General features: G+C 33.9%; 3 protein-coding genes, 4 long non-coding RNA genes and 1 pseudogene across 8 annotated transcripts; 2 read left to right on the forward strand and 6 right to left on the reverse strand.

Moving 5' to 3' along the window:
* Positions 1-5,151: 5,151 nt before the first annotated feature.
* Positions 5,152-7,043, reverse strand: LOC128171682 (uncharacterized). Its single transcript, XR_008242128.1, has 2 exons — positions 7,000-7,043; positions 5,152-5,210 (listed from the first exon to the last, which is right to left on the reverse strand). It is a non-coding gene; the product is annotated as an uncharacterized LOC128171682 (long non-coding RNA).
* Positions 7,044-13,577: 6,534 nt separating this feature from the next.
* LOC128174412 (uncharacterized) lies at positions 13,578-26,907 on the reverse strand (the record flags this gene model as incomplete). The annotated part of the gene is made up of 8 exons (XM_052839974.1): positions 13,578-15,117; positions 16,096-17,207; positions 17,493-17,851; positions 18,255-18,346; positions 18,431-18,652; positions 19,361-19,426; positions 21,938-22,015; positions 26,892-26,907. Coding segments are annotated over 7 exons (1,893 nt in total), but the record flags the coding sequence as incomplete, so codon positions are not given.
* Positions 26,908-224,624, reverse strand: LOC128170387 (uncharacterized). Its single transcript, XR_008241822.1, has 4 exons — positions 224,050-224,624; positions 223,658-223,706; positions 223,261-223,304; positions 26,908-26,948 (listed from the first exon to the last, which is right to left on the reverse strand). It is a non-coding gene; the product is annotated as an uncharacterized LOC128170387 (long non-coding RNA).
* On the forward strand, positions 64,584-87,009 carry LOC128170388 (uncharacterized). Its single transcript, XR_008241823.1, has 5 exons — positions 64,584-65,421; positions 70,763-70,903; positions 81,083-81,183; positions 84,688-84,787; positions 85,414-87,009. It is a non-coding gene; the product is annotated as an uncharacterized LOC128170388 (long non-coding RNA).
* Positions 88,166-91,512, reverse strand: LOC128170386 (uncharacterized metal-dependent hydrolase YcfH-like; annotated as a pseudogene).
* LOC128170389 (uncharacterized) lies at positions 102,961-110,705 on the forward strand. 2 transcript variants are annotated; one of them, XR_008241825.1, is made up of 4 exons: positions 102,961-103,100; positions 109,986-110,039; positions 110,247-110,350; positions 110,569-110,705. It is a non-coding gene; the product is annotated as an uncharacterized LOC128170389 (long non-coding RNA). The 2 variants fall into 2 exon arrangements; XR_008241824.1 differs by lacking the exon at positions 102,961-103,100 and having other exon boundaries at positions 109,952-110,039.
* Positions 224,625-248,531: 23,907 nt separating the features above from the next.
* On the reverse strand, positions 248,532-254,267 carry LOC128170688 (uncharacterized). The gene is made up of 4 exons (XM_052836449.1): positions 253,190-254,267; positions 252,270-252,397; positions 251,520-251,609; positions 248,532-249,266 (listed from the first exon to the last, which is right to left on the reverse strand). Exons 1-4 carry the CDS (start codon positions 253,578-253,580, stop codon positions 249,159-249,161), a joined length of 717 nt encoding a protein of 238 aa, XP_052692409.1. The 5' UTR covers positions 253,581-254,267; the 3' UTR covers positions 248,532-249,158.
* An 8,340-nt stretch (positions 254,268-262,607) lies between these two features.
* LOC128173280 (uncharacterized) lies at positions 262,608-267,890 on the reverse strand. Its single transcript, XM_052838996.1, has 8 exons — positions 267,454-267,890; positions 267,246-267,261; positions 265,497-265,552; positions 265,022-265,088; positions 264,654-264,875; positions 264,478-264,572; positions 264,023-264,390; positions 262,608-263,722 (listed from the first exon to the last, which is right to left on the reverse strand). Exons 1-8 carry the CDS (start codon positions 267,502-267,504, stop codon positions 262,609-262,611), a joined length of 1,989 nt encoding a protein of 662 aa, XP_052694956.1. The 5' UTR covers positions 267,505-267,890; the 3' UTR covers position 262,608.
* Positions 267,891-288,358: the final 20,468 nt, after the last annotated feature.

Genomic DNA, 288,358 nt, shown 5'->3' on the forward strand with positions numbered 1-288,358 from the left:
TCATATACTTGGTGGTATAATAATTTACCTTACTACAAATAGACAGTTAATGGGTTTTTTTATGTTTCATCAAAATATACATCCATTCTTGGAATTACTTCATATGTTTGTCATTTGATGTCCTTTAAATCAATCAGAGCATATCTAAGATACAATCGAAAACAAAGTTCAGTTTTTCATGTCATTCCTGCATTTTTCATTACAGCTGTAATTGTATTACATCACTTTATCTATCTACGATCCTCAGCCACGCTTGAGAACTCATAATTGCCCAGATTTTTTAAAATTCATATCATAAATCCAGAAATCTGCCCTATATATTGCATATTAGACTGTTAACGATTTGCTGAAAATGGTTCATATAGCTATCTTTTTCTTCTCTTCTCTCATGTAGAGAGATACATTTAATAGTAATGCAGTCTGTGTGTCATGATAAACTTTCCAGTAATTATAAAGAAAGCAAAAAAACATGAATTTGTTTTTTCCCCTCAAATTAAGGACAATCTATCATGCTAAAATTACCTACCAGGGATTATTAATTCTAAACTCCATCTATATTGAAAATTCATAAAAGTACATTACGTTTAAGAATTCTCCACATCTCTGGAAAAGATTCAGATACAGTTCCGTTTTTTAGCTCACCTGAGCCAAAGGCTCAAGTGTGCTTTTATGATCATAATTTGTCCGTTGTCTGTCGTTGTCGTCGTTGTCGTCGTCGTTGTTGTCGTCGTCGTTGTAAATTTTTCACATTGTCATCTTCTTCTCAAGAACCACTAGGCAGATTTCAACCAAATTTGGCACAAAGCACCATTAGGTGAAGGAGATTCAAGTTTCTTCAAATGAAGTGCCACGATGACTTTAAAGGAGAGATAACTGAGAATTATTGAAAATTTGTTCGTATTTTTCAAAAATCTTCTTCTCAAATCCATAGCTGAAAAGCTGAAACTTGTGTGGAGGCATCATCAGGTAGTGTAGATTCAAGTTAGTTCAAATCATGGTCCCCGGGGTTGGGAGATGCCACAAGAGGGGGATCAAGTTTTACATAGGAATATATAGAGAACATCTTTAAAAATCTTCCTCTCAAAAACTATCAGGCCAGAAAAGCTCAAATTAAAATGGAAGCATCCTCAGGTAGTGTACATTCAAGTTTGTTCAAATCATGGTCCCCGGGGGTAGGGTGGGGCCACAATAGGGGGATCAAGTTTTACATAGGAATATATATAGAAAATATTTAAAAATCTTCTTCTCAAAACCTTTCCAGCCAGAAAAGCTCAAATTAAAATGGGAGCATCCTCAGGTAGTGTTGATTAAAGTTGTTCAAATCATAGTCCCCGGGGGTAGTGTGGGGCCCCAATTGGGGGATCAATTCTTTCATTGGAATAAATAGAGAAAATCTTTAAACTCAAAATCTATTTGACCAGAAAAGCTCAAATTAAAATGGAAGCATCCTCAGGAAGTGTAGATTCAAGTTTGTTCAAATCATGGTCCCTGGGGGTAGGTTGGGGCCACAATTGTGGGATAAATTTTTATATAGGAATATATAGAAAAATCGTTTTAAAAATTTCTTTTAAAAACTATTTGGCCAAGAAAGCTCAAATTGGCGTCTAACCATCCTCAGATAATGTAGATTCAAGTTTGTTCAAATCATAGTCCCTGGGGGTAGGGCGGGGCCACAATGGGGGATAAATTTTTAGATATAGAGAAAATCTTTAAAAGTCTTCTTCTCAAAACTTTTAGGCCAGGAAAGCCCATATTTGAGTGGAAGCATCCCCATATCATATAGATTCAAGTTTGTTTAAATAATAGTCCAGGGGTAGGGTGAGGCCTCAATGGGGGATGAATTTTTACTTAGGAATATATAGAGAAAATCTTTAAAAATCTTCTTTTTAAAGACTATTTGGCCAGAAAAGCTTAAACTTGTGTAGAGGCATCCTCGGGTAGTGTAAATTCAAGTTTTCAAAATCACAGTCCCTAGTGGTAGGGCGGGACCGTGATGGCGGTTTGAATTTTTACATAGGAATATATAGAGAAAATCTTTAAAAATATTCTGGAAAAGTTGTCGGTCCAAAACTCAGTACTTAGTGTGAAAGCACAGGTTATGCAGATTTAAGTTTGATGAAACCATGATTCCACAGAGAAAAGTGGGGCCACGAAAAGGGGGGGGGGGGAAGGGCTATATAGGAATAGAGAAAAATCTTCTTACAGGTACAACAACAAAAGGGGCTTGGTATTTACCAAAAAAAAAAAGACGTGGATAATTTTTTTTTAGCAAGATCTACTGTTCTCAGTTGTCAAGATATTTTGATACTGTAAAGCTAATTTGATCAGAATTAAGGCAATTGTTGCTCAGGTGAGCACTGTGGCCCCTGGGCCTCTTGTTTATATTCTTCAACGATATGATTGTCAAGCATACATTCGAAAGTAAAATGACAGAAAACACTGAATGATTTTGAAGAAAGTCAACTTTTAATACAGTAATTCTGTTCATAAAAAGAAAACTTCTTGCTGCAGTAGAGCTTGAGACCTGCAGGTTTGTGAACAAAAACCCTACCCATTGCGCTACAGAGATAGAAAACATATATTTACTACATAACCTGTCTCACAAAAGGTTGAACTCGCTATGTTGTGATGACTATCTTTTAAAGTAAAATTCATGGGGTGTCGATGGCCCTTAATCGTTAGTTTTCCATTTTAGTCAAAATAGTTGAAAGCAAAGTAGGAAACTCAATAAGATATCGACTTGCTAATGAAAATCGATTTTGACAAACAACAACTTCTAAGGCCTCCCGACAGATCTCCCGACAGTCATGCGTTTATAATGGAAAGACTATCAATTAAACTAAAGGACTGGCAACATGCAATTGAATAATCAGCAATAAAATAAATCTTAAAAGCTAAGCGGGTTCCCGTATATTTCAATGTTTATGATAGGAAATGTTATGGATGTCTGTATCATATTTACGAGCGCAGCTGGTTGGCGCGCAGCGCCGGAGCGAAGCAAGCTCTACCGGAAAGGCGCGTGTGAATAGAACATTCGGACTAGTTGCACATTCATTCAACGGATTTTTTTGGCGTCAGTAAATCGGACCAGTAATGCATTGTTTTAATCATCCCAGTACTTCTCTGTAATCATGGCAATTTTTATTACTTCACACTCTCACGAGAATCAGCAAGACAATATAAAAACAATAACGATGTATACGACATACAGTCAGTGCTACCTCTAAAGTTCACGGCAGTACACTCTCAATCAAAAATAATCGAGTGACGTCACAAAGGTTTACACATTGATCCGATAGATTTTTCGACGTCAGTAAATTATGACTCACAATTCATAGTACCAATGGTTCCCGACCTCACGTTCTCGCGAGAATCAATGTAAAACTTTTGAGAAGCATATAAGATGTGTAATTTTAAGAACACCATGCTTTTTTAAGTAAATAAAAAAAGTATACTTCGCGTACTTTTATTTCTCAAGGGAGTTTCAAAGAGTCAGGCGACACTTAACCAACGTCAGCTTTGACGTCACAATAAGCACTGATAAGGGGAAATTACTCTAATTGAAGTTATTGTAAATCTGCTGAAATGACCAAAATCCTCTCAAAATCTTGCAAAGGCTAAGCTAAAGAACGGCTGAAGAATAAGGACAGTTCTTCAGATACAGGAAACAGTTGGAAATTACACTCGTTTGGATGAATGCTCACATTTATTTTATTCACTATAATTACTTTTTTTAAAAGGGGGTGGGTGGATGGCAGCCTCATCCAAAGAAGAAAAAAAAATCTTGAAAATTCTTATCCTTCAGCTCTTTAGCAGATCAATGGTTTCTTTATTTTCACTTCCATTTATTACATGCGGGGGGGGGGGGGGGGCACCATGTTCTTTTAATATGATAAGCAAATATTTTTAAGCGTGAATTAAAAACGAAAATTTAACATTATTTTCTTTTAAAAGTGGAGGGGGCAAATCCATGATAAGTCGATTTTCTATGTGTAAATTGAAAAAAAAAATGAAATATTATTTTTTTAACATGGTAGGGGGGGGGGCTCTATGATGAGTCAAGTTTTATATGTAGGTTTAAGAAAAAAATGTCTACTGCAAAAAAGGGGGATGAACTGACGTTACAATCACTTTAAAAGAGGAGATACAGTACAATGAATATTTATATATTAAAATCTGTTTTTTCCACAACTTTGTATCTGATATTAAACTACTGTTCTTCTTATAAATAAATAAATTTTAACAAATCTTAAAAACTATGAAAAATGAAAATTTACTGAAAAATATGTCTGTTTTATTTTTTTGCATTCGAATTTTACGTTGTTAATTTTATTTCTATTTATTTATTATAATTCAATGTTTGATTACATGCTGTGCTCGCCCCAACGGTTGCACTGTAAACATTTTATATGAAAAATGCTTTCCCCTGTAATAGATGGAATGACTTAAGAATTTGGGATTGCATTTTGTATTTCAACTATATAACTAGGCAAAATTCACATGCAACATGTATCTAAGTTTATCCAAACAACAATCATACATTACCAGGGAACCATTTGCCCTATAAAAGGCAAAACGAATAAGAACTGAGATATAAATCGCAATATAAGATAATATTTCTAACCAACATCAACTTTGAACAAAAATAAACCCAAAGGGCATCGTTTATTGCCCTTTATCATTAAATGACATATTTTGAGTTCATACATTTTTTCCATTAAATTAAAATGACAACATTGCCTCTCTATCCGTCTTTTTTTTCGTTTTTCAAGTGTGTCTGTAATTTTTTTGAATAAGCATTGGTTTGGACCTGAAAGAAGTTATAAATGCATATCCTCCTGTTAATTGATGCTATGTGTAAAAATGTAAATTGAAAAATTATCTGACATAATTTGAAGTATTTTTGTTGATTTGATTTGAACATTTTTTTGTATATATATGAAACATATACGAATGGTCAGGACACAATTTTTTACAACTTACAAGGTCTTTACCATTTTCGTTTATTATCAAACATTTAAATTGATTAAGTTTGCAAATGAGAGATACATGTTCACGTGTCGTCTAAATCCCAGAAAAATTACTTTTTAGGTATTTGAAATATTGCACATTAAAGATTGTGTGATTATATGATAAAACAATCGTAATTGCCTGAGGTGTAACGCAAATTGGGCGTTCCAGTGGTTCTGATGATAGTTCCACTCCATAGTCTGAAAACAATAACAATGTGTAGAGGTCAGTCATAGTCTAAAGTTATATCTCGATGAAACCTATTACAACGTTTTTTAACGACATCCATTTTCCAGTACGTTTTGCAACGACATGTTTTACTTTTTTGTGCTAAAAAATATAACTAATAAAAACAAATGAGCAAGCATTTTGAATTTAGTGTAGCTTCATTTTTTTAACCATATTGCAGGATTATCTTTTTCATCAGTATCAGTATAGAATACAAAAAAAAAAAAAAAAAAAAAAAAACAACAAACAAACAAACTGCAGTCAATTATGATACGATACAAGAATATATCATTAACTTGATAATTTTGCTTAGAAAGTTTACTAAAACGTAAGTTTAATTTATATCGTTTTAAAAGGTTATCTTATGTTTAAACAAATATTCTTTAGTAGACTCAAGTGTATTGTCTTGCATCAAAACAAACATATATTCTTGGAAAAAATGGTTTTGACGTAAAGGATCAAAACTTGATAGTTTTGTTCACACATTTTGTTTTCTATCACGTAGAGATGAAACAATGTTGTATATCAAAACCCTGATGTGTCACATTTTTTTAACGATTGGCAAATGATCTATTCTATACTCATATAATGATTATTTCATTAGGGAAGCAAGTATTGATTGAATTAAGATTGGGAGTTGTGTAATGAAACGGTATATTTAACGATAGCAATAAACTGGATAAAAAATTTCAAAGAAAAATCATTTTGAGAAAAAGGGTAAGTTGTAGTGCATTGCGTCATACATTGACATCTTATCTGATACTTTTTGCCTTTTAGGTTTTGCTTGTAATAAAAATATTCCTATCAAATTTTATGGTAAAAATCTTAATTAATATAATTTTTTAACGAAGCAAAAGTTGCAGACACTAACGTTGATGTAAATTGCGCGCGTTCAAAAATTAAAGGCGGGGGTATTTGATCCCTCTTTCGTAGATCTAAACCGACTTGTAAGATGATATGTTTAATCTGTAATTTAATTTCCTATACTCTGTTTTTGTCAGTTGAACCACTGAGTATTATTTTATTGAAAATAACAAAAAAGTATACATTTTGTGAGTTTTGGATCCCCCTACCCGTATGCTATCTAACCTGAAAGATGATTTGCAATAGATCAATTTAAAATGTTGTCTCATATTTAGCAAAATGTGAGTTCAAACTTGAAATACTTCTTTTTATAAACCGTGAATGCTTATTTTAGCAATTGATAGAGATATAAACAATTATCGTTTTCTTATTTTTGTTCAAATAATTTTCTTGCTAACCGATTTCCAGTTCTTTCAGGACTTTGATTTAAATATAGTGCAAAGATGATTTTTGTAATGAATTTTGGGCAAGAAGAACCTGCGTTAGTGCACCTTAAGCTTACACGGCGCAAATATTTGATTAAGATCCGAATGACAATCTCTACATGACTTCAACACTATGCAATAAACCTTTTACTTTGTTTCTGAATATTTCATTATGTACAGTATTACTACACAACAAAAAATAATTTAATTTATTTTTTTATTGTCCGCAAGTTATATGCAATTCTTGGTTATATTTACCATTGGTTTATAACATGTTAAGTTTTTTTTTAAACAGACATATATAAAAAAATTAAACATAAAAGTATCTTATCTTTTAACATCCCTTTAAAAATGGTATTGTAAGGTTTACGATTTGAAAAAAAAACCAAAATGCATTCCATCTGAAGAACATCTAATATCTCTCTAACAATATTTCAATTTGAATTAACCTGCTCTCCAGAAAATGTCTTACCCATTTTAATCAGGAGTAATTGTAATCCACTCACTGAACTGAAAATGTGTTTTCGATAATAGCTGGGTTACCAAACACAGTTCCTTTTATACACCATTAAAATATGTAGGCCTATTTTTTGTCCTAAATTGGATTTTATTGATGGAACATGTTTTATCAAAAGCCTTAATGATCAAATTTAAAGTATTCATAGAGTGCCCGCTTAAATGCATTCGCTCAGAATCAATAAATTGAAAGGTTGCCTGCGTACCTTTTATCTCTCGTTTTCTAACATAATTGCCCCAATCATATTCTGATACCTGCTCTATCTGATTTCAAATTTTGCCTTGAAAAATAGCATCTGTCCGTTGATTTTATTGTTTATTTGATAAACATCCTGTAGTTTTACCAATTTGTTAACAATTGACAAATGTAAAAAAAACAACATTGAGATAATTGGCATAGTATCAAGGTACGCTGAAAAATAAGAAGGAAAAATACAATTAAAATGAGTCATAATAAGATACAGATATCTATTTTTATCAGCTTATGCAAGTTACAAAATGACTTTTTGATAAACAGAGAAGATATTTTATTGTACATTGATACCGATTAATAATTCATTTGAACAAAATATTAAGCAACAAAGCACGTCCATGCTTATTTCTGTTCTTCGTTATGGTAGCAACAACAGCATTTGAAGGAAGAGATTCAGAGGAGATCAAATAAACAGCAGCTGGTTGATATTAAAGAATATTTTCCGTCACAACACCTTTGTTTACATTGTACTTGGGTTTTGACAATTTTGTCCTCTCCAAACATCATTAATCAGTGTAAAGAGGAAGTAATAAAATGTCTTAAGCTGATGATGTCTCTGAGTTGGTCTCAAGATATTTAATATCCGCCGATATTTGGCAAGACTGCATTGCTATCAATATCGCCTTTAGAAATACACTGCTAATACTTATATATCAAAATTACATCAAATACAGTTTACATTGACAAATGTATCTGCAGTCGTTTCATGTATATCTTTTACACTTATATGCTATGATATGATTTTAATAATATGCTATGAGATTGTAATGCAATGCAACGAGATTTCAATGCTATGCTATGTGATATTGAAATGAAGGGCTTAATGATATGGTATGCTATGATATGGTATGCTATGAGATTTAAACAAAAACGCCTCCATATACTGAGGAGTTCAACACATTTCGAAGTAAAATAATAAGAAGCTAATTTTAACACTAACCTGCAATGTGAACAATTATTTTTTCAAATAAAAACATTTAAAACGGAGTTAAAATAAAAATAACGCTGAATGCTATGCTGTGGTATGATATGACGAACGAAATTCTTTAGGTATGAAATTCCAGTGCTATGGCATGAAAGTCCAATGATATGCTACAGTGTATGTTGCAAAAGATATGCTTGAACTGACTTTACTTGTGTGATATGTGTGTTATATCCAAATCTTGTTTTGAAGATTTTAGCTCACCTGAACCCAAAGTTCAAGTGAGAAAAATGTTACGTAATGTTGTTTACTCCATAGATGTGTTCACAAGCTATAAATGATATACTCAATGTAAATTTTTAATATTGTTAAAACTGTTATTAATGTTAAGAAAATGTATGATTTTCTCTCAATTAACATTACATGCTTTGACCAATAGTCCCAGTTTATCAAACTAAAAACATATCCAGCGCTCTATTCGGATTAAGTTGCAGGACTGTACAATCACATAGGTAAACGTATAGAAACTGTCAGACCTAAAATACTAGGAATAAGCAATCTTAAGCGGTAGAAGATGTAGAAAACAAACGGCGATATCGGAAGAAAGGAAAGATACTTTGCTGGACATCTAGAGCGTTAGTGACCCAATAAAATGATTCTGTTTTCGATAAAATGATCTTTAAGGTCAAGATCTAGTAAATGAAAGGTGCCTAAAGGTTTATAAAGTTCAAGATATAAATTCTTTTATTGATGCTTCATAACAATACCTTTGTTTAATAGGGTGTCCCGGGCTTAAGGTGTTGTTTAACACAATGAAAAATCATGTTTGAAAGAACAATTTTCTATGAAATATGAAAGATAACAGTAGCAAATCTCGGAGTTTTGTCCATTTTTTACTAATGAAATATCTAGAATGCCTACAGTCTCTCCAAAAACGGCATTAAACAAGCTCTTGACTTCCTCCTTAAGGTGATGTCAAATTGAATATAGGTACTTTTTCCGTGATTAAACATAGAATGTCAAAATATTGTTTTATTTTCTACATAATCCTTTAAAGCCGTAAATTACGGAAAAAGATCCATCAAATAGATTCCGACGTCAAAATGTTCTAGCATCAAAAAGAGAGTCTGGAATCATTAACTAAATCTTGACCTTAAAATAGTGAGACGAAAAGGTTATCAAACAGACGTTGCAGCAAAACTTCTTGACAATGATGGTGGATGATGTTCGTCGGTCATGTTTTTTGATATCAATATATACTAATGAATTTTTCAAATTGTAAGGATCACGAAAAATTCAGTGTTTAAATGTTTTAAAACAAGTTTAAAATCCCAAGGAAAGTTTGAAGTCATTAAAAACACAACCAATCGCTCAACTAACTGTCCTACACTATTATTCCAACAATATTACAAATGGAAAATAATTAATTCTCAAGAACTTTATTGCTTCAATTTGCGAGATTATTATTCAAGCATCCACAAATAGTAACCTCTGGGGCCCAAAAAAAAATTCAAAGTTTAACAGAGAAATATTAAGGGGAAAATATAAAATCTTCTCAAGAACTACAATGCTAGAATATGTTAGATTACTATGCAAGCATCCTCAGTTCGTGTATATTATAAATCATAGAAACCATGACACCCGAGCCAATACTAAGGCCAAAAGACGGGTTCAGAATTTACATAGAAAGGGAAACTCTGTCAAAATCTTCTACTTTAAAGCGCTAAAATTTGTTAGACTTCTATGCAAGATTCCCCATAAAGATTATAAATTTTTAAAAATCGTGAACGTAGACCAATAATGGGACCCCAAGAGGGGTTCAAATTTCACCATAAAAATATAAAGAAAATAAGTTTTAACATTTTTTTCAAAATACTATATGAGCATCCTGATATCTGCATATTCTTACACCAAAGTTACAGTGATCCTCTTTCACTTTCTATAATTATTAATAGTTCATATTACAATTTCATTATCTTGTAAAGACTTAGCACTTATGATACTGAAGCTCGAAGTGTCACCGTTACTAAGGGATGTGTCTAGCATGCTACCGCGAAGCTTCGTACCCGGAACACCAATATGTTTTAAGAAGTAAACAAATTAGAAAAATCTCCAACTTAAAATCCTGAGTTGGTGATTAATATTTTTTAGAGTTTTATTGAATCAAATCAAGATTGCGTTGCGATTCAACGACGCCTTGTAACGACTACAAAGTAACGTTATATTCTATAACAGCTTATAATAAGGAGGCAAAACTGTTCAATCACCAGTTAACAAAGTGCAATTTTTTTTTAATAACCGGACTTTACATTTGACAAACTTCAGTATTCAAATTGGTTTACAAAATATTTAATAGTGGATTTGAACAGCTATTTATCGGCTCTCAAAACATTTATTTGCAGAAATCAAAATATCTAAATTTAACGAATTATACATTAAATTTGCTCAGAATGTAACGAAACTCAAACAGGAAGTAATGTTCGTCACCTAGTATGCTATAATATACAAGACGACTTCAACAACTTACAATCAAACGTAACAACACTCGGCCAGCTGTAGGCCAAAACAATCTTCACACAGAAACATCATTCCAAAAGAAAGTAACAATCGTTGCACAGAATATACCAACACTCAAACAGGAAGTTACACTTGCTACACAGGACATAACACCAAACAAACAGGAGGTATTATTCGCCACACAGGATATAACAACACTCAAACAGGAAGTTACACTTGCTACACAGGACATAACACCAAACAAACAGGAGGTATTATTCGCCACACAGGATATAACAACACTCAAAAAGGAAATCACATCGGACACAGAGGATGTAAAAGCACTTAACCAGGTAGTAACAATCGGTACACAGGATGTAACAACACTCAAACAGGATGTATCAATTGTCACACATAATATAACAGCAACCAAACAGCTGGATGTAAGAGCCGACCCAAAGAATATTACACCATTCAAACTGGATGTACCATCACTCAACACAAAGTGTCAAATGTCAAATAGTCTATGATCATACACTAAAGGATTTCGACAACTCAAAAAAAAAATCCAAATCACAACTCAGAACTAGAAAAGAATCCAAAATCAAAAAATTATAGTAAAAAAAATTGCTGACTAGGTATTGAGAGTTTCTTTCATTGTTTAAAACTTTATAAACTAACTTTTCAAATGATCAGGACGTGTATTGCTTTTTTATGTTTGAACTACTAGCATCCATTATTCTCCTAATATAGTTACATGTACATGTATGAAAAAAAGTATTTCGAATAGATTCCGTTTGAATATAATCAACTTGCATTGTAAAGTTCTTTCACAAATTATTTTACTTTTAAGTATCATAAAATATATCTTTGATTCAAAACAAAAGCTAAATTACCTTGCCAAATTATTTCAACTCATATTTTCTTGAAATTGAAAAATGAAAACAATCGATTCAATGATGTCTAATTTTGACTGCAGATGCGTAAAGTAAATGTGCATACGAAATCAGAATTAATTTCATTTTACGCATTTTGTTCTTTATGCATTCTCTGACAGAATATCTGTAAATTTGTTGTCATTTTCCAGTTGTTTGCATTTTGATACATTACATATTGTAAGAACTTCTTTTGAAAACGAATTCTAAATACTACATGTTCGCTCAAATCATTTATCGCTATCAGTTTAAACTGAAAGAATGAGAACCAGACTTATTTGATTTTATCACAGGCCTTGACGGTCAGCTTAATACCATAGGCCGTACATAGTCGGACCTGTCAGGGATTATCATGTTTGCATTTTAAGCTTTTTTTTTTTTATAGTCTATAGCCTAATCCTAGACTTATCTTACTTTTACCCCCTCTTATTATTCAAAACTTTGCCCAATGTGTAGTAAATTTTACAAATCCATGAACCTTAAGTAAAAGAACAGAAGAAAATATGTATAAAATTGTATACCTGTTCACTATGTGGCCATATTGGCCCTTTCCAAGAGCATATAAACTTCACAATTTATTACGAAGGGTTCATATACATCATAACTATGCATTTTGTTTACTTCCCCCTGATGTTGAAATAGAGAAGAAGATCTAAGATGATATCATTTTTACAATATGGCCTCAATAATCCTGCCGAAGGGACTGAACTGTTGAGCCAGGGCCATGAATTTCACATTTTTGTCTGTGGGTTTCATGGACATTATCACCATGCATTCAGTTTATCTCCCACAACTGTGAAAATAGAGAATAAGAATAAATTCATTTTCACTATATGGCCATATTGACACGCCCATGGGACTGAACACCAGTCACAGGAGCTATGAATTTCACAATTTTGGTAAAGAATTTCATGGTGATCAGTATCCTGCATTTAGTTTTTCTATAATATATATGCGATTAGAGAAGATGTTTTAAGTTTTGATAAAGTTTTACTGTATTTTCCCCTAATGGGCCTGAACTCCTGAACCAGTGGCAATAAATTTCACAATTTAAGTAGAGAGCTTCTTGAACATCAAAATTTTGCATTTAGTTTTTCTATTTTAATGGAATTAAAGAAACTAATTCTAAGATTAAAAACTGTTTCTCTTAACGGTCATATTAACCCCGCTCTAGGGCCTTACATTACACAGCTATGGTAGAGGGCTTTATGGACACTATCACTATGCATTTAATTTATCTCAGATACATATGGATTTTTTGCATATTCGGCTCCATGAGGCCCCATTGGTGGTAATTTATCTCAGATACATATGGATTTTTTTGCATATTCGGCCCCATGAGGCCCCATTGGTGGTATCGTCATACATTTCACAATTTACATGCACAATGTACGACGGACGACGCTGGACAAAGCCTATTAGGTCACCTGAGTGACTCAGGTGATCTGAAACTGAATTAATCTCGTCTATCATCGTTATAAATGTATACTATTTCATTTTCTGATGATAATTAAAACAATAAAATGATTGGTTCAATTCATTTATCATTCTAACGATTAATCGGTTGATAAGGGCTTCTAGTACTTGAGTAATTGATTGAATATTTTTTGGGAGGGGGGGGGGGGGTTGGAAATCAGTAAGAATTGATAAAATCAAATTCGATAGCTAATTACGAGGCTTCTTTTATTCTATAAATAACTAGTTCCTGAAATGAATTACATGTATGAAAAAGAACTTTAATATTTTTTTTGTTCTAAAGAAGAAATAAAGTTGTTCTTTAGAGTTGCATGTTGCGATGATGTTGATGCATGTAACTAATGAACCGAGAAAAAAAAGTTAACATAACTTAAGAGAAAAACATAAACACAAAAAAACAAGTTCTGATTTATTTCTATTGTAAAATAGAATATAAGTAAGTAGAGCAAAGGTCAATTATACAGAACTTATAAAATCCACCAACACAAAAAAATATATATACATTCATTAAATTGTACATGTAATGTAAATTTTGGTAAATAAGAACATAAGAGATCTGTTGAAGATACATTTAACAAATATAATAAATGTGCATAAAAAATTTATATATTTAAACAATGCGATCAGTAATAAGGACAATATTAGTCACATGAACTTTGGTATGAAATAATGATATGACAACTTCATTTCAATCTCTTTAATCTACATGTATAAAACAACAGGACTTGGTAGCTTTTGCAAACTTTGTGGATTATTTATGTTTCAAAATATTATGTAATTACTAATTCACAAATTTCATTAACTCCTTAATATTAATGCATAAAGATTCTTAATTTGCGATCAAAATGCACGTTTAAATTATACTCTATTCTTTTTAAAAAATACATTTTCTTATATACAGCTTCGGTCAAACAAATGCAAATTCTATTCGTGTGAGTATATGATGTACACTTTTGTTCCCTATAGAACATTATACTGAATCAGAATGAGGTAAAACAGAAAGTCAAAGGAACAGTAAATCATTATCAAGTGCAATACTGAGGACAAGGAACATTGATTTAACATTGTTCAAGTGTCTTATACATGTTCAAGTTCAATCCTACATACAATTTTTAATTATATAAAGTCATAAAAATTAGACATTGTTGGTAAGACAATCTAAGAAAGTATAGAATTGACACAAGAAAGTCAAGTTGTGGGTATCTTGTTAAATGCTGTACTTAGAACTTAAGTACAATTAAAGTTAAAGATCATTTCACTAACACAGTTGTCTGACATTCTCTGATAAAAAGATGAACATGATAAGACAAACTAAAGTAAGCTGTATTTCAGACACCCATTTCCAATTATTATATTTTTTTTATCTAAAAACGTTCTTAAATATTTACACTCCTAAATCTTGGTTGAAGATAACGTGTTGGACGAAATATGAATCAAAGGAACCTACAGAATAAAAATAGTCTCTACAAAGGATATATTATAGAATTTATCGCTTAGATTCACGAAATTTAACTCAAAGGCACTGCATGAAAAAAAGGTGAGCCTAATTGTGTCAAAACAACAAACTATCCGGTATATTCTGCTTCATTGATGATAGATAGAGAAACAGAAAAATAAGTATTAGACTTCAACATAGCGCAGCGTAACATAAAGTAAAAAATAGATTTCGAACAATAAATTTAAATGAATTGTCAGTTTGTTCAAGTTTATCTATTTAGTCATAAAAAAAACCTACCAAAATATGAACCAAATAAAAATTAAAAAAAAAAAAAAATTAGAGTGATAGGAAATTAATGTCGGAATGAATGTTAGAGTTGTAAAGTGGTTAAAAACAATTATAGTGACTAAAAAACAAAATAAAATTGAATGTACAAAAATAACACCTAATAGAACATGTTTTCGTTAATAGTGCTTTGTTTTCACAGGCAATGCGTCCTTCTATTCAACCGTTACAATAATTTGCATAAAAAACTCAAACGTGTCCTAATCTTCCTTAAAGTAGTCCGAGTATCGCACTGCGTCATAATACGGATTTTACAATATTGGTTCGACTTTTACAAAGCGTTTTAGATACCCGGTATTGATTTTGCTCTACATCGCTGTTGTAAACAATGGCAATAATAAGCAATTAGAACGGTAATACATGTATTCTATGAGAGATAGAAATGATAAATGTTGAGAAACTCGATTCTGTTAAAGTAAAATGAAAAACGAAGTGTCTGATTAACCAGGATCTCAGGTATGCTTATATCTTCTTTGTTTAGATGCCCCCCCCCCCCCCCCCCGAAATTTTCTTTTTCTTTTACCAAAACCGGTTTAAATTTATAGACAGAAGCTATTTCGAATTTATTCAATCGTCAATTAATCAATGTTTAAATGATAACTAACATTGTTGACAGATCTAGGCAGAAAACTGTAGCAAAATGTGATTTTTATGGATTTTTTCGTCAGGGTCTACTTGGTTTAGAGCTTATAGCGTGAAAAGTAATCCGTCAACATATAATTTATTTTACCAAATCTTTTTTCTAAGATGTCGATCTATAGAATAAACACCATGAATTTAAGTTTGAGTCCATAAAATAGTAAAAAAATTACCAAACGCAATACTAGCATTGCATTTTTTGTATTCTATTTTGATACATCAGGTCCATAAAGCGTACTTACTTACAAACATTTGCGCAAAATTATTGATGAGATATGGCTTAAATAAATATTTATACTCTATTTTGTATGTTCAGTTCTAATTTTCCCAAAATTGGTAATTATTTTTAGGAAAAACGGACGTCTGACAAATTTCGTAATTGTCAATAATTTTCGCAAGGGGGTACACCCGTCTGAGAGGTGATAACAAACAAACTAGCATGTAAACATGCATATTTTCTTTTGTATATGTATTGCTAAAATGTATATCTATCATTTAAAGCTAAGCTTTTAATGATTGAGCCCATTTAGTGCCGAGTATAGGACTACCTTAAACATCATATCACCTCACCGAAAAAAACCAAGCATCGTTTGTAATCAATCAATTGTTTTCTTCATTTGAATCTTCCGATTCAGATGACGACGATGATAAAGGTAGGGATGATGATAAGTCATTTTTAAATTTTACTTCCAAATCGTCGCCCTGATTTTCTTTAAAAAGTTCAAGAGCTGTGTGTATGCGGCAACAAAGTGAAATACCTTTTGTATCCTGTTCAACACCAGGCGCATTTTTGTTTTCTTTGTCAGGGGTATCAAATTTGATCAATGATGGTTTATTTTCAACGTTTACCTCGTTGTTACGAGTACCTTCTTCCTGAGAACATTTGGATATTTTGCTCTGATCTTCAGCATCTTCGTCCTCGTCATCATCGTACAATGTAAGGTCATTGGCGTATACCATACCAACGACATTGACATAGTTTTGCTGTATACGATTTGGTCTGGAAAATACAAGCGATCCACTATCACCTTCTTCTGAAAAATTCCCGGCTGTGCCTTTCACGAGGAAAATGTTTTCTCGATTGCACTTTTCTGTGACTTTTAAATAAAATTCGGGACTTAAAATTCTTCCATTTGTCACATCTGTTGTTGCTCCTATCTTATGCACTATGTTTTCAAATTCTAAGCTGTTGGAATAAACTTTCGCATTGGTTTTCTTTTTGTCGTCTCTTCTGAGTGCCACATCACATATATCTAAACATGATTCCTTTACCTCAATGGCAGCAAAATCACACCCTTTGTCCCTAGTGGTAAACACACACGCACCGATTTCTCCGAAATTATTTATATAAGCAGGCAAATTTTTTCTCGGAAATAAATGGTTACAAGTCAATGCATATATTTTCTGATCATCGTTAGTTTTTGTAACAAACCCTCCAAGGGTTCCAGCTAAATCATCTTTTGAATGAATTGAGTCCCCTTGCATCATGGTGTGCATTTCTGACCATCTTTTTATTCCTATTTTTAGTTGATATTTTTGGAGGAATGTTTCATTTAACATCATCAATTCATCCCTCAGCTCCTTTTCATCGGTGGTTTTCTTGACAAATACTTTGAATGATGAATTACTCCAAACACCAAATGAGTTGACATCAGGCCTCCTGTTAACAATTATAATTGAAATAGAACTGCACTAAAAGCAAACAAAATATTGATGCTTAAATTGCTGGGTTTTTTTTAAATTATTGTTTTTAATAATCTATTGAACGCAAACGATGTAAAACAATGGATATGTTCATGATTGAAACAACGGCATATATTTATTTTCTACTAATCAAACTGGCATTGACAATTTGCTTGAAATAGAACAACAAAACGTTAAAGGAAGCCATCTTGACATATTCCGTTTTGATTTTAAAAATGAAAAAAATAAAAAAAATATTAACCTAAATAAGTAATCCTTCACATTGTCAGGAACAATAGTTCCTGTACCAGTACACGGTACATCTGTCTTCTTGCTAATGGTAGGCAACAACTTGTTACGAAGAGCCTCTATTTCCGCAATAACATCCGATGCATTTTCCGTGAAACATACACGTTTAAGATCCTCCGACCATTTTTGAAGCATCTCATGAAGCGGTTCCTCTAAGCAAGAGGTGATGATTTCTTCAATTTCATCTTTGTCCTGACCCACGCTAATGATGGACTTGTCGTCTCTGTCCTCGTCTTCCTCCTTATTATCGCAAAAGGTATTTGATCTAATGAAGATCTTGTGTCTTGCCTTTTCCTGACGCAAAGCATTTTTCTTTAAAAGGAAAATCGGTAAATTGATGAAGTAAAGGAACTTAAAACAAAGTTGACAGTTGAAATAAATTCAATATCTTGTTTTATTGTAGTTTGATATTCAGTGGAAAAAAGTGTTTTTTATCTACAGACCAAATATTATTTCTTTTTTCATCAGTCTGGATATATCTAAGCATCACGTAAGTTTACTTGGATTCTTTATTATCTCATCATATTTTAAGGTGGAAAATGTTGAATATTTTTCATTTTAATTTCATCCGTTTTATTAAAACCTTTAAAAAGTAAAAAGTATTACTGAAAAATGTAATCAGTTCCAGGTTGTACAGTTCAATTACTTCAGAAAGTGTAGGTTTTTAATAATTGATAATAGACTTAATAAATAAGCAGAACAATTTGTTACATACCGTCAATTTTGATTTGGAGGATGGTTCACATTCAAAGCAAACAAGTGGGAGTGCTTTCCAAGTATTTTGTTTTTCCGACAGCTGACTTTTCCCTTAACAAAAATTGTCGAATGAACAATAAGGAAAACTGCATTGTTTTCATTCAGCAAGTTAAATGGTATGTAATAATATACTACCTGGTCTTTTCGATATTAGGTTAACATTCTCTTTAGTATAGTCACAAACTATCCCTATTTTGACAATGACATCTTTAGGCATTGGATATGCTAGATCATTCTTTGAAAGCAGCTTTTCAACACGAGTCTTGCAATCCCTCACAAGACTGTAAACATAATGAAAGTGCTCAAAATATTTGCCTTTCCAAATTAGATATTTTATGGATGGTCTTGATGTTGCCTCTGAAAGTATTGAAAGATATATAATCTATTTGTGCAGTCATTTTTAAGCGGTTAGCGTATACACTAAACACTTTATGTCTTGAAAACAAAAGCCAGCAAAATCACTACAAAACAGAGAGAGAGAGAGAGAGAGAGAGAGAGAGAGAGAGAGAGAGAGAGAGAGAGAGAGAGCTTGAACTTATATTTCTCTGATTTCATTGTTTAAATTTTAAGAACACTGTTATTACAATCAACAATATAAATTAAATGCAAGATCCATTTTAAAACGTTCGATAGTATTTCAGTAGAAAGCTGATATGCGTCCAACCGGGTTATCCACAACTTCAAGATAAAAACTTCAAACCTAAACTTTAATGATAAAACTTGTAAAGGAACTCTATAGTACTTCAAACGGAAACCTTAACTCATTTATTCCCAACTTTCTAACCGCTTTCCAGTACTTTCAGAACTTTGATTATTATAAATTATGATTTGATTTTGAATTTGCTTGAAAAGCTCTCTGCGTAGTTTACAATTCGAAGCTAACAATTCGTTATAAGTGAATAACTTTTTGATTTTTTCTCGATCATTAAAAAGTATCACTCATATCGAACAACCAATATCAAATCTACATTGAGATCATACACTTATCCCAGGTTTGTGTGTTTTTAAAGCTTCATTCAATGCCCCCCCCCCCCAAAAAAAAAGATCGCACATACTATAATTTACCTGTAATTTCCGAATTTTCTATGTTTGTCTGATGATCAGGTCTGCTCTCTCTGCTAAATACTCCATCTGCAAATGACACAAAGTTATTTTGAACAATGTGTTACATGTATGAACCCTAGAAATGATTCACAGCAGATACATGAAATTTGATTTTCCTTGTCATTATTTAAGATTTTGATTTTATTCTGATATGAAACTACTTTTGAGATAAAAAATTGTTTTGTAGATGCCTTAAAAGGTTAAAAAGATTAAATTTATGATGATACACTGCTCATTTTATGAATTTAGCGTGTAATTTGCGCATTATTAAAAAAAAAAACGAAGGTAAAAGAAGGTTGGATGACAATCATAAACAAACTAACATTCAGAAACAAAGGTATATTTATTATGAATAAATGACAATCCTTAAAGGTAAATATAAATTTTAACTTCCGAGGAACGTCAATGAGGTTCGAGCTTCAGAGGATCTGATAACGTGACCAATCATTTCCGTAAACTTGATTTTATCATTTTTTTAAATGCTAGATGAATTCGTATGTAAGAGGGTGGAATTCAAATAATTATTATACTTTGATATTTATTAAATGCTTACATAAAAGAAAAAATTGTCTGTGGTGTTGGTTTATTGTCACGCTGCACTTTTTAACTCCCCAGCGCTTGCGTGACAATGAAGCGGAAGGGAAATTTAATATTTTTGGTTTGTTGGGGTATTGAACCGGGTAGCTTTGTTAGTATGTGACTCATACCACTATGCTAAGTCGGATTTATTTCGTTAATAACATTGTATCTTAGTTATAGAAAATACTTTTAGGACTTGTGATATCATAGAAAGAATAGCAATCTGTGTAATTTTTGCCTAGCTCACTGTCATTGGCTAAGAGAAAGGCAAAGAGGGAATATGTAACTTTGGTGAAAAGAAAATTTAACATTCATAATCTGTCCTTACCTAGTTGTGTGTATTTGTTGAATTCTTTGCTTACTGCAATGATAGTAGTGTGTGCAAGTAAATTTTATTATCTATTTGATACGCGGGGGTGTTAAGGAAGCATATGGCCAATCTGCCGTCTTATTTTGACTGTTGTATTCAAAATCGTGAAATTAAATAATTATCTTGAATAAGATCAAAAACTTAGTATTATCCTTTAAAATAGATGTCAGTGCAATAAAATCAGGTAGTACATCACTGCCACATTAGTGCATTATCACGTGACAACTATAAATAGCTTACGTATATTCCTTAACATAAAATGTGATAGAACAACACTACCCCGCGGTTTCCAAAATAAAATAAACATACGAAGTGAAGGCAAAACATCTAAGTTTAATCAAAACCGCTGCTAGAATCCTATGTTTTTCCTTATTAAAAAGTTATTCATCCGGTTCTCGTAAAACCTTCCCATCTTTTTTAACGTTTGCACGGAAAACGGCAAATTGCATTAAAACAACACACAACATGGGATTCTAGCAGCACTTTTCAATTTAAACATTGATCAAACTAACGATACGTATAAAATTTAAAGTTCAATATACACGGGGTAGTGTTGTTCTAGTCAGATTTTTATATCGTAAACAACGACAGAGGAAAGCCTGGCCGAGAAATAAAAGCAAATTTACATACCTTTTAGCGAATGATTGATAAAACTGACATCTCCCCCAGTATTCTTATGTTCAATTCTCAATAAATCACACCACAATACTTTATTAGAGTTCTTAGATTAGTTATATTTTGAATATGTTTACGATGCTTTCCGATCAAATTCACACGACATTCAGCTTTTAGTCATGACGTCATCAATGTGTAAATCTACGTAATACAAACTAATTTCTGGCAAAAATTGTCCTCAGTGTTTTTTATTTGTTTTTGGTCTACGTTTCGTTGCTTATATATTTGAATATGTACATAATAACTAAGATTTGTGATTTCACGGAATTACATGTAACTCAGATTCCATATGCTTCCTTAACACCCCCGCGTATAGAGATAGATAATTTTGTAAAGTTTTTGAATGAGAAATGACAAACCCGTGTGTACCTATGTTTGACAAAAGAAAAAGGCTAATACTATAGATAAATGAGTAATAAAGAGTATTAGGAGTACATGTATAATTATGATATTCACATTGTATATTACAAGTGCAATAAACAGATTTTTGTTCAAATTTTTTGGATCTGTCAACATTTATTTATATATGCTGATAGTGGAAATAAAGAACCTCAACACAATTCAGCGTGTTGCACGTAAATACGGAATACCTTTGTTATAATGATTATTCATATATCATTCGAATTTTTTTTAAATTAAAACGAGACGTACATCAATTTTTTTTCAGTCGTGATCATTTAAATTGTATTGAATTTGAAAAGATCGGCAACTTTGTCACTTGTTTTTACTCAATTTAATGCAAGTTAAAATGTAAATAGATTTCTGAATGCCGTTATAAGATGGTTGATCGTACCAACTACCAGTCTGAAATCACATCTCCCCATTAACCCATACTTAGTCTTCATTGAGATCTTACACTAATCCATAGTTGATATGTTTGAAAAGCTTCATAAATAACCCCCCTAAAATTGTACCAATTAATTCATCTAAAATTTCCTGAATTTGTTGAGATGTCTGATGATATTTCCTTTTCTCTCTGCTGAGTATTTCATCTGAAAATGGAAAAAGACCACTCTGTAGTATGTATGAAGAACTCAAGAAACGATTCTCAACAGATACTTCTTACTTGATTTTAATCATTAAGATTTTAATCTGTCTAACAATTAATTGAAACTTCTATAAGAATACTTCATCTGAAATAAAGAACGTCGTTTATCTATATTCTCAAATTTTAACCTCATATATAAATAACGGTTACATCGATATCAAAATACAGGTGTGCTAAAAATGTTTTCTTTACATGTAACTTAATTTATTGCTAATATAGATACACACCGGGGTACCATTTATTTCTAAATATCAAAACACTTACAGCTTTCAATATGAGACGAGTACAAATATTGAGGCATTCGGCGAAAAAAAAAATTATTAGGGACAATTGAAAGTGCATCTTCGATAAGATTATACCTATTCTATTATTTAAAAAAAATAAAAGGTATTTTGAAATATAATGGATTTTAAAGTGTTATCAAGAAAAAGCCAAACTGGTGTTGATGAATATAGGACTTTATTTAAAACATTCTGTGTAAGCATTAGTTTTATAAAATTGTGAGTTTAAAATTTTATGAATGTTCACTATTCAATGAGGATATCATGTAAAGCTTAAGCTAAGAAGTACGGTTTATTTGTTTAAATACGACAACTCTTTCAACAAACAGATTTTGCCGTAATAATTGCATAGTAATTTAACTAGGATAGAATTGCTTTAATACTACGAAAACTAATTTAAAATTATGCATATTTGAGTAATTGGAATGCGTTGCAAAAATACCTTTTTTCTCGCTGAAAACATATGCTACTGTATTCTTTACAATCGTCATGTCATTAAAAGTAATCTTATAGAAACCTTCATGATAAAAGAAGTGATAATAACTTAATGATCGGTATTCTTATAGGGAGCTTTTATGTATACATTTTTTTATCCATAATGACGTAGACCCCAATGGTCTGTTCATGTTTGTGTCTAAGGTTTACTACCAACCTGTCGCGGTATAAAAATGTATGAAATTTAAACATGATATGGTATAAATATCTATTTGCTTATTTTAAACCAAAGTTGTCAGATTCAAAGTATTTGCCAAATGGTCATCCTGCCTCAAACTTTCCGCCTTGATACTAACTAGTCAAACCGCAGAAGGTCACCCCGATCTGGAAAGTTCTTTTCATAGAAACTAAAATCGCATTGAAATGTTCTATTTTATCTATCAACTTTTTGTATAAATCGAAGTGCGACCAAAGATATCTGCTCGCGATGCATGATGAACTCATCCTACACTTTTCGTTAATTAGTCAACCCGCGCTTTTAGTTACCCCGTCTGGAAAGTTCTATATCATTCACTCATCAGAGGTCGCTCTTCACAAGCAAATGAGAATGAAAACTAAAGTCACCCATTCAATTGGCTCATTTTATTTATTCAACATTTGTCAAATCTTAATTTCTCTGTACACTCTAAATAGGTTTTCATTGAATATATTTACTCTTTTCGTAATCATTCAATATTATTTTATTGCAAGTATATATTTTGATGCTAACTACCCCTGACTTAGATCCGCCAAAGTGTGTCCACCACTTCACTCTCATGTTTGCTATTTTTGGGATTGTTTATCGAAAATGAAAGTAAGTTTTTAATGAATTTCACAATAATAACTTATCAGTTAAAATTCAATTATAGCTTACGGACATTATCCCACCCTTGTTTGAATACTAAAGGTGTAAGCAGTTACTCTTGTGCAGGCGTTTTGTAGTTTATTTGCAATATGTCTTAATTCATAAGTATAGATATAATTAAAATATTTGGTTTTGATTTGTTATATTCTGATATGCTTGCTCGTTGCATATTGAAAAAATAATTTGTAAAAAGTCTACACTATAACCTGTCCTTTAGAATATACATCCTGAAAAGGCTGAGGTCCTGTCATATGAATAAAAATTATGGTTTTAACAAACCTTCATATTAACAATACCAAGATATTTGCATAGTCAATTTACATACTGGGTTATTGGACTTTAAATAAAATTATTCGAAGAGATAAAGTCATTCAAATACATTTTGATAAATACTAGCATATAATAAGGCTGTACTTCTTCTAAGAAAAGGCGCATGAAAAACCGTTCCTTGTAACATTCTATTTCGTATTTCATTTCATTTCAGAAAGATCCTATATCCTCTCAAAATACAATATTATTTTGATTTTGCGTGTTCTTCATGGTATTGTGAAAAAAAAACCAACTTAAGCATAGAGAGCAAGTTACCCAACAACAAAGTAGTAAGATTCATTTTAAGCCGGTGACCTAGAGACAGTGTCTCGGGTAGCATATTGAATTATTTAAATATGTTAGGAGTTGAGTTAGAGTTGTTAAATGAAGACAGACTCAACGATGCTTTTGATATATACCATGGCAATGCACCGGCCTTTCTTAATGACCATTTATACTGAATAACAATATAACGAGAAGTGCAACCAATAAGAATTTTATTATACAATGCAATCAAAGAGTTGAATGCATTGCCTTTGGACGTCAATGAAATTAATTCTAAACAAAAATTTGATAAAGTTTTAAAAACTTTTTTCTCCACCAATCCCAGTGATACTATATGACAGCTTGTCCATTTCCATTTTAATCTTTATTATTGTTATTACTTTTAAGTTATAAAAAATAGCTAAGGAAACACGTCATAATTTAAAACATTATACTATATTCCTATTAAGTATCCTGCCTAAATTCCATTGTGTATGTCTTTAATTTTTGGTTATCAACTTAATTGTTATACATTTATAGGTACTCCACTGGAAATGAGCTTTTTGACAAAGCTTTTATGGGCTGTCCTTCGATAAAAATTATCATCTGTATGACATGTAATCTAAATTTATATATTAATAATTGAACAAATTGATCCTTGTGAAGTTGCATAGTGTCTGTTTTTCTATCTGTTATATCTTTCATATTTTTTATTATGTGTGTTATCATGGAATTCTGTGATTTATTTACGTGAATAAAATGAAATGAAGCTGAACAACAGTTCCTTGTAATATTTTATTTTGTAGCATATGCTATCTCTATATTAATCGTTGAACCCCTTTCTTGGGGCCCAGTATTGATCCTGGATTTAACACTATTTGAGGACCCTTTCATAGTTATTTTACAAACTGTACCATTGTAGCTCTGCAGAAGACAATTTTTGAATATTTTCCATATATGTTTCTGTATTTAAACTTTGAAATCATCTTTGGGCCCTAGTATTAGTCCGGTCGTCACAGCATTAATACTTTAGAATCTACATTTTTTAAGGGTGCATACATAGTAATTTTACAAATGGAGGCATTGTAGTTCTCCAGCAGAAGATTTTTAAACATTTCCCCCCTTTAATTCTATGTTAAACTTTTCTAGGGCTCCAATATTAGATTGAGGGTCACGGCTTTTATAAATTAGAAATCTACACTATTTTACAATGTAGGATGTCTACATAGTAATCTGACAAATTGAGGCATTGTAGTTCTCGAGAAGAAGATTTTTAAAACATTTTCCATTTATATTTCTGCGTTAAAATGTGAACCCATCTTGGGTCCCGAAGTATTCGTTTAGGGGTCACTATTTACAAAAATATTGAATCAACATTATTTAAGGTTGCAATCGTTGTGATATAACAAATTCTAGCTATAACTCTTCTAGAAGAAGATTTTTAAACATTTTAAACATTTTTTTTTCTATTCACGTCTATATTAAACTTTGAACCCCGCCTTGGGCTACAGTTTTGGTTCAGGGGTCACGATTTTAAACATTTTTACACATTTTACATAAAGGAATACTCTTCTTAACTGTGAGGTAACACTAATTACATTTTCTTTCGTATATATATATGCTATAACGTTTTACATCACATAACAATTGACTTAATTTATACGTGTTTGCAGGTATTTGTAGGGAATAATCATGAGAAAAATACCAAGATAGAAACTCTCTGTAGATAATTTGATATTGAAAAAAAAATTACAAAATTTTCAAACATTTAAGCATAAAAAACAGCCAAACTTACCTTGTTCTTATTATATAAAACGGCTCATGATTTCACATTGCCATATCGATGAAGATATTAATCATTTCGTCAAAACACACAATTAACGTATATATGTAACAAGTGTTAAGGTATTCGTTTGAAATATGTTTGAAAATTATGTTAGAATTGTTAAACCAATAAAAATAATAGCTAATGTTACGCTACAATCGATATTTGAGTTATTCCCCTGTGTCCTTAAATTTTGCCTTGAAGAAGCATGGTTTGTCATTCAAAATGATCCCACATTGACATTATAATGCCATATGTGCTTGAAAAAAATAAAATCAGGCTTTTATGTAAGTAAGGCATGTTCAAAACGGAAAACTGGTCCTTATACTTTTGGAAAACATTTCTGATTTTAAAAGTATGCATTATATTTTTTTGTTAATCATATTTGAAATTTCCAGCTAATAATACTTAAAAGAAAACATAAAATCAACAACAACCTATGGATGGCGTTATCATTGATGTGTCTCCAGATACATCTTGAGATTTTTGACTGAGGAATAAGTGAAACCTGTAACTAGGTATCTAGGTAAAAATGCTTTATCTGAATAGCTACTTCTTTTACTATTTTGAACTACCATAAATCAAATCCAAACATGGTCGAGTATTATCCTACTTGATTATATTCCTTATAACTTTTATTGTCATACATATCAAAAACATAATGATATTTAGGGACATGACAGGCAAAGCAGCATATGGACATGACAGCAAACAGAATATCGTCGAAAAAATGATGCAAGACATATTTGTTTGGCTGCTTTGTTTGCAATAATTATAATAAAATACGACATATTACACGTACCTTCAATGTCCTCTTCTCCTCTTCTACATATCCACACCTCCGGGTTTTATGTAGGTCCTGAATAGATGTAATGTAATGTAATGAATATTAATGAATATTATCTGAAACAAGACCATTACCTAAACAATATCAGATATGATATAACAAGATTATATATATATATATATATATATATATATATATATATATATATATATATATATATATATATATATATATATATATATATATATATATATATATATATATATATATATAAATGAAAGCTCTTAACCTATATTGAACGCTTTCGTGTTTTCTTTTATACTTTTTATCTATAACTCGCCGACCACTGTTGATTTTATTGTGTTTATATATATATATATATATATATATATATATACGGTTACCACCTTAGCTGTACCTGAAGTATGTAAAACATAGTGCTTAGCGCCGTCATGATTTTGCAGGCTGTTTTTTAAACAGCCTGCAAGTTCATGCTCTTTGTATTTGAGTGTCGTTTACTTATCCGTAAATCTTTTTCACAAAAAAGAAACTACAATGTTTCAGCTTTCAATTAGTGTATAAATTTTTAATGTAGACAATAATAAAAAAGAGTAATTAGACATCAAAGGTGGGTACCCTCTCGGAGTGTATATCGAATAGGGTAAAAACACTGGCTTGCTGGACTATGCTGATTTTTGTCAATTCTCATTCTTAAATTAGATATATAAGAAGATGCCTGTACTATCTATCTATGTAAGGAATACTATTACATCTTTGATTGAAAGATCTCGCCTTAAATCTCCTGCTTTTATTCATAATCACTGTTTTTCTATTTTACCTGTGCAAGTTTTACAGTTTGTTTTGATGTATATAACTACGCATGCTCAGTGCATCAAAAATGTTATAAAATAGGTCATTACAAAATGGCGTCTATGTTCGCTTCGAAATGCTGTTCTGTTATGTATTTGATGATTCGTTTATGTGTCAATTTAATGTTAAAAATTTCTCTGTGGAGTCATAGTGATTTACCATGAATCATGATTATGATGGATAAACATAAAGATTTCGGTATGGCAAACAGAAGGCTATTCAACTTCTCAAAGATAAGTATTAAATTGTTTATACAAAACGTGTATGTTATACGGTATAGCTCTCCAAAGATATTATGTATATGGGAAAAACATTTTCATGTATTCTTTTTAATCGTCATAATAGTATTGCTTTATTAACTGACAGTGGTATAAATGATAAGCAACATATCTGAATTTATCGACACTCTTTCCCCTTGTAATGTAAACGAATTCAACACCTCATTTTTTTTAAAATTTTGATTGCTGGATAGAAAATACAGTTTCGATTAAATCACTTAATAATGTTATTTGTGTACATAACAAACTAACAAGGAGGACATTTTCTAAACACAGATTATTATTGAAATTAAACAAACGTAAACAAATCCATGGCACAAGCTTGTTTACATAATGAAACTCAAATGTACCCTTGACGGGATTTGGGATTAAGTTAAACAACTAATCAAATCGCTATCTACAAAATAAGCAATATTTTACTCATGTTTAAAACTACACAAAATCAACGATATTAATGAAATGAATATATAAAAAAAGAAACGGCGATTTTTGATTAACATCCAGATAGCTTAAAGAAAAGCAGCCATGAACTCATTATGGTTTATCTAGGTTCAAGTCCTAGTCTGGATAAATTATTGACAAAAATCGTTTCCGTTTTATTTGAGTCTCTTTGCAAAAAAAGAAGATAAATCCTTCTAATTCCACTGAGTTACCGAAAAACCACATTCCAATCGTGCACTTTAAGTGAACCGATGACCCACATAACGTTACCTCCCTTCCATTAGGATTTTGCGTTTCAGCACAAATATATCTCATTAGTTTGTATCAAAGATTATTTTCCAGTAGCAGCATGTTTATATTTACCTTACTAGTTACTAGAAAATACTTCTGATATTAAAACAAAAACATGTACTTTTAGTTTAAATTAGCATTGATCCTTCTTCATTCCTAGCACACGCTCAATATGAATACAACACTGAAAATATATTTTTTCTATCCTAGAAGATCAAAAATACATGCTGGATATTATTTACAAAAGTCATTTATAGAGTATTTATATACAAAGAATTACGGCAAAGATTCCTATTTCAATCTTTTTCAGTTTAACTAAGAAATAAGAAACTGTTTAAAAGTATGAGTTTTTTTTAAAGAAAAAAGACCCTGAGTACAGAAATTGTAATTTTATTATTTGTATATCTTCAGCTTAATTTGGGAGTATATGTAATTTTTATCTGATGATTATATTTTAAGTTACATATTATCATGGCAGATATCTTGCGTACTTGTTTACAATTACACTGATTAAGCATCTATCAATATCTGTTCTTTTAAGGAGGCTGGGGGTCAAAATATAATATAATATAAAACCATCAGATTTATTTCAAAAAATTATAGGCGATTTCTGAAGCTATCAACTACTACTTGATAAAGAAAAAATTCATATATTTTAATATAAAATTTTATCATTTTCTATTATCTTTATATGGAGCTCTTCTTTTAAAGGAGATCAATATTGTCTAAAATGGCAGCCACCCCAGCCCCCTTAAGCAACTAAATAAAACTAAACAATCACTAGAGCTACATTACAAAATTTACTTGATGGGCTAAAAAACATTTTTTCCCATATCATTATTACATTTATTTAATGTTTTTTTCCTTTAAATGAGTACATGAAATGTATATTATGTAACGATATCAAATATCTATATTCTACCTCAAACATAAATTACAAACATACAAAATTCTATATTTATATATGGACAAGCGGGAAATTATGTATAATATAATTGTGGAATGTTGATTAATCAAATCAAATTGAGTGGCTACTAAAATCGTGTTTATAGCACCAACAGTATTTAAAGTCAATTTGTTGCAACATTTAGAAATCTTTTAAATGCACTCTTCATTTCTATCAAGCATCATTCCTCCGCATTTCGAAAGTGATCAAGATTACACTTTACATTCACAATCAGTAAACATCATCAAAATGTATTCATCCCAATCATATACCTCATTGCGGTTGATATTTATTTGTTCGATATATTAGACTATTTTGAGTCTTTTCTAAAACTTTTTCAGATTTTTCATTTCTATCAAGCATATTTTCTATCAAGCATAATTTCTCCGCCTTAAGAAAGTGATCAAGATGACACTTTGCCTTCATCAATCATGACTTATTATATCACAATTTATTCCTCTGAATTATACAACACATTCTTATCAACACTATATAGCTGACAGGTCTCTTCATTAAATTCAAGCAAACTATTTCTATTTTTTTTAAAAATAATGACAAAATATTAAAAATTCATCAGAATAAGATAAAATTCAAAAATTAACAATAAAGATGCCTTGTTTTACAACTTTAAAATACGTGTTTATAATCAATTTCTTCTGTTTTGCGATATAAAGGCAAAAGAAAATTTCATTTCGTGTTCATTGTTTTACAATAAGTTGTTTACAGGCCATTGAATACCCTAGACTTGTTCCATTCAATGAACACCTCTCAAAACAGATTTCATCTACTCATGTGCAGAGTGTAGAATGGAGAAAACATTTCCAAGTAAAATTTGTTACAGAACAAGATTTTTAATTTAGAACAAGCACCTCTCTGCATTAGGAAAGTGATAAATAGACACTTTACATATGACACATTGCAAGCAAACTAATATTACTGTCAGGTCTCTACAATAAATCTCAAGTAAATTGTTTTTATCAAATCCAAGAGATCACATATTGTGGAAAAGACTTTATAGCTGGCATGTCTCTTCAACTAAAATTAAGCAAACTGGTTTATTAAATGTTAGAATTTTATCGCTTAGAATTCATTGGAATAAGTCGCCAATATTCAAAAACCAATAATAAAAATGTCCTGTTTTATTTTTTTTTAATTAAGTGTTACTGATCGATATCTCATGTTTTATCATAAATTTCATATCAAAATCCAAGTTTGTGCCTTTTTAAAGATACATGTATGGGTTCATAGGCCATTGACTACATATGTACATTGAATGTGTTCCGTTTTAAAAATATTATTTGGAAAATATCTTATACACTTTATTTCTTTGTACTATTCGCGTGCTCACGTGCAAATCGGAGTATAAATGGAAATAGAGTCGAATTATTTTGAACATTTTGATATTTTTGTTGTAATCTTTCAGATTTTTTATTTCTTAAAGGTACCTATCCTCTACGTTACGTAAGAGAACAAGATGACATGTTACATTCATCAATCATTACACATTATTAAAACTTATTTCTCTGAATCATATACGACATTGCTATCAACACTATATAGCTGGTCTCTTCATTTAACCTCAAGTAAACTGTATCTATCAAATTTTAGGACTTAATCATTACGAACTCATTAAAAAAAGATGAAAATCAGAATTCAACAATTAAGATGTCACGTTATAACGTATTAAATTAAGTGTTAAAGATCAATACCTCATCTTTTGTGATTAAAAAAGATTAGAAAATCCAATTTTGAGTATATGTAAACGATGAGTGGTACTTTGGCCATTGACTACCCTAAATGTTTACATTCCATAAACCCATTCCATGAACAGATCATGGAAAATATCTCATACATTGTCTGTTTCCATGCAATATCTTTTTGCTCATGTCCAGATCAAAGTTTGGGGGAAATATAAGTTCAATGTGTATTAACATTTTAAATTTTCTGATTAATATTTTAGAATCTTCATTTATAACAAGTACCGATACTCTCTATTGAAAAATAACTTATGCAATGCATTTGTCAATTCATTATTCGTGTGCTCATGCGCAGATCGGAGTAAGATGGAAAAAGGTGTTAGTTCAAACTGTGTGTTTTTTGCGATCAAAACTAAATAACTGGCTGGTCTATTCATTAAACCTCAAGCAAAGTTTCTCTATCAAGTCTTAAGACTTCATCTTTACAAATTCATACAAATAAGATGAAAAATCAGTAATAAATATGTCACTTTGTAACCTATTCATTTGTGTGTGTATGATCAATATTTCATGTGTTGTCAAATAAACGGCATAAGAAAAGCCTTTGTGTTTCCATTTTCATAATGAGTGGTTCACATGCCATTTACTACCCTAGACATTTCATTTCACAAAACATCTTGGGAATTTTTTCATACATTGCTCATTACCCTGCAATATCCGTCAAAGTCCAAACTGTTTGCCCATTTTGAGATTTTCGTTTATCTCGTACATCGTTTATTTTCCAATACTATCAATTTGCTTATGTGCTGATGGGAGTCTGGAGTGAATGTCTTAGTCGAGTCTATAAGGGCATTTTCATCACAGATTCTTTATTTCTAACAAACACAATTGATCCGTATTATGAATTAATCATGATGACAATTTACATTCATCAATCACTACCCATCATCAAGATTTATTTTTTTCAAATTATATAACACATTGCGAACAAAACTTTAAGGCTGTAAAAAATGTCAAGTTTTAACATCTTCGAATAAGGGGTAATTATCCAATATTTTCATATGTTTTATCAATAAATGACATTAAAATTCTTATTTTGTTTTTATTTTTTACAATGAGCGGTTCACTGGCCATTAACGACCCTAAATTTGTTCCATTCTATGAATACGTCTTGAAAAATATTTCATACACTGGATATTTCACTGTAATATCCATATGCTTATGTACAGATTGCGATTTCGAGGAAAATTTCCAAGTCCACTTTGTTACATCATTTCTAGTTTTCTCTACAACTCTTGCAGACTCCAATTTCTTACAAGCTGTAATCCTCCACATTAAAAAGTGATCGAGATGACATTTTACATTCATCAATCATTACATTAAAAAAAAACCACTTTAACTGTTTCTATTCAGAAAGAGGTTTTTTTTATTCGTGTCCACCTTTTTTCTATGCAAAATGAAAAATGAACACAACGCAATAACAAAAATGAACATGAATTTTCTTCATTTTTGGCATAAATTGGTGAACACACTTTTTTTTTTACACAAAAGCACAATGTACAGTATCTTTAAACCTACATATTCCACAAAAACAGTCAAAATATTGGTGATTCCATCAATTTTATTCGTCGAATATCTCATAATAAACTTGGTGGGTCCATCAATTATAAAGTATTGGCGATTCTATCTTTTTGATCAGCATCAAATATCTTATTCACACAAGATCCTGGTCATTCAACAAAATCAACTGTGAATTTGTCCATATACAGTTTTGCATTTCATTCAAAGAACTGGTGAACCCACCAATAAATCAATTATAGAGCATATGACAAAAACAAGAACCTTTCGAATGCCTAAAAATCAGGAATTCTTTAAACATTGTTTGGTGATTCCACCAAAGGTAAAAGAGGTAAAATTATCTAGTCAATAAAGAACCGCTACACAATCTGAGTTTTATTTGCCATTGATAAAACAAGTGTGTTTGGGGTTTTTAATTATTTTGTGCATACACTAGCTTTGTAATCTATTTTAGGTAATAGGTCTTCGTAGATCCACCAAGTACTTATGAATTTAAATTGAAAATGCTTGTTTTGGTGAGTCCACCTAGGTAAATCATTTCACTAGTCTACATAAGCGAATGTTAAGAATACTTGTCTTGCATAGAAGCTAAAAATTGTATCTATTTGGTTGCCTAACCAATTTTATATTCAACACAGCGATTTATTAACAGCTTTTAACTTTTTAACATTCTTGGTGGGTCCACCAATTTGGAACTCTTGTTTCATTTCACATTTCGTATGGTTTTATATTGGTGGATCCACCAAGTATTGAAATAGCGACAAGTTCTCAAAATAACAGAATATAATCATAATAGAAAGGTTGAGATTTAAAACGTGTACGGGTACGCGTACGCGAGTTAAAACTATACGTACCCGTTTTCGTAATTTATTGGTTAAGATTTCTTAACTTGTAGGATATAAACGTGTAGGTAAATTGACGCAGTTTTGTGACATGAATTCTTGAATTTTGTTTAGTTAATTTCAAATAAATGGTAAATTTCCCATAAATATTCATGGAAATGAAGCATTAAATTTATATAATGCATTACAAGAATACATTCACTCATCAATAATATGTTATTTGTTGTAAAAAGCTACACGTTTGTAATTACGTGTAGACGACGCTCTACAAATTTAGAGAACGTGTAGAAACCATGTCGTCACAAAAACGTATGACATAATACGCGAAGAATTTAGGTGATTCCCATAGTTCACGTACACATCCCCATACACGTTTGAAATCTCAACCTCTCTAATATATCTGATAAAAGCAAAAAATACCATCACAAACTCATTAAGAGCAATTTATGAATGATTGCAGGTGTTGTAAATAAACAATTCACCGTCCTTATTCACAATTTCAATAACTTCGTTCAATATTATCCAGTAGAAAATCACCGATGCTATGATATGGTCATATTTGAAAGTGTTCTCGAATTATCGACACATGCATCATTTCTCTATCCTCTCAGGCTTCTAGAGAGAGGTGATGCCAGAGGGGTTTCATGTGTAATCAACACAACGATTTGTGAAAGAAGTCCAATGCTAATGACTTTAATGTAAAAATATGAAGATTAAATCATTAACTCTCTCTTCTTGATCTGAAAAACTTTAATTAATCCGCCCATGTACAGAGAAAATAAACGAAAATGTTGCCACATAAAGTCAATGTTTAGGGCATTTTCATATAAGCGATGACGTTTTAAATAAGCAGCAAAAAGTTTGTAAAAACGAAATCAAGAACTTTGTTTAATATCTAAGCAATGACACACTCATCAATCATCAATATGTAATCAATAAATATTGAAAAATTGCAAGGCTTTAACGATATGAAAATAATATTTCCTAATTTTATTTTACTGCCGATATAGTTTTACATACATGTATGTACCGTATATCAGGTTTTTTCCGCGTCATGTTTTTTTCCGCGAATCAGAGCCTAAAACGGTATACAAAATTTACGCGAATCAAATTTTCACTATTTCAAAGTCACATTGAAAATATAATTTACGATTTTTTAAACATGTGAGGTGAGAGGGGAAAATTATCTCAATAATCGCTCTTTCGGACAATGAAACCAAGTAAACGATTTCCTAAAAGGGGAAGGAAAGTCAAAAACATAATTTATTTATTTTAATAAAGTGGTGTAAATTATCACATGTGGTCATGCTGTTTTGAAAATAAAATACGTAATTAAGCTTTAATGAATGATTGAAGTTGGAGAAATCGTATTTACTGGAGGCTGACATGATGTAGAACTCTTTTGTATTATAAACAAAAAAAATTTAATTATTTTGACGTCACACCATCTATTCCGGTTTGGTTTACATATACAAATGAATGTACACAGTGCTCTAAGTATAATTAACGCTGGTTCATACCTTTCTGTTACTCAAATAATCGACTAAACAAAATTGATAATGTTTGAGTTCACACGTCAATCTAAAGAATAAATACATGTATCATTGTATGCATAAATATATGCATTTTTATAAGTAAATGACAGCTGTTAATCTGCTATCATTCAAAGTTGAAAACGACCTCGATTAAATTTTTTATTCCAAGTCAAGTTCTTCGCTAACTGAATAAATATTATAATTGTAATCGGGATGTTTAAAATTCATTCTTTAAAGTCGGAATTACCATGACGAATAGATGGTGTGACGTCATAGATTAAAGTTCAATGGCAGCCCCCATGGCGGCGGGAAATTTAAATTAAGCGATCGATTTTCTTGATTTATTCATTGTTTCGGGGTTTTTAATGAAAATAAATACGATTTACAATTATAGTAGATGATAATTAATTGATTTATTGTACAACATATTTTTAGTTTCCTTTCCCTTTAATGTGAAACCATTACTGATAATTATTTTCAGAGACGCAAACAGTCATAGATAAATAGATCATGTACCGTTACATATACCAGTAGCTCAGGTATATCTAGACATCAGTTTACGCAAGGAAAGTGACCGTTTTAATTAGCTTGTCAATGGATTGATAAATAAACAACGAGGCTTACAAATCTATTATCTGGCGCTTGTTCTCCGAACCCGCAATTTCTACCTCTAACTAAACTAACTGAACATAGTTCACCATAATTTACCTACATATTTACTTTATCAGGAAAGAGAAAAAACAAAACTTTGTATCAAATTTACTCTGATTTATTTTCCGCGATTCGGAAATCGTCGCGAACAAAGCGGAAACTGGATACACGCGGAAAAAAACTGATATACGGTATTGTTTCATTCCTGTTTCATGTAATGAAAGTATACATTTTTAAACTAAAGAACCCCTCCAAATATTCAGGGGCCAGAAAGAAATTGTTCTTCATGGCATTTACAGGATTAAATAGGATAATGCATTTTTTTTCACTTAAATTTCTTTTTTTTTTTTTTTTGGTTATATCAACATATCTTAAGAACAGAATTCAAGCCTTCCTTAGCACATTGAATTGTGCTTGATCATGACCAAACGCCTCCTTCCGTGCCTGCTTCACCCGAGGTTTGTAGGAAATGCGAGAAAGGAGTAATAATGGCACCTACCGAGTGCCTACTAGACAAACGAAAAAGCTTTCATTCAATACATACAAATATTCTATCTGCCGTGTGGTTATTCCAATGTCAACAGACCTTGCAACCAACCTACAAGGCAACTTGTCATCTAACACCTGGCTGATGTACTTGGCAATGCCACTTAGTCAAACAAAAAGACAATGCAACTTATCGCTGCACAGTATTCCACCTATTGTTACATGGTAATCAAATTTGACAGATCATACCGTAGTGATATTCTTTGTCTGTGTCCATGTAATATGTATCTAATATTCACTTTAAGGAATATTAGACCAGCAAATCTTAAGCTTTCAGTATTCATTCTTACACTACCACTTTTTTATAGAAATACAAACAATCAATATGGTGACAACATCTGGCATTTGAATCCAAAAATCATCGTACTACGTATTATGGAGTGTTTCTGGCTAGGAAACTGTAATAATAACAGTTCTATATTCACATCCACAAAGTATGATTACCTCAAATTTTAACAGAAATTCATTGGACTTTATAGCCATGTAGATGATGAAATGACTGAAATATACCCAACCCTCTTAACCTACATCGACCTAAAAAAAAATTACGATCTGCACGAAATGATCATGTACTAAATGAACATGTAATTCTTATTTCTAACTCCTACAATTCCCCCGCAGTAGGAAAGTGATCCAGACGACATATCTTATTCATCAATCATAACATATCATCAAAATTTAACCCTTTGAATCATATTCCTGATTGCCATCACGCTATATAGCTAGAAGGTCTCTTTATTTATATTCCAGTAGACTTTTTTTTTTATCAAATTGTTATATTTAATAATGTCAAATTCATCCATATAAGATGAAACTCAGAAACTAACAATGAAGATGTCATGTTTTAACACCTTGAAATAATTATTATTGATCAATATATCATGTTTCAACTGACTTCGAAATTCAAACTTTTTCTCAACAAATGGTTGTAGAGAGGACACCAATGAACCCGGGCCCCTTCATATTTTTTTCAGATTTTTAAATCTTCAAAATATTTAGTCTGCGCCTGCGTAGTTCGACAGCTGTTCAGAGGGATTAAAAATGCGTTGTCCTGTTCTTGTATGCATATTTTACAAACAAAAAGACATGTAGGACTTCATATGAATTGCTTTTATATCTTTTGGCAACATTTTGGCCAGTTTCAGGCAGAAACAAGACATCTTATCCTCAAATGTACAAGATGGCCGCAAATCCCCCTTAAACATTTTGTTTTTTCTCTTATAATATTTTAGATTATAGAGTAAAAGGGGAAAAACGCCAAACTGTTTTAATATTTTGAGTTTTTGGATAAAAACTAAATACGTGTTGCTGGTGGGTCTCTTCAATAAACCTCAAGCAAATCGCTTCTATCTTAGGATTTTATCATTTCAAACCCATCCAAATAAAATAAAAGTCAGAAATTAAAAATCAAAATGTCATGTTTTAGCATAATAAACTGAGTGTCTATGATCAATATCTCAAGTGTTGTCAAAAACGGCGTTTCAACATTCCTCATGTATGCTCTTTTTAACAATAAGTAGTTTACTGGCCATTTAGTACTCTAGCTGTGTTCCATTTCATGAGCACATTATGGAAACTATCTTATCAACCATTTTTCATGCACTATCCGTGTTCATGTGCAGATGGACGTTTTTGGGGGAAAGCCATGTCCAAACTGTTTCAACACTTGGAGTTTTCTGATGCAAATCTTCCTCTTCCAGATTCTTCATTTTAATAAGTACAAGTTAAATTCAGAATTCAACAATGAAAATGTCACGTTTTAAAACTTTAAAATACGTGCTAACGATCAATATGTTCTATCATTAAAAAGGCCAAAAACCGTTTTGTGTTCACCTTTTCCCACTGAGTTGTTCACAGGCCATTGACTACCCTAAAGGTGTTCCGGATCCATTCCATGAACACATCGTGTAAAATATCTCACACACTGCCTATTACCATATACAATGCATGTGCTTATGTGCAAATTGGAGTTTGGACAAACAAAAGTATAATTCCATTCTGTTTGAACATTTTCAGTTAGCTGTTAAATTCTTTCAGATTCTTCTTTTCTAACAAGCAACGTTCCTTTGCATTATAAACGAATTTGATATGCCACTTTACATTCATTAATTATTGCGCATCACCTAAAACTGTTCTTTCGAAACATATACCACATTGCAATCAAATACTAAATACTTAGCAGGTCTCTTCAATAAATCTCAAGAAAGTTGTTTCTTTTAAAATTTAGCATTTTATAATTATAAAGTCAAGGAAACACGATAAAATTCAAAAAACAACAATAAAAAAATTCTTGTTTTAACCTATTAAATTGAGTGCTAATGACCAATATCTCATGATTTGTTACATTAATTGCATACTAAAATAGAATTCGCGCTCATTTTTTTTTTCAAAAAGTGTTAAACAGGCCATTGACTACCATAACTATGTTCTATTCTATAAACACATATTAGAAAATTTCCCTGTAACATCCATGTGCCAATGTAAAGACGAGAGTTTGGAGGGAATATATCTTAAACCAATCTATTCGAAGATTTTTATTTCAGATTTCCTCCGTTCCTCCGTTTAGAAAGGTGATATTGATTAACCTTCATCAATCATTATAAATCATCTAAATTTTTATCTTAAAATAAAACACATTGCAATCAAACCTTGATAGCTAGCCGTTCTCTTCAATTAACCTTAAGCAAACTGTTTCTATCAAATCTTATCATTATAAACTCATCGGGATAAAATAACATTCAGATATTAACTATAAAGATGTTCTGTTTAACTCTCTAAAATAAGTGTTAATGATTATTATCTTAAAGGTACTTGGTCCGATTTTATATCAAATTTTGTTTAAGCTTTTTAACGATGGTTATTGGTCAATTAAGCAATATTTCAATTAGAATTGAAGTACAAGATTATTTAACAAAACAAATCTGATAAAACGGGTATCGCGTTATTAATTTCTCCTCATTTTAAAATTTGACCTGATGTCGATGCGGGAATGACTGTATTACGACTTTGACATTCTTGATTCCTTCTCTATTGTTTTAGTAGTTCGTGTTACTCTGCTGTAATTTCTATTTTGTTTTATAGATTTTTGAGATGGTTGCCGGTTTGTTATTGTCATTTTTTGATTTAAGTAAAGGTCCTAATGGTTTGGAATATCAAAAATAAACCTGTCAACATTTTGTTCACTTTTATTTGAGAAGTCTGCTTTGTAAATCAAAGTACTGAAAGTACTAAAAACCGCTAACCTAGCTTGGTTCTAAGAAAATTTACTGTGTGCAAGCGTAGGCGGAAATGAGCCTTATTGAAATTTTGGTTTATGTTTAATGAATATCAATTTAAAGTATCGAAGGCCAGATTTCTTTAAATATAAATATATGTTACTTTCTGAAGATAATGTGAATTAAAGCTGAACACGACTTGTATATGGATACTTGCCAGAAAAAAGATATGTTAAAATCACAAATTATACCTTTTGAACAGTAATTTATCACAGTTTTTGACATTTTCTTGCAAAGAATCGATTTTATTTTTCTATATTTTAGCTTCTGATCATGAATACGCATTATATTTTTTCATCATTGCGTAGCTTCCCGTGCTGATGTACGTAAGCCCCGCAAACCAATCGTATCTACTCGGCCATTTCCGTCACCTAGATAACTGGTTCCCTATACCTCTTACCAGTTTAAATGATGTTTATTTCTGCTCATAGAGGGCAGTTATTCCTTGCACCGGAAATAGAAGTCTAACGACAATAAAGCGCTGAGCTATGCTTAGCGCTTTAAAAATTGATGCAAAACATGCGATGGGCGAAACTAAACGATTCACTATCCTGCACATTCCAATCATGCATTTGGTTTGAATATATTGTAAACCTATAAAGAATTAATTCTTATTCACTTTAAATATTTCTAACTTTGACATGAGACCGATTCTGCTGGTGTAAAAAGGCGAAAGTCTATTACTTTGTAAGATAATAAGACTGAATGGAATATCAATTAGTACTGTTAAAATAAAATGGACCATGCATGTTTAATATGTTTTGTCATATAATTGACACTAGAAATCAAATTTTGTGTTCATTTTTTTTACAATGAGTAGTTCACATGCAAATTGCCCCCTTTGATGTGTTCCATTTTATAAACACATCTTATAATATCTCATAAACTGCCTTTTTTCCTGCACTATTCATGTGCTCCAGTGTAGAAGGTAGTTTAAAAGAAAAATGTCGACGTCCAATCCGTTGAATCGTTTTTTAAGATTTTCTCTACAACTCATACGGGTTCTTCATTTCTAATAAGAACCACTCCAACGCTTAAGGAGAGGAATCAAGGCGACACTTTACATTCGTCAATCATTATACATCATCAAAATTTATTCCTCAAAATCATACAATGCATTGCGACTTAATACTATACAGATGACATGTTTTTTTCTTTTATCCTCAAACAAACTAGTTCCATCAAATCGTATTTTATCATTACAAACTCGTCCGAAAACGAAGAAATTTAGAAACCAACAATAAAAATGTTCTGTTTATAACCTATTATAATAAGTGTTAATGATTAAAACGTCAAGTGTCATATGAATGGCATTAGACATTCCCATTTTGTGTTCATATTTTTACAATAGGTGCTTCACAGGCTTCGATCAACCTATTTGTGTTTTATTCCATGAACATATCGTTGAAAATATATCATACATTTCCTATTTCCGTGTACTATATATGTTCACATATGCATATTAGAGTTAAGAGGAAAATGTGTAAGTCCTATATCACTTACATCATTATCAGTTTTCTCCATAACTCTCTCAGATTCTTCAATTTCTTACAAGCGCAATTGCTCTGCATTAGGAGAGTTATCATGATGACACTTTTCATTCATCTCTTAGTACACATCATCAAAACTTTATTTTTCCGAATCACATAACACATTGCTATCAAAACTATATGCATGGTAGTGTCTTCAATTAACCTAAGCAAACAGTTTGTATCAAACCTTACGATTTTATCATTGGAATCTCGTCCAAATATTACGAATGTAAGATATTAACAATAAAGATGTCTTGTCTTAGCCTATTAAATTGAATTTTAATTATCATTATCCCATGTTTTGTCATATAAATGGCATATAAAAATCACATTCGTGCTTTTTTTTCTAAATTAGTGGTTCAGAGGCAATTGACTACCCTAGATGTGTTCTATCTCACAAACAAATTTTGGAAAATATCTCACACACTGCTCATTTCCATACACTATTCGCGTGCCTATGAGCAGAAGGAGGTTTTTGTTTAAATCATTCAGATTCTTCATTTATAACTGATATAAGTCAAATGATCAAGATGATGTTTTACAATCAGCAACCATATTAAAATATCACCCAAATTTATTTATCTGATTTATATACCAAATTGTAATCAAACTCTATAGCTGGCAAGTCTCTACAGTAAACCTCGAGACACCTATCAAATATACTAGCGGAAAAAAGAAATTGTGCAATATTTAATATATGAAAAAACATTTAAAAATTACAATGAACACATTTTTTTTGTAATACTGTTAATACATGTATTCGTAACAACATCTCATAACACATTAATGTCAACGTCGAATAACGTCAATTTCAGCACACTCGAAAGTCACTGTTATTTGAAATTGAATTAACAAAATTAATAACGCGTGTGACCACCATTTGCGTTCACGCATGCTTGACAGCGACGCCTTATTGATGCCACTAAAGTGTTCAGAAATGCTTGAGGGATGTTGTTCCAGATGTTGGTTAAAGCCTGGCCTAAATCAGCCAATGTCTCTGACTGTTAAACGGCGTAAACGTCTTTCCATTTCATCCCAAACGTGCTCGATCGGCGACTAATCGGGGGAAACAGCTGGACAAGGCAAGACATCGACATTCTGTTGAACAAACAAGTCCCTGACCACACGTGCAACGTGGGGCCTTGCGTTGTCTTGCTACAGAGTGGTGTGATTTTGATGTTTCTGTATGAAGGGTGTCACATGAAGCTGAATAATTTCATCTCGATAGCGTACGCCGTTGAGATTTGTAGAGGGGTCCTTCCACGTGCTGACATTCCAACCCACACCATAACGCTACCTCCACCAAATTGTCGACATTGCACAACAAATGCGTCCTGGTAACGCTCCCCAACGCGACGATACATCCTACAGCGGCCGTCACTGCTATCCAAATGAAATCTGGATTCATCAGTGAACAGAATTTTGGCCCAGTCTTGTATTCTGAATCGCAGATGTCGTGTGTACCACGCTAGTCTCGCGATACGATGACGTTGAAGCAGTCCTGGCGCACCGCTGGACGTCTTGGTCTAATGTTTTGCTCGCGCAGACGATTACGCACAGTTCTTGGACTAATTAGTCGATTTCTCGGCCCTGAAATGCTACGGGCAGTCAAACTTGCTGTCTGGAAAACGATTTATCACATGCACCAGTCTAATGTGTTTGTCCTGTTGAAGTGACGTCACACGAGGTCGCCCAGGACGCGGTCGATCATGAGTGTTGCCAGATTGTTGAAAACGTCTCCATAATTACTATAGGGTGTTCCGATGAACTCCAAAGTGTCTTGCTACAGTATTTTGTGCCATTCCAGCTTTCAGCATCCCAATAGCACGATTACGTTGGTTTTCGTTGAGTCGTGGCATGACATAAGGTAGATTCTGTTGAAACTAAAGTGATGTCCTTAACAAAAGAAGTTTAAACAAATCCTTTGCAGTTCTTATTCCAAACAATATTGGCCCGTAAAACTCGTGCGTACAAATTCTTCAATAGACAACTGGTGCTCACTAACCATGAAAAAGTCCGTGCACCCGGATGGTTACCATCCAATATTGTCAAAACCTTAATTATTATCGATTGTTTGAAATTTATAAATACAAACAATAGATATCGAAAAATTGGAAGATGAAAGCCACACTTTGTGTTTATTTTTTCTTTCTTCAAAAAATGATTCAGAGGATTTGACTACCCTAGACGTATTTTATTATATGAACACATTTTGGAAAATATCTTACACATTGCCTATTACCATGCACCATCTATGTGCTCATGTGTAGATTGGAGTTTTAAGGGAAAATGTCCAACATGATGGAATATTTTCCGTTTGTTGTTCTGAATCCTCATTCCATTCCTACAGATTACAAATGTGGCCAGGATGACACTTTGCATTCATCTCCCATTATATATTATCAAAATTTATTCTTCCCAATCAATTACACATTGCTATCAAAGATTTACAGCTGGCAAGAGTCTTCAATAATCCGCAAGCAATATTTGCTATTAAACCTTTAGATATTATCAATAAAAACTAATCCAAATAAGATGAAACTGAGAAATCAACATTAAAAATGTCCTATTTTAACCTATCAAAATAAGTGTTAATGATCAGTTTCTATATTTTGTCATTTAAATTATATCAGAAAAATCCTATTTTTGAATTCATTCGGTTTACAATAAGTAGTTTACTGGCCATCAGTCACCCTAAATATTGTTTCATTCAATGAATACATGTACATTATGGAAAATATTTCATTTACTGCCTATTTCCATGTACTATCTATGTGCTCATGTGCAGATTGGAGTTTTAAGAAAAAACTGTAAGTCTTGTCTGTTTGATTTATTTATCTTCAGTTCTCTCTACAACTTTTTCATTTTTAACAAGCACAATTCCAGCGCATTGGGAAAGTGACCAAGATGACACTTTACTTTCATCAATCATTACCAATCATAAAAATGTATTCCTCCTAATCATATATAAGACATTGCTATCAATACTACATAGCTGGAATGTTTCTTCATCAAACTTTAAGCAAACTGCTTGCGGGAAGTTTTAAATTTCATCATTACAAAATAATTAAAATTAGATGAAAGATGAAGTCAGAAATCAGCAAAAAAGATGCCATGTTTTAGTCATTCAAATTTGAGTGATAGTGATTAACACCTCATGTATTGTCAAATAAACGACATCGAAAAATACAATTATGTACGCACAAAATTTTAACAATGAATGGTTCAAAGGCGATTGTCCATCCTAGATGTGTTCATGAACACATCTTTAAAAATTATCTCATATACTGCTTATTTCAATGCACTATCCGCGTGTGTTAATGCATGTACAGATGGAAGTTTGTTGGAAAACCCTGAGTTTAAACTGTTAGGAGATTTTCGATTTTATGATTAGATCTTTCAGATCCTTCATTTTTTACAAGTACCATTCCTCTGCATTTGAAAAATGATAAAGATGACATTTTACACCCAGCAGTCATTTATACACCATCAAATGTAATTCCTTTGAATCGTATTGCACCTTGAGATTACACTATATAGCTGGCAGGTCTCTTCTTTAAACTCTCAGGGGACTGTTTCTATTCTATCATGGGATTTTATCAATACAAACTCATCCGCATAAAGTTCAAAAATCAAAATGAATGATGTCACGTTTTCAAGAGGTTCGCTCCTCTCTTTTTGGGTAACTATTTTATGTCACCTCTAATCTAAAATTTTTGCATCATATAATGATTCTATTTGTATATTTATATACAACAATGCCAAAAAAACCATATTTGATAAACATTTTAAAAGAAAATTGTATATTTACAGAGTGTAGATGGGGATTATATATTGTGGCGGAAGAAAATGAACAATTTTCCTAATTCAATAGTTTTAGAGTTCTGTTACTTCAGCCTCCTAATTTTCAGAGCAGACTAAACTTTTAAATAATTTGTGTCTTACGATACACTTATGTTGTTCTGAAAAACATTTCTGAACAATATTTTTATCGATACATTTTGGCATATTTCGCTTATATTTCATAGAAGTGAAGAAAAATTTAACTCGTATTTTTGCCTAAAATAAGCTTATTTCATGTAATATCTTTTTTATCTTTTTTAGATGTTACCCCTACTTTTACTTAATTTATAGACATTAGACATTAAACGATGACTGTTTGTATGCAAAGTTTTCGAAAAATGTCATTACATTTCTATTTTTTTTTATTTGCGTTATGATTTGATTACTCCAAAGTATTATAACAATCTTTACATTTGCTGCTGTACTTACATTTAAAGGCATCAGTAAAGCAAGGTGTTTTTTTTAAACTCTGACTTGGATATTACTTTTATAGTCACTACATGTGTTCAACATCATAATGTATTGAAATCATAACTAAATGTTAGTTCAAATTATAAATATTTGTTTGATTTCTTCAATGAATCAATTTTTGACAAATTTTAGCAATAATTTCAGGATAGTTATCATTTCTGTTTTGGGCCCCATATTTCCGAAAGATGGCATGTGAAATAGGTCACAAATAAAATAAATGAACATGCTAGATCATCATGCTTATATCCAAGTGGTTTTCGGATAATTGACATTACTAGCTTTTGAGGTACTGACCTCCCTAACACTGTAAAATAAGTGTAAATGATCAATATCTCATGTTCTGTCACTAAAAAGGCATAAGAAAATCCCATGTTGTTTTCATTGTTTTTCCATTAAGGGGTTCAATGGCCATTGACTACCCTAAATGTGTTCATTAACATAAGCACATCTTGAAAAATATCTCTCACACTGCCTATTACCATGTACTATCCATTTGTTTATGTGCAGATTGGAGTTTTGAGGGAAAATGTCCGAGTCCAGCGTAATTTGAACATTTTCAGTTTGCAGCATGACGATTCAAATCTTTCTAACTTTTCATTTTTAACAAGCACCATTTCTTTACATTTCGAAAGCGATCAAAATGATACTTTACATTCAGCAACCATTACACATCATTAAAATTCATTCCTTCGAATCATAACACATTGCAATCAAAACTATATAGCTGGCATGCCTCTTCATTAAACATCAAGCAAACCGTTTCTATCAAATCAAAGGACTGTCTGATTACAAACAATAAAAATGTCCTGTTTGCACTTATCAAAATAAATGTTAATGATCATTATGTCATGTTTTGTCATATAAATGGCATAAGCAAATTCCATTTTGTGTTACAATAAGTGGTTTAGAGGCCACAGGCCACTCTAGATGTATTTTATTCTATGAACACATTATGGAAATATCTCATTATTGCCTATTTCCATGAACTGTATAGCTGTATATAGTATTCACGCATTATATCACACAGTTAAATGCGTATAACCCGCACATAGATTTCATTGTATTGATGCATCATTTTGCATATGGTTGCTTGTAATATGAACCTGAACATTCTAGATTTTCTGTTATCTGTTCATTATCTGTTGTAGTCATGCTATTATTGTTTTTAATGTATATACCCCGTAAGGGCCTTTTATTGGTGAATAAATAAACATGTATATGAAATATCTATATGCTCATGTGCAGATCGGAGTTTGGAGGAAAGTCCAAACAGTTACATCATTTTCATTTTTCTCTACAACTCTTTCGAATTTTTCATTTCTAACAAGCACCATGCGCATTTCAGTGCATTGGGAACTTGACCAAAATGACATCTTACATTCATCAATCATTACACATCATCAAAATTTATTCCACCAAATAATATAACACCATGCGATTAACACTACATAGCTGGACTTTTTACTTATTAAATCTCAAGCGAACTCTTAGAATTACAATTCATTACAAACTCATCTAAATAATATGTAATGTAGAAATCAACAATAAAAAATGTCCTGTTTTAACCTATTAATTTGAGTGTTGATGATCATAATCTCTTGCTTTGTTAAAAAGTGACAATTATAGAAGTTCTCATTTTGTGTTCATTTTTTAACAATGACTGGTTCCTTGGTCATTGACTTCCCTAGATCCCCTAGATGAGTTCATTCCAAGGACACATCTTCGAATTTATCTTACACTTTATGCATTTTGCTCATGTGCAGATTGGAATGTTTGGAGGAAAACACTCAAAGTCGAATCTTTTTTATTATCTTCAGTTTTCTCTACAACTCTTTCAGATTTTTCATTTCGATCAAGATCATCTCCTCTGCATTAGGAAAGTGATCAAGATGATACTTTACATTCATCGATCATTACACATCATCAAAATTTATTCCTTCAAATCATATACATACTATACAGCTGGCAGGTCTGTTGATCAAACCTCAAGCAAACTGTTTCTATCAAATCTTAGGATTTTAACATTACAAACTCATCCAAATAAAATGAAATTCAGAAATCAACACTAAAAATATCCTGTTTTAATCCATCAAAATAAATGCTAATGATCAATATGTCATGTTTTTTCATATAAATGGCATAAGAAAAGCCTATTTTGTGTTCGTTCTGTTTTACAATAAGTGGTTCACAGGCCATCGTCCACCCTATATGTGTTTTATTCTATCTACATCTATACACATCTAGGAAAATATCTCATACACTGCCTATTTCCATGTAATATTTGCTCATATGCAGATTGGAGTTAGGAGGAAAAATGTGTCAATCAAAATTGTTACATCATTTTCATTTTTCTCTAATAGTCTCTCAAACTCTTTATTTTCTTTCAAGCACCATTCCTCTGGAATTCAGAAATCAACAATAAAAATGTCCTGTTTTAACCTATTAAACTATTGTTAATGATTAATATCTCATTTTTTATCATAAGAGGGTCTTATAAAATCACATTTTTGGTGTATTTTTTACAATGACTGATTCTTTGACTACCCTAGATGTGTTCTTTCCATGAATTATACTGTTTCTATGAGATCATAGGATTTATCAACACAATATCATCAAAATAAGATGAAATTCAGAAGTCAACAAAAAACAGTGTCATGTTTTATAACAATTGGGAGTTATAAAGATCAATATCTAGATTAAATTCACAGCCTATATCCATCCAATAACTGTGTGGTCATGTGTAGATGGGAGTTTGGAAGGAAAATTGCTAAGTCCATTCTGTTTTTAGCATTTTGATTTGTTTAATGTACAAAATTTCAGGCACTTTTTTTTTTACTGAAAAGCACCATTCCTCTTCATTGGAATCATAATTTGAAATTATATAAGCTATTAAAATACTGAATTCTGTGTGATTTTACATTCTTTGTTATATTTCAGAAAACACTAGTTTTTAGCAGAATCTCTTGTAATTGAGAGAGAGAGAGAAAGAAAGAGAGAGAGAGAAAGAGAGAGAGAGAGAGGGAGAATACATGCATGATATGCACTTAGAATCATAATAAACATAATAAAAGTTGATGAGAGTGACTGGGGATATAATTAATATTAAGATATTGATCCTCTGGATTAGTTTCCATCTTTATTTTTTAGTTTCTTGTTCTAATGATGTATTAATTCAAGATAACATATGTCCATTAGCTGTTACAAATTGAATACAGAGAATTGCAGATTAATCATTTATATCTACTCATTCTGTGTGCATGTACATATATCTTCTTTCTTTGAAAGTGGTTTTTTTTTAATATTCAATAAAACTTTTTTTCAACTTCTATTTGTTGTAACATGAAAATCCTTTATCCTGTGTTCGGAGGAAAAAGGGGGGGGGGGGTGTGCATGAACTCTCTATCGCTAGCCTAGTTGGTGAGTTAAAATCCACACTGGAATGTTGTACCAAAACTGAGTCAGATAAGAAATATGAAACCTTGCTGAAACACACATGTGGCAATTATCAAGTCAGAGACAGAGAAAAAGGGGAAAAAAGGGGCCCAAGAGAGGATTGATGACGTGAAAATCACATGGAATTAAAAAAAAAAAAAATCGATTTAGACAGAACAAAAAATAAATAAATGTATAAATGTGCAAATTTCTATAATTGTTTTGTACACATGGATCAGACATAAAGTAGAGAGAGAGAGAGAGAGAGAGAGAGAGAGAGAGAGAGAGAGAGAGAGAGAGAGAGAGAGAGAGAGATAATAGAGAGAGAGAGATCATCAAGAGAGAGAGCTGAGTAATATGAAGAGGGATTGATTGAAGACAAAAAATCAGAAAAGGATGTTAGAGGGAGGCAGAAAGAGAGAGGCAGAAAGAGAGAGGGAGAGAGAGAGAGAAAGAGAGAGAGAGACAGACAGACAGACAGACAGACAGACAGACAAACAAGAGAAATAGACAAAAATCAAGCTAATGCAAAGATAAGATGGGAAGAAAAATAGAAAGGAAAAGAAAAATTAATGCATTCAAGGAGAGATATACACAGAGAGACTGAGAGAGAGAGAGAGAGAGAGAGAGAGAGAGAGAGAGAGAGAGAGAGAGAATCATATGGAGAGGGATTAATTGAAGTCAATAAATCAGAAAAGAAATTGCTAGAGGGAGGCAAAAATAGAGAGAGAGAGAGAGAGAGAGAGAGAGAGAGAGAGAGAGAGAGAGAGAGACAGAAAGACACAAAAGAGAAATAGACAAGAATCAAGCCAATGCAAAGATGAGATAAGGAGAAAAATAGAAAGGACAAGAAAAATTAAGGCATTCAAGGAGAGATATACACAAACAGAGAGAGAGAGAGAGAGAGAGGAGAGAGAGAGAGAGAGAGAGAGAGAGAGAGAGAAAGAGAGAGAGAGATAAAGATAGAGAGAGAGAGAGATAGAGAGAGAGATGCCGCTTGTGATAGAAATACATATAGATAACAGAAACTGTGGAATCTAATCAAACTTTCCAGTCTGCGTTTATCAAAAACTTTGTTATATTTTGTAACAGAATCGTATGCTATAAAAAAATTAATGATATATAATAATGAAAGAAAAATATTGGTTACATGTAGTAGTCAAATGACAGAAATTCGGGATGGGGTCAATTTCTTTGGAAAGTAATAAATTTAAAAAAATCAACAAATACTGGTTGTTGTAATTCTAATTGTTGTAATGTAATTGTAAATTTAATGCAATATAAATGTAATTTAATTCTTGTAATGTTGTTGTTGTTAGAGGTTGTTACCATTGACATTACATGTACTGTCAGTGTGATTTATATGATTTTTAAAAGTAATTAAATTACAATAACTTTGCAAAAGAAAATAATTTAAAAATTACATTGGAGAAAAAAGTCATCACCACAGTCCCCTAACCTACATCCATCCGATCTGAGAAAATTGTATGCAACACCTGCACTAAAGCGAATTTTTTTTGTATTTTTTTATTAATAAAACCATGCACATCCTAAAAAAACAAACAAAAAATTACCCCCCCCCCCCAAAAAAAAAAAAACAACAAAAAACCACACACCCCACTCACACAAATCTAAGCCAAATATGAAACACATAACGTTATTAAATGTATAATTAGATCGGGTTTGTAAACCGGAAGTCAACAAGAAATCCGTGATGGCCATGATGGCGGGGAAGCTGAACAATGTTGTCATCGAATATAGAACTATTATATTGAATCGAAAAATGATCTAAGCTGTGGCCTTAAAGGTAATAAGTATTTCATATGCACTACCATCCACGCTATTATTTATTTTGGCTAGGTTTGCTTCATAAGGTTTTATTTCTCGACCGAATTTTGCATCATAGATCTTCAAGTTGATTTTATGACGCCACCGCGCCGGTTCACATGCAGTGTGATACATATTCGGGGAAAATACTGCTAAATTGGGGAAAAAAAATGATTCTGTTTTTATTTGAAAATTGGGCCGAATTTCAGCTCCTGAGAAGGTACTGATAAATCCCTGGGTTAACTGTTAAATGCAGTTTATCCTTACATTGTATTTCCTATAATTTGACTGTTTGATCATACATGGATTTTCACATCTTTAAATGAGACTCAAGTTCATCTACTTTACAGTTTATTTACACAATTATAATATGTATAATATTATATGCAGTTATCCTATCTAATGATCACTTTTCATTCATCAAGAAATCATCATTTTTAAATAAATTGGTAAGTCTGGGAGATTGGATACACATGTACAATTGAGCCCAAGAGCTCAGGATTTTCCTGGATGAACTCGGTAGATTACGGAGATTGAAATAAATTTTCATACTGTCAACCTATTTTTGATTCAACATAATAAACACTAAAGAATAAACAATTAATGCTTAAAGTAAAGCAAGATTTTTTTCTTAATTTTAAAACAAAATATTTTAACTTTTTTCCGTTACACGGATTATGACGTTTTTAGCAGCTTTACATATTGTTGTGTGAAATTATCCATTTTCCCTGGGCACTCTTGCGATAAGGTGAAAAAACTCCCCATAATTTATAGAGTAAAGTTTGCAGTGCCTTAGTCATGCATTTCGTCAAAAAATAGGTAGTTTTGATAATCACTGATTTGGTACATTTTTTGACTTTACATATTAACTTGATGTTTGGGTATTCTGGTAATTGTATTTAAATTTTGCATATCTAATTTCATTTTACATATTGAATGTTTTGGACCCAACATTTGTAGTGTTAAATCTACGATTTGAAAAGGGCATGTTAAATAATGGTATAAAGGGCACTTTTCTCCGCGGTTAATATTATAAAACCTTGAAAGGGGCACCTTTTTCTACGGTAATATTATAAATCATTAATCCTTGAAACAAGCGTATTATAAGGAAAATTTTGCATCGTAATCAAGTGTTACCTCGAGATCTGTAATGAAACAAGATAATTGAACAATAAATGATTTGCTTTTGCATTCACAAAAGTCTTATTCAATATTTTATTTTCTGAATCAATCTTTTTTTTTCTTTCTTAAATTGATTTACATTCATTTATATCCCTTAGAACAGTCATGGCATTGGTCTGACTAGTTTTAAAGTATAATGCATTAAAAATTCTATATATAGTCTGTCCCAAGTTATTGCTTCCATCACTTTTTGATGATTTTTAAAAAAAAAATACATATACATGTGAAAGAAATTCCATTGAAATAAATGAAAGGGAATATATCCAAGATATCTTCATTGAACAATTATCCCTTTTCACTCATAAAATTTCACAGGAACGAAAACAATTGTTTACATCTTTTCTCCATTCGGAATACACTCGGAATATATCGCACAATTTTTTAACATTGTCATCCGAGCTTATTAATGGCTGATGCAATGCAAAATCTCGTTAGACTTTCAATTTTTGGATGTGTATTGAAACCTGAAGCGTTAGAGGGGGCGTTTCAAAACAGATATTCTGGACTTTTTTCATATTAGTGGATAAACATAGTTTGACCACAAAGGTATTTACTATTATTGAAATATCAAGCAAAAAGTGGTTGAAGCAAAATCTCGGGGACAGAGTATAGATAACCTTACGATGTCTCAATGATTATAAGCTAGCTTGTACAATTAGCCTACTAATTTCAAGGAGATAGTTCAGTTGTTATTTATCAAATTATTGTACCAGTAATTAGGTGTCAAATCGCCCATTAAGGGCAGCTGTGTATACCCCCTCAGCTTGGGCCTCTCTAGTTTACCTGTATCGTCTATTGTCTCAGGTCACCCGTGCGTGAAGTCCAGCGAGTGTTGGTTTAACTTTGCAATCAAAACAGAGGCTAGGGCAATGGTGGTTTTGAATTAAATTTACTTTCAATAAAAAGGGCATCACTTTTATTTACTATTAAAAGGGCATGGCGCTGATAAAATGGGGCATGGCGCCGCGCCACGCTAGTTCGCTTTAGATTTAACACTAATTTGTATACATAACGCCATATTTACCAACAACTTCTTTTAATGAGTACAATGCATAAGGATTTCCGAGTTAAATTGCTTGTACACGTTTATTGTATTTCGCGTGTTTCTGATAGGAGTTGCTGCAACCTAAATTCCTTTTTGTAAGTGAGGCCCCTTGAGGGGTTATTTGACATATTTACAGGGGTTCAACATTTTTTTTATGATGGTCAAGTCTAGGACTTAAAGAGTAAATTTTAGGCGAGTCTGAGGAAGAAATTCCCAAGTCCACATTGTCATGATTGATAGATAAAATTATATCAACCTAAACATCGCTAAAACTGATGTGATAATTTATTTTAATTTGTTGCAATGAATAAAAACTATACGTTTAAAATAATGTTTTATTTTATACATTTTATATCATTGTATTTAAGCCAAGGCCTATCGTCACGCCAGTTGCTTTTGGAATTCGTGAATTCTCTTCTTTTCATAAGTTTTGTCTGAGGAATTATTATTTTTATCACACCTCAAGTCACCCCCGGCTTCATGTTCCTCACAGGGTCTTTCATTTGTCATTCCTTTGCGTATAGTACTGCTTGTAAATCCAAAATTCAACAAACTTACTGCCGTTTGTCATAGGGGAGAAACATGAGTAAATGTGTAAAAGCAGGTCATACCGCAACAGAAAATAAAATGAGGATTGTATTTTCGAAATGTTTGTAATGCTTATGTGTTCATTAAGGCAAAAAAATAACACATTTTTATTAAATTCATGATGGAATTTGATTTATTTTTAATTTAAATTTATAATTACGAACTTTTTTTTTAATTTAAAAAAAGATAAGCAAGACACAATGCCAAGTCCCTGGACTTCGGCGATTCTAAATGCCGAGTCCTGGTCTGGAATTTGTTAGTCCGGGACGTTGGGCTTGAGGAATTTTGAACCCCTGATTTTTGTCTGTTCATTTTAAAATGAACCAAAATTGGTAAACCGGCCATTAATAATTTATGAAGAAAGTAATGATGTGTTCCATTTAGAGAGTTCCTTTTACCTCGTATACCATGATGACTGTGCAGTCGGGCAAAGATCTTGTAGTTTTCAGCATGTGTCAATTATACTGTCAATCAAAAATCCACACGTAGCACAAATGAATGATGTAAGATTATTCCAGTTTGTACGACCCTTAAAATACTGGAAGCTCATAGTTACATTATTTAGGTATGTGAAAGGGATTTTTATGTATTTCAACTGTTACTATCAATGTTATTTCCTATTTCCTAACGATTCAATGGGTAAATCTGAAGTTATTCACACATGTGTTTTCAGCTGTACTGTCTCTTCAAAAGATGATAATGTATATAATTTTCTAAAAGTTTAACCCTTAGGCTGCTGCAATAATTTTCGCCAAGATGGCCGCCACTGCTGAATTAATTAATCACAATTAATGGTAATTGACCATCGAGTTTTAAAATAATATATCTCAGCAACTATTTATGCTACAGTTACCAAACTTATATTTAAGTGCAAGAGAAAATGTTGAAGATTTCAATGCAATGCTCATCTTCCTCATTTAACTTGTATTTATCAATCTAGGTACGTTCAAATGTGAAAATCAATTAAAATCAATGCGTTTTATTGTTCCATTCTTCAATTGTCATATTTTAGAACCCAAATGACTGTATAAGTTCCTTAGTATATCAATAAGTCATACATTGTGGGATTCATTTTTATTCATATCATTTTTGAACATCAGGTAAACAATTGATAGGTCAAAATAACTGAAAAATAAAGAAATACATCAAACAGTTTATCAATGTTTTTTAATGTTGGTCTTATTCACATTCTCGGACTGCACACGTATCTCGGTAAAGATGTTGATCAATTAAACAAGAATTTCCATAAACATATCATTAAGAAATAATTTAGAAACGATAAAGGTTCGTAATCCTCCATTTTAGCGTTTAATTTTTCCTCTCTGGTGAATGGGATATTCCATGGTGGTGGACCAACACGCGACCAGCCTACCTCGAGATCGGCATCAAATTCTCGGTCATTTCTTGGCACAAAGTCCATTTCTCGGAAGTTTACCGCTCTATAGCATTTATTTTAAACTCTGGAAAACTCTAGAAACCTTCCGAAAACATCAATTGACCAATCAAATTTCATTCCTAACAACAGCCATCGTGTTTTGTTCAAAGCGAGGCTTGGGGAAACCTTCGATAACTCGCTCTCGGAAAAACGACAATAGTTGCGCGTAGCAGTGGGGGACCTGAAATTTCGGCTCGACAATAGTCGCGCGTAGCAGCCTAAGGTTCGGAATGAATTCTGATGAAACATTTCACATGATTCTTGCACGCTTTGCTCATAATGCTTTACACGCCTGATGTGACCCTGAATTCATGACTCACTGTAATGGTAAAATATTTTTTCTTGCAAACATTTTGCTGAATGAAAAAACTCAACATTTTAGATCTTTAATTCTAAAATTACAAGTCCTCGATCGTAAAGGAAGAGAAAACAGCAAAATTATCAGGTAACGGTCCGTCCGTCTGTCCAACTTCAGTTTTCACACTTTTTTTCTTTATACGTTTGCGGAATAATATGAAATTTGCTGAACAGCTTCAAAATGTCAAACTACAGATCAAGTTTACACTTTTGTAGCATTTAGTTGACATTTTTTCGAGAACATTAATTTTTTATATTCCAATTTTAAATGTTCGGGTTCATTATCAGATTCGGTGTGTATTGAATAAACGAGGAAAGTATGTAGTCAGTAATAATTTCGTGCATTACTTGGACCATTCCTTGAATTGTTTTTAACAAACAAATAAGTTCTGTAAAATATTGTCAAGCATTGTGTTGTAAATTAAATCGACAGGGTTTTTAGCTCACCTGAGCTGAAAGCTCAAGTGAGCTATTCTGATCACATTTTGTCTGTCGTCCGTCTGTCTATCTGTCTGTCTGTCCGTAAACTATTCACATTTTCAACATCTTCTCAAGAACTACTGTGCCAGTTTCAACCAAACTTGGCACAAATCATCCTTAGGCAAAGGGAATTCAAAGTTGTGAAAATTAAGGACCACACCCGTTTTCAAGGGGAGATAATTAGAAATTAATGAAAAATTTTGAGAATTTTTCAAAAATCTTTTTCTCAAATACCAGAAAGCCAGGAAAGCTGAAACTTGTGTGGAAGCATCCTCAGGTAGTATAGATTCAAAGTTGTGAAAATCATGACCCCCGGGGGTAGGGTGGGGCCACAATGGGGGGGGGGTCGAAGTTTTACATAGGAATATATAGAGTAAATCTTTAAAAATCTTCTTCTCAGAAACTAATCAGCCAGGAAAGCTGAAACTTGTTTGGAAGCATCCTCAGGTAGTGTAAATTCAAAGTTGTGAAAATCATGACCCTGGGGGTAGGGTGGGGCCACAATGGGGGGGTCGAAGTTTTACATAGGAATATATAGAGTAAATCTTTAAAAATCTTCTTCTCAGAAACTAATCAGCCAGGAAAGCTGAAACTTGTTTGGAAGCATCCTCAGGTAGTGTAAATTCAAAGTTGTGAAAATCATGACCCTGGGGGTAGGGTGGGGCCACAATGGGGGGTCGAAGTTTTACATAGGAATATATATAGTAAATCTTTAAAAATCTTCTTCTCAGAACCTAATCAGCCAGGAAAGCTGAAACTTGTGTGGAAGTATCCTCAGGTAGTGTAGATTCAAAGTTGTGAAAATCATGACCCTGGGGGTAGGGTGGGGCCACAATGGGGGGTCGAAGTTTTACATAGGAATATATATAGTAAATTTTTAAAAATCTTCTTCTCAGAAACTAATCAGCCAGGAAAGCTGAAACTTGTTTGGAAGCATCCTCAGGTAGTGTAGATTCAAAGTTGTGAAAATCATGATCGCTGGGGTAGGATGAGGCCACATTGGGGGGGGGGGGGGTGTTAAAGTTTTACATAGGAATATATATAGTAAATCTTTAAAAATCTTCTTCTCAGAAACTAATCAGCCAGATGATTCTTTATAATTGTTAAGACTTTGGCTCCAGGACAATTCTTCGGCCTCACAAGAAGGTTCAGAGTTTGATGTAGCTTTATATCCCATATATAAACAATTGTTAAGATCTTTTTGAGAACTGCAATACTCAACATGTGATATGACTATAAAATCATCCTGTTAGAAAAGGGACTAATGATTATAAACATAAGAATATCCAGGGGGAAAAATGGATTTTAGTTACCGTATATACTCGCCTATAAGTATGGTTCGCCTATAAGTCGGTTGCCTTTTTCCAGCTTTAATTTGAAGATTTTGCTGTTGACTCCCTTATAAGTCGGGTTACTTTTTCAGGACAATTGATGTACAAATACTCTCAATAAAATACCACATTTTATCATACATGTTTTGAGTTCTAAAAAAAATTGTCCTTTTTTCACCCCATAATTGCTTCTTGACTATTTCTATCATGGGTCTTTGATGTTAATAACTTTTGATTTAAATGCCATTATTTTTTATAACACTAATTACAAGTTGGTAATAGCTTCAAAAGGTATTTAAATAGATTGAAAATTTGATGATAGTGATTTATTTCCTTACTGACTGATTAGGTTGGTAATTAGCCCCTTAAACTGGGGTGTTGGCTTGTGTTGTTTTAGATGACATGACCCCTATATCTATTATCACCTTAGGTGTGAAAAACAGACTGCTTGAATTTTCTTTTTAAGTTCACTGCATTTATCTGTTTATTATTTAAAAAGAAATATAACTTACTTCTCTCTTGTAAAAATGTGTTTACTATGTCTCACCTATAAGTCGGACCCCCACTTTTCACTCAATTTTCTACTCCCAAAAAATCCGACTTATAGGCGAGTATATACAGTATACAGGATCTACATGTATTATTGTACATTGTCCAGATTGTTTGTATTATGATTCCATTAAGCTGATTTTATCATACCTATTGTTCCTCAGGTGAGCGATGTGGCCCATGGGCCTCTTGTTTGTATTATTACAATCGGGTATGTTATCGGGTTGGTCTGTTGAATCGGGGTACAGAAGTTGGTTAGAAATGATATTCTGCATAACAGTGCATTGTTTTTCACAAATTTCTACAAACTGATTATTGCTTATGCAATACTCTCAGAATGCTTGTTTATTTGGGTTTCAACCGTGAGTCAAGGTGTTTAAGTAAATGGGTTGGAAGAATTAATTTGGAATGGAAACAATCATAAACTGTTAAACTATTAAATGAATATAAGTAACTGTTCAAAATGTGCCATATGCAGATTATCTCATGAGTTGTAACTTGTATCACAAAAAGCTTGCTGCAAAATGACAGAAAAATTCGGATTGACATGCTGTGAAATCCAGTCGAGTAGATTTTTTTCAGCATATGTCTTCACTAATTAACTTACAATAATTGTCCCAGTTTTGAAAATCTTTGAAACAGTAGATGTTTTTCAGCATATGTCCTCACATATTAACTTATAATAATTGTGTATTGAAAATCTTTGAAACATCATCACCAGCTCCGCATAAAAACCAGTCATGTTAATTTTTAAATTGGCAACTCGATCTGCATCTGAATTTTACAATCTTAGGTTGAGTAGCATGTTTGAGCATATTTTTTTCTCTTAAGCAGAACACTCGACTTATCGTCTTGATCGACTTGTCTAAGGCTTGAGGTCAGAAAATAGTATTAAAAATCTTGGTTTTAATCATCTTGAGCTGGCTGTGTTATTGAAAATTACGTTGTTGAATTCAATGTTCATCTTTAATCATTATCATTTTCACTCATCTGTTAACACTAGAATACATATTAATAACAGTTATTAAACAATGGTGCATTGTCTTTAATCAATTAAAAGTTTTACCGTTCCGTTTTTATAAACACATTGTCACATGATTCCATATATCACTATAGTGGGAAGATAATATTGCACAGTAAAATTGAAACCAAACTTGAATGGAAAAAAATATTGCAGTAGGTCCGGGGAATGTTTTAAAGTTTTAGTATTTTATTAGTAAAGAGTTCTTAGTGGAAAGTATAAATAAGAAATATTTTATGGTCGAAATCAATCTTGAAATACGTTATCGGCAATTATCAACTCTATTGTTTATACGGTAGGCTGATCCCGGTTGTGCTAATAATCTTGCTAAGGCTGACATCTATACGGCAATTTCACTCCCTGTGTATATAAAGAGTACAGTTATAAGAGTGATTATAGTTCATTGATTAATTATTGTCCAATTCTTTGATTATTGTTACCGTAAGGTCTCGTGTATAATACGCACTCGTGTATAATACGCACCCCCAAAGTTGACCAAAAAATGGCGAAAAAACAGCAGGTCCTATGTATAACACGCACAAAAAGAATGGCGAAATCAACGGCCGCTATTTCCCTCAAAACTATCGATGTTTCTTGATAATTTCATAACCCATGCGCAATTTCTTTAATTTTGTGATCGGAGCATAGCACAGACGATGAAAATTGACGGCCGCCATTTTCCCAAATAACCATCAATGTTTAATGATAATTTTATAACCCAAGCGTAATTACTGTAATTTCATGATTGGAACATGACCCAAGCGATATTAGAGTCAAAGTTCTTACAATTCTACTTAAAAAGGACGGCATGATTTACATGGGCGGTATTAAATATTATTTGCCACTTCTTAAAGAATTTCATAAAGTTGAAGATCATCATACGTAGAGAAGGATGGCAACCGAGCTTAGTGCTTAATTAAAAGTAATAATGTTTGCAGATATAAACCAAAACAACATCAAACGAAATGGTTTAATTGATTTATTATAGTCAAACCATTTGATTATTGTTTAAATAAACATTGTGAAGAAACGTATGTATGTCGTATATATCGTCATTTTCAAGTCGTACAAATGATCGATCTATTTCTTACAGTGTCTATGTAAAACTATAGCATGTAACTGCATTACTGGATACAAAGTAAACAAGTTTCATCAAATCATAGTAATTGCTAAGCTTTCTGCACTTGAGTACCCCCTTTGAAGTCCGACACAAGACAGGTGCATGCCTCTGACACCGGAAATTGTTAAACAAACATTGACCACGCGCCGAGTCAACAGGTGGCTGGTTACGTAATGGCGAATACACTGGCGATGGTCAGAGTGGGTGATGATTTTAATACATGGGAATAAAATATTTCTGTCAAAGTAAGTTTAGTTTTGCACATGATGGCACGTGATATCGGGAATTGTTTACAATGCAAGCGACTTTGTATATGTTGCCGGTATTTGAAAATATGATGCATAAGTATAAAGTAAAATTGTTTAAATGTTAATCATTAATAATAATTGGTATCAATATCGGGGACATCATGGCATCATACACTGATAATGTTACTGCAGTTTTATACGCCATTTTGAAGTGATAAGATCGACGTGTCATCTGAATTGACTTATTGTAGGATTTTGTTAAAATTTTGGCTAAAAATGAGCAATTTGACTAGTCGTCTGCATCGACGATTCGTCGTGAAAATACGGTAATCACAATCCAGTCCAAAATTGAGCATGTTTGTGCCGTAAAAGTTTTGTGTATGTTTGAAAATAAACTAATGCACCCTTGTGAGAGAAGTGGGCCATTGATTAATAGAAGTGGATAAAAATGCAATTTGTTATTTTTACACCCCCCGCAAACAAGGTTTCAGGGGTATATAGGAAGCACCTTGTCCGTCCGTCTGTCTCTGCAAAATTCGAGTCCGGTCCATATCTTTCTTATGGAGAAACATTGGAAATTCTTACTTCACACAAAGATTGCTTATGACCTAAGGGTGTGTCATGACCTTGACCCAAGGTCATTTGGGCAAGGGCAAGGTCACTGGCAGAAAAAGTGCAAAATTCGTGTTCGGTCCATATCTTTCTAATGGTGAAACATTGGAAGTTCTTACTTGACACAAAGATTGCTTCTGACATAAGGGTGTGTCATGACCGTGACCTAAGGTCCTTCAGGCAAGGTCAAGGTCACTGGCAGAAAAAGTGCAAAATTCGTGTTCGGTCCATTTCTTTCTTATGGACAAATATTGGAAGTTCTTAATTCACATAAAGATTGCTTATAACCTGAGGGTGTATCATGACCTGGACCAAAGGTCAATTGAGAGAGTTCAAAGTCATTGTTTAAAAAATGCTTAATTTTTGTCTGTGTCATGTCTTATATTAATGGAAATAATTAGAGGTTAAAATACTTGTCTCAGGCCACATAAAATTATTTTTAAGATTCTCATCCCCGTGTCTCTGAAACTGGCCTTCCTCATATTTTTTTATTTGGAAAAAAAAAAGTGTGTGGAAAAAACATTTCGAACAAAAATCGGGCTCAGTATACCAATAATTCAAAATGTTTATATTAAATGGCTGCTTGACATGTGGATTTTCGTTGATTCCGGTCATGTTTGTTAACAAAAGGATGCAAATGTCCTCATGCATTAACGGTTAACTTGAAATAAAATGGAATTTAAAGAATAGAAATTGGTTTCTGTACTCATATTAGCATTAGCAGTTTAAAAAATAGAGTACTTGTTATTTATAGACAATGGACGGTGAAATAGATTCATCCAATATTTTCTATAATAGAAAAAATACATGAATTATGATTTGTTCTTAGTGGGGGGTATCAATTGTGAGCTTGCTCACATTACCTCTAGTTATTGTCAGTATCAGTTGTAAATTCTTTGAAAAAGGCTACAACAAAATAAATACTTTCTCAACTTAAATTAATCCACAAAAATGATTGAATTTATCGATGAACCATTATGCTGAAAAATGAAATGAAGAACCTGTTCAAACTTTGTTTTTGACAATTGTTAACACCATAAAAAACAAGAAGCGATTATTGTGAGAACTCTTAGTCAATTATTGCAGTGATATAGTTTTTGTAGTCCTGATACTTATGTAAATGACAGCATTGTGTCTTCACTCAACACATCAGTCCATCAGTCGCAGCGTGTACACACCTCTGCTAGAATTGCGATAAAAAGGCAAGAGATGATTAACTTGATAGAATAAAATGGAAAAACTTGTAATTAAAATTGATTTAACTATTAACCTGATAGGATTTACCCATGATAGAATAATATACATGCACGATATGTCATTGATGAACTTTATACACAGCAGGAACATGAGAAGCACATTTTGAAAATTAATGTTGGAGATACTGTAACACATAGTCAATTTATATTTTTGTGTGAGACTTTAAGAGAAACATGTAACTTTTATTTAGACTGCAATTTTTTTCTTGTTTCAGGAGTAGTCTCCTTTGATAAAGATCAACAGTGACAAATATTAAACAATGCTGTCTTGTCATCAACGGTGAAATTTGAGACTTTTATACCCATATATCTACCAATCACCTCTGTCCACTTTGTTTTGTACATCTGAGACAGGTAAGAAAATCAAGGTCATTGTTTGAAATCAATTTAATAATAATTTAACTCCCTTGTATATGAAATTGTTACATTTTACATGGGTGGGTGTGCACATTTGGAAAGTAGGTATAGAAAAATAGGTGAGATTTGTGATGTGATAGCAATTATAGTCTGCTCTCAATTCAAGGTGTTACCTGGAATTTTAGCTGTGTTTTATCAGAGCAATAACCATGTTAATGATTTTATAATTTGTTGTTGGTGTACTCTCTTTTTACAACTTGGTTGTAAAATGCTTGTTTATAACTAGTTGTTTGGTATCCGCAGAAAGGGATTATATAAGGGGACAGATCTTTGTCACAAATATTTCAATTTTTAAAGGAGCGACTTTGACAGTAGTTTTAATGACATCACTGCTTAAGTATATTGTGGGTCACTTTTTGGTATTTCAAATCAGTAGCTAAACTGGCAAAACACAGTCCGACAAAAATATTTTAAATGTTAATTAATATACCCCAAACTGTGGACAGTTAAAAATGCCTGAATTAGGTCTACATTTGATATGTTTTGTGAATAATCTTTACAGTTCTCCGCAGGCGCCCTATAGTGATTAGTCTGTCTGTCAATCCCTCCATCCGTCTGTGTGTCTGTGATCACTTATCCGGGGCATATCTTCATTCCCCTTGGCCCAATCTGGCTCATACTCCACCCACAAAATGTCTTTGGGAAAAGGTGTGCAGTGACTTTGAACTGTGTTTCTAAGTCAAAGGTAAATAACAAAGCAGAAGTATATACAAAATCATTGTCCGGATCATATCTTCTCTCCCCATGGTCTAATCTGGCTCATACCTCACCCACAGAGTGCCCTTGGATAAAGAGTATAATGACCTTGAAACATGTTTCTAGGTCTAAGGCTAAGGTCATGGCTAAATTATATATAAAATCCCTGTCCAGGGCATATCTTCTATCTCCGTGGTCCAATCTGACTCATACTTCACCCATAGAGTTTCTATGGCTAGAGGGTGTGCAGTGATCTTGAATGAAGTTTGAAGGTCAAGGGTCAAGGTCATATCAGACCACTCAAAACATTTTTTAGGTCACCAAAGTCACACAGGTGACCTATTGCAATTGGTCTTCATCCGTCGTCATGCGTCTGTGCATTGTGTGTTGTGCGGTAACAATTTTACATTTTTAACTTCCTCATGAAAACTACAAGGCCAATTGCTACCATTTTTGATGTGAAGTTTCTCTATGGTAAGAGGAATCAAAATTGTGAAATTCATGGATCTACCACCCCCAGGGCGTCACAGGCGGGGCAACATATGCAAAAAAAGCCAAATTTTCATTAATCTTCTTCTCTACTCCCACACATGTGAGAAAAAAACTGCATGCATCGTTATGATGTCCACAAACTCCTCTACCTAAATTGTGAAATTCATTGCCTTGGGTCATGGGTTCAGGTTGTGGGGGCATATAGTGTTAATGCACATACAATGTAAAGTTTAAAAATCTTCATCTCTACAGACACAGAACACGGAATAAAAACTACCGACCATAAAACCTGCTACTACACCTCTAAAACAAACTGTACCGTTCCATGCAAGAAACGAACCGTACCGTTCACAAAACAAACCGTACCGTGCAAAAAGCGTGCAAGATAATTTATGCAAGACCCGCCTCCAGACAGACAAAAAAGCATACCGTACCGTGCAATAAGCGTGCAACTTCCATATATGGCTTATTGACCTAATGTTTTTCGATAAATACAGATGGAGATTATTGCTGACCAGTTAAGTTCAATATTTTGTTAGATTTTTTAATATGGGATTAAATAACACATACTAAGATTTAAAACTGTTATTCACATTAAAACAGTTACGAAATATATTAATTTAATTTCCTTTCTAAGACCGTTATTATTTTTTTGGTTTTCGACAACACTTGCATTGCCGATTTCCTTAACATTGTAAACTTTTAATGTTCAGACAATTCGTGGTTATACTATTTTGATTATTTTTATGAAATGTTTGAAACACTGCATGGGTACACGCACATACTGGACCTTACCTTCTCAGGAGAGAGAGAGAGAGAGAGAGAGAGAGAGAGAGAGATTAAAAAAAAGGTGTATGTTTAGAAATAAGTACATTATGGCTAAACAAAAGGTTGAAATATTATAATATATAATTTTATATCCTTTTCAAATTGAAAAAAAAGATTGCTGACTTAAGTTACTCGGACACAGAAAATTATCGGTGCTTTCAACGTTAATGTTTTCACAGACGTGATGTTGTAACTGACAATCCGATTAAAATGTCGGGAGCTTGCCTTAACGTCTTATTTTCTGTTATCGGAAAAAACCCTTTTGATAGAACACCTTTTGATTTGTTAATTAATCTACAACTAAACTTTAAACCAATTAAAAATGAGAAAAGAAAACATTTAATATAATGTTTTCAAATATATGTGGATGTGCTGTACATGTAGTAAATGACAACCACATATTTCCGGTGACTCGAGTGATTTGTACTTCAGCTATTTATGTAGCAATAAATAACCAAAAAATCACTCTTATATGATAAATTATAGATAAATACATGTACAAAATTTTGATAAATTAAATGCAAGCATTGAACAAAAAAAAGTACACGCAATCCATAAAATAACTTTCAACTTTATTTCCCGCATAGCTGGTAATGTCGTCGTGATTTCACATGAACAAAAATCACACGTGCGATACATGTTTAAGTGTACAGAAGCTGATCAGAAACACAACAGCGTCTTTCATCTTGGGTTCTATACACAACAGGTGTTATTGTCTTATTTTGTTTTTTGGCAATTATTGTACTTTACAACTAAATCTGTATATTTGGATGCTTTATTAACAGGTGTACACGAGATGCCAGTATTCACTCCTTTCCACGGACACCTGTTAGGTAACTCATCACAATCTATCGTATGTAGAGTCTGAATATATCTTCTACTTTGTTAGTTTCATCGCTTTTCTTAATCTCTAAAAATCAAAAGAACTGTCTGTAGATATGTACACAAACAACTACACGTAAGACTAACGGCGCGTGGATCCGTAGAACAATTCAGCGACTCTATACATGCGGGATTTTCACAATTATTAAATTGCGATAAAAATATCATTTACCGGGTACGTTAATGTACCAAAAAAAAGAATAATTACATTGTAAATAGTTGAATGGAATTTTGCAAGTGGATGTAAGCACAAAAACAGCTCTTTGGAGATTTATTTTCAATCTAATATGTGTGATGTAAAAAAAAACTATATTATTTTGCTATAAGTTTGTATAATTGGTCATTTGAGGGGGATTTTATCACAGGATCGCCGGTCAATCAGTTTAAGTATAACAGTAAAGATCACCCATGTGCCGTGTGCTACTTGGCTCCTCCTATATGGGTAGAAAAAATAATCGAATGAAAACGTTCTTGTTTTTTGTTTTCTTAAATATCTATGAAAAAGAGTGTTCCTATTTGAAATTATTCAACAATAACTTCCTTCCAACTTCATGATTACCTTACTCATGTACTGGTGATCAGAGTCTTTTTCCCTCGCTGTCGTATTAATTTTGTTACTAGATATATTCTTAATATATTTAACACTTTTAACATTCATTTGTTGATTACCGGGTATATTTTTCTGTGTCCTGTTTACAACTAGTATGTGTGTTAAAAGGTAAATAAAATATAAACAGGTTAGTCAGCATTTGTAAAACGTCAGCTAATTAAATCGCATGCATACAGTGAAGAGCGGACACTTGTTCAACAGAAATATATATAATATAATATATGTAAGATATAAATATCGCCATTAAATGCTATTGACTTGTGTATATCCAGTTGCGTACATATCGTAAGAAATATGTTACATGTACATGTATAGTTTAACGGAAAAACAAATAGTCATATTTTGATTATACACGCCATCTTAGTTCAGATAAGAAAAGCGATGATGGGTTAATTGAAGGTATGATCTGTGTATACGAACAAGTGCAGAAAATCATAGAGTCAATATTTGAATGAATAAAAATTCGTGTCAAAAAACTGTATAACAGTTGATTACAAGATTTATTATCTGAAAATCATTGTTTATCTCATCATTAACTGCGTGTAATTTTACATCGTCTATTCACTAAGGGAATTTGATCGGCAGTAGTACTACAATAGTACGCAATAAAGAATGATCATACGAATTATGAATAAAGAAAAAGAAAGATGCTTGTAAAAATAACAACTAGCCGAGAATCAAGACAACGATAAAGGAAACTAAAGAAATATCGGAATAAAGTCGGGGCAAATTTTTCAAAGCAATTTTAAATTGATTAGAAATATTTAATGACTTCACTTCAAGTACATGTACAGAAATAAAAACTTAAGATGCTTTGTAAAATTATTGACAACTCACTGAATTAACAAAAATATGTTGGATTAAAGTCAAACAGTTCTTTACATCTATCTTAATGATTACATTTATCTAAAATTAAATATTATTAAATAATAACAGATTAATCAAAAATAGAAATTACTTTTGCTTCTCGGTTGTCACCGAGTATATGTTTCCCGAAACGTATCAAAAACAGGGGAACGGATGGAAGTTCTGATTTTAAATAGTCTATAAGATTGAAATACATTTGTAATATATCACATAATAAACAAAAAAAATCATTATCATATGTCATAATTACCACCTTGCTGAAGTAGATCGAGCAAAAACTAAGCAAAATTTTATCAAGAAAAATCAAAGTGTTTAGGCCACGCCTACCTCATAAATAAAGCGCACAAACTGTTCACAAAGCATGCAGCTATTTTTAACAAAGCGTACAGTGCAAGAAGCGAACCGTTCTGTTCACAAAGCGTACCGTACCGTTCACAAAATGAACCATACTGTTCACAAAGCGAACCGTACCGTTCAAAAAGCATAACAAACCGAACCGTGCAACTGGTTAGCACGAATTAGCACGTTTCAGGGTCTGTAACTGCATGCTTAGGAAAAAAATTTCATGTCATCTTTAATATTTAATATTTCTTGTCCTCTGCATGTAAGGCAAGGGTTTTGGCTGGGAAAGGGGGGGGGAAGGTATGTATTTGTTAACTTGGTTTTCCAACGGAAAAATCTGGTTATCAAAATAGTGAAAATAGCATGCAGGTGGGTGGGTGGGCTGACGGGCGGGCGGCTGCAAAAGTGGTACCCTCATTGTACGGATAACTCCTCCTACAGTTTTCAAGATTTGCAGATCAATTGTACATATATCAGAGGGTGTGCATATTGCTAGGTTTTGATTTCTGATAATTTATGAAAAAAATACCAGCTTTTGAACTTAGTCATTTTTTGGCAAAATATTGCATAATTGGGTACTCCATTTCACTGGATACGGTAGGTAATGTTTATCAATACAGGGTTGACATGGATTATGGATACAGTTCACATAAAGGAAAACCTGGTTTGCTGTCACATTGACAGCTTTTCACTTGTTTTATTTTATCTGCTCAGAAAGAATGTGGGCGCTTAAGATGTAGATTCGGCAGGAATCTGGGCGCACAAGGAGATGGAAAATTTTATCAATTAATTTTGAATATTTTTCGAATTTTAACCGTTATTTGGTTTCTGTTGGATGTGGAATGAGTGGGAAAATATTTGAAATGCAAAAGGTTTTATTATAATATGGGTCTAAATAAAGCAACATGATGCAATTCATGCAAAATCCTACTTATTTACAACTGTTTTTAAATGATTTTGTTGTCTCTGGGTCTTCTCTCCACAAATTTGAAACGTGTAAAGATAACATATTTCAACATTAAAAATGTGGCTTTTGAAAAAAAGACGGAGAGATGACCCAGAGATGACTAATTATGTACTTTTTCAAATTATTTTTTGAAGGAAAAAAAACAAAGTCCATTGATATGACAGTGTTGTTTCAAACAGTACTTTATAGAGCATATATTGACAAGTCTCGCACGGCTCAGTGGTTTCGTCCTGGATTAGTGAATACATACATTCAGTGTTTTGGGTTCAAATCCAACTGGTGGTCTTTTTAAAAAAAATCAAACTTTTTTGTTTTAAATGTTTGTTATTATAACATGATGTTGAATTATAATATACCGGTATATTTTAATTTGTTGTTATTGATTTCTAGATCTGCTGTATGAACACTATAAAAAAATTCTTTTCTTATGACTAGTTTTTTAAGGATATACACAATATAACTTCATTAAAATATGTTTGCATTAACATTTCCAACTAGTTATCGGTTTACCTCTCATTGCCATTTTTTGAAAGCTAATTGTGAGTTTTTTGATAACGGGAATAGCCAGGTACTTCGACTCTCAACATAATATATTTTTGTTGAAACCTGTACATTGTCTTTCGAGGTTATAGACATTTAAATCCCAATTGATTCGTGTCGAGGATTCCTGCAAACTTACAATCTTGTGCGCTCACTTTCTTTCAATGAAAGATGTATCCACAGGTCACACCTAACCCACCATCTCTTCTCTTACCATTGTGTGTATAGTCAAAATATGACTATTAGTTTTTGTTATCAGCTCACCTGAGCTCAAAGCTCAAGTGAGCTCCTCTGATCACATTTTGTCTGTCGTCTGTCTGTCCTTAAACTTTTTGCATTTTTGACAAACTTGGCAGAAAGCATCCTTAGGCAAAGGATATGCAAAGTTGTGAAAATTAGGGACCACACCATTTTTCAAGGGGAGTTAATGAAAAAAATTTGAAAATTGTTTAAAATTTTTAAAAATCTTCTTCTCAAGAACCATTTCGCCAGGAAAATTGAAACTTGTGTGGAAGTATCCTCAGGTAGAGTAGATTCAAAGTTATGAAAATCATGACCCTCAGGGGAAGGATGGGGCCACAGTTGGGGGTCATTTTTAGCTCACTTAGACGAAGTCAAGGAGAGCTTATGCTATACCCTCGGCGTCGGCGGTGGCGTCGGCGTCGGCGTCCGGACCTGGTTAAAGTTTTTGTTGCAGGTCCTGTATCTAAGCTATTACTTGTCCTATCTTCACCAAACTTGCATGGATGATGCATCTGGACCTACCTATGGACTTGAAGACTTGGATGCTGAATCTGGGTCCTAAATTTCAGATGCTGGAGGAGGTTAATGTTGTTGGACCAGGTTAAAGTTTTTGTTGCAGGTGCCCTTTGATTGCATGAATATCCAAGATCATAAAGTATGATTTTCATATAAAATGATAAAGGTGGTCTTATGAAGGTGATGTCTCATAAGGGTGATGCTCCGTCTCGGTGAGCTTAGTAATCTATGATTACCTATGTTTTACAGAGGAATATATAGAGTAAATCTTTAAAAATCTTCTCAGAAACTAATTGGCTAGGAGAGTTGAAACTTATGTGGAAGCATTCTCTGGTAATGTAGATTTGAAGTTGTGAAAATTTTGACCCCTAGGGGTAGGGTGGGGCCACAATGGGGGTTGAATTTTACATAGGAATATATAGAGTAAATCTTTAAAAATCTTCTTCCCAGAAACTAATAAGGCAGGAAAGCTGAAACTTGTGTGGAAGCATCCTCAGGTAGTGTTGATTCAAACTTGTGAAAATCATGATCCCTGGGGGCAAGAGTAGGGCCACAATGGGGGGGGGGGGGGGGGGGTGGGGGGTTCCAATTTTACATACGAATATAATAGAGTTAACCTTTAAATCTTTAAAAATCTTCTTCTCAGAAACTAAGTACTCAGGAAAGCTGAAACTTGTGTGGAAGCATCTTCAGGTAATGCAGATTCAAAGATGTGAAAATCATGATCCCCAGGGGTAGGGTAGGGCCTTATTGGGGGGTTGAATTTTAACATAGGAATATATAGAGTATGTCTTTAAAAATCTTCTTCTCGGAAGCTAATTAGCTAGGAAAGCTGAAACTTGTGTGGAAGTGTAGATTCAAAGTTATTTGAAGGAAAGAATTGGAATTGTTTGATATACACCCTTTCCAAAACTGTAAAAATTATTACGTTTAATTTTATTATAGGAGTTTTGCAATATAGACCCATTTTGATGGAAAACGAATCTGACTTTAAATCATGAGATTTTAATGGGAGAGAAACAATTTGATGAGCTTTTATTCAAGAGGTCCCTCATTGCTGAACAAAATTAGGGCCGTAGGCCCGGACCTATGAAGCCGAATGCTAACGTTACTGCCTTAATTGAAAATGCATTTGTGTACTATACCAAATTGATGTATCGATAATGCATGAGTTGTAACACTGAATTTCTCTCATTTGTGCACTTAGGAGGATTTTCATTTGTTTGCTGCCTTTGTCTTGGGAGGTGGAGGCACCAGGGCAATGAGGTCATTTTGTCCCTTTATGATGCTGACAGAGAGTCCCTAACCATCTGATCCATCATGATAGGCATTTTTCTTTATGATGCAGGTAAAATTATTACAATATTATTCTTTGTCATTTTACTGTGAGGCATATTTGTGGTCTCAAACCAGAATAATTACCTTTTTAGGTTTGTGACTTTGTCAAGGAAGAACTAGGTAATGTTTTGGTTGAAATCCAAAACAGTTATGAAATTTGATGAAAATGCATCAGATGTTTAATGGACATCTCTACTTTATAGAATATAGATTTGAATTCCATGAATTACAAAGAACCCTTGAAAATTGCATGTTAAGTTGCCTTTGTCATATCGCAGGAATGCAGATTTTTGCCTGACAAAGCACATTAAGCTAGAATTTAAAGTCATTTACAGTAAAAATAATATCTTAGTTATTTCATATTTTATGGTATGGATATTTGATTATAAAAAAGTATATTTGAACTAAAACATAAAACCACTAACTAGGCTTAATACGTTTATTGCATATGACCTTTTTGCGCTTGATTTTTTTCTTTCAAGATTTTTTTCATTGTTATAAATACTAATATTAAAAAATGATGAGATTTTATTTTCTATCAAAATTAAAAAAATCAAAGAAAGACACTAAAATGAAGAAAACAAGTTTATTGAACAAGGAAATTAAATAACAAATACATTATACATGTAGCACTTAAATTCACAAATAATGACAACTACCCTGGTAACCAAAGTTCAAATCAAAGGCAAACCAATTCCAACCATGTATTCTCTCTCTCTCTCTCTCTCTCTCTCTCTCTCTCTCTCTCTGCTCTCGTACACAAAACAACTTCTTTCTTACTTTCCTCTTTCTTCTCTCACTCTTCAACACAATTCTCATCTTCATCACTGTCCGATTCATGAATGATGGCAGGGATGTTAGAGGCGTCTTCCAGTGATGCAGTCCAGTTTCGAACCCCCTTTAGTGAATTCTGATATCGTCCAAAAGAGAGATACTAGATAACATTGGTAACATGGCCACACATCCCAACAACTCTGGTGCCAGCTTTACATTTGCAAAACCATCCATCAACCACTCCATCACAGAAACTGACCCAGCATCTGTACTGTTTTTCGGATATATGTCTGCTTTAAAATTTGGCGCATAACAATCCAGGAATCTTGTCATTGATGAGGATTTCAAATCCACCTTCTGCGTCAGTGTGTTCCTGAGCATAGGAGAGGGCCATGCGCAGCTGATATACCCCGAGCGTAAGTTGGCGCAGTTCACTTTCATCATAGCATGGAAAATCTGGAGCTACATTCTCCACATCCACTTTTGACCAACGCATTCCTCTTCTATCCAGTCCCTCACCTTCAACACGTTCCTGTAAAAAAAAACCTAATTATATATATGACAAAAGTCAGAATTTGTCCTACATCTAGATTTAAGCATGTCATTACATGGACGAAATTATTCAAGGAATATTAAGGAATCATTCTTTGAGTATTATGAGGTGATAATTTCGGTCTGGGCATGATCAAATCCAATTAGGCCCGAAGGGCTTTATGATAGATTTGATCATGCCCTGACCAAATTATCACCTCATAATATTCAAAGAATGATCCCTTATTATACCCCCGCTCCGAAGGAGCGGGGGTATACTGTTTTACCCTTGTGTGTCCGTTCGTCTGTCTGTCCGTCCGTCCGTCTGTCTGTCCATCCGTAACAAAAATGTCTGTCGCATTTATCTCAGCAACTATTTATCGCAGATGCTTGAAATTTTTACACAGTGTTTGTTAAGGCATGCCATATCGTGGGATATATTTTTGTACTAATCGGACGTCAACTTCCTGTTAAATGACGACTTTGCTTATTTTTTATCCAAAATTTTCAAACAAATTTTTGTCAAAGATTTCTCAGCAACTGTTTATCGCAGATGCTTGAAATTTTTACACAGTATTTGTATAGGCATGCTTAATCATGGGATGTATTTTTGTACCAATCAGACGTCAACTTCCTGTTTAATGAGTACTTCGTTTATTTTTAGCCAAAATTTTCAAACAAATTTCCGTCAAAATTTCTCAGTAACTATTTATCGCAGATGCTTAGAATTTTAACACACGATATGTTTTGGCATGCCATTTTGTGGAATATATTTTTGTATCAATCGGACATCAACTTCCTGTTAAATGACGACTTAGCTTATTTTTTAACCAAAATTTTCAAACAAATTTTTGTCAAAGATTTCTCAGCAACTGTTTATTGCAGGTGCTTTAAATTTTTACACAGTATTTGTATAGGCATGCTTTATTGTGGGATGTATTTTTGTACCAATCGGGTGTCAACTTCCTGTTAAATGAAGACTTTGTTTATTTTTAGCCAAAATTTTCAAACAAATTTCCGTCAGAGATTTCTCAGCAACTATTTATCGCAGATGCTTGAAATTTTAACACACTATTTGTTTTGGCATGCCATATTGTGGGATATATTTTTTTTATCTCATACGTGTGGTGTATATTACCCGTGTGATAAACCTTTGCTATATCACACGGGTGATGCTATATCAAATACTTCCAGTCCAACTATTTTTGACACTACCCCTCGCTTCAACGCTTCAGTGACCTATTTTCGGAGAGTTGCTAGTACTTTCAACATAACTACAGCATATATATAACAAAAATTGATTTAAAATGGATTTTGTGAAAGATTTAACTTAAAAATATGAAGGAAAACACATAATCTGATAATTGCGTAGCATAGGCGTCGGAAACGGGGGGATATTGTGCGGGGGGGTTACCCCCCACTTTTTTTGCAAAGTTACAGGTAATCTTTACTACAAGACCCTTTTTTCTGTGCTTTTCAAGATTTTTGATAAGTTTAGCCCCCTTCTAACTTTCAATTTGCTTTGGGAAGTTTATAAAACTGCAAATCACGTTATCTATCAAAGTGTCCATCCTAAAGACGCGATAAAAACAGAGCGCTCTGGTTGTGTTTATCAAGAACTTACCGAAATAATGTTTCAAAGGACTTATTCACTTTTGTCAATTTCTAATAATAAGGCTAGTGTTTGTTTTATAAAGCCTCAACAAAGGTTCCTCGTTCGAGTCAATTCAAACTAACGAGCATTCGCAACTTCGTGTATGTCAACAATATTCAAGTCTTCTGACTGATCAGTATTTCCATTTAATCAAGTGAATAAGCTCTAAGAAAAATTATTCAGAGCTAAAAAATTATTTCAAGGCTTATTTCAGTGAAACTTTACATTAAAAGAGTTAGAATTTATCTCAGATATGACGTACTAAATTGTATTGCGCAAGGTAACAATAATTGATAACACGACATTGCATCATCGCTTTTAATCTTTGAAAATTCAATTCGGGTCATATATAGGGGACTGTCTCAAAAGCTTCATGATATAAATTAAATTGTATGAGATAAATAGAATATCTATGATTGTGTGATTTTATATTTGCTTTATCCAACTCGTTGAAATGGTTATATTCGCTCGGCAAGCCTCACGAATATATACACAATTTCAACTCGTTGGATAAAGCAAATATAATTAAATCACACAATATAGATATCCTCTATGTATCAATCGGACGTCAACTTCCTGTTAAATAATGACTTTGTTTATTTTTTTATTTTTATAACACACTATTTGTTTAGGCATTCCATATTGTGGGATATATTTCTGTACCAATCGGATGCCAGCTTTCTGTTAAATGTTGACTTTGCTTATTTTGCATATTCACATCAGAGCGGGGGTGTCACTAGTGAGCATTGGCTCACAGATATCTTGTTACTTATATTTATATAATTTTAAACCATTATACGATCAAATATTTAAATATAAATAAGCAAACCTGGCTAGCGCCTCAATTTGGTGTCATTTGAAGTTGTGGGTTATATAGTATAAAATCGATGCGTAGAGTTATCCCAGGCAAAGACACTGGCAAATGTAAATATATATATATATATATATTTAACAAACATAAAAAGTATCTGTAGTGTATTTGCTCTCTGTGAAAGATGGAGCATTTTGGCAGCAGCTTGTTCATCCTCTTCTGATGATCTACTAATTGGAGGCCTATACTTGTTACAGAGCGCTGCAACTATTATAACATAGTCACCAATGAATGGAATCTGGGAGTTTGGCAAGGTCTTGGACAAATACTGCCACTGTTTCAGGCGTCCATTACATGCTTCAACTACCCATCGCACCTGAAGAGTGAGAAATACATGTATAAAATAATCTTCAAATATTCAACAATCAGATGTACATTCACAATTCAGTTTGAATTACCTGTGTTCATGAAGATTAATAAATATTTTGAAATTAACTCAATAGTATAATTACATAGGTATATTATTTCTAAAAAATAATAAGTACTACCGTAATGTATCGTGTATAATAAGCACTCATGTATAATATGCACCCCCCAAAATTGACGAAAAATTGGCGAAAAAACACCAGGTCCTATGTATAACACGCACCCAAAAAATGGCAAAATCAACGGCCGCCATTTCCCCCCAAACTGTCATTGTTTCATGATAATTTTATAATCCATGCGCAATCTCTTTAATTTTGTGATCGTGACATAGCATAGCAATTATTGTAATTTCGTGATCGGAACATGGTCCAAGCGACATTATAGTCAAAGTTACTATATTTTACTTAAAAAGGATGGCATGATTTACATGGGCGGTATCAAATACCATTAGACTCTTCGTAAAGAGAGTGGAGAAGTTGAAGATCATCATATTACGTAGAGAATACCAGCAACTGAGCTTAGTGCTTAAAAGTAATAATGTTTGCAGATATAAACCAAAACAACATCAAAAGAAATGATTTAATTGATTAATTATAGTCAAACTGTCTCATTGATTGTTGTTAAATAATCATTCTGAAGAAACGTATATATGTCGTATATCGTCGTTATCAAGTCGTACACATGATCGATGTATTTTTAACAGTGTCTATGTAAAGCAATAACGTTTAACTGCATAACTGGACACGAAGTAATCAAGTTTAACAAAATCAGAATAATCGCTAATCTTCATGCACTTGAAAACACCCTGTGAAGTTCGACACAAGACAGGTGCATGCTTCTGACACCGGAAATTGTTTAACAAACATTGACCACGCGCCGAGTCAACAGGTGACTGTTTACGTAATGGCGAATGCACTGGCGATATTTCAATATTTTTGATGCTAGAAATAGTGTTGAGAGAGTATAAATATTTTAATACATGGAAATAAAACTAAGAATAAGGTATTTCTGATGCAGTAAATTTAGTATACATCCATACAACTTGCATTACACACTATATCGGCAGTCACTACTCCTGTGGTATCAAGAATCACGGCTTGAAAAATGGGGTAAAATTTTAGTCCTATGTACAACATGCACCCCAACTTTTGATCAAATTTTGGCTAAAAAAAAGTGTGTGTTATACATGCGACATTACGGTATTACAAGTTACCTTTGTCACTACTCTTGATAAGTTAGAATCAAGAGTTGAGAGCAGCTTCTATCCCAGTTTCATAAATGCTGGCATCTCTAACTTTATCCCAACATCTTCCAGAACATCTTGGGCATCTCTCACTGAAGCCACGGTCCACTACAAACACATCCTCCTCTTGAAGCCAGTTCCTGAGTTCCTCAGCATTATGGTAAATCATGTGCCTCAGTATGCTGGCGTCATTGTTCTTACTGTCTGCTAGATAGGGGCCAAGAACTGACACAATGTACCCAGTCGCTGTCACCACAATCATGGGTTTCACAAGAGGCCTATGTTTGTGAATGCTATATGATCTATGAGCAAAAGCAAAATTTGAACTTTTCTGTATGTACACATATGTTCAATCGAGAACCAAAATTGCTGGATTTGATGTAACGTCTTTAGTCATGAGATTTCTGGCCAGTTGTCGGGTGTGGTTCTGGATCACCTCCTCACGTGTTATGTGGTTAAATCCAAGATTGTGTGGCACAAAGTCTCTCATAAGTGATGTTCATGCAGAAACTATAGCTCGGCGAACCTGGAATACATCATATTTAATTAATGAAAATCTCCTTTATCAGATAATAAAAAAAAACATAAGTAAAAATATGTTAAAATTTTTTTATTTTCATATTGATCAATTATAAAATTCTTACTTGAAATTTAGTCCTATGAAACAAAACAGCAAGCAATTTGTTAGAAAGAGCTGATCTAAGTTTCATCAGGAGGATGGCAATACATGTCCTCTTGCTCCGATTTCTAGTTGAGTTGATGCTGGTAACTGACAATACAATGTCGTGAAATTCCTGTCGAGAAAATCCTGTCAGCACTCTATACTCATCGTCATTCATACAGCTTTCATCATCAAAGTCAAGCCTTGACTGTTGGAATGCCTTCTCTCGCAAGTCCTAAAAAATGAAATTATCATCGTTTACATGCTACATCATCATTGTTGTCATCAACACTATCACAATTCTCCTCTTCATCAACATTAATCATTACTTTAGTTTTACATTATTATGTATCTTGATTTCATGCAAATTGTTGATACCTTTATGAGACTGAGGATGAATGTTTTGTTGAGCGTTGTGCTTTCATTGGTCCTGATCTGCTGCATAGCGGCATCAACCATTTTCCCGATGTTGCACACAGCATCTTGCTCCAGATGGAATGATGATTTCTCTCCTTATAAACACTAACAGCCGAACATGATGGGAAACAGTCACAAGCTTTGGTCCTGGTGTCTTGCAAACAAAGCAGTAACCATGGCTCTGTGGTGATGATGGAAAAGGCAAGGGTACAGATGGGGGACTTGGGAATGCATGTTTTGGACGCTTCTGCTTGGGTGACGCAAATGTTGGATCCTCTGTTTCCTCTTGGGGAGCTATTCTCGGGAACATAGATTCCCTTGTCACTGAATCTTTGACTTTCCGACACTTATGACGACACTTGTTACAGAGAACATCTGTTTGAACTTAACATTTAAGGAAAAATGTTTGCATAATATTAACAGAAATGTACTAGCTGGGCGTCTTTCATCAGGAGGGGCCTTTCTATTTCAAAGCACACATCTAGATTGTTTCTCATCCATCCTTAAAAAACAAAAGGTGATATTAATAAGCTTAGTATTAATCACACACATTTGATTTCTGATTTTTTTTCAAATATACATGAAGAGATATTAGATATGATTTAACTAAGGATCCTCAACACCCTGTGAATGATTTTTATGACAGCTTAAGTACATCACAACATGGCTTCCATCTACCAACCTGCAGGTCATGAGTTTGAATTCTGCCCTGACTTTTATTTTCACAAAGAATAAGTAAAATTTAAAAAAGCTGAATTTTTTTTTTTGGAGGGGAGGGGGGTCATTTTTAAGTTAAACCCATGCTGAAAATCCATATCTTTAAGTTACTTAAAAAAAATGGGCTGGTATGCAGAACTTATACATGTACCTAGGGTATGCTGAAGACCCTGAATACTTATATATATTGATATATTCAATTATTCGTTTATAATCATTTTTTTTTTATCAGTAAAATGAATCGTATGCTTAAATATTTAAGTTTAATAATGCCCATCAGCTCTATATTCTAGTACACCCCCCCTCCCCCGTTCATAAAAGACATTCAACATTTTTGTGATTAACATTGTTTACAGCATCCATAACAACCAAAATGGCATCCCCTCCGTCGGAATGGCTCGGTTTTATCTGGATTGTGTTTTTATTATTGTGTTAATTAACAGATAAAAATGCTCTTACACAAAAAAAAATGGATGATTATTGACCGAAATTTGACCGAAATTTGATCTCATTTTTGCTTCAATAGACGAAATACGAGAAGTGGTTACTCCAAATTGCATTACGATTAGCGACTATCTAAAACTAAAATTGATATTTGAACCCTTCTGACAATGTCGCCCAGGACGAAACTTTCAGGATAAGTACATGTACACGTTGCAATTAATTCTTCTTGTACAGAAAATCATCCCGGGCGACGAGGTCGAGGTGATCAATTTAACTCATTTACATCAGATTGACCAGTAAAAAGGCCATAAAATGGCATATCGCCATTACTTTGATGGATCATTTCCTACGCATGCGCATAAATGGGCCAATTCTAGCATGGTATTACAAGTTATTATGACCTCCTCTTTATATTATATGCGGACAACATATCGGAATCGCAATATATTTTTTCCCATAAAAAAAACGTGCCAATTCTTAAGGAGACCGTACCTAGTTCTTCTCTTTACCTTCTAATAATTTTACAGTTTATCAGCTCTGTTTATTACTGCAATGACTAAACTGTAATAAAATGTCAAAATTGTGGAACCTTTCTTTTACAAAACTACTGTAATACCAGTTAAAAGGGGAGATAATCAGAAATTAATGAGAATTTTGAGACATTTTCAAAAATCTTCTTCTAAAGAACCATTAAGCCAGGAAAGCTGAAACTTGTGTGGAAGCATCCTCAGGTAGTGTAGATTCAAAGTTGGGAAAATCATGACCCCAGGGGTAGGGTGGGGCCACAATGGGGGGGTCATAGTTTAACAAAGGGAGATATAGAGTAAATCTTTTAAAATATTCTTCTCAGAAACTGATCAGCTGGGAAAGCTAAAACTTGTGTGGAAACATCCTTAGGTAGTGTAGATTCAAAGTTGTGAAAGTCATGATCCCCTGGGGTAGGGTTTGGCCACATGGGGGGGGGGTCAAAGTTTTACATAGGAATATATAGAGTAAATCTTTAAAACTATTCTTCTCAGAAACTAATCAGCAAGGAAAGCTGAAACTTATGTGGAAGCATCATCAGGTAATGTAGATTCAAAGTTGGGAAAATCATGACCCCTGGGTGTAGGGTGGGGCCACAATTGGAGGTCGAAAATTCACAAAGTAATATATAGAGTAAATCTTTAAAAATCTTCTTCTCAGAAACTAATCAGCCAGGAAAGCTGAAACTTGTGTGAAACATCCTCAGGTAGTGTAGATTCAAAGTTGTGAAAATCATGATTACCGGGTGTAGGGTGGGGCCTTAATGGGGGGTCAAATTTTAACATAGGAATATGTAAAGTAAATCTATAAAAATCTTCTTCTCAGAAACTAATCAGCCAGGAAAGCTGAAACTTGTGTGGAAGTATCCTCAAGTAGTGTAGTTTCAAAGTTGGGAAAATAATGACACCCCCGGGAGTAGAGTTGGGCCACAATGGGGGGGGGGGGGGGGCAAAGTTTTACATAGGAATATGTAGAGTAAATCTTTATAAATCTTCTTCTCAGACACTAATCAGCCAGATGATTCTATATAAATGTTAAGACTTTGGCCCCAGGACAATTCTTCGGCTCACAAGAAGGTTCAGAGTTTGATGTAGGTTTATATCCCATATATAAACAATTGTTAAGGATGTTTTTGAGAACTGCAATACTCAACATGTGATATGACTATAAAATCATCCTGTTAGAAAAGGGACTAATGATTATATACATAAGAATATGCAGGGGGAAAATAGATTATATTTTTACAGGATCTACATGTATTGTTGTACATTGTCCAGATAGTTTGTATTATGACTCCATTGAGCTGATTTTATCATACCTATTGTTCCTCAGGTGAGCGATGTGGCCCATGGGCCTCTTGTTTTAAATTCTGAATGGAATCCATTCTTATTGAAAAATCTTATTCAATTTTTTTCATCCTTAAGGTCAGACGACACGTTCCTCAATTTTAGATAACTTTTTCCAGGAATTTGTTAATGGTTTACAACTACTTTGACAAGCTTTCTTGCAAAAAATTAGGGTACCTTACCAGGCATTTCTGCGAAATACCAGAATATGCAATTTCCTATATAATCTTCTTGAAAATACACTTGAATTGCTGATATGAAAATAAATACATCTACACCACAGCTAAATTCTCTAAAATAGAACTGTATCTCGGGCGGGGCGGGGCTTTGAACTCACGACCTCTAGAACCTCTACGCTTCTGGCAGAGAGCGGCCACGGTTCTAACCACTCGACCATCTAGGCATCTAACCAAATACAAGTATATTTTGATCATTTTTTAAGTAATTATAAAATTAAAAATTTTTGTTGGAACTCTTTATTACGAGGAGATACAAAAAAGATTCTCGAGGAACGTGTCGTCTGACCTTAAGTACATAATAACAGACACATTTATTCAAATTGTCCATGTATTTGATTTGTTAAAGTTAATAAGAAGCAGTCAATTCATTTGATCTCACTGTAATTCCACATTCATTTCAGTACTTGCTGAGAGAGAGAGAGAGAGTCTCATACTCGGATGAGCACAGCGTAGATATAAATCAAAATCCCGGACTTGTGTTTCATACACAATGATGTATAAGGTATTTATAAGGTTAATGAAAAAGTCAAATTTGACAAATTCTGAGGTGAGTAAAATGATTAGTATTAGAATGAGGGTACTAATGCACTTGGATGTTGACACCTTAGAATTGTTAATACAGTGGGGCCTCAGATATCCGGACGCCAGATAACCGGACGCTTCAGTTTACGGACGATTTTATTTGGGAACAGATTTTTTTATACGTTATTTTCTCTCATTTATCCGGAATTCTGTGTTCCGGATCTGGACGGTCTGTTTTTACCACAAAACATCGTTTTACTACTAATCTTGCTTCATTTAACCGGACAGTAAAATTTCATGATACCATACTCAGTACAAAAGATTTCCCCTGTCAATTAAGTTTCACACCTTTTTTACGTGCAAGACCCTCATGAGTAGCTTGTATAAACACACTGACATCCCAAATCACTTTCAAAAATTGGAAAATTGCGAACAACAGTGTATCACACACATACCACACTGAGACACAAAGAATTTAGCTAGATATGGTTATCATTATTGTCCGGTTAATATTTCATGACAAAATAATAAAATAAAGTTCTTTATATCTAAAAACGTTCATATCAACAGACAACTCTAGCATATGTTGCTATATGGTATGAAAGGCAAAAAACCTAGTATCAACACTGGGAGCCATTGTATACAAATACATTATCATTCATGACAACGATAGACACATTTCAGATATCCGGACGCTTCACCTATCCGGACGATTGGACTTGGGAACGAAAGCGTCCGGATAACTGAGGCTCCACTGTACAAGATTTAGCTGAGCAGAAACAGATAGGGCTAGGTGATGTGCTAGATATATAAATGAAATAATTTTTATTTTAAAGTAAATTTATCACTGTTTAAATTTGATAAGTTGTAAACAAGCTCAATTTTGACATATGAATGCCATGTGACCCTATATATTGCTAGTAATTAGCTCACCTGAGCTGAAAGCTCAAGTGAGCTTTTCTGATCACCTTTTGTCCGTCGTCCGTCTGTCCATCTGTCCGTCCGTCCGTCTGTCCGTCCTTCTTTAAACTTTTTACATTTTGAACTTCTTCTCTAAAACCGCTTATCCAATTTCAACCAAATTTAGCACAAAGCATCCTTATGGGAGGGCGAATATAGATTGCAGGAATAAAAGTCCGATCTATATTCAAAGCGGAGAAAACCTTGAAACTGTAGAAAAAGGGGGGTGCAATTTTGAAAATCTTCTTTTCAAGAACTACTGATTCCAATTCAACGTAGCTTAGCATAAATTATCCTTATGGGAAGGAAAATATAAATTGCAAAAATTAAGGTCTAATTCTGTTTCAAATCTGGGTTATTGCGAAAATAATAATAAAGGAAAGGCGTGTTTCAATCGGGCTCGGCATCCGGTAAATGGGTAGACAAGACTTGGCCTGGGCAAAACAAAAGATTGGCAGTTATTAATCTGCCAATCTCATTAAAATTTCAGGATATTTGATGGACCAGTATATTTGTATTTGCTGTAAATATTGCTGCAAAATAATGCATAAATTTGGAATTGACGATTGCTGATTTCGTCTTTATTACTCCTACTGTACATGTGATCCTTGACTGTGTTTGTGTACATTTGTATAAACTGATTTTGAACCTCAAATACCATTGAACCGGTCTTGAGTGAATAAAAGAATTGAAAATCTTAGGCCATTCTTTTTTTCCATTTTAAATGCTGGATAGGAAATACCAAGTTAAAAATCTTAAGCTGAATGTAATAAACTCATGTGGAAAAAATATGACTCAAACCTAGGCGAACTGTGAGCTATGCATCTTGCTTATAATTCTACGATTGACGCTGAAATTTTGGTTGAACATTGGAAATTCTATATGTCGAATTAGAGTATGTTAAATACTTGTACAAACAAAATAAAGAATGATATTCTGTATAAACCTACTCTCTGGGGCCCCCTCTTTATACAATAAATAATGTGAAATCTACATCAATTTTGATAGTTTTTCAGACACGGGTTAATAAAAACGACATCTTTAAAACAGTTTCCATAGTTCTGACACATTTCTGTTGCGGGGATAAAGTAATTATCGCTATTCCTAAGAAAATATTACAGCGGAAAATTATCCTGGTTTGTACTCGAAGTAAATAACAGTCATTTAATTATAATGGAGAAGACAAATAAAATTTTTGAATGTTTTTAATTTGAGGAATTGAGCACATTGAGGTACAATTTTCTTCTTCACATCCGAGGGACCATACGAAACAATATCTTTTGAACGCCATTGTTGCTCAGGTGAGCGATGTGGCCCCATGGGCCTCTTGTTTTTTGATAGTGAACTTTCAGATGTGGCCAAAGACATACATCTTTAAGTAAAATACTTAACTAGCCAGGGGTGTTTAGTTACATTGAGTTATATGGGAAATGAATTGATACTCTTTTCCCTAATAAAGTTGCAAATATGTGACTTTTTTAATTTGATTTTATGACCAAAATTTAAAAGTATTGTGCATATTCATGACTGAGGAAATTCTTGCTTGCGATTGTCTATTATCTGATTGGGGTCAGAGTTTAAGTGATTCTTACCTCACCTGAGCCGAGCTTTTCAGATCAAAATTTGTCCATCGTTGTCATTGTCACTGTTGGTGTTGTTGCTTAAATATTTCACTTTTAATTTTTATCTAATCTTAGAACCACTGAGCCTATTTCAACCAAACTTGGCTTAAAGCATCAAATTTTAAATTTTGTTCAAATGAAGAGCCAGGTCCCTTTTAAAGGGGAGATCATTTAGAATCATCAAAGATTTAAAATCATCAAAAATAGATCATTAAAAATTTGTGGGTTTTTGAAAAAGAAATTATAAAAGATAAACAATTGGCCAAAAAAGCTGTAATTTGTGTGGAAGCATCCCTAGGAAGTGTTTTTTCAGGTTGTTCATATCATGATCTCTGCAGGAAGGGTGGAGTCAGGAATCACAATGGGGGATTGAATTTTTACATATGAATCTATATAGAGAAAAGTCTTTAAAAATCTTTTCGAAAACCAACTGGCAAGACAATTTGTAACTTGTGAGGAAACATCCTTAGGTAGGAAGATTCAAGTTTGTTCAAATCATAATCCTTGGTAGGAAAGGTGGGGTAGGATTGCTGGGGGGGGGGGTGTTGTGTTTGAACTTTAAAAAAAATCTTTTTCTCAAAAACTAATCAACCAGACAAGCTGAATCTTGTGTGGATAACCCTTAGGTAGTGCTGATTCAAGTCTATTTTACTACCTTGTTCAGAAAGTTTGTTTGACTCCATAATTTAAACTGATTTTTAATGGCTGTCGTTACTCAGGTAAGCAATGTGGCCCATGGGCCTCTTGTTACTGAACTCTTTGCAATGTTACATTTGCAAAAATAAACTTCCTAGGTAGTATATGAAAGTGACCAACAGCTATAGCTACATGTGTGGCTCTATGTCCTGTCCCCTTAGGATCTGTTCACTTCCTCATACAACCTTTTGCGGTGTCTGTTGTAGTGGCTCATCTTACATCAAATGGAATGGATCCATGCCAGGATTCACTTTTCCTTCCCATGCTGGTTCCAGTCCAGTAAACTGTCACAGTCTGGGAAATTCTGTGAGTTCTCTCTCAATGCATGATGCTATAATTTAGCTCTTTTTAGTTCACCTTAACTGAAAGCTTTTGTGAGCTTTTCTGAGAACTTTTGTCTAGCGTCCATCTGTACAATTTTGACTTTCTCTGCAGAACCAGATTATCAGAAATCATTTAGACTTTGTAAACAGATCTTCTGCATCACTAATACCCGTAAATACACAAGATGTCAGTAACATATTACACCGAAATTTGCTTATATTAAGATATTGCAAATATTTTATCTTTGAAATGAAATATATTAATTCCACATATTATAGATTTGGTTACCTTTTCAAAATTTTATTTTAATCTTTTTTTATTTATTATTTTTGAAAGAATTTTTTTTTTAAATCTATGTCGGTGGGTTAGCTTGATTTAAAAAATTGTAAATCAACATGTCTCAATGAAGTGAAAAAAATACAGTCTTCTTATTTTCCTGACAACAAGCAAAAATTTAAATTTGTAACACAAAATGCATAAATAAAATTTTAAAAAATCAAACTCTGAGCTGTAAAACTTTGATTTTAAGAAGTGAACAGCAGATTTTGGTATAAATGCTGAAGGCATTTTGATGATATTATAGTGTTTATCCCTTACCATTTCTTCAGGTCACTGGTGATGCCGCAGAAAGAAAACACTATGGGTATGTAATATGATCTTTATTAGCAATTACCGCCACATATAGAATAGTAAACGAATAGTACAATTCACAGAGCAATAAAGCATGTCTTGTGTCTTCCAAGACAGGCAAAGGAAGGGCAATGTATATGTCATCTTGCGTGTAAGCAAGTTCAGGCGGTAACCAGGCAATTTGTACCAACTATCACCAGGACCACCACACTCCTCCCCATTTTAAAAGAGGGCATCCCAGCCCGAACAATAGGGCAAACTATAATAAACATACAATATCTAAATCCTAATAGCTTAGGACCTAAAACATACAAAATAAAACATTTTACATGTTTTTTTTTGGTCTTTAAAAAATACTAACACAGATTTCACAGTCAACATCACAGTCCACAAACTTCACAGTCAGATTCTAGCATCTAATTTGTCTTGGTCCAACCTCCTGCTTTTCCTGGCCCCTCCGACTTGTCTAGTTCCACCATTTTCCCCAACACATCAGGTAGTCCACATAGTATTCCCTTAGCACGAAGTCCAAAGATGACATCTACAACGAAGTCCAACGATGACATCCACCAAGAGATTCAACGATGACATTAACTATGAGGTACAATTTTTAACGATGACATCCACCACTCTGTATGACATACATCACTCCGTATCTAGACACCAGACATTTTTCCAAGATGAAGGCACTTTGCAAATTTTTGACATAGTGTCCAAGACTCCGGCACTGCAAGTAAGGTAGGGACTACAATGTACCAGAGTAGCAACAAGTAAGATCCATGTTCCTTAACATTTTTAACCAGCTAATGGGTACATGGACTCCTTGTACATCTTGGTACACTGGATATCTAAACACTCATCTGCAAATGCAGCCCAAGGTACATACAAGCATCTGGTACACTCTACCAATGCTAAGACAAACAAAACAGTACACAGTACCCTGCATCACCGTGGAGTACCTTTCCACATCATAAAACATAACACTCAACTTGAGAAACCTACTATCTCACGGACCAGGTAAAAACTCAGGGCAAACAAATATTTAAGCTTTGTCCTGGCCTTGTCATCAGAAATTCAAACAAACCTGGAATGAGACCAGTCCTTGCCCTCTTCACACAATAACATCAAACTTTGGGATTACCCTGATTACACAAACAGTAAGTTTTCCTTTTCTGATACTTAAACTTGTTAGTGCCCTTGCTATCTTGCAACTTCACAGACTCACTGGTAACTGCTTGGTGATTTCTAGCTCTACTCCTTGTCCCAATGTAAGGCCCTCAGTCAATAGTTTGACTTGAAGTAGTCTGTGAGACTGCAGTGTATTCTGCCTTTTTCAAAACAGACTTCAATGTCTTGACACTTTTCGGCACTGGTACATGTGTGTTATGCTCTGACTCACTGCTTGACTCTTCATCAATGACCTGCTTCTGATAGTTATAGAGCCACTGAGGTATTTCTGTAGCATCGCATTTCTCAATTTATCATGATGCATGGTCCGAACTTCTCTGCATTACTTTACTATGAACACAGTATCTGACTTGGCCTTTACAATTATACCTGGACCCTTCCAGATAGACTCCACTCTCTTCCCTGCTAGACTCCACTTTCTTCCCTGCATTGCGGCGCCAATATACAAAATCGCCAACCCTGAATGGACATGTACACAGTCTGATGTCTTGTGCGGTTTTCATAAATTTATGCGCAGACTTCAACTTCTGCTTGGTGGCATCGTGTGCTTTTTGCACGGTCTGCTCTAACTTCTGCACATACATGTTTATCTCACCCTCCTCCCCATTTTGAAAAGACTTCAGAGGGTGCCCGTACATCAAGGTTGCTGGTACATTCACCTCTCTTTCCAGCATAAGTCTATTTGGTGTATACCCTGTGTGACGGTTTATGGCTGACTGCAATGCCACTGCGAGTGGACCAAGATACTTATCCCAAGTTTTAGGTTGACTGTCTTTATAACAGCAAACTGCGTCCATCAAAGTGCAATTATAGCACTCTACTTAATTATTACGCCAGAAGGCCTATAGGAAGTTGTTCTAGACTTGTGGAATCCCAGCATCTCACAAACCTTACAAAAGAGCTCACTCTTAAAGTTACGGCCTTGATCAGTAAAGATCTGGAAGGGATCCCCGAACCTTGAGAAAAAGTCGTTGATAGCTGCCCTCGCAGTTACTTCCAAGGTTTGTGAAGGAATTGGCACACCCTCAACCTACTTAGTAAAGTTGTCTACCATCATGAGAATATACTCATTGCTCTGCTCCATGCGAGGGAAAGTCCAAGAAAGTCTAAATGTACTCTTTATATCGGGCTTCCAGCTTGATAACGATTCATATCTGATCTATTTGGCAATGAAGCTCTCTTGTTTTTCGCACAGAGAGCACATGTCTTTACATACAGCTTTATGTCCTTTACCATTCGCCACCAGTAGAACTGTTGCTGCTGGCGAGTTAACTTGATAACTGCCAACAGCTCTTTCTGCGTCGTACAATATCTGCGCTGCTCGGATGATAGCACTGCACTGCCATAGTCTATAGTTCTTTCTTTCCCGTTCTGAATTTGACTCAGCTCTCCTATAACTGTGTAGTCCGAAGCATCAGTGTCTGATACATTGACCATGATTATTAGGTATAGTCAACACAGGGGGTTCTGTCATCAATGCTCTAAAACTCTCAAAAGCACTTTGTTGTTCTGTCTTCCAACGGAAACCATATTTCCTAGTGACTGCATACAGCGGGCAGCAATGCAAGAGAAATGGGGTATAAAACTGTGATGGTAATTAGCAAAACCTAAAAACTTTTCAAGGCCTGGAGGGCCAGTCCCATACTGACTCTATATACTGGTCTCCCATCTCTATTCCACTCTCACTGATGGTTCTGCCAAAAAAGTCAATCTTAGTTTTGAATAGCTCTTACTTCTGAGGCTTAAATTTCAGACCATATTCTCGGAAACGCTTATGGTGTTTCCCACCACTTTGATGGCGAGATAATCGGGGAAACCGATAGGAATGATCAACAACTTACCAGGTAGACATCCAATATTTTGAACAATTACATCTATCTGGAATATTTTCAGGATTTCTCTCTATTTCTCTCTGCGCATGGGCGAATTTATCCGGTGCCTGATGAATTCGCCCCCGCACTTATAATAGTGGGCAAAATCACCACACTCCCCCTGATTTCAAAAACCTGACCCCAGATATTACAAAAGTAATGACATATACATTAATACAATTTAAACCCCTATGATTGACAGTGCTAATGTAATTAACTAAAACATTGTGATTTACCATTACTTATAAAAACAGATATTAACAGTTCATAAATCATGACCAAATAAAAAGTCACTGTCAATCAATCACAGGCAATGGGTGTCCGGAATAGGAGCACGATGATTCAAGGCCCTCTCGTCTCTTCTGACGGTCCATGCTCTCTCTTCCATAGGGATCCCTTCGCTGGAAACAAACTTAAAAGAATGTAAAAATATCCTGGGAGAATACACTGCATATAAAAGGACAGACAATCAGTATCGGTGGCCCAACTGCTTAGCGAAGAAGGTGCGGAAGTTCTTTGCAACCGCCTCTTCAAGGTGTTCCACGGATTTTCCACTTACGGTCGCAACCAATTGGTAGACCTTTCCAATATGTTTCGGCGTCATTGGTCAGCCAACCCCACATGGCAGGTATGGACTGTTGGTCTTCACTAGTATTCGATCCTGTGGAATAGCTCTAACACCTTCCTGTTGGGTATCCAACATGCTATGGACACTTTCGCTCACTCCAAAGTACACCGGCCTCCCGGTATCTACCCAGAGTTTGATCTGCGCTGGGCCCCCTACAAAGCAGTGCAGGTAGATGGGTGCCTGGATAGACACGCCCAACCGATCTAAAAGGGTTATGCAGTCTTGGGTGGGAACTCAACTGCAGCTGTCCTTGTCTGCACCCTTCAGATGCAACACCATATTGGAGGATGGATCAACTCTGCAGAAAATCCTGCAAGGATGAACTTTTGCTGGGGGTGATGTTCTTTGTCAGAGTAGTCCAAGCCTATCTCCCCAACAGCCCAGCCCTTGCTATTGCACAAACTCATGGTGGCCGCGACATCAGCCTTGTTGCTCTATCACCTCCTTTGGGTGGATCCCCTTTACAATCACCAACCCACTCTCTAACCTCATTGGGATGCGGGCCTCCTTCATACCATAAACCAAGCACCCTCTGGAAATGGTGACTGACACTTAGGAGGGTCGGCTGTCTAGGGCTGTGGCATTCATTGCTCCTGTAAATGGAGCTGGCATCCATCCAGGGTGCCAATGACAGTCCACTACCAGGCAACTCATGGGGATCACTAGCAGGGGGATCACTAGTGGGTAGCTCCGCTTTCACTGGCACACGGTGACCCACCTCTTCAGGCTGCTGAATCCCCTTTCAACACAGAGATATTGACTTATCCCGGTAATCAGCCCACTACTTTGGCTGTCAAGTCCCAAAAAGTGTGAGACCCTGTTCACCACCTCCTGCACAGGCCTGGAGAACGTCTAGTCAACTCTCCCAAGTTGTCTCTCAGCCCACGCCCTTAACCTCTTCAGGGACTGTAATACAGGCTCTCTCTGGTGTGTTTGAAAAACCTCAGCAGATATATCCGCTAGGAAAGACACAAACTCCTCAGGATTCTGTGCCCCTCCAGCATGGTCCCTCCTAATGTTGTAAAGCATCGGTGTAGCTCCTGAAAATGTCTCCCTGCAACTGTGTACAGCGCACTTTCTTACTCCCCTTTCCTTTGTGTGTGTTCTTTCCTGACAAGGACGCATGTTAACTTCCTGATCTGAGCCACTGCTTTGGCTCAGATCAATAACAGTCATACTGGCCTCTTGTCCAAGCGGCTCCTGCAGCCCACCAGCACTCTCCTCCTCGAACATACCATCCTCCTCATCAAACACATACAATTGGAATTGCTCCTCCATCGCTGAATCTAAAATTAAAATATATTAGCAAGTAAATTATATCTGAGGACACTTTGAAACCAGTTATATACCTTAAAAGCTCTGGGTGTTTAATAAATGCTAATAAAACTACCAAAAACTTTTATACATTTTTCCTACTGCCCATCTATAAGAGAACACTCAGGGCAAGAGGTATGCTTTCTGCAATTTCAGCAGTCATACCCACACATTCCAGATGAAACCAGTCTCTGCAGGAATCACATTGCACCATTAACCCTTTTGGATTTTGTTTTTACACACATTATGACTTCCGTACCTTTTTCTTTGGCGGTTTTGCAACAATAGTTTCATCATGCTTAGTAATACCCTTTGAATGAGACCTTGTACCCCTGAATGGTCCATCAGGCTGTTTCCTAAGTCTCTCCTCAGGGTCTTTGGCGGAAGCACTATCTGTATTGCTTGATCCGCCAGCACTTACCTCATCATCTGGATGATCACCCAGGTCACTTGCCGTGATCTCATGTAATCTACCAACCACTTTGACAGTTTTCGTGCATCACATTTCTTAAAGTAGCTCGCGGGTTTGCTGACGTCACAATAGGATTCGACGTAAAGAGTTGACCGTCATAGCAAACTTATACATTTTTTTTAAAATGACAAATGATTGTTAGAAACATAAAAGGAAATATGTCAAAAGGCTTAAATGTAGTTTCTACAAACATTTATAATAATCAAGTGCTAAAATTTTATTAATAAAAACGTGACTTACTTTGTCACATTTTGTTCTATAAGATATGTTTATGCGTTGGAACTCCATGAAAAGAGAATTAGCCATTTTTCTCCTCTTCACATTACATTATATGTTATCGACTGCACATTGCATTTGTGCAGTCGATAATAATATGTAATTAGTATTTACATGTTCAAATTTGTGTTAATCAGCTAGTCTTGTCAATAAACGCATTATCATTTTTGGGTTCTCAGACGTAAGAAAATGATGATGTTGGGCTAGCGTCATAATGAAAATATAAGGTTTTGTGAAATCTTTTAAATCTTTGAAGTTGTTTTGCAAAAAATTGGCCGAGAACACATATTGATTATTTTTTATCAATTGATTAAAAAATATCTCCTCTGGTATTTTACTAAGTACATCTAATTTCGTCTAATTCGTTTTAATATTTGGAGCATAGTTTTGAAATGCATTTCTCGACAAAGATGTGCATTTTACTACTGTAAAACGAGAAAATATGGCGCACTACAAATTTTAGCACCTTTGGCGCAACTGCCTCTGAGCGCTAAAATTAATAGTGCGCCAAAGGTTTTCCATATGAATTAAATTTCTTCAAGTTGCAAAACAATAACGTCAGTCCATTTTTAAGGCTATATAGAAGTGTTCATTTAAATACCAGATGCTCTCGGTTCTGTTTGTTTAAACAATTACACAGGTAAACGGTATGGGTTATCGGGTATAAGTGCCTAAACATGGATTAATTAATTTAGTTTTAATTGCTTTTTAACATCTCTCATTAGCACCTTCAAAATTAAGCTTCTCCCCATGCCACTTCCATTTAGCGCCTCAAGGTGAAAATGTGATTAAGCGTGGCGATCGTTAACGCTGACAATACATGATTGATCATAATTTCTTTGATCTCTGATTAGTGGATATAAAGATAACTAGACACGATCTCGTTGCGAGCAACGAGGAGGTCTTCCGTTCGATTTTTAGAATGAAATATGACATCATCGAGTTTGATTTTCGACAGCAAACATGTTATGGAAAAGGAGTGAAGTACTAATGCTTTATTGTATTGTTTTTGTTTAAGTTCTCTTGCCTTTTTAACCTAATCTAGCTTTAATAATCTTTCACAAAATGGCTCTCATTATAGGGCTATAGATAAAAGATTTTAGAGCTCTCTGATCCCCTAATTTAAGGGGCAACTCTCTTTTTCTTGGATTCAAATGAAAGGACATTTAATTCTGAACACATTTTGTCAGCAAGTGTTTAGAAAATTGTTGGCCCCTAAAAACCCTTAATTACGTAACACATGATAAAATCATTACATTGCTTGAATATATAACTATAAGATAAACACATTTGCTTCTATAACATTTCACAACATATTTCTCAGTAAAGGGCTACAGATTAAAGACTTTAGAGCCCTTTGGTCCCCTTTTATTAGGGGCCAGCCCCTTTTTCTTGACATGGAATGAAAGGTCATTAAATTCTAAACAAATTTTGTTCAACACATGTTGAGTAATTCGTTACCGTTTTGGAGATAGATGAGAAAGAAGGTTTTAGGGGCCGGTCCCTTATCTTCTTTTAGGGGCCGTTCAACGAAATTTTGACGGTTGCAATTTATTGAGAACATCATTTTGAACAACTTTTCTTTTATACTGCATTACAAAATATTTTTCCTTTCTGAGATAAGGGTGATCAAATTTTTTGACTTTTGGCCCCTAAAAATCCTTAATTACGTAACACATGATAAAATCATTACATTGCTTGAATACAGAACTATAAGATAAACACATTTGCTTCTATAATATTTCACAAAATATCTCTCAGTAAAGGGCTACAGATTAAAGATTTTAGAGCCCTTTGGTCCCCTAATTTGAGGGGCCAGCCCCTTTTTCTTGATTTCAATTAAAAGGTCATTTAATTCTACACAAATTTTGTTCAACAAGTGTTTAGAAATGTGTTACCGTTCTAGAGATATATGAGAAAGAAGGTTTTAGGGGCCGGTCCCTTTTCTCCTTTTAGGGACCGTTTAACGAAATTTTGACAGTTGCATTTTGTTAGGAACATAATTTTGAACAACTTTTCTTCTGTACTGCATTACAAAATATTTTTCCTTTGTGAGACATGGGTGATCGAAATTTTGGACTTTTGGCCCCTAAAAACCCCTAATTACGTAACATATGAGAAAATCCTTATACTACTTGGCTTTATAACTGTATAATAAACATATTTGCTTCTATAATTTATTACAAAATATCCCTCGGTAAAGAGTAATGGTTAAAAGACTTTAGAGCCCTCTAGGTCCCTTATTGGAGAGGCCAGCCCCTTTTTCTTGATATCAGCTGAAAGGTCTTGTACATAAAAACATTTTTTACATTACATGTTTTAACAAAATATTTTCCAGAAAAGAGATAAAGAGAGAAAAGCACAAAAATTCACGACGCTTTTTTAAAGTCAATTTTCGAGCCGTAGCGAGCTTTGGCGCCAGTAGTGCTAAACATACAAAACAACAATCATGCAAAACTTCAATCTTTCCTTTACCTTCCGTAGAAATTTGAGCTTAATATCTATTATAGTTTAGGAGAACAACAGAAGACAAAATACCCATATAAAAATTAGAAAAACCTCAATACCTCAAAAACGGATGTGACGTCATCAACACAATTTTTTTTTAATCAGGTTCAGACCAATATCTATCATATCTGAAACTTTCATTGAGATCGGCCGAGCCGTTTCTGAGAAATCGCGTGCACAAAAATAGGAAGAAAAAAATAATAATAACTAAACACGATCTCGTTGCGAGCAACGAGGAGGTCTTCCGTCTGATTTTAGAATGTCATATATATGTTCGATCTTGATTTTGCTGTGAACAGCTAAATATGTTTAAGAACAGAGAGCAAGGTGTACATTCTAAAGGCCGGATACTATTTTGTTTCAGGTGTAAGAGCTTTGTTTAACAAGTGTTTATAAATTCGTCAACATTCTTGAGATATCTGAGAAAAAACGTTTTAGGGCGGGTCCATTATCTCCTTATTGGGGCCACTGTACTAAAGTTTGAAGGTTGCAAGATTAAGGTTGTTAGATAAATATATTTGCTTCTCTAATACATTACAAAATATACCTCGGTAAAGAGCTGTAGAAAAAGACTTTAGAACCCTTTTATGTCCCTAATATTAGGGGCCAGCCCCTTTTTCTTGGTATCAAATGAAAGGTCATTTAATTTTAAAGACATATTGCTCAACAGTTGTTAAGAAATTCGTTACCGTTTTTGAGATATCTGAAAAAAAAAGTTTAAGGGCCGGTCCCTTATCTCCTTATTGGGGCTGCTGAAGCAAATTTTGAAGGTTGCATGTTGTTAGTTTCATCATTTTGAGCATCTTTAATTCTATACTGCATTTCAAAATATTTTTACTTTTTGAGAAATAGGTGATCAAAGTTTTGGACTTTTGACCCCTTAAAACCCTTAATTACGTAACACATGAAAAAATCGTTATGTTGTTGGGCTTCATAACTGTAAGATAAACATATTTGCTTTTATAATCTATTACAAAATATACCTCAGTAAAGAGCTATAGATAAAAGATTTTAGAGCTCTATAGGTCCCTAATATAAGGGGCCAGCCCCTTCTTCTTGGTATCAAAAGAAAGGTCTTGTAAATATAAACCTTTTTTACATTACATGTTTTAACAAGATATTTTCCAGAAAAGAGATAAAGAAAGAAAAGTACGAAAATTCACGACTTTTTTTTAATTTCAATTTTCGGGTCCAGGCGAGCGTCGGCGCTTTTCAAGATAAAAATGATTTAAGACCTTCATGCACAACTTCAGTCTTTTGTCTATTAACCCTGAAAATTTCAACTTTATATCTGCAATAGTTAAAGAGGAGTTCCACCGACAAAATACCCCTATAAAAATTATCAAATCGACGATATCTCAAAAACGGAAGTGACGTCATCAATAAAAAAAATTTGCAACAAGGTTCAGATCAATACCTATCAGATCTGAAAGTTTCATAAAAATTAAATGAGCCGTTGCTGAGAAATGGCGTGCACAAAATTTGTAAGAAAAAAAATAATAATAATAGGGAAGAAGAAACAAAGCAATAACAATAAGGTCTTCCGTTGGAAACGGAAGACCTTAACAAGACAATACCTATTTTTTGTGGGTTTTTTAATGTAAAATTACTGTGAAAAAGATTCTCTCATGGTGATCAAAACTCATGGTAAATGTAGCATTCGATTTCACTTTTAGTTTCGGGACTCTTCTAGTGTTATCCAAGTCGACACGTTAAATTCAAAGTCCGATAACTCAAATTTGTTTACCAACAAAAATTACACATCATCGCCAATAAATGAAGTTTTCATATCTATCTACTGACGATTTACACAAAAGTAGGTGTATTGTTCTCAAAGACAGTTTACCTTGCATGCGAGATAGAAATTAAAGTTGTTGTGTTCACGTGCTTGAGTGAACACAGAACTAAATTTTGGGCGTGATCGTTTATCAAACTACAACATTTTTTGTATTCTTTTTTAAAGGAAAGATGCATGCGATAAAATATGATTGCCCTATTGTACTGGCACTTGCGTTTGCGCTAAAATACGTATGCGCCAAATTTTCTCGTTTTACAGTATATATTTCATTGAAATGGCGTTGCTTAATCTTATCAGCGACAGTGTGTTTAAAACACAATAACATTGTTACCGCGCAGACGAATTTCAAATAAATTTTAGAAATAAAACTCTAAAACCTATAGATCACGTGGACAAATTTTCAGGATATGTTTTCTCACAAGCAGTAAACCCACGAGCTACCTTAAGTTTTTCATGATGCATGATCTTGACCTCCCGACATGACTTCACAGCAAAAACTGTGTCGGACTTTGCTTCAACTATGACACCTGGGCCTATCCACATTGACTCTACCTTCTTTCCTGCGTTCTGGTGCCAGTACACAGCTTCACCTAATTTAAATTGGTGTTCTCTGGCTCTTATATCAAAATCCTGCTTCATTTTTTTGTGTGGCTTTTAACTTATCCCTGGCAGTCTCATGTGACTTTTGCAAATATTCTTGCAAATCACACACATATTTATCTACTTCTCCTTCCTTCCCATTTTGAAAATCATTGGTCGATACAGGATAGTTGCGGGCACTTTGACTTCTCTCCCTAACATCAATTTGTTTGCTGTGTACCCAGTGTGCCTATTGATAGCAGACCTCAAAGCACCTGCTGATTGGCCCAAGTACTGATACCAGCTCTTAGGACAGCCATCAATGTAACACCATAAGGGTGCGGTTGTAACGCTCAACTTGGCCATTCCCTGATTGTCTGTACGGTGTAGTCCGCGTTTTATGGATCCACAAGATCTCGCACATTTTTCGGAATAGCTCGCTCTCAAAGTTCCTTCCCTGATCAGTAAACACTTCATACGGGTACCCAAACCTTGATAAAAATTCATTGATGGCAGCTCTTGCAGTCACTTCCGCTGTCTGTGATGGTAGTGGGACACACTCCACCCACTCTATGTAAAGCTTTCCACCATCATGAGTATGTATTCATTTCCGTTCTCTGTGTGAGGTAATGGTCGTAGGAAATCAAGATGAATTTTTCCATTGGACTACCTGCTTGATAACTCTTCAAAGCAGAACAATTTGGTAATGGACCCCACTTTTTTATAACAGACATCACATGTGAGAACATAGTTCTTCATGTCAGCGACCATCTGCCAACAATAAAAACTCGACTTAAAATTCACTTTAGAACGCTGAATACCTTGGTGTCCGGATGAAAGAATGTCATGGCACTAATACATCACTTCTTCGCGCATAGTTTTAGGCACAAGAAGTTGCAGGGCATCTTTATCCTCAGCAGATTTATACCAAACTACCCCCCTATCATCTAACATGAAACAAAAATAACATTTCTCTTCAGGAATAGAGGTCATCAACTCACTCTCACTTGGCAAAACCCCAGACTCTAAGTATGCGTGAAGGAAAGTCAATACCTTATCTGCACTCTGCAGCTTAACCATGTCTTCTACAGAATATGAAGACAGAGATATCCCTTCCCCAGCTGCATGATCAGAACCCTCCTCCGGATTCTTGCTGAGCATTGCCTTTCCAAGCTGACTCACCGACTTGTCGTCTCCCAGGCCTCTCACACCCATTTTTGGTACTGGGGCCAGGGCCAATGGATTGGGAAAAATGCAACGTTTTGATAGAAATTGGGAATTTTTTTCCTTGCTTAATGTACAGTCCCCAAAACAAAAACTAGGGTATATTGATAGGATTTTTTAAAGGTTAATTTTTTTAAAAATTATTTTTAAAACTTGGAACATGTGTGTATAATACAATTTTAGAGAAATGCAGAACGTTATATTATAATGTGATAGTTTGTGAGAAACCTCTCAACTGCTTTGACATCTTTTGGCATGGGCCATTCCCGTACTGCCTCTAAATACTGATCTCCCCATCTCTACACCATCTTTGCTTACTGTGCGCCCCAAAAATTCTACTTAAGGGCAAAAAAGCTCACATTTGCGAGGTTTGAACTCTAACCCAAAACTTCGGAAACCCTCAAAAACTTGGCGCAAATTGTCTAAATGCTCTTGTTCAGTTTTGCCCAACACTAGCACATCATCTAAGAATGCAAGAACAATTTTCCAGTTAAGGCGGTGCAGCACTAAATTGATAGCTCTGGCAAATGTTGCAGGGGCATTACATAAACCAAATCTCATCTGCGATATTTCAAAATGTTCAAACTTCGTGATGAAGGCAGTTTTCTTCATATCATCTGGGTGTATCTTCATTTGCCAGTAAGCTGCATTATCATCAAGCTTTGAAAACCATTTGTTTCTTGATAGGGTATTCATACATTCCTCTATTAGTGGCAAAGGAAAACTGTCTTTGATTGTGACCTTGTTCAGTGCACGATAGTCAACGCACCATCTCACGCTTCCGTCCTTTTTACGAACAAGCACTGGAGCAGCGGCCCAGTCTGAAGTAGAGGACTGGATTACTCCTCTCCTTAAAAACTGCAGGTGTGCTGCGCATCCGCTGCTTTATGGGGTGCGCATCGCCAGTGTCAATACAATGCTCAATCTCTACAAAATTGCCCAAATCTAAATCACTGACTGCGAAAATATCTGCAAACTTAGTTACAAGACTGACTGCTTCCTGGCGGTCAGAGCGTTTTCCTTCAGATCTCTGATAAGCGAGCTGACATGCTCACAATCCTTTTGCCCTTCTGTTGACACCCGACGCACTGACGCCTCGCTGTTTTTGACTGCACAAGCTGCTGTCACTATACCAACAACACTTCCTGTTTTAACAAAATGACCGCGGTCAGTCATATTTATGACACACAACTTGCCCTTATTCCCAGAATTATTGTAAGTCCTGGAAGCAACAATACCCAATGGAAAGACATTGGCTGGTTCAATGATAAAATATGACATCTCATTAGCCAAATCATATTCTATCACTTGAGCAGTATGCGATGGAATCTGCACCCGCCGAGATGATACAGCAATTAGCACCAACTTATCCACACCACTAGACATTTCAATCATGCCTGGTACCCCTTTGACTCTCAGAGCTCCTGTCTCACAGGAAATTTGTGCACCATGTGACTTAAGGAAATCAATTCCAAACAACATTTTATCCTGCAATGGACCAACATAAATTGGATGAACAAACCTATATCCACCAACTGTAATCTCAACTTTACCCAAAAATTTAGCACACATACCAGTCACCTCACCCGCAAGTCTTATATTTGACTCCTCAACAATGTGCGGCTTGGGTTGCATAGAGACAAACCTTTTGTGATACTACATGTATTGTAATATCTGCGGCTGTGTCAACTATAACATTCACCTCCATACCCGCAATTCCAACCAACACATGCCATGCCCCTGAACCTTCACCCCGATTACCAGACTGAACATAAGGTAAAACATGTGCAGCACTAACTGATGGATTTTCTGCAAATGTAACCCAACCCCTCATGGTCTGTGGTGAAACAGAAACATTTGGCTCATTGTGGTCTGTATTTTTGATAGTTGGGATTGGGGGACCTGCATAATTGTTATGTGATTGTTGCAGACAGTTTCGCTTCATGTGACCTGGCTGCTTACAACCATAACAAATTTTTGGCCTTCTATTCCCCTGACGATTCAAACTAGTAACATAGAGATGGCACTGGGCTGTGGTGTTGGCCTGCGTTTTGTTTATCTACAGCATCGCCAGACCTATCTACTAGATGCCCCCTTGACACATACTCAGGTGAACAATTTTCTACAGGTGATACTGACCTTCGGTACCTAACTTCATTTGGGACTGACCTTACAGCCCTTTGGTGATGAGCAATTGCACAACGACTAAACTGGATATCTGGCGGTCAGTCAATTAATTGCTGATCCGCCTCACAGTCTAAGTATCCTAAAGCAAATCTCATTATCAACTGTTCCTGAAAAATTTCAGGCAAGGTCCCACTCCCAAAAGTCCATTACTCTATCACCCCACTGGTCTATTGGCTCTTCAGGTTTCTGAGTAATTGAATTCAACTCTAACTGGGAAGCTGACCAAACCTCTCCTCCATGCGAAGTATTACCTCTTGAAAAGTAAGTGTAGTACCCCTGCGGCGCAAAATGTCAAAATACTTCAAAGCCACCCCCTCTAGTGTCAAACTAAGTGCAAACAAACAATATGCATCACACCAGCCATTATATTCTGCAATGGTTGAAAACTTTGAGTAGAATGGACCCCACTCTACATCCCCATTATACTTGACACCCTTTACCTCAGTGGGAATACTCCGACTTATTCCACTTCTACTACCTGGCGGTATAAGACTGGGTAACTGAGACCTATGAATGCTAGACAATATAGGACTAGGGGTCCTCCCTGACTGCCATACATTTGACATGACTGGCTGCCTACTCTCAGGTATACCTGTTTCTGGTTGTCCAGACGGAGTTCCCTGATAATTTGACATAAATGCCAAGTTTGTGTTGGACAGGACTGGGTCATTGGCATTTGCATAGGGGCTCCCCCAACTTGACCCCCAACCCCAGGGCTTTGACTGCTACTGACATTAGCTACACTACTCGGGTTATGACTCCTGATGACATTTCCCTAGACTGGTTGGGTACTATACCTGTGAGTCTTGCGTTAATGCTTCTGTCACCAGGCATTGGCCATGGCATGAAGCTTACATCTGCCTTAGGGACTTCTGCAATGACACGGGGAAAGCTAGGAATTGCCTGCCTCCCTGCGGAAACAGAACTTACCGAGCTCAACACAACCCTTGGACCCCCAGAGAATGTAGCATTCCCCCCATCTGCTGAAGTTGTTTGTACAGCCTCTCCAGGAACCCAAGGACCCCCCTGGCTACTGGAAATTTGTGACTGACTTGGCCCGAAGCTGGCAGCATTACCTTGAATTTCCGGAGATTTATTTCCACTCGACAAACCTGACATTTGAAACATTTCCCTAATCTGTGAACTAACACCCCCGCGGGCATGTTAAGGCTTCCCGATGGATTTTACAGCGATATGTAGAAAGTCACTTGTCTGTACTTCATACGATATGACGTCATAATTAAGTTTGACGTCACTATCTGCATTCCTGTCGATAGTTCTCAGGGAATATGTATCTTAACGTTAAAAGTGAATTATATCAAACCAGTATAATACCGCATGTTTCCTTTACATAGATGCTGCCATTAATGCTAGACGTACAGAAGTTTTTCATATTGAAAACCAGTATCAAATAATCGGCAGTTTTAAAGCTTCGTTTTAAGTAAAAGACTATTTATATTTGGAGACTCCTTGCTACGTGTAAACAACTGAATGAAGAAATTTTAATGCATGAAAAACCAGCTTGGCGCAGGTGAAAGATCAACACAATTTTAGAATATTTTACGTAAAATTGGTAGAGAATATAAGTACCAATGTGGATCGTGCTTGGGAAACCTACGGATTTACCCCAATATTTTCTAAATCGCTTTTGAATAGTAAAAATGTGCATTATTTTGTTGATTTTGTGGAAAGTTTCAACAATATCTTCCATAAACGAAATATCTATTTCTTTCCCAAGCAAGAACTTAAAAGTATATATGACTTAAGGAAAGATTTTTCTTAAAAATATGTATAATTTGATGTCGTTAATCACCTGCGCCGATGTGATTTATATAGATCATTTGCAATATTAGGAATCGCCCGTCACGTGCTTACAGAGTACATATGACGTCACAAAAATGCATCAAATATAAAGTTTAACATCGGTGGCAATAAATGTAACATAGATTTTAAGAAATACTTCCAGTCAAAGTATTTTTGCGATGATTAAAATAATATCATTTTTCAGCCGTATTTTAGCATAGGGACGCCTTAACATTGCTGCGCCATACTTGTTCCGTCATACTGGACGTCTCGAGCGACCCAATACCTGTCCTGATAGAATCGACTTCACTCTTCAGACATTCGAAGTCTATATCCAAACCATCTACCATACCTTGTAAACTGCCTCTTCTCGAGATCATCCTCCGTTTACTTCTCCCCATGACTCTTGGATCCACCCGTCGTTTGATGTACCCTACCTGTAGATAAAAGCCCATCCCTGACGCTATTCCCTGAGGTACTTAACATGCCATCCTGGTCATTTCCCTCAGACTGAATGTAGCGGCCATTCAGAATTTTCCAGGCCCCCCTACCAACACCTGCTGTTTGCATCTTCTGAGCCATTAATTCATTCAAAGTACACTAAATCAATAAATCATAAATAAAACAAACCAATATTTCAACAAATGAACACTTGGCGGCTTGCTGCAAGTACAAAACTATGACATACAAAATATATTTTTCAAAATGGCGCCTACCATGTTGTCTCGGCATGGCATTGAATTTTCAATCTTGCCCACTTACATCAAAATTGACCCTGCTCGCAGCGCTGTTTATCGTGTTTCCCACTGCTAAGATGGCGAGATAATCGGGGAAACCGATAGGAATGATCAACAACTTACCAGGTAGGCGTTAAATATCTTTATATATACTTCTTGAACAATTACATCGATCTCGAATGTTCGCAGTTGATTTATCTTTATATCTCTCTGCACATGGGCGAATTCATGCGGTGCCCGATGAATTCACCCCCACAATGGAAGTTGCAGACGTTAAAGTGAAAGGTCGTTTTGCGAAAATTAATGACGCGGAAATGAAAGTTATAATGGAAAATGTTTATGCCAGGAACACTATTACAGGGTAACTGCAACATCTGTTAAGCTTTTTCGGGAATATCTCGAGTCGAAAGGCGAGAGCCGAGACTTCGTAAATTTCGAGTGCGAAAAGCTAGCTAAATTTTACATGGAAGCTAGAACGAAGGATGGAGATATGTAAAAAAAGACTTCGAAAATAATATAACGAATGTAGCCCTTTCGCTCTGTCGATCCATAGATATATCGCATTCACCGAAAAGCATATCGACCTCGCACTTCGTGCTCGGTCGATATGCTTTTCTGTGAAGTCGATATATCTATGGATCTACCTCATGAAAGGGCTATATTTGTATAGTATTATATGATATATATTGTATGATAGGATGCAATATTTAATTTTATATTCTTATATTGACTAACATATGAACATATGATTATCATATAATTTTTTAACAGATGATATATGATTTTGTGTCAAAACAGAATCCATGAATATCCAAGATCATAAAGTATGATTTTCATTTAATATGATAAAGGTGGTCTCATAAAGGCGATGTCTCATAAGGGTGATGTCTCGTCGCGGTGAGCTTTGTAATCTGTGATTACCTATGTTTCTAATTTCAGGAGAAGTCTCCCTTGATAAAGTTCAACAATGGCGGATAAACAATGTGGGATGCTGTCTTGTCAACAACAGTGAAATTTGACACCTGTATACCCGTATTTCTACCAATTGTCTCAGTCTTCTTTGTTGTGTACATCAGACAGGTAAGAAAATCAAGATAATTGTTTGAAATCATTTTAATAAGATGAACAATAAAAAATATAACATTTACATGTGAGAGTACCTCATGAAAGGACATGTCACATTTTACACACACTCATCATTCACACATTACCATACATTCAGTGCACATTATTAAAACATAGCAATCATTAAATGTAATACAAAATTCACATGATAGGTATAACGAACATTTCATACATGTTAACTACGAGGGTTGTTTAGAAATTATTGAGACATTTTCTCTTATTCTTTTGGGGAAAACAAAAAATCCTTGAAACTTCATCAAAAGTAAATCAGGAATGCATTTTACAAAACAACTAATGACAAAGTCGTAAATATTTTCAGTTTCATGGATTCAATTTAATGAAATTTTTTTATATAAAACCATTTATTTACTACTATTTTGATTTCAATCATATTTTACAGCCATTAGAATAAAATATTGATTAGTTCGTGATTAATTATCATTTATTTAGTTGGTCATAAGTTGTAAGTTCTTTTGTAAAGCGCACCCCTGGTATATCAATGTGAAAAGTTTCTTGTCCATGGCATAATTAGATCATTCCTGGTAAGTGGATCAACATGCCCTAGTCCTGTGACTTGGCGCAATCGCAAACTCTTGGCAACATCATTTTAACGCTTCTCATTGCTCTTGTGTTTAAAAGCATTACAAACAAACAGAAATAAGAATTCTTTATTTCTCATCTTTTGTTTTTATTTTAAAATGTTGTCATTTACATTAATATACATTTTCTCTAATTCTTGATTTTTTGTGGAAAAAAATTTGAGTTATTTCTACCCGAAAGTCAATTTACTGGGAATGTCTACTGTAGTCAGTTTGGAAGTATATTAGAACTGATCACAACAGTTAGTGTGTAAAAAGTACTTGTCATTACTATAACCGATTTGGTTGGACTTTTCCGATGCGTCATGTTTAATTCTATCAACTACATCATACATAAAAAAATTTTTTTATTGGTGGATTCAGCTTACCGCTGATTGGTTGCTGGTTAACTCAGACTAAATTATGCACGGACAGAACAACAACATATCAGAGAATGAAAAATTTACATGGGTACTCGTGACTGTCGAAATTGGGCTATTTTTTGTATGTGTACACTTGTGATAAAACATACATACGGTACATACATATATAGCTGTAGCTCTATGTAAAAGTTTTGGGTTAGTAAATATAAAGCTATAGTGTATACAATACTTACATGTACAAAAAACTTTACGGCAATTTACTGAGCATAAAAAATACGCTTTTTAAAAAAAGATTTACATCATACCATACCACATTTTGTGCAAATAATCCATTTTAATCATTTAGTTTACAACTGTTAATAATTGTAACTTTACTTGGCCCAAACTTTCTCCCATTAATGATTAAACAACCCAGGGTTTGACATTAAGTTTTTTAATTACTAGACCAGTCGGGCTACCTCAGTAATTTTTCACTAGCCCTGACTCTTTTACTACTAGCCCTGACCATACTTGCCAACCTCCAACATGTGAAAATCTGGTCATGACCAGATTTGGAAAGTAAAAAATCTGGTCATAGCGCGTAACGACATTCACGACATATTTACCATGCACTTCATAGGTATATACAATAGAAATATGTTTAATAACTTATGTGTAATACTTTATTGCAAAGAAGCATTTTAACTAACAGTTTCTGATTTTGAATTTTGTAAAGTGATCTGACACAGGAAATGGTAGGTTGTGTTCAGCTAAAAAAAAAATGCAAAAAGAGTTTCTGCTACATAAACCTTGCCTTTGAACTCTGTAAATGATGGCATGAAAGTTGTAAGTGACTTGGAAAACTTTTGTGTATTAAAAAGCATTCTATACATGATTTAGCGTTTTTGAATGTCAGATCATTTTGGGCACACAATCCAATATTCAAATGTGCGTTACATAGAACACAAAAGCCTCGTTTTATACACGATTACTTTGTTTTACCTATGGGGATTCATTTTCCAAGATATGTTGATAGGTACAAAAATATCGTTTTCTTTTTGTTGGTTTTGATTCCGCTGGCCCCGATGAAGACCTTTTCTTATTGAAAGCCATCACACTTAATGATTTAAACTTTCGGTTAGTCAAAACAACTCACGATAATAATTACACTTAATGTGTCTGTTCTAGCCATCGGCATTGTTTACGCGTTACGTAAACAGTCTAGACGGGACTCCCAAAACGGAGTTAACTCCCAAAACGGAGTCTTTGGCTCCATCATGCATTGCGGTAAAATGGCGTTTCTAATGTAAACAACGCATGAGTTATGCCCCTTAGTTCTAAATAAATCTCTAAAATTGGCTAAAAACACGGCAAAAATTAATTTTAAACTTTCAAAAACATTTCTGAACGTTTATTTGTCATATTTATGTCAAATGTTCATAACTGTTTACTTGTATTACGTAAGATTAATTTTTAAAATGAAAAATTCACCCACATCTTCGATCGCGCATAACAATAACTTTTTATATAGAAATAAATTAAATGCTTGGATATGATTATTTATCATTGTTTGTTGAAATATAGTCTCATTTACATCATTTTCAGGCTTAATTACTTAATTATCTTTAATAATTATGCATTTAAAATGGTTAACTAACATCGGAAACGCCGCGAGCGATTACAATTGTTTTGATGATAATTATCTGTTTAATTTAAAGAGTTATTGTATCTAGAATGACAATTTGTTTAATTTTCTAGGTTTTTAAACTACCAATTCTAATTTTTTAAAACAAATAAGACGTTTTTAATCATCGCTAAGGCAGCCAGTTTTTGTTATTAGTCGGGGCCCTTTTCGTTTATGCACCTATCAATTTGTGTGTTTGGTGACCTTAAATTGTAACACAATACGAAGAAAGTACAATTTAATGCAATTTACCTTTTAGTTACGATAAAATTCCATGAAAAACACAAAAATGTCACTTTTTAAGCATCGTCCAAACATCCAACTTCGGAGATAAATAACTTTCTTAAGTGCAAATAAACACCTATTTCGTGCAAATACGATCGATAGTAAATTATATCCTGGGTCTTTTAAAACATGTTAGAAGTTTGCCAACACATGCAGCACTTTGCAAGATGATTTCTCGTGGACCCCATGTTTTTCATCGAAAATTCGCCATTTTTTGTACAAGTGCGCATGCGTAGACTCCCAAAACGGAGTCCAAAATACTTGCAGAAATTCACTTCCGTTGACTCCGTTTTGGGAGTCCGTCTAGACTGGTAAATCCAAGCTCAGCTTGGGTTCATAACTGGAAGTCACACGCGCAACGTAATTTACGAACCAAATCCGGAAATCGGGAGATTTTCGGGTTGTTCGACAAAAATCGGGTGAAAAGCATGACCCGCCGGGTCATAAAAAATAATCGGGTGAAGGGTCGAAAAATCGGGTGTGACCCGACGAAATCGGGTTAGTTGTCAAGTATGGCCCTGACCAATTTTGACAAAAATAAACTAAAAGTAATGACAACCAAAAAATATTAAAAACCTGTTTCTGTTTAATTGTATTGATTTATCTTTACCAATAATGAATCATTCAAACACTATTTAAGGTTTAATTTTATTCAAACTGTACTAATAATGATACAAGTATTCAATGGTTGACAAGGGACCAACAAAACTTTAGGGAGATCGACTTTATATTCTCCTTAACAGAGAAACATGGAGAAGTTTAAGAAATCTGGGAGACTTTTATTACTTGACAATGGCATAACAATAATGAAGATATACACCGATTTAAACTTAAATAATTTAAATTAGATTAGAAACAAGTCATTATGATTAAAAAATAAAACAAATTCTAAAAATTGAAAAAAAAATTATCAAGTTTATTTAATTTGAATTATTTGATGTATTCATACATTCTATCGATCAAATGTTTTGTAACTGTGTTAACTAAAATGACAAATAAAATCAGTCTCTGTTTTTTAGTGTATTTTGGTGGCATTAGTCCAACCCAATAACCATTATCAATATGTTGAGGATTTAGATTTTTTTAAAAGATATTATAACTGTAAACAAAGGGTTTTGATTATTTTAGCATAAATTTGGCAGTGTTATTAGCTAATTACAAGTTGCCAACAAATTCACTGTTATATCAACACTAGCCTTAAAGTAATAAACATCGTTTTGTACAGCATGTGGTTGCATCACCCGTATTTATAACCCCTAAAGATAAGACAGACTAAATTAATCACAAGAGGCATAAACTGAGTTTTGAAGACGTCTTTAGAATGAAATAGTTATCATTTTATTGCCCTTGGGGTTAATTTACACAATTATATGAACTCCGCGTACAGGGCGACTTGGACTTTTCGTTCGGAGGAAATTCCGGCGAAGTTACCGATCAAAAAGTATTTCCCCTATTTCATCCTCTAGGTTAGTCCTTGGGTTGTACCTAAATTACGGTTTGTAGAATTTAAGCCTGTTAGGAAAAGGTGCTTTTACTTCTATTGATATTAATATTACATAAAAAGTATGTGCACACTTTTTTTTCACACGACCAGTCGGGCTAGTACACAGACATTTAACCCGACCGGACCTATCATTTACTAGACAATGTCGGTCGGACGTGCCTTAGTGTCTAACCCTGAAACAAGCTTTAACTTGGAAAGCGGATCAAGAGCTGTATTTTTTATGTAAGTAAACAAACCAGTGTACATGTATGGAGCTGGTGACCGGTGGTTCAAAGACAGGTAAAATAAAGAAATCTGTAGTAAATTGTTTGGGGATATTTTAGTATATATATTTACACCGAAAGTGATAGGGCAACAGAAGAGAAACGAATCGGACACTTGCCTAATGAAGACGCACATATACAAACCCCCTTGCACTCTCCACTTCCTTCTCGTTCTTTCACACCATCGTTCAATTCTTTTATTGACTGTCGATTGCCGATCGAAAAGTGTAGAAATCGAGGAATCGAGGAATTCATATAGATCTATCACTTCACTTCGACTGGCAAGTTAGTAGGTAATACATGTGCATTATACATTAATGGTATTTACATGAAATGAACGCTTAGCACATGCAATTTTTAAATATTATAAAAAATAACGCCGTACTCTGGACTGTAGCTTGAGGCTATGGTTTAAGGCCCGTTTACAGAGAGAGAGAGTTTTGCACAGAATTTAAACATAGGGGATAGTCGATAATGACTCCATATTGGGGGAAAATGAACTGTTCTGAGAAATCCTTCAGCTATGGCATTGCATAAGCATGTACTGATAACTCCGCCTAAGAAAAGGAATTGACCAATCATAAAGTTTTCACAACGGCGGCGTCTATAATTATTCATGCATGACATTGCTGACAGAAATGATTGTGACGCTATAGAAAAATCCAACCAAAGTTGTTTTGATAATATATAGTTCCTTTTTCTTAATTCTAGATAAGCAATCAGTGAAAATATTATGTTGAACTGAAGCTCTTCATCTCTTGTCATTGTTTAGTTTTTGTCTGAGCAATTACGTGGCCTTAAAAGGTCTTCTTCTGAGATTTCCACGAGTTTGATGTATATTCGCTGCGTCGTTTTGACGTCAAAATTTAAGGTAAAGTCGTTGTTAAATTTCTATTGTTCTCTAAATTATTTGTAATACAACGGAGCCTCAGTTATCCGGACACTTTCGTTCCCAAGTCCAATCGTCCAGATAAGTGAAGCGTCCGGATATCTGAAATGTGTCTATTGTTGTCTTGAATGATAATGTATTTGTATGTACAATGGCTCCCAGTGTTGATACTAGTTTTTTTTGCCTTTCATACCATATAGCAACACATGCTAGAGTTGTCTGTTGATATGAACGTTTTTATAGATATAAAGAACTCTGCTTTATTTTATTATTTTGTCATGAAATATTAACCGGACATTAATGATAACCGAATCTAGCTAAATTATTTGTGTCCAAGTGTGATATGTGTAAGATACACTGTTGTTCGCAATTTTCCAAATTTTGAAAGTGATTTGGGAAGTCAGTGTGTTTATACAAGCTACTCATGAGGGTCTTGCACGTAAAAAAGGTGTGAAACTTAATTGACAGGGGTAATCTTTTGTACTGAGTAGGGTATCATCAATTTTTACTGTCCAGTTAAATGAAGCAAGATTAGTAGTAAAACGATGTTTTGTGGTAAAAACAGACCGTCCAGATCCGGAACACAGAATTCCGGATAAATGAGAGAAAATAACGTATAAAAAAATCTCTTCCCAAATAAAATCGTCCGTAAACTGAAGTGTCCGGTTATCTGGCGTCCGGATATCTGAGGCCCCACTGTATATCTGTATTTCAACCCAAACATATTAAGTGAAACGATCAAAAAATAGTTGCAGAAAATAGCAAAATGAACTTATTTAATTTGACTTCTTTTATCATTAGCTGTAAGTCTGCGGAAACTTAGAAAGAAGATGTTCAGGTTTTTTAATCTCCAAGTTCATACTGCGCCGGATACCCCGACCACTGACTTGTTTAACTAAACAAACTATTAAATATTCTTTTAATATTACTTGTTGAGGGTTCTTCAATGTTTATGCCAATTTTCACCAAAATTCATCATTAAGAAAGGGAAATATTCCAGCTGTCTCAATAATTTCCGAAAAACCCTTGTACATACACCCCCTACCCACCTACCCATGATGATCTTCCCCCCCTTTCCACACTTTGCTACTTCCTGTTTAATTTTGGATCTGTTGGGAATTTACGTTAAGTGTCTTTAGACTTTTTATTGTAGAGCTGATATCTTTTAGATCTGTAGAATTTATATTTTAATTATAGTTTTGTTTCATTTAAAGTAATTTTGCCCAATTTTCTGTTGTTTTAGATGATGGACCACTCTACTTCTTTTCACAACAGGTGCCCCTACAGATTCACAAAGTTCCAATGTTGAATGTCCATGACCCTGGTTGAGTGAGTGCACAACTTTATGTATTCTACTTTCAAAATTTCTACTACTAGGAATACATTTTGGATTTGATTTTAATTATAAGTACGGCCTTTTTAAAGATTCTGATTTTTGTGTGCAAGTGTGATATTTAACAAGCATCTGTCTTCTTCTGTCATGCTCAATTCAAAGTCATGAGGCAACACTGAAGGGTACCACTTGTTGTTTTTCAGTCCGCGACAGGAAAAGGAATAAAGTTGGCAGGAATTTCCGCACTGTCTTTGGTAGCAGCTGATGATGGAACTGACAGCAGTTGACATGGCCTGTTTCTTCAAAGGTAAGTCTCCGGAGTAGTGATTTTAGAGTTTTCGTACTCCGTCCTGCATCTAAGCTTTAGGTCCAGAACAAAACTTCTCTGCATGGATTCTCTCATAGCTTTTGTTCTTCCAGGAAACATGTCACTCCTGAATGGAGACTTAGCAGTCTGTATTCTTTGAGAGTCAAAGAAGTGGCGCAGGTCTTTGAGTTTTTCAATCATATGCCCTTGCTTTTCAGATGCACCAGAAGCAGCAGCACTATCTCCATCACTGGTGAAATGGGAAATGACAAGTGGACGGTCATCACTTTGCAGCTCAACGATGCATTCCGCAGCCCATCTCTTTTCATCTTCTATGGTGATCTCAGGAGGAATGGTTGCAATGCAGTCTTCATGTCCTAGGCATGTAACTTCCTTTTCCTTGGTTCTAAAATAGGTGCCTTTTTTGCATAGTTTATTGCCACAAAACACAGCCACACCATTCTTCTTGGTAACATTTTCACTTAAGGTCAGACGACACGTTCCTCAATTTTAGATAACTTTTTCCAGGAAATTGTTAATGGTTTACTACTACTTTGACAAGCCTTCTTGCAAAAAATTAGGGTACCTTCCCAAGCATTTCTTCAAAATACTAGAGTATGCAATTTCCTATATAATCTTCTTGAAAATACACTTGAATTGCTGATATAAAAATAAATTCATCTACACCACAGCGATATTCACTATATTAGAACTACATCTCTGCCGGGGCGGAGCTTTGAACTCACGACCTCTATAACCTATAAACGCTTCTGACAGTGAGCTGCCACGGTTCTAACCACTCGACCATCTAGACATATAACCACATCTAAGTAAATTTTGATCATTTTTAAAGTAATTATAAAATTAATATTTTTTATTGGAACTCTTTATTACGAGGAGATACAAAAAAGATTCTCGAGGAACATGTTGTCTGACCTTAAAGTGTATGTCACTTGTGTGGCAGTTTCCCGATCGCACTGAAGGTGGCATTGTAAAACGAGGCATCTTCATCCGCTCTTATAGGTGTATTGGCAAATCCACATATCTCATTAAGCTCTTGAATGTCCTGATTTATTTTCTTTATGCTGTTTTTGTTCAAATCAGTGATGATTGGCCTACTGTGTTGCAGGTCTGATGAATGTTGGTGGCTGATGCCGGGTCAATGTTTGTGCCTAGAAGTATACCATGCATATCCTTTGTTGTAAGGCTGGTAGCCAAGTGGCCAACAGCCATGGCAACATTAAGCTGTGCGGCTCTCCGTCCCTTTCCTGATTGACTGACTTCCTCGTAAAGATTTTCATGGTGACTGGTGTAATGGCACTTCTTACATCAAATGGAAAGGATCCATGCCAGACATTGCTTTTCCCCCCCCCCATGCTGGTTCCAGTCCATTGATTCGTCACAGTTCAGGAATTTCTGTGAGTGCTCTTTAAAAGGATTGTTCCATAGCTTGCAGTTTTTAACTGGGTTTTCTAAAGGAAAAATCCGGTTATTGATATGGTGATAATGACAGGCGGGCAGTTGCCAAAAGGTTACCCTTATTGTACAGAAAATTCCTCCTACAGTTTTCAAGATAGGAAATTGTTCTTTTGCAGATCAATTGGACATATATTAGAGGTGTGCATATTTTGAGTGTTTTGATTTTTGATTATTTATGAAAAAATACCAGCTGTTGAACTTAGTCAGATCAATTGGACATATATATCAGAGGTGTGCATTTTGCTAGGATTTTGATTTCTGACAATTTATGAAAACAGTATGAGCTGTTGAAACAAAATTATGCATATAGGGCACCCCATTTCCCTGCATAGGTAATGTTCATCAATTCAGGGTTGACAAATGGATTATAGATACATGTAATGTTCACACAAAAGAAAACCTGGTTTGCTGTCACATTGACAGCTTTTCTCTTGTTTCATGATGGAGTACTTTGTAAAGTTTGGCATTGGGGTTCGGTGACTCTGCATCCATGTACGAGTCTCCCGACTTCACTTCACTTGACCCGGGTCGCAAGATCTTCATTTAATTGACTGTTTCTGTGATCAGCATCGCTAACTGTATGAAATATTCCATCCTTCTGCTTCTGTACAATGTCCTGAACTCTTCTTTACTCAGCCTACTGATAAGACATAGACACTTGACTGGACTGGTGGTCCCTGTACTCTTCTGGCCCTTGTTGTGAGGAATGTTTCCTTTTTTGTAGATGTCGATGTAGCCATTTGGTCCTTTCTTTGCCATGATTTATATTGAACTGTACACTTGTAGACATTTTCTAAGAATATGATGTTGTGTGTGGAGCAAATTTTTTAAGTATTGTAAACAGATTTTTGAGCATTGGCTCACAGATATCTTGTTTGGCTTATCAGAATCAATAATGAATAAATGTTTATGACATGAACATTTTTTACAAATTTGTCAGTACAAAGCATGTATATTTTAATTAATTTACTAGTATTTCATCAATTTTAGGAGGTTTTCTTAAAACCCGGGTAGAATCTACCCTTATAAGGAAATCAATATAATTTTTGACTCATTATCATTTACATGATACTAATACTTAGAAACAAGTAGTAAACAGACTATTTTATTGATTCCAGACACCAAGACTTGAAGAGAAACATTGTAATAAGAAATGAATGGGTAGGCATTATGTGAATGGCTGAATTCAGGTATGTAACAATTCTCATTTCGTTCTAAAAATATTAGTTTTTAGCTCACCTGAGCTGAAAGCTCAAGTGAGATTTTCTGCTTAAAATTTGTCTGTTGGCGTCGTCATTGAAAACTTTTCACATTCTTTTCATCCAGCCTTCGGCATATCGGAGTATCAAGTAGCATTATTTCCTGGCTATTATGCTTGGGATCGCCCTTCAAAGAAAGCTAAAAACCTACCTGGAAGTGACGTCACATACCGTATAAATAGTGCTTCCATTGTGATAAACACTCATATTTTTTCTGGCGACATCGGGACATGAACCCTTGTCGGTTATATGGTTATTGCGGTGTTAATAAATTTTCTAAGACGTGGTCTTAGTTGCAAGGTTTGTAAAGCCTTTGAAAACGAATTAAATCTACCAATGACGAAGTCTTGGCTTGAAAGGATTGATAATCCGTGCATTTCGTTTTACACATGGTTCATGTGGTTTTACAACTCAAGTTGTACAATACACGTTGTGTATTTGTTGAATGCACGATAAGAACACGCTGTGTTCAGAATTTTGTCGTGAATATATTTTACCGCAAGTTTTACAGTACACGTTGTGTATTGGTTGATAGTAAGTTCATAAAACACGTTGTGTTCAGAACTTGACTATATAAAAGATTTTACACCGCAAGTTGAATAATATACACGCTGTGTATATATTAAATAGTACAGCACAATTAGAACACGCTGTGTTCAGATTTTTATTATGGTTTTATTGATCTCAATATCAGGGATATAAATGAGACAAGAGATGGAATTTCTCTTAACTGCTGACTGATACTGGAGATAATTGGTTTACGACCCACAATTTACAAAATGTAATGCTCATAGTAAAATGACCAAAGGTCTGAAGTTTGAACAAAATAACATTCAGGTTAATAATACAACTGTACTAAATCATGTAGGTGAAAGAAGATGTCAATTTAGAACATCGGAACAGGCTGATGCAATACATTACATGAAATTAATGTTGGTTTATTGATCATGATAAAAAAGAAGTATTTAAGGCATCAGTTTGCACATGGTTGAAATAAGTACAGCTGATGATATCAGTAATATTATTTGGTGTCATTGAAGACCAAACAAGAAATTTCACTAATGAACAGGAATTTATTTTGCTTCTCAGAGCAATACATTGGCTGTGAAATGTTTTAATTCTGGGATGAGAAGCTTACGTATACGTATGTTTTCTATAACACATAATATATGGTGTTTTCAAGTTATTGTCACAGAAAAGATGATTGTCTACATTACATTTATTTATATTACATTGTACAGTCCAAGTTGTGCATGTTGTGAAGTTTGGAAGAAAGAAGATTAAAATCTTGGAGAGTCATGAATTTTTTGAAAGACGAACTGATTCATAAAATATTAGAGAATTAAATTGATCACTGTTTGTAATGGGTGCAAAAGACAATCCATGCAGTGTTTTGAATTGTATCAATTGTTTGTGCAGTTTTATTCAGATATAAAGTTTGAGTTAAGAGTTATAAAATTTGACTGAAGTGACAGTGAATGTTGAAAACAGGAGTACCGGCCAGTATCGATTAAAAAATTTGAATGAAAGCCATATATATATGTCTAAGTTAGTAATAGAGAGAAATCAAACAAACATTAGGATACTTGACTTGAAAAGTACTTTTAAAATAAGTACATGTACCAGTAATTAATGTACATGTATTCAGTCAAATAATTAATATGGTTTTACTATTTAATTGTTTTTTGCATCCATAAGTATTACAAAAGTCATAAACCTGCACATCATTATATGATTAATGAGGATGATATGAGGAACAAAGAACCAAACATTTATTGACTTAGATGATTTGATTTCAGACACCATACATGAATTTATTTTAAGCTAATTTAAATGAAGACTTCGTGGAAACTAAGGCTTGATAAGTATTGTTATGACACTTATGATATAAAGAAATGAAGTTGTTTGATACATTGCTGAAATCCTGAGATATAATACAAAAGAAAAGGTTCAGAGTGAAAGAGGATCAATGTGGTCAGAATGAAAATCCAGAAATAATACAATGTTCACTATAACCCTATTTGTTATAAAAATAAACATTAAAACTTATTACCAAAGTATGGTACATGCTCAATTAGATTGAAATGAAAGAGTACAGTATATATTAAAGAAAGAGACTATATGTGACCATCTTTTATTTCTATCTTAAGAATTTGGTGAATTAAACTTTTACCATATGTCAAGTAATTTTATACCAAGACAAATTGTCAATGGAGATCAGTTGTTTTACAACCTTCCTCTTTAAGGAAAAATCCAGTGATAAGGATTATAAATGTAAAAATACATTTGTAATAGAATATTGCAATGGAAGAGATATAATTGAATGGTAAATTGGCAATATACAGTTATAAGTTATTGAATAGAGTATTGAATATACGATATGAAACATGAGATTATATGTTTGATTATATATTTAGAGACACTGAAATTTGATTTTTTGAGATTCTCTTTATACAAGATGGGTTACATGAGTAACTCTAATTTGGAATTACGATACACTAGCTAGCACCATGTTTACAATGTTCATATTGAGAAAAAGCAAAGAACAAACTGATTTTCATACATTTATTATATACTTACCATATATGTATTAGTTGATGCATTGGAATGGTTTCCAGTATATGTGAATAATTATTGATTATCTCTTCAGAACTTATCATCAGAACTGAAGTCTTCATGAAAAGACAAATGTTGCATGTATTTACTTGCTAATGGTGTTTAGTATATATGATACTACAAATTTAAAACAGATTTTAGAACGTTTCTGGTACATATTATTCAGAATTTGAATCAGAATAGATTAGAAATTATTAACTTTACAGATATATGTGTTAAGACATTGTGTGAACACAAGGCTATGTAGTAGCTGCAACAGAAAATTATAATGATGGGAAAAACTTTTAAATATTAAAGATTATTGAATTTCTTTTGCAAAAGATTGAGAAAGTTCTTTTTCTGTATTTTCTAATTGTGTCATATTGATTGAATATATGAATTAACAGGATTTATACTTTCGCTTACTTCATTTGATATGAAATTTGATTATAATAAGTTATTTCAAGATAGTGATTGTGTTTAATCATATCACTCGATCAAAGGACAAAGATATTATAGTACAATATTTACTATTGAAGAAATGTTTATTCATATTTAGCTGCTGGCATATATGTAAATAATGTTACCATAGACATAACATATCTGATCATTCATAAATTCCAAGAACGATTACAGGGAACACATTTGTTCCTGTTTTATTTTTTGTCTCTTTGCCAGTGGGTGCATGTATTAATGAAGACTAGGCGAATTAAGATGCCCTACATTGTCTCTCTATAAACAAAGCTTTGTCTGGGCAAGTTTTAATTGGGACAAAAATGTTTACAATCTAAGAAAATAACATGGGTCAAAAATAGTCCTGTTTACAGTTCCCAATTGTTGGTCTTATTGTGATTACATGAATATAGATATATTGAAGACCAAAATATGACATTACAAAGAACTTAATATTAGATTTCATGTCTTGTCATAAATTGTTAATACACAAAAAATAAATGTCATACAATGTTCCCACTTTATAGGGAAAAGTTATATATACTCCATGAATATACATGTATATGTAAATAATAGATTGTTTATAATGATACATATATTAGATTTATGGAAAATGAAATATGAATTCCATATTCTTTAAGAGAAAACAGTACCTAGCTAGAGGTTAAAATCTTAATATAGGTCATTTATATTAACCTATTTCATATTGAAGATATAATTATCAAATTTAGAAAAGATTGCAAGTTTTGAAATGAGTTTTCTTAAAACTAATTAATTCATGCAGAGTTTGGTTGTACATTGTATTAATATATCAAAATGGATGTGTTCTGAAAGATTAGCATTTTGATTTTTGTATAAATACCACATACCAGGAAAGTCATAGATATTGATTTAAGAATTTTCAAAGGAAGGAACGTTGATGTTCAAAGACTTCAGACAAATTATACCTGACATCCTTCTGTACACAAGTGAATACTATTGCTTTTACTGATAATATCTATTCAAAGAAAACTTAACTGATCCTAATATATAGCTATATGAGCTAGACAAAATAGGACATACATGTATATATAAATATGATTTTAGTTTATAAAAGAATGATTGACATATAAGTAATTAATGAAGAGTAAATATTTTTCTGAATAGAGGGTCATTGTACCTTAGTTATGTTGCAAAACTTAATCATGCATGAATATAATACTGGTACTTTATATTCAAGGAAGAAAACATTTGTTTTCTACATTACACTGGAATCTAGAAGATCATACATTTAATTACATTATAGCTGTATTATATGTTTATTATAATGTACCCTATATATCAGACAGTAAAATCTGACATTTCAATGAATGCAATTCATTCTTCTTTCTATTAACATCTTACAGACAGAAAATTAGATAGTTTGGATTTAACAAACAATGTATTTTATTATGGTATATCCCAGAGAAATGAGGCAGAATGGTTTTTAAACATTATTTTCTGAGAAAACATTAATCATGCAGCCACAATATGGACAATTATTATAGAAATTGGTGGGGAAAATAATGGGTACATTTGATGTGTTTTGTGGCTAAGATGATAAAGCAATTTTGTGTTTCCACATGATGAAACCAAAGTTGATTTATTAAAACGGTCTATGTTTATTTAAATCATTGATTGAGAATCTTCTCTACTTCGAAGGATTTTTATTTATTGTCAAATACTTTGAAGATGCTACTTGATACTCCGATATGCCGAAGGCTGGATGAAAAGAATGTCCCCCTCATCCAAGCATTCCCCCGGATGTGATGGATGAGGGGCATTCTTGGAAGACAGCCTGAGGCTGAGGAGTATCAAGGTTCCCTCCCTGTATGGGTTTTGAGAATTGTTTATCCCACCTCAAATAAAATACATATTTTACAATAAATCTGCTTTAAAATTATGAGTGTTTATCACAATGGAAGCACTATTTATACGGTATGTGACGTCACTTCCAGGTAGGTTTTTAGCTTTTTTTGAAGGGCGATCCCGAGCATAATAGCCAGGAAATAATGCTACTTGATACTCCTCAGCCTCAGGCTGTCTTCCAAGAATGCCCCTCATCCATCACATCCGGGGGAATGCTTGGATGAGGGGGACATTTTCATCTTTTTCTCCAGAATCACTGGGCCGATTTCAACCAAACTTGGTAATCACTTGGTAACCATCGTAAGATGAATCGCAGTTGTTAATGCGCGTATTGTGTGACCATGAGTCTGTTGCTTAGCATGTCTCATGTTATCTTGCAACGTTTTACTATCATTGCTCGACTTATCAGTAATATGCCATGCTTTGCCACTAGTATTTATACCCTGTATAAGCATCTCTGTTTCAGACCACAATTCAACAGCTATACTCTGTCCCGAGTTTTTGCTTCCACCACTTTTTGCTTGATATTTGGATAATCATAAATACCTTTGTGCTCAAACTACTTTCATCCACTAATATGAAAAATGTCCAAATTATCTGTTTTGAAACGCCCCCTCTACTGCTTTAGGTTTCAATACACATCCAAAATTTGAAAGTCTATTAGAATTTTGCATGGTTTCAGCCATTAATAAGCCGGCATGATAATGTTGAAAAATTGCGCGAGTTATCCCGAGTACTTCTGAATGGAGAAAAGATGTAAACTTTTCCCATTATAAATCTCCATAAGAAATTTGTTTTCATTCCTGTGAACTTTTATGAGTGAAAAATGATAATTGTTCAATGAAGATATTTTGGATATATTCCCTTTTATCGGTTTCAACTGTATTTTTTTCACAGGTATAAGTATTTTTCTTAAAAATCATCAAAAGGTGATGGAATCAATAACTTGGGAAAGACTATAGTTTACATTTATTGCATGATGGTGAGTGAAATATGAAGATTTATTTCTCCAAGAAAAATCATATTTTTTCCAGGGCACTGCCGCAGGAAATTTGTTTTTCTTGGGGAATAAGTCTTCATATTCCCTGAACATTAATGCAATAATGTACAAGGTATGATTATACAAAATACGTTGATTTCTAAAAATTGTTTTATTTCCTCTGTTACTCTCATTTTTCTTTCGCTTGCTTAGATTGTGCGAATTTCATACAAATACTTTTTAGCTCACTGAGACGATGTCAGGGGGAGCTTATGCTATACCCTTGGGCGTCGGCGTCCAAAGTTTCTGTTGCAGGTGCCCTTTGATAGCAATATCTAAGTTACTGCAGGTCCGTACTTCACCAAACTTGCATTGATGGTGTGTCTTATGATACTGATGCACCAGACAGGCTTGAGTGCTGAATCTGAGCTACAGGTTTCGGATGCTGGAGGAGGTAAAGGTTTTTGGAGCAGGTTAAAGTTTTTGTTGCAGGTGCCCTTTGATAGCAATATCTAAGTTACTGCAGGTCCGTACTTCACCAAACTTGCATTGATGGTGTGTCTTATGATACTGATGCACCAGACAGGCTTGAATGCTGAATCTGACCCATAGGTTTCGGATGCTGGGGAGGTTAAGGTTTTTAGAGCTGGTTAAAGTTTTTGAAACAGGTGCCCTCTGATGATCATATCTTAGTTACTACTTGTCCTTACTACACCAGACTTCCATGGATGGTGCGTTTTATTATACTGATGCACCTGACGGGCTTGAATGCTGAGTCTGAGCCATAGGTCTCAGATGCTGGATATGGTTAAGTTTTTTGGAACAGGTCACGTGTAATAGATAATAGTACTATTTCAAACTTGCATAGTTGATTAAACTGTAATATGAATGAATCACAGAGGAAGCTTCAGATACAGAGCTTGATCTCCATTATCAAGGATGCTAAAAAATATATCTTAGTTAATACAGGTCCTAACTTCACCAAACTTGAATGGATGGTGTGTCTTATGATACAGATGCACCTGACAGGCATGGATTTTGAATCTTAGCCATATTAGGTTGCGGATGCTGGAGCAGGTTAAGGTTTTAATTGCTAGTGCCCTCTGATGATAATATCTTAGTTATTACTGGTCTGAACTTCACCAAACTTGCATGGAGATGCGTCTTATGTATACTGATGCACCTGACAGGCTTGAATGCTGAATCTGAGCCAAAGGTTTTGGATGCTGGATGAGATTTAGTTTTTTTGGAACAGGTCACATGTTTTATAGATGATAGCTTGCATAGTTGATTTAACTATATTATAAATGAAACGCAGAGGTTGCTTCAGATGCAGAGCCTGATCTCCATTATCAAGAATGCTAAAGAAATCTCCCACCTCACTCAAACCTGCTCGATAGATAGATGTGTTTGTTGATAAATGATATAGCATGATTCCTATGATATAGTATTGTATGGTATAAAACAATATTGTTTAATATGATACAATATAATATCATATGTAATATTATTAAAAGTGATATGATACGATATGATATTGAATCAATTTTTTTTATATTTTATGTTATGATATTGTAACATGATATCGTTATGTATAGTATTGTATATTAGGATACAATATTGTATTATATTGTATTATTAATTTATTATTTTATCACATGATACTATTACATAAGATATTGCAAAATATAATGTTGTATCCTATGATACAATATTGTATATTCTATAATATTGTATCATACGATATTGTATAATATGATATTAGTTTCTGTAATATAGAATTATATCACATGAAATTGTATAATATGATACTGTAATATTTTATATTGTTATACTTTCATGTTAAATACTTAAATCTGATTGGTTAAGACGCAGTTAATAATTTTTTCTATTACCCTCAGCGTTAGCAATGCACTTAGCAACGGGTAACATTAAAAAATGTTACATGCATGAAAATTATGCGCGTACGGTTCGCTGTAGAATTCACGTTATTCCTATATAAAAGCAGTAAAATTTTCTTAAAAATTAAGACATTCAGTATAACAAAATAAATAGTGCCTGTTTGGGAGGATAACAGTTGAAATTGACACCCCTCGAAAACCATTGTCAACCTCCGCTTTGCGTCGGTTGACAATGGTTTTCTCGGGGTGTCAATTTCAACTGTTACCCTCCAAAACAGGCACTATTTATATAATATCGTATCATACGATATTGTATTATATGATATTGGTTTATAATATGATATATTATAACATGAAATTGTATTGTATGATATTGTAAAATATATATGTATCATATGATACAATATGTATAATATAATGTTGTATTATATATTTTTCTGTATCACATAATATTGTATCATTTGATATGATACAATGTTGTATTAAATTATATTGTATCATATGATACAATTTCATATTATGTTTCAAAAATGATACAGTATCATACAATATCATACTATATTATACAATATAATATCATATGTTTTAATGTTATGAGGTATTATTTAATATGATATTGTTATGTAATACTATTTTGTTTTATATATTATGATATTGTATTATGTGATCAAATACAATAACTTAAAACACAATACAATGTCATACCATACGTTACATTATCATATCTCATTATTGTTTATGATGGTATTTTATTGTATTATATGATATATGTTGTAAATATGATAGGATGCAATATTTAATTTTATATTATTGTATTGATTAACAGATGAACATATGATTATTATACAATTTTTTAACAGATGATATACGATATTGTGTCAAAACAGAATCCATGAATATCCAAGATCATAAAGTATGATTTTCATTTAATATGATAAAGGTGGTCTCATAAAGGTGAAGTCTCATAAGGGTGATGTCTCGTCTCGGTGAGCTTTGTAATCTGTGATTACCTATGTTTTCAAATGCGATTATTTCGGCAACAGTTTATGATTCATATCTAATTTTATCAGTCGAACGAATATTCAGTCGCTTCTGCACATGCGCCAATTGTGAAAGGCGCTTTAAGGATTGTATGTTAATGATATTTGAATGTACATGTAGATCTAGCGTCTTTGGACACAGACAATTGTGAAATATCAGATCTATCTGAAAATGAATCAGGTAGTAATTCAATTGAATGATATGATACATGTTGCATTTGTCATAGAATCTAATCCAATAGACAGTATATATAAATGCTTGGTAACCGCAATTTAAAAATGATAATAAGGACAGCATATTTATTTTTAGGTTTACAAACCAGCCGCTCGTTTTTTTTAGTTTTTAGTAAAAAAAAAATTGAATTATGAAAGAGGTAATCTTTTTTTTTCCCCAGATAGCTAATTTTTGGTTCGGGGTTCAAGATTTCATCTGGTTCTATATTATTAGGTTACATACCACTATTTTTACCACGTGCTCATTGACCACACAAGTAGTTCTATTCTAAAAATGTATGTTTTTTTCCCAAAAATTCCCAGGGGTGCTAAATGGGCGAATTTGGTGCCTTTAGGGCATGGATGGAAAGAAGAAGGTTTGAAAAAAAATACTTGCTAAAAATAATTGGGAAAGTTGATCTTTAAAGGCGCAAAAGGAAGGGTGTAAAGAGGCCAATGTTTACAAATATTCCGAAGTGAAAGTGGATATTGCAGGGTAGAGGTTACTGTAGGGGCCATATCTCAGCCCCCTCTTGATTGATTTTCCTGTACTTCAGAAATGTTGTTGGACTAATGTTTGTCTGTTATTATGCCAAATTTGAAAAGATTTGAGCTGGTGGAATTTTTTATATGAATTTTTGTCTTAAAAAGGAATAAGAGGGAAAAATAATTGTGGTCTGTGTCCTATCAGGTCAAAAGTGAAATTGCTTATTTGGGGTTCTATCTCCCATTTTTTAATAAATATCAATTGTTTAAGGTAATTTATGGAGAAATTGGGCCTTTTGTTCAATTATGAAACTTTCATTTCATCAAAATAGAGGAAAAATTGGGGGTGGGGGGTGGATTTATTTTTTATTGTTGGGTGATTAGTATGACCCGCGTATGCAAATGAGGTAAGTCGTATTTCTATGTAATCATGCGTTGGCACTATTTCTGTCATCTGCAACTTATATTTCGTGGCTATGGACGAATTTCATGCAAAATACAGAAAAAAAGTGCGCTCGGGCTCTGCTCCTGGTTTGAATGGTAAGTGTCACGTACATCTGGACTGGTGCTAGAAGCAGCAACAACAAATATGGTGTTGTATGCTACAAGCATCCAGTACAGAACAAGTGGGTTACCGTGCAGTGTCATGCTACAGTACCTGCAATGTTAATTTTTACAAGATAAACGATAGGATAGGATTCATGCATGATAGGATAGGATTCACGCACGATAGAACACTCAGTATACACGCACGATATGATAAGATTGATACACGATAGTAAAGGATAAACGATTTTCATGATAAATGTATAACCGCGTTAAACGATCTTCACGATAAACCTGAATATGGCAGAATTTGAGAAAGAACACGTACAAATCAAGATATACATGCAATTCTTGTTATTAGCAAATGCCCAGTTGTTGTAATCGCTGCATCAATATTATAATGTATTAAAATGACCAGTTAAATTTTCTTAACAAATATTATGAGCTGAAATGATCAATTATTTGTATTGTTAACATTGTTTTCAATAACCCAGCAGATCGCTGCGAACATTTCAGCCTGAGAGCAAATAACACGGACTCAATGAAAATACAACTTTTGCTCTAAACAAATATAAAATCTATCATAAATACATTTATTTCTAAATAAAAAAAACATTAAAATAAATTATATTGCACACACGTTAAAAAATATTTACACAGATGCACATTCCGCGTACGATTTGTTGACATTGTTTTTATTACCGCACACCCAAGCCGATCGCCGGGAACATTTTAGCCCGAGATCAAATATCACACGGAAAATATAGTGGGTTCAATTAAAATAATACTTTTGTTTTAAGTAAATATTAATTATATAATAATTACTGTTGTTCCTATAAATAATGATGCATGCAAAACGAATTATATTACATACAAGTTAATGTATACAGTCCGCGTATGATTTAATATATTCGATATACAGGTAAACATGTTACCATGTTCCTTAGAACTTGGATAGTTTACAATCATTTTTCACTTCCACTGCTTACAGATATGATTTACATGTACTACTGGTTAATTTGATCTAAAGAATTGAGAATTTAGTATCAGGATAGAATGCTGGATAGGAATTTACATTTTTTGTTTGATAAATGTCTGTATACGGCACACTGATTGACTCGTAACTTTGAAATAACTGTCAGTACTTGCTTATATAAAGGCATAAAACGATTAACACGATAGGATAAACGGAAAAACTGTTAAAATTAAACGATAATCCTGATAGGATTAACGCATGATAGGATAGGATTAATGCATGATAGAACAGTATACAAGCACATTACAATAGGATTGATACACGATACGATAGGATAGGATTGTAAAGAATAACGTTGTGGGTACTGTACATCATGGTTATCATGAGTTGGTTGCATCCATTGTTGCATCACAATTGTGCCACAACACACTGTGTGTTGTTTCGGAGCACATCACTCTTTAACCACATGGTATAAACAACCAGTGACAGACCTGCCGAGCTAGGGGCACCTGCCTGTGCCACTTTCCCTTCCTGCCTTGCAGACTTGACCTTATTATTGACATGAATTGAGAAAACAAGGAATAGGTAAGTTTATCATATTTATTAGAATGTTACACCGCTAAACATTGGAGAGTCATGCATATCTCCTCACAGTAATGGTTTTAGTATATGCCTGATGGTACATGATGATGGATTCAGTTCAAGCTTTAAGGTTAGTAATAGTCAGTATCATTTATGAAATGGGTATAGTGTCATTCAGTCACATCCTGGGCGAGGCCTCAGATGATATTGGCATGCTCCTCTCCTGTGGTAGGGATGATCACGTGCTGCAGGTAGGTTCATATCCAATTGTCCCTTCCGGTAGTCAGACTTTGTTTGATGTTCGTGATGATATAGATGGTGTCCGTCCATTTTCCTACCCTGCTGTTTGTTTCTTCTGGTCTTAATCTTTTCCTTTTTATGGTATTCTTGTCTGTAGAGGAACTGCTGATCAATCCTGGCTAGTCGTCGCTTGCCGTAGTCTGAGTATTGGACACTGGCAGATTCACACTTGAGTCTGTTTGAGGTCCCTGGTAAGTTATTCCTCCTGTGAATCATGGATTGCAGACGGCCTTCCATTGTTCTTGAGAATTTCACATTCTCGGGCATGTTAGCAGTTGCAGATCTATGGTAGGACTCGTTGGCATTGGTGTCAGTCAGAAGTTTCATGGCTGAGATAGCCTCCAGGCTCAACTTCATTTTCAGAACTTCTGCCACAATTCTTAGGTCGTTGTCATTTATTTGCAGGGCGGTGATACTATAGATGGCCAAGTTGCGCTATAGTTTCACCAGTTGGAGACCACTCCCCTGTCACAGACCAAGGAATAGACGGCACACATAAAACAGTCTCCGTCATAACATGCAACAGTTGCCTCCAGGACTTTGGGTAAGAAACTGCTCATTTTCTCCAGGTCTCTGTCATACTTGGTGAATATCTTTTTCACTATCATGGAACATCTGGATTTTAAATCATTGCCAAACACCATTTGTAACTCTTTCTTTTCTTCTTTTGTCTTAGAATGGAACATTTCATCGCTGTATACTGCTCGGTTGCTGGCATGGAACTGTGATTGCCCAAGATGGACAGCGTCTGCTAGGCGCTCTACCTTCCACAAGGGATGAAGAGCCCGCATGGCATCGTCCACTCCTTTAGCACCTTGGGCAACGTTGTCTTCGGTAACGTACCGAACTAGAACATCTTGCAGGCCTAGCTGAATGCCAATATCCTTCGCCATCTCGTATTCCGAGAACAGAGCAGCCGGAGACAGGTTTGCAGTACATTCAGCATGACCGCCAGGACAGTCCACTTCCATTCCTTTGCCACGCAGCCATGCACCAGTCCAGCAGAGTTTGTTCTGTACAGCACAGGCAAATATGTACTTTCTATCTGTATTTGTTTCTACTGCCAGAGAAAATGCTTGACTGGCATTCTGGCCAATGGTCTTCCGACTAAACATGACGCTGCTGTTGTACCTTGCATCTGTTGAAATGTTGATGATATTTTCAGGGTGTCCTCGAGTAACATTAACCTCTTTGACTTTTTGTATCTTGTCATTCATGTCCAGTTTGTTCAGTTCTGTCATTTTTCTGCTTGTTTTGCACAGGAGTGTCTCCATGAATAATTTGCTGGGAGCAGGTATGTCCAGACAGGTGAGGAGTTCAATCATCTTCTCGGCCCTGATGGCAGTGTCTTGAATGGCATATGCGAGAGTGATGTTGGTTGCTGATGGATTATGGCCTGGTCCCTCTTGATGAATCTCATGATACATGTTGAATGTCGGAAAGGTAAACGGACAATTTGCGCATTTTATCTTGTACTTCCAAGAGATGCCTAACTTTCTTGCCTCGAGTACAGCAAAATTTGGCATTGGGCAGGTGCTTGAAGTAGTCTGATGAAGATGGGCTGTGCCGGTCATCATATCAATCAATTTTTCTTCACTCACTACTGGTACTGTACCAGTTATCGGCTAAGACCAGTTATCCGCTAAAATGAGAGTTCGGGATTATAGCATGCGACAATCCAAGATTTTTTAATTCAGTCGTCTTTTTCGAATAAAGAAAAGTAAGTTTGCTTGAAAACTTTCTTGAATATGCTTTATACATGAGCTTAAACGATCATTGTTTACCGCTGATTTTACATTTTTGCACTTTCGGCAGTGGGGGAAGGGACTTCATAAGTTTAAAATAGAATGTTACCTCTTTGTGATACGTTATTATATCCCTTCTTTGATCTGACATATAAAATCAATACATTTAACATGTATAAAGAAAAGGAATTCACGAATTTCCCAGAGATTCGTAGTGCAATTGAACGCCTGATTGCACAATTATGTATTGAATAGTATACGATTTGGTGTTTTACAGTATGATAATAAACGAATTATTTTATGAGTTTTGTTTATAATGTATCATGACCCTGAATACTTTAGTCTGACCTCACAAGGGGCATAATTCAAACTACATTTAGCAGAGTATAAAATCAACATGAACACGGATTTATACTATGTTATTATCACGAAGCCGATAACTGGTACAGTAAATCGTAAAAACTCGGCAAATTCGGGGCATGGTTAAAAGCACAAAACAAGATGTTTTGGGTTCTAAATAATGATATAAACTAACAGATTGATAAATAAGGAGTTCACTTTTTAAAGTATGTCAAGTTTTATCCAAAAATATCTAGAAATAAGGAATTACGAAAAGAAAACGTTAAATTTTAGCCGATAACTGGTACAGTGCCAGTACACATTGTCCCCCTTCATATTCATTGCTGTTGGTATTTTGTAGGTATCTGCAGCTTTCTGACTGTGGCCGAAGAATACACGAGGATCCACTCTCCCCATCTCAGTCAGGAGTTATGTAGTATTGGCAGTCTAAACTTGGTCGTGTTACAAGGGCATGGTCCCCAACGGATAGCTGGACAAAGGAGCGTTTACGAGTTGTCTGTTGGTCCTCTGATGAAGCCTTGGATCTGTTAGTATTACCTTGATAAAAAAACCTGCTGCTGGGCAGCTTACTTTGGTGGAGTTTCCTCCCTTTGTTTCATGGCCTTTGGTTCCTCTGAAACATTTTGACAACTTCTGTAAGTACTTCCTGCTTGCTGTATCAAAGATGGTGTGATGGATTCTTTATTTCCATCATATTTATAGTCTTCTATGTTTGACAGTACTTCAAATGGCATTTTATACCTATCCATGTCATCTCTACTGTACACAAAGCTTATCCATTTTGACCTGTAAGTGCCACTTCGTCAAGTTGATTGCAGTGGCCATGTTTGATTATATGCTTACAACAAAGGGATTACTGGCTGTTTATTTACTAGCATGTCTGATTTCTATAGTATATTAAATGTAGAAATTTCAAATTTAACATATTTTTTTCTACTGAAATATCTGTGTCTAAATATTTTATTTTGGCCAGGGGCTTTTCTGGGGATTTATAGCCTTATTTGGTGTATTATTTCAAAAACAATAATAAAATTGCATAATATTAATTTTGATGAGAAAAAATGTCAGATGTGTGTGGGCAAAGAGTTGAAATATGACATATTAAAGTTTGAAGGAAATTGATTATAAAGTAAGGTCATTATGATTATTTTAGTGAAGTGAATTTTGTGTGAGATGCTAGTGTTGGCATGCAATTTCAGCTGTTCTTGTTCCTTTTTCCAGGAGCCCATTACTCTGGTGTAAGGAGAAGTGTTTTGAAGGTCGTGCCAAACACTCTTGAACATTTTTATGCACCCCTTTGGGAAGGGAGGGCATATTGCTTTGCTGCTGTCAGTCTGTCGGTTGGTCCACCAACAGTTTCCGTGCATTTTCTTGGCAGAGGATAAACATATTGAAATGAAATTTGATATACAGGTTAAGCATGATAATGCCTAGGTCAAGTTTGATTATGGGTACGATCGAGCAATTTTTGTTAGAGTTATGGCCCTTGGACGTAGAAAAAATTCCAGTTATTTGCAGTTTCCACTCATTTTCTTTGCAGAGAATAAACATGTTGAAATGAAAATTGGTATACATGTTTATCATGATATTATCTAGGACTAGTTCGATTTTGGGTATGATATTAATAGCAATTTTCTCAGAGTTATACTCCTTGGACTTACAAAAATTCCAGTTATTTGCAGTTTACCTCCATTTTCTTTTTGGATGTTTCCAAAGGAGGGGGGCATACGTGTTTCACAATCATCTTTTGTTTTTTGAAAGCTCAAGTAAGCTTTTTTGATCACTTTTTGTCCGTTGTTCATCTGTCTGTCCATAAACTTTTTACATTTTCAACTTCTTCTCCAGAACTACTTGGCCAATAACCATTTGGGCAGAAAAGCTGAAACTTAGGTGGAAGCATCATCAGGTAGTGTAGATTCAAGTTTGTTCAAATCATGATCCCCAGGGGTAGGGTGCAGCCACAATTTGGGGGGGGGGGGGGGGGGGGGGGGTCGGTCGAACTTTTACATAGTAATATATAGAGTAAATGTTTTAAAATCTTCTTTTCTGAAACTGAGTAGCCAGAAAAGCTGTTACTTGTGTAAAAGCATTCTCAGGTGGGGTTGATTCAAATTTGTTTAAATCATTATCCCCAGGGGTAGGGTGGGACCACAATGGGGGGGGGGGTCCAATTTTACAAAAGAAAACAATGGGGGGGGGGTCAAACTTTTACATAGGAATATATAGAGAAAAATCTTTAAATATCTTCTCAGAAACCAATCAGCCAGAAAAGCTGAAGCTGGTGTAAAAGCATCCTCAGTTACGGTAGATTCAAGTTTATTAAAATCATGATCCCCAGGGATAGGGTGGGGCCATAGTGGAGAATCAAATTTTTACATAAGAATATATAGAGAATAATCTTTAAAAATCTTTTCAGTAACCTTCTTCTATGAAACAGATCAGCCAGAAAAGCTGAAACTTGTGTTGAAGCATCCTCAGGTAGGGAACCTTTAAGTTTGCTCAAATCATGATCCCAAGGGGAAGGATGGGGCCACAATGGGGGGGGGGGGTCCAATTTTACAAAGGAAAACAATTTAAATTATTTACAAAAATTTAGATGTTATTATATTCAGTTTTACTTTATTCAAGCATGTTGACATATTTTTGGTTCTTTTAGAATTGTTTAGACTCTGGCCCTTTGGACAATTCTTGGGCCTCACAAAGGGTTCAAAGTTTAATGTAGGTTTATCATGTTTATAATTCATAAACTGTATAAACAGTTCTTTAAGTTCAGTTTGCAGGTCAAGGTTCAAGGTCATTCACTTAACTTTATTTGGCTCATACTGCACATCAACAGAGCTTCTGAGTAAAGGGTGTGCAACTGGCCAAGAACCAAATTTTAAGGTCAAATATGAAGGTCATAGCAGAATGATATGAAAAATCATTGCCTGGAGAATATCTTTTCTCCCTTGGTCCGATCTGGCTCATACTTTAATAACACTCTCCACTTGGCCATATTTGCCTTCTTCTTCACATTAACAGGACTTTTGGGTTAATGGTGTGCAACGACTTAATAATTTGAACAAAGTCAATGTGAAGGTCATAACGAATCTTTTTATAATCAGTTTAAGACCGTAGATTATTATACCCCCGCAAACGAAGTTTAGGGTGGTATATTGGTTTCACCCTGTCCGTCCGTCCGTCTGTCTGACCGTCCGTCTGTCCGTCTGTCTGTAGACGCAACTTTGTCCCCCCTGTAGAATTTTTAGCTCACCTGAGCTGAAAGCTCAAGTGAGCTATTCTGATCACATTTTGTCTGTCGTCCGTCTGTCCGTCTGTCCGTCCGTCTGTCCGTAAACTTTTCACATTTTCAACATCTTCTCAAGAACTACTAGGCCAATTTCAACCAAACTTGGCACAAATCATCCTTAGGCAGTGTAGATTCAAAGTTGTGAAAACTAAGGGCCACACCCATTTTCAAGGGGAGATAATTAGAAATTAATGAAAAATTTCGAGAAATTTTCAAAAATCTTCTTCTCAAGAACCAGAAAGCCAGGAAAGCTGAAACTTGTGTGAAAGCATCCTCAGGTAGTGTAGATTCAAAGTTGTGAAATTCATGACCCCCGGGGGTAGGGTGGGGCCACAATGGGGGGTCGAAGTTTACATAGGAATATATAGAGTAAATCTTTAAAAATCTTCTTCTCAGAAACTAAACAGCCAGGAAAGCTGAAACTTTTGTGGAAGCATCCTCGGGTAGTGTAAATTCAAAATTGTGAAATTCATGACCCCCGGATGTAGGGTGGGGCCGCAATGGGGGGTCGAAGTTTTACATAGGAATATATAGAGTTAATCTTTAAAAATCTTCTTCTCAGAAACTAATCAGCCAGGAAAGCTGAAACTTGTGTGGAAGCATCCTCGGGTAGTGTAGATTCAAAATTGTGAAATTCATGACCCCCGGATGTAGGGTGGGGCCGCAATGGGGGGTCGAAGTTTTACATAGGAATATATAGAGTAAATCTTTAAAAATCTTCTTCTCAGAAACTAAACAGTCAGGAAAGCTGAAACTTGTGTTGAAGCATCCTCAGGTAGTGTAGATTCAAAGTTGTGAAATTCATGACCCCCAGGGTAGGGTGGGGCCACAATGGGGGTCAAAGTTTTACATAGGAATATATAGAGTAAATCTTTAAAAATCTTCTTCTCAGAAACTAATCAGCCAGGAAAGCTGAAACTTGTGTGGAAGCATCCTCAGGTAGTGTAGATTCAAAGTTGTGAAAATCATGACCCCTGGGGGTAGGGTGGGGCCACAATGGGGGGTCGAAGTTTTACATAGGAAAATATAGAGTAAATCTTTAAAAATCTTCATCTCAGAAACTAATCAGCCAGGAAAGCTGAAACTTGTGTGAAAGCATCCTCAGGTAGTGTAGATTCAAAGTTGTGAAATTCATGACCCCCGGGGGTAGGGTGGGGCCACAATGGGGGGTCGAAGTTTTACATAGGAATATATAGAGTAAATCTTTAAAAATCTTCTTCTCAGAAACTAAACAGCCAGGAAAGCTGAAACTTTTGTGGAAGCATCCTCGAGTAGTGTAGATTCAAAATTGTGAAATTCATGACCCCCGGATGTAGGGTGGGGCCACAATGGGGGGTCGAAGTTTTACATAGGAATATATAGAGTTAATCTTTAAAAATCTTCTTCTCAAAAACTAAACAGTCAGGAAAGCTGAAACTTGAGTTGAAGCATCCTCAGGTAGTGTAGATTCAAAGTTGTGAAATTCATGACCCCCGGGGGTAGGGTGGGGCCACAATGGGGGTCAAAGTTTTACATAGGAATATATAGAGTAAATCTTTAAAAATCTTCTTCTCAGAAACTAATCAGCCAGGAAAGCTGAAACTTGTGTGGAAGCATCCTCAGGTAGTGTAGATTCAAAGTTGTGAAAATCATGACCCCTGGGGGTAGGGTGGGACCACAATGGGGGGTCGAAGTTTTACATAGGAATATATAGAGTAAATCTTTAAAAATCTTCTTCTCAGAAACTAAACAGCCAGGAAAGCTGAAACTTTTGTGGAAGCATCCTCGGGTAGTGTAAATTCAAAATTGTGAAATTCATGACCCCCGGATGTAGGGTGGGGCCGCAATGGGGGATCGAAGTTTTACATAGGAATATATAGAGTTAATCTTTAAAAATCTTCTTCTCAGAAACTAATCAGCCAGGAAAGCTGAAACTTGTGTGGAAGCATCCTCGGGTAGTGTAGATTCAAAATTGTGAAATTCATGACCCCCGGATGTAGGGTGGGGCCGCAATGGGGGGTCGAAGTTTTACATAGGAATATATAGAGTTAATTTTTAAAAATCTTCTTCTCAGAAACTAAACAGTCAGGAAAGCTGAAACTTGTGTTGAAGCATCCTCAGGTAGTGTAGATTCAAAGTTGTGAAATTCATGACCCCCGGGGTAGGGTGGGGCCACAATGGGGGTCAAAGTTTTACATGGGAATATATAGAGTAAATCTTTAAAAATCTTCTTCTCAGAAACTAATCAGCCAGGAAAGCTGAAACTTGTGTGGAAGCATCCTCAGGTAGTGTAGATTCAAAGTTGTGAAAATCATGACCCCTGGGGGTAGGGTGGGGCCACAATGGGGGGTCGAAGTTTTACATAGGAAAATATAGAGTAAATCTTTAAAAATCTTCATCTCAGAAACTAATCAGCCAGGAAAGCTGAAACTTGTGTGAAAGCATCCTCAGGTAGTGTAGATTCAAAGTTGTGAAATTCATGACCCCCGGGGGTAGGGTGGGGCCACAATGGGGGGTCGAAGTTTTACATAGGAATATATAGAGTAAATCTTTAAAAATCTTCTTCTCAGAAACTAAACAGCCAGGAAAGCTGAAACTTTTGTGGAAGCATCCTCGAGTAGTGTAGATTCAAAATTGTGAAATTCATGACCCCCGGATGTAGGGTGGGGCCACAATGGGGGGTCGAAGTTTTACATAGGAATATATAGAGTTAATCTTTAAAAATCTTCTTCTCAGAAACTAAACAGTCAGGAAAGCTGAAACTTGAGTTGAAGCATCCTCAGGTAGTGTAGATTCAAAGTTGTGAAATTCATGACCCCCGGGGGTAGGGTGGGGCCACAATGGGGGTCAAAGTTTTACATAGGAATATATAGAGTAAATCTTTAAAAATCTTCTTCTCAGAAACTAATCAGCCAGGAAAGCTGAAACTTGTGTGGAAGCATCCTCAGGTAGTGTAGATTCAAAGTTGTGAAAATCATGACCCCTGGGGGTAGGGTGGGGCCACAATGGGGGGTCGAAGTTTTACATAGGAAAATATAGAGTAAATCTTTAAAAATCTTCTTCTCAGAAACTAAACAGCCAGGAAAGCTGAAACTTTTGTGGAAGCATCCTCGGGTAGTGTAAATTCAAAATTGTGAAATTCATGACCCCCGGATGTAGGGTGGGGCCGCAATGGGGGGTCGAAGTTTTACATAGGAATATATAGAGTTAATCTTTAAAAATCTTCTTCTCAGAAACTAATCAGCCAGGAAAGCTGAAACTTGTGTGGAAGCATCCTCAGGTAGTGTAGATTCAAAGTTGTGAAATTCATGACCCCCGGATGTAGGGTGGGGCCGCAATGGGGGGTCGAAGTTTTACATAGGAATATATAGAGTTAATCTTTAAAAATCTTCTTCTCAGAAACTAATCAGCCAGGAAAGCTGAAACTTGTGTGAAAGCATCCTCAGGTAGTGTAGATTCAAAGTTGTGAAATTCATGACCCCCGGGGGTAGGGTGGGGCCACAATGGGGGGTCGAAGTTTTACATAGGAATATATAGAGTAAATCTTTAAAAATCTTCTTCTCAGAAACTAAACAGTCAGGAAAGCTGAAACTTGAGTTGAAGCATCCTCAGGTAGTGTAGATTCAAAGTTGTGAAATTCATGACCCCCGGGGGTAGGGTGGGGCCACAATGGGGGTCAAAGTTTTACATAGAAATATATAGAGTAAATCTTTAAAAATCTTCTTCTCAGAAACTAATCAGCCAGGAAAGCTGAAACTTGTGTGGAAGCATCCTCAGGTAGTGTAGATTCAAAGTTGTGAAATTCATGACCCCCGGGGGTAGGGTGGGGCCACAATGGGGGTCAAAGTTTTACATAGGAATATATAGAGTAAATCTTTAAAAATCTTCTTCTCAGAAACTAATCAGCCAGGAAAGCTGAAACTTGTGTGGAAGCATCCTCAGGTAGTGTAGATTCAAAGTTGTGAAATTCATGACCCCCGGGGGTAGGGTGGGGCCACAATGGGGGGTCGAAGTTTTACATAGGAATATATAGAGTAAATCTTTAAAAATCTTCTTCTCAGAAACTAATCAGCCAGGAAAGCTGAAACTTGTGTGAAAGCATCCTCAGGTAGTGTAGATTCAAAGTTGTGAAAATCATGACCCCTGGGGGTAGGGTGGGGCCACAATGGGGGGTCGAAGTTTTACATAGGAAAATATAGAATAAATCTTTAAAAATCTTCATCTCAGAAACTAATCAGCCAGGAAAGCTGAAACTTGTGTGGAAGCATCCTCAGGCAGTGTAGATTCAAAGTTGTGAAAATCATGATCCCTGGGGGTAGGGTGAGGCCACATTGGGGGGGGGGGGTGTTAAAATTTTACATAGAAATATATAGAGTAAATCTTTAAAAATCTTCTTCTCAGAAATTAATCAGCAAGATGGTTCTTTATAATTGTTAAGACTTTGGCTCCAGGACAATTCTTTGGCCTCACAAGAAGGTTCAGAGTTTGATGCAGCTAAATATCCCATATATAAACAATTGAAAATGATCTTTTTGAGAACTGCAATACTCAACGTGTGATATGACTATAAAATTGAAGCAGGCAGCTATTTTTTCATTTCAATCTTTTTGTATTACTGTATTGAGTTATTGCCCTTGATTTATTGATTCTTGATTATTTTAATTAATGCATCCACTGTTAACCAATTATTGTGATGATTATTTTTATACAATAATAAATATTCAATGTATATAAGTTGTTCTGCATAAGTAGTTTTTGGTTAGGCTGGATTAGTTTGTTTATTTTTGATTTCCAATTTTTAGATACTATGAATTATTGTAGGCCGGCACATATATAGGGACAGTGTCTATTGCATTATGATGAGCAACTGTTTAAGGTTAAACTTGAACAAGTACAGACAGATTGAGTGTGTTGACACCCCTGCTCTATCTAATCTTCATGTTTTCTAACCTATGATACAGAGTGTGCGGTCATTCCTGCCCTGTATCGCATTAATACAAGTGTGCGGTCATACCTGTTTCTGGTGGATGCGGCGGAGCACTAGGGTATGGTCATCCCTGCTGGTGTTCTGGCCTCTCTAGAGTGCCTGCTTAAGTGAGGTTGAGCTGTTGGCGCAAGTGTGCGGTCAACCCTGATTGCGTTAACGTTGGTACATGTTGAATTGCGTATGTGTGCGGTCATCCCTGCCTGCGTAACGTTGAGTCCCTATATATATGTGCAGGAGCGGTGATTAAAGTCTGCTCTTGTAAATATTGGCAGCAATCAGGGCTATCCGAGTTCCAAGGGGGAAAAATGGATTTTATTTATACAGGATCTACATGTATTATTGTACATTGTCCAGATTGTGTGTATTATGACTCCATTAAGCTGACTTTATCATACCTATTGTTCCTCAGGTGAGCGATGTGGCACATGGGCCTCTTGTTTATTACTGCATGGAACAGTTTGAAAATTTGTACATATGTTGAACACTATCTGAAGATGTGCACCTGCAATTTTTTTTAAGATCAGACAAGATTTAATGATTTTATGACAGTTTTCATTTTCCTTATTCTATATATTGTACGTTGAAAAGTAAGGGAGGTAATCCTTACAGATTTTATTAATTAATTAACAGAAAACACTCTAAAAATATATTTATATAAATACATCCAGATGGAGGTTTTTTGTCTTTATGTCTTAATTAATAAAAAAAAAATATTTTTTATAAGTATTCTATCAACTGACAATGCAAAGGAGCTAATAAGAACATCAAAGACAAGTGTGGCAGAATTCATTTGTCCCAAGGGAGCCATTATCTGAGCCATGGTTCAGATCGAGCATGTGTTTAGGGGAAATTGATAATCTGTAAAATGGGTGATGGTTTTGGGGCTATTTTAAAACTGTTTCATGTAAACCAAAAGTTCTATCATTATAAGGAAATAAATAATATCATTATTTATAAAGAAGTTAAACTATTTTTAGAGGTTGTTTAAATTTATTTGTCAAGTAAATTGATGAAGTGACCCTATTGGGCATTAATTTAAATAAAATTCAAAATTACTGATATGATTGTAGTGTTTTGGCAATTTTAAAATTGTTTGAAATATTAAATTTTCTTTTTTACATATTTTTACATAGTATGGTAATTATGGTAATGTTTTGGGAGTTTATTAAATTTAACAAGCTCATCAAAGAAAATCATAGTCCTGTGGGATCAATTTTCTGATATGGAGTTCCATTGTGCCATAGGAGAAAGTGAGGAAAATTTGAAACAACTAATTGCATCTGTCAAGACTCTTATTAGAAAGATATTGAAAGTTTTATCAACAGAAGAGCATTGCTTGGCCACCGGTATTTCCATTTACTGCAAAGGGAGGGGTTATTGTCATTTTGTTCGTTTTTCTTTAAATCAATTAAATTAAAAAATATATATCATCAGATACATACATTTGTAAATGTATTACTGTTTTAGATATGTATGTACAGTGAAATTCTGACAATTTTGATTTTAATTTTTCTTGTTAACTAATTTTTTTTTTTTTACAATTCTAGAATTTTTTTTTTGTATGTGTTCCAAACCTTTATTATTCAATTCAATTATTTGTCCCATTTGAAATTAGCCTTGCGGGGGTATTAGTCCCATTAGGACAGTTCTAGTTTCCCATTAGCTTGATCTTGCTCAGGTTAAAAAAAAATGCATGTTTGTAAGGCGTAATGAGATTAAATTAAAAGTTTTATGCCAGCTGGAAAATTTCTAAGTTGTAGGACAAGGTCAAAGTAAACTTCTCCGAAATGTTTTTCACCTGTAGTCCATTATTTAAGCAGGGCCCTTTGAGATGGTTGCCATCTCAATGTTGTCTAGTTATGTCTATTCTTGCTCAGGTGAGCGATTTGGCCCATTCGCTTCGTGTTTTAAAACGTTTTTGGTCAGGATTTGGGGTTGCCTCAGTATAGAATTTGCCAAGCTTTAGAACAAGTTCCTCAGAATTAATGTTATCAAAGTCTAGCATTTCCTCATAGGTTTCCAGGGACCATTCTGTAAAAAAAAAATCAGTGGTTTAGGAAAAAGGTTTCAGGGGGATGAAAACTCAACAATCAATAGTGATATTCTGTTTGAATACCTCAATAGCTTAATCAGTAAAGCACTCATACTTATGTATGAGGGATTCAGGTGCAATTCCTGATTGGGGTCTATCATTTATGTTGAGTTGATTTTTTCAGACATTAAAAAATGATGCTTTTTTAGTTTACATTTTCATAATTTTCAAAACTGTTAAAATGAAGTCCAAATTAAAGTCTCCACTTTCCACTTTATATAGGTAGAACATGTTTTCTCCCCTTTATTCTTCATCAGAAACTAATCCAAACATTTTAAGTTTTGGAGCACAGAAACTCTCTTCCCTTTCTCTTGCAAAAGATTGCTGCATCTATCAGCATTTCTGGAAGACAGATACACGTGCATCTTGCAGACCTACCTGTGTAACCTCCTCTACAGTCATTTCATCAACAAAATGAGATTCAAGAATCTCTCAATCATTTTCAGGTGGACCCTTATTTTCCAAGTGTTGCTCAAAATTGTATCCTTGCTTGAAATCTCATCCATTTTGTTTTTTTTACTACTAGCAGAGGACATGCATCATCATTAGACCAGAATATACTCCCTTGTATTGTTAATTATGATTATTTACTCAATTTTATCAATTGTTGTGACTATTTTGTTATCAAAATACAGTAAAACATGGTTATAGCGAACACGCTTATACTGAATTGACACTTACCATGAACTGATTTTCATTCCTCATTACTTTATAACATGTTGTAAACTCAAGAGATATAACGAATTACCCTTACAACGAAGCAAAATCGCCTGTCCCTTGCACTTCTTTATAAGAGTGCAAATACACAGTTTTATATGTAACGATATAAGGACGTTTTAAGATGAGACACAAGCAAAACTGACCCGTATAAAATTTGATTGTAAAACATGTTACATATATATCTACTAGTATATATCAATAGAAAGATAAAATTGTGAATTTTTTTCAACATTTAAGAATAATGCACATGTAAGTTAATGCTAGAATTTATTTGGCACTCAAAGCATGAGGAAAGTAGTCAAAAGGATGCCTCTAAATGCAGTACACTCACTCATTTTAGGCTCCCCTAACAGCGGAATTGAAATAAATCGGCCATTTTAGTTTTCTGTGCATTTTCAAGAGCAAGTCTGTAGGCATCGTTTATAGTATTTTCAGTGTACATTTACCAGCTTTTTAAACAGCTATATTACCTGCTAAAAATTCATGAAATTCTGCACTCGTTAAATTTGGATGTTTTTGGAGTTATCTCCCTTTATTTTTCTACATACTTTTCTACAGGTATTCGAAAGATAAACCTCTATAGCATGCAATTGAAAAAAAAATTAAATATCATGTATACCGCATGAAAATAGCAGTATTGCTTTTTCCCAGAACCCCCCCCCCCCCCCCCCCCCCCCCCCTGGATTTTATATGAAACTGTGTTAGCTACCTACAGTAGAACTTATGATACCACAAGCACACAGACATTCGCCGACCTTATCATAGTTAATTATACCCCCGCAAACGAAGTTTAGGGGGGTATATTGGTTTCACCCTGTCCGTCTGTCCGTCCGTCCGTCTGTCTGTCCGTCCGTCTGTCTGTAGACGCAACTTTGTCCCCCCTGTAGAATTTTTTATTACTGCATGGAACAGTTTGAAAATTTGTACATATGTTGAACACTATCTGAAGATGTGCACCTGCAATTTTTTTTAAGATCAGACAAGATTTAATGATTTTATGACAGTTTTCATTTTCCTTATTCTATATATTGTACACTAATGTTGAAAAGTAAGGGAGGTAATCCTTACAGATTTTATTAATTAATTAACAGAAAACACTCTAAAATATATTTATATAAATACATCCAGATGGAGGTTTTTTGTCTTTATGTCTTAATTAAAATATTTTTTATAAGTATTCTATCAACTGACAATGCAAAGTTGTTGTTTGTCAATGATAAATTCTTAGGAGCTAATAAGAACATCAAAGACAAGTGTGGCTGAATTCATTTGTCCCAAGGGAGCCATTATCTGAGCCATGGTTCAGATCGAGCATGTGTTTAGGGGAAATTGATAATCTGTAAAATGGGTGATGGTTTTGGGGCTATTTTAAAACTGTTTCATGTAAACCAAAAGTTCTATCATTATAAGGAAATAAATAATATCATTATTTATAAAGAAGTTAAACTATTTTTAGAGGTTGTTTAAATTTATTTGTCAAGTAAATTGATGAAGTGACCCTATTGGGCATTAATTTAAATAAAATTCAAAATTACTGATATGATTGTAGTGTTTTGGCAATTTTAAAATTGTTTGAAATATTAAATTTTCTTTTTTACATATTTTTACATAGTATGGTAATTATGGTAATGTTTTGGGAGTTTATTAAATTTAACAAGCTCATCAAAGAAAATCATAGTCCTATGGGATCAATTTTCTGATATGGAGTTCCATTATGCCATAGAAGAAAGTGAGGAAAATTTGAAACAACTAATTGCATCTGTCAAGACTCTTATTAGAAAGATATTGAAAGTTTTATCAACAGAAGAGCATTGCTTGGCCACCGGTATTTCCATTTACTGCAAAGGGAGGGGTTATTGTCATTTTGTTCGTTTTTCTTTAAATCAATTAAATTAAAAAATATATATCATCAGATACATACATTTGTAAATGTATTACTGTTTTAGATATGTATGTACAGTGAAATTCTGACAATTTTGATTTTAATTTTTCTTGTTAACTAATTTTTTTTTTTTACAATTCTAGAATTTTTTTTTGGTATGTGTTCCAAACCTTTATTATTCAATTCAATTATTTGTCCCATTTGAAATTAGCCTTGCGGGGGTATTAGTCCCATTAGGACAGTTCTAGTTTCAATTTAACCTTGAGGACAAAGATAGTTAGTGAAAGCCTGTTCTCAGGTGATAGTTAACTTGTTTACAGGTAAGATGGTGTTTACTCAATAACTGTTGTCATCAAAATATTTCAAATTTGATCAAATTATTTTGAATATGATTCCGTTATATATTCAATAGCGATAAAAAACAAAAGCAAAAGCCGCAAGAAGTTGGACACTAAAAACACGTTCCATAGATATAGCTGTTCACTGAATAACCAGCGCTAGCTATATGTTTTACCATGTGTTGGACTCGGATCCCTGTTGCGGACACTGATATAAATCAATCGATATTGCAGTTAGATAAATGAAAACTAAATAGTTTGAAGCTGTGCGCAGTTTCATTGTGTCGCAAATTGTTGTTTCAACTGTGTCGCTAAGAGCTTTTCTGTTTGAAAATAGGCTTTTATACTTGTATACTCGTACTAAAAACTGTTAACACAATCGGAACGAAATGTTAGCTGAGAGTCGGGCAACGTTGATTCGATACAATTTTAACACTTTTGAATAGTATGTTATCAAGTGTGATTTTTCATTGTCTTGCAAGCATCTGAAGTAGAAACATTCACGGACTTTGAGGCTGTTTACTTTCTTGTGACTATTTTGTTATCAAAATACCACAAGCACACAAACCTCATACACAGTACAACATAAAGGATACACCTTTATGAAAATTCTACAATTAGAATTAAAAGTGCAACACTTAAAGCTTGAAATTTTGGAAAGGTAAGACATAGATCAGGCTTCATTTTCGACAATCTATTATTCCAAGAATGTATTCGTCGACATTATTATAGTTAATTTCAATTTAAGTGTGAGGGCAAGTGGAGTCACCTTAAGCTTTATCCAGAGTGATAGTTATTTGAAATAAGGTTGTTAACAGGTACATGTTTGACGGTGTTTACCATCAAAGTATTTCAAAAATGAATCCGTTATATATTCAATAGCTATTAAAAAAACAAAAACAAAAGGAAGAAGAGGTTTGACGTCAAAAACACGTCCCGTGGATGATTCTGTTGACTCCATAACGAGCGCTACCTTAATGTTTAGACATGTCTTGGAGTTCGAATCATTCTAACAGACACTGATATAAATCAATCGATTTTGCCGTTCGATGAATGAAAACTGAAAAGTCTGAAACCATGCGCAGTTTCAATGTAGCACAAACTGTTGTTAAATTTGTGTCGCTAAAAATCTCTTTTACTGGTCGAGATTAGACGTGAAAAGTATGTAATTGTACCACAAACTGTGAACACAATGGAAACACAATGTTAGCTGAGAGTCGGGCAACGTTGAATTGATACGATTTTAACACTTTTGAATAGTATGTTATCAAGTGTGATTTTTCACTGTCTTGCAGGCATCTAAAGTATTAACATTCACGGACTTGCAGGCTGTTTATTTGGTTATCACTATTTCGTTATCAAAATACCACAAGCACACAAACCTCATGCACAGTAGAACATAACGGATACGTCTTTATAAAAATTATCCAATTAGATTAAAATTTGCAACACTTTAAAGCTTTATCTAGAACGATAGTTATTTGAAATAAAGTTGTTCACATGTAAGACGGTGTTTACTCGATAACTGTTGCCATCAAAATATTTCAAATATGATTCCGTTATATATTCAATAACGATAAAAAATCAAAAAGTGCAAGAGGTTGGACACTAAAAACACGCCAAGAAGATGTTACTGTTGACTCCATAACGAGTGCTACCTCAATTTTTAGCCATGTCTTGGATTTCGAATCCTTCTAACAGACACTGATATAAATCAATCGATTTTGCCGTTCGATGAATGAAAACTGAAAAGTCTGAAGCCATAAGCAGTTTTAATGTAGCCCAAACTGTTGTTTAATTTGTGTCGCTAAAACTTTCTTTTACTGGTCGAGATTAGACGTGAAAAGTATGTATTGTACCAAAAATTGTGAACACAATGGGAACAAAATGTTAGCTGTGAGTCGGGCAACGTTGATTCGATACGATTTTAACATTTTTGAATAGTATGTTATCAAGTGTGATTTTTCACTTTTTTGCAGGCATCTGAAGTAGAAACATTCACGGACTTGCAGGCTGTTTATTTTGTTGTCACTATTTTGTTATCGAAATAACACAAGCACACAAACATCATACACAGTTGAACATAAAGGATACACCTTTATGAAAATTTGCTAATTAGAATAAAACGTGCAACACATAAAGGATGAAATTGCGCAAAGGTAAGAACTAGATCAGGCTTCATTTTCGACACACCTTTACTCCAAGAATGTATGTTGTCGACCTTATTATAGAAAATTTCAATTCAAGTGTGAGGGCCGTAGTAGTCTCTTTAAGCTTTATCCAGAGTGATAGTTATTTGTAATAAAGTTGTTCACAGGAGAGACGGTGTTTTCTCGATAACTGTTGCCGTCAAACTATTTCAAATATGATTCCATTATATATTCAATAGCGATAAAAAAAAAACTAAAAAAAAGAACAAAAACAGAAACAGACGTTGCATGAAGTTGGACACAAAAAACACGTCAAGAAGATGTTTCTGTTGACTCCATAATGAGCGCTAGCTTTATGTTTAGCCATGTCTTGGAGTTCGAATCCCTCTAGCGGACACTGATATAAATCAATCGATTTTGCAGTTAGATGAATGTAAACTGAAAAGTCTGGAGACATGCGCAGTTTCAATGTAGCGCAAACTGTTGTTACATTTGTGTCGCTAAAATTCCTTTTACTGGTCGAGATTAGACGTGAAAAGTATGTATTGTACCAAACATTGTGAACACAATGAGAACAAAATGTTAGCTGAGAGTCGGGCAACGTTGATTCGATACGAGTTTAACACTTTTGAATAGTATGTTATCAAGTGTGATTTTTCACTGTCTTGCAAGCATCTGAAGTAGAAACATTCACGTACTTGCAGGCTGTTTATTTTGTTGTCACTATTTCGTTATCGAAATAACACAAGCACACAAACCTCATACAAAGTAGAACATAAAGGATACACCTTCATGAAAATTCGCCAATTAGAATAAAATGTGCAACACATAAAGGATGAAATTGCGCAAAGGTAAGAGCTATATCAGGCTTCATTTTCGACACACTATTACTCCAAGATTGTATGTTGTCGACCTTGTTATAGTTAATTTCAATTCAATTGTGAGGGCCGCAGTAGTCTCTTTAAGCTTTATATAAATCGTTATTTGTTATAAGGTTGTTAACAGGTAAGACAATGTTTTCACAATAACTGTTGCCATCAAACTATTTCAAATATGATTCCATTATATATTCAATAGCGATACAAAAACAAAAGGCGCATGAGGTTGGACACTAAAACACGTCCAGAAGATGTTTCTGTTGACTCCGTAACGAGCTCTAGCTTTTTGTTTAGCCATGTCTTTGATTTCGTATACCGCTTGCGGACACTGATATAAATCAATCGAAACCTCATGCACGCTAAAAAATTCTCTTTTACTGGTCGAGATTAGACGTGAAAAGTATGTACTTGTACCACAAACTGTGAACACAATGGGAACAAAATGTTAGCTAAGAGTCGGGCAACGTTGATTCTATACGAGTTTATCACTTCTGAATAGTATGTTACCAAGTGTGATTTTTCACTGTCTTGCAGGCATCTGAAGTAGAAACATTCAGGGACTTGCAGGCTGTTTATTTGGTTGTCACTATTTCGTTATCGAAATAACACAAGCACACAAACCTCATACACAGTAGAACATAACGGATACACCTTCATGAAAATTCGCCAATTAGAATAAAATGTGCAACACATAAAGGATGAAATTGCGCAAAGGTAAGAGCTAGATCATTCTTCATTTTCGACACACTATTACTCCAAGATTGGATGTTGTCGACCTTGTTATAGTTAATTTCAATTCAATTGTGAGGGCCGCAGTAGTCTCTTTAAGCTTTATCTAAATCGTTATTTGTAATAAGGTTGTTAACAGGTAAGACAATGTTTTCACAATAACTGTTGCCATCAAACTATTTCAAATATAATTCCATTATATATTCAATAGCGATAAAAAAAAAAAAAAAAAAAAAAAAGGCGCATGAGGTTGGACACTAAAACACGTCCAGAAGATGTTTCTGTTGACTCCGTAACGAGCTCTAGCTTTTTGTTTAGCCATGTCTTTGAGTTCGTATCCCGCTTGCGGACACTGATATAAATCAATCGAAACCTCATACACGCTAAAAATCTCTTTTACTGGTCGAGATTAGACGTGAAAAGTATGTACTTGTACCACAAACTGTGAACACAATGGGAGTAAATTGTTAGCTAAGAGTCGAGCAGCGTTGATTCTATACGAGTTTAACACTTATGAATAGTATGTTATCAATTGTGATTTCACTGTCTTGCAGGCATCTAAAGTTTTAACATTCACGGACTTGCAGGCTGTTTATTTTGTTGTAATTATTTCCTTATCAAAATACCACAAGCACACAAACCTCATACATAGTAGAACATAAAGGATACATCTTTATGACAATTATCCAATTAGATAAAAATGTGCAACACTATAAAGCTTTATCTAGAGCGATAGTTATTTGAAATAAAGTCGTAAACAGGTAAGACGGTGTTTACTCGATAACTGTTGCCATATATATTTAATGGTAATAAAAACAGAAACAAAAGGTATTGAGGTTGGACACTAAATACACGTCAAGAAGATTTTACTGTTGACTCCATAACGAGCGCTAGCTCTATGTTTAGCCATGTCTTGGAGTTCGAATCCCACTATTGGACACTGATATAAATCAATCGCTTTTGCAGTTGGATGAATGTAAACTGAAAAGTCTGGAGCCATGCGCAGTTTCAATGTAGCACAAACTGTTGTTACATTTGTGTTGCTAAAAATCTCTTTTACTGGTCGAGATTAGACGTGAAAAGTATGTACTTGTACCACAAACTGTGAACACAATGGGAACAAAATGTTAGCTAAAAGTCGAGCAATGTTAATTCTATACGATTTTAACACTTTTGAATAGTATGTTATCAAGTGTGATTTTTCACTGTCTTGCAGGCATCTGAAGTAGAAACATTTACGGACTTACAGGCTGTTTATTTTGTTGTAATTATTTCCCTATCTAAATACCACAAGCACACAAACTTGATACACAGTAGAACATAAAGGATACATCTTTATGAAAATTATCCAATTAGATAAAAATGCGCAACACTTTAAAGCTTTATCTAGAGCGATAGTTATTTGAAATAAAGATGTTAACAGGTAAGACGGTGTTTACTCGATAACTGTTGCCATCAAACTATATCAAATATAATTCCATTATAAATACAATGGTAGTACAAAAACCAAAAGGCGCATGAGGTTGGACAATAAAAGCACGTCCAGAAGATGTTACTGTTGACTCCATAATATTCGCGCTAGCATTATGTTTAGCCATGTCTTAGAGTTCGAATCCCTATAGCGAACACTGGTATAAATCACTCGATTTTGCAGTTAGATGAGTGTAAACTGAAAAGTCTGGAGCCATGCGCAGTTTCAATGTAGCACAAACTGTTGTTACATTTGTGTTGCTAAAAATCTCTTTTACTGGTCGAGATTAGACGTGAAAAGTATGTACTTGTACCACAAACTGTGAACACAATGGGAACAAAATGTTAGCTAAAAGTCGAGCAATGTTAATTCTATACGATTTTAACACTTTTGAATAGTATGTTACCAAGTGTGATTTTTCACTGTCTTGCAGGCATCTGAAGTAGAAACATTCACGGATTTGCAGGCTGTTATTTTGGTTATGACTATTACGTTATCAAAATAACACAAGCACACAAACACCAAACACAGTAGAACATAAAGGATACACCTTTTTGAGAATTCGCCAATTAGAATAAAACGTGCAACACATGAAATCGAAACCTCATACACGCTAAAAATCTCTTTTACTGGTCGTTAACAGGTAAGACGGTGTTTACTCGATAACTGTTGCCATCAAACTATATCAAATATAATTCCATTATAAATACAATGGTAGTGCAAAAACCAAAAGGCGCATGAGGTTGGACAATAAAAGCACGTCCAGAAGATGTTACTGTTGACTCCATAATATTCGCGCTAGCATTATGTTTAGCCATGTCTTAGAGTTCGAATCCCTATAGCGAACACTGATATAAATCACTCGATTTTGCAGTTAGATGAATGTAAACTGAAAAGTCTGGAGCCATGCGCAGTTTCAATGTAGCACAAACTGTTGTTACATTTGTGTTGCTAAAAATCTCTTTTACTGGTCGAGATTAGACGTGAAAAGTATGTACTTGTACCACAAACTGTGAACACAATGGGAACAAAATGTTAGCTAAAAGTCGAGCAATGTTAATTCTATACGATTTTAACACTTTTGAATAGTATGTTATCAAGTGTGATTTTTCACTGTCTTGCAGGCATCTGAAGTAGAAACATTCACGGACTTACAGGCTGTTTATTTTGTTGTAATTATTTCCCTATCTAAATACCACAAGCACACAAACTTGATACACAGTAGAACATAAAGGATACATCTTTATGAAAATTATCCAATTAGATAAAAATGCGCAACACTTTAAAGCTTTATCTAGAGCGATAGTTATTTGAAATAAAGATGTTAACAGGTAAGACGGTGTTTACTCGATAACTGTTGCCATCAAACTATATCAAATATAATTCCATTATAAATACAATAGTAGTACAAAAACCAAAAGGCGCATGAGGTTGGACAATAAAAGCACGTCCAGAAGATGTTACTGTTGACTCCATAATATTCGCGCTAGCATTATGTTTTGCCATGTCTTAGAGTTCGAATCCCTATAGCGAACATCGAAACCTCATACACGCTAAAAATCTCTTTTACTGGTCGAGATTAGACGTGAAAAGTATGTACTTGTACCACAAATTGTGAACACAATGGGAACAAAATGTTAGCTGAGAGTCGGGCAACGTTGATTCTATACGATTTTAACACTTTTGAATAGTATGTTACCAAGTGTGATTTTTCACTGTCTTGCAGGCATCTGAAGTAGAAACATTCACGGATTTGCAGGCTGTTATTTTGGTTATGACTATTACGTTATCAAAATAACACAAGCACACAAACACCAAACACAGTAGAACATAAAGGATACACCTTTTTGAGAATTCGCCAATTAGAATAAAACGTGCAACACATGAAATCGAAACCTCATACACGCTAAAAATCTCTTTTACTGGTCGTTAACAGGTAAGACGGTGTTTACTCGATAACTGTTGCCATCAAACTATATCAAATATAATTCCATTATAAATACAATGGTAGTGCAAAAACCAAAAGGCGCATGAGGTTGGACAATAAAAGCACGTCCAGAAGATGTTACTGTTGACTCCATAATATTCGCGCTAGCATTATGTTTAGCCATGTCTTAGAGTTCGAATCCCTATAGCGAACACTGATATAAATCACTCGATTTTGCAGTTAGATGAATGTAAACTGAAAAGTCTGGAGCCATGCGCAGTTTCAATGTAGCACAAACTGTTGTTACATTTGTGTTGCTAAAAATCTCTTTTACTGGTCGAGATTAGACGTGAAAAGTATGTACTTGTACCACAAACTGTGAACACAATGGGAACAAAATGTTAGCTAAAAGTCGAGCAATGTTAATTCTATACGATTTTAACACTTTTGAATAGTATGTTATCAAGTGTGATTTTTCACTGTCTTGCAGGCATCTGAAGTAGAAACATTCACGGACTTACAGGCTGTTTATTTTGTTGTAATTATTTCCCTATCTAAATACCACAAGCACACAAACTTGATACACAGTAGAACATAAAGGATACATCTTTATGAAAATTATCCAATTAGATAAAAATGCGCAACACTTTAAAGCTTTATCTAGAGCGATAGTTATTTGAAATAAAGATGTTAACAGGTAAGACGGTGTTTACTCGATAACTGTTGCCATCAAACTATATCAAATATAATTCCATTATAAATGCAATGGTAGTACAAAAACCAAAAGGCGCATGAGGTTGGACAATAAAAGCACGTCCAGAAGATGTTACTGTTGACTCCATAATATTCGCGCTAGCATTATGTTTAGCCATGTCTTAGAGTTCGAATCCCTATAGCGAACATCGAAACCTCATACACGCTAAAAATCTCTTTTACTGGTCGAGATTAGACGTGAAAAGTATGTACTTGTACCACAAATTGTGAACACAATGGGAACAAAATGTTAGCTGAGAGTCGGGCAACGTTGATTCTATACGATTTTAACACTTTTGAATAGTATGTTACCAAGTGTGATTTTTCACTGTCTTGCAGGCATCTGAAGTAGAAACATTCACGGATTTGCAGGCTGTTATTTTGGTTATGACTATTACGTTATCAAAATAACACAAGCACACAAACACCAAACACAGTAGAACATAAAGGATACACCTTTTTGAGAATTCGCCAATTAGAATAAAACGTGCAACACATGAAATCGAAACCTCATACACGCTAAAAATCTCTTTTACTGGTCGTTAACAGGTAAGACGGTGTTTACTCGATAACTGTTGCCATCAAACTATATCAAATATAATTCCATTATAAATACAATGGTAGTGCAAAAACCAAAAGGCGCATGAGGTTGGACAATAAAAGCACGTCCAGAAGATGTTACTGTTGACTCCATAATATTCGCGCTAGCATTATGTTTAGCCATGTCTTAGAGTTCGAATCCCTATAGCGAACACTGATATAAATCACTCGATTTTGCAGTTAGATGAATGTAAACTGAAAAGTCTGGAGCCATGCGCAGTTTCAATGTAGCACAAACTGTTGTTACATTTGTGTTGCTAAAAATCTCTTTTACTGGTCGAGATTAGACGTGAAAAGTATGTACTTGTACCACAAACTGTGAACACAATGGGAACAAAATGTTAGCTAAAAGTCGAGCAATGTTAATTCTATACGATTTTAACACTTTTGAATAGTATGTTATCAAGTGTGATTTTTCACTGTCTTGCAGGCATCTGAAGTAGAAACATTCACGGACTTGCAGGCTGTTTATTTTGTTGTAATTATTTCCTTATCAAAATACCACAAGCACACAAACTTGATACACAGTAGAACATAAAGGATACATCTTTATGAAAATTATCCAATTAGATAAAAATGCGCAACACTTTAAAGCTTTATCTAGAGCGATAGTTATTTGAAATAAAGACGTTAACAGGTAAGACGGTGTTTACTCGATAACTGTTGCCATCAAACTATATCAAATATAATTCCATTATAAATACAATGGTAGTACAAAAACCAAAAGGCGCATGAGGTTGGACAATAAAAGCACGTCCAGAAGATGTTACTGTTGACTCCATAATATTCGCGCTAGCATTATGTTTAGCCATGTCTTAGAGTTCGAATCCCTATAGCGAACACTGGTATAAATCACTCGATTTTGCAGTTAGATGAATGTAAACTGAAAAGTCTGGAGCCATGCGCAGTTTCAATGTAGCACAAACTGTTGTTACATTTGTGTTGCTAAAAATCTCTTTTACTGGTCGAGATTAGACGTGAAAAGTATGTACTTGTACCACAAACTGTGAACACAATGGGAACAAAATGTTAGCTAAAAGTCGAGCAACGTTAATTCTATACGATTTTAACACTTTTGAATAGTATGTTATCAAGTGTGATTTTTCACTGTCTTGCAGGCATCTGAAGTAGAGACATTTACGGACTTGCAGGCTGTTATTTTGGTTATGACTATTACGTTATCAAAATAACACAAGCACACAAACACCAAACACAGTAGAACATAAAGGATACACCTTTTTGAGAATTCGCCAATTAGAATAAAACGTGCAACACATGAAATCGAAACCTCATACACGCTAAAAATCTCTTTTACTGGTCGTTAACAGGTAAGACGGTGTTTACTCGATAACTGTTGCCATCAAACTATATCAAATATAATTCCATTATAAATACAATGGTAGTGCAAAAACCAAAAGGCGCATGAGGTTGGACAATAAAAGCACGTCCAGAAGATGTTACTGTTGACTCCATAATATTCGCGCTAGCATTATGTTTAGCCATGTCTTAGAGTTCGAATCCCTATAGCGAACACTGATATAAATCACTTGATTTTGCAGTTAGATGAATGTAAACTGAAAAGTCTGGAGCCACGCGCAGTTTCAATGTAGCACAAACTGTTGTTACATTTGTGTTGCTAAAAATCTCTTTTACTGGTCGAGATTAGACGTGAAAAGTATGTACTTGTACCACAAACAGTGAACACAATGGGAACAAAATGTTAGCTAAAAGTCGAGCAATGTTAATTCTATACGATTTTAACACTTATGAATAGTATGTTATCAAGTGTGATTTTTCACTGTCTTGCAGGCATCTGAAGTAGAAACATTCACGGACTTGCAGGCTGTTTATTTTGTTGTAATTATTTCCTTATCAAAATACCACAAGCACACAAACCTCATACATAGTAGAACATAAAGGATACATCTTTATGACAATTATCCAATTAGATAAAAATTTACAACACTATAAAGCTTTATCTAGAGCGATAGTTATTTGAAATAAAGTCGTAAACAGGTAAGACGGTGTTTACTCGATAACTGTTGCCATATATATTTAATGGTAATAAAAACAGAAACAAAAGGTATTGAGGTTGGACGCTAAAAACACGTCCAGAAGATGATACTGTTGACTCCATAACGAGCGCTAGCTTTATGTTTAGCCATGTCTTGGAGTTCGAAACCCTCTAGCGGACACTGATATAAATCAATCGCTTTTGCAGTTAGATGAATGTAAACTGAAAAGTCCGGAGCCTTGCGCAGTTTCAATGTAGCACAAACTGTTGTTACATTTGTGTTGCTAAAAATCTCTTTTACTGGTCGAGATTAGACGTGAAAAGTATGTACTTGTACCACAAACTGTGAACACAATGGGAACAAAATGTTAGCTGAGAGTCGCGCGGCTATGTTAAGGCTGTCCGAAGCTAAATATATATCGAAAAATGATACTATTTTAATTATCGAAAAATGCTTTAACCGAGTGAGTTTCTTTAAACTTTTATTACATAAGTTAACAGTGGCATCCAACACTATATTTGATGTATTTTTGTGACGTCATATATTTTTCTTAAGCACGTGACGGGTGTATTCTAACACGGTAAATAATCTATAAAAATCGCATCGGCACAAGTGAATAATGACATTAAATCAAAAATATTTTTATGAAAAATCCTTCGATAAGTAATGTATTTTGCAGTTCTTGCTGGGGGTTCATCTAAATATTTCGTTTGTTTGAAATATTGTCAAAACATTTCGCACCGCCATCGAAATTAGGCACATTTTTACATTTAAGGCTCGATTTACACAAAATCGGGTCAATCGGTAGGTTTCCCCCAGCAAGATTCACAGTGGTACTTATTTTCTCTCCCGATTTCACGTAAAATATACTAAGATTGTTTTTATCTTTCACTTGTGCCAAGCCGTTTTTTATATGCACATACATATCACCATTCATTAGATTACACGTAGCAGGGGGAGTCTCAAAACCATTAGTTTATGAATAGTTATTTACCTATTACGAAGCTTTAAAACTGTTGATTTTTTTATACTCCATATCGGTGATATTGAGTTTAGTATCACTAGTATTTACAACAGTGTCTATGTAAAGGAATGAAGCGGTTTTATTATGCACAATGAATATCACTTATTACGTTACGATACATTCCCTAAGAACGATCGAAAGGAATGCATATCGTGACGTCAAAGTTAACTATGACGTCATATCTTATGAAGTACAGACAAGTGACTTTCTACATATCGCTGTGAAATTAATCGGGCAGCCTTAACATAGCCGCGCGCGGGCAACGTTGATTCTATACGATTTTAACACTTTTGAATAGTATGTTATCAAGTGTGATTTTTCACTGTCTTGCAGGCATCTGAAGTAGAAAGATTCACGGACTTGCAGGCTGTTTATTTTGTTGTGATTATTTCCTTATCAAAATACCACAAGCACACAAACCTCATACACAGTAGAACATAAAGGATACATCTTTATAAAAATTATCCAATTAGATAAAAATTTACAACACTTTAAAGCTTTATCTAGAGCGATAGTTATTTGAAATAAAGACGTTAACGGGTAAGACGGTGTTTACTCGATAACTGTTGCCATCAAACTATATCAAATATGATTCCATTATAAATACAATGGTTATACAAAAACCAAAAGGCGCATGAGGTTGGACAATAAAAGCACGTCCAGAAGATGTTACTGTTGAATCCATAATGGGCGCTAGCTTTATGTTTAGCCATGTCTTAGAGTTCGAATCCCTATAGCGAACACTGATATAAATCACTCGATTTTGCAGTTAGATGAATGTAAACTGAAAAGTCTGGAGCCATGCGCAGTTTCAATGTAGCACAAACTGTTGTTACATTTGTGTTGCTAAAAATTTCTTTTACTGGTCGAGATTAAACGTGAAAAGTATGTACTTGTACCACAAACTGTGAACACAATGGGAACAAAATGTTAGCTAAAAGTCGAGCAATGTTAATTCTATACGATTTTAACACTTTTGAATAGTATGTTATCAAGTGTGATTTTTCACTGTCTTGCAGGCATCTGAAGTAGAAAGATTCACGGACTTACAGGCTGTTGATTTTGTTGTAATTATTTCCTTATCTAAATACCACAAGCACACAAACTTGATACACAGTAGAACATAAAGGATACATCTTTATGACAATTATCCAATTAGATTAAAAATTTACAACACTTTAAAGCTTTATCTAGAGCGATAGTTATTTGAAATAAAGATGTTAACAGGTAAGACGGTGTTTACTCGATAACTGTTGCCATCAAACTATATCAAATATAATTCCATTATAAATACAGTGGTAGTACAAAAACCAAAAGGCGCATGAGGTTGGACAATAAAAGCACGTCCAGAAGATGTTACTGTTGACTCCATAATGAGCGCTAGCTTTATGTTTAGCCATGTCTTAGAGTTCGAATCCCTATAGCGAACACTGATATAAATCACTCGATTTTGCAGTTAGATGAATGTAAACTGAAAAGTCTGGAGCCATGCGCAGTTTCAATGTAGCACAAACTGTTGTTACATTTGTGTTGCTAAAAATCTCTTTTACTGGTCGAGATTAGACGTGAAAAGTATGTACTTGTACCACAAACTGTGAACACAATGGGAACAAAATGTTAGCTAAAAGTCGAGCAATGTTAATTCTATACGATTTTAACACTTTTGAATAGTATGTTATCAAGTGTGATTTTTCACTGTCTTGCAGGCATCTGAAGTAGAAACATTCACGGACTTGCAGGCTGTTTATTTTGTTGTAATTATTTCCTTATCAAAATACCACAAGCACACAAACCTCATACATAGTAGAACATAAAGGATACATCTTTATGACAATTATCCAATTATATAAAAATGTGCAACACTATAAAGCTTTATCTAGAGCGATAGTTATTTGAAATAAAGTCGTAAACAGGTAAGACGGTGTTTACTCGATAACTGTTGCCATCAAACTATGTCAAATATAATTCCATTATAAATACAGTGGTAGTACAAAAACCAAAAGGCGCATGAGGTTGGACAATAAAAGCACGTCCAGAAGATGTTACTGTTGACTCCATAATGAGCGCTAGCTTTATGTTTAGCCATGTCATAGAGTTCGAATCCCTATAGCGAACACTGGTATAAATCACTCGATTTTGCAGTTAGATGAATGTAAACTGAAAAGTCTGGAGCCATGCGCAGTTTCAATGTAGCACAAACTGTTGTTACATTTGTGTTGATAAAAATTTCTTTTACTGGTCGAGATTAGACGTGAAAAGTATGTACTTGTACCACAAACTGTGAACACAATGGGAACAAAATGTTAGCTGAGAGTCGGGCAACGTTGATTCTATACGATTTTAACACTTTTGAATAGTATGTTATCAAGTGTGATTTTTCACTGTCTTGCAGGCATCTGAAGTAGAAAGATTCACGGACTTACAGGCTGTTTATTTTGTTGTAATTATTTCCTTATCTAAATACCACAAGCACACAAACTTGATACACAGTAGAACATAAAGGATACATCTTTATGACAATTATCCAATTAGATTAAAAATTTACAACACTATAAAGCTTTATCTAGAGCGATAGTTATTTGAAATAAAGATGTTAACAGGTAAGACGGTGTTTACTCGATAACTGTTGCCATCAAACTATATCAAATATAATTCCATTATAAATACAGTGGTAGTACAAAAACCAAAAGGCGCATGAGGTTGGACAATAAAAGCACGTCCAGAAGATGTTACTGTTGACTCCATAATGAGCGCTAGCTTTATGTTTAGCCATGTCTTAGAGTTCGAATCCCTATAGCGAACACTGATATAAATCACTCGATTTTGCAGTTAGATGAATGTAAACTGAAAAGTCCGGAGCCATGCGCAGTTTCAATGTAGCACAAACTGTTGTTACATTTGTGTTGCTAAAAATCTCTTTTACTGGTCGAGATTAGACGTGAAAAGTATGTACTTGTACCACAAACTGTGAACACAATGGGAACAAAATGTTAGCTAAAAGTCGAGCAATGTTAATTCTATACGATTTTAACACTTTTGAATAGTATGTTATCAAGTGTGATTTTTCACTGTCTTGCAGGCATCTGAAGTAGAAACATTCACGGACTTGCAGGCTGTTTATTTTGTTGTAATTATTTCCTTATCAAAATACCACAAGCACACAAACCTCATACATAGTAGAACATAAAGGATACATCTTTATGACAATTATCCAATTATATAAAAATGTGCAACACTATAAAGCTTTATCTAGAGCGATAGTTATTTGAAATAAAGTCGTAAACAGGTAAGACGGTGTTTACTCGATAACTGTTGCCATCAAACTATGTCAAATATAATTCCATTATAAATACAGTGGTAGTACAAAAACCAAAAGGCGCATGAGGTTGGACAATAAAAGCATGTCCAGAAGATGTTACTGTTGACTCCATAATGAGCGCTAGCTTTATGTTTAGCCATGTCTTAGAGTTCGAATCCCTATAGCGAACACTGATATAAATCACTCGATTTTGCAGTTAGATGAATGTAAACTGAAAAGTCTGGAGCCATGCGCAATTTCAATGTAGCACAAACTGTTGTTACATTTGTGTTGCTAAAAATCTCTTTTACTGGTCGAGATTAGACGTGAAAAGTATGTACTTGTACCACAAACTGTGAACACAATGGGACCAAAATGTTAGCTAAAAGTCGAGCAATGTTAATTCTATACGATTTTAACACTTTTGAATAGTATGTTATCAAGTGTGATTTTTCACTGTCTTGCAGGCATCTGAAGTAGAAACATTCACGGACTTGCAGGCTGTTGATTTTGTTGTAATTATTTCCTTATCAAAATACCACAAGCACACAAACCTCATACATAGTAGAACATAAAGGATACATCTTTATGACAATTATCCAATTAGATAAAAATGTGCAACACTATAAAGCTTTATCTAGAGCGATAGTTATTTGAAATAAAGTCGTAAACAGGTAAGACGGTGTTTACTCGATAACTGTTGCCATATATATTTAATGGTAATAAAAACAGAAACAAAAGGTATTGAGGTTGGACACTAAAAACACGTCCAGAAGATGATACTGTTGACTCCATAACGAGCGCTAGCTTTATGTTTAGCCATGTCTTAGAGTTCGAATCCCTATAGCGAACACTGATATAAATCACTCGATTTTGCAGTTAGATGAATGTAAACTGAAAAGTCTGGAGCCATGCGCAATTTCAATGTAGCACAAACTGTTGTTACATTTGTGTTGCTAAAAATCTCTTTTACTGGTCGAGATTAGACGTGAAAAGTATGTACTTGTACCACAAACTGTGAACACAATGGGAACAAAATGTTAGCTAAAAGTCGAGCAATGTTAATTCTATACGATTTTAACACTTTTGAATAGTATATGTTATCAAGTGTAATTTTTCACTGTCTTGCAGGCATCTGAAGTAGAAACATTCACGGACTTGCAGGCTGTTTATTTTATTGTAATTATTTCCTTATCAAAATACCACAAGCACACAAACCTCATACATAGTAGAACATAAAGGATACAGTCTGGAGCCATGCGCAGTTTCAATGTAGCACAAACTGTTGTTACATTTGTGTTGATAAAAATCTCTTTTACTGGTCGAGATTAGACGTGAAAAGTATGTACTTGTACCACAAACTGTGAACACAATGGGAACAAAATGTTAGCTGAGAGTCGGGCAACGTTGATTCTATACGATTTTAACACTTTTGAATAGTATGTTATCAAGTGTGATTTTTCACTGTCTTGCAGGCATCTGAAGTAGAAAGATTCACGGACTTACAGGCTGTTTATTTTGTTGTAATTATTTCCTTATCTAAATACCACCAGCACACAAACTTGATACACAGTAGAACATAAAGGATACATCTTTATGACAATTATCCAATTAGATTAAAAATTTACAACACTTTAAAGCTTTATCTAGAGCGATAGTTATTTGAAATAAAGATGTTAACAGGTAAGACGGTGTTTACTCGATAACTGTTGCCATCAAACTATATCAAATATAATTCCATTATAAATACAGTGGTAGTACAAAAACCAAAAGGCGCATGAGGTTGGACAATAAAAGCACGTCCAGAAGATGTTACTGTTGACTCCATAATGAGCGCTAGCTTTATGTTTAGCCATGTCTTAGAGTTCGAATCCCTATAGCGAACACTGATATAAATCACTCGATTTTGCAGTTAGATGAATGTAAACTGAAAAGTCTGGAGCCATGCGCAGTTTCAATGTAGCACAAACTGTTGTTACATTTGTGTTGCTAAAAATCTCTTTTACTGGTCGAGATTAGACGTAAAAAGTATGTACTTGTACCACAAACTGTGAACACAATGGGAACAAAATGTTAGCTAAAAGTCGAGCAATGTTAATTCTATACGATTTTAACACTTTTGAATAGTATGTTATCAAGTGTGATTTTTCACTGTCTTGCAGGCATCTGAAGTAGAAACATTCACGGACTTGCAGGCTGTTTATTTTGTTGTAATTATTTCCTTATCAAAATACCACAAGCACACAAACCTCATACATAGTAGAACATAAAGGATACATCTTTATGACAATTATCCAATTAGATAAAAATGTGCAACACTATAAAGCTTTATCTAGACCGATAGTTATTTGAAATAAAGTCGTTAACAGGTAAGACGGTGTTTACGCGATAACTGTTGCCATCAAACTATATCAAATATAATTCCATTATAAATACAGTGGTAGTACAAAAACCAAAAGGCGCATGAGGTTGGACAATAAAAGCACGTCCAGAAGATGTTACTGTTGACTCCATAATGAGCGCTAGCTTTATGTTTAGCCATGTCTTAGAGTTCGAATCCCTATAGCGAACACTGATATAAATCACTCGATTTTGCAGTTAGATGAATGTAAACTGAAAAGTCTGGAGCCATGCGCAGTTTCAATGTAGCACAAACTGTTGTTACATTTGTGTTGCTAAAAATCTCTTTTACTGGTCGAGATTAGACGTGAAAAGTATGTACTTGTACCACAAACTGTGAACACAATGGGAACAAAATGTTAGCTAAAAGTCGAGCAATGTTAATTCTATACGATTTTAACACTTTTGAATAGTATGTTATCAAGTGTGATTTTTCACTGTCTTGCAGGCATCTGAAGTAGAAACATTCACGGACTTGCAGGCTGTTTATTTTGTTGTAATTATTTCCTTATCAAAATACCACAAGCACACAAACCTCATACATAGTAGAACATAAAGGATACATCATTATGACAATTATCCAATTAGATAAAAATGTGCAACACTATAAAGCTTTATCTAGAGCGATAGTTATTTGAAATAAAGTCGTAAACAGGTAAGACGGTGTTTACTCGATAACTGTTGCCATCAAACTATGTCAAATATAATTCCATTATAAATACAGTGGTAGTACAAAAACCAAAAGGCGCATGAGGTTGGACAATAAAAGCACGTCCAGAAGATGTTACTGTTGACTCCATAATGAGCGCTAGCTTTATGTTTAGCCATGTCTTAGAGTTCGAATCCCTATAGCGAACACTGGTATAAATCACTCGATTTTGCAGTTAGATGAATGTAAACTGAAAAGTCTGGAGCCATGCGCAGTTTCAATGTAGCACAAACTGTTGTTACATTTGTGTTGATAAAAACCTCTTTTACTGGTCGAGATTAGACGTGAAAAGTATGTACTTGTACCACAAACTGTGAACACAATGGGAACAAAATGTTAGCTGAGAGTCGGGCAACGTTGATTCTATACGATTTTAACACTTTTGAATAGTATGTTATCAAGTGTGATTTTTCACTGTCTTGCAGGCATCTGAAGTAGAAAGATTCACGGACTTACAGGTTGTTTATTTTGTTGTAATTATTTCCTTATCTAAATACCACAAGCACACAAACTTGATACACAGTAGAACATAAAGGATACATCTTTATGACAATTATCCAATTAGATTAAAAATTTACAACACTTTAAAGCTTTATCTAGAGCGATAGTTATTTGAAATAAAGATGTTAACAGGTAAGACGGTGTTTACTCGATAACTGTTGCCATCAAACTATATCAAATATAATTCCATTATAAATACAGTGGTAGTACAAAAACCAAAAGGCGCATGAGGTTGGACAATAAAAGCACGTCCAGAAGATGTTACTGTTGACTCCATAATGAGCGCTAGCTTTATGTTTAGCCATGTCTTAGAGTTCGAATCCCTATAGCGAACACTGATATAAATCACTCGATTTTGCAGTTAGATGAATGTAAACTGAAAAGTCTGGAGCCATGCGCAGTTTCAATGTAGCACAAACTGTTGTTACATTTGTGTTGCCAAAAATCTCTTTTACTGGTCGAGATTAGACGTGAAAAGTATGTACTTGTACCACAAACTGTGAACACAATGGGACCAAAATGTTAGCTAAAAGTCGAGCAATGTTAATTCTATACGATTGTAACACTTTTGAATAGTATGTTATCAAGTGTGATTTTTCACTGTCTTGCAGGCATCTGAAGTAGAAACATTCACGGACTTGCAGGCTGTTTATTTTGTTGTAATTATTTCCTTATCAAAATACCACAAGCACACAAACCTCATACATAGTAGAACATAAAGGATACATCTTTATGACAATTATCCAAATAGATAAAAATGTGCAACACTATAAAGCTTTATCTAGAGCGATAGTTATTTGAAATAAAGTCGTAAACAGGTAAGACGGTGTTTACTCGATAACTGTTGCCATATATATTTAATGGTAATAAAAACAGAAACAAAAGGTATTGAGGTTGGACACTAAAAACACGTCCAGAAGATGATACTGTTGACTCCATAACGAGCGCTAGCTTTATGTTTAGCCATGTCTTGGAGTTCGAAACCCTCTAGCGGACATTGAAATAAATCAATCGCTTTTGCAGTTAGATGAATGTAAACTGAAAAGTCTGGAGCCATGCGCAGTTTCAATGTAGCACAAACTGTTGTTACATTTGTGTTGCTAAAAATCTCTTTTACTGGTCGAGATTAGACGTGAAAAGTATGTACTTGTACCACAAACTGTGAACACAATGGGAACAAAATGTTAGCTGAGAGTCGGGCAACGTTGATTCTATACGATTTTAACACTTTTGAATAGTATGTTATCAAGTGTGATTTTTCACTGTCTTGCAGGCATCTGAAGTAGAAACATTCACGGACTTACAGGCTGTTTATTTTGTTGTAATTATTTCCTTATCTAAATACCACAAGCACACAAACTTGATACACAGTAGAACATAAAGGATACATCTTTATGACAATTATCCAATTAGATTAAAAATTTACAACACTTTAAAGCTTTATCTAGAGCGATAGTTATTTGAAATAAAGATGTTAACAGGTAAGACGGTGTTTACTCGATAACTGTTGCCATCAAACTATATCAAATATAATTCCATTATAAATACAGTGGTAGTACAAAAACCAAAAGGCGCATGAGGTTGGACAATAAAAGCACGTCCAGAAGATGTTACTGTTGACTCCATAATGAGTGCTAGCTTTATGTTCAGCCACGTCTTAGAGTTCGAATCCCTATAGCGAACACTGATATAAATCACTCGATTTTGCAGTTAGATGAATGTAAACTGAAAAGTCTGGAGCCATGCGCAGTTTCAATGTAGCACAAACTGTTGTTACATTTGTGTTGCTAAAAATCTCTTTTACTGGTCGAGATTAGACGTGAAAAGTATGTACTTGTACCACAAACTGTGAACACAATGGGAACAAAATGTTAGCTAAAAGTCGAGCAATGTTAATTCTATACGATTTTAACACTTTTGAATAGTATATGTTATCAAGTGTAATTTTTCACTGTCTTGCAGGCATCTGAAGTAGAAACATTCACGGACTTGCAGGCTGTTTATTTTATTGTAATTATTTCCTTATCAAAATACCACAAGCACACAAACCTCATACATAGTAGAACATAAAGGATACAGTCTGGAGCCATGCGCAGTTTCAATGTAGCACAAACTGTTGTTACATTTGTGTTGATAAAAATCTCTTTTACTGGTCGAGATTAGACGTGAAAAGTATGTACTTGTACCACAAACTGTGAACACAATGGGAACAAAATGTTAGCTGAGAGTCGGGCAACGTTGATTCTATACGATTTTAACACTTTTGAATAGTATGTTATCAAGTGTGATTTTTCACTGTCTTGCAGGCATCTGAAGTAGAAAGATTCACGGACTTACAGGCTGTTTATTTTGTTGTAATTATTTCCTTATCTAAATACCACCAGCACACAAACTTGATACACAGTAGAACATAAAGGATACATCTTTATGACAATTATCCAATTAGATTAAAAATTTACAACACTTTAAAGCTTTATCTAGAGCGATAGTTATTTGAAATAAAGATGTTAACAGGTAAGACGGTGTTTACTCGATAACTGTTGCCATCAAACTATATCAAATATAATTCCATTATAAATACAGTGGTAGTACAAAAACCAAAAGGCGCATGAGGTTGGACAATAAAAGCACGTCCAGAAGATGTTACTGTTGACTCCATAATGAGCGCTAGCTTTATGTTTAGCCATGTCTTAGAGTTCGAATCCCTATAGCGAACACTGATATAAATCACTCGATTTTGCAGTTAGATGAATGTAAACTGAAAAGTCTGGAGCCATGCGCAGTTTCAATGTAGCACAAACTGTTGTTACATTTGTGTTGCTAAAAATCTCTTTTACTGGTCGAGATTAGACGTAAAAAGTATGTACTTGTACCACAAACTGTGAACACAATGGGAACAAAATGTTAGCTAAAAGTCGAGCAATGTTAATTCTATACGATTTTAACACTTTTGAATAGTATGTTATCAAGTGTGATTTTTCACTGTCTTGCAGGCATCTGAAGTAGAAACATTCACGGACTTGCAGGCTGTTTATTTTGTTGTAATTATTTCCTTATCAAAATACCACAAGCACACAAACCTCATACATAGTAGAACATAAAGGATACATCTTTATGACAATTATCCAATTAGATAAAAATGTGCAACACTATAAAGCTTTATCTAGACCGATAGTTATTTGAAATAAAGTCGTTAACAGGTAAGACGGTGTTTACGCGATAACTGTTGCCATCAAACTATATCAAATATAATTCCATTATAAATACAGTGGTAGTACAAAAACCAAAAGGCGCATGAGGTTGGACAATAAAAGCACGTCCAGAAGATGTTACTGTTGACTCCATAATGAGCGCTAGCTTTATGTTTAGCCATGTCTTAGAGTTCGAATCCCTATAGCGAACACTGATATAAATCACTCGATTTTGCAGTTAGATGAATGTAAACTGAAAAGTCTGGAGCCATGCGCAGTTTCAATGTAGCACAAACTGTTGTTACATTTGTGTTGCTAAAAATCTCTTTTACTGGTCGAGATTAGACGTGAAAAGTATGTACTTGTACCACAAACTGTGAACACAATGGGAACAAAATGTTAGCTAAAAGTCGAGCAATGTTAATTCTATACGATTTTAACACTTTTGAATAGTATGTTATCAAGTGTGATTTTTCACTGTCTTGCAGGCATCTGAAGTAGAAACATTCACGGACTTGCAGGCTGTTTATTTTGTTGTAATTATTTCCTTATCAAAATACCACAAGCACACAAACCTCATACATAGTAGAACATAAAGGATACATCATTATGACAATTATCCAATTAGATAAAAATGTGCAACACTATAAAGCTTTATCTAGAGCGATAGTTATTTGAAATAAAGTCGTAAACAGGTAAGACGGTGTTTACTCGATAACTGTTGCCATCAAACTATGTCAAATATAATTCCATTATAAATACAGTGGTAGTACAAAAACCAAAAGGCGCATGAGGTTGGACAATAAAAGCACGTCCAGAAGATGTTACTGTTGACTCCATAATGAGCGCTAGCTTTATGTTTAGCCATGTCTTAGAGTTCGAATCCCTATAGCGAACACTGGTATAAATCACTCGATTTTGCAGTTAGATGAATGTAAACTGAAAAGTCTGGAGCCATGCGCAGTTTCAATGTAGCACAAACTGTTGTTACATTTGTGTTGATAAAAACCTCTTTTACTGGTCGAGATTAGACGTGAAAAGTATGTACTTGTACCACAAACTGTGAACACAATGGGAACAAAATGTTAGCTGAGAGTCGGGCAACGTTGATTCTATACGATTTTAACACTTTTGAATAGTATGTTATCAAGTGTGATTTTTCACTGTCTTGCAGGCATCTGAAGTAGAAAGATTCACGGACTTACAGGCTGTTTATTTTGTTGTAATTATTTCCTTATCTAAATACCACAAGCACACAAACTTGATACACAGTAGAACATAAAGGATACATCTTTATGACAATTATCCAATTAGATTAAAAATTTACAACACTTTAAAGCTTTATCTAGAGCGATAGTTATTTGAAATAAAGATGTTAACAGGTAAGACGGTGTTTACTCGATAACTGTTGCCATCAAACTATATCAAATATAATTCCATTATAAATACAGTGGTAGTACAAAAACCAAAAGGCGCATGAGGTTGGACAATAAAAGCACGTCCAGAAGATGTTACTGTTGACTCCATAATGAGCGCTAGCTTTATGTTTAGCCATGTCTTAGAGTTCGAATCCCTATAGCGAACACTGATATAAATCACTCGATTTTGCAGTTAGATGAATGTAAACTGAAAAGTCTGGAGCCATGCGCAGTTTCAATGTAGCACAAACTGTTGTTACATTTGTGTTGCCAAAAATCTCTTTTACTGGTCGAGATTAGACGTGAAAAGTATGTACTTGTACCACAAACTGTGAACACAATGGGACCAAAATGTTAGCTAAAAGTCGAGCAATGTTAATTCTATACGATTGTAACACTTTTGAATAGTATGTTATCAAGTGTGATTTTTCACTGTCTTGCAGGCATCTGAAGTAGAAACATTCACGGACTTGCAGGCTGTTTATTTTGTTGTAATTATTTCCTTATCAAAATACCACAAGCACACAAACCTCATACATAGTAGAACATAAAGGATACATCTTTATGACAATTATCCAAATAGATAAAAATGTGCAACACTATAAAGCTTTATCTAGAGCGATAGTTATTTGAAATAAAGTCGTAAACAGGTAAGACGGTGTTTACTCGATAACTGTTGCCATATATATTTAATGGTAATAAAAACAGAAACAAAAGGTATTGAGGTTGGACACTAAAAACACGTCCAGAAGATGATACTGTTGACTCCATAACGAGCGCTAGCTTTATGTTTAGCCATGTCTTGGAGTTCGAAACCCTCTAACGGACATTGAAATAAATCAATCGCTTTTGCAGTTAGATGAATGTAAACTGAAAAGTCTGGAGCCATGCGCAGTTTCAATGTAGCACAAACTGTTGTTACATTTGTGTTGCTAAAAATCTCTTTTACTGGTCGAGATTAGACGTGAAAAGTATGTACTTGTACCACAAACTGTGAACACAATGGGAACAAAATGTTAGCTGAGAGTCGGGCAACGTTGATTCTATACGATTTTAACACTTTTGAATAGTATGTTATCAAGTGTGATTTTTCACTGTCTTGCAGGCATCTGAAGTAGAAACATTCACGGACTTACAGGCTGTTTATTTTGTTGTAATTATTTCCTTATCTAAATACCACAAGCACACAAACTTGATACACAGTAGAACATAAAGGATACATCTTTATGACAATTATCCAATTAGATTAAAAATTTACAACACTTTAAAGCTTTATCTAGAGCGATAGTTATTTGAAATAAAGATGTTAACAGGTAAGACGGTGTTTACTCGATAACTGTTGCCATCAAACTATATCAAATATAATTCCATTATAAATACAGTGGTAGTACAAAAACCAAAAGGCGCATGAGGTTGGACAATAAAAGCACGTCCAGAAGATGTTACTGTTGACTCCATAATGAGTGCTAGCTTTATGTTCAGCCACGTCTTAGAGTTCGAATCCCTATAGCGAACACTGATATAAATCACTCGATTTTGCAGTTAGATGAATGTAAACTGAAAAGTCTGGAGCCATGCGCAGTTTCAATGTAGCACAAACTGTTGTTACATTTGTGTTGCTAAAAATCTCTTTTACTGGTCGAGATTAGACGTGAAAAGTATGTACTTGTACCACAAACTGTGAACACAATGGGAACAAAATGTTAGCTAAAAGTCGAGCAATGTTAATTCTATACGATTTTAACACTTTTGAATAGTATGTTATCAAGTGTGATTTTTCACTGTCTTGCAGGCAACTGAAGTAGAAAGATTCACGGACTTACAGGCTGTTTATTTTGTTGTAATTTTTTCCTTATCTAAATACCACAAGCACACAAACTTGATACACAGTAGATCATAAAGGATACATCTTTATGAAAATTATCCAATTAGATTAAACATTTACAACACTTTAAAGCTTTATCTAGAGCGATAGTTATTTGAAATAAAGATGTTAACAGGTAAGACGGTGTTTACTCGATAACTGTTGCCATCAAACTATATCAAATATGATTCCATTATAAATACAGTGGTAGTACAAAAACCAAAAGGCGCATGAGGTTGGACAATAAAAGCACGTCCAGAAGATGTTACTGTTGACTCCATAATGAGCGCTAGCTTTATGTTTAGCCATGTCTTAGAGTTCGAATCCCTATAGCGGACACTGATATAAATCAATCGATTTTGCAGTTAGATGAATGTAAACTGAAAAGTCTGGAGCCATGCGCAGTTTCAATGTAGCACAAACTGTTGTTACATTTGTGTTGCTAAAAATCTCTTTTACTGGTCGAGATTAGACGTGAAAAGTATGTACTTGTACCACAAACTGTGAACACAATGGGAACAAAATGTTAGCTAAAAGTCGAGCAATGTTAATTCTATACGATTTTAACACTTTTGAATAGTATGTTATCAAGTGTGATTTTTCACTGTCTTGCAGGCATCTGAAGTAGAAACATTCACGGACTTGCAGGCTGTTTATTTTGTTGTAATTATTTCCTTATCAAAATACCACAAGCACACAAACCTCATACATAGTAGAACATAAAGGATACATCTTTATGTAAATTATCTAATTAGATAAAAATGTGCAACACTATAAAGCTTTATCTAGAGCGATAGTTATTTGAAATAAAGTCGTAAACAGGTAAGACGGTGTTTACTCGGTAACTGTTGCCATATATATTTAATGGTAATAAAAACAGAAACAAAAGGTATTGAGGTTGGACACTAAAAACACGTCCAGAAGATGATACTGTTGACTCCATAACGAGCGCTAGTTTTATGTTTAGCCATGTCTTGGAGTTCGAAACCCTCTAGCAGACACTGATATAAATCAATCGCTTTTGCAGTTAGATGAATGTAAACTGAAAAGTCCGGAGCCATGCACAGTTTCAATGTAGCACAAACTGTTGTTACATTTGTGTTGCTAAAAATCTCTTTTACTGGTCGAGATTAGACGTGAAAAGTATGTACTTGTACCACAAACTGTGAACACAATGGGAACAAAATGTTAGCTAAAAGTCGAGCAATGTTAATTCTATACGATTTTAACACTTTTGAATAGTATGTTATCAAGTGTGATTTTTCACTGTCTTGCAGGCATCTGAAGTAGAAACATTCACGGACTTGCAGGCTGTTTATTTTGTTGTAATTATTTCCTTATCAAAATACCACAAGCACACAAACCTCATACATAGTAGAACATAAAGGATACATCTTTATAAAAATTATCAAATTAGATAAAAATTTACAACACTTTAAAGCTTTATCTAGAGCGATAGTTATTTGAAATAAAGATGTTAACAGGTAAGACGGTGTTTACTCGATAACTGTTGCCATCAAACTATATCAAATATGATTCCATTATAAATACAATGGTAATACAAAAACCAAAAGTCGAATGAGGTTGGACAATAAAAGCACGTCCAGAAGATGTTACTGTTGACTCCATAATGAGCGCTAGCTTTATGTTTAGCCATGTCTTAGAGTTCGAATCCCTTTAGCGAACACTGATATAAATCACTCGATTTTGCAGTTAGATGAATGTAAACTGAAAAGTCTGGAGCCATGCGCAGTTTCAATGTAGCACAAACTGTTGCTAAAAATCTCTTTTACTGGTCGAGATTAGACGTTAAAAGTATGTACTTGTACCACAAACTGTGAACACAATGGGAACAAAATGTTAGCTAAAAGTCGAGCGATGTTAATTCTATACGATTTTAACACTTTTGAATAGTATGTTATCAAGTGTGATTTTTCACTGTCTTGCAGGCATCTGAAGTAGAAACATTCACGGACTTGCAGGCTGTTTATTTTGTTGTAATTATTTCCTTATCAAAATACCACAAGCACACAATCCTCATACACACTAGAACATAAAGGATACATCTTTATGACAATTATCCAATTAGATAAAAATGCGCAAGACTTTAACGCTTTATCTAGAGCGATAGTTATTTGAAATAAAGTCGTAAACAGGTAAGACGGTGTTTACTCGATAACTGTTGCCATATATATTTAATGGTAATAAAAACAGAAACAAAAGGTATTGAGGTTGGACACTAAAAACACGTCCAGAAGATGTTACTGTTGACTCCATAACGAGCGCTAGCTTTATGTTTAGCCATGTCTTGGAGTTCGAATCCCTATAGAGGACACTGATATAAATCAATCGCTTTTGTAGTTAGATGAATGTAAACTGAAAAGTCTGGAGCCATGCGCAGTTTCAATGTAGCACAAATTGTTGTTACTTTTGTGTTGCTAAAAATCTCTTTTACTAGTCGAGATTAGACGTGAAAAGTATGTACTTGTACCACAAACTGTGAACACTATAGGAACAAAATGCTAGCTGAGAGTCGGGCAACGTTGATTCGATACGATTTTAACACTTTTGAATAGTATGTTATCAAGTGTGATTTTTCACTGTCTTGCAGGCATCTGAAATAGAGACATTCACGTACTTGCAGGCTGTTTATTTTATTGTAATTATTTCCTAATCAAAATACCACAAGCACACAAACCTCATACACACTAGAACATAAAGGATACATCTTTATAAAAATTATCCAATAAGATAAAAATGCGAAACTTTATAAAGCTTTATCTAGAGCGATAGTTATTTGAAAAAAGTCGTTAACAGGTAAGACGGTGTTTACTCGATAACTGTTGCCATATATATTCAATGCTAATAAAAACAGAAACAAAAGGTATTGAGGTTGGACACTAAAAGTACGTCCAGAAGTTGTTACTGTTGACTCCATAACGAGCGCTAGCTTTATGTTTTGCCATGTCTTAGAGTTCGAAACCCTTTAGCGAACACTGATATAAATCACTCGATTTTGCAGTTAGATGAATTTAAACTGAAAAGTCTGGAGCCATGCGCAGTTTCAATGTAGCACAAACTTGTTACATTTGTGTTGCTAAAAATCTCTTTTACTGGTCGAGATTAGACGTGAAAAGTATGTACTTGTACCACAAACTGTGAACACAATGAGAACAAAATGTTAGCTAAAAGTCGAGCAATGTTAATTCTATACGATTTTAACACTTTTGAATAGTATATGTTATCAAGTGTAATTTTTCACTGTCTTGCAGGCATCTGAAGTAGAAACATTCACGGACTTGCAGGCTGTTTATTTTATTGTAATTATTTCCTTATCAAAATACCACAAGCACACAAACCTCATACATAGTAGAACATAAAGGATACAGTCTGGAGCCATGCGCAGTTTCAATGTAGCACAAACTGTTGTTACATTTGTGTTGATAAAAATCTCTTTTACTGGTCGAGATTAGACGTGAAAAGTATGTACTTGTACCACAAACTGTGAACACAATGGGAACAAAATGTTAGCTGAGAGTCGGGCAACGTTGATTCTATACGATTTTAACACTTTTGAATAGTATGTTATCAAGTGTGATTTTTCACTGTCTTGCAGGCATCTGAAGTAGAAAGATTCACGGACTTACAGGCTGTTTATTTTGTTGTAATTATTTCCTTATCTAAATACCACCAGCACACAAACTTGATACACAGTAGAACATAAAGGATACATCTTTATGACAATTATCCAATTAGATTAAAAATTTACAACACTTTAAAGCTTTATCTAGAGCGATAGTTATTTGAAATAAAGATGTTAACAGGTAAGACGGTGTTTACTCGATAACTGTTGCCATCAAACTATATCAAATATAATTCCATTATAAATACAGTGGTAGTACAAAAACCAAAAGGCGCATGAGGTTGGACAATAAAAGCACGTCCAGAAGATGTTACTGTTGACTCCATAATGAGCGCTAGCTTTATGTTTAGCCATGTCTTAGAGTTCGAATCCCTATAGCGAACACTGATATAAATCACTCGATTTTGCAGTTAGATGAATGTAAGCTGAAAAGTCTGGAGCCATGCGCAGTTTCAATGTAGCACAAACTGTTGTTACATTTGTGTTGCTAAAAATCTCTTTTACTGGTCGAGATTAGACGTAAAAAGTATGTACTTGTACCACAAACTGTGAACACAATGGGAACAAAATGTTAGCTAAAAGTCGAGCAATGTTAATTCTATACGATTTTAACACTTTTGAATAGTATGTTATCAAGTGTGATTTTTCACTGTCTTGCAGGCATCTGAAGTAGAAACATTCACGGACTTGCAGGCTGTTTATTTTGTTGTAATTATTTCCTTATCAAAATACCACAAGCACACAAACCTCATACATAGTAGAACATAAAGGATACATCTTTATGACAATTATCCAATTAGATTAAAATGTGCAACACTATAAAGCTTTATCTAGACCGATAGTTATTTGAAATAAAGTCGTTAACAGGTAAGACGGTGTTTACGCGATAACTGTTGCCATCAAACTATATCAAATATAATTCCATTATAAATACAGTGGTAGTACAAAAACCAAAAGGCGCATGAGGTTGGACAATAAAAGCACGTCCAGAAGATGTTACTGTTGACTCCATAATGAGCGCTAGCTTTATGTTTAGCCATGTCTTAGAGTTCGAATCCCTATAGCGAACACTGATATAAATCACTCGATTTTGCAGTTAGATGAATGTAAACTGAAAAGTCTGGAGCCATGCGCAGTTTCAATGTAGCACAAACTGTTGTTACATTTGTGTTGCTAAAAATCTCTTTTACTGGTCGAGATTAGACGTGAAAAGTATGTACTTGTACCACAAACTGTGAACACAATGGGAACAAAATGTTAGCTAAAAGTCGAGCAATGTTAATTCTATACGATTTTAACACTTTTGAATAGTATGTTATCAAGTGTGATTTTTCACTGTCTTGCAGGCATCTGAAGTAGAAACATTCACGGACTTGCAGGCTGTTTATTTTGTTGTAATTATTTCCTTATCAAAATACCACAAGCACACAAACCTCATACATAGTAGAACATAAAGGATACATCTTTATGACAATTATCCAATTAGATAAAAATGTGCAACACTATAAAGCTTTATCTAGAGCGATAGTTATTTGAAATAAAGTCGTAAACAGGTAAGACGGTGTTTACTCGATAACTGTTGCCATCAAACTATGTCAAATATAATTCCATTATAAATACAGTGGTAGTACAAAAACCAAAAGGCGCATGAGGTTGGACAATAAAAGCACGTCCAGAAGATGTTACTGTTGACTCCATAATGAGCGCTAGCTTTATGTTTAGCCATGTCTTAGAGTTCGAATCCCTATAGCGAACACTGGTATAAATCACTCGATTTTGCAGTTAGATGAATGTAAACTGAAAAGTCTGGAGCCATGCGCAGTTTCAATGTAGCACAAACTGTTGTTACATTTGTGTTGATAAAAACCTCTTTTACTGGTCGAGATTAGACGTGAAAAGTATGTACTTGTACCACAAACTGTGAACACAATGGGAACAAAATGTTAGCTGAGAGTCGGGCAACGTTGATTCTATACGATTTTAACACTTTTGAATAGTATGTTATCAAGTGTGATTTTTCACTGTCTTGCAGGCATCTGAAGTAGAAAGATTCACGGACTTACAGGCTGTTTATTTTGTTGTAATTATTTCCTTATCTAAATACCACAAGCACACAAACTTGATACACAGTAGAACATAAAGGATACATCTTTATGACAATTATCCAATTAGATTAAAAATTTACAACACTTTAAAGCTTTATCTAGAGCGATAGTTATTTGAAATAAAGATGTTAACAGGTAAGACGGTGTTTACTCGATAACTGTTGCCATCAAACTATATCAAATATAATTCCATTATAAATACAGTGGTAGTACAAAAACCAAAAGGCGCATGAGGTTGGACAATAAAAGCACGTCCAGAAGATGTTACTGTTGACTCCATAATGAGCGCTAGCTTTATGTTTAGCCATGTCTTAGAGTTCGAATCCCTATAGCGAACACTGATATAAATCACTCGATTTTGCAGTTAGATGAATGTAAACTGAAAAGTCTGGAGCCATGCGCAGTTTCAATGTAGCACAAACTGTTGTTACATTTGTGTTGCCAAAAATCTCTTTTACTGGTCGAGATTAGACGTGAAAAGTATGTACTTGTACCACAAACTGTGAACACAATGGGACCAAAATGTTAGCTAAAAGTCGAGCAATGTTAATTCTATACGATTTTAACACTTTTGAATAGTATGTTATCAAGTGTGATTTTTCACTGTCTTGCAGGCATCTGAAGTAGAAACATTCACGGACTTGCAGGCTGTTTATTTTGTTGTAATTATTTCCTTATCAAAATACCACAAGCACACAAACCTCATACATAGTAGAACATAAAGGATACATCTTTATGACAATTATCCAAATAGATAAAAATGTGCAACACTATAAAGCTTTATCTAGAGCGATAGTTATTTGAAATAAAGTCGTAAACAGGTAAGACGGTGTTTACTCGATAACTGTTGCCATATATATTTAATGGTAATAAAAACAGAAACAAAAGGTATTGAGGTTGGACACTAAAAACACGTCCAGAAGATGATACTGTTGACTCCATAACGAGCGCTAGCTTTATGTTTAGCCATGTCTTGGAGTTCGAAACCCTCTAGCGGACATTGAAATAAATCAATCGCTTTTGCAGTTAGATGAATGTAAACTGAAAAGTCTGGAGCCATGCGCAGTTTCAATGTAGCACAAACTGTTGTTACATTTGTGTTGCTAAAAATCTCTTTTACTGGTCGAGATTAGACGTGAAAAGTATGTACTTGTACCACAAACTGTGAACACAATGGGAACAAAATGTTAGCTGAGAGTCGGGCAACGTTGATTCTATACGATTTTAACACTTTTGAATAGTATGTTATCAAGTGTGATTTTTCACTGTCTTGCAGGCATCTGAAGTAGAAACATTCACGGACTTACAGGCTGTTTATTTTGTTGTAATTATTTCCTTATCTAAATACCACAAGCACACAAACTTGATACACAGTAGAACATAAAGGATACATCTTTATGACAATTATCCAATTAGATTAAAAATTTACAACACTTTAAAGCTTTATCTAGAGCGATAGTTATTTGAAATAAAGATGTTAACAGGTAAGACGGTGTTTACTCGATAACTGTTGCCATCAAACTATATCAAATATAATTCCATTATAAATACAGTGGTAGTACAAAAACCAAAAGGCGCATGAGGTTGGACAATAAAAGCACGTCCAGAAGATGTTACTGTTGACTCCATAATGAGTGCTAGCTTTATGTTCAGCCACGTCTTAGAGTTCGAATCCCTATAGCGAACACTGATATAAATCACTCGATTTTGCAGTTAGATGAATGTAAACTGAAAAGTCTGGAGCCATGCGCAGTTTCAATGTAGCACAAACTGTTGTTACATTTGTGTTGCTAAAAATCTCTTTTACTGGTCGAGATTAGACGTGAAAAGTATGTACTTGTACCACAAACTGTGAACACAATGGGAACAAAATGTTAGCTAAAAGTCGAGCAATGTTAATTCTATACGATTTTAACACTTTTGAATAGTATGTTATCAAGTGTGATTTTTCACTGTCTTGCAGGCATCTGAAGTAGAAAGATTCACGGACTTACAGGCTGTTTATTTTGTTGTAATTATTTCCTTATCTAAATACCACAAGCACACAAACTTGATACACAGTAGATCATAAAGGATACATCTTTATGAAAATTATCCAATTAGATTAAACATTTACAACACTTTAAAGCTTTATCTAGAGCGATAGTTATTTGAAATAAAGATGTTAACAGGTAAGACGGTGTTTACTCGATAACTGTTGCCATCAAACTATATCAAATATGATTCCATTATAAATACAGTGGTAGTACAAAAACCAAAAGGCGCATGAGGTTGGACAATAAAAGCACGTCCAGAAGATGTTACTGTTGACTCCATAATGAGCGCTAGCTTTATGTTTAGCCATGTCTTAGAGTTCGAATCCCTATAGCGGACACTGATATAAATCACTCGATTTTGCAGTTAGATGAATGTAAACTGAAAAGTCTGGAGCCATGCGCAGTTTCAATGTAGCACAAACTGTTGTTACATTTGTGTTGCCAAAAATCTCTTTTACTGGTCGAGATTAGACGTGAAAAGTATGTACTTGTACCACAAACTGTGAACACAATGGGACCAAAATGTTAGCTAAAAGTCGAGCAATGTTAATTCTATACGATTGTAACACTTTTGAATAGTATGTTATCAAGTGTGATTTTTCACTGTCTTGCAGGCATCTGAAGTAGAAACATTCACGGACTTGCAGGCTGTTTATTTTATTGTAATTATTTCCTTATCAAAATACCACAAGCACACAAACCTCATACATAGTAGAACATAAAGGATACATCTTTATGACAATTATCCAAATAGATAAAAATGTGCAACACTATAAAGCTTTATCTAGAGCGATAGTTATTTGAAATAAAGTCGTAAACAGGTAAGACGGTGTTTACTCGATAACTGTTGCCATATATATTTAATGGTAATAAAAACAGAAACAAAAGGTATTGAGGTTGGACACTAAAAACACGTCCAGAAGATGATACTGTTGACTCCATAACGAGCGCTAGCTTTATGTTTAGCCATGTCTTGGAGTTCGAAACCCTCTAGCGGACATTGAAATAAATCAATCGCTTTTGCAGTTAGATGAATGTAAACTGAAAAGTCTGGAGCCATGCGCAGTTTCAATGTAGCACAAACTGTTGTTACATTTGTGTTGCTAAAAATCTCTTTTACTGGTCGAGATTAGACGTGAAAAGTATGTACTTGTACCACAAACTGTGAACACAATGGGAACAAAATGTTAGCTGAGAGTCGGGCAACGTTGATTCTATACGATTTTAACACTTTTGAATAGTATGTTATCAAGTGTGATTTTTCACTGTCTTGCAGGCATCTGAAGTAGAAACATTCACGGACTTACAGGCTGTTTATTTTGTTGTAATTATTTCCTTATCTAAATACCACAAGCACACAAACTTGATACACAGTAGAACATAAAGGATACATCTTTATGACAATTATCCAATTAGATTAAAAATTTACAACACTTTAAAGCTTTATCTAGAGCGATAGTTATTTGAAATAAAGATGTTAACAGGTAAGACGGTGTTTACTCGATAACTGTTGCCATCAAACTATATCAAATATAATTCCATTATAAATGCAATGGTAGTACAAAAACCAAAAGGCGCATGAGGTTGGACAATAAAAGCACGTCCAGAAGATGTTACTGTTGACTCCATAATATTCGCGCTAGCATTATGTTTAGCCATGTCTTAGAGTTCGAATCCCTATAGCGAACATCGAAACCTCATACACGCTAAAAATCTCTTTTACTGGTCGAGATTAGACGTGAAAAGTATGTACTTGTACCACAAATTGTGAACACAATGGGAACAAAATGTTAGCTGAGAGTCGGGCAACGTTGATTCTATACGATTTTAACACTTTTGAATAGTATGTTACCAAGTGTGATTTTTCACTGTCTTGCAGGCATCTGAAGTAGAAACATTCACGGATTTGCAGGCTGTTATTTTGGTTATGACTATTACGTTATCAAAATAACACAAGCACACAAACACCAAACACAGTAGAACATAAAGGATACACCTTTTTGAGAATTCGCCAATTAGAATAAAACGTGCAACACATGAAATCGAAACCTCATACACGCTAAAAATCTCTTTTACTGGTCGTTAACAGGTAAGACGGTGTTTACTCGATAACTGTTGCCATCAAACTATATCAAATATAATTCCATTATAAATACAATGGTAGTGCAAAAACCAAAAGGCGCATGAGGTTGGACAATAAAAGCACGTCCAGAAGATGTTACTGTTGACTCCATAATATTCGCGCTAGCATTATGTTTAGCCATGTCTTAGAGTTCGAATCCCTATAGCGAACACTGATATAAATCACTCGATTTTGCAGTTAGATGAATGTAAACTGAAAAGTCTGGAGCCATGCGCAGTTTCAATGTAGCACAAACTGTTGTTACATTTGTGTTGCTAAAAATCTCTTTTACTGGTCGAGATTAGACGTGAAAAGTATGTACTTGTACCACAAACTGTGAACACAATGGGAACAAAATGTTAGCTAAAAGTCGAGCAATGTTAATTCTATACGATTTTAACACTTTTGAATAGTATGTTATCAAGTGTGATTTTTCACTGTCTTGCAGGCATCTGAAGTAGAAACATTCACGGACTTGCAGGCTGTTTATTTTGTTGTAATTATTTCCTTATCAAAATACCACAAGCACACAAACTTGATACACAGTAGAACATAAAGGATACATCTTTATGAAAATTATCCAATTAGATAAAAATGCGCAACACTTTAAAGCTTTATCTAGAGCGATAGTTATTTGAAATAAAGACGTTAACAGGTAAGACGGTGTTTACTCGATAACTGTTGCCATCAAACTATATCAAATATAATTCCATTATAAATACAATGGTAGTACAAAAACCAAAAGGCGCATGAGGTTGGACAATAAAAGCACGTCCAGAAGATGTTACTGTTGACTCCATAATATTCGCGCTAGCATTATGTTTAGCCATGTCTTAGAGTTCGAATCCCTATAGCGAACACTGGTATAAATCACTCGATTTTGCAGTTAGATGAATGTAAACTGAAAAGTCTGGAGCCATGCGCAGTTTCAATGTAGCACAAACTGTTGTTACATTTGTGTTGCTAAAAATCTCTTTTACTGGTCGAGATTAGACGTGAAAAGTATGTACTTGTACCACAAACTGTGAACACAATGGGAACAAAATGTTAGCTAAAAGTCGAGCAACGTTAATTCTATACGATTTTAACACTTTTGAATAGTATGTTATCAAGTGTGATTTTTCACTGTCTTGCAGGCATCTGAAGTAGAGACATTTACGGACTTGCAGGCTGTTATTTTGGTTATGACTATTACGTTATCAAAATAACACAAGCACACAAACACCAAACACAGTAGAACATAAAGGATACACCTTTTTGAGAATTCGCCAATTAGAATAAAACGTGCAACACATGAAATCGAAACCTCATACACGCTAAAAATCTCTTTTACTGGTCGAGATTAGACGTGAAAAGTATGTACTTGTACCACAAATTGTGAACACAATGGGAACAAAATGTTAGCTGAGAGTCGGGCAACGTTGATTCTATACGATTTTAACACTTTTGAATAGTATGTTACCAAGTGTGATTTTTCACTGTCTTGCAGGCATCTGAAGTAGAAACATTCACGGATTTGCAGGCTGTTATTTTGGTTATGACTATTACGTTATCAAAATAACACAAGCACACAAACACCAAACACAGTAGAACATAAAGGATACACCTTTTTGAGAATTCGCCAATTAGAATAAAACGTGCAACACATGAAATCGAAACCTCATACACGCTAAAAATCTCTTTTACTGGTCGTTAACAGGTAAGACGGTGTTTACTCGATAACTGTTGCCATCAAACTATATCAAATATAATTCCATTATAAATACAATGGTAGTGCAAAAACCAAAAGGCGCATGAGGTTGGACAATAAAAGCACGTCCAGAAGATGTTACTGTTGACTCCATAATATTCGCGCTAGCATTATGTTTAGCCATGTCTTAGAGTTCGAATCCCTATAGCGAACACTGATATAAATCACTTGATTTTGCAGTTAGATGAATGTAAACTGAAAAGTCTGGAGCCACGCGCAGTTTCAATGTAGCACAAACTGTTGTTACATTTGTGTTGCTAAAAATCTCTTTTACTGGTCGAGATTAGACGTGAAAAGTATGTACTTGTACCACAAACAGTGAACACAATGGGAACAAAATGTTAGCTAAAAGTCGAGCAATGTTAATTCTATACGATTTTAACACTTATGAATAGTATGTTATCAAGTGTGATTTTTCACTGTCTTGCAGGCATCTGAAGTAGAAACATTCACGGACTTGCAGGCTGTTTATTTTGTTGTAATTATTTCCTTATCAAAATACCACAAGCACACAAACCTCATACATAGTAGAACATAAAGGATACATCTTTATGACAATTATCCAATTAGATAAAAATTTACAACACTATAAAGCTTTATCTAGAGCGATAGTTATTTGAAATAAAGTCGTAAACAGGTAAGACGGTGTTTACTCGATAACTGTTGCCATATATATTTAATGGTAATAAAAACAGAAACAAAAGGTATTGAGGTTGGACGCTAAAAACACGTCCAGAAGATGATACTGTTGACTCCATAACGAGCGCTAGCTTTATGTTTAGCCATGTCTTGGAGTTCGAAACCCTCTAGCGGACACTGATATAAATCAATCGCTTTTGCAGTTAGATGAATGTAAACTGAAAAGTCCGGAGCCTTGCGCAGTTTCAATGTAGCACAAACTGTTGTTACATTTGTGTTGCTAAAAATCTCTTTTACTGGTCGAGATTAGACGTGAAAAGTATGTACTTGTACCACAAACTGTGAACACAATGGGAACAAAATGTTAGCTGAGAGTCGCGCGGCTATGTTAAGGCTGTCCGAAGCTAAATATATATCGAAAAATGATACTATTTTAATTATCGAAAAATGCTTTAACCGAGTGAGTTTCTTTAAACTTTTATTACATAAGTTAACAGTGGCATCCAACACTATATTTGATGTATTTTTGTGACGTCATATATTTTTCTTAAGCACGTGACGGGTGTATTCTAACACGGTAAATAATCTATAAAAATCGCATCGGCACAAGTGAATAATGACATTAAATCAAAAATATTTTTATGAAAAATCCTTCGATAAGTAATGTATTTTGCAGTTCTTGCTGGGGGTTCATCTAAATATTTCGTTTGTTTGAAATATTGTCAAAACATTTCGCACCGCCATCGAAATTAGGCACATTTTTACATTTAAGGCTCGATTTACACAAAATCGGGTCAATCGGTAGGTTTCCCCCAGCAAGATTCACAGTGGTACTTATTTTCTCTCCCGATTTCACGTAAAATATACTAAGATTGTTTTTATCTTTCACTTGTGCCAAGCCGTTTTTTATATGCACATACATATCACCATTCATTAGATTACACGTAGCAGGGGGAGTCTCAAAACCATTAGTTTATGAATAGTTATTTACCTATTACGAAGCTTTAAAACTGTTGATTTTTTTATACTCCATATCGGTGATATTGAGTTTAGTATCACTAGTATTTACAACAGTGTCTATGTAAAGGAATGAAGCGGTTTTATTATGCACAATGAATATCACTTATTACGTTACGATACATTCCCTAAGAACGATCGAAAGGAATGCATATCGTGACGTCAAAGTTAACTATGACGTCATATCTTATGAAGTACAGACAAGTGACTTTCTACATATCGCTGTGAAATTAATCGGGCAGCCTTAACATAGCCGCGCGCGGGCAACGTTGATTCTATACGATTTTAACACTTTTGAATAGTATGTTATCAAGTGTGATTTTTCACTGTCTTGCAGGCATCTGAAGTAGAAAGATTCACGGACTTGCAGGCTGTTTATTTTGTTGTGATTATTTCCTTATCAAAATACCACAAGCACACAAACCTCATACACAGTAGAACATAAAGGATACATCTTTATAAAAATTATCCAATTAGATAAAAATTTACAACACTTTAAAGCTTTATCTAGAGCGATAGTTATTTGAAATAAAGACGTTAACGGGTAAGACGGTGTTTACTCGATAACTGTTGCCATCAAACTATATCAAATATGATTCCATTATAAATACAATGGTTATACAAAAACCAAAAGGCGCATGAGGTTGGACAATAAAAGCACGTCCAGAAGATGTTACTGTTGAATCCATAATGGGCGCTAGCTTTATGTTTAGCCATGTCTTAGAGTTCGAATCCCTATAGCGAACACTGATATAAATCACTCGATTTTGCAGTTAGATGAATGTAAACTGAAAAGTCTGGAGCCATGCGCAGTTTCAATGTAGCACAAACTGTTGTTACATTTGTGTTGCTAAAAATTTCTTTTACTGGTCGAGATTAAACGTGAAAAGTATGTACTTGTACCACAAACTGTGAACACAATGGGAACAAAATGTTAGCTAAAAGTCGAGCAATGTTAATTCTATACGATTTTAACACTTTTGAATAGTATGTTATCAAGTGTGATTTTTCACTGTCTTGCAGGCATCTGAAGTAGAAAGATTCACGGACTTACAGGCTGTTGATTTTGTTGTAATTATTTCCTTATCTAAATACCACAAGCACACAAACTTGATACACAGTAGAACATAAAGGATACATCTTTATGACAATTATCCAATTAGATTAAAAATTTACAACACTTTAAAGCTTTATCTAGAGCGATAGTTATTTGAAATAAAGATGTTAACAGGTAAGACGGTGTTTACTCGATAACTGTTGCCATCAAACTATATCAAATATAATTCCATTATAAATACAGTGGTAGTACAAAAACCAAAAGGCGCATGAGGTTGGACAATAAAAGCACGTCCAGAAGATGTTACTGTTGACTCCATAATGAGCGCTAGCTTTATGTTTAGCCATGTCTTAGAGTTCGAATCCCTATAGCGAACACTGATATAAATCACTCGATTTTGCAGTTAGATGAATGTAAACTGAAAAGTCTGGAGCCATGCGCAGTTTCAATGTAGCACAAACTGTTGTTACATTTGTGTTGCTAAAAATCTCTTTTACTGGTCGAGATTAGACGTGAAAAGTATGTACTTGTACCACAAACTGTGAACACAATGGGAACAAAATGTTAGCTAAAAGTCGAGCAATGTTAATTCTATACGATTTTAACACTTTTGAATAGTATGTTATCAAGTGTGATTTTTCACTGTCTTGCAGGCATCTGAAGTAGAAACATTCACGGACTTGCAGGCTGTTTATTTTGTTGTAATTATTTCCTTATCAAAATACCACAAGCACACAAACCTCATACATAGTAGAACATAAAGGATACATCTTTATGACAATTATCCAATTATATAAAAATGTGCAACACTATAAAGCTTTATCTAGAGCGATAGTTATTTGAAATAAAGTCGTAAACAGGTAAGACGGTGTTTACTCGATAACTGTTGCCATCAAACTATGTCAAATATAATTCCATTATAAATACAGTGGTAGTACAAAAACCAAAAGGCGCATGAGGTTGGACAATAAAAGCACGTCCAGAAGATGTTACTGTTGACTCCATAATGAGCGCTAGCTTTATGTTTAGCCATGTCATAGAGTTCGAATCCCTATAGCGAACACTGGTATAAATCACTCGATTTTGCAGTTAGATGAATGTAAACTGAAAAGTCTGGAGCCATGCGCAGTTTCAATGTAGCACAAACTGTTGTTACATTTGTGTTGATAAAAATTTCTTTTACTGGTCGAGATTAGACGTGAAAAGTATGTACTTGTACCACAAACTGTGAACACAATGGGAACAAAATGTTAGCTGAGAGTCGGGCAACGTTGATTCTATACGATTTTAACACTTTTGAATAGTATGTTATCAAGTGTGATTTTTCACTGTCTTGCAGGCATCTGAAGTAGAAAGATTCACGGACTTACAGGCTGTTTATTTTGTTGTAATTATTTCCTTATCTAAATACCACAAGCACACAAACTTGATACACAGTAGAACATAAAGGATACATCTTTATGACAATTATCCAATTAGATTAAAAATTTACAACACTATAAAGCTTTATCTAGAGCGATAGTTATTTGAAATAAAGATGTTAACAGGTAAGACGGTGTTTACTCGATAACTGTTGCCATCAAACTATATCAAATATAATTCCATTATAAATACAGTGGTAGTACAAAAACCAAAAGGCGCATGAGGTTGGACAATAAAAGCACGTCCAGAAGATGTTACTGTTGACTCCATAATGAGCGCTAGCTTTATGTTTAGCCATGTCTTAGAGTTCGAATCCCTATAGCGAACACTGATATAAATCACTCGATTTTGCAGTTAGATGAATGTAAACTGAAAAGTCCGGAGCCATGCGCAGTTTCAATGTAGCACAAACTGTTGTTACATTTGTGTTGCTAAAAATCTCTTTTACTGGTCGAGATTAGACGTGAAAAGTATGTACTTGTACCACAAACTGTGAACACAATGGGAACAAAATGTTAGCTAAAAGTCGAGCAATGTTAATTCTATACGATTTTAACACTTTTGAATAGTATGTTATCAAGTGTGATTTTTCACTGTCTTGCAGGCATCTGAAGTAGAAACATTCACGGACTTGCAGGCTGTTTATTTTGTTGTAATTATTTCCTTATCAAAATACCACAAGCACACAAACCTCATACATAGTAGAACATAAAGGATACATCTTTATGACAATTATCCAATTATATAAAAATGTGCAACACTATAAAGCTTTATCTAGAGCGATAGTTATTTGAAATAAAGTCGTAAACAGGTAAGACGGTGTTTACTCGATAACTGTTGCCATCAAACTATGTCAAATATAATTCCATTATAAATACAGTGGTAGTACAAAAACCAAAAGGCGCATGAGGTTGGACAATAAAAGCATGTCCAGAAGATGTTACTGTTGACTCCATAATGAGCGCTAGCTTTATGTTTAGCCATGTCTTAGAGTTCGAATCCCTATAGCGAACACTGATATAAATCACTCGATTTTGCAGTTAGATGAATGTAAACTGAAAAGTCTGGAGCCATGCGCAATTTCAATGTAGCACAAACTGTTGTTACATTTGTGTTGCTAAAAATCTCTTTTACTGGTCGAGATTAGACGTGAAAAGTATGTACTTGTACCACAAACTGTGAACACAATGGGACCAAAATGTTAGCTAAAAGTCGAGCAATGTTAATTCTATACGATTTTAACACTTTTGAATAGTATGTTATCAAGTGTGATTTTTCACTGTCTTGCAGGCATCTGAAGTAGAAACATTCACGGACTTGCAGGCTGTTGATTTTGTTGTAATTATTTCCTTATCAAAATACCACAAGCACACAAACCTCATACATAGTAGAACATAAAGGATACATCTTTATGACAATTATCCAATTAGATAAAAATGTGCAACACTATAAAGCTTTATCTAGAGCGATAGTTATTTGAAATAAAGTCGTAAACAGGTAAGACGGTGTTTACTCGATAACTGTTGCCATATATATTTAATGGTAATAAAAACAGAAACAAAAGGTATTGAGGTTGGACACTAAAAACACGTCCAGAAGATGATACTGTTGACTCCATAACGAGCGCTAGCTTTATGTTTAGCCATGTCTTAGAGTTCGAATCCCTATAGCGAACACTGATATAAATCACTCGATTTTGCAGTTAGATGAATGTAAACTGAAAAGTCTGGAGCCATGCGCAATTTCAATGTAGCACAAACTGTTGTTACATTTGTGTTGCTAAAAATCTCTTTTACTGGTCGAGATTAGACGTGAAAAGTATGTACTTGTACCACAAACTGTGAACACAATGGGAACAAAATGTTAGCTAAAAGTCGAGCAATGTTAATTCTATACGATTTTAACACTTTTGAATAGTATATGTTATCAAGTGTAATTTTTCACTGTCTTGCAGGCATCTGAAGTAGAAACATTCACGGACTTGCAGGCTGTTTATTTTATTGTAATTATTTCCTTATCAAAATACCACAAGCACACAAACCTCATACATAGTAGAACATAAAGGATACAGTCTGGAGCCATGCGCAGTTTCAATGTAGCACAAACTGTTGTTACATTTGTGTTGATAAAAATCTCTTTTACTGGTCGAGATTAGACGTGAAAAGTATGTACTTGTACCACAAACTGTGAACACAATGGGAACAAAATGTTAGCTGAGAGTCGGGCAACGTTGATTCTATACGATTTTAACACTTTTGAATAGTATGTTATCAAGTGTGATTTTTCACTGTCTTGCAGGCATCTGAAGTAGAAAGATTCACGGACTTACAGGCTGTTTATTTTGTTGTAATTATTTCCTTATCTAAATACCACCAGCACACAAACTTGATACACAGTAGAACATAAAGGATACATCTTTATGACAATTATCCAATTAGATTAAAAATTTACAACACTTTAAAGCTTTATCTAGAGCGATAGTTATTTGAAATAAAGATGTTAACAGGTAAGACGGTGTTTACTCGATAACTGTTGCCATCAAACTATATCAAATATAATTCCATTATAAATACAGTGGTAGTACAAAAACCAAAAGGCGCATGAGGTTGGACAATAAAAGCACGTCCAGAAGATGTTACTGTTGACTCCATAATGAGCGCTAGCTTTATGTTTAGCCATGTCTTAGAGTTCGAATCCCTATAGCGAACACTGATATAAATCACTCGATTTTGCAGTTAGATGAATGTAAACTGAAAAGTCTGGAGCCATGCGCAGTTTCAATGTAGCACAAACTGTTGTTACATTTGTGTTGCTAAAAATCTCTTTTACTGGTCGAGATTAGACGTAAAAAGTATGTACTTGTACCACAAACTGTGAACACAATGGGAACAAAATGTTAGCTAAAAGTCGAGCAATGTTAATTCTATACGATTTTAACACTTTTGAATAGTATGTTATCAAGTGTGATTTTTCACTGTCTTGCAGGCATCTGAAGTAGAAACATTCACGGACTTGCAGGCTGTTTATTTTGTTGTAATTATTTCCTTATCAAAATACCACAAGCACACAAACCTCATACATAGTAGAACATAAAGGATACATCTTTATGACAATTATCCAATTAGATAAAAATGTGCAACACTATAAAGCTTTATCTAGACCGATAGTTATTTGAAATAAAGTCGTTAACAGGTAAGACGGTGTTTACGCGATAACTGTTGCCATCAAACTATATCAAATATAATTCCATTATAAATACAGTGGTAGTACAAAAACCAAAAGGCGCATGAGGTTGGACAATAAAAGCACGTCCAGAAGATGTTACTGTTGACTCCATAATGAGCGCTAGCTTTATGTTTAGCCATGTCTTAGAGTTCGAATCCCTATAGCGAACACTGATATAAATCACTCGATTTTGCAGTTAGATGAATGTAAACTGAAAAGTCTGGAGCCATGCGCAGTTTCAATGTAGCACAAACTGTTGTTACATTTGTGTTGCTAAAAATCTCTTTTACTGGTCGAGATTAGACGTGAAAAGTATGTACTTGTACCACAAACTGTGAACACAATGGGAACAAAATGTTAGCTAAAAGTCGAGCAATGTTAATTCTATACGATTTTAACACTTTTGAATAGTATGTTATCAAGTGTGATTTTTCACTGTCTTGCAGGCATCTGAAGTAGAAACATTCACGGACTTGCAGGCTGTTTATTTTGTTGTAATTATTTCCTTATCAAAATACCACAAGCACACAAACCTCATACATAGTAGAACATAAAGGATACATCATTATGACAATTATCCAATTAGATAAAAATGTGCAACACTATAAAGCTTTATCTAGAGCGATAGTTATTTGAAATAAAGTCGTAAACAGGTAAGACGGTGTTTACTCGATAACTGTTGCCATCAAACTATGTCAAATATAATTCCATTATAAATACAGTGGTAGTACAAAAACCAAAAGGCGCATGAGGTTGGACAATAAAAGCACGTCCAGAAGATGTTACTGTTGACTCCATAATGAGCGCTAGCTTTATGTTTAGCCATGTCTTAGAGTTCGAATCCCTATAGCGAACACTGGTATAAATCACTCGATTTTGCAGTTAGATGAATGTAAACTGAAAAGTCTGGAGCCATGCGCAGTTTCAATGTAGCACAAACTGTTGTTACATTTGTGTTGATAAAAACCTCTTTTACTGGTCGAGATTAGACGTGAAAAGTATGTACTTGTACCACAAACTGTGAACACAATGGGAACAAAATGTTAGCTGAGAGTCGGGCAACGTTGATTCTATACGATTTTAACACTTTTGAATAGTATGTTATCAAGTGTGATTTTTCACTGTCTTGCAGGCATCTGAAGTAGAAAGATTCACGGACTTACAGGCTGTTTATTTTGTTGTAATTATTTCCTTATCTAAATACCACAAGCACACAAACTTGATACACAGTAGAACATAAAGGATACATCTTTATGACAATTATCCAATTAGATTAAAAATTTACAACACTTTAAAGCTTTATCTAGAGCGATAGTTATTTGAAATAAAGATGTTAACAGGTAAGACGGTGTTTACTCGATAACTGTTGCCATCAAACTATATCAAATATAATTCCATTATAAATACAGTGGTAGTACAAAAACCAAAAGGCGCATGAGGTTGGACAATAAAAGCACGTCCAGAAGATGTTACTGTTGACTCCATAATGAGCGCTAGCTTTATGTTTAGCCATGTCTTAGAGTTCGAATCCCTATAGCGAACACTGATATAAATCACTCGATTTTGCAGTTAGATGAATGTAAACTGAAAAGTCTGGAGCCATGCGCAGTTTCAATGTAGCACAAACTGTTGTTACATTTGTGTTGCCAAAAATCTCTTTTACTGGTCGAGATTAGACGTGAAAAGTATGTACTTGTACCACAAACTGTGAACACAATGGGACCAAAATGTTAGCTAAAAGTCGAGCAATGTTAATTCTATACGATTGTAACACTTTTGAATAGTATGTTATCAAGTGTGATTTTTCACTGTCTTGCAGGCATCTGAAGTAGAAACATTCACGGACTTGCAGGCTGTTTATTTTGTTGTAATTATTTCCTTATCAAAATACCACAAGCACACAAACCTCATACATAGTAGAACATAAAGGATACATCTTTATGACAATTATCCAAATAGATAAAAATGTGCAACACTATAAAGCTTTATCTAGAGCGATAGTTATTTGAAATAAAGTCGTAAACAGGTAAGACGGTGTTTACTCGATAACTGTTGCCATATATATTTAATGGTAATAAAAACAGAAACAAAAGGTATTGAGGTTGGACACTAAAAACACGTCCAGAAGATGATACTGTTGACTCCATAACGAGCGCTAGCTTTATGTTTAGCCATGTCTTGGAGTTCGAAACCCTCTAGCGGACATTGAAATAAATCAATCGCTTTTGCAGTTAGATGAATGTAAACTGAAAAGTCTGGAGCCATGCGCAGTTTCAATGTAGCACAAACTGTTGTTACATTTGTGTTGCTAAAAATCTCTTTTACTGGTCGAGATTAGACGTGAAAAGTATGTACTTGTACCACAAACTGTGAACACAATGGGAACAAAATGTTAGCTGAGAGTCGGGCAACGTTGATTCTATACGATTTTAACACTTTTGAATAGTATGTTATCAAGTGTGATTTTTCACTGTCTTGCAGGCATCTGAAGTAGAAACATTCACGGACTTACAGGCTGTTTATTTTGTTGTAATTATTTCCTTATCTAAATACCACAAGCACACAAACTTGATACACAGTAGAACATAAAGGATACATCTTTATGACAATTATCCAATTAGATTAAAAATTTACAACACTTTAAAGCTTTATCTAGAGCGATAGTTATTTGAAATAAAGATGTTAACAGGTAAGACGGTGTTTACTCGATAACTGTTGCCATCAAACTATATCAAATATAATTCCATTATAAATACAGTGGTAGTACAAAAACCAAAAGGCGCATGAGGTTGGACAATAAAAGCACGTCCAGAAGATGTTACTGTTGACTCCATAATGAGTGCTAGCTTTATGTTCAGCCACGTCTTAGAGTTCGAATCCCTATAGCGAACACTGATATAAATCACTCGATTTTGCAGTTAGATGAATGTAAACTGAAAAGTCTGGAGCCATGCGCAGTTTCAATGTAGCACAAACTGTTGTTACATTTGTGTTGCTAAAAATCTCTTTTACTGGTCGAGATTAGACGTGAAAAGTATGTACTTGTACCACAAACTGTGAACACAATGGGAACAAAATGTTAGCTAAAAGTCGAGCAATGTTAATTCTATACGATTTTAACACTTTTGAATAGTATGTTATCAAGTGTGATTTTTCACTGTCTTGCAGGCAACTGAAGTAGAAAGATTCACGGACTTACAGGCTGTTTATTTTGTTGTAATTATTTCCTTATCTAAATACCACAAGCACACAAACTTGATACACAGTAGATCATAAAGGATACATCTTTATGAAAATTATCCAATTAGATTAAACATTTACAACACTTTAAAGCTTTATCTAGAGCGATAGTTATTTGAAATAAAGATGTTAACAGGTAAGACGGTGTTTACTCGATAACTGTTGCCATCAAACTATATCAAATATGATTCCATTATAAATACAGTGGTAGTACAAAAACCAAAAGGCGCATGAGGTTGGACAATAAAAGCACGTCCAGAAGATGTTACTGTTGACTCCATAATGAGCGCTAGCTTTATGTTTAGCCATGTCTTAGAGTTCGAATCCCTATAGCGGACACTGATATAAATCAATCGATTTTGCAGTTAGATGAATGTAAACTGAAAAGTCTGGAGCCATGCGCAGTTTCAATGTAGCACAAACTGTTGTTACATTTGTGTTGCTAAAAATCTCTTTTACTGGTCGAGATTAGACGTGAAAAGTATGTACTTGTACCACAAACTGTGAACACAATGGGAACAAAATGTTAGCTAAAAGTCGAGCAATGTTAATTCTATACGATTTTAACACTTTTGAATAGTATGTTATCAAGTGTGATTTTTCACTGTCTTGCAGGCATCTGAAGTAGAAACATTCACGGACTTGCAGGCTGTTTATTTTGTTGTAATTATTTCCTTATCAAAATACCACAAGCACACAAACCTCATACATAGTAGAACATAAAGGATACATCTTTATGTAAATTATCTAATTAGATAAAAATGTGCAACACTATAAAGCTTTATCTAGAGCGATAGTTATTTGAAATAAAGTCGTAAACAGGTAAGACGGTGTTTACTCGGTAACTGTTGCCATATATATTTAATGGTAATAAAAACAGAAACAAAAGGTATTGAGGTTGGACACTAAAAACACGTCCAGAAGATGATACTGTTGACTCCATAACGAGCGCTAGTTTTATGTTTAGCCATGTCTTGGAGTTCGAAACCCTCTAGCAGACACTGATATAAATCAATCGCTTTTGCAGTTAGATGAATGTAAACTGAAAAGTCCGGAGCCATGCACAGTTTCAATGTAGCACAAACTGTTGTTACATTTGTGTTGCTAAAAATCTCTTTTACTGGTCGAGATTAGACGTGAAAAGTATGTACTTGTACCACAAACTGTGAACACAATGGGAACAAAATGTTAGCTAAAAGTCGAGCAATGTTAATTCTATACGATTTTAACACTTTTGAATAGTATGTTATCAAGTGTGATTTTTCACTGTCTTGCAGGCATCTGAAGTAGAAACATTCACGGACTTGCAGGCTGTTTATTTTGTTGTAATTATTTCCTTATCAAAATACCACAAGCACACAAACCTCATACATAGTAGAACATAAAGGATACATCTTTATAAAAATTATCAAATTAGATAAAAATTTACAACACTTTAAAGCTTTATCTAGAGCGATAGTTATTTGAAATAAAGATGTTAACAGGTAAGACGGTGTTTACTCGATAACTGTTGCCATCAAACTATATCAAATATGATTCCATTATAAATACAATGGTAATACAAAAACCAAAAGTCGAATGAGGTTGGACAATAAAAGCACGTCCAGAAGATGTTACTGTTGACTCCATAATGAGCGCTAGCTTTATGTTTAGCCATGTCTTAGAGTTCGAATCCCTTTAGCGAACACTGATATAAATCACTCGATTTTGCAGTTAGATGAATGTAAACTGAAAAGTCTGGAGCCATGCGCAGTTTCAATGTAGCACAAACTGTTGCTAAAAATCTCTTTTACTGGTCGAGATTAGACGTTAAAAGTATGTACTTGTACCACAAACTGTGAACACAATGGGAACAAAATGTTAGCTAAAAGTCGAGCGATGTTAATTCTATACGATTTTAACACTTTTGAATAGTATGTTATCAAGTGTGATTTTTCACTGTCTTGCAGGCATCTGAAGTAGAAACATTCACGGACTTGCAGGCTGTTTATTTTGTTGTAATTATTTCCTTATCAAAATACCACAAGCACACAATCCTCATACACACTAGAACATAAAGGATACATCTTTATGACAATTATCCAATTAGATAAAAATGCGCAAGACTTTAACGCTTTATCTAGAGCGATAGTTATTTGAAATAAAGTCGTAAACAGGTAAGACGGTGTTTACTCGATAACTGTTGCCATATATATTTAATGGTAATAAAAACAGAAACAAAAGGTATTGAGGTTGGACACTAAAAACACGTCCAGAAGATGTTACTGTTGACTCCATAACGAGCGCTAGCTTTATGTTTAGCCATGTCTTGGAGTTCGAATCCCTATAGAGGACACTGATATAAATCAATCGCTTTTGTAGTTAGATGAATGTAAACTGAAAAGTCTGGAGCCATGCGCAGTTTCAATGTAGCACAAATTGTTGTTACTTTTGTGTTGCTAAAAATCTCTTTTACTAGTCGAGATTAGACGTGAAAAGTATGTACTTGTACCACAAACTGTGAACACTATAGGAACAAAATGCTAGCTGAGAGTCGGGCAACGTTGATTCGATACGATTTTAACACTTTTGAATAGTATGTTATCAAGTGTGATTTTTCACTGTCTTGCAGGCATCTGAAATAGAGACATTCACGTACTTGCAGGCTGTTTATTTTATTGTAATTATTTCCTAATCAAAATACCACAAGCACACAAACCTCATACACACTAGAACATAAAGGATACATCTTTATAAAAATTATCCAATAAGATAAAAATGCGAAACTTTATAAAGCTTTATCTAGAGCGATAGTTATTTGAAAAAAGTCGTTAACAGGTAAGACGGTGTTTACTCGATAACTGTTGCCATATATATTCAATGCTAATAAAAACAGAAACAAAAGGTATTGAGGTTGGACACTAAAAGTACGTCCAGAAGTTGTTACTGTTGACTCCATAACGAGCGCTAGCTTTATGTTTTGCCATGTCTTAGAGTTCGAAACCCTTTAGCGAACACTGATATAAATCACTCGATTTTGCAGTTAGATGAATTTAAACTGAAAAGTCTGGAGCCATGCGCAGTTTCAATGTAGCACAAACTTGTTACATTTGTGTTGCTAAAAATCTCTTTTACTGGTCGAGATTAGACGTGAAAAGTATGTACTTGTACCACAAACTGTGAACACAATGAGAACAAAATGTTAGCTAAAAGTCGAGCAATGTTAATTCTATACGATTTTAACACTTTTGAATAGTATATGTTATCAAGTGTAATTTTTCACTGTCTTGCAGGCATCTGAAGTAGAAACATTCACGGACTTGCAGGCTGTTTATTTTATTGTAATTATTTCCTTATCAAAATACCACAAGCACACAAACCTCATACATAGTAGAACATAAAGGATACAGTCTGGAGCCATGCGCAGTTTCAATGTAGCACAAACTGTTGTTACATTTGTGTTGATAAAAATCTCTTTTACTGGTCGAGATTAGACGTGAAAAGTATGTACTTGTACCACAAACTGTGAACACAATGGGAACAAAATGTTAGCTGAGAGTCGGGCAACGTTGATTCTATACGATTTTAACACTTTTGAATAGTATGTTATCAAGTGTGATTTTTCACTGTCTTGCAGGCATCTGAAGTAGAAAGATTCACGGACTTACAGGCTGTTTATTTTGTTGTAATTATTTCCTTATCTAAATACCACCAGCACACAAACTTGATACACAGTAGAACATAAAGGATACATCTTTATGACAATTATCCAATTAGATTAAAAATTTACAACACTTTAAAGCTTTATCTAGAGCGATAGTTATTTGAAATAAAGATGTTAACAGGTAAGACGGTGTTTACTCGATAACTGTTGCCATCAAACTATATCAAATATAATTCCATTATAAATACAGTGGTAGTACAAAAACCAAAAGGCGCATGAGGTTGGACAATAAAAGCACGTCCAGAAGATGTTACTGTTGACTCCATAATGAGCGCTAGCTTTATGTTTAGCCATGTCTTAGAGTTCGAATCCCTATAGCGAACACTGATATAAATCACTCGATTTTGCAGTTAGATGAATGTAAGCTGAAAAGTCTGGAGCCATGCGCAGTTTCAATGTAGCACAAACTGTTGTTACATTTGTGTTGCTAAAAATCTCTTTTACTGGTCGAGATTAGACGTAAAAAGTATGTACTTGTACCACAAACTGTGAACACAATGGGAACAAAATGTTAGCTAAAAGTCGAGCAATGTTAATTCTATACGATTTTAACACTTTTGAATAGTATGTTATCAAGTGTGATTTTTCACTGTCTTGCAGGCATCTGAAGTAGAAACATTCACGGACTTGCAGGCTGTTTATTTTGTTGTAATTATTTCCTTATCAAAATACCACAAGCACACAAACCTCATACATAGTAGAACATAAAGGATACATCTTTATGACAATTATCCAATTAGATTAAAATGTGCAACACTATAAAGCTTTATCTAGACCGATAGTTATTTGAAATAAAGTCGTTAACAGGTAAGACGGTGTTTACGCGATAACTGTTGCCATCAAACTATATCAAATATAATTCCATTATAAATACAGTGGTAGTACAAAAACCAAAAGGCGCATGAGGTTGGACAATAAAAGCACGTCCAGAAGATGTTACTGTTGACTCCATAATGAGCGCTAGCTTTATGTTTAGCCATGTCTTAGAGTTCGAATCCCTATAGCGAACACTGATATAAATCACTCGATTTTGCAGTTAGATGAATGTAAACTGAAAAGTCTGGAGCCATGCGCAGTTTCAATGTAGCACAAACTGTTGTTACATTTGTGTTGCTAAAAATCTCTTTTACTGGTCGAGATTAGACGTGAAAAGTATGTACTTGTACCACAAACTGTGAACACAATGGGAACAAAATGTTAGCTAAAAGTCGAGCAATGTTAATTCTATACGATTTTAACACTTTTGAATAGTATGTTATCAAGTGTGATTTTTCACTGTCTTGCAGGCATCTGAAGTAGAAACATTCACGGACTTGCAGGCTGTTTATTTTGTTGTAATTATTTCCTTATCAAAATACCACAAGCACACAAACCTCATACATAGTAGAACATAAAGGATACATCTTTATGACAATTATCCAATTAGATAAAAATGTGCAACACTATAAAGCTTTATCTAGAGCGATAGTTATTTGAAATAAAGTCGTAAACAGGTAAGACGGTGTTTACTCGATAACTGTTGCCATCAAACTATGTCAAATATAATTCCATTATAAATACAGTGGTAGTACAAAAACCAAAAGGCGCATGAGGTTGGACAATAAAAGCACGTCCAGAAGATGTTACTGTTGACTCCATAATGAGCGCTAGCTTTATGTTTAGCCATGTCTTAGAGTTCGAATCCCTATAGCGAACACTGGTATAAATCACTCGATTTTGCAGTTAGATGAATGTAAACTGAAAAGTCTGGAGCCATGCGCAGTTTCAATGTAGCACAAACTGTTGTTACATTTGTGTTGATAAAAACCTCTTTTACTGGTCGAGATTAGACGTGAAAAGTATGTACTTGTACCACAAACTGTGAACACAATGGGAACAAAATGTTAGCTGAGAGTCGGGCAACGTTGATTCTATACGATTTTAACACTTTTGAATAGTATGTTATCAAGTGTGATTTTTCACTGTCTTGCAGGCATCTGAAGTAGAAAGATTCACGGACTTACAGGCTGTTTATTTTGTTGTAATTATTTCCTTATCTAAATACCACAAGCACACAAACTTGATACACAGTAGAACATAAAGGATACATCTTTATGACAATTATCCAATTAGATTAAAAATTTACAACACTTTAAAGCTTTATCTAGAGCGATAGTTATTTGAAATAAAGATGTTAACAGGTAAGACGGTGTTTACTCGATAACTGTTGCCATCAAACTATATCAAATATAATTCCATTATAAATACAGTGGTAGTACAAAAACCAAAAGGCGCATGAGGTTGGACAATAAAAGCACGTCCAGAAGATGTTACTGTTGACTCCATAATGAGCGCTAGCTTTATGTTTAGCCATGTCTTAGAGTTCGAATCCCTATAGCGAACACTGATATAAATCACTCGATTTTGCAGTTAGATGAATGTAAACTGAAAAGTCTGGAGCCATGCGCAGTTTCAATGTAGCACAAACTGTTGTTACATTTGTGTTGCCAAAAATCTCTTTTACTGGTCGAGATTAGACGTGAAAAGTATGTACTTGTACCACAAACTGTGAACACAATGGGACCAAAATGTTAGCTAAAAGTCGAGCAATGTTAATTCTATACGATTTTAACACTTTTGAATAGTATGTTATCAAGTGTGATTTTTCACTGTCTTGCAGGCATCTGAAGTAGAAACATTCACGGACTTGCAGGCTGTTTATTTTGTTGTAATTATTTCCTTATCAAAATACCACAAGCACACAAACCTCATACATAGTAGAACATAAAGGATACATCTTTATGACAATTATCCAAATAGATAAAAATGTGCAACACTATAAAGCTTTATCTAGAGCGATAGTTATTTGAAATAAAGTCGTAAACAGGTAAGACGGTGTTTACTCGATAACTGTTGCCATATATATTTAATGGTAATAAAAACAGAAACAAAAGGTATTGAGGTTGGACACTAAAAACACGTCCAGAAGATGATACTGTTGACTCCATAACGAGCGCTAGCTTTATGTTTAGCCATGTCTTGGAGTTCGAAACCCTCTAGCGGACATTGAAATAAATCAATCGCTTTTGCAGTTAGATGAATGTAAACTGAAAAGTCTGGAGCCATGCGCAGTTTCAATGTAGCACAAACTGTTGTTACATTTGTGTTGCTAAAAATCTCTTTTACTGGTCGAGATTAGACGTGAAAAGTATGTACTTGTACCACAAACTGTGAACACAATGGGAACAAAATGTTAGCTGAGAGTCGGGCAACGTTGATTCTATACGATTTTAACACTTTTGAATAGTATGTTATCAAGTGTGATTTTTCACTGTCTTGCAGGCATCTGAAGTAGAAACATTCACGGACTTACAGGCTGTTTATTTTGTTGTAATTATTTCCTTATCTAAATACCACAAGCACACAAACTTGATACACAGTAGAACATAAAGGATACATCTTTATGACAATTATCCAATTAGATTAAAAATTTACAACACTTTAAAGCTTTATCTAGAGCGATAGTTATTTGAAATAAAGATGTTAACAGGTAAGACGGTGTTTACTCGATAACTGTTGCCATCAAACTATATCAAATATAATTCCATTATAAATACAGTGGTAGTACAAAAACCAAAAGGCGCATGAGGTTGGACAATAAAAGCACGTCCAGAAGATGTTACTGTTGACTCCATAATGAGTGCTAGCTTTATGTTCAGCCACGTCTTAGAGTTCGAATCCCTATAGCGAACACTGATATAAATCACTCGATTTTGCAGTTAGATGAATGTAAACTGAAAAGTCTGGAGCCATGCGCAGTTTCAATGTAGCACAAACTGTTGTTACATTTGTGTTGCTAAAAATCTCTTTTACTGGTCGAGATTAGACGTGAAAAGTATGTACTTGTACCACAAACTGTGAACACAATGGGAACAAAATGTTAGCTAAAAGTCGAGCAATGTTAATTCTATACGATTTTAACACTTTTGAATAGTATGTTATCAAGTGTGATTTTTCACTGTCTTGCAGGCATCTGAAGTAGAAAGATTCACGGACTTACAGGCTGTTTATTTTGTTGTAATTATTTCCTTATCTAAATACCACAAGCACACAAACTTGATACACAGTAGATCATAAAGGATACATCTTTATGAAAATTATCCAATTAGATTAAACATTTACAACACTTTAAAGCTTTATCTAGAGCGATAGTTATTTGAAATAAAGATGTTAACAGGTAAGACGGTGTTTACTCGATAACTGTTGCCATCAAACTATATCAAATATGATTCCATTATAAATACAGTGGTAGTACAAAAACCAAAAGGCGCATGAGGTTGGACAATAAAAGCACGTCCAGAAGATGTTACTGTTGACTCCATAATGAGCGCTAGCTTTATGTTTAGCCATGTCTTAGAGTTCGAATCCCTATAGCGGACACTGATATAAATCACTCGATTTTGCAGTTAGATGAATGTAAACTGAAAAGTCTGGAGCCATGCGCAGTTTCAATGTAGCACAAACTGTTGTTACATTTGTGTTGCCAAAAATCTCTTTTACTGGTCGAGATTAGACGTGAAAAGTATGTACTTGTACCACAAACTGTGAACACAATGGGACCAAAATGTTAGCTAAAAGTCGAGCAATGTTAATTCTATACGATTGTAACACTTTTGAATAGTATGTTATCAAGTGTGATTTTTCACTGTCTTGCAGGCATCTGAAGTAGAAACATTCACGGACTTGCAGGCTGTTTATTTTGTTGTAATTATTTCCTTATCAAAATACCACAAGCACACAAACCTCATACATAGTAGAACATAAAGGATACATCTTTATGACAATTATCCAAATAGATAAAAATGTGCAACACTATAAAGCTTTATCTAGAGCGATAGTTATTTGAAATAAAGTCGTAAACAGGTAAGACGGTGTTTACTCGATAACTGTTGCCATATATATTTAATGGTAATAAAAACAGAAACAAAAGGTATTGAGGTTGGACACTAAAAACACGTCCAGAAGATGATACTGTTGACTCCATAACGAGCGCTAGCTTTATGTTTAGCCATGTCTTGGAGTTCGAAACCCTCTAGCGGACATTGAAATAAATCAATCGCTTTTGCAGTTAGATGAATGTAAACTGAAAAGTCTGGAGCCATGCGCAGTTTCAATGTAGCACAAACTGTTGTTACATTTGTGTTGCTAAAAATCTCTTTTACTGGTCGAGATTAGACGTGAAAAGTATGTACTTGTACCACAAACTGTGAACACAATGGGAACAAAATGTTAGCTGAGAGTCGGGCAACGTTGATTCTATACGATTTTAACACTTTTGAATAGTATGTTATCAAGTGTGATTTTTCACTGTCTTGCAGGCATCTGAAGTAGAAACATTCACGGACTTACAGGCTGTTTATTTTGTTGTAATTATTTCCTTATCTAAATACCACAAGCACACAAACTTGATACACAGTAGAACATAAAGGATACATCTTTATGACAATTATCCAATTAGATTAAAAATTTACAACACTTTAAAGCTTTATCTAGAGCGATAGTTATTTGAAATAAAGATGTTAACAGGTAAGACGGTGTTTACTCGATAACTGTTGCCATCAAACTATATCAAATATAATTCCATTATAAATACAGTGGTAGTACAAAAACCAAAAGGCGCATGAGGTTGGACAATAAAAGCACGTCCAGAAGATGTTACTGTTGACTCCATAATGAGTGCTAGCTTTATGTTCAGCCACGTCTTAGAGTTCGAATCCCTATAGCGAACACTGATATAAATCACTCGATTTTGCAGTTAGATGAATGTAAACTGAAAAGTCTGGAGCCATGCGCAGTTTCAATGTAGCACAAACTGTTGTTACATTTGTGTTGCTAAAAATCTCTTTTACTGGTCGAGATTAGACGTGAAAAGTATGTACTTGTACCACAAACTGTGAACACAATGGGAACAAAATGTTAGCTAAAAGTCGAGCAATGTTAATTCTATACGATTTTAACACTTTTGAATAGTATGTTATCAAGTGTGATTTTTCACTGTCTTGCAGGCATCTGAAGTAGAAAGATTCACGGACTTACAGGCTGTTTATTTTGTTGTAATTATTTCCTTATCTAAATACCACAAGCACACAAACTTGATACACAGTAGATCATAAAGGATACATCTTTATGAAAATTATCCAATTAGATTAAACATTTACAACACTTTAAAGCTTTATCTAGAGCGATAGTTATTTGAAATAAAGATGTTAACAGGTAAGACGGTGTTTACTCGATAACTGTTGCCATCAAACTATATCAAATATGATTCCATTATAAATACAGTGGTAGTACAAAAACCAAAAGGCGCATGAGGTTGGACAATAAAAGCACGTCCAGAAGATGTTACTGTTGACTCCATAATGAGCGCTAGCTTTATGTTTAGCCATGTCTTAGAGTTCGAATCCCTATAGCGGACACTGATATAAATCAATCGATTTTACAGTTAGATGAATGTAAACTGAAAAGTCTGGAGCCATGCGCAGTTTCAATGTAGCACAAACTGTTGTTACATTTGTGTTGCTAAAAATCTCTTTTACTGGTCGAGATTAGACGTGAAAAGTATGTACTTGTACCACAAACTGTGAACACAATGGGAACAAAATGTTAGCTAAAAGTCGAGCAATGTTAATTCTATACGATTTTAACACTTTTGAATAGTATGTTATCAAGTGTGATTTTTCACTGTCTTGCAGGCATCTGAAGTAGAAACATTCACGGACTTGCAGGCTGTTTATTTTGTTGTAATTATTTCCTTATCAAAATACCACAAGCACACAAACCTCATACATAGTAGAACATAAAGGATACATCTTTATGTAAATTATCTAATTAGATAAAAATGTGCAACACTATAAAGCTTTATCTAGAGCGATAGTTATTTGAAATAAAGTCGTAAACAGGTAAGACGGTGTTTACTCGGTAACTGTTGCCATATATATTTAATGGTAATAAAAACAGAAACAAAAGGTATTGAGGTTGGACACTAAAAACACGTCCAGAAGATGATACTGTTGACTCCATAACGAGCGCTAGTTTTATGTTTAGCCATGTCTTGGAGTTCGAAACCCTCTAGCAGACACTGATATAAATCAATCGCTTTTGCAGTTAGATGAATGTAAACTGAAAAGTCCGGAGCCATGCACAGTTTCAATGTAGCACAAACTGTTGTTACATTTGTGTTGCTAAAAATCTCTTTTACTGGTCGAGATTAGACGTGAAAAGTATGTACTTGTACCACAAACTGTGAACACAATGGGAACAAAATGTTAGCTAAAAGTCGAGCAATGTTAATTCTATACGATTTTAACACTTTTGAATAGTATGTTATCAAGTGTGATTTTTCACTGTCTTGCAGGCATCTGAAGTAGAAACATTCACGGACTTGCAGGCTGTTTATTTTGTTGTAATTATTTCCTTATCAAAATACCACAAGCACACAAACCTCATACATAGTAGAACATAAAGGATACATCTTTATAAAAATTATCAAATTAGATAAAAATTTACAACACTTTAAAGCTTTATCTAGAGCGATAGTTATTTGAAATAAAGATGTTAACAGGTAAGACGGTGTTTACTCGATAACTGTTGCCATCAAACTATATCAAATATGATTCCATTATAAATACAATGGTAATACAAAAACCAAAAGTCGAATGAGGTTGGACAATAAAAGCACGTCCAGAAGATGTTACTGTTGACTCCATAATGAGCGCTAGCTTTATGTTTAGCCATGTCTTAGAGTTCGAATCCCTTTAGCGAACACTGATATAAATCACTCGATTTTGCAGTTAGATGAATGTAAACTGAAAAGTCTGGAGCCATGCGCAGTTTCAATGTAGCACAAACTGTTGCTAAAAATCTCTTTTACTGGTCGAGATTAGACGTTAAAAGTATGTACTTGTACCACAAACTGTGAACACAATGGGAACAAAATGTTAGCTAAAAGTCGAGCGATGTTAATTCTATACGATTTTAACACTTTTGAATAGTATGTTATCAAGTGTGATTTTTCACTGTCTTGCAGGCATCTGAAGTAGAAACATTCACGGACTTGCAGGCTGTTTATTTTGTTGTAATTATTTCCTTATCAAAATACCACAAGCACACAATCCTCATACACACTAGAACATAAAGGATACATCTTTATGACAATTATCCAATTAGATAAAAATGCGCAAGACTTTAACGCTTTATCTAGAGCGATAGTTATTTGAAATAAAGTCGTAAACAGGTAAGACGGTGTTTACTCGATAACTGTTGCCATATATATTTAATGGTAATAAAAACAGAAACAAAAGGTATTGAGGTTGGACACTAAAAACACGTCCAGAAGATGTTACTGTTGACTCCATAACGAGCGCTAGCTTTATGTTTAGCCATGTCTTGGAGTTCGAATCCCTATAGAGGACACTGATATAAATCAATCGCTTTTGTAGTTAGATGAATGTAAACTGAAAAGTCTGGAGCCATGCGCAGTTTCAATGTAGCACAAATTGTTGTTACTTTTGTGTTGCTAAAAATCTCTTTTACTAGTCGAGATTAGACGTGAAAAGTATGTACTTGTACCACAAACTGTGAACACTATAGGAACAAAATGCTAGCTGAGAGTCGGGCAACGTTGATTCGATACGATTTTAACACTTTTGAATAGTATGTTATCAAGTGTGATTTTTCACTGTCTTGCAGGCATCTGAAATAGAGACATTCACGTACTTGCAGGCTGTTTATTTTATTGTAATTATTTCCTAATCAAAATACCACAAGCACACAAACCTCATACACACTAGAACATAAAGGATACATCTTTATAAAAATTATCCAATAAGATAAAAATGCGAAACTTTATAAAGCTTTATCTAGAGCGATAGTTATTTGAAAAAAGTCGTTAACAGGTAAGACGGTGTTTACTCGATAACTGTTGCCATATATATTCAATGCTAATAAAAACAGAAACAAAAGGTATTGAGGTTGGACACTAAAAGTACGTCCAGAAGTTGTTACTGTTGACTCCATAACGAGCGCTAGCTTTATGTTTTGCCATGTCTTAGAGTTCGAAACCCTTTAGCGAACACTGATATAAATCACTCGATTTTGCAGTTAGATGAATTTAAACTGAAAAGTCTGGAGCCATGCGCAGTTTCAATGTAGCACAAACTTGTTACATTTGTGTTGCTAAAAATCTCTTTTACTGGTCGAGATTAGACGTGAAAAGTATGTACTTGTACCACAAACTGTGAACACAATGAGAACAAAATGTTAGCTAAAAGTCGAGCAATGTTAATTCTATACGATTTTAACACTTTTGAATAGTATATGTTATCAAGTGTAATTTTTCACTGTCTTGCAGGCATCTGAAGTAGAAACATTCACGGACTTGCAGGCTGTTTATTTTATTGTAATTATTTCCTTATCAAAATACCACAAGCACACAAACCTCATACATAGTAGAACATAAAGGATACAGTCTGGAGCCATGCGCAGTTTCAATGTAGCACAAACTGTTGTTACATTTGTGTTGATAAAAATCTCTTTTACTGGTCGAGATTAGACGTGAAAAGTATGTACTTGTACCACAAACTGTGAACACAATGGGAACAAAATGTTAGCTGAGAGTCGGGCAACGTTGATTCTATACGATTTTAACACTTTTGAATAGTATGTTATCAAGTGTGATTTTTCACTGTCTTGCAGGCATCTGAAGTAGAAAGATTCACGGACTTACAGGCTGTTTATTTTGTTGTAATTATTTCCTTATCTAAATACCACCAGCACACAAACTTGATACACAGTAGAACATAAAGGATACATCTTTATGACAATTATCCAATTAGATTAAAAATTTACAACACTTTAAAGCTTTATCTAGAGCGATAGTTATTTGAAATAAAGATGTTAACAGGTAAGACGGTGTTTACTCGATAACTGTTGCCATCAAACTATATCAAATATAATTCCATTATAAATACAGTGGTAGTACAAAAACCAAAAGGCGCATGAGGTTGGACAATAAAAGCACGTCCAGAAGATGTTACTGTTGACTCCATAATGAGCGCTAGCTTTATGTTTAGCCATGTCTTAGAGTTCGAATCCCTATAGCGAACACTGATATAAATCACTCGATTTTGCAGTTAGATGAATGTAAGCTGAAAAGTCTGGAGCCATGCGCAGTTTCAATGTAGCACAAACTGTTGTTACATTTGTGTTGCTAAAAATCTCTTTTACTGGTCGAGATTAGACGTAAAAAGTATGTACTTGTACCACAAACTGTGAACACAATGGGAACAAAATGTTAGCTAAAAGTCGAGCAATGTTAATTCTATACGATTTTAACACTTTTGAATAGTATGTTATCAAGTGTGATTTTTCACTGTCTTGCAGGCATCTGAAGTAGAAACATTCACGGACTTGCAGGCTGTTTATTTTGTTGTAATTATTTCCTTATCAAAATACCACAAGCACACAAACCTCATACATAGTAGAACATAAAGGATACATCTTTATGACAATTATCCAATTAGATTAAAATGTGCAACACTATAAAGCTTTATCTAGACCGATAGTTATTTGAAATAAAGTCGTTAACAGGTAAGACGGTGTTTACGCGATAACTGTTGCCATCAAACTATATCAAATATAATTCCATTATAAATACAGTGGTAGTACAAAAACCAAAAGGCGCATGAGGTTGGACAATAAAAGCACGTCCAGAAGATGTTACTGTTGACTCCATAATGAGCGCTAGCTTTATGTTTAGCCATGTCTTAGAGTTCGAATCCCTATAGCGAACACTGATATAAATCACTCGATTTTGCAGTTAGATGAATGTAAACTGAAAAGTCTGGAGCCATGCGCAGTTTCAATGTAGCACAAACTGTTGTTACATTTGTGTTGCTAAAAATCTCTTTTACTGGTCGAGATTAGACGTGAAAAGTATGTACTTGTACCACAAACTGTGAACACAATGGGAACAAAATGTTAGCTAAAAGTCGAGCAATGTTAATTCTATACGATTTTAACACTTTTGAATAGTATGTTATCAAGTGTGATTTTTCACTGTCTTGCAGGCATCTGAAGTAGAAACATTCACGGACTTGCAGGCTGTTTATTTTGTTGTAATTATTTCCTTATCAAAATACCACAAGCACACAAACCTCATACATAGTAGAACATAAAGGATACATCTTTATGACAATTATCCAATTAGATAAAAATGTGCAACACTATAAAGCTTTATCTAGAGCGATAGTTATTTGAAATAAAGTCGTAAACAGGTAAGACGGTGTTTACTCGATAACTGTTGCCATCAAACTATGTCAAATATAATTCCATTATAAATACAGTGGTAGTACAAAAACCAAAAGGCGCATGAGGTTGGACAATAAAAGCACGTCCAGAAGATGTTACTGTTGACTCCATAATGAGCGCTAGCTTTATGTTTAGCCATGTCTTAGAGTTCGAATCCCTATAGCGAACACTGGTATAAATCACTCGATTTTGCAGTTAGATGAATGTAAACTGAAAAGTCTGGAGCCATGCGCAGTTTCAATGTAGCACAAACTGTTGTTACATTTGTGTTGATAAAAACCTCTTTTACTGGTCGAGATTAGACGTGAAAAGTATGTACTTGTACCACAAACTGTGAACACAATGGGAACAAAATGTTAGCTGAGAGTCGGGCAACGTTGATTCTATACGATTTTAACACTTTTGAATAGTATGTTATCAAGTGTGATTTTTCACTGTCTTGCAGGCATCTGAAGTAGAAAGATTCACGGACTTACAGGCTGTTTATTTTGTTGTAATTATTTCCTTATCTAAATACCACAAGCACACAAACTTGATACACAGTAGAACATAAAGGATACATCTTTATGACAATTATCCAATTAGATTAAAAATTTACAACACTTTAAAGCTTTATCTAGAGCGATAGTTATTTGAAATAAAGATGTTAACAGGTAAGACGGTGTTTACTCGATAACTGTTGCCATCAAACTATATCAAATATAATTCCATTATAAATACAGTGGTAGTACAAAAACCAAAAGGCGCATGAGGTTGGACAATAAAAGCACGTCCAGAAGATGTTACTGTTGACTCCATAATGAGCGCTAGCTTTATGTTTAGCCATGTCTTAGAGTTCGAATCCCTATAGCGAACACTGATATAAATCACTCGATTTTGCAGTTAGATGAATGTAAACTGAAAAGTCTGGAGCCATGCGCAGTTTCAATGTAGCACAAACTGTTGTTACATTTGTGTTGCCAAAAATCTCTTTTACTGGTCGAGATTAGACGTGAAAAGTATGTACTTGTACCACAAACTGTGAACACAATGGGACCAAAATGTTAGCTAAAAGTCGAGCAATGTTAATTCTATACGATTTTAACACTTTTGAATAGTATGTTATCAAGTGTGATTTTTCACTGTCTTGCAGGCATCTGAAGTAGAAACATTCACGGACTTGCAGGCTGTTTATTTTGTTGTAATTATTTCCTTATCAAAATACCACAAGCACACAAACCTCATACATAGTAGAACATAAAGGATACATCTTTATGACAATTATCCAAATAGATAAAAATGTGCAACACTATAAAGCTTTATCTAGAGCGATAGTTATTTGAAATAAAGTCGTAAACAGGTAAGACGGTGTTTACTCGATAACTGTTGCCATATATATTTAATGGTAATAAAAACAGAAACAAAAGGTATTGAGGTTGGACACTAAAAACACGTCCAGAAGATGATACTGTTGACTCCATAACGAGCGCTAGCTTTATGTTTAGCCATGTCTTGGAGTTCGAAACCCTCTAGCGGACATTGAAATAAATCAATCGCTTTTGCAGTTAGATGAATGTAAACTGAAAAGTCTGGAGCCATGCGCAGTTTCAATGTAGCACAAACTGTTGTTACATTTGTGTTGCTAAAAATCTCTTTTACTGGTCGAGATTAGACGTGAAAAGTATGTACTTGTACCACAAACTGTGAACACAATGGGAACAAAATGTTAGCTGAGAGTCGGGCAACGTTGATTCTATACGATTTTAACACTTTTGAATAGTATGTTATCAAGTGTGATTTTTCACTGTCTTGCAGGCATCTGAAGTAGAAACATTCACGGACTTACAGGCTGTTTATTTTGTTGTAATTATTTCCTTATCTAAATACCACAAGCACACAAACTTGATACACAGTAGAACATAAAGGATACATCTTTATGACAATTATCCAATTAGATTAAAAATTTACAACACTTTAAAGCTTTATCTAGAGCGATAGTTATTTGAAATAAAGATGTTAACAGGTAAGACGGTGTTTACTCGATAACTGTTGCCATCAAACTATATCAAATATAATTCCATTATAAATACAGTGGTAGTACAAAAACCAAAAGGCGCATGAGGTTGGACAATAAAAGCACGTCCAGAAGATGTTACTGTTGACTCCATAATGAGTGCTAGCTTTATGTTCAGCCACGTCTTAGAGTTCGAATCCCTATAGCGAACACTGATATAAATCACTCGATTTTGCAGTTAGATGAATGTAAACTGAAAAGTCTGGAGCCATGCGCAGTTTCAATGTAGCACAAACTGTTGTTACATTTGTGTTGCTAAAAATCTCTTTTACTGGTCGAGATTAGACGTGAAAAGTATGTACTTGTACCACAAACTGTGAACACAATGGGAACAAAATGTTAGCTAAAAGTCGAGCAATGTTAATTCTATACGATTTTAACACTTTTGAATAGTATGTTATCAAGTGTGATTTTTCACTGTCTTGCAGGCATCTGAAGTAGAAAGATTCACGGACTTACAGGCTGTTTATTTTGTTGTAATTATTTCCTTATCTAAATACCACAAGCACACAAACTTGATACACAGTAGATCATAAAGGATACATCTTTATGAAAATTATCCAATTAGATTAAACATTTACAACACTTTAAAGCTTTATCTAGAGCGATAGTTATTTGAAATAAAGATGTTAACAGGTAAGACGGTGTTTACTCGATAACTGTTGCCATCAAACTATATCAAATATGATTCCATTATAAATACAGTGGTAGTACAAAAACCAAAAGGCGCATGAGGTTGGACAATAAAAGCACGTCCAGAAGATGTTACTGTTGACTCCATAATGAGCGCTAGCTTTATGTTTAGCCATGTCTTAGAGTTCGAATCCCTATAGCGGACACTGATATAAATCAATCGATTTTGCAGTTAGATGAATGTAAACTGAAAAGTCTGGAGCCATGCGCAGTTTCAATGTAGCACAAACTGTTGTTACATTTGTGTTGCTAAAAATCTCTTTTACTGGTCGAGATTAGACGTGAAAAGTATGTACTTGTACCACAAACTGTGAACACAATGGGAACAAAATGTTAGCTAAAAGTCGAGCAATGTTAATTCTATACGATTTTAACACTTTTGAATAGTATGTTATCAAGTGTGATTTTTCACTGTCTTGCAGGCATCTGAAGTAGAAACATTCACGGACTTGCAGGCTGTTTATTTTGTTGTAATTATTTCCTTATCAAAATAACACAAGCACACAAACCTCATACATAGTAGAACATAAAGGATACATCTTTATGAAAATTATCCAATTAGATAAAAATGTGCAACACTATAAAGCTTTATCTAGAGCGATAGTTATTTGAAATAAAGTCGTAAACAGGTAAGACGGTGTTTACTCGGTAACTGTTGCCATATATATTTAATGGTAATAAAAACAGAAACAAAAGGTATTGAGGTTGGACACTAAAAACACGTCCAGAAGATGATACTGTTGACTCCATAACGAGCGCTAGTTTTATGTTTAGCCATGTCTTGGAGTTCGAAACCCTCTAGCAGACACTGATATAAATCAATCGCTTTTGCAGTTAGATGAATGTAAACTGAAAAGTCCGGAGCCATGCACAGTTTCAATGTAGCACAAACTGTTGTTACATTTGTGTTGCTAAAAATCTCTTTTACTAGTCGAGATTAGACGTGAAAAGTATGTACTTGTACCACAAACTGTGAACACAATGGGAACAAAATGTTAGCTAAAAGTCGAGCAATGTTAATTCTATACGATTTTAACACTTTTGAATAGTATGTTATCAAGTGTGATTTTTCACTGTCTTGCAGGCATCTGAAGTAGAAACATTCACGGACTTGCAGGCTGTTTATTTTGTTGTAATTATTTCCTTATCAAAATACCACAAGCACACAAACCTCATACATAGTAGAACATAAAGGATACATCTTTATAAAAATTATCAAATTAGATAAAAATTTACAACACTTTAAAGCTTTATCTAGAGCGATAGTTATTTGAAATAAAGATGTTAACAGGTAAGACGGTGTTTACTCGATAACTGTTGCCATCAAACTATATCAAATATGATTCCATTATAAATACAATGGTAATACAAAAACCAAAAGTCGAATGAGGTTGGACAATAAAAGCACGTCCAGAAGATGTTACTGTTGACTCCATAATGAGCGCTAGCTTTATGTTTAGCCATGTCTTAGAGTTCGAATCCCTTTAGCGAACACTGATATAAATCACTCGATTTTGCAGTTAGATGAATGTAAACTGAAAAGTCTGGAGCCATGCGCAGTTTCAATGTAGCACAAACTGTTGCTAAAAATCTCTTTTACTGGTCGAGATTAGACGTTAGAAGTATGTACTTGTACCACAAACTGTGAACACAATGGGAACAAAATGTTAGCTAAAAGTCGAGCGATGTTAATTCTATACGATTTTAACACTTTTGAATAGTATGTTATCAAGTGTGATTTTTCACTGTCTTGCAGGCATCTGAAGTAGAAACATTCACGGACTTGCAGGCTGTTTATTTTGTTGTAATTATTTCCTTATCAAAATACCACAAGCACACAATCCTCATACACACTAGAACATAAAGGATACATCTTTATGACAATTATCCAATTAGATAAAAATGCGCAAGACTTTAACGCTTTATCTAGAGCGATAGTTATTTGAAATAAAGTCGTAAACAGGTAAGACGGTGTTTACTCGATAACTGTTGCCATATATATTTAATGGTAATAAAAACAGAAACAAAAGGTATTGAGGTTGGACACTAAAAACACGTCCAGAAGATGTTACTGTTGACTCCATAACGAGCGCTAGCTTTATGTTTAGCCATGTCTTGGAGTTCGAATCCCTATAGAGGACACTGATATAAATCAATCGCTTTTGTAGTTAGATGAATGTAAACTGAAAAGTCTGGAGCCATGCGCAGTTTCAATGTAGCACAAATTGTTGTTACTTTTGTGTTGCTAAAAATCTCTTTTACTAGTCGAGATTAGACGTGAAAAGTATGTACTTGTACCACAAACTGTGAACACTATAGGAACAAAATGCTAGCTGAGAGTCGGGCAACGTTGATTCGATACGATTTTAACACTTTTGAATAGTATGTTATCAAGTGTGATTTTTCACTGTCTTGCAGGCATCTGAAATAGAGACATTCACGTACTTGCAGGCTGTTTATTTTGTTGTAATTATTTCCTAATCAAAATACCACAAGCACACAAACCTCATACACACTAGAACATAAAGGATACATCTTTATAAAAATTATCCAAAAAGATAAAAATGCGAAACTTTATAAAGCTTTATCTAGAGCGATAGTTATTTGAAAAAAGTCGTTAACAGGTAAGACGGTGTTTACTCGATAACTGTTGCCATATATATTCAATGCTAATAAAAACAGAAACAAAAGGTATTGAGGTTGGACACTAAAAGTACGTCCAGAAGTTGTTACTGTTGACTCCATAACGAGCGCTAGCTTTATGTTTTGCCATGTCTTAGAGTTCGAAACCCTTTAGCGAACACTGATATAAATCACTCGATTTTGCAGTTAGATGAATTTAAACTGAAAAGTCTGGAGCCATGCGCAGTTTCAATGTAGCACAAACTTGTTACATTTGTGTTGCTAAAAATCTCTTTTACTGGTCGAGATTAGACGTGAAAAGTATGTACTTGTACCACAAACTGTGAACACAATGGGAACAAAATGTTAGCTAAAAGTCGAGCAACGTTGATTCTATACGATTTAAACACTTTTGAATAGTATGTTATCAAGTGTGATTTTTCACTGTCTTGCAGGCATCTGAAGTAGAAACATTCACGGACTTGCAGGCTGTTTATTTTGTTGTGATTATTTCCTTATCAAAATACCACAAGCACACAAACTTGATACACAGTAGAACATAAAAGATACATCTTTATAAAAATTATCAAATTAGATAAAAATTTACAACACTTTAAAGCTTTATCTAGAGCGATAGTTATTTGAAATAAAGATGTTAACAGGTAAGACGGTGTTTACTCGATAACTGTTGCCATCAAACTATATCAAACATGATTCCATTATAAATACAATGGTAATACAAAAACCAAAAGTCGCATGAGGTTGGACAATAAAAGCACGTCCAGAAGATGTTACTGTTGACTCCATAATGAGCGCTAGCTTTATGTTTAGCAATGTCTTAGAGTTCGAATCCCTATAGCGAACACTGATATAAATCACTCGATTTTGCAGTTAGATGAATGTAAACTGAAAAGTCTGGAGCCATGCGCAGTTTCAATGTAGCACAAACTGTTGTTACATTTGTGTTGCTAAAAATCTCTTTTACTGGTCGAGATTAGACGTGAAAAGTATGTACTTGTACCACAAACTGTGAACACAATGGGAACAAAATGTTAGCTAAAAGTTGAGCAATGTTAATTCTATACGATTTTAACACTTTTGAATAGTATGTTATCAAGTGTGATTTTTCACTGTCTTGCAGGCATCTGAAGTAGAAACATTCACGGACTTGCAGGCTGTTTATTTTGTTGTAATTATTTCCTTATCAAAATACCACAAGCACACAAACCTCATACACACTAGAACATAAAGGATACATTTTTATGACAATTATCCAATTATATAAAAATGCGCAACGCTTTAAAGCTTTATCTAGAGCGATAGTTATTTGAAATAAAGTCGTAAACAGGTAAGACGGTGTTTACTCGATAACTGTTGCCATATATATTTAATGGTAATACAAAGTAGAACATAAAGGATACACCTTTATGAGAATTCGCCAATTAGAATAAAACGTGCAACACATGAAATCGAAACCTCATACACGCTAAAAATCTCTTTTACTGGTCGAGATTAGACGTGAAAAGTATGTACTTGTACCACAAACTGTGAACACAATGGGAACAAAATGTTAGCTGAGAGTCTGGCAACGTTAATTCTATACGATTTTAACACTTTTGAATAGTATGTTACCAAGTGTGATTTTTCACTGTCTTGCAGGCATCTGAAGTAGAAACATTCACGGACTTGCAGGCTGTTATTTTGGTTATGACTATTACGTTATCAAAATAACACAAGCACACAAACACCAAACACAGTAGAACATAAAGGATACACCTTTATGAGAATTCGCCAATTAGAATAAAACGTGCAACACATGAAATCGAAACCTCATACACGCTAAAAATCTCTTTTACTGGTCGAGATTAGACGTGAAAAGTATGTACTTGTACCACAAACTGTGAACACAATGGGAACAAAATGTTAGCTAAAAGTCGAGCAACGTTGATTCTATACGATTTTAACACTTTTGAATAGTATGTTATCAAGTGTGATTTTTCACTGTCTTGCAGGCATCTGAAGTAGAAACATTCACGGACTTGCAGGCTGTTTATTTTGTTGTGATTATTTCCTTATCAAAATAACACAAGCACACAAACCTCATACACACTAGAACATAAAGGATACATCTTTATAACAATTATCCAATTAGATAAAAATTTACAATACTTTAAAGCTTTATCTAGAGCGATAGTTATTTGAAATAAAGATGTTCACAGGTAAATCGAGTTCGAATCCCTCTAGCGGACTTAAGAAATGAAGATAATAATGTTTCTATTGATCGACGTATCAAAGAAAAAATTGACCGGAAAACTTCATCAATGCGCGTAGCGCATTGATGAAAAAGTTTTCCGGTCAATTTTTTCTTTGATACGTCGATCAATAGAAAAATTATTATCTTCTTTTCTTATCATTTTATAAAACATTTTCAAATAAAAAAATGTGAAGTGTCATTTATCAAAAATGTAAATAATGTAAATGAAGCGGCGCGTATGAATACAAAACAACAACAGCAACAATATTCAAAATGGATGCACCTTCAGCTTATGCAGAGCTACTGAGTTTAATTAATGGATTAAACACAAATAGTGAGTTTAAATCTGAACCGGCTGAATTGAAAACAAAAGTAAAATACATGCGATAGCTTGTAATATTATTCACTGTGCAGAAAAACTCGTAATAAAACTAGTTTTCATGTGAGATCGCTGGAATATGCAACTGGGCATAACCATCCAAAGAAAGGCGATCGTGGACGAAAATAGCTGATATGTCGACAAAGAATAGTATGTATAAGCGACTTATGTAAACGGTGTGGTAACTAGATAGCCAGTGAAGTACTTAAATGGTATATCTGCCGCTTGGAATGCGCCGAAGGAGTTGATGCATTACTCATAGCTTTTCTTTACGACGCTTATTCTGATGACCGATCATGAACGTGTGTAAATTTAAAAATTATCATTACCAAATTTGAACAGCAGTGTTACCGTGAAAGTTTATAGGCATATATGTTCGTTATAATATTCTAGGAAAAGGAACAGCCAGCCTCGCTGTAAATGTTGATTGATCTCAAGCAGATGAAATCGTAAGAAGACGCTTAGGCCTAATTTTTCATTTCGTGAATCAAATAATGTGTTTTGTTTATTTTTGAAGGTTAAACTTTCAATTTTTTATATTCACAAGGTTGCATTTTGTTTGCTGACAATAAAACAGACACAACTTTACATTTTGTTGACAGTGTTTATCTTGGAAATTCCCGTTCTATAAATAGTGTTATAATAGATCAGAACAGTTAAGAAAAGTAGATCCGGCAAAATTTTTATTGATGCAGGTATCAAAGAAATTTTTCGACCAATCGGAAGCGCCGATATCTTATCAAACGAATTAATATTAAATGACACTGATATAAATCAATCGCTTTTGCAGTTAGATGAATGTAAACTGAAAAGTCTGGAGCCATGCGCAGTTTCAATGTAGCACAAACTGTTGTTACATTTGTGTTGCTAAAACTCTCTTTTACTGGTCGAGATTAGACGTGAAAAGTATGTACTTGTACCACAAATTGTGAACACAATGGGAACAAAATGTTAGCTGAGAGTCGGGCAACGTTGATTCTATACGATTTTAACACTTTTGAATAGTATGTTATCAAGTGTGATTTTTCACTGTCTTGCAGGCATCTGAAGTAGAAACATTCACGGACTTGCAGGCTGTTTATTTTGTTGTAATTATTTCCCTATCAAAATACCACAAGCACACAAACCTCATACACACTAGAACATAAAGGATACATCTTTATAAAAGTTATCCAATAAGATTAAAATGCGCAACACTATAAAGCTTTATCTAGAGCGATAGTTATTTGAAATAAAGTCGTAAACAGGTAAGACGGTGTTTACTCGATAACTGTTGCCATATATATTTAATGGTAATAAAAACAGAAACAAAAGGTATTGAGGTTGGACACTAAATACACGTCCAGAAGATGTTACTGTTGACTCCATAATGAGCGCTAGCTTTATGTTTAGCCATGTCTTGGAGTTCGATTCCCTGTAGCGGACACTGATATAAATCAATCGCTTTTGCAGTTAGATGAATGTAAACTGAAAAGTCTGGAGCCATGCGCAGTTTCAATGTAGCACAAACTGTTGTTACATTTGTGTTGCTAAAACTCTCTTTTACTGGTCGAGATTAGACATGAAAAGTATGTACTTGTACCACAAATTGTGAACACAATGGGAACAAAATGTTAGCTGAGAGTCGGGCAACGTTGATTCTATACGATTTTAACACTTTTGAATAGTATGTTATCAAGTGTGATTTTTCACTGTCTTGCAGGCATCTGAAGTAGAAACATTCACGGACTTGCAGGCTGTTTATTTTGTTGTAATTATTTCCCTATCAAAATACCACAAGCACACAAACCTCATACACACTAGAACATAAAGGATACATCTTTATAGCACTTATCCAATTAGATTAAAATGCGCAACACTATAAAGCTTTATCTAGAGCGATAGTTATTTGAAATAAAGTCGTAAACAGGTAAGACGGTGTTTACTCGATAACTGTTGCCATATATATTTAATGGTAATAAAAACAGAAACAAAAGGTATTGAGGTTGGACACTAAATACACGTCCAGAAGATGTTACTGTTGACTCCATAATGAGCGCTAGCTTTATGTTTAGCCATGTCTTGGAGTTCGATTCCCTGTAGCGGACACTGATATAAATCAATCGCTTTTGCAGTTAGATGAATGTAAACTGAAAAGTCTGGAGCCATGCGCAGTTTCAATGTAGCACAAACTGTTGTTACATTTGTGTTGCTAAAACTCTCTTTTACTGGTCGAGATTAGACATGAAAAGTATGTACTTGTACCACAAATTGTGAACACAATGGGAACAAAATGTTAGCTGAGAGTCGGGCAACGTTGATTCTATACGATTTTAACACTTTTGAATAGTATGTTATCAAGTGTGATTTTTCACTGTCTTGCAGGCATCTGAAGTAGAAACATTCACGGACTTGCAGGCTGTTTATTTTGTTGTAATTATTTCCTTATCAAAATACCACAAGCACACAAACCTCATACACACTAGAACATAAAGGATACATCTTTATAAAAATCATCCAATTAGATAAAAATTTACAACACTTTAAAGCTTTATCTAGAGCGATAGTTATTTGAAATAAAGATGTTAACAGGTAAGACGGTGTTAACTCGATAACTGTTACCATCAAACTATATCAAATATGATTCCATTATAATCATACGTTGATTCGATACGATTTTAACACTTTTGAATAGTATGTGATAAAGTGTGATTTTTCACTGTCTTGCAGGCATCTGATGTATAAACATTCACGGACTTGCAGGCTGTTTATTTTGACTATTTCGTTATCAAAATACCACAAGCACACAAACCTCATACACAGTAGAACATAAAGGATACACCTTACTAACAATTCTACAATTAGAATAAACCGTGCAACACTTAAACATGAAATTTCACAAAGGTAAGAACTAGATCAAGCTTCATTTTCGACACTCTATTACTCCAAGAATGTATGTCGTCAACCTTATTATAGTTAATTTCAATTTCAATAAATGTGAGGGCAAGAGGAGTCACCTTAAGCTTTATATAGAGATATAGTTATATGAAATAAGGTTGTTCACAGGTAAGGCGGTGTTTACTCAATAACTGTTGCCATCAAAATATTTCAAATATGATTCCGATATATATTCAATACCGATAAGAAACAGAAGGTGCAAGAGGTTCGACACTAAAAGCACGTCCAGAAGTTGTTACAATTGACTCTATAACAAGCGCTAGCTTTATGTTTAGCCATGTCTTGGAGTTCGAATCCCTCTGGTGGGCACTGATATAAACCTATCGATTTTGCAGTTAGATAAATGAAAACTGAAGAGTCTCAAGCCTTGCGCAGTTTCAATGTAGCACAAACTGTTGTTACATTTGTGTTGCTAAAAATCTCTTTTACTTGTCGAGATTAGACGTGAAAAGTATGTACTTGTACCACAAACTGTGAACACAATGGGAACGAAATGTTAGCTGAGAGTTGGGCAACGTTGATTCGATACGATTTGAACACTTTTAAAAAGTTTGTTATCAATTGTGACTTTTCACTGTCTTTCAGGCATCTGAAGTAGCAACATTCACGAACGTGCATGCTTTTCATTTGTTTGTGACTGTTTTGTTGTCAAAACACCACAAGCACACAAACTTCATAGTACACAGTAGATCACAAGTGATACCACAAGCACCAAACTTGATATAAGGCAGAGCAAGTGCAGAAATGATGCACTTGTTTGAAAATTATCCAATTAGAATGAATTAAAGCATGTAATTTTGTAAAGAAAAAAAAAAATTGAAGAGACTTGATTGTTGACACTCTAATATTTTAATTATGTATTTTACTAACCTTCTTATAGGTAATTTCAATTCAAATGTGAGCGCAAAGGGGAATCCGTTTAAGACTGTTCTAAAGTGATAGTTATTTGAAATAAGGTTGTTCACCGGCAAGACAGTGTTTACTCAATTACTGTTGCCATCCAGCTGTTGCTAATCAGGAAAATCTTTAATGTGTTCCCTTTTTGTATTCAACAGCGATAAGAAAAATCAAAAAAAAAAAAAAAAGACGCAAAAGCTTGGACACCAAAATTTCGCCCCGTAGATGGGACTGTTCATTTGATAACTAGCGCTAGCTAAATGTTTTGCCATATCTTAACTTCTATCAGTCGATAATGACAAGAACCCCAGGGGCCATATCGCACACCTGAGCAACAATAGGCATGATAAAACCAGCTTAATTGAGTCATCATACAACATATATAGACAATATGGTATAATAAATGTCAACCCTTTATAAATAAAAATCTATTTTCCACCTGGTTGTTCCTATGTTTATAATCAAGTGCCATTTGAATATGATGATTCTATAGTCAAAATACATGTTGAGCATTGCAGATTTAAAAAAAACCTCTAAACAATTGCTTTCTTTAAGAAATAAATCTACATTAAACTTTAAACTCCTTGTGAGACCCAAGAATCGTCCAGACGCGAAAGTCTTAACATTTTACAAGAATAAGCAATGTGACAAAATGCTTGCATATGGGTAAAACCATACATGTATGTGATAACATTTCAGGTTTTGTGAATAATTAAATTTTTTTCCTTAGTACAATGGGATGCCCAAGATTGGCCCCAACCGACTCCTCAGGATTTTGATTTTAAAAAATTTGAATCTACACTATCTGAAGTTGTTTCCGATAAAGTTGCATTTTTTTAAGCAAATGGTTTTTAAGAATTTTTTTTATCTATATATTCCTATTAAAAGTTCCCCCTGTCGTGATCCAATTCTACTTCACCCTCGGAGATAATGAGTTAAACAGATTTGAATTTATACAAGCTGAGGATTCTTTCACACAGGTTTCAGCTGTCCATGCTGATTGTTTTCTGAACAGATTTTTGTTTAAAATTTACTTAATACATTCCTATGTAAAATTTCGACCTCCCGTTGTGGTCCCATCATACCTTCGGGGGTCCTAATTTGAATTTGAATCTACATTACCTGAGAATGCTTCCACATAAGTTTCAGCTTTGCTGGTTGATTGATTTCCTAGAAGAATGTTTTTAAGGATTTACTCTATATATTCCTATGTAAAAATTCGCCTTCCCGCCGTGGTCTCACCCTACCCCGGGGAATCAGGATGTTCAAAACGTTCGCGGGTAGGTTAAGGCAACTCCGAGTTTAATGACCGTCAAAATTATGATCAATTTAAAAACTGTTTATTTTTATGAAAACAGTGCTGAATATTAATACCAAGTGAATGTGTTCACCAGGATTTTATTTTTCTACTTCGGAATCGACTCGATCTTTGAAGCTGTCGTACCATGGTATCATGTGACAGTTAAAAATAGATCACTGTTTTATCTTAACAAATAATCAAAAAGTGTAACACTACCCCGAAGTTCATTTGTATGTTTGCTACAATAATTCGATCGGCAATTAGTTCATGTTTATTAGTATTACTGTTAGAATCCTATTGTTAATCGCATAAAATAAATATTGTAAATATTTATCGGAAACCCTCTCAACTTCTATAATTGCATTGAAAATACTACGTATTTTTCGTTTAAAACAACAAGCACAGGATTCTAGCAGCACTTTTCAAGTAGTTTAGGTCATATACCGTTGATATTTACCAAAGTCATCTTTCATAATATCCGGGGTAGTGTTACACTTTTGCCTTTTTGTACAGACTGGCAGAGGAAAGGCTGGTCAAGCCATATAAATGTCATTCTGCTTACCTTATAAAACTCGCTGAATAAACAAAATACCCATGCCTGTATTATCCTGATAATATCCTAACTGACAGTTATCTAAATCTTATGTATCTGTATTGAATAAGTCTTATTTAGGCATTGTTTACACTGCATTCCGATGATTTGTCTCCTGACATGATCTTCTCTATTAAACATGCTTGTGACGTCATCAATGATAATTATACATAATAGAGAGAAATCGAAGATATATTCAGTTAGAAGAGTGTATTGTGATATTTTATGCCTGTAGTTTTTATAATTTAAATCAGAGATAAAGTTAAAATCGACAAGTTTCTGAGTAAAATATGACATCATGCTGCTTATTGTGACGTCATATTGATCAGAGGAATTTGATCGCTGAAAGTTGCCTTATCATACACGCGTTGAATATATTATACTATACCTGAGAATGCTTCCACATAAATTTCAGCTTTGCTTGTTGAAAGGTTTCTGAGAAGATTTTAAAAGCTTTCCTCAATATATTCCTATGTAAAAATTCGACGTCCCATCGTGGCTCCATCATAATTTTCACAACTATGAATCCAAACTACCTTAGGATGCCTCTACATAAGTTTCGGCTTTCCTGGCCAAATGTTTTTAATAAAAAAATTCACGAACATTTTCAATAATGTCTAGTTATTTTCCTTTGTAAAAGGGCGTGGTCCTTAAATGTAACAACTTTGAATCCTCCTTCCCTTATGATATTTGTGCTAAGTTTTGTGGAAATTGGCCCAGTGGCCCGTTGGAGAAGATGTTGGGAATGTGAAAAGTTTACGGACAGATGGACACACAGACGTACATAAAGACGGACGACAGACAAAATGTGATCAGAAGACCTTATTGAGCTTTCAGCAAAGATAAGCTTAAAATTAGATAATTTGAAGCTGAGTGCATCTTAACTCCTCAAGAGGCTCATAAAATTGTGAACCTATTTGGAACGAAATGTTAGTTGGGAGTTTGAAAATTTTGATGCAACACGATTGAAGTTAATTGAAACAGAATGTTAGCTGACTGTAGGAAAAGGCTTATGTAAAACGTGTTTAATAATTTGTTATAGTAAAGTGTCATATGTGTTTTCTCATCTGAAATAGGAACATTCATTTCGGTATTTCGGTATAAAAGTGTCCAAGCATACAAACTTTATACACAATAAAGTGTAAATGATACACTTGAATGAACAATTCCAGAGAGAATTAAATGCACGTCACTTATATAATCTAAAATAGCAAAGGTAGGAAATGGATGAGAATATGTTGTCAAAACTCCCTTATTTGGTTTTTTATTTCGACATCAATATGCTTGCTTTTTAATTCAAATGTTAGTGCAATGGCAAACAGTTTAAGCTTGTTCGTCAGTGATTATTATTTTAAAAAAGGTATGTCCACAGAATGTCATCTTGCGATTATCAGTTTAAAGGGGCCTAAAGTTGATCCTTTATATTATGTATCTCCAAACAAAATAATTAACTCGTAAACCAATAGTTTTGGGCATTCACAAGACCAATCTGACAAAGAGTCATACGTTTAGCTAAAGATTTTCAAACAGGACAGAGTGCATCCACAAAATACTTTGCCTTGACGAAGTCAAATCGCGTAATCAAATTTTACACTTCAAATCCCGTTTGCAAAAAAATAAATCGTAAGAAAATGTGTTTAAATGGTTTAACGCTGCAACGTTACAAAAGGGATGCAATTCTTAATAATATTTTTAAGGAAAGGATCTTTTCTGGTTTTCGACTTGTCAAACGTAAATTTGATTTATTGTTCATTAAATCAAGATGAAAGTATATTAAAATAGTATATTTTACTTTCTTTTTTATTATGATACAACTTGGCATAGAAAAAGTAATCAATGTTTAGAATCTAACAAGGACTATATTTTTTGGCATAATATTGGCGTAGGAAAATATCACATGTTTTGCAATTCAGAATGGCTGCAGATTAATGAGTCTATTTTAGCATTTTAAAACAATAACATTAAGGATGACGTTTACTCAGAATGAAAAAAAATTCCACTGATGATAATGAAAAACCAACTATTGTGTGTTATAGACCTTTTATTGTAGTGTTATTTTTCATTTTCAAAAAAGTAGGTCAATGACCTACTTTTTGAGTTAATGTCCATTGTATATTTTTGGAAAATTAAAGGAAAATCACTTAAAATTTTACACCATGATTAAGATTTTCTTAATTGTGAAAATAATACAAATTGCTCAACACTTTTGAAAATGAAATACAATTCATGAATGGCAATAACACTAAATACATACAAAGAATTAGGTTTTCCTTCACAATTTTTATAAATATTCCAGTCCGAATTTCCTCTATCACTTTTCAAATTCCTACCCATTTTTGGTCCAATTTTACAAAAAGTTGAATGATAATAATACAAAAACAGTTATAGTATTAAACTACTTATATTGATCTTATTCTGTTGGCATATAATTTATATGAGGTCAATGATCAAAATTTTGAGATATGGTGTCTTTTCTCGTTTTTAAGCATATTTCAATATTTTTGAATTTATGCCATACGGTTATTATAATGAATAAATGAGGAAAAACTAACAGAAAATATGCAAAATTATATAGACTAAAATATATAATCTTAACTTTAATATTAGAGTACTTCCAAAAGTGTTTTAGCAGAAAACAAAATCTGCAAAATTTAGTCCGAATTTCCTCTGTTTGGCTAAAAGTCTATTTTCGTTTTGGCATAATTTCATAATATAGTAGAAATATCAAATGTTATGTCAATAATAATTCATTTCACAGATACTTTTTGTGTTTAGAACAAATTTTACTCATGACATTGAGCTTTATAACAATCCGAATTCGAGAACTCAAACCCTGAGTAAACAACACCCTTAATGTTGAATTTTTTTTTACTACTGTGAACTGATGATATGATACTTGGGTTTCAGAATATGTTTTTGAAATATGATCTGCCTATCAAATTACATTTTTCTAAACCTTTTAACGCTCCCGTTCTATACATTGATTTTTGTGAAAAAATCACTAAAATCAGTTTTCTCTCTTATTAAAGGGTCAATATATTAGCTTTTCTGTCAATTTATTTATTTATATAAAGTCTTCATTATACATAAAAATTAGAAATATTTTATTATCGGAAGCATAAAAAAATAATCAAATTTTAAGAAAATTAGAGGATACGGGCTAACCAATATCAATTTTAGTTTAAATATTTATTCCAATTTAGTAGTATATGCTGATAAACATTCTGATATTCTATCATTTCATTGAAGAATAGAATCTTCAAATCTTAAACAAATGTCTACAGAACTTCAAAGAGCAACACTTATTTTTATCATCCTTTACGTTGAGGAAAAAAGTAATGATCTTAACCTGACCTTTTTGTGAAAACAAAAAAGGTCTAATTTGATTAAACTGATAAGTTATTTGGTAATATGATTAGTTTAACTGTGTCAAAATTTCATGAATTTCTTATTATAAGAAGTATGTTTGACAACGAGAAGACCCCTTCCTTAAATGTATTGTTAACCATTTAATTGTATAATTTTACATGGTTCATGATAATAGTGAATTGCTACAATATTTATTTATGAACTGATTGATATGTTGTTTTTTTAATTTGTAACCTCCTTTAAACTTCTCGAGATTAACTGTGGGGTGCTGTCTGGGAGGGGAACATACTTCACCAGCAACTTTATTAATCTGTAAATGCCTTTGCAGGGGTAGAGTAGTCCGTATCAATAGATGTAAATTGCCTAAAACGGTGTAGTCTAGTGTTGAAGATATCGGAGGCTCAATCTAGACGGGCACTAGATACATTTGTAATTAAGTTTTACATTATTTATTTATTTGGATTTACCGAGTGGCACTATTTATATTACCGACGTTCTTGGTAAAATTATTCCACACCAAGGACTGTTTGATAAATAATATAGTGATAGCCTTTAATTAAATGGCTATCTTTCCCCTGTTATATAAAATTAACCGGTTTGCACCTAAATATTAACCAAGGTAAAATATTTTGGTAGTTTGGTTACTTGGTTAATTACCGAGTCCACTTAAATATTTACCAAGGTGGAGTCTGTGTGATTGGGTTGCTAAGTAAATCACCAAACATCACCACAACATTTTCCGAGGAGTTTCATTGATTAATAACCTATTTATTGTGTATCATTGTTTATTAGATGAAGAATATCAAATTATTATTTTTAGATTTATAGCATGTCGACTCAATATATCGAGTATCTGGGTCGCATGCTGACTGATGTTTTTCGTACTAATTGCTTGAACATAATTATTCACCATGTTGTCTACGGACTTTTCCGTTATTCTCCCGATTAAGACAAAGAACACACGGCGGGTGTGACCGGTCAGCACAGGATGTTCACTCCTCCTAGGCACCTGATACTACCTCCGTGGCGCTCTGCTTTGAAATTGTATTTCGTTTTAAGGATTTTTTAGATGGTTGACAGTTTGTTATTTTTTTTATTGTAAATAAACTGTATATGAGGTTTTTGGTCCTTCGTTGTTATCAAAACTATAAAATATATAAAATATAAATTTGGTATTTATCAATTCTGGGAAATTCATAGTTTTCGCCAGGATCAAATACCCTAGAAATAAAACTGTGTTGACGTGTTTGCCTCGCGTCATAATACTCGTAAAAGATATTTTCTATTTAAGGCGTGACTACTTACAAAGCAGCAAGATGTTTTTTAATGTCCCGAGCTTTAAATTTCATTTAGAGATAATGACATATACATTATTTTTAAATGCTTTCTGTCTAAAAAAAATACTGTTTGATAACAGTTTTATCAATGTACATTTATTTGTATTTTAATTCACTCTTAATCTAAAGTTCTATATGTATTCTTCCAAATTACATTTGAAATTACAATTGCTTATAAACATACTGATAAATTTTATATCTATGAAATCTACCCCCCCCCCCCCCCCCAAAAAAAAAGGAATTAATTATATCGAAAATCTTCTTTGATGATTAAAAAAAATATGTTTACTAATAGAAATGCTAAAAAAAGTTATTTTCTCGATATGAATGCAGCTTACTGGTTCTTAATGTTCTTTATGTTATTATTTTTACCTGCCATAGAAAAGCCGGTCAGTTTAAATGTATATAGATGAATGAATTAAATGGGTTTTTTGTAGACGAATATTTCATTCTCATAGCTTTCATTTTATAGCATTTTAATCTTTAGTTAATATTTAATTTTTGACATCAATGTATTTTGCTATCAAGGTAAGTGCTGAATTTTTTGCTATTAAAATATGCAGTCTTATATAGACGAATGAATCTATTGAAAAGAAATAGTTCTTATTGATTAAAGTGCTTACATAAGTCTATTAGTAAAATGTTTTTATTACATGTATTTTTATAATCAATGTCTTCATATAGAAACGGTTTCATCTGTTTCAGCCCATTACATCCATAAATTACTGTTAACTCCTGCCATTTTTTTTTATATGAACAGAAATTCTGTGTTCCTATTTTACAAATTGAACCATTTTCTGACCTCGTCTTCGTGATATAACTCAAATCTAATGAGCGGATAAAACACTTAATGCTCATTTGATGATTTAATGCAATTATAATATATGAAAAAATGTTATTAAAATGATGTTAATGATAACTATATAACAAATGTTGAAACAATAATACCTTGATTTAAAAAGATTTACCTTTTATTTGATAATTAATACTTTTACTGCTACTACTACTACAACTTCTTTTACTACTACAACTTATTATATTTTTTTGACAAAAGTCGATCCTCAAATTAATAGGAAAATCAAAAAAATAATATAAACGAGTACATTATTAATGAACTCTTTTTAAATTAAATTTGTTGATTAAAAACAATAAAACTATCAGATCACTGTGGGCGTAACATATATTAAAAATATTTATTTTTACATACATACATTGTTGCCGGAGGACACAATTACATGTACAAGGTAAGAAGTTAAGCTTTTTAAATAATCAAATTATGACTCACAAGACTGGCAATGCTCTCAGTACTTTGATTAATATATAATGTGGGTTAAAACGAAGGATAACTCTTTCAAATTAACTGCGCGATACATTGTTTACGGCGTTTTGTGTTTATTTAAATCAAACTTAAGGCATGTTTTGTTACTTGAAGTAAATATAAGAGACAACGATTTCTTTGAAACGACAAAAATTTGCACATTTGCGCTATCCTTATGTGCAAAAAAAAAATAATTAAAAAACGATCGACAACAAGCTATATAACAGTCATATAGTAAACAAGACGATACCCTGTATGAGAAACTATTCCAATGATATCAATGTAATATTCCATCTTTTTAAATCATAAATCTGTTATTCAAACACTAAAGCATACATATGTTTGAGTTTTCTTAACTTATGTTTACTTATTATTTACATTATAACAGCGTAGATGTAAATAAGACTGCTACAGTTTTCCCCCTTAACGGCCGCTAACGTTGGTCAAATGTGAAAAAAAGTTGCAGGCATCTAAAGTAAAAATTTTTGAAACTACTTCATATTCCTTAGAGGATGGTGAAAATTAAAATTCATATATCTTTTTTATCAGCTCTCAAAACCTTTTGAAATCTTAAGAACACCCTAAGATTACTCCGCTCTAACATATTAGCGCGTAAAAATCATAGAAAATATTTGCAAAAGTTCCTTTCTAACCGACAGCCTGCAAGACAGTGATTTTACATACTCCGGCGCTAAGCCGGGAACCGTAGTTATATATATATATATATATATATATATATATATATATATATATATATATATATATATATATATATATATATATATAATTGACCAAATGTTCCATGGAAATATTTAAACTTAGCCATTCTAAAAATGACCTCTGATCTTGAAGGTCTTGGTTTAGTTGTCACGTCCAAATGCTCTAAAAATATACAAAGACAAGTAATTAACAAGAACGAATACAATCCCGGGATATACGTGTAATTTTCATGAGAGAACGACGTACATCGGGAAAATAGTTTATCTATGAAGATCACTTTAATATAATGTTAGCAATGCTGACAAAGCTTACAGCTGACATGAATTCATAAATATTAATTACCTCCCTTTACCCGACTTTTGTCAAATTAGTTGTCGAGTTATATTGTTCTTGTCCTTATCTCAACATACTCCTTACCACTATATAAAGGCAAGAGCACTATTCAGACTTCACCGCATTTAGGAATTTTTATCCACTCAAACACGTTCGTATATCAATTAATTTACAAAATGTACCTTCGTTGCCTTGTTCAACATATCCGTATCTTCTGCGTGTATGTAAGTCCTAAACAAATACAAAAAAAACCCGTAACGCTTACAGCTAATACAAAACAGATTTAATGTATCATAATATGATATATACCATTTATTCTAAAGCATATATTTTCTCATGAATACACCAATACACTTGTTTGAATAATTCATATACCAAATAATGTAAAGCACTTTAAATTCGTTTATACTTCATTTCTCTCGTTACATTGTGCACTTCAATAAATAATGTTCTATACAACTTTTTCTTCTTTGTGAATGTAAAGTTGCTGGCTATTTGCTATAATCAAACTTAGTTTAGTTTAATTCTTCAAATATAATTTTATTCATTTAAAAAGCAATCTTTAAGAAGTAACCTCTGATCGTGCATTTAAAGGCCTTGATGATTGTTTGATCATCATAGTCTCTTCTGCAAATAAAAATAAACAAATTTGCAATACAAGACAGTAGTGCATCATTAATTACACTATTGTTGAATATAATGATATGGTATATCTCATAGACAACACTATGATAGGTTTTATAGTATATGGATGCTGTAGAGCTGTGATGATGACATGCATAAAAGTCATTGATCTAAATTCACGTTTTTCAACAGATTAAACTATAATCCTATTACGATACAATGTAAAATATGATATGTCTTAAGTTGTAAAACATGAATATATAGTGCTTCAATATGAAATCTTAACGCATGCGTTCCCGATAACAAAACAAGCTGCTTACTGCTCCCCAATATTTTCAGTATTTTGATAATTATATATTTTAATTCGATTTCAAATTAGCTTGAACATTTGTTATGATATTTGTGAAATACTTTGCAAGATTAACAATTTGTTATAATTCAATAACATTTTGATACCTTCCAAAAAATCAAAATAAATATCTCTCATATCTAATAACCCAAATTAAGTCTTCATTGCGATCAAACACTGAGCCAAGGTTAGTCTATTTTAAAAGCTTTATTTATAATCCGAAAAAGTCTTATAAATTGTATTTTTACCTTTAGTTTCTGTTTTCGCTTTGTTTGTCTGGTGATCTGTTTTGTTCTCTCTGCTGATTATTACATCTGCAAATGAAACAATACTACATGTACTACAAATAATGTATGATGTATCAAAGAAATGATTCCGAACAAATACATGTTACCAAATCATCACTTTTAATAATTTAGATTTGAATTTATTTAATCATTTTTTCTGATATAAACCAACTTACGAGCTAAGTGGCTGTTTCGCAAGTAACATTTATCTCGTAAAGAGTTTTAACATATGACAGCACACTGATCATTTTACTAATTTTGCGTTTACTTATTATGATCATAAAGACAAAGGGTTCGATGACAATAAATAACAAATTATCATTCTATGAAAAAAGTATAAAATTTATTAAGGAATGAAGGACAATCCTCAAAAGTTGATATAGATATTAACTTTGTAGGTACACGATGAAGAGGCGCTGTGGATTCGAGCTTCCCAGGATTTGATAATGTGACCGATCATATTCATGATTGTTACATTATTATTTTTTGAGTGCTGGATGTGTTTATGTATAATAAATGTTTTTGTAATAATGAACAATCATTAACAATTTCTTTTTCTTTTTTAATAAAACAAGAGGACCAGGGGCCACAGCACTCACCTGAGCAACAATTTCCCTAACTCTGATCAAATAAGCATAACAGTATCAAAATCAGAATATCTTGACAACAAAGTACAGTAGATCTTGCTCAAATTTTATGGTAAATACCAAGCCCCTTTTGTTGTACCTGTAAGACAGTTTTTTTTCTATTTCTATAAAACCACCCATTTTGGCCCCACTTTTCTCTAGGGAATCGTGTTTTGATCAAAGTTTAATCTGCACAACCCGTGCATTCACACAAGTTATAGCTTTTTGGACTATAAACTTTCCCAGAATTTTTCTAAAGATTTTCTCTATCTATTCCTATGTAAAACTTCACCAACCCACCCCCCCCCCCCCCCCAATTGTTACCCTGCCCTACCCCTGGGGACCATGATTTAAACAGACTTGAATTTACACTTTTTGAGGATGCTTCCAAAAAAGTTTGAGATTTTCTTGCCTAACAGGTTTTAGGAGGAACATTTTTAAAGATTTTCTCTATATATTCCTATGTAAAAACTCATCCCTCACTGTGGCCCCCACCTTACCATCGGGGACCATGATTTGAACAAACTTTCATCTACACTATCTGAGGATGCTTCCACTCAACTTTGAGCTTTTCTGGCCAAAAAGTTTTTTGAGAGGAAGATTTTTAAAGATTTTCTCAATACATTCCTATGTAAAAATTCACCCCCTCCCCTGCCCCATTGTGGCCTCACCCTATCCCTTGGGACCATAACTTGAACGAACTTAAATCTACACTATCTGCGGATGCTTCCACTCCAATTTCAGCTTTTCTGGCCTATTTGTTTTTATGAAGAAGATTTTTAAAGCTTTTCTCTATATGATCCTATGTACAAATTTGACCCCCATTGTGGTCCCACCCTACCACAGGGGACCATAATTTGAACAAACTTGAATCAATACTATCTGAGGATGCTTCCACTCCAAATTGAGTTGGCCAAATAGTTTTTGAGAAGAAGATTTTTAGAGATTTTCTCTTTATATTCCTATGTAGAAATCAACCCCTCCCCATTGTGGCCCCATCCTACCCCCGGGGACCTTGTTTGAACAAACTTGAATCTACACAACCTGATGATGCTTCCACACAAGTTTAAGCTTTTCTGTCCAAATTACTTTTGAGTAAAGGATTTTTAAAGATTTTCTCTAAACATGCTTATGTTAAAATCCATTCCCCCATTGTTGCCCCACCCTACCCCTGGGGACCATGATTTGAACAAACTTGAATCTACACTTCCTGTGGATGCTTCGTTACAAGCTTTTCTGGCCAAATAGTTGTTGAGAAGAAGATTTTTGAAAAATACCGATAAATGATCAATCTATCTTAATTATCTCCCCTTGAAAGAGGGAGTGTCCCTTAATGTGAATTCCCTTTACCTAGTGATGCTTTGTGCCAGCGATTCTTGAGAAGAAGATGAATATGTGAAAAGTTTACAACAACGCCAACGACAACGCCGACAGACAACGGACAAATTTTGATCAGAAAAGCTCACTTGAGCTTTCAGCTCAGGTGAGCTAAAAAAGTAGACTTACATCGATTATTTGTTTCAATCCTGATCTTTTTAATTTTATTGAACTTAAAGAGAAATAGGCAACTTTGTCATTATATTTAACTCATGTTAATGCAAGTTAAAATGTAGATGGATTTAAACGTACATCTCATTTCATACAACCAATTTTAAGTCTTCATTGAAATTCTACATAGTTCCCCCAAAATCGTACCAATTAATTTATCCATAAATTTCAGTATATCTTCGGTTATTAGGTGATCTTCCTTGTTATCTCTGCTGAATATATTATCTGCAAATGAAATGAAACCACTATGTACTACATATGATGAATACAAGAAATGATTCTCAACAGATACATGTAGCTTGATTATCTTTTTTTAATATCAATTATCCTTTTAAGTACAAAAAAACTTTTTAGACAGCATTAAATCAACACGGAAACCTTGGCAAACCATAACTTATATATCTATTTCTAGGTATTGAACAATGTTTTGAATTTTCAATACAGATATTATCAAGACGCCTGCAAATTTATTCAATAATTTTGAATAGAAAAAAAAAAAAAAAGTGTTATCCTCTGTATTCCAATGTAATATTTGATGGGATGTGGTCGTTATATCATTTGGAGCAATGAAACTCTTCAAAAAAGATTTTACTGTAAATATTCATATTTAAAATGTTCCATTTAAATGGTTTTATTTATACTTTATAGCAGTTTCTAGTAATTATTTCGAGGAAATGTAGACTTGCTTAATTTGGAAAAATGCAAATTTGCAAAATTTGCTAATTTGTGATTTGCGAAATTTGTTGCATTTAGTGGAAATAAAATATAAAAAAAAACTAAAGTGTATTTCTTTGTTGAATTGATCCTAAAAATAAAATGATCATTAAAGCGCAATGTCATATAGCACTTTTGTATTGACAGGATCATTGGCCATGCATTTAAAGCTTTGATATCATGAAATTCACAAAAAAGGATACCCTGGAAAATTAATTTAATGGCAGTAAACAATATGTTTGATGTCAAAATAAACATAAACTCGGCCAGTCTCGCCCTCTGTCACATTTTCTTACAATCACCCAAATAAAGCTTATATTTCAAGCCAGTAACCATGTATTTTATATATACTCTACTCATGAAGTGTAATTTCTTAAACGTATTTTCAAAATCAAAGTACATGTACGACATGATTTTCTTTTAAATACATGTATATCCATGCATTGAAATTTTCTTCATGAATTCCCATGTTTCCTTATGCTTCTCAATGCTTACTTAAAACAGATCATGAACGGCTAGGTCCTCTGCCGGTTTGTTCGCATATTGTGACAAATGATGGAATACGCACCTGTTTGATCCTTTTCGACATATCCGTATCTTTTTCGAGCTTGTAGCCACTGAAAAAGGTACGATATATTGCTTTAGCCAAGATCATTTTTTAAACAACATCACGTGCGGTTGATGAATATGTACCTAATTTTAATCTTGTGTACGTTTTTGTTTCTTATGAATACACAATCCCCTGGCCTGTATTTGAGATATGCATGGATGCCTGGATATGTGCAGTTATGTTCATCAAATTAACTTGAACTTTAATTTGACTCTCATTTTAAGATTACGTGAATATTTGTTGTAAAACTAAAAATTCCTTTTCCCTGTACCGCTTAAAGTAAATTTCTATATCAAATAAAGACCGCTTAATGGAGTTTTGATTACTAATTTCATAACGGATGACGCCATATTTTCAAAGCTTACCTCCGAGTTTGAAATGTCAGGACTGGGTCTTCGTTCTAAAAATAAATATAGACAAATATGAACGAAAATAATTGCTTATATCAGTTTTTGTGTTTTTCTAATGAAAATTGCATGCATCTTTGTATAAACATATCGTTTTATGCATAATTATATAAAATAAAACAGGCTTACTTTAATGGGTCTGAAAAAATACATGTACATGTTTGCAACACAACGGCATTGTGTATCTTGTTAGAGGAGATTACCTGCTTTCTGTTTTCTAATAAATATATCTCAAGTATTAGTTTTGATATGTTTTTCCTATATGCACACTCGTTGCATATTGAAAATAATATTGTACAAAATTCTACACAATAACATGTCTTCTACATGTAAATTTTATATCCTTATATGCGCCTGGTCCCGTCAAATGTGTAAGCATTTTGGTTAAAACGAATCTTTATATTTACTATACTACGATGCTTTTAAATTATTCAAATCATTCAAAGAGATAAAGTCTCAAATGATATATTTTGATAAAAATGGCAATTTTTAAGGCAGTGCTAAAACATCTGAAACCTTCCGCGTCAACGGTATTTTTTCTTATTCGAATTATTGTATCCATTCGGTTAGGACTGTGAATTAACACTTAATATCCTCTCTTTCGTATATGCTGTACAGTTTTCCATCACATAACAATTGACATAAGTTATACGTGTTTGCATGTATTTTATAGGAATAATGCTGAGAAAAATAACAAGATAAAAATATTCCTTATCTGATATGACATTGAAAACAAACAATTATAAAATTTTCAAACATTCTAGCATAAAAAACCCAGAGATACTTGCCTTGTTCTTATTGTGAAATTCAAATGATTTTGTTCGTTCCTATATGTTTTATATAAAAGGTCAGAATTTATAATTTCAAACTGCCAAATGAATGAAGATGTTATCCATTCCGTCAAAACATACACATTACGTAGATAGATAGATAGATAAATACATATATAGATAGATAGATACATAGATAGATAGATAGATAGATAGATAGATAGATAAATCCGTGGTGCAGCAAAAAATACTTAAATACACAAGAGGCCAATTGGCCTTAACGGTCTCCTAAGTTACAAATAATCCATACACAAACTTGTCGAGGAGTCTCATATATGCATCTAATTAATTGGGTTTCATACTGGAGTAGAAATATTATAAATTTGTAATGACGACCACCTGCCTGCCTGAGATCTCTCAAAAAGAACCTTGAAACCTATAATTTTGGCGAAAAACTTAAAGATCTGGTCTACAAAATCATGAATTCAGTTTTCCGTGGAATTCAGTTGGGAGTAAAAAAGATACTTTTTTAACATCATATGCATTAACACCTATACATCCATTTTGGCCATGTCCTAGAGTCAAAACCCATACTCCATGGGACATGAAAATTAAAATTATAGTGGAGGACTTCCTGGTAAACATAATTATAAGTCATTTTTTTTCATACAGATGTGTCAAAATAGAGAATAATTTTTTTTTTACATTATAAGCATTAACAATTTTTCGCCATATTGCCCCTCCCCATGTCCTGAACCCCTGACCAAAAGGTCATGAATTTCACAATTTAGGTAGAGGAGGTAGTGGACATCATAACGATGCAGTCAGTTTTATGCCCACATGTGTGGGAGTAGAGAAGAAGATTTTATAAAATTTAAGACATTTTTACTATACGGTCATATAAGGCTCACCCTAGAACCTGAACCCCTGACCCAGGGATCATGAATTTCAAAATTTTGGTAGTGGGCCTCATAGACATTATAACCAGGCATTTAGTTTTTAACAACTATATATATGGGAGTAGAGAAGAAGATTTTCTTAGATTTAATACATTTTTACTATATGGTCATATTGGCCCCAACCTTGAGCCTGAACCCCTGACCAAAGGGTTATGAATTTCACAATTTTGGTAGGGGGCCTCATGGACATATAATCATGCATTTAGTTTTTATGAATTACATATGGGAGTTGAGATGAAGATTGTCTAAGATTTAATACATTTTTACCGTATGGCTATATTGGCCCCACCCTAGAGCCTAAACCCCTGACCCAGGGGTCATGTATTTCACAATTTCATTAGAGAGCCTCATGGACATCATAATCATGCATTTAGTTTTTAACAAATATATATGAGAGTAGAGAAGAAGATATTCTAAGATTTAATACATTTTTACCATATGGCCATATTGGCCCCATCCTAGAGCCTGAACCCCTGACCCAGGGGTCATGAATTTCACAATTTTATTAGAGGGCCTCTTTTTGGCATATTTGGTCCCACATGTGGCGCCCCGGGGGTGGTAGAGTCATGAATTTCACAATTAAGATTCCTCTTACTATAGAGATGCCTCACACAAAAAATAGTAACAATCAACCTTGTAGTTTTTAAGAAGAAGTTAAAAATGTAAAATTGTTGACGCACGACGCACGACGACGGACGAAAACTGAAAGCAATAGGTCAACTGAGTTTACTCAGGTGACATAAAAACATAATGCGACAATGCGACAGTCAAAATTAAAGAAATTGTTTACTGTTCGGAAGTTTTAAAGTTATTCATATTAAACACGTTGAAATTTAAGTTAAAATTGTAAATATAATATAAAAAGTAGTAAGTGTACGTTACAATTAAAATCTAAGTTATCTCCCTTTGTCTGCAAACCTCGCTTTAGAGAAGCATCGTTTGTCATCCAAACAACCAAATATCACATGATATTGTACTGCCATATGTGTTCTATAAAAAATCAGGCTTTTATCTACGGAAGGCATGACAAAAAAGGAATCATGATCTTATACGTATTTATAGCACTTCTTAATTTTAAGAGTAGGTAATATATCTATTGTTTAATGATAATTGAAATTCCAATCTATAAATGCTTAAAAGAAGACATGAATCAGCAATAGCCATTGAATGGCTTTTATATTGATATGTCTCCAGAAACATTTTAGAGTTTTGATTGAGGAGTGAGTGAAACCTGTAACTTGGCATCTATGTAAAATGCTATATCTTCATAGCTACTTTTCCATTTACAGCTACCATAAATCAAATTCAAACATGTTCGAGTATTATCCTTTCTAGTTATATTCCCCAACTTTTATCGCCATACAGGTAAAAATTTAATTATATTTAGGGTTATGATCAGGCAAATCAGCATATGAACATGACAGCAAATATATTATGAATATCGATTTCATGATACAAGACATATTTCTTTAGCTGCTTTGTGATGATAATGAAAAAAATAAGACTTATTACATGTACCTTCGGTTTCCACTTCTACATATCCGTGCCTTCGACTTTTATGTAGGTCCTGAATAAATGTTATGAAGATTATGTTAAGCAAGTACATTAATGATAAAACAAGATTTGTTGTTTTAGAAACATCTTTCTTGTTTGTAAAAAGATCTTTGTCTTTATATTTAATAAACCAAATGCTGCATGGAAATATAATTAAACTTAGCATTTTTAAAAATGACCTCTGATCGTGTAGGTCTTGGATCTGGTTTCACGTTCCAGTAGTCTAAAAATAAACAAAGACAAGTAATTAACGAAAACAAATGGAAGCCTGGGATTTACGTTTCATTTTCATGACAAAACAACGTACGTCGGGAAAAAAGTTTCTATGGATGTCACTACAATTATAAAGTAAGGTATGCTGACAAAGCTTAAAGCTGGCATGAATTCATTAATAACCATTATTTTCCTTTCAAATCCTACCTCCGTCAAATTAGTTGTCGATTTCTTTTATTTTGCTTATTCCAACATACTTCCTATATAACGCCAAGTGTGCTATTCAAACTTCATTACGCTTAAGTATTTATATTCATCCAAACACGGTTCATTGAACGCTAAGAGTTTTAGAAACGCATTATAAAAAATATAAGCACTTCACTGTTAAGGAATGTCTAATGGAAGGCTAAACAAAACATTCTGAATATCAGGCACACATACTTCATTGATCATTGTGGAACGTTTCTATGTATCGCACTATAATTCGTGTATCATTGTACATGCGCAAACAATACAGTATTAGATGGTGCACGATAGCATGGATTGAAAAAAAAACCGGGATGATTATTTGTAGACAATTATTTCAAACAAAAATACATCTTATTTTCCATTTTTTAAATTTTATTTTACTTTTTCTTCAAACATCACTACTGTATATGGTTCATGCTTTTATAAAAGTTCGTGAAACTTGAATGCATCGACCGGAAAGCAACCAGCAATGAATGTCTCGACCGGTTTATTTACCATAGTGGCAGCTGCGTGGCGCTCGAAAAAAATTTGGCGACCAAGTTCTTGTATCAATTCATGTCAGCTTTAAAAGGGAACTTTATCATTCGCAGTTATCTGAAACTCAGAGTACGTACTCGTTATACTGGAATGGTAGATGTGTAATTCACAGTTAACCACGATAAGGTATATATGCTTTGGTAGATGATATTAAAGATAAAATCACATATTCAGTAAAATTTAAACGAATAAAAATATCGTCAAAGCAGTTTTGTTAAAGAAGCATCGTTTGTCATTCAAAAGATCCCACATATCATAAAATTTTATTGACATATCTGTTTGAAAAAAGGCTTTTATCTAAGTAGGGAATGCTAAAAAGGGAAATATGGTTCTTCTACTTATAGACAGCACTTCAAATTAGAAGAGTAGGTAGTATATTTATTGGTTACTGGAATTCTAAATTCCAAAATATTATTACTTAAAAAAAAGACTTGAATTAACAATAGCCTATGAATAATTTTATTTTTCATGTGTTTCCAGAAACATCTTTTGAAGAGTGAAATTTAAAACTAGCCAGCTAGGTAAAATATTTCATCTCAATAGCTACTTTTCCATTTACAACTACAATAAATCAAATCCAAACATTGTCGAGTATTTACCTTCTTAGTTATATTCCTTATAACTTTTATCACCATGCAAGTAGAAATTTAATAAAATTTTATGGTAATGATGAGGCACAGTGGCATAGCAACCTGATAGCAAACAAAATTTACCTTCAGTGGCCACTTCTACAAATCCGCATCTTCGGCTTTTAGATAGGTCCTGAATAAATTTCAAGGTAGTGAATATTATCTTAACAATATCAAGTATGATTTTAATAAGATTTTTTGAAAAATATATTTTGTGTGTAAAAACATCTTAGACAATATAGTTGATAGACTAAATATTGCATGATAATACTGAGTATGTAAACTTAGCCTTTCTTAAAATGACCTCTGATCGTGTAGGTCTTGGATCTGTTTTAACCTCCAGAAAGTCTAAAAAAAAACACACCAAAAAACAGACTAGTATTTAACAAAAAACAAATGCAAGCCTAGTAAAATACAGCAAAGTTCAATTAGATGCTATTCTTAAATTTTTTTTGGCGTCAATACGAGTCTACCACAAAATAAGGAAATAAACAGAGTACGTGTCTTCATTACCAAATCGAATGAATAATCCAAGGTTAATATAATGCAGCTGTTTTTGCAAAGACAAACACTATTGTAAATTAATTTAATTTCTAAAAATGTACCTTTATTTCTTTGTTTAACACATCCGTATCTTCTGGCTGTAAGTATGTCCTGAATGAATATGAAGATGATTAGAAGCCTTAAAGATTTTACTTAACAAATTTAAAGTATAATTGCTATAAATATATCATTTATTTGAAAACATATATTTTTTTTATGAATATTAAATACAATAGTTTAAATAATTTGTATACTAAATAATGCAGAGCATCTTAAAGTCGTTTGTACTGTACTTCTGCTCATGCTCTAAAATAAGTTGTACATAATTTTCTTATTTTTCTTAATGAATGTAAAGTTCCTGAATATTGGTTATAATCAAACACAAATTGATTTAACTCTTCAACAATAAATTCATATAATATTTATTTGAACAGTATTTAATAACAAAACCTCTGAATGTGTATTCATATCCGTCGGTATTTGTGGGCTCATCATAGTAGCTGCTGTAAATAAAAAAATATGCAATACAATATAGTGCAGTACGTTATTATTTACACTAGTTAAATGTTTGATATAATGATATAGGAGATTTTATTGACAAACTCTGCGGTACATTTCATAGTACACTGGATGCTGAAGAGAATTGATGATGACATGCATAACTTTCATTGACCTCAAACAAGTTCATCATTTTGGCCCCAATCAGAACACACAATGAATATTTCCTTTGTATGCTGTGACGTTCGTCGTCAGATTACATTATAATCGTAATACAATTCAAAATAATCAAAACATAATGTATCTTGGGTATGACGTTTAAAAACTGTTATCATGAATATTAGTAGATTTTTTCACTAATAATGTTACAAATTATTTTCCAAAAATTCCATAGAAGTCAAAATAGCATAAGAAATCAAAAAAGGGGACAAATGTTGCGATAGGCTAGAGACTTTTAAAACATGTGTCCTTTTGTAAGACACCAAAACAAACCAAACAAAACCCATTTAGTTTGTCAACCGTGATTTAAATACTGTTGCTTCTTAGTGCGACAAAAAATCCATTTAAAAGTTTAAACAATTCTTAAAATAAGTCAATTAAATTTGACCGAATAAGTTAACCTGGGAAAGTATTTTTTTTAAGTTATAAAGGCACGAGTTTGTTCTTCAGACCCTTTCCCCCTTGTTTGTACATTTTATGCGAGAGATTAAGAGCTAATTGGACTGAGGATTAGTGTTGTAGGTTAAGGCAACTCCGAGTTTAATGACCGTCGATATTATGATCAATTTAAAAAGTGTTTATTTTTATGAAAACAGTGCTGAACATTTATATCAAGCGAATATATTCGCAATGATATTATTTTTTTACTTCGGTAGCGAGTCGATCTTTGAAGCTGTCGTACCACGGTATCACGTGACAGTTAAAAAAAGATCACTTTTTTACCTTAACAAAAAATCAAAAAGTGTAACACTACCCCAAAGTTCATTTGTATGTTTGATACAAAAATTCGACCGGCAATTAGTTCATGTTTATTAGTTTTACTGCTAGAATCCTACTGATAACCGCATTAAATAATGTAAATATTGTCATTATTTATCGGAACTCCGCTCGACTTCTTCAATTTCATTGAAAATACTACGTATTTTACAATTACAACAACAAAGCACAGGATTCTAGCAGCACTTTCCAAGTAGTTTAGGTCATATGCCCTTGATATTTGCCAAATTCAACTTTCAAAATATTCGGGGTAGTGTTACACTTTTGCCTTTTGTACACACTGACAGAGTGCCTATCTGCTTACCTTATAACACTCGCTAATAAAACTAAATGCTCATGCCGGTATTATACTGATTATATCTAATCTAACATTCATCTAAATCTTGTGTATCAGTATAAAATAAGTTTGATTTCGGCATTGTTTATGAACGTGCCGTATGATAATTTGTCTGCACCGTTTGGTGTGTCATAGGACCGACGACATCCAAAAATAAGGATTCAATGCTTATATTTATATTTTCATACTGATGTCTATTTGTATGAAATGTTGTGTATCGCTGCTCTAAAGCCATTATTTACGCTCTTAGTCAGGGATATGAAACATACATGGTACAGCCATTGTTACATGTTATTTAGTTAGCATACGCGACAAAAAATATAGTACCAGAATCTGTGTGGAGAAAAATCTTTGTTATTTATGATTAGATATATTTATGATTGTTTTTCAAAAGTACATATCAAATTGATTCTTTAAAATTGAATGTTTCATTTAATCTTACAAAAATAAATATACTCAAAACACGTGAAGACGTTTATTTTTGTGCTCATTGCGCATGAATTAGCAAAATGTATCCATAGAAAATTGAACGTCGCAAATTTCCAATGCAAACATAAGGAGAAATATACACTGAATGTAAATATAATAATATACATGAGAAGTTGGGCTGACATTATCAGAATGGTACTAAAATTAGTCTAGCATGAATAACAATGTTATGTATCAAAAATTGTTGTAATCGCTCTTTCACCATAGCCCTTTTTATTATATATGATACAGATATATGATTTACTATGGTTTCAAAAATAAAACCATGCCCATGTAAGTACAAAGAACTTAAAATCAATGTTTAACAACTTAACGTGTTCGAAAACATTGTCCTAACTAACACATAACATGCTGCCTAAAACGTCACGAGATAGAATTTTGTATTCACAAAGTTACCTGAGGCGAGAAATCACGTGGTGAATTGTAATATTCAATATATATCAACAATAAAAAAAGCGAAATTAAGAAGAAGCAGTTTTTTTTTCATTTAAACTATGAACGGATGTTCGTCTTTTAATTTCCCTTTGACATATCTTATATAATGTAAATATACAGCTTCTATTAAACGGGAAACAATAGACAAACATGCGCTGACTATGTATGAAATCAGTATTAAAATGAACATCTTCATTATCGTATGCAGATTTAAGAAATCGTGATGAACCCCACCCATGAAAACAAAATAGTACTTTGTAATAACATACTTTTATTTAACGCAATTAAGTAAAGTTGCAGTTTGGATGTTAACCATTTCTGCAATTAAAAGAAAACGTCATCTTTTGACAGTTTCTTTTCTTGCAAATATCGCATGTCCTTTAGCGCAGTCATTCTTTATAGCAAATAATCTTCACGAACCAATTTCGTCACGATAATGAGGGAAAATTTGTCAATGCCTTTCGAAAAGATTTTTTAAATTTTTATTTGAATTCTCCCTCTGAGTCAAACACGTCGCGAATAAGGATTTCTTGTTCTTCTTTACTTGTAAAATACAAAGAATTTTGGGATTGATAAACTTACCTTTTTGTTATTAAAGTTCTGGGAGAAAAAAAAGGGTGCAGTAGATATGCAAAAAAATATGCGTAACACTATTTAAACGCATGAAATTTGACAATGGTTAAAGAAATCGTTTGAATGTAGTTTGTCTTGGTGACAACTCTGCAGTTATTGGTAGTGTGTTTGTATTGGTTTTCTTTAAGATTATACCTTACTTTAGAACTTTCATGAACCAGACCATTGGATTCTTTCAAATTCCACTGTAAGACGCATTTGTTTGAGTAGTTATGAGATCATTTTGTTTGCATTGTATTTGTTGTCTTGCCCATACGAAGAATGTTAACATAGTACCGTGAGATGCTTCAATTTTGTATACGCTTATTGATGAAATTTTTCTAGATCTTAACCTTACAATTTATATTTTTTTCATATATACATGATGTTGAGAAGATTTTATAAAAATATTATTTTTGAATAAAGATGTTTTACTGTAATGGCAAACATTTCAAAATTGTAATGAGCATACGATATCATCGAAGGGGTATAACGACGTGTTTGCAGTAAGTGGATCATCCAGGATATGTGTAACATACAATTTGTTCAGCGACAGCACTAATTATAATATTTCATAAATGATATAATGCTAATATCTACGTTTTTTGTCCAATATCTTAAAAATATCCCAGGATCTTATATAATAAGACCTTTGACATCTGTTGCAATGATAACATAAATTTTGGCTGCAAAGGGCTTAAGTTGAATCTTTACAATATTTCCATTGAATTTGCATATACACTCTTTTTCTCTCAAGGTCAAATTCAAGCGTTTTTAGTTTCTCAAAAATTGTGTTGCTAATTCCATTCTCGTTTAGTTATTTTTTGAAATGGTATACCTTGATAATAAGTACACAGTTTTGTTTTTTAAATTCTTATATTGTCTAATGATTTCAGTATGAAAAATATATCATTTATACATATACAAAATGTTCTTACCCATTTTGTTTGTCCAAATCCATCAACTCAGTTGTAGAAATTTTAAGTAATTGAACATGGGCAGTTCAGTTTTGGTTTATGCATATATTTTGTGCTTCAATCTTTAAGAAGATAATAACCAGGATATCCAGGAGGAATAACACAAAGGCCTTGTTGGTTTGCCTCGTAATCTTTCTTAACATGAAATCGTCGCAAAGGAAATATATATTTCTTCATCGAGATATATATTTGTTTAAATGTCTTTATATTTCTAGTCTGAGGAGGTCCATATCAAATTGCACATCTTACGTAAGACCTATTTTTTTCCTGCCAACTGAACCTTATTTATCAAACAAGAAAGACATTTAAATCCTGTCCTGAGAAATAGACGAACCAGGGAATGATTTTACAGACATCAGAATGAATCTGTCAAAACTTAAGAAGCATCTCTAAATAATAAAATTTATTGACATTGAGTTTTTTTTTATTTACATAGCCTCTATCAATCTGACAACGTAAACAACACTAATCGTTATTCGCATTTATATTCATGAGACTGTTAGAAAACGTTTTATGAGTATGAAACGTTTTTAAACGAAAGTAAAACGCATTTCGTTGAGAGTGTTAACAAATTGAAGAGCATATCACCTGTGTTTAAAATAACACTGTTTAATTGTTGGTTTCTAGCCAGGTTTTTTAATCATCAGATAATATGTCTCTCACATGGACAATATTTTACAGTGCCCAAGTCAGATATATAGCTAAAAATCTAAAACTGTCCTAAGCAAATGTACAAGTACCATCATAGATTTGTTGATGGAATCTGTAAGTCATGTCTACTTTATACACTGAATTTTTGAAATAAAATAGCGGGCAGCATGAGCATGATGAGTATCATTATGAAATTGCAAAGTCGGATTCAAATTTTGTTTAAAAATATAATGTTCCGGTTTGTCGTTTATGAAAGCTATATCAATGTTGAGAAATATCTCACATCGATTTCATTATATACACATACACGCGAGAGAGGATAGAGGGTGCATTCATTAAATAAAATAGTAGCTTTGTGTTTCAATGTTATATTTAGATAACGTTTTTATTGTTGATGGTCCTTAATATTTTTCATCCGTGCATATCATGATATCAGAACTGGCATACCCCATGTTAGTTTTTCTCTGTCCGCTACCAGCAAGCGGGTTTATTATTTGTTTGCATTCATTACAAATGTAAACCTGTAATTCGGTCATGTGCAGTATTCCTTACAATATAACAAAGGACTAAAACACTGGTAAATCTTTAAATCGACAAGTAATATTCATTACGACGACATAGATTTTGTCCTTTTATTTCTTGTTTTATGTGTACATAATGCATGCTTGTATATTTCGAATAACCTGCACATTTGATGTTACTTTTATTGTCTCTTAGCATTGAATAAGGGCGTAAAATTTCATAAATTAATCGCAACCGAGTAAAACCGCGATGTACAGGTCCGTCCACACAGGTAAGACCTGAGGCGATATCTGTAGAACGAGAGCTTAAGAATGTTTTTAAAAAATTATATTACAGGTAAAGGGAATTTTTGCGAGCTTCGCAAACACCCGTTCTGCTGAACCACACCTGTCCAGCAAACTATTTTTAATGTTTAATAAGTCTCTGGCTTATAAAGGAGATGTAGAAATAGTGGTAATAAAAGAAAAAAAAATATGGCAGACAATTCCTTTTAGGAGTAGACTTCAGCTTTAAGAAAATGCGAACTGATATCATGTCATATACGATGAACATCATTTCGTAAAATACCTTGTAAAGCGAGAAATAATTGACGAATATATTTTGGTAAAACAAACGCATAGGCTCTTCTCAATAATTTTACGTGTTATTTCTTCTTATGCAAAATTGGTGCTCAGTCTCTTCTCATGAAAATTAATTTGCTTTCTTTCCTTTAGTAACATACATGTTTATAATTATTCAAGGTCTACGCGAAGCAAAATCATTTTTATGAAGTTGGTATACTCAAAGCTACAAATTATCATTAGGTCTTTCCACCTTCCAGGTGAAAGACCTCTTGATTTTTTTATAGGTCTTTCCACCTTTCAGGTGAAAGACCTCTTGTTAAGGTCTTCCGTTTCCAACGGAAGACCTTATAGTGATTGTAATGTTTCTTATTATTTTTTTTTTCCTTTTTTTGTCCACAAGATTTCTGAGAGATGGCTGGATGGATTTTCTTGAAATTTTCAGGACTGACAGAAAATGATAATATCTCCAGATAATTTTTTCATTTTTTTAAAATTCACTTCCTTTCGTCCGTTTCCTGTCCCGCGACAAAAAGCTATGGACAATGAGATCTCAGAAACGATAAAGACTTCAACCTCCAAACTTTGAGGGATGATAGACCTATAGTTGTAGATGTGTTTAAACTATTTTGTTTTGTTTGTCGTAACTTCCGGTCGTTACCGGAAGCTCTTCAAAAATTTTGCTTTTACGCATTTAATTTATTTCTCGGAGAATTGAAATATAAGTATAAATGCTTACATATGTCATCTTTCCGATGTTAACTAAACATAAAGATTCTACTTCCGGTGAGATATCTCAAATATCTCATGTAGCCTTTTTTAAAACAAATGTTTGAACCCCGAGATCTCAGAAACTGTAAGTGATCAAGACACGAAACTTACATGAATGATAGACATTTGAAAGAAGATGTGTTTAACCGTTTTTATTTTGTCGTCCGTCACTTCCGGTCCACACAGGAAGAGTTCAAACAAATCAAGTTTTTTAAAAGTTTAACCAGATTTCTCAGAGATGGCTGGATGGATTTTCTTGAAACTTTCAGGACTGACAGAAAATGATAATATCTCCAGGTATTTTTTTCATTTCTTTCAAAATTCACTTCCTGTCGTCCGTTTCCTGTCCCGCGACAAAAAGCTATGGACAATGAGATCTCAAAAACGATAAAGAGTTCAACCTCCAAACTTTGAGGGATGATAGACCTATAGTTGTAGACATGTTTAAACTATTTTGTTTTGTTCGTCGTAACTTCCGGTCGTCACCGGAAGCACTTCAAAAATTATGTTTTTACGCATTTTATTTGTTTTACACAAAATTGAAATTTAAGTATAAGCGCTTTTATATGTCATCTATCCGATTATTAATACACAAAAAACAATTACTTCCGGTGAGATATCTCAAATATCTCAGGTACTCTTTTTAAAACAAATATTATTACAGCGAGATCTCAGAAAATGTAAGTGACCAAGACACAAAACTTACATGCTTGATAGACATTTGATAGAAGATGTGTTTGACCGCTCTCATTTTGTCAACCGTCACTTCCAGTCCACACCGGAAGAGTTCAAACAATTCAAGTTGTTTAAGAGTTTAACTGTTTTTGTTTGACAATATAAGATATGTTGATAGCCAATAATGTCCTGTTGTGTAATGTTTAGGAAATACTAACTTTCATTTTTGTTAAACACTTCCGTTTGTCCGTTTCCTGTCCCGAGACAAAAAACCTTGCTTCCTAGAGATTTCAAAAACGGTGACGACTTGAACAATCAAACTTTGTGGGATGATAGACCTACGTATGTACATGTGTATACACTATTTTGTTTTGTTCGGCGTAATTTCCGGTCGTCACCGGAAGCACTTCAAAAATTTGTTTTTTTTCCTATTTTATTCATTTTACATAAAATGAAAATATCAGTATATAATCTTACATATGTCATCTATATAATGTTAAATTAGCAAATAAATTTTACTTCCGGTGAGATATCTCAAATGTCTCTATGTAGCTTTCCTTTTTACAAATTTGATGTCCGCGAGATTTTTGTCACTGTAAGTGAATTAGACACGAAACTTTCATGATTGATAGAAATTTGATTGGGGATGTATTTAACGGGTTTAATTTTGTCAACTGTCACTTCCGGTATTTACCGGAAGGGTTCAAACAAATCATGTTTTTAACAAGTTTAACTTACTTTCTTGGGTGTTTCATCTAGCCTGACAAACAGTGATGTACGCTGAGCAAATGTATGAGAAATATCAGCTTTTGCTTTTATTAATCACTTCCGTTTGTCCGTTTCCGGTCCCGAAACAAAAAATATTGTTTCAAAGAGATCTTAGATTTGGCAGAGATGTGAACAACCAAACTTTGAGGAAAGATTAACTTATGATTATACAAATGGTTACCATTTTTGTTTAGTTCGGCGTTACTTCCGGTCGTCACAGAAAGTACTTCAGAAATTGATTTCTTTTTCATTCTCATTGTTTTACATGTAAGTAACGTCCGTATATATCATTCACAATAATTATCATATCCACTTTAAGTGGATCAATTTAACTGTAAGACCATGCTTCTCTGTTAGAGAAGCAATGTCGTACAGTTAAATTGATACATGTATATCAAAACGGAAGACCTTTTTGTTGCTTTTGCAACAAGAGTCTAGTTATTATTATTTTTTTCCCCTTTTTCTCTCGTGAATTTCTCAAAGACGTCGTAAGGGATTTTTATAAAATTTTCAGGAATGACAGAAAATAAAAAGATCTAGAGGATTTTAATTAAAAATGTTCTAAAATAACTTCCGGTCGTCCGTTTCCTGTCCTTGTCAACTCGAGATCTAAAAAACGGTAAAGACTTAAGAGGGAATGTCACAAATCATCAAGCTTGGCTATGAAACTTGAAAAAAAAATTTCCCCGTTTTTCTATTCTAAATTGACCATCTTAATTGTACTAATCGTTTTTTTGGATATGAATAATTTAAAGTCACCTTTATTAATGATTTCAAAAGTTTCCATGGAAACGGCTTATAATACCAAAATGAACTCATTTTCTATGATTTTCATGTATATTTTATTGGCATTTTCTACTGTTAAACACATTTCAATTTTTAAGTAGATTAATGTTACATAAACAAAGTTTCTAAACTAACATACTTTAGAAAAAATAGTGTTGGTTATTGGGTTGCTATGGTAACCAATATTTGAGACATTTTTGAAAATAACCAAATTCTAAAATAGCCCTCTAACATAAAATTGAATATTTCAACTCTGCAACAAGATAGGCAAAAAATGTAAGTTGCATACAAATGACCAAGAGCATCTTTATCAAAATTATAAATAAAATAGAGAAGCCTTTTTATAAAAATATCGGGAAAATTGTGTTAAAAAATCACATTTTTGCTTAATTTTCATTTTTTCAAATTTTGAATGAAAGAGCTAAATTCATTTGCAGAATGATCTTTTTCGAGGATTAGTCATAATAGAAAGAAAATAACTTGCATAAAAAAAGACAATATAGCTGAAAAAGTCCTTAGCAACCAGTTTTACACCATAGCAACCCCCCCTTTTTCAATAAAAATGCAAAAAATTGTTTTTTGTTGCATTCAAACTTTTTACAACAAAAAGAAACATGATAAATGATTTAATTAAAAAATAATTTCTCCCTAGCAACCATCTATACAGTTGCATGCCTTAGCAACCAAATCAGTTCCTTAACAACTATATTAAAAAGAATGTTTTTGTCTTAGAAGAAAATGGTAATGTATTGCAAAATATAATACATTTGCCTAAGACCTACATTAAAACATAGCAACCTGTTTTTTGTATACATAAGCTACAACATTAAAAAATTTGTGTCCATAACAGTGGTTACATAAGATCTAAACTGCTTCAGATCAAAATCAAGACATGGACCTACCCTACATTTTCCATGCACATTCAAGAACTTTATGACTTAAAATAAGAACCACATAAAAAGCCAAAACTCGTCTTTAAATCTGTATTTGAAAGTTTTAAATTCAATCAAAATCTTACACATGTCCATTTTTTAACTGCACTTGCATATGTTGCAGTTTTATCAACAAATGTGTATAGAGCATAACACTGAGAAGAAGTGTTTGGACTTCAAAAAAAATTAGTTAGAAACTTTGGAATGCATTAGCGATTGCAATCAAAATAATTTTTCTATTCTACAGTCAACAGTTATCTTACATTAATGAACATTCTTGAATTTCATATATTTTTGATTGTAAGAATATAAAGGATACAAGAAAACTACACATCATTTATGTGTGTGCATAAGGTGCATAATTTCAATCTTGACAATGTCATTTATTTTGATGATCTATTAAGTCAAAGCAAACTTGATTTATCATACAACTTTTAGACAGATAAACAGAACTACAGTATATGTATCTTTTGATGTATATATATGGTATTTGCCTAAAATCTTGAATAACTTCTTAATCTAAAAAATACATGTATCAATATACAATTAATTCATATTTATTGTCAGGCTTCTGGCGTCAATTATATTGTTTTCATACTCTTCAGCAACAAAGTCTTCACTTTCATAACTGTTTTGTGCTGATTTTCTTTTTTCTATTGACAGTCTGCTGAAAAAGCTCGAAATCTGTGATGGAGTCAAAAATAAATCTTGAGAAAACCTTCTCTTCCCATTTTTTTTTATTTTTTTATTGTTCTCATCATCACTGATACCTCCTCAGGGTCATACTTATGTCCTGTCATTTCACCCTTTTGGAACATTTCTTTCAAAAACCCAATCTGTTCACTGGAAAATCTCTTAACAGAACGTTTGTTTTTTAAGGCCCATCCTCTAACTAAGGTAGAACATTCAGCTGAAGGATTAATCGAGCTTCTTACAAGCATAGATTGCTTGGTATCTATTTGCCTAACATACTCGACCTTAGATTTGTCTGACAGGGATTTCAGTTCTGTCTTGCATTGATGGTCACCTTTATCAAGATGGTTACTCAAATTTCCATATCTCATGAAAGTGAGGAGGCAATGCGGTTCCGGACAGGTGAAGATGAAAGAGCTATTGTCTGCAATTTGTGTATTGCAGGTATCATTGTCGTTGCTCATTCTGTTGGATACAGCAGGATTTATATCTTCAGTAGCAGCTATTGGTTTAGGAACCTTTACAACATCATCTGTAGAATTTGATTTCAGAATTGTTACAGATGGGAAATTGTCATAGATATGAACAGATGTGTTTATGATCTTTACTCCTTTTCCAATCTGGTATTGCTTGAAAGCTAACACATGATCATCATGATATTGAAAATTGTTTAAAGTTGTAATATCTTTAATTTTCACTGCTTTTTTCACAATAATTCCACATGGTGGGGTTGCTGTAACAACTTGAACATTCTTAATGTTAGATTTGATGACAGCACTCAAAAATTCATTTGAAGTAGTGACATTATTCCCTTCATTTACATAATTTCTAATGGACCCTTTGATATGTGCAGCTCTCCGATCGCATATACTTTTTCCACCTTGTGGGTCAGCGAAATCCACTTGCACAACCTTTAAAGCACTCACTTGATTCAGAAGAGGAATACAAAAAATTGCCTCTACACTATGAAAACAACCAGCATTGTCTGATCTTATAAATGCTTTTGTCAAATTTTGGTTTTTCTCTTTTAATTTTAGCACGGAATCTTTCAAAATTGCATTAGATGTTACAGCGTCTTGATTGGCATTGTCAAATATATGGACAATAGTGTGACTGTGTAAAACACCATTAATTATGTATGTGCCAACTGTTATATGCCAATTCATTCCTCTTTTGGCAAACCACTTCGATTGTGATTCCCTATACATCATGGGAAGAAGCTTCATTGCCCAGTCCCTCTCTATAAGTACTTCCCCATCTGATAAATTCTCTATAACATGACTTCGAGCTCTATCTTGATTAACTGATCTCAATAAGTGCTTTTTCCATTCTTCCAACGCCTTTACACTCTGAAAAAAAAATTTACATATACAGTTATTTGAATATAAGACCATTGCTAGAAAATATAAAAATTATTTCTGCTTGTTCACATTTCGAAATCGTGCAGAAAAATATTGCTAATGAAGAATACTACTTTCTCTAAAGGTAATATTATATAAGATAAAGATTTGAATCAATTAAGTTAAAACCTGCTCTCAAGAAATTATACCACCTGGTTGCTCATTATGATAAAAATATTTCAAATTATTTCTGACATTTGGTTTTTGGTGGAATTATGTTGTTTTTAATATTTATAGTTTTTGTGTTAGATGTTGATAGCTATTATCCTCTGATTTTCTGAGTATTTGTTTATTTTTTGGTTAAGTTTGTTATTAGTCTTTCAACAATGAACATACTTGCAAATTAAAGTAAAGTACAATTTGACATTTATCTTCATTTGTTTCGTGCAATGTTTAAAATTTGCAAAGAAATGAATAGATGTTTGTGACATCAGATAATAAACATAAGCTTTATGAGACAAAAGTGGGGGAAATTAAGAGATAACTGTATTGTATTCAATTTTTGAGGACGTTTCAGTAGTTTTACTGTCCCTAATTCAGTAGCAGAGACAGACAGGTACACAGGTATTTTCTAATGCAAAACAAATACATAATTCAATTTCAATCATAATTTCAGTGTAAAATTTTCATTAAAGAAAGTCAGATATTTTAGTTACAGACAAGGAGATATAAAATTTTACATTTACTATCATCCAATCAGAATCATTTATACCAATAATTGCGTTAGAATATCCATAAGACACCAACCCATGTCAGATAAAAGATTTATTTGACAATGGATAATTGTCTGATTTCTGATTTATTCCCCAAACAGAGAAATGTAAAATACTTATTGCATCCTTGGACCAAATAAAATAGTATATGTGGTTCCAGTTACATCTGAAAAAAAATGTGGTAGCAAAGTACTGGTAGGGATTTTACTTCTTCCTTTGGTATTTTTTAACATTGAACCTATGGGAGCAACATTCTGACTTTACCAATGCGGCATTTTGCACGCTGACGTCATATAGCACAGATTTAAAACTGAACCAAATATTTTTATATTAAGGCAAAGATCTTAAATTCTCAAATTTGGTTTCGTAAACATAAATGTTGACATTTTATAAATACCTGAGACAAAGAATATTGAATGTCATCTTTCTGGTCTTCACTTTCAAATTCCACTTCTCCTGCAGCCTGTTTGATTCCTTCAATTACATGATACAAATCATTACAATTTGCACATGCAGCATCATGGGAGTGTGAACATGCTACACTGTACTCTCCACTGTCAGAAGAGAGAGCAAACTGACAACAATGGTCTGGTATTTCACTTTCAAGTGATATATGCATCTGAAATGGAAATGAAAAATCGTTTTTTATCAACAAGTAAATATGTTGATTTTTTACCAAGTAAATATGCCTTACTATATAAAATTTAGTTTTCTCATTTTTGTGTTACATAAATTTGTTATTTCAGGACCTTATCTTATCATTTTCTTTGCGAATGGGTTTGGCTTTGATTGATTTGATTTTTTTTCATGTTTTAACGCCACTTTTAAGCACAGCTTTAGGGCTATCTGAATGGAGGCAAGTTTTTATTGGTGTAGGAAGCCAGATAGTCCGAAGCAAACCACTGACCGTCGATTGAAATGGAGTGCACTTGTATCACAGGATTCGAAAATCACAACCTCAGACTGGCTATAGTGATTACAGTAGTTACTACTTAGACTACTCAGCCACTTTTATTGAAGGCCATAAATGGTGATATATAGTAAATTTCTAAACTGTAACTGATCGAGTAATTGAGACAAGTTTACACTGTTTTTATATGCTAGGTGTGTAAATAGGATTTCTTGAAGAATCATTTATTACGCTGTAAGTAAAATATAAATATCATTGCATTTGTATTTACAACATTTTCAAATTTTCCAATTGGAATTTAATTCATCTCTCAAACTTTTTTTTTTTGGCCTTAGCTTACTTAGTGTATAATTCCATTGTTGAAGGCTGCAGTCACCTATGGAACTTGTTCTAAATATATTTTAGTGTCCTGCATTGAATGGATTAGTGTCTCATGAATTATATCATTATTGCATGTTACTTCATCTATATAGAAAACAAACCTTATAATCAAGCTTCAAATACTGTTTACAGTTGGATAATTGTAGTAAGATGCCATCTTCCCATTCTTTGCCCTTCAACTGTTTGCCCAATACATTTACAATTTTCTTCAGGTCATCAATACCTTTGGCTCCATCAGCTGCATAGTTATCTAGACCTTTCATACTTTTTCTGATATTAGGTTCAATGGCCTGTAATATTCTCATATATGATCTGTCACTTGCCACATCACTTATTCCGGATTCCCTACAAAAAGTCTGGTACTGTTCTACAACTCGAGAGCGGACACTATTCAAAATTATTTGAGGTACTTGATACAGTTCTCCATTTGATAGTTTTAATTTTGTTTCCAGAAATGGTGAATCAGTCATTACGCTTGGTGACATAACAAAATCAATAAAACATTTGATTTGATGTTCAGACAACCCTTCGCGGGTATATGGTAAAATTTGTACAGGCTGTCCTTGTCCTTTTTCTGAAGCATGTTTTCTTGCAGCTGTATATCTATATTTTGTTAAATTTGGAATGCAAGTACTCATTTCTTTGAAAGTAAAGTTATTTGCAAATACTGACAAAATCTGTCTCTGTGTTCCCCAATCAGATGATAAATCATAGGCTGTAGATAAAATTTCAAGCGTTTTGTCAGATGAAGTTGAAGGATTTGAATTCATGACTGAATCAAGGAGATGACTTCCTTGTCCTGGTGCAAGAACATTAACCACCTGTTCAAATATCTGTTTGGTCTTCATTGAATAGTCGTATTGGGTGCGTTCTGATGATAGATTCCAGTTGATTTTTAGTTGTTTCTTCACAGGACTAAGACCACAGGATTGCAAAAAATTATCAAGTGCTTTACGTTTCATTGAATTATCATGATGAGGGATGTCTGGGTTGTCCATATGTTCACTGGTGTCAGTGTCCTGGCTATTCGGTAACCATAAACTACCTGAGAATCAGCATTTGACATCTGAAAAGATAAGAAATATTATGATAACTAAGATAAAATTGAGATTTTAATCATCTCTTGAGGTCCTGCATAGATAAAGGAACTGAGTTAGTTTGTATTTGAGAACCAAAAGTTGTAAACCCTTAATTTTGGCAAAAATTAGCGGAGTTGAATGAAACTTAAACTTGATCTGTAGCTCTTCATGGTTAGCTCACATACCAAAAATCCCAATATCTGAAAGCATTTAAAAAAAAAGTCCGTATAACTGTGATTTTCAAAAATTTATGAAAGTCCAAAGCCCTAAATTACAGCAAAAATTACCCGAGCGGAACAAAACTTAAACTTGAACCATGAGTTACTCACATACCAAAAATGTAACTCATCATGAGTTACTCACATACCAAAAATGTAACTCATCATGAGTTACTCACATACCAAAAATGTAACTCATCATGAGTTACTCACATACCAAAAATGTAACTCATCATGAGTTACTCACATACCAAAAATGTAACTCATCATGAGTTACTCACATACATAAAATCAGCCCAATATCTGAAAGCGTTTAGAAAAAAAGTCTGTATAACTGTGATTTTTAACAATATATCAAAGTCTGTAATTTCTGCAAAAATTAGCCAAGCTGAATGAAACTTATACTTGATCTGTAACTCATCATGGTTAACTCACAAAAATATCAGCCCAATATCTGAAATCGTTTAGGAGAAAAGTTCCTGTAACTGTGATTTTAAAGAATTTATCAAAGTCCAAAGCCAGTAATTTCGGCAAAAAATTAAAATATTTTTGGGTTTTAAAAGGAAGATAAAGATAAAAGTTTAAAATAGATTTGACTTTTACATCAATAGATGTATGCTTATAGCGAAAACAACCATGAAAATTTCAATCGACCAGTATTTGCCAGTATTGACCACTTGAGGAGTATTGTCCAGAGCTGTAAATACCGGTAAATAGCACTGGTAAATACAGGGGGAGGTACCGCCCAACATTGCATGGTATAATGCATATTTTGAAATTAAAAGTGCAATTTTTTTAACAGGTTTACAACATATAATAAATATCAAGTCAATATATTCAATTGTGATGAAAATTTTTTTGAAAACTGAAAATTCAAGTGAAATTTTTGAAGACTAATTATAATTCTGCACAAAACTATCAGATCAGAAGAAAAATCATAACTGACCTGTAACTTGTCATGATAAAACAATTTATCATATGTTTAGTAGTAAATACAGTAGTTTTGAATATTTGATAAATAGCCTGCCGTTTAATCCATATCGAGCAACTTTGATGCGCATGTATCGCACACCCTTTATCACACCCCTACCCTTTATCGCATACCCTTTATCACACCTATACCCTTTATCACACGCCTATCTTTTTTTTTTTTTTACATAGTCAGATTTTATTTATGTAAGCTTAAGAAAAAAATGTCCTCAAAATAGGTGCGGTCATTCGGGTGTGACGCAATTTATTGAATGACGTCATTGTTTGGTATATACATGTGACGTCACGAACGTCAAGTTTTCATATTTTTTGGCACACTAACTGCAACTATAAAAAATTCAAAACACACAAAAAAATGCAATAATAAACAAAATATTTTTAAAACAACAGCACGCAAATTGTAAGGTAACCCAGGTGCTTTGGATAAGTAATTGAGCAGTTCTTTTAAGGCTTTTAAAACAAGACAAAAGTAGAACTGAAGGTAACCCAGTGAACAGTTCATATAATATAACTCTCCTGTTGAAATATATGATAAAGCGTATAAAACATGGCAAAATCCGTATCACATGCCGTATCACCCTCGACCAATATCATCCCTCGGGCCTAAAGGCCCTTGGGCTGATATTGGTGTCATCCCGTTGGTGTCTCGGGATGATACGACAAATATCAAATCAATATCTTGAAGCATGAAGAAAAAAGTGTGGAAAACTGATTTGCTGGACTGACAGATGGACATGCAGAGGGTCTGAGTACACAGTTATTTAGTAGTGCATATTCTTAAACAATAAATTAAAAATCCCACCTGTGCTTTTTCAATAATATTTTTACAGTGTGTTGTTTTACTTTTAAATCATAACAGAATTAAATAAAACTTCATCGGCTCTAAATCACAATATGGACAAATGTACACTAGGGACTATAACTGTGTACTCAGACCTGAGTGCAAACCTAAAGTTCCCTTCGCCTTCGACAAACAAGAGAATCCTTGTATTTGCCGTTAAAGATAAAGGACATATAATGTTTTCATTTTACCTGTGTGCTACAGCTTGCAGCATATTCTTCCTCATATTCACAATCTTTGTTATGTTGGAAATCACAGGGTATCTTGTCTAGGCTTGCTCTCTGTATCAAAATAGAAGAAATAGATTGTATACATCAAATCAACTTAGGGCAATATTATATATATAAATGAATTTACAATGTTTCACATACATGTAATATTGACCTCATGTGACTTATTTTGTACTTGAGAACAAGCTGAAATGTAACACAGACATTGCAGATAGGACTCAAAATAAATTATAAACTAGAAACTATAAGTAAATACTTCAATCAATAAATTGCTCCTTCTGCTAGATATAGGTTTTAACAGTCATGACAGTAGTATTCAGAAGGATGCAACTTGTTTATCCCTTATTTATAGCTAAAACAATTATAAGGGATGTAAAAATTGGTCAAATACTTGAAATTGGTAATATCTTTTGCAAAAGCCTGTTTATACTTTCATTGTAGGAAATCAGAAAATAATGGTAATGTGTAATACAATTATTTTTTTTATATCTTTTTTCTTTATAAATCAATAGCATCTTATAGTAAGCATACATGTTCTTCAGATAAACAGTTTCTAGGAAATGACTACTTTGCAATACTCATTTTAAAACACAATTTGTACTGACTTTCCCAAAAGTAAATTCTTATCATATATATTTTCACCCTCACAAAAATCTCGCAGTAATATTTCAATCATATCTGTTATCATGGTTATTGTAAAAGAGTTCCTACCTCCTCTGAGACAGTAGTAATGGTAGTATCTTCAGAATATGTATTTACAGGTGCATGTAGGCTTTCTGTAGGATTATCTTTGTCCAGGATGGCATGTACCATGTCACTTCTACATTTTCGACAGACTCCTATGATGACAAAAAAAAATACAATTTCATCATCAGATTATAGACATTTTTAATATAATATGCACATTTATTAATTGGAGAAAAGGCTGAGCTACTGAAGTAGGTACTACTGAATGGTCTTCCTCTAGATTATATAATTATATTGGACTGACTGTAACCATACATTACATGCATTAATTCATCCTGCAACAAGCCAACTATTCAACTATTGTACAAATTGCAGGTACACAAATACATGCATTGATAGGTATAATTAAAAGCCCCCCTTTTTTTACTATTTAGTAAAAGAGATCTTGAACTGCATGCATGCCCCCCCCCCCCTATCAAGCTTAATAGTGCAAAGGTTTTATCATGCCTAAATATATATATATATATACATGTTTATATGACTAAAACAACATGTACAGATAAATAAACAACAAAACTGTAAAAGTACAAAATTCCAACAGTTCAGTTCTTGTTTTTTTTTTATCATTTTCATTTTCTCACCAGATAAAAATAAATATCATTTTTTGTTTAGAAATATGCTATATGATTTTCAGACAAATTAAAATATCCTAAAATGTATTATCAATGTTCACATAAACAAAAGCAACTGAAGACAAAACTTTGACCAAATAAACAAATTTTCTTTAGACAGTTTCGCATCTTTAGAAAATCTAACCAGGCAGAATAATAAAAAATATAGCCAAAAAAAAGGCAGGTGAGGCATACATTTTTTACTTTTGGCCTTGTACTATAACAAAATAAACAGCCGATAAAAATATGAAATAATAAATCAAATACATTTACCTGCTCCTACAGGAATAAGAATTCCAAACTGTTCAAGAATATATCTTGACTGCTGAACTGTAACAGTTGCTTTCTCTATTTTTCTCTTTCCATTACAAGTCTGAAGTGGGGGCTTCAGCATACACAGCTTTGATGCCTTCCATCCTTTCCCCAAATAGTAGCGGTGGTTTGGACAAATTGTGAATTGGTCAGTCTCACGTTCAAAAAGTCCAGCACGAAATTTAACAAGTTCTTGTTCATTACAAAGTGAAGATGGGTTGATTCTGTTTTTTGAAAGATGTGCGTCAATGTTGTCACGACAAGAATTGAATGAACATATCTGAGATGATGGTTTGGTGTTAAAGTTAGTGTTACAAGTAATCCTTGAATACTGGGAAAAAGAGCACTCCATCTATACCATCATGAAAACACTAAAACCACATCAAAGAAGACACTGCATATCATTGATTTGTTGACAAGTGTCTTCTGCTACTGGAAGTTGACATGTACTACCTTTTGTGCACTTACTATTAAAGAGCTCATTCAAGGGAGATAATTCTATGGCACAATTTTGAAGAAAAATTGAGAAAGTCCATGCAGAGAATCACTGTCACCGTGGCCTCTGTCCAAAGGCTTCTCAATATTTCTTTTGATTTATATTGTTTAGGTGTGGCACTTTCTGGATATATTCTGTTTGATCAATTATGTTGTTGCAGATTTAAGAAAAATAGCATTGAAATTTGGGAAAATTGAGATAAAAAAATTCGTTATTATAGCGTTTGAAACTGATAGTCAATAAAAAATATATGGGAAAAATGGTGAAAATTAATAAATTAAGGCAAACAGTTGTATATCTATTGATTTTTTCATACTTTTCATTATGCAACATCTTAAATTTGAGAAAATTTCACATTTCACCAAATTTCAACCCCCCCTTTTTTCCCTATTGGTTACCATGGGAATGGAGCGCAATATTGCAAAAAAAAATGGTCTGATATATTAGCATTGTTTTACTTGACCCACAACTGGAGTAAAAATTGGTTTTTCAAAAAATGTAGTTTCAATTAATTTTAGGGATAAAGCTTGATGGTTCGTGGCATTCCCTCTTAAACATTCAAACTTTGTGGGATGATAGACCTATAGCTGTAGATGTGTTTAAACACTTTTGCTTTGTTCGTCATAACTTCCGGTCGTCACCGGAAGCACTTAAAATTTTTTTTCAATTTTTTTGTCAATAGAATAAATATATAAGAATAAATCTATACATAGGAAATCTCTGCAATGTAATATCAACAAAAAATTTCTACTTCCGGTGAGATATCTCAATTATCTCAGGTAGCTTTTTAAAACACATATTGTACCCGCGAGATATCAGAAACTATAAGCGATCAAGACACAAAACTTTTATGGATGATAAACATTTGATTGAAGATGTGTTTAACCGGTTTCATTTTGTCGTCCGTCACTTCCGGTCCATACCGGAAGAGTTAAAAAAATCGAGCTGTTTATCAGTTTAACTGTTTTCCTTTGATATATTTTAGTTAGATTAATGAAAAATAATGTACAAAAGGCAAGTATACAAGAAATATTGAATACAATTTACATTGAACACTTCCGTTTGCCCGTTTCCTGTCCAGAGATAAAAAACCTTATTTCGACGAGATCTCAAAAACAGTAACGACTTGAACAACCAAACTTTGTGGGATGATAGACCTATGTATGTACATGTGTTAACACTATTTTGTTTTATCCGGCGTAACTTCCGGTCGTCACAGGAAGTACACCCAATTTTGATATTTATAAAAATATCATGGTTATTTAGCATTGAAGTAACATTTTAGCTATCGAAATACAAAAAGTCATCTACACATGGTCAAAAAAAAGATCAAATTCCGGTGAGACATCTCAAATATCTCAGGTAGCCTTCTTTTTAAAAAACAAAGTACCCACAAGAAACTGTGATAGATCAAGACTTATATAGATAATGGACATTGATTGAACATGTGTTTAACGGGTTTCATTGGGTCCTACGTCACTTCCGGTTAATACTTGAAATGTTCAAAAGCAATAGAACTTTTTTTAAAACTTTCAACTTTTTTAAAAACATTTTACTCAATGTGATGAACAGTAACGTACGTAGGTAAATGAACTAACATATCTACTTTCCGTTTTTTAAATCACTTCCGTTTGTTCGTTTCCAGTCCCTAGATAAAAACCTTTTTTCAACGAGATATTATAACTAACGAAAACTTGAACATCCAAACTTTGAGGAAAGACAAAATGTACATGTATCCGTTTTCTGTTTACAAGATAACTGGATTTTCTGTGCAGATTAATACATGAGGAACGGAAGACCTTTTTGTTGCTATAGCAACAAGAGTCTAGTTTTCTTTATGTTTTTTATTCTTCTTTTTCTTTTTTTCTATTTACCTCGGGGTCACTTTTTTGTTATTAGGGTTATCCAAACAATTTAAACTTAATGTAATTGCTCATCAAAAGTTATGGTACCAGATGACCCTGTGTCAAAAAACTCCCAGAACTTACAGAGTTATTGCCCGTTGAGAAGGAAATGCTTGTTATCGCTACTCCTCTGAAACCATAACAGATAGAAACTTGGAACTTTTACCATTGTCTCTAGTACACTTAGAGGGTTCTTTAGTCTATCATACCGAAAGGATCTGAGCTCCCCTTCTAGTAGTTATTGCCCCTGAAAGTGTTGAAATTTCCATAAAATCAATTCCAACTTTTTTATTACTTATCATAGAGACATCGGACCACTTGGGATGGAAGCGTCTATCTTGGCCACAAAATGAGATAAAGCTCAAAGGTCAATGTCATTTGGAAACCTGTTAACTTATGAATTTACATATCTTTTGAAATGCAGAATTATAGTAAGGGTTTCAACACCTTGCTGGATTGCTTAATAAGGTATTCAATTGGGTCAGCCAGGTATCACATCAAGTCCGGTGGTTACTCAAGTGAAACTTGTTTTAACAGTCAACCCATTCATTTTGTACAAAGACAGCTAGCTTTTAGAACACTCTCTTCTATTGATAGGTTTTCTGTTTGTATGATTGTGTAAAGAATATTCACCTGACTCAGTTTCACCCCTGTGAATGTTATTGTCATTTAAATTTTAGACCACGTGGTTTTATTTGACCCTTTAAGTTTCGCAGTAAAAATCGCACCTCGTGTTTGTAGTCTATTTAATAGAATTTAGGTACTTGTAGTCAAATATAAAATCTAAAGGTTTATTGATTTTAAACTTTATCTTCGTTAATTGGTGGATAAAATGTGGTCTAGAAATAAATGTGACAATACAAAAAATAGGTTTTGTTTGCTGTTTCAACAATTAACATGCTTGGTAGAGATCCCCCCTGAGGATTGATTTTCGATCCGCGCCTTACCTAGTAATAGCATCAATAGAAAAACAGACTTTTCTATTTAATGCAGAATGTTCCTAGAGAATGGCTTAATATATGCTTTTTTATATGGCTTAATTATGATTTCATTAAGCAACCTAATGTTTATATTTTTAACCACTCTACGCGTGGTTGAACACGAACGATAATTCTGTTCTGAATGTTATTGTTCGATATAAATAACCGCTAGATGGTGAATTAAGACATACATCTTAAAAGATGTTCGTGTTTTAACATAAATCAATGTAGGATTTGATATGAAAAACAACCAGTACTTGCGTATTTTGAGAATATTATCCGAACAATTATACATCCGCTCGAAATTTCACAGGAACTGAACAAATCTCGGTGAAGTCTCGTGAACTTTTATTCGAGCACCTCTGGATTTATTACATACTTACATGTAGCAACCATAAAGAAAACATTCTAAACAGATTCGCAGGGGTGAGTTTGGTTCGGAGTAAATGGACAAAAATTCAGAAAAGTAATTTAATAGATGTTCGCGTAAAAAAATCTATTTCAAAATCATGTATGTCTTTGTGGTTTTCCTATTCCATAGTACAACACATAGCATAGGCATTGTTATTTTGTGTATACCTTATTGAGCAATCTATCAACTCTTTAAAAAATATTTAAGTTGAAAGATCTTTAATTGTTCGAGAACAATTAGTCTACAAGTGTTTTTTTTCTTCTTCTTTTTTTCTATCTACCTCGGAGTCACTATTCTATTATTAGGGTTGTTCAAACAGTTTAGACTTTATGTAATTGCTCATTAAAAGTTATGGTGCCAGATGGCCCTGTGTCAAAAAAAATCCCAGAACTTACAGGGTTACTACCCTTTGAGAAGGAAATGCTTGTTATCGCTACTCCTCTGAAACCATAAGAGATAAAGACTTGGTACTTTTACCAATGTCACTAGTATAATAAAGGGTTCTTCAATCTATTCATACCGAAAGGATCCAAGGACCCCTTCTAGTAGTTATTGCCCCTGAAAGTGTTGAAATTTCCATAAAATCACTTCCAACTTTTTTAATACTCATCATAGAGACTTCGGACTACTTGGGATGGAAGCGTCTACCTTGGCCGAACAAAATGACAAAAAGGTCAAAGGTCAATGTCGTTTAGAAATCTGTTAATTAACGAGTTTTTATATCTCTTTTGTTTTGGGTGCTACAGAAAAACTTTTCCATGGACGTAGAAGGACACCTTAAGCCATTTTAAAAATATAGCCCCTTGACTCACACTTTTTGAATAATCACAGAGTTAATGCCCCTATTATACTAAATATTTGTTATCGCTTCTTCTCTGAAACCATAAGATATAGAAACTTGGATCTTTTATTAGTGTATTCAGTACACTAAAAGGGTTCTTCAATCTTTTCATACCAATAGGATCCGAGACCCCCTTCTAGCAGTTATTGCCCCTGAAAATATTGAAACTTCGATAAAATCACTTCAAACTTTTTTACTATTTATCATAGAGACTTCGGACCACTTAGAATAAAAGCGTCTACCTTGGCCAAACAAACTAACATAAAGGTCAAAGGTCAATGTCATTTGGAAATCTAGAAATTATTGAATTTTCATATCTTTGGAAGTACATTATTAAAGTTAGGGTTTCAACACCTTGCTGGATTGCGCAATTAGGTATTCAATTCGGTCAGCCAGGTATCACATCAAGTCCTGTAGTTACTCAAGTGGGACTTGTTTTTACAGTCAACCCATTCATTTTGTTTAAAAACAGCTAGCCTCTAGAACACTCTCTTCTATTGTTAGGTTTACTGCTTATATGATTGTGTAAAGAATATTCTCTTGGCTTAGTTTTGTACAGAGTACATGCATGTGGAAACAAATTCAGAAAAGGAATTTAATAAATGTTTACGATATATACAACAAGGAGTTCTTAAAAAAATGGCTTGAAATTAAAAAATAGATCTTTAAAATCATTTACATTTTATGGCTTTGTGGTTTTCTCATTTTATAGTACAACATATATCATAGGTATAATAATTTGTTGTATACCTTACTGAGCAATCTAGCAATTCATTAAAAAATATTTAGATGGAAAGACCTCTAATTGTTCAGGAACACTTAGCCTACTAGTTTTCATTGACTTTTTGTATTAAACAGTTTCTTGACAGTACAATATTTGACATAAAGGCCAAATAATTCTAAAAAACATGCGTTTTTAACTTCAAAAAGATGAATTAAAACCTTTTAACAGATGAAATATGTTGTCTTTGCAAAAAAAACCCTTACGAATTATGCCTAATTATATGACTTTAAGGTGGTATGGGACACATCTATATTGTGACATACTTCCGATCGAAATAAACAGTAAAATCAAGCTAATACCTTTTACTAGTAACAGATGAAATATGTTGTCTTTGCAAAAAAACTTAAGTATTATACCTAATTATATGACTTTAAGGTGGTATCTATATTGTGATATACTTCCGATCGAAATAAACAGTAAAATCAAGCATAACTTTTTTCTCTACCCAAAAATGTTACTTAACAGCGTAGTGCAATGGGTTAGATGGTTAACTACGAATCTGTAATTCAGGAGTTCGAATCCTGCTGGACTTTTTAAAATTTTTACCTTTCCAAAAAAAGTTAAACCACTTTTTGGGCAAACATTGCAAGAGGTAAAAGTATTTTAAATACAATCTACATTTATTCACATTTATATCGTCAGGTGTCAATACCACATTAAATAAGTCTTATGTAATTGATATTGTAAAAAATCAGCTCTCTGGGATGTAGACTATTAAAGAGACAAAATGCACTACAATGTTTAAAAACTGTTTATGTATCTTCGCCAAGATATTTAAAGATGTATATATTTGCACTGTCTTTTGTCAACTAAACTCTATGCATTGTTATTTCATTCTTAACGTGCACATATTCTTTTTGTTAAAGATAATGGAATTAGCGGTATTATTGCATCAGGACACGTTCTATTGTATAAGAGTTGAATCAGCAATTCTGATTAAACTGAAAAACACGACTATCAAATATCAAAACATTTATTTAAAAGCATTAGGGCGACCACAAACTCATTTTGTTACACATGCAACAGCAGTATTATGCAATAGATGTATGCATGTATTATAGTGCATGCGCCGTATTAAGCCTAAGTAAATTTATAACAAGTAAGAATATATATATATATATATATATATATTTTTTTTTTTTTTTTTGTCAAAAATACGAATCCATTAAATACTGAAACAATCAAGACATGATCATACACAAGAAGATTCCGACAACTCACAAAAAGGAAAGTACAAATCATAACGCGGATCTAGAGAAAGGAAGACCAAATCAAGGAATTGGAGTCAATACAAAAAGATGGCTGACTATCAATTTAAGGCTTCTTTTATTGTTATCAGCTTATTGAAATATTTCAAAGAACCATGATGTGTGTATTGCATTTTAATAAAAATTGTAATTAATGTTTAGTTATAGTAAAGAATTTTCAATTGCATCTCTCGACTGTTTGGGTAAAAATGTTATAAGTGTAAAATAAATGATACATCAAGTCGTCATCAAATTAACGAAATATTACGATTACTAGGGATATGTTAAGGATTAAAGGGAAAACAAATCCCTGTTTTTGATCAATACTGAATGACGGTTTTACTGAATTATTAAAGAAGGTAACATGAAATATTATCAACAACGGAAACTATATACATTTAAAAAAAATTGTATTCGATATTTATTTTGGTCCAACAAAGAGAGAAAACTCTTCCATTTTTGCTTGAGTTTAACGCAGTTAAAATTAAGTTGATCACATATCAGTAGTAAAGTAAGATAAAAATAGCTTATCATGCTCAGATATGAATAATAATCTTTTATTAATTGAGCAATCCTCCAAGATATAATTTCTATTAAAAACATATTATAACCTAAACAATACTGATTAAAACATCTAATTGTTCATCCAAATGGTAGGAAGGGACCACAATGGGGGCCGAATTTTTACATAGGACAATACAAAGAAAAATCTTTAACAATCTTCTTCTTAGAAACAGATCAGCTACGAAAGCTTTAACTCATGTGGAAGAATTCTAAGGTAGGGTTGAATTGATTGAATTGTCTTCAAATCTAGTTCCCAAGGGAATGGGGCCACAATGGGAGGTCAAAATTTTACATAGGAATATATAAACTTAATCTTCAAACATTTTCTTGTCAGAAACCGATCAAGTAGAATAGTTGTAACTTGGGTGGAAGCATCCACAGCTAGGGAAGATTCAAGTTTGTTCATATCAAGATCCCCGGGGGAAGGATGGGGTCACAATAGGGGCTGGTCAATTTTTTACATAGGAATATATAGGAAGAAATCTTTTGATAATAACCTCCTTAAACACAGTATGTCTAGTAACAAGCTGTAATTACAAGCTGTGATTTTAGTAATTCTAGATAGTGTAGATTTAAATTTGTCAAAATTATAATCTTCAGCAGCAGGACTGAGCCACATGGGGTGGTCAAATATAACAAAGGAAAACATTAAAATTATTCACAAAAACCTTAAATGTTATTATATATGGGTTTACTCATATGCAAACATTTTGGCATATAACTGATTCTTTAAAATCGTTTACACTCTGTCCCCTGGACAATTCATGGGCCTAACAGGGGATTCACAGTTTAGTGTAGGTTTATAATTCATATATAAACAGTTGTTTAAGGTCAAGATCTGGTAAAAGATTCCAGAGTGCCTTTTTGTTTTCAGAGTGCCTTTTTGATTCTAGAACCATTATGATGTCATTATTGATTTGAAGAATCTTTTTCCCGTACTTTACGGCTTGAAAGAAATTTTGTAGAACATTTTGTAGATCCAATACCTTGACATTCTTTATTAAGTCATGGGAAAAGTAATCCCGATACCTATATTCAATTTGATACCATTTTTTAAAAGCACTCTTTCTATATATCTTAATGTTAAACTTAACACCTTATGGCCCACTGTATTGGGGAGGGGTACTGTTTTAACAATTTAGAAACTTCCTTATATCTACAAACTTTAGTTTAATATTGTTATTCCTTTGCCACACACCCAATTTTCACTGATACATTGATTCCTTTAAAAATCGCTTTGTATTTTTGTAATTTATTATCCTCTTTTCATTAAGATGCTTGGTAACACTTTTTAATTAATTTTCACCGACGTTTCTAGAAAAGAAGTCAAAATGGTAAACTTCACAGACGGATGGACAGACAAACAGATGTGCGACGAACAACAACTCGCTTCAGTGTTCATTTCAGGTGAATAAAAATGTGAAAATGCCCAAGAAATGAATAAAATCTACGAAACAAAATATAACTACTAAAACAAAACAAACCTATATTATAAAACAAGTCTATGCAAACAGCGATTTGCTTTGACATGTAATGGATCCAGATAATTTCTGTTCGACCGTCACAACAATGCTTAAAAAAGTGCTAGCACAGATTTTGCTTATAGAGTTTATCATTTTGTTACGCGCTTCTAATGCATATTTCTATAAAAGATGAGTCTTTTCAAGTTCTAAAACTAATATATTTTGATAGAATTATAAATGGCTCAAGTGAAAACAATGATTAACATTTACAAGTTACATATAGAGACAAGCGCTCAGATACTAAACGAAACAAAGACAGTGGTTAATAGTTAATCTGAACATTTATGTAGCGGGTGAATGGTTGTATTCGGGTACGAATCACAATAGTTTGATATCAATAACGCACACGAACGGACGAAATACAGAAACACAGAAGTTAGTTTCACAAGTTCAATTTTGCAAAACTGCTGGCCGAACTAACATGCAGTTCTCTTGCGCCCTTTTTCTTTCAGTCCTTAGCGTCTCTTTGTTTGAAGATTATTGCTCTCTTTACTACTGTAATGCGGAGCCACACAACCAGTAAACAGTTAACAATTCTAAATAAAAGTGCAAACTATGAAAAAACCACTAAGCCAAAACAAACCAAAAAATATTGATCGGTCGTAAAATTGTCAATTTTTTTCTTCGTTTCAATCCTCGGATTCTGACGAAGACACATCATCTTTAAATTTTACTTCAAAATTACCACCTTGATTCTCTTTAAAAAGGTCAATAGCTGTGTGTATCCGATAACAAAATGAAATATCCTTCGTGCATGTATCTTGGTAAATACTACATGCTGTATCATTGTCTTTGTCTGGCTTACCGCTTTCGCCCGATCTTGGTTTATTTCTCGTATATATTTCAATGTTATTAGCACCCTCTTCCTTAGACCCTTCAGATAATTTTGACTTCGTTTTGGTATGATCTTCAGCATCGTCTTTGTCGTCATCACCGCGCAATGTAAGGTCACTGGCATATACCATACCGACGACATCAACATAGGTTTGCTGTATACTATTTGGTCTGCAAAACACTAGCGATCCACTATCGCCTTCATCGGAAAACTTTCCGGCTGTACCTTTCACGAGGAAAACATTTTCCCGAGTGGATTCGTCTGTTACTTTTAAATAAAATTCGGGACTGACAATTATTCCATTGGTCACATCTGTTGTTGTTCCTATTTTATGTACAATGTTTCCAGTTTGTAGGTTGTTAGAATAAACATTTGCATTGATCTTCTTTTTATCCTCTCTTCTGAAGGCCACGTCGCAGAACCTTAAAGAACTGTCATTTATCTCAATAGCAGCAAAATCACACCCTTTGTCCCTGGAAGTGAAAATACAGGAACCGATTTCGCCGAAATCACGAGTGAAAGCAGGTATATTTTTTACCGGAAATAAATGGTTGCAAGTCAATGCATACACCTTTTGATCATTGTTAGTTTTAGTAATAAACCCTCCGAGGGTTCCTGCAACACCATCTTTGGAATGAATCGAATTACCTTGCATCATGGTTGGTATTTCTGAACCACTTTTTATATTTATTCCTGTCGCTTTATCTTTGGATTGGACATTATCGCCTTTTATCATGGTTTGCATCTCTGCCCAATTTTTCATTTCTATATCTAGCTGATATTTTTGAAAGAAATCTTTATTTAGCATTATCAACTCATCCTTTAGCTCTTTCACATTAGTCGCCCTTTTGACAAATACTTTGAATGACGAATTACTCCATAAACCAAATGAGTTGACATCAGATCTTCTGTAAACAATAATAATTGTAATTTAACAGTAGTATGTAGCAAAAGCAAAATGGTTATGGTGAATTTGTAAACATTGTATCTGAACGAATAATTTCCAATAGCATAGTTCACGTATACAATATACAATTGAACATATTAATGGGGAAAAATAACAATGCCAATTGTCATCTTCTTTAATCAAACCAATATATAGCGTTCCTCTGCTTTGATTAAAAATGAAAAAAATATAGAGGGTCCGTATTCATGAATATCGAATTTTGTCTTCGATTGACAAACTTAATAGTGGAATTAGTACTTACCCAAACAAGTAATCCTTCACATTGCCAGGCAAAACTGTTTTCGTACTACTATTAGGTAAACTGGGATCAACTTCTGTGTTTATACTATTATTAGAAACCAACTTTTTACGAATAGCCTCTATTTCTGCAATGACATCTGATGCACTTCCCCTTAAATGATCAAGCTTAAGATCCTCCGACCATTTTTGTAGCATGTGTTGAAGCGGTTCCTCTATGCAAGAGGTGATGATTTCTTCGATTTGATCTTTGTCTTGGCTTACGCTGATAATAAAATCATCTGCTTCGTCCGTTTTATCACAACAATAGTCAGATTGGATGAGGATCCTGTGACATGCTTTCTCATGACGCAGAACATTTTTTACATTTTTCTGAAAAAGGTAATGTAGAAAATTGATCAAGTAACGTCTTTAAACAAAGTGCTTAATCGCAGGTTAACATTACTTTTTGCTGCATACCTTTGATAAAGATGATTGTTGCGGTGTACCGCTTAGAAAGCAAACAAGTGGATGAGCTTTCCATATGTGTTGGTCTTCTGACACACGACTTTGTCCTTTTAATAGAATATGTATATTGTACATAAAAAAAATCGGTTTCTATTTCATTACGAATGCATTCAATGACAAATAACTACCTGATCTTTTCGATATAAGTTTCACACTGTCTTTTGTAAAATTTCCAACTATTCCTATTTTGATGACAACATCTTCAGGCATTCGGTTTGCCAGATCCTTGCTTTGTTTCAGCTTTTCAACGCGATTCTCGCAATCTCTGGCTAGTTTGTAAAGGTAATGAAAATGCTCAAAGTGTTTTGCATGCCAGAATAAATAAGTTATTGATGGCCTTGAATCTGCTTCTGAAATTACAAAAATACAGTGAAATAATCTTTACAATCATACCATATGTCAATGATGTAGCAATTTCAATATTCAATTAATATTCATGAAATACTTTTGATTTTTTGACATCATTATACAAAATATACATGTATGACCTCACTACCTGTGTTTTCTTCAGGTACTGGTTTTTGCACACGTCTTGAAGGGTAAGAAAAATAGTTCTCTACGTTCTGAAAAATTTATCAAAATGAAATATCAATTTAAACTTAATGTGAATATGGTTAGGATCAAAAACATTGGTCACTGCCGGGTCTACTTGGCTTTCGTTTAAAAATGAATGAATTGTATTTTCCTGCGTTTTGCTAGTACTAGCGGGGAACTGTTGTAATGATGGCACAGTTTGTTATGTTTTTCATCTAGCTGCAATGTACCAGGTGTTATACATAATGAGAACAATGGACGCCCATGCCGTGCAGAGACTAATCAATGACACTCTGCATGTGGCCACAAATGTAACAATGAACAGTTTTTCTGAGCTAGTAGACAATTAAACAATTTAATTATAAAGCTCAAGTAATACTGATAGATAAATTTGTTTTAAAAAAAATACCGGCTTCAGTATTCTTGCTACATAATACCTTGGGTTTCTCTGGATCGTTACGAGTCATACATACTGTCTCGTGTTGAAAGTGATCTAAAATATTGAACAATAACCATGATAAAAACTACTTGAGACTATTATAATTCGGTTTTTTATATTTGTCTTACCGATCAATGAAATTGTCATAGTATTCAAATTTTCTTGAAGGAAAGTAAACATAGAGAAAGCTTTCAAATTATAAATGTATTTCAACCTAAATACCAATATTGCCCCGTTTTTGCTAATACCAATGTTCCTTACAAATGAGGAATGAATTTTCATAAATTAAGTAGTCATAAACTAAGGTGAAAGTCAACACAGAAAACTCTTCTTTCGAAATTAAATACAAATACAAAACAAATGTATGATCATCTGGTTAACCTGACAACAAGTCTGATAGTTTTGACGGATATTTCACATCATCTCTACAAAGAAAAGAGTTCATTTTCTTGATCATATACTTGGTGGTGTCATAATTCAACTTACTACAAATAAACAGTTGATGGTTTTTTTTGTTATGTTTTATCAAAATATACATCCATTCTTGGAATTACTTCAAATGTTTGTCATTTGATGTCCTTTAAATCAATTAGAGCATATCTACGATACGGTCGAAAACAAAGTTAAGTTTTGAATGTCATTCCTTCATTTTTCATTACAGCTGTAATTTTATTGCATCACTTTATCTATCTTCGATCCTCAGCCACGCTTGAGAACTCATAATTGCCCAATTTTTTTAAAATTCCTACCATAAATCCATAAATCTGCCCTTTATATTGCATATTAAACTGTTATCGATTTGCTGAAAATGCTTCATAAAGCTATCTTTCTTTTCTCTTCTCTCATATAGAGAGATGCATATAATAGTAATGCATTAGGTGTGTTATGATAAACTTTCCGGCAATTATAAAGAAAGAAAAAACATGTATTTGTTTTTCCCCCTAAAACCAAGGACAATCTATAATGCAAAAATAGCCTGCCAGGTAGTATTAATTCCAAACTCTATCTATATTGAAAAATCATAATACAGTTCCGTTTTTTTATATTCCTCAAAGATATCGATGTCAAGCATACATTCGAAAGTAAAATGACAGAAAACACTGAATGATTTTGAAGAGAGTCAACTTTTAAAACAGTAATTTTGTTCATAAAAAGAAAACTTCTTGCTGCAGTCGAGCTCGAGACCTGCAGGTTTGTAAACAAAAACTCTACCCATTGCGCTACAGAGATAGAAAACACATATTTACTACATAACCAGTCTCACAAAAGGTTGTGACGACTATCCTTAAAAGTAAAATTTATGGGGTGTCGATGGCCCTAAATCATTAGTTTTCCATTTTAGTCAAAATAGTTGAAAGCAAAGTAGGAAACTCATTAAGATATCGACTTGCTGATGAAAATCGATTTTGACAAACAACATATTCTCAGGCCTTCCGACAGAACTCGGAAACAAATGTCATGCGTTTATAATTGAAAGACCCTATCAATGGACCTAAAGGACTGGCAACATGCAATTGAATAATCAGCAATAAAAAAAATCTTAAAAGCTAAGCGGTTTCCCGTATATTACATTGTTTATGATAGGAAATGCTATGGATGTTTGTATCATACATGAGAGATGCTTTCCCCTGTAATAGATGGAATGACTTAAGAATTTGGGATTGCATTTTCTATTTCAACTATATAACTAGGCAAAATTAACATGCAATATGTATCTAAGTTTATCTAAATAACGATCATACCTTACCAGGGAACCATTTGCCCTATAAAAGGCAAAACAATATGAACTGAAGTATAAATCGCAATATAAGATAATATGTATAATGGTACCAACATCAACTTTGAACAGAGATAAACTCAAATTGCATCGTGTAATGTCTTTTATCATTAAATTACATATTTTGAGTTCATACATTTATTTTTATTTAATTAAAATGACAACATTGCGCCTCTACCTGTCTTTTTGCGTTTTTCAAGCGTGTCTGTATTTTCTTTTGAAAATGCATCAGCCTGGACCTGAAAGAAATTATAAATGGATATTTTCCTGTTAATTAAAGCTATGTGTAAAAATGTATATTGAAAAACTATCTGACATAATTTGACGAATTATCGTTGATTTGATTTGAACACATTTATTGTAAATATATATAAAACATATACAAATGGGTAGGACACAAGTTCTTACAATTAACAAGGTCTTTCGGTTTATTGTCAAACATTTAAATTGATTAAATTTGCAAACGAGAGATACATGTTCATGTGCCGTCTTAATCCCAAGAAAATTACTTTTTAGCCATTTAAGCTATTGCACATTAAAAATTTATGTGAATACATGACAAAATTACCGAAATAGCTTGAGGCGCAACGCAACTTGGGCGTCCAAGGGGTTCTGGTGATACATGTAGTTCCGCTCTATAATCTGAAGAAGAAAAAAATAATATTAATGTGTAGAGGTCAATCATAGTCTAAAGTTATAATTCGATGAAACCTATCACAACGCATTTTAACAACATCCATTTTCCGTAGATTTTATTGATAGTTTGAAAATCCCAAATGGTTATACTTCGGCGATTTGAATTCTGAATAGAACGTAATTACGTTTTGGATCGATTAGCTTTACCTTTTTGTGCTGAAAATTATATAACTAATGAAAAAAGAAAAGAAAAATGTGCAAGCATGTGGAATTTAGCATACTTTCTTTTTTTATCAATGCAGGCGAATCTCTTTCATTGAAATCAGTATGTAACAAAAAAAAAACTGCACTCAATAATATTGATGATGCTAAAGATTAATTAGGATTAACTTGATAATTTTGCTTAAAAGATTGACCGAAACATTAAAGCTGACATGAATTCATAAAAGCATTTGGTCGCCATATTAGTTTCGATCGCTCCTCTACTGACACTGGGGTATATATACCGGTCGAGAAGGTTACGGTCGGTTGCTTTCCGATCGAGGCATTTAGATGGCACGGACTTCAAAATGCATGAACTACACATAGTAGTAAAATGTTTGTGATCAAGAATTAAGGAAACAGGATCAATAAAATACAAAATATATTTATTCTTCTAAAGAATTTTCAAGGTATTTGTATTATTTTGCACAGATATGGCCGCCTTACATCACATGTACATCGAACACGTGTGTCGCTCATACGGAGTGCATAACGTCTGCATCTTTTTGAAAACCCAGGCGGCACTACATCCAACACAGTAGCAAATGATAGTAAATCCAAGAAAGTAACAATGTAACATGTTTTCAACGGTTTCTACAAAAACGCTCCGTTTCCAAAATCCATGAGATCATTGACATTGCTCAATCTTCCACAGTGTGTGGTTGCGCATTTGCAATGTTATAACATACACAGGAAAATGGTCTACAGTTATCGATTTTTGAAGTATCTGTGCCTGGATTTCAGTCAGACTTGTTTCTTCGTTCATTGCATGGATATTCCAGTGCAGAGGTTGTCATATTTTTTTTTTGGTTCAAAACGCGTTTCTACACGTCTTTGCAGCCAAAGTAACGTGTTCGGATGTATGAAATACCTAAATGCGGTGAAGCATGAATAGTGCTCTCGGCTTTATATAGGGGGTGTGTAGCAATGAGCAGAACAATAGAAATCGACAACTAATATGGCGGTAGTCGAAGATAAAAGGGAAATAATGCGTATTCATGAATTCATGTCAGCTTTAATTTGATCTATATCTTTTGAAAGGTTAGTGGACGCAAGTGAAATTCTTGCATTTAAACAAATATGCTATTCTCTGAAAAAAAATATTTTTGGGAAAAGATCAAAATTTGGCGTAGAAAAAATACAATGCAGCAAATCAAATCCTTAAAAATTTTTGAACAAAATTGACAAATTATCAATGTTAAACTAATATAAGGATTGCTTTTGTTATAACGCAATCATTCACTGAGTTTAGATTCAGAGTTGAAACATTTACACATCCATATTCCTTCCAAACAAATGGGATTATAAAATTTACAATTTGAAAAACAGAATGCATTCCCTTTGGAAAAAAACTAATTGAATCTTTCCAATAAAGTCTTAAAGGGGCATGGTCACGATTTTGGTCAAAAATCGTTTTTCAATTTTAATGACTATAATGCTTTGGTAAGGCATTTTTAATAGGAAATCAAAATTTGAGTGACATGTGTTGAGTTATAAGCGAGTTACAGAGCTTACAATTCCTCACTATGATAACAACGTTTACATTTTGAATGTTGAAGTGAAAATTCCAGTTTTAGACCTAAAATGAATGAGTTAATCGTTGGGAACTGTTTATTTATGCTTAAAATGAAAATGAATTTTCGCAAATTATCTTGAAAAGGATTTTTACTGGTATATTGAACCCATGTAAACAAAAACAGGGCACGAGCCTTGTTTACATGACGAAGACTTGTGGACCCTGTATCTCGCTTAAAACTCATCAACGGCCAACAACATTTCACTTGATCATTAGAGATGCATTCATAAAGCATTGTAAATAATAAAAACAGGGGAAAAATTTGAACAAAATCGTGACCATGCCCCTTTAAGGTCAGACGACACGTTCCTCAATTTTATATAACTTTTTCCAGGAATTTGTTAATGGTTCCACTACTTTGATAAGCTTTCTTGCAAAAAAGTAGGATACCTTACCAGAGATTTCTGCAAAATACTAGAGTATTCAATTTTCTATATAATCTTTTTGAAAATTCACTTGAGTTGCTGATATAAAAATAAATAATTATACTGCACAGCGAAATTCACTCTATCTCGGCCGGGGCCGGGCTTTGAGCTCACGACCTCTAGAATCTACGCTCCTGGCAATGAGCGGCCACATATCTAACCACCGGCCATCTAGGCATAATTCATTATCACTGGAATCTTAATCATTTTGAAAATAATTTAAAAAATAATAATTTTTATTAGAACTCTCTATTACGAGGAGATACAAAAACGATGCTCGAGGGACGTGTCGTCTGACCTTAATTCGACTAAACCTAGGCTGCATTTTACAGAAGAACATACGACAAAGTCGTAAATATTTACAGCCTCGTAAAATGATCTTTAAAGAACAAAATTTGCATTAAACCATTTGTTTACAATTATTCAAATTCCCATAATTTTATTTTCCAGCCATAAGAATAAATCATTGATTAACTGGTGATTAATGAGGATTTGGGCGTACGTCGTAAGTTCTTTTGTAAAACGCAGCCCTGCTCTTAAAAAAAGTTTTACAGAAAAAAACTTGCCTTACCCATTCTAATCAGAAACAACTACAGTCCGCTCGAGAGTAGGTAGGTAACCTAAAACAGCTTCTTTTATACACTTTTAGTATGAGTGTATTGATTAGAATGATTCTGCACAAGTTGTTTGACTAATGACGTTTAAAAAATTCATAGTGTTCGATAAAAAGCATTCACTCAGAATCAATGAATAATAAAACGCTTGCTGCATATTTTTCATTCCTCAGTTCTCTGACATTATATCCCAAGTCATTAATTGAATTTTGCTCAATTTGATTTCAAGTTTTGCTTTTTTGGAGTTACTAAGTTAATCTATATTGCACTTGATATTGAGCTAATGTCAATCATCTGCATCTGCATTTAGTAAAATTTGGAAAGTTGCTGAAGTAACATCTGCCATTTAATTTCATTGTTTTAGCTAAAACAGCTTATAAACTTTTCGATTAGCAAACGTACAATAGAAAAGTGTTTGAAAACGATATTGTAAAAATTAACATGTTATCTAAATACGCTTAAAATAAAAAAAAATATTCCCGCGCAATTAAAAGAGTTGTAGTAAGATATCGATATCTATTTTTATCAGCTTATGCAAGATACAAAAGGGCTAAATAATGACGATGCTTTATTTTAAGTTTGGGACGATTACCGACAATACATTCAACTACAAAACACGTCTCTGCTTCAGTGAATTTTAACAGGGAAGACAATGGTCTTCATTGCAGGTTTTTAGTCATTTTGTCCCCACCTAAAAATGACTAACTCACGGTGTCAGCAGCAACTGGTTTTTTTATGAATAATGCCCGACCTTACTAGTAAAAAACCTAAACAAAACTATTTATGTGCATAAAATAGAATAAAAAATAATCGATAGTGTCTCATTTTCCAGTTTTTCGTTAAAGTAGAAACAAGAGCATTTGGACCACCCAGAAATATCGTCATATTGACAACATGCAGCAGCTGGTAAATACGAATAATGGCCGACGTTTCGACGGGAAACCTTTGTTTACATTTCCATTGTACGTGGGTTTCTATCAATTATGTTATCAACAAAACCTATTCATGAGGATTAAAGAATTAATGATATTTCCAAATTTGATGGTTCCGTGTTGGGCTCAAGATAAGTGATTATCCGTTGCTATTTTGTCAAGCCTGCATTGCAATCAATATTGCCTTGACAAATACATTGATTATGTTAATCTTTTTCATTGCGGTAGCTTAAAAGGCCTACATTGGTTGTGTTTCAACATATTAACTGCTTTTTTTAATCTATTGTTAACATATGAAGTAGTATATATCTGACATATAAATATACACTGTATTTATTAAACCTCTGTGAATATTTTCTTAAATTACAACGAATAAACATGCTATTCTATCTAATCGCGAAATTGTTCCGTGCTATCTGCCCATGATGAATAGTCAACGAAACTATTCATTGGTATTATTCGATTTCCTCATTTTTAAACGCGGAACATCTGTGGTGTAATCCGAGTAACTCCGTTTAATTCAAAGTCCGATATCTCTAATTGTTAACTAGCAAACAAATCTGTATCGCCGACAAATAACGTTTTACCCGGTAAATAAATGCCTATTTACTGGCTATGAGGACGACAGCAAATCTATTGACCCTGAGACAGGAATTATTTCACAAGGCGAATTTTACGATTTTTTGGTTTGTTTTTTTTTTGTTTTGTGTTTTTTTTTGTTTTTGTTTCTTTTCAATATTTTTCTTTGATGAAGGGGGGTGGTTTTTGATATCTTCTTTACCGACATAATAAAATACGAAGTTTGACAAAGCGATGTAAAATTAGGTATAATAAGATTTAAATTTAGATAAAGAATATTAAAAACGAAGGCTTTGTAGTTTAATTGATACCAATATGTTTTCGGTTTTGCGGAACATATTGCGAATATAATGTTGTCGAATTAACAAGGACAATTACACTGCACCATAATTTTCTATCGTTAACCCTGACTTTTAGATTGATATTCCTTATTTTGTTTTTAGCGAAGTGTTTTAGAAATTTGATAACAACTAGAGTCTCGTTGCTAGAGCAACGAAACGGTCTTCTTCTTTTATTCATCTTTTAATCTTAAAGATTGCTTTTAGCAGGAAAAACAAACAACATGCATGTAATATTTGAAAAAGTGAAAACGATTTCCAAAATAGTTCGATGATGATTAAGAAGGAACTGCAGATTTGAAAAAAAAAATTATAACCAAGCATAACATTCGACAAAAACCTTTAGCAATCAAAGAGGTTTACATTTGGAGTGGATTTGAACAGCGTTCTTTTGAGTTTTCAAAACATTTATTTGCAATCAATCAAATTTTTTTAATTTATCAAAGTACATTAAACTCGCCCAAAACTCAAACAAGAAATAACGTTCGTCGCTTAATATGTAATAATACACAAGACGACTCCAACAACTTGCAATTAAGATGTAACAACACTTCATCAGAAAGTAATAATCGACACAAATAATGTAATAATACTTTAACTGGAAGTAACAATCATCACAAAGGATAAAACATAAAACAAACAGGAAACATTATTTGTCACACAAGATATAACAACATTCAAAATGAAAGTCACATTGGACACACAGGATGTAGAAGCAGCACTCAAACAGGAAGTACCATTGGTCGCAAAGGATAAACCAGCACGCAAACACTCTTTGCACAGAATATAACTACAATCAAACGGGATGCAACAGTTGTCGCTCAGGATGTACGAGCACATACACAGAATAGTAGTAATATGTTCTACGGTGTGACCGTTTGGGCGAGCGCACCATAAATTGAATTGTAAATACACACGGGTAGGCCTACATGAGAACAAATTAAAGCGTGGTTTACCAAATGGATGCAACATGCATACAAATAACAAATAATTAACGCTCCAGTATACATGTATAAAGAGCTACGAGACTGTTCGGGAATTATTTGAGACATTTTCTCTTACTCCTCTAGGAAAAAGATAAAACGCATAAAATTTCACCAAAACGTATAATATGTTTTACGGTGCTACCGTTCTCGCGAGCGCAGCGAGAATTACACATGCCTTGCATCAACTTATAGTTTTATTTAGGTATCAACGAACGTCAAAGAATTTTTGACAGAGTATTGCTCTACAATAAGTATGCCAAATGTACTGATTTTAATGGTTATGATACATACAGCGCAACCCCCTACCCCGAGAGAGAGAGAGGAGAGAGAGAGAGAGAGAGAGAGAGAGAGAGAGAGAGAGAGAGAGAGAGAGAGAGAGAGAGAGAGATATTGATACCTTTTGCAGGTGCGTAATTTCCCACAATTAAATTTAATGGTCTGACTATATGCAATATCTACATAAGTTTTTGTTAACTGATTCTTTTTTTTTTTTTTTCATTTTATTCCTTTTTATTTAGTTCAAAATGTCCTATTGTTTATTTCCTCCCTACCCATATACTTTACCTACCTACTGTACATGCATGCACAATTAGCTTTAAAATATTTTATTAGAAAAAGATTAAAAACAAATCATATGTCAATGAGGCAGATATCGCAGTCTATACTGAAATAGCCAGTACACTCATTACAGATGTTTGATCCACCTCTAAATTTATCGCGGGAAATAAAGCGCGAGTGCACTGTGACGTCATCCATGACTTTGTTCGTCTTTGTTTACGTTTCTCGACTCAATACGAAGGTATGGAAGCAATTATTGTAACAAATCTTTTGAGACTCGCCAAAGCATTTGCGGTACTCAAAACGTGTCTTCAAACTTTAATTCACCACGGGTGAAAACTTTAGAGAGCATTATGGGACGTAGACAAAAAAATTTGTTTGATGAACTGTAGGTTTAGCTCGTTCTTTTTCCCGCGCACACTGGTTCTTAGAGCTCGCTTCGCTCGCCGGCGCTGCGCTTGAAGTACAGTATTCACCCGCTTTTGGCTCGGTGAATATTGTATTTCTTGGGTAGTTCAATCATCGCATAAAACCTCAAAAACAGTTATCATTGTATTGTTTATACATGCATGTCAGTAATCCAGAAAATATATGCATTGTCATATCAAGCCTGATTGTTATAGTGATCAGCGTACTTTGATATAAAACATGCACGATGGTAACAGGCACGTAGCATCGTTTTTGAAAGTGGGGGGGCCAGACCCATCCAAAAAATCTTGACAAGCAAAAAAAAAAAAAAAGGGAAATTTAAAGTTTCCAAAAATCTTCAAAATCCTAATCCGTGGGGGGGGGGGGGGTAGACTCAACTATACTTCCAAAGAAATTCTTCCGTACCAAAATTTTTTTTCCTCCAAATCATGAAATTCCTTATCCGTGGGGGGGGGGGGGGGGGGTAACTTCAATTGGACTCTTCATTTCCTTATTTTCATATCAATTTTCTACTAACTTCCAAAAAAGTGGGGGGGCCAAGTCCATTATAATTCATTTTTTATATGTAAATTTTAAAAAAATTGTTGCGGCGAGAAAAAGTGGGGGGGCCAGGCCCCCCCTGGCCCCCCCTGATGCTACGTGCCTGGGTAATGAACTGATACATCTAATTTTCATTTTGTTTTTAATTTTATCACCAATAAAAAGTTTATTTGAAACGATGAAAACCTTATAAATACTTTGAGATTAACCTTGCACAGAGACACTTAATAAATAACCATTTTTTATTTACGCCAGTCACCAAAAAAATATTGAGGATAACTGTCCATTTAAATTTTTTATGTCGTCTTGAAATAACTCTTTGCGAACTGGACACATTTCATCACGATTGACACCCGATCCTTACCGTTATCATCTTTTCCTAAAAGAAATCTATCAAGTTTTTTCATCTTTTAGTAGGAGACAACGGAATTCCGTGGTTCCGTACAGATTGACAAGAGACTTTTAGTAAAAGAACTCTGTCTCCGTACATAGGCCTTACGCGAAGAGCAAGACTTGATAAAGCGCTGTTAGAAAAAGAATCCGTGACGGATTGAAAACAACTGTTAGAAGAAGACAACGTTCTGCAAACCGCAATTTATGGACGAACCCGATTTAAAAATAATTCAATATGTGCTTTTGTACAGAACAATGAAATGGTTAAAAAAATTATTATTCATAAATAAATTTCTCTATAATACGGAATACAAACTGTACCGCAATCCATGGTACATAGGAAAACTTGATAGGCTAATATGTACAACATTTACGTTTTCTATAGAGTATATGATTTAAATGAAACTTTCTTAATGCAAATAAAATCATTAAAAATGTAAAAACATTTGACAAGTTGAATGATTAATTAAAAATAAGACCCCCCCCCCCACCCCCGTTGTTAACATCTTGACTTTTCACTTTTAATATTCTCCCCGTACAATGTAGTCGGGATCGTCTTCCTCCATTTTGACCTTCGGATTCAGCAACGTTCCTAGAAAAGGTGATGCATAAAATAGTTGTTTTCATATATTTCCATGGATATAAAACATTTTTAACAAACTAATATCGTATTTATATACATCTGTACCATATCGTTCACAAATTTGTGGAGGTTTAACGTTAGCATTTCTGTTTCAAGGTGGTTCAAACACATTGTAAATAATCCCTCTTTTTGGGAAATGGATCTGTTTGTACACATTGTAACCTACATGTCATTCATTTATCAGATGATTGGAATCCACGAGGCTATATTGGGGCATTAACCGGATATAGCTTACCTTTATTCAGACAAACCGAGGGTGGCTGCAGAATACAATAAAATATTGTCCGGGGGGGGGGGGCATGAAATACAGATGTGAACTGGGTTTTTTAGCTCTCCTGAGCTTAAGGCTCAAATGAGCTTCTTTTTTTTTATCTGTTGTCTTTTGTCGTCATCTTTGTTGTTGTTGTTGTAAACTCTTCACATTTTCATCTTTTTCTCCAGAACCACTAGGCCAATTTCAACTTATACTTGGTACAAAGAATAATTAGGTGAGGGGGTTTATTAAAATAAATGGTTGCATCCTCTTTCAGGAGAAGAAAAATCAAGAATTTTTGACATTTTGGTATTGAAAAAGAATTTCTTCTCATGAACCATTGAGCCAGAAAAAATGAAACTTGGTTGGAAGCATCTCCAGGTAGCGTAGATTCAAGTTTGTTGAAATCATGATCCTCAGGGGCTACAATAGAGGTTAATTTTTTCTACATAGAAATACTGTATAAAAATCTTTAAACATCATTTTCTTTAAAACCAATAGGCCAAGAATGCTGTTACTTGTCGGGTAAAGTAGATTCATGATTTCCAGGGCTGAGGTGCCTCAGGTGGGGCTACAATTTAGGAATGTATGGAGAAAAATCTTTAAACATTTTCTACTCTGAAACCAATAGGCCAGGAATGCTTTAGAACCATTTTAACAAGGCCTTGGACTTTCAGTAGGACGTAACTATCTATTTCTTGAGTCAAAACAAGTTAAAAATGACGCTGGCTTCAGGTGAAATATACACTGATTGAGTAGTCTTAGCTCAAAAGCCAGACAAATCGTGTTAATTTCAAAGAGCAATGGCTGAGTGGCCTACAATGAAATAAACAGGCCTACGTCACATTGTAGTTTGACGTTTGACACTAACTACCCAAAGTCCAAGCTCTTGTTAAAATTTGTTCTAACTTGTGTTGAACCAGTCCCAGGTAGTGTAAATTTAAGTTTGTTCAAAATTCCTTGGGTAGGCTTGGGCCACAATGGGGTGAGGGTCAAATTTTTTACATAGGAATATATAGAAAAAAGTCTTTAAAAATCTTCTTCAAAAACACCATTTGGCCAGGAATACTGTAATTTGTGTGAAAGCATTCCAAGGTAGTGGTTATTCAAATTCCTCAGGTGTTGGTTTAGGCCACAACGAGGGCGTCCAATTTTTACATAGGAATATATAGAGAAAAAAATTCATTTAAAAAATTCACTCTCAAATCCGAGAGACCAGGTATGCTGTTACTTTATGGAAAGCATCAACAGATAGTGATGATTCAATGATCCCTGGGTGTGAAAGTGGGCCACAATGGAGAATCAAATTTTTATATAGGAATGAATATAAAAAAATCTTTCATAATCTTTTTTAACCAATATGATATGATTAAAAATCATCTTGTTACCATAGGGGCTTTATGTTTCACATATGAATATCATAAGAAAAATTATGAAACTTTGTCCATGTTGTCAAAATACAAGCATCTTTCCTACTTCATTGTCCAAAATTTTTGTATGACTCCATACAGCTGATTGTTGCTCAGGTGATCAATGTGGCCCATGGGCCTCTTGTTTTTTATTTTGATTTTATTCATTATGATATTCAGTGTTTTGTGGATTGATAGAAAGTTAGTTCATGAGTGAGGTAGGATTTTTAAAGAATATTTTCACGAGTTCTTTGGGCACCAGTGTGTAATTTTTCATGTACCGGTATTCCACATCAATCATTATAAAACGTATTTTATTGTTTATACCATACATGAATTGACATATTAATAAATTTATCATAGAGAGTAAGTAAAATTACCTAAATTATTGTTGATACACGTCAGTGCGTTAAAAAGAAATAACCAAATCGTCTTAAGGTAATGATCCATGCCCCATTACATAAATAAAATGTGTACAGATTTTTTTCATATTTCTTGAACATGTATCACTATCAGATGATAGGTCCTTATAAAATTTTACCCAGTTCACTTTTCCTGACCTACTTGTCCATTACTTTTATAAAAGCTAAGGCCATTGCTACATGGTGCTTTTTCATAGATTAAGTATATCAGCCTTAGCCAGGAATTCGACTTTCAGAAAATCATTTTTTGACTGATATCCTATGTAAAATTAATGAATTTTTTTTTCTCAAAAGAAATGATTTCATCAGTTTAACTGTCTTATTTATTAATAAATAGATAATTTTGGTTACCATTGGCCTAAAATTAAATAAATCAATCTGTTGATCATCTTGTACATGTATTATGTAAATCATATAAAATGGTTTCTGTGGATACAGGAAAGTATTATGGATCGAGATCAGTAGTTAGAAATTTATTAAGCAACATAATACTGATAACTCTTTTTACCTCATATGCTTTCAAGAGAAAACCCTAGCTATTTACCCGGTAACTCTTGTTATTTTTTTTTAAAGACTTCCAAAATTATAATGAAATATAATTCTAACAACAATATTTAGATAAAATATATTTAATATGTTCGTTTCTAAGCATATAATGTAGAATAAAAACAAAATAGCTTTAAGGTGGATCACTATACACCCTGAAGTATTTTCTCAGATCAGCAGATAATTACTTGATTACGATAGATATCATAATGGATAACAGGATAAGAAGGGTATGAGTCAAATAGGCAAAAAAAGTACGATTTTATATGAAAAATTACGTTTTCAAAAATTTAATTCAGTAAACATGAACAAAAGCTCCAGGTGGATTCGAACTCAGGATATGCGGCCCAGAAGCCCAATATTAATACTTTAACCACTGAGCTACGACAATATACAAACCACTCGAACGATATAAACAATTTAAAAAAAATTAAAACGCCATCTTGTGACGTAGTGTCTTAAGAACTATAAGTGTAGTGGGATACCTTAACAAGTATGCCTAGATCAAATTATTTCCCTTTTTGTGTTTATCTCCCTTATTATACTGGAGTTGATCACAGGCAGTGTGGACCTCCCGTGATAAATGTTCAAAAATTTTATAACAATTATTCAGGTTTTATTTAACCTTGCAACGCATTGAACGCAATGATGTTTATGCAGGAAAATGTAAGCAATCTATAATTTCAAATAGATTATGCAATCAACACAGCCCAGTCATCATTTAATGTTAATTAGGATATGTGATTGCAGATGTAGTATTTTTAACAGATGTGTTCTAAATGAATTCCAGCTTGGTTTCTTTGTAATAAATACATTTTTAAGGTCTCAATTAAAACAGGAAGAGACATACCAGTAATAGCGTGTGAAATACGCCAGACGTTTCGTGCATATGGATGATTATACTTTTACATTGGAATTTGAGGGTCATTTCTTGCAGTCCATGATTTTTCTTATGATTGAAAGGTTTAGACCAATCGATTTCAGTCCTGTCAGTTTTACAGAGTTATATGATTTACAATCAATTTTCGTAAGAAATAGATGAAATTATACTTGGTGGATGTAAATATTATAGATTGATATTAACCACATTAATTGATTTAATTATTTTAAGCAAAAATATATACTTCTAGTTAGTTTGACCTCTGCCATATCATAAAGGTAATATTTTAATGCTTTAAACATGTCATGTCATGTTCTCTATAAGAGCACAAATGATCATAACAATTAACCTAAATATACACCATGGTCTCATTATACCATACATAAGACCGAGGACCATTGCAACCTTTAAACTGCAAACCAATTTTTTTCTTCGCGTCTAAGAAATTTTTACAAGGTTAGCAAGAACTTCGTCGTTGCAAATATTTCATGCCGCAAACCAGTCCTTGTTGTATGGTGGTTATAACACCATGAATATGGATAAGGCTGGGTTGCAAACATAATAGTTGTCGTGAGCCAGTTTATCGGAAGTTAATCACGAAATAAATTCACTGCGAAAAAAAGTGGATTTACAATACAGTTTTATCGAAGAAGGTATCAATCACAAGACGTATTATAAGAATTATTTTAACACACAAATTGTATTGGTATATCAGGAACTTTGAACACACACACATCATTTATCATATGTTAAAGAAGAAATCAATTAAAACATCTTAGTGACAGCATCATTTAAAGGTAACTCAGGTGACTTATTGCAATCTGTGTTTGACCATTGAGGTAAAGGTTTCTAACCAATACACTGTATGTAATTGGTATGTAGTCCTTGTTCCCTGGAGGAGAGGGAGAGGGTAGCATGAATCAGAGGATCTTTTACTTTTAAAATGTAAATGCTCTCAAATTTTTGAAATTGGTTTTATATGTTAGAGGAATCTTTTATCTGCTCACGTCAGTAAGTTGCGGGAAGGAAATGATGAAAATCCTTATTCTTAACCCATATTTTCTATTTTATATGTATTCAGATGGAGGGGCGATGGATAAAATTAAGACCAGCAGATATCAAGCAAAGACGAATGCAGGTTATGGGACATGCTGGATAGAGAGCCTGACAGGGAGCTCAAAGTGGATCTTGATGGGAAGTTAGTTGTCCCCAACATCATTGAATTAACCTGTATACAACCAGACACAATACTAGTGTTCCAGCAGTCAAAGACATTGGTTGCAATATACTGACAGTGTCACTGTAAGAAAAATTGTGAGGAGACATATGAAACTGATAGACTCTGATGCTTAAGTATGCAGACTTGATGGCAGACTGCAAAGATGGTGCTCTTGGTTGTCTTTGATAGAGGTTGGTTGCAGAGGGTTCCCTGCACAATCTATGGGGAACTCCGATGCTGCTCACAAAAACAATTGGGAAGAGCATGTAAAAAACTAATAAGAGGACTGGAAGAAACAGCAGAGTGGTCATCTTCCTGGTTTTGGCACCATCCAGATCTTTGCTGGATGTCAGGTCCATCAAGTGGTAGATTGGAGAATGTCATTGCCCGGCAGGGTCAAAACATTTTGAGATGGTTAGAGACAATATTTTGGCGATCTGAAACAAGCACAAGAAGCGGAACATATTTATAGAGATTGGCATACATAAGAGTGCCAAGCTGACAGATAGAAAAAAAGAAATCCATCTTTTGTAAGTGTATACCATCTATCCCTTGTGGCTCAATCAAAACATATTTGAAGTCATTAATAGTATACATATTGATATGTTAATCAAATTGTACGAGGTAATTTTTTTCTTACAGATCCCAATGCCATTTGATGATCATTCATCATAACTGCCTAAACAGCTACTAGAGATCCATTTGTTTTCAAGCAGAAAGAAATTCTTTGTTGATAGTATTTTGTGGAAAACAATACCAGTAAGTTGTTTGTCAATATAAATTTTATCCTAAATATAGGTAACAGTAAATATTGGTGTTTTTTTTTTTATATTGCAAATTGCAAAAAATAATGATGAATTTTTCAATTTTACATTTATTAATAAGTGATCTATAAGAGATTTACCTGTCATAGTAACAACAACACACTATTCATTTAAGGTGTGATGCCAATGTTCTAACTTTTATGAAATCATAAGCTATAAACCATTTATTTGTGTATGAACCATAAATTTCTATAATTTTTTAATTAAAGCCCCTCTATGCGGGCTTCTTATAGTGATCAGTCGGTCCATTCTTTGGTCTGCCTGTCCATCTAATATCTTCTGTCCCCTTGGCTTAGTCTGGATCATACTTCACTCACAGAGTGCCAATGGTCAAAGGATTAACAGGGACCTTGATTACAGTCCCTTAAACGTTCTAATTTCCCACGTGAACATTGAGTGTATGCTGAGCAATATTTTTAACAGTGAGCTCACGCTTAGTGGAATTTGGTGAGCGCTTATGAATGGTTAATGTTGAATGAATTAACGCAGAGTGGAAACAGAGTGCAAACGCAAGAGCAAAGTGAAGAGTAACGGTATGTGAACGCAAGATGAACGATTTATTTGGGGTGTCTTGGGAGTTATCCTTACATTGGGTATCAGGAATCAGGAAAAAATAGCAAAAAAACTACATGTATGTATAATGTATTGTTATCAGCCTCAATATAATATATTCTGACTGAACGATAAGTGAACATAGAATGCAAGGCGAACACTTTGTGAAAACATGGTGAGCTAACAGTGAGCGCTTTGTGCATGGTGAGTGCGAACGGAGCGAAGCGGAGAGGACAAGTGAGCGCACAGAAAATGAGAAAGTAGAATGTTTCAGAGACCGTAAACCTAGTTTCAAGCTCAAATGTGAAGGTCATAGCAGAATGATATGACTCCAGAATTGTCTGGTGCATATTTTCTCTCCTCTCCACATAAAGAGAGCTCTTAGGTTAATGGTGTGCAGTGACTGAACCAAATTAATGGGAAGGTCATAACTTATCTCATTATAATCAGTTGCTTAATCTTGCTCAGATTGAACAAAAATGCCTGTATGTATGGTAAGGGGTAATGACATTGAATTAAAAGTTCTATGCCGGCTGGAAAATTTATTAAGTAAGTTACAGTACAGGTCAAGTTTCAGCAATTCCAGCAATATTAATTTTCATCCAATTGTCCATTATTTGAGCAGGGCCCTTTGGGATGGTCACCACTTCAATTATGTCTATAGTTAATACTGGTATATAGTTAACATACCGTATATCCGGTAATTTTCTCGATGATCTAATTTCACTTTTCGCGATGTCTTTTAAATTGCAAATTTTTGAATACGCAGAAATTATATTCTTTAAGAAACTAGTTAAATCACAAAAAATGACTGGCGCAAATTATAAATGCTCCAAATTTTCCCCATTTTCGCAAATTTTGTGACACGCGAAAAAAAACCCGGATATACGGTATACAGTAGTTCAGTATTGAGGTTATCTAAATCTATATCTGAACCTTATTCATTGATGGTTTAAAAATATATTTCAGGTTGCAGTGTTTCGTATGACATCTCCTAATATCCACAGCTTAGTAGGATCAACTGTAAGAGGAATGGTGAACGAACAAGCCAGTTCGGAACTCCCTTTCATCTCATTTCTGTGAAAAGTGGTTCAAGCGCACAGAAGATCATTTGGTGTCAAATAAAGTACATGAAATTTACCAATCTGCATACAGAGTCAATCATTAATCCACAGAAACAGCTCTCCTTAAGGTGCATCTTGACGTTGTGTCATTGATTCCAACTCGTGTGCTATACTCTTGGTGTTAGAATTCCCTGCAGACATTGACTTGATCGACCATTCTATCCTCATTGATTGCCTTAAATTTTTCTATGGCATATGTGGCGACACTTTTTGGGGGATAAAAATCTTACCTTAACAACAGATATCAAATACCTGTGGCTGCAGTTATCTTACCTGTGTCATCTGATTATGAGCCAATATTTGGAGTTCCACAAGGATTTGTTTAAGCTCCTAAATTCTACAATGTTCTCGAAAACTATGAGCAATGGCACTCTATCAAGACTTCAGAGAATATAGAATACTGCAGCTAGCTTAATAATAAGGACTATGAAGCAGGATCATAATACACCAACCCTGATTTCTCTGCACTGGTTGCCAGTAGAGTTCCAGTCCCAGTAAAACATTATTGTAACTGTATTCAAAGCCTCTATGGATGTCTCCTTTTTATATTCAAGGCCTTGTCAATTTTTATATCCCAGCAAGATCATTGCACTCTGAGAATTCCATGTTTAAAAGTTATCTAAAGACTCAGTTTTTAGGATGGCCTTTTACTGTTAACAATATTAAGGGTTATTTTTCTTCTGGGCTATATTTATGACTCCATTGTTTGAATTCTTTGTTAAGCCAGTAGAAGCCTTAAAGTATTCAGAACTTTTACTATTACTATTTTTATTTTTCTATTTATAGATTAATCTTTAATTCTTATGTCAGTTAAAGCTGAACACCGCTCTTAAATAGACACTGTCCGCCATATTTCTCTTTAATCACTGCTGTCCCTACAACCCTTATATTAGGGACAGACCTCTAAACAGTTCAAAGTACTTCGCTGTAGAGGTCTCACCTGTGTGGACGTACATTTTGCCTCGCCGTGTTACCCGGTCGCGATGAAATTATCAAATTTTACGAACTTTTTGAAGCCAGGAGAATACTAACATCAAATAAATTGGTCAATGCATTATTTACGAACAGAAAACACTGGCGTCGGAAGCAAATTGAAAGTGGGGGGGGGGGGGGGGCTAGACTAATCCTCAGAAATATTGAGAAAAAATTAATTCCCAAAATCATGGAAATCCTAATCCGTTGGGGGGGGGGGGGGGGGTTATACCTATACTAGTATGCTTCTGAATCCAACTTCTCAATCTTTCAATGTATATTTAGGAACAATAATCTTTCCTGCGAGAAAAAGTGTGGGGGGGGGGGGGGGGGAGGGGGCTGAACCCTCTATCATGCTATGTTTCTAATGGTTAGGTATAACTTTGCGAAAAAAAATGGGGGGTTAAGCCCCCCCCCCCCAGCCCCCCTGGTTCCGACGCCTATGGAAAATGAACATAAAACAAGAAAAAAATGCATAAAATCTAAAGACCACGAAAGGAATACTACATGTCAGGCACGAGGTTCAGGTGTGCAATCTGGTGTAACGAAATCGAAGGGTTTATATACCTGTATATGTATCTGTGTGACGGTGCCTATTTACGAGCGGTGTTCAGCTTTAAATATCATTTATTTGTACATGCATTTTAATGTTAAAGCGCTTATGGGTATTTTCATTATATTTAGTGCTTTACAAATTTTATGATTATGATTTTAAAAAAGATCATTTGCTATATTTTATGTTACAATCTTATATTACAGTCAACAATTTCATCATTTTTTGCCTTTTTATTTATGGTAGAAAAAAGCAATATGATACAATTTGATACAGTGTAAAACAAATTTCAACTGATTTATTTTTAATAGTTGTAACATTTTACAGATATTGTTCACAGGCGCTCTCTGTCTTTATTTATGTATAAAAAAAATTATATGCATGGATCCAGAAATCTGGTGTGTTTCACTGTATATTTTAAAACTCTGTTTTAAATATTATCTTAAGAACATTCAAAATGATTATGATAAAGTGTAACATTATTAGATTTAGTTACTTTATAATAAAAAAAAATATAAATACCATTGATTTTTTTTATATGCATGCATTCCTGCACAATTATATTTTCATATATTTACACAATCATGTAATCATTAAAAAATTAATCAGCATAACAACATGTTTATAATCTAAACAGAATTGAACCTAATATTTAATATGGTATAACATAATTCCAGTTTAATGGTCTAGTATGTCAAAAGTCTCTTACTGTATCATTGCAGTGGAATAACATGTCATACTGTGGTATCTTGCATTTACATCATGGGGGAATGACAGCATGGTTGGAAAATCACAGTGATTGGACTTTTACACACACACACACTCTCTCTCTCTCTCTCTCTCTCTCTCTCTCTCTCTCTCTCTCTCTCTCTCTCTCTGTGTTTAGTATGCTTTATACCAGTTATATATACCAATGATGATAATACCAATTTTGCCATGATTTCACAACTTCACAAAATCAATCGTAAAGGAAGTGATCGCAAATTCAGAAATATAAAGATTAAGTATGCTTATTTTAAAGTACATGTGCAAAACTATGCACCTTTTGAAATACTAAATAATCATTTGCTTTCTTTAAAAATTTAAAGCATCATTTGCATTCAACTTTGAAGTACAGAGCAATTTGTAGTAAGATATTCCATCGAATCAAAATTTTGTACACTCTGTAATATTCAGATTAAATTACAGAGGAGATCTATTTCATACTAGAATTTTACTCTGTAAGAACCTTTTACATCTAGAAAGATTGTGATATTAGTCGTATATAATACTATTTGAGTCTTCTGGGACACCTCCATATTATGACGCACTACCGATTGAAATAAACAATAAAATCGAGTAGGATTTTATAAAAAAAAAATCTTGGGTGAGAGGTGTACCAAGACTATGGAATTCATGAATTTGAATCCGCTCGGGCTTTTATAATTTCTGAAATTCCAAAATTTTTAAAAGACATACTTATAATGTTCTTTTATCTATATTATATCGGCAGGTGTCCCATATCACCTCGAAATAATCCACAGTAAACACACTCTGATAATACAGTCTCATTAATTGTATCTTTAAAGACAAAGCACCTTTTCAAACTTCAGGAATAAATACACAACATAACCAGTGCTAACTCCACTCCAAAAAGCAGCTTTAAATGGTCAAGCTCTTAGTCAAAGCCCCCTTTTGTGACTACATATATATTTCAGAATAAATACAAAACCCTTATTCACCGAAGCAGGTGTCATTGGTTTCACCTTAATTAATGATTACTCATCATTTAATTACATTTTACATACTCGTCAAAATAAATACCTAACAATTCAACCTTACGCCTATAACTTAACCCCCCCCCCCTTAGCCTAAACAGCCCCAATTCCTCCCACCTCAACACTAACTCTAACATCAATCCCTACAGCACCCCTGAGCCTAACTTCAACCCTAACCCTAATTCAACCCTAACCCTAACTTCAACCCTCAGTTAACCCCAACCTTACACCAAACCCAATCTTCAACTCACCATAACCCTAACCCTCACTTCAACCCTAACCCTAACCCTAACCCTAACTTCAACCCTTACCCTAACTTCAACCCTTACCCTAACTTCAACCTACCATAACCCTAACTTCAACCCTTTCCATAACCCTAACTTAACCCGTACCTTAAACCAAACCCCCAAATATTCAGCCATAATCCTAACCCTAACTTCAACTCTCACCATAACCCTAACCCTCACTTCAACCCTAACCCCAACTTCAACTCACCATAACCCTAACCCTCACTTCAACGCTAACCCTAACTTCAACCTACCATAACCCTAACTTCAACTCTCACCATAACCCTAACCCTCACTTCAACCCTAACCCCAACTTCAACTCACCATAACCCTAACCCTCACTTCAACCCTAACCCCAACTTCAACTCACCATAACCCTAACCCTCACTTCAACGCTAACCCTAACTTCAACCTACCATAACCCTAACTTCAACCCCCACCTTAACCCTAACTTCAATACCAACCTTAACCGTAAATCTAGCTTCAACCCCCCCCCCCCCCCCCCCCGCTTTACCCTAACTTTAATCTCCATCTCAACCCTATAGCTAAGCCTAACTTTAATCCCCCACGTACCTTACATCTAACCTAATTCCACCCCAACCTCCACCCTAACCCCTATCTCAACCCTAATCGTAACCGCTATCTTAACCCCAACCCTTAACCATTTACGGGTCCAACACAAGAATGGAGAGTGCACGACTGTTGAAACTTAGCTTAGCGAGAGACATTTCTGGTATTTTATATAAATTCATACGAAACGAAGTATTTCATATTAGACAGACGGCGGCACCCATAGTATCAGTTACTTAGAAATACTATCATATCAGTTTTAGTAAATGATTTACCAAATGAAACAGGAATTTAGGTGGAAGATGTAATTAGAAAAAAAAGGAATCTGTACTAACATAGGAGACGAATGTCATTATTTTGCGTCCAGTTTTTATTGAAAATTTCAATGGTATATGTACCATTGAAATCTCTTAAATATATCTTCGTGTTTAACAATGTACATGTACATGTATCTATGGATACAATTGTTTTATTGAATTTGGAATGGGAAATGATATCGAAATGGTTTCGCAACATGTTATAATAATGACATGTACTTCGAAACCAAACGAAATAGATGAGATTGTGTCAGCAACATGTAGTCATGTCGAAACATTTTGAAAATTTTGTATGTCCTAAAAATTAGCCCCTTTTATCTGTTCTGCTCTTCAGATTTCAATTTTCAATAAATTATAATTATAATTTCTATACGCGATATAAACAACAACTGCATATATTAATACACATCGCGTACCATCTCTACTACGGTGTGAATAAGTAAAGTAAAATTAACAATAAAAAATGTTCAAGAATAAATGAATCGGAA

The sequence above is a fragment of the Crassostrea angulata genome, chromosome 2 (assembly GCF_025612915.1).
Source record: "Crassostrea angulata isolate pt1a10 chromosome 2, ASM2561291v2, whole genome shotgun sequence".
In the NCBI taxonomy this organism is placed as follows: Eukaryota; Metazoa; Mollusca; class Bivalvia; order Ostreida; family Ostreidae; genus Magallana; species Magallana angulata.

Excerpts from the sequence above, each read along its gene's own strand:
- LOC128170688 (XM_052836449.1), bottom strand. The coding sequence starts at position 253,580 with ATGGAGTGCTCTTTTTCCCAGTATTCAAGGATTACTTGTAACACTAAC. Across the intron at positions 252,398-253,189 it reads TCTTATTCCTGTAGGAGCAG|GAGTCTGTCGAAAATGTAGA; the intron begins GTAAATGTATTT and ends TTGTCATCATAG. Across the intron at positions 251,610-252,269 it reads TTACTACTGTCTCAGAGGAG|AGAGCAAGCCTAGACAAGAT; the intron begins GTAGGAACTCTT and ends ATTTTGATACAG.
- LOC128173280 (XM_052838996.1), bottom strand. The coding sequence starts at position 267,504 with ATGCATTTTCAAAAGAAAATACAGACACGCTTGAAAAACGCAAAAAGA. Across the intron at positions 264,573-264,653 it reads ACTTATATCGAAAAGATCAG|GACAAAGTCGTGTGTCAGAA; the intron begins GTAGTTATTTGT and ends TTCTATTAAAAG. Across the intron at positions 264,391-264,477 it reads AACAATCATCTTTATCAAAG|AAAAATGTAAAAAATGTTCT; the intron begins GTATGCAGCAAA and ends TACCTTTTTCAG.